The 288,358-nt window shown below is 36.7% G+C and overlaps 2 protein-coding genes and 1 long non-coding RNA gene across 34 annotated transcripts; 1 reads left to right on the top strand and 2 right to left on the bottom strand.

Annotated features, from left to right (window-relative positions):
• Window positions 1–16,537: 16,537 nt before the first annotated feature.
• Window positions 16,538–86,874, bottom strand: NDFIP2 (Nedd4 family interacting protein 2). Its single transcript, XM_007960664.3, has 8 exons — window positions 86,501–86,874; window positions 50,163–50,328; window positions 37,631–37,764; window positions 31,292–31,385; window positions 27,422–27,546; window positions 22,437–22,503; window positions 19,728–19,833; window positions 16,538–18,338 (listed from the first exon to the last, which is right to left on the bottom strand). The coding sequence occupies exons 1-7, from the start codon at window positions 86,822–86,824 to the stop codon at window positions 19,730–19,732; spliced, it is 1,014 nt and encodes a 337-aa protein (XP_007958855.1). The 5' UTR covers window positions 86,825–86,874; the 3' UTR covers window positions 16,538–18,338; window positions 19,728–19,729.
• A 56,227-nt stretch (window positions 86,875–143,101) lies between these two features.
• LOC119627546 (uncharacterized) lies at window positions 143,102–163,799 on the bottom strand. 5 transcript variants are annotated; one of them, XR_005243729.2, is made up of 5 exons: window positions 163,257–163,799; window positions 154,539–154,773; window positions 152,017–152,098; window positions 149,610–149,691; window positions 143,102–148,893 (listed from the first exon to the last, which is right to left on the bottom strand). It is a non-coding gene; the product is annotated as an uncharacterized lncRNA (long non-coding RNA). The 5 variants fall into 5 exon arrangements; XR_005243727.2 differs by lacking the exon at window positions 149,610–149,691; XR_012092596.1 differs by lacking the exon at window positions 154,539–154,773.
• Window positions 162,396–258,266, top strand: RBM26 (RNA binding motif protein 26). Of its 28 annotated transcripts, none has more exons than XM_038007786.2 (24): window positions 162,396–164,337; window positions 192,297–192,415; window positions 193,701–193,837; window positions 198,144–198,232; window positions 198,912–199,129; window positions 201,088–201,348; window positions 203,170–203,409; window positions 203,832–203,972; window positions 204,285–204,440; window positions 210,269–210,380; window positions 211,517–211,676; window positions 214,527–214,691; window positions 215,351–215,482; window positions 216,690–216,761; window positions 225,121–225,246; window positions 225,594–225,668; window positions 227,064–227,231; window positions 229,012–229,116; window positions 232,930–233,130; window positions 235,780–235,866; window positions 247,521–247,634; window positions 249,268–250,445; window positions 251,099–251,157; window positions 255,063–258,266. In XM_038007786.2, exons 1-22 carry the CDS (start codon window positions 164,267–164,269, stop codon window positions 249,355–249,357), a joined length of 3,039 nt encoding a protein of 1,012 aa, XP_037863714.1. In that variant the 5' UTR covers window positions 162,396–164,266; the 3' UTR covers window positions 249,358–250,445; window positions 251,099–251,157; window positions 255,063–258,266. The 28 variants fall into 28 exon arrangements, with proteins under 28 accessions (XP_037863714.1, XP_037863725.1, XP_072870527.1 ...); XM_038007781.2 differs by lacking the exon at window positions 162,396–164,337 and adding an exon at window positions 164,371–167,040 and having other exon boundaries at window positions 203,802–203,972; window positions 215,360–215,482; XM_073014421.1 differs by lacking the exon at window positions 162,396–164,337 and adding an exon at window positions 164,372–167,040 and having other exon boundaries at window positions 203,802–203,972; window positions 251,102–251,157; window positions 255,066–258,266.
• Window positions 258,267–288,358: the final 30,092 nt, after the last annotated feature.

Genomic DNA, 288,358 nt, shown 5'->3' with positions numbered 1-288,358 from the left:
TGTAACTGCAAAACTGAAATCCTTGTTATGATGAGTAATTTTTGTAAAATCTGATCACTTCATATTTTAAGACTCTGAATGTTACTTAAACATTGTTTTTGCTGGTTTTCTCTAGCATAGGAAGGGAGTTATTGCTTCAGTTACTACCTAATGGAGGTAGAAGTCCCTGTTTTCAACTCAGTCTGCTTTGATGCCTGAGAAGGGGTACTCCTCATTACTGCTGGGGAGGGAAGGGTGTTTCAGCTCCCTCCGTGGTCTCCACCCACACCAAGGAGGGGTTAACTTTGTTGCTGCTGGGTACTGGAGAAGATCCCGATTCCCCACTAGGCAGCCTCTGATACCTTATTTGGTCTCCTCACTCCAGCTGGGGGTGTAGGGTGCCTGTGACAAGCTGGCAAGTGTAGAAGTCTAGACTTCCCATTTCATTGGTGGAGGTACAGGTGGAACCACAATTTTTCCTGTGTTATTGGTTGCAGTAGAGTGGCTATTGTCTAGAAGTTTTCCATCTGCTAGTCTGTCCCTTTCCTGGTCCTTTGCATAGAGAGGCCAGAGTTTCGCAGGTGGCCTTCTGTGTCTGTGCCCTTTGGTATTTCTGGGCTGCTGGCTTCCTCAGTCCCATGTCTGAGATAACTCAGAAAACTCAGGGAACTTCACCTGTGTTGTTTCTCATATCATAAGGCTCCAAGCCAATGTACTGCCTTCCCTCCACCTTTTGATGTCTTCTAGTGTTCATTTTTTACATAATGTCCTGGGTCTTTAGTTGTACTTAGTGGGAAACAGGAAAAGTGTATCTACTTCATCCTCCTAGAAGCAGAAGTTCTCCGTTACTATCTTTTAACCTGTAGTATACCTAAAACAAAAGGTAAAGAAACTACCATTACTAGAGGGCCATATTTTAAAACTCCATTTAACTTCAAGCCCAAACGTGTTGTTTTTCAATCAGTTCTCACCAAACATATGAAAGGTCATCCTAGGCAGGGTGGATCCTTCAGTTTGATCATGTTTCTGGGACCAAAAAGTGTGCTAAAGATACCAATAATTTTCTGCCCACTTCTACACAAGAATATGTTCCTACCAAGGCTCCAAATAAAAGCAGATATGACCCTGCCCTTTGCCCAGTGCCAGGTGGCATTATGGGTGAATACAACTGACCCACAGAGTTGGAGGGTTCCTGGGAGAGAAGTGCAGCAGATTCTATCTTCTGTGAATTTGAGGTTGGGACTTGAGAGACTTCATAAGTTTGTTTCTGTCGAGTTCATGTGGTCAGGTCAATAAAGGGCTGAGCCAGGCATTTGGAGGTGACTGTGATGAGCCAGGCACAAGTGGAATAAACTGAAGAAACCAATCTACAGAAGGAAAAAGAATAAAGCAGACACCCAGAGAGCAGAAGAAATAAGAAACCATGGAGTTCCAGAGAGCAATTGTGTGAATGTGTTTCTGACTTGGCCCCTCATCACTATTCCATTGCTAGTTCCATGTTCCTGTGTATCCAGGCTACATGCCCTGCCCTTGGGTTTCATGAGTCAGATACCCTTATATCCTTCCAACAGCTTGCTTATGTTTCCAATCTGTGCAAAGGCTGAGTGCAAAGACTTCTCAGCCTTTGCATGGAGTATCTCTACGTAAGATTTTGAGTGAGCATGGGCCTTTGATCTTGCTGCTGCACCTCTCCATATGGAGAATGTTTCTCCCAATGGCTGTAGAGAATCACTCCCTCCTAGTTTTCCTCATCTCTTCCTTTGCCCCACTTTCTCTATTGTTCTTCAACATGATTATGGGATTTTGAGAAATATTACATTGTTTATGGGAAACAAAGACCAAAGAGACATATAACTTGACAAGACTTGCTGAAACACCGTCAGAGAAGATAACCAAAACCAGAAATAATCATAAAACATGGTAGAAAATAAAACATTTTACAAAAGAAGATCCAACAGACAGGTATGGAAGTTCAGAGTAGAGAGATACTCACTCAGATCTCCTCCTGCTTCACTAATCTGGAAGTCATGTTACTGCCAGCATCAAGGACCCATTAGTATATGTCTGGCATAAATAATATAGACTGTAAATAGACACCGTGGAATATACTGACTATTGGGCATCCTAAATCCAAATGACTGTGCAGACATTATAAGATCAGTAAGTTGATTGTATTGGTTCAAGTGGTAAAACTATCGGAAGGGATAGTGGGTTATTTATGAGAGGACAACTTCTTAATTTCTTCTGAGCCTTCTACTTGCAAGTCAGGTGGTGTCTGTTTGATGATCTTGGAAAAGAAAAAAAAATCCTTATCTAAAAGACTTCAAATATAAGAGAATACAGATAGTCTTGCATTTGATTCATTTATATTGAAGGTGGCTAATGGGGCCTCTAGCCAACAGCAGATCTAATGGGATGTATATGGTGAGTCACTGAGGATTCCAATACAGCACCCTTCTTTCCCACCTGAGATATGCGTAAATAATGAAGCAAAGCAGTGGCACATAGACAAACAAAATATTAACTTTACTACTGATAAAAGTAGATTGGAAAAAATAGGTTAACTAGATGAATTCCAGAATTGGGCCCCCTTGTCCCCTACCCAGGAAGTAGTGGACTATGAGCCGCTTCCCTGGGTGGGGATACAGGAGAGCCGACCCTGGAGAACACAGCATAGCAACAACTCCTGCAAACTGAGCTACCCAAAGGAAGAAGACAAGCTGAGCAGAGCATACTCAGGTATTTACATCTCAAATTTACCCATCAAATAAACGACTCCCCTGGGGAAGAGCCAATAAAGAGGTGGAGGAAGATCAGGAGTTACAGTAATTACATTCCCTCCACATGGACGAAACATCAAAAGTAAGAGGGGAACTTTTTCCCTTCCCACTGTCCAACAGTATACTAAATCTAAAAAAATAAAAATAAACCTCTAGTTCACAGACATGTAAGATATTAGCATTATGAAAAATGAGAAACATTTTGCTAGAATTCAAAGACCCAGAGATTTAACAACGCATATGAATGGCTAAAGTTAATGTACTCATATTGCAAGTAATTTTTTTTTCATTTCTCTTCCAGATTTTTTTTTCCAGAGACAGTGTCTCCGTCACCCAGGCTGGAGTGCAGTGGCATGATCAGAGCTCACTACAGCCTTGAACTCTTGGTCTTCTGCCAAGAGTTCAAAGTGAACTCCTGCCTTGGCCTCTCAAAGCCCTGGGATCACAGGTGTGACCACTGCACCAGGCCTCTTCCGGATGTTTTAATATTTGGGCTTTACTCCTGACTTCAGGCAATGATACAAGAAAATGGTGAGAAGGTGGAGGGGAGAAGGAAGACAGGTCAAGAAGTAAGGCAGTAGGAACAAAAGAAGAAAAGAGTTAACACCTACTGTTAGCAAATAGGTGTGAATAGTCCTATACTTTTTCTATGCATCTCAACTGCATTCTACAGAGTTGAGAGAAGGTCAAATTCAAAATCTGGAACCTGAACAGGCAAGAGGTGTGTCTCTCTGTAGGACCTCTTTACATTTTTTAACTTTTAAGTTCAGGGGTACGTGTGCAGGATGTGCAACTTTGTTACATAGGTAAATGTGTCATGGGGGTTTGTTGTACAGATTATTTCATCACCCATGTATTAATCCTGGTATCCACTAGTTATTTTTCCTGGTCCTCTCTCCCTCCTGCTAACCTCCACCCTCTCTTTGGCCCCTGTGTGCATTGTTCCCTCTATATGTTCATGTGTTCTCATAATCTAGCTCCCACTTATAAATGAGAACATGTAGTATGTGGTTTTCTGTTCTTGTGTTAAGTTTGCTGAGAATAATGACCTCCAGCTCCATCTATGTCCCTGCAAAGGACATGATCCTGTTCTTTCTTATGGCTGCATAGTATTTCATGATGTATATATGTACCACATTTTCATTATGCAGTTTAGCATTGATGTTCGGAATTTAGGTTGATTCCATGTCTGTGCTATTGTGAATAGTGCTGCAATGAACATACATGTGTATGTGTCTTTATAATAGAACGATTTGGGGTATATACTCAGTAATGTATTGCTGAGTCAAATGGTATTTCTGTTTCTAGATGATTCCTTGAGGAATAATTGCACTGTCTTCCACAATAGTTGAACTAATTTACACTCCCACCAACAGTGTAAAAGCATTCCTTTTTCTCCACAACCTCACCAACATCTGTGTTTTTGTGGTTTTTTTTTTGTTTTTTGTTCGTTTGTTTGTTTTACTTTTATAGTCAAAATAATAGCCATTTTGACTGGTGTGAGATGGTATCTCATTGTGGTTTCGATTTGCATTTCTCTAATAATCAGTAATGTTGAGTTTTTCTTCATATGATTGTTGGCCACATGTATGATTGCTGGCTGCATGAGAAGTGCCTGTTCAGTCTTTGCCCACTTTTTAACTGGGTTGCTTTTGGCTTGTAAATTTATTTAAGTTCCTTATAGATGCTGCATAGTTTGCAAAGTTTTCTCCCATTCTGTAGGTTGTCCGTTTACTCTGTTGATAGTTTATTTTGCTGTGCAGAAGCTCTTTAGTTTAATTAGATCCCATTTGTCAGTCTTTGCTTCTGTTGCAATTGCTTTTGGCATCTTCGTCATGAAATCTTTCCATGTGCCTATGTCCTGAATGGTATTAACTAGGTTTTCTTCTAGGGTTTTTATAGTTTTTAGTTTTACAGTTAGGTCTTTAACCCGTCTTGAGTTGATTTTTTTATATGGTGTAAGGACGTTTCAATTTTCTGCATATGGTTAGACAGTTATCCCAGCACCATTTATTAAATATAGGGACTCCTTTCCCCACTTTTCGTTTTTGTCAGGTTTCTCAAAGATCAGATAGTTGTAGGTGTTTAGTCTTGTTTCTGAGTTCTCTCTTCTGCTCCATTGGTCTATGTGTCTATTCTTGTACCAGTATCATGCTGTTTTGGTTACTGTAGCCCTGAAGCATAGTTTGAAGTCGGGTAGCATGATGCCTCCAGCTTTGTTCTTTTTGCTTAGGATTGCTTTGGCTATTCAGGCTCTTTTTTGGTCCCATATAAATTTTGAAAAGTTTTTTCTAGTTCTGTGAAGAATGTCAATGGTAGTTTAATGGGAATAGCATTGAATCTATAAATTGCTTTGGGCAGTATGGCCATTTTCACAATATTGATTCTTCTTATCCATGGCATGGAATGTTTTTCCATTTGTGTCATCTCTGATTTCTTTGAGCAGTGGTTTGTACTTCACCTTGTAAACGTCCTTCACTTCCCTTGTTAACTGTATTCCTAGGTATTTTCTTTCTGTGGCAATGATGAATGGGAGTTCACTCATGATTTGGCTCTCAGCTTAACTGTTCTTGGTGTATAGAAATGCTAGTGATTTTTGGCTGGGCATGGTGGCTCATGCCTGTAATCCCAGCACTTTTGGGAGGCTAAGGCAGACAGATAACGAGATCAGGAGATCGAGACCATCCTGGCTAAACGGTGAAACCCCGTCTCTACTGAAAAAACAAAAAATTAGCCAGGCATGGTGGTGGGTGCCTGTAGTCCCAGCTACTCGTGAGGCTGAGGCAGGAGAATGGTGTGAACCTGGGAGGCGGAGTTGGAAGTGAGCCAAGATCACGCCACTGCACTCCAGCCTGGACGTCTGGATGACAGAGCAAGACTCCATTTCAAAAAACAAAGAAAGAAAGAAAGAAAGAAAGAAAGAAAGAAAGAAAGAAAGAAAGAAAGAAAGAAAGAAAGAAAGAAAGAAAGAAAGAAAGAAAGAAAGAAAGAAAGAAAGAAAGAAAGAAAGAAAGAAAGAAAGAGAGAAAGAGAGAAAGAGAGAAAGAGAGAAAGAGAGAAAGAGAGAAAGAGGAAGGAAGGAAGGAAGGAAGGAAGGAAGGAAGGAAGGAAGGAAGGAAGGAAGGAAGGAAGGAGAAAGAAAGAAAGGAAGAAAGGAAGGAAGGAAGGAAGGAAGGAAGGAAGGAAGGAAGGAAGAAAGAAAGAAAGAAAGAAAGAAAGAAAGAAAGAAAGAAAGAAAGAAAGAAAGAAAGAAAGAAAGAAAGAGAGAGAGAGAAAGAAATGCTAGTGGTTTTTGCACATTGATTTTGTATCCTGAGACTTTGCTAAAGTTGTTTATCAGCTTAAGAAGCTTTTGGGCTGACACCATGGGGTTTTTTAGATATAGGATCATGTCATCTGCAAGCAGGGATAGTTTTATTTCCTCTCTTCCTATCTGAATACATTTTATTTTTTTCTCTTGCCTGGTTGCCCTGGTCAATACTATGTTGAACAGGAGTGGTGAGAGAGGTCATCCTTGTCTTCAAGGATGCCAGTTTTCAAGGGGAATGCTTTCAACTTTTGCCCAGTCAGTATGATATTGGCTGTAGGTTTGTCATATAATGGCTTTTATTATTTTGAGGTATGTTCCTTCAATAACTAGTTTACTGAGAATTTTTAACATGAAGTGATGTTGAATTTTATCAAAAGCCTTTTCTGCATCTATTGAGATAACCATGTGGTTTTTGTCTTTAGTTCCGTTTATGTGATAAAGCACATTTATTGTTTTGTGTATGCTGAACCCATCTTCCATCCCAGAAATGAGGCCTACTTCATTGTGGTGAATAAGCTTTTTGACATGCTGCTGGATTCGGTTTACCAGTATTTTGTTGAGGATTTTTGCATCAACACTCATCAAGGATATTGGCCTAAAGTTTTCTTTTTTGTTGTTGTAACTCTGCGCAGTTTTGATATCAGGATAATGCTGGCCTCATAGAATGAGTTAGGGAGGAGTCCTTCCTTTTCAATTTTTTAGAATAGTTTCCGTAGGAATGGTACTGGCTCGTTTTTGGACATCTGGTAGAATTTAGTGTGAATCCATCTGGTCCTGGCCCTTTTTTGATTGGTAGGCTATTTATTATTGCCTCAATTTCAGAATTCATTATTGGTTTACTTAGGGATTACATTTCTTCCTGGTTCAGTCTTGGGAAAATCGATGTGCCCAGGAATTTATCCACTTCTTCTAGATTTTTCTAGTTTATATGCATAGAGGTGTTTCTAATATCCTCTGATGGTTGTTGTATTTCTGTGGGGCCACTAGTAATACCCCCCTTATCATTTTTGACTGTGTTCATTTGAATCTTCTCTCTTTTCTTATTAGTCTAGCTAGCAGTCTATCTATTTTATTAATTTTTTCAAAAAACCAGTTCCTGGATTCATTGATCTTTTGAATTTTTTTTTTTTTTTAATCTCTCTCACCTTCAGTTCAGCTCTGATTTTGGTTATTTCTTGTATTCTACTAGCTTTGGAATTTGCTCTTGGTTCTTTAGTTCTTTCAGTTGTGATGTTTAGTTGTTAACTTGAGATCTTTCTAGCTTTTTGATGTGGGTATTTATTATGATGTGCTATAAATTGCCCTCTTAATACTGCCTTAGCTGTGTCCCAGAGATTCTGGTAGGTTGTATCTTTGTTCTCGTTAGTTTCAAAGAACTTCTTGATTTCTGCCTTATTTTCATTATTTATCCAACAGTTATTCAGGAGCAGGTGGTTCAGTTTCCATTTAGTTGTGTGTTTTTTAGTGAGTTTCTTAATCTTGAGTTCTAACTTGATTGTGCTGTGGTCTGAGACTGTGTGGTATGATTCAGTTCTTATACATTTACTGAGGAGTGTTTTGCTTCTGATGTGATCAGTTTTAGAGTACATGATGTGTGGTGATGAGAAGAATGTCTATTCTGTTGTTTTGGGATGAAGAGTTTTGTACATATCTATCAGGTCCACTTGATCCAGAGCTGAGTTCAAGTCCTGAATATCTTTGTGAATTTTCTATCTCTTCTAATATTGTCAGTGGGGTGTTAAAGTTTCTCACTATTATTGTGTGGGAGTCTAAATCTTTTTGTAGGTCTCTAAGAACTTACTTTATGAGTCTGGGTGCTCCTGTATTGGGTGCATATATATTTAGGATAGTCAGTTCTTGTTGAATTGATCCCTTTACCATTATATGTAATGCCCTTCCTTGTCTTTTTTGATCTTTGTTGGTTTAAAGTCTATTTTGTCAGAAGCTAGGATTGCAACCCCTGCTTTTTTCGGTTTTTCATTTGTTGGTAAAATTTCCTCCATCCCTTTATTTTGAGTCTATGTGTGTCTTTGCCCATGAGTCTCCTGAAGACAGCATACCTTGGGTCTTGGTTCTTTATCCAGATTGCTACTCTGTGGCTTTTATTTGGGACATTTAGCCCACTTACATTTAAGGTTAGTGTGTGGATTTCATCTTGTCAACATGATGCTAACTGGTTATTTTGTAAACTTGTTTATGTGGTTGCTTTATAGTGTCACTGGTCTGTGTACCTCAGTGTATTTTTATAGTGGCTGGTAACAGTTTTTCCTTTCCATATTTAGTGCTTCTTTCAGGAGCCCTTGTAAAGTAGGTCTGGTGGTAACAAATCCTTTCAGCATATGCTTGTCTGAAAAGGATCTTATTTCTCCTTCATTTATGAAGCTTAGTTTGACTGGATATGAAATTCTGGGTTGGAGTTTCTTTTCTTTAAGAATGCTGAATATTGGCCTCCAATCTCTTCTGGTTTGTAGAATTTCCACTGAGAGGTTGGCTGTTAGTGTGATGGCCTTCCCTTTGTAGGTAACCTGGCCTTTCTTTCTGGCTGTTCTTAATATTTTCTCTCATTTTGACCTTGGAGAATCTAAAGATTATGTGTCCTGGGGATGATCTTCTCATTGAATATCTTACCAGGGTTCTCTGAATTTTCTGAATTTGAATACTAATCAATTTAGCTAGGTTGGGAAGGTTCTCCTGGATGATACCCTGAAATGTTTTCCAAATTGGTTCCATTCTCTTCATCTCTTTCAGGTACCCTAATCAGTTGTAGATTCAGTCTCCTTACATAGTCCCATATTTCACTGAGGTTTTGTTTATCCCTTTGCATTTTTTTTTCTCTAATCTCGTCTGCCTGTCTTATTTCAGAAAGACAGTTTTCCAGCTCCAAAATTCTTTCCTCCACTTGGTGTCTTCTGGTATTAATACCTGTGATTGCATTGTGCAGTTTTCATAATGTGTTTTTCAGCTCTACCAGGTTGGTTATGTTCTTCTGTATACTATTTTGGCTGTCAGTTCCTGCATTGTTTTATCATTATTTTTAGCTTCCTTGCATTGGGTTAGCTCAGTGAAGTTTGTTTTTATCCACATTCTGAAGTCTACGTCTGTCATTTCAGCCATCTCAACCTCAGCCCAGTTCTGAACCCTTGCTGGAGAAGTATTGCTGTTATTTAGAGGAAAGAGGGCATTCTGGCTTTTTGAGTTTTTAGCGATTTTGCACTGATTCTTTCTCATATTTGTGGGCTTATCTACCTTCAATCTTTGAGGTTGCTGACCTTTGAATGGGGTTTTGTTTTATTTATTTATTTATTTATTTATTTATTTATTTATTTATTTTTAACAGTCTGGACACTTTTCCATAGGGCTGCTGTGGTTTGCTGGGGGATCCACTCCAGACCCTACTTGCCTCGGACTTTCCAGTACCTGGAGGTACTACCAGTGAAGGCTGTGATTCAGCAAAGATGACAGCCTGCTCCTTCCTCTAGGAGTTCCATCCCAGCGGGGCACAAACCTGTTGCCAGCCTGAACACACCTGTAGGAGGTAGCCTCCTACAGTCCACCTCCGAGGACCCTGCTGAGGTCCCACTCAATGCAGAATAATAGATCAGGGTCCCACTTTAAGATGCAGCTTGGCCACATTTGGCTAGAGCAGCTGTGCTATGCTGGGGGATCCCTTCCACACCCAGTCTGTTTGGACTCTTCAAAGTCTGCAGGCTAAAATGGCTGAGTCATCCAAATAGCAAAGATGGTGGCCTGCTCCTCCCCCAAGGGGCTCTGTCCTGTCTCAGGTTAAGTGCCAGTGGCTGGCTGGAATTCCAAGCCAGTCAGTCTTATCTTGTGAGGTGCCATGGGAGTGGGATCCACAGACCAACAATGCCCAGCCCCCTGGATTCAGCCCCCTTCCCAGGGGTATGTACGGACCTCCTACCCTGCTTAAGTTGCAGTCACCTTTGTCAGCAATCCCAGATCCCAAATACGTAAAGTTCTCAGATCTCTGTGCATGCCTGAGTAGCTGTTTTGCTGAGACTCAATGCAGCTCTGTACGTCAGACCCAAGGCCCTGGTTAAATGGGTTCATGAGGGGATCTCCTGATCTGAGGGTTGCAAAGATCCATAGGAAAAGCATGGGTTCCTGAGGTTGCATACTCACTGTTTGCCTGGGCCAGGGATTGGGGTTCTCTTGGTTCCATGTCACTCCTGGGTGGGCCGTCACTCTGTCTTGCTTTTCTCCATTCGCCATGGGTCGAGCCGTTTCCCTGATCAATCCCAGTGTGAGTACTTGGATGTTTCAGTTAATGGTGCTGTATTTACTCACCCCTTTTGCTCCTTTCTGGGAGTCACACATTGTAGCTGCTTCTAGTCAGCCATCTTGCTTCACTGCTGCCATATTTTAACTCTTCTCTGTAAAGCCAACATTACCTATTTGGGAGCTGGACTACCATAAAAGGGAGTGTTGATTTCACCCGGCCATTCTGATTTGTTGTTTTTCCAAGCAGATATCTGAAAATGGCATCTGCTTTCCCAGCCAGGAAGGTGGCCAAAAAAAGAAAAAAGGGAAGGGAAGGGAGAAGGAAGGGGGAAGGGGGAAGTGGAGGGGAAGAGAAGGGAAGGGAAGAAAGAAAATGGCACCTGCTTTGCTTGGCAAAGTTTTGTTGGTGGTTAATGTGGACAGCATGGAATGACCTTTGAGATAGTTGTTGAAATCATGGCTGCTGACATTTTCACTAAGCCATTCTCCAGAAGTGACTGGGAAGTAGTGGGTTCCCAACTGGAACACAGTTGAAGAATAAAGAGAATAAAAGGGTGAGAATCAAGCAGATATAAACCCATTACTTAAACTACTTACACACTGCCACAGTAGTGAGTTGATTGAAAATCAAACCATGCGTGAGGAGTCTGGTCAGTAACCCCTGTGAGAAGGTAAGACTTGCAACTTTTTTTTTTTTCACGTTGGTGGTTTGTGAAGGCCTAAGCAGCTCTCCTGTAAATTCTATAGAACATAGGTTACTGTAAGCACCTTTAAAAAACAAGGCGCAAGATTTTGCACATCACTGTGAGCCACTGGCTCAGCCACTGAGGATATTACTTACTTTGGTCATGTTTAAGAGCAATCCAAACTGTTTATCACTACACAGTACAGAGAACCCAAACTGTGTATCTGGGTCCTGCTTCACCTCCAGATACCATACTGGCATTCAGGTAGGAAAAATTGGGGAAGAAGAGGGTGTGATGGTTAATTTTATGTGTCAACTTGACTGAGGTAACGGATGCCCAGATAGCTGATTAAACATTATTCCAGGTGTGTCTGTGAAGGTGTTTCTGGAAAAGATTAACATTTCAATCAGTAGACTGAGTAAAGAAGATCTGCCTTCACCTATGTGGGTGTGCATTGTCCAATCCATTGAGAGCCAAAATAGCACAAAAATATGGAAGAGGAGTGAACTATCCCTCTTTTCTTGAGCTGGGACAATTCATGTTTGCCTGCCCTTATACACTGGAGCTCCTGGTTCTTGGGCCTTTGGACTCCAGACTCACACCATTTCTTCACCCCACTCCCACCTTCCAACTGGGACTGGGAGTTACACCATAAGCTCTCCCGGTTCTTAGGCTTTCTGACTCAGTGAATTACACCTCTAGCTTTCCTAGTTCTCCAGTTTGCAGACTGCAAATAGGACTTCTCAGCCACCATAATCACATAAGCCAATTCCAATAATAAATACCTAGACAGATGGATCTATTGACCATACATACATACATACATACATACATACACAGATTGGTTCTGTTTCTCTGGAGAACACTAATACAGAGGAGTTCTAAATGGCTGTAGGTTTAGTCAGAGAACAGTGACTGCCACATCCTGGGACATGCTGGTCCCAAAACAAAGGGAATTCATTTTAAGTCCAGCATTATTTATTTACTTTATTTTATTTTTTGAGAGGGAGTCTCACTCTGTCACCCAGGTTGCAGTGCAGGGGTGTGATTTTGGCTCACTGCAACCTCTGCCTCCTGGGTTCAAGTGATTCTCCTGCCTCAGCCTCCCAAGTGGCTAGGATTACAGGCGCCCACTACCACACCCAGCTAATTTTTGTATTTTCAGTAGAGACGTGGTTTCACCCTGTTGGCCAGGCTGGTCTCAAACTCCTGACCTCATGTGATCCACCTGCCTTGGCCTCCCAAAGTGCTGGGATTACAGGCGTGAGCTACAACGCCCAGCCTAAACTCAGCATTATTTTAGTCTTCTCTCAGCCTACCCAGGCTGGACTTTCTTGCCAACTCTGACCTTTTCCCTCCAAATGACCTCGTTTCAGAGAACTTCTCACCAAATTGAGTTGTAAGGAGTTCATAAAATAGGACATTTACATGCTGTATATATCAGATCCAGGAATAGTTCAGCTCCCAAAGGCCTTGAAACCACAAGTCATTTCTCATCTAGAGACTAAAGGACCAAGAAAATAAACCTTGGTTTCTCAGTAAATAAACTATGTTTGCAATAAAGAAACACTACTCTCCCCTGAGAGCAGTCTCCTATAAATACAAAGCAAGAGGTACACTTTTTCAGACATTTATACCTGGGATCCTCTCACCTTCATAACCAGAAGTTATGCTGACATCATAGAGCACAGGATCATCCTAGTAGAAAAATCTATGTGGAAAACATCTGTAAGAGTGTGTAATAAATTGTTAACAGTGGTTAACTTCTAGAGAGGGAGATAAAAGTTGGGAGATATGTGAAAAAGATGTTCACAATTACTCTACATACTTCTTGTACAGTGTTCTGGAGAAGAGGAAGGCTGTACCATTGTGGACATCTGCAGTGGTATCTGCAGTGGTAAAGTGAGTGGCTCACAATGATGTGGAAAATCTTGATCTTTTAAAGGTGTTTAGTATGTGCTAGGCTCATTGGAGGCTACGACTCTATACCTCACACAGATCCTGCCCTCTAGCAGAAGTGGTGAGGCATGAATGCACACTACTGAGACACACAGTAGAAAGTGGTTTAATATAGAGCCTCAGAAGAAGTGTTATGAGAATTGGAAAGATAATTCCTTCCTTCTGAGGACAATCAAGGAAGGCAGAGAACATCATGCAAGAGATGGAAAAATATGAGAATGTATGAAATGCTTAAACACACTGCACACTTCTACTTATTCTTTAAGATCTAGTTCCAGTGTCACCTCTGCAGTGAAGAGTGCCCATTTTCTCCTGGAGTTCAATTGCTCTGACCCATAATTTTTGTTCGTACCTCAATATTAGGCAATTTTCCTCTTTATAAATCTTCCTCTATTAGACATTGAGTTAAAGGCCAGAAGATATTTTATATATACCAGTACACAGTCTCACACTGGCATCCATCCTATCCAATCATTCACTAAATGTATTGAGCTTTGTGCTTAGGTGTTGTGTGGGGGGGGGGGGGGGGTGGTGACATGCAAAATTGAGTAAGATATAATTGAGGATAGTAACCTAAAAATTAATACTCCCAGCACTGTCTCGAAGTACCTTGACAGAAATCACACATAGGGCTATGGAAACCAAGATGATGAAAATTAAAGAGGATGAGAGAAAAAGGTTTCCTGAAAGAGATAGCAATTAAGGTTTGTTTTTGTGTGTGTGTGTGTGTGTGTGTTTTTTCAAAGAAGGTGGAAAGAAGAATAGGGTAAAAGACAGATTTTATGTGGCAGTAACAGCATAATCCCTTCAAGAACTATTAAGAGGCACTCAAAAATATTTCAATGATCCAAAGTATGATCACGGTAGAGTCTGGAGAACTTGATTCCCATCTAAGTATCTAAGTATTTCCCTTTTGACATAACAGCCATTTTTGAAAATAAACCCAAGGTTGACCTATGATTGTAAGAGAAAGCTGGTGAAGTAATTTATCCTAGAATCAGAAACAACATGCCCACCAGCTTACTTCCTGATCACTTCAAACAAGGATTTCAGTGCAGTGGCTCTTCGAGCAAAATAAATGTGTCACTAGTTATAAGGGAGTATCATCTAAGTCAATTCAGAATGAAAATCTAAGGGACTGGCCTCTGGGCTCCGCACCCTTCTGCCTGGAGAGGTATGTCAAACTTCCATTTGTCCTACTAGCTAGAATGCTTTACTGCTTGGTTAACAGGCAACTGCCTTCCCCTTTTCACCTAATTGCATCCCTTAAGATCAAATGTCATCTAGGTAACTTTTGCTTTAATTCCACTTGCAGGAGACAAGACATAAGGAGCAAATATGAATTTAATTAGGGAGTAGTAAAGTGGTTCTTTGCAAGATTGAAGAGAGAGAAAACCTCTAAGATTCTGTGAACTGGAAGTATTGCTTTGGTGTGCTATAACCTCCGCTGTTAAAGGAGTAATACCCCATATATTCTCTATTTAGGTGCTGATTTTTTTTTTTTTTTTTAAATAACAGTTTCTAATAAAACAAGGAGAATTTTTTTAAAGCACAACTCAATCTCTCAAAACAAAAATAATGAAATATAAGCTCAAAACATTAAAAAAGTAAAAGCAGCACACACTCTGAGCTTAAAGTAAACTTTAAAAACATGTTTTTAAAAGTATGAAATGAGTTTTCTATTTTTCTTATTTACTTGCTGGAAATTTTTGCATGTTAGGTATTATGTCCCAAATAAGAATTCACACGCATAAGCAGGTCTGACCTACATGACCAATGATACTTTACAAAGCAGAAATGAACAAATTATTTTCAAAAAGCTGGTATTTTGTGTTTATTAAAATTAAACCACAATTTATCTCCTGACATACAAATAACTGAGAAGTTAGAAGATGTTTAAACTCCAACCTAATTTCACAAGTGTTGTTTCCATCTCCAATCTTGAAAGGTTTGTCACATAAACAGTTTAGTGAGGCCAAAGTGGTGATAATAAGTGAATCTTAAACTGATTTTGAAAAGGATGCACCACAGGTTCACACTTCCACATCTATACAACTTTATTAACAAGTAAAATACATGCCAGCATGTTTTATATATGGGCAAGGACATTCCTATGATAATGAATGGCACATTATCATCTAACAATTGACCTTTATCAAATATATGTTAATATTTCATATGACTATTTGAAGAATTAAACAACTAATAAATGCTAAAATAACATTTAACAGCAGTTAAAAATATAAAAGCCATTCAGTTTAATATTTACCATAAGCTGGGTTCAAATACAACTATTAAAAAAAATACTATTCCTCTTCTACAGGCCAAATGGTTCATTAGAAAACACTGTGGCAATAATAACTGGCTCCTACCCTTACCCCAGTTCCATCCCTCAAAGGGCAGTGGAGCTAAGGTAGTCGCTTCTTGGTACGGTCTACAATTATACACAGGATGATCATATAACTTATCCTCCAAATTAGAACACTTTCGAGTACGACGAGGCACTATTAAGCTGAGAAAACAGGAATAAACAGGACAGTTTTGAGCAAACTAAGGATATATATTACCTTAGTTAAGTACGGTGTCACATTCACTATCATTACCTTTTGCACTTCTGGAAATAGTGCATACTAGATGAAAAAAATTATATTAAATGAAGGAACTCTGAATTTTTCTCCAACTGGATATTTTGAACTCCACTTTTCCTGTTAGGAGAGATTTTACTGGAAATAATATTGTTTTAGCAGGTAAAAATATGTGAACAACTTCAAAGGCATGTCTAAAATGAAATATATCTTACAGACTTAAAATAATAGGCTAAAGTTAAGTATTTTTTTATATTAAGCAGAGATTTTCATTTTAATCAAATGTAATGGGATTTCTATTTTAATCTAAGTTCCTAAAATCTATCCTGCATACACCATATGGAAAAGTGTATTTTTGCCTTAAAATTCAGTTTATTGCATAAATACATGAAAATGGATTATCCTAGCCATGACCAGCTTATTCATTTACAATAGAAGTAATTTGAAAAATTTTTGTATTAACTTCCAATCCCCAGTTCACACTCAAAAATGTTTAGATACCCTAACAAGAGTTCTGATTTTTCAATCTTTAAGGCAGAGTGCAAAGATGATCAAGTGTCCCCAAAACACAACAGCAGCTGTTCAAGGTCACAGGAAATGAAGTATGCAGGATTTGATATATCTGAAGGGAACATTAAGTTCTTGAAAATAACATTCTGATTCCCTTGCTTACGTGATGAGATTTAAGGCTACCATTGAATTATGCCAATTATAGAGGATTAAGTCATATGTATACTTGAACCTTATAGATTTGGGGGGGGAAAGTCAAAACAAAAAGTGAAGTTTTGATGCTGGATCAAAAGTAACATATCCATATTCAGAAAACAAGCACATATACCATAAAAGCTAAAATGAAATTCTAGTAAGTCGATGTTTGATAGCTAAGCTTCCTAGTAATTATTTAATTACCACGTAGCAAAGCTTTAATTTAATTTAAAAATTATTGAAAGAATAAAGTACAGGTCTATAAGAAATTAATACGAAAGAGATACAGCATGAGTTTGAATATGTTATTAGTACAGTTTAATTTTAATTAATTTCCAAATTAGGCAACTAAACCAAGTATTTTTTCTTTACCCCATGCTATTGTCTTGCTTCAAGGGTTGTAACACAGGTACTTTAATACAACAATAAAAATTTTAATACAACAATAAAAATTCTACGCAGGAAAGCAAACTGAATGAGACAAAACAAAAAATAGGCTATATTAGCAAAACTAAACTATGTTTTATTTATCAAAGACAATGAAACAATCAGAAAATACAGAGAAATACAGAAGGGGTTATAAAGCATAATAAATTTTATTTTTTGGAAATGGAAAAATGTCCCTGAATAGTTAGATGTACCTTTTAGTAGTAATGTCTAATAATAAATAAGAAATCAATTTTATACGTTCCATATAGCTGTATTAAATAATTTTTAAGTTTAAAAGATAAAATACCATCATTTTAAATGTTGGTATTCAAAACCAAAGATATAACCGAAAGGAAAAACAGATGAGACATAAAATGATTTGCAAGATGGGAAATATAGTAGTTTATGAATGTAAATTAACTTCCAGTTGTAATAATGGTTACATACTCTCACTACACACACAGACCCCACAGTCCTATATGCCACAAACACATTTCCATAACTTGAAAATGAGTGTTTTGCATATCTCAGTTCAGGATATGTTTTTTACAAGTTAATCCTAAAGTCATAAAGCAAGAAGCTATTAATAGTACAAGATTTTATTTGCTAAGCTTTACAAATTAAACTCTAAAAAAATTATTACAATGATACTGACAGATATTTTATTGGCTTTTTAAAAGACAAACACAAATGAGAATTATCTTATTTAGAAAATTAACTTCCAAAATTATCTTAAATGAAATAAATATAATATCTAATACAATCTCTTCCTGCAAGAATCTCCAAGACGGGCAATCCTAAAAACCCAGCTTCTCATCTGAAAATCCCTAAAACTAGTATGTCCCTTAAAAAAATTTTTTTTTATCTTATAAAGGACATTTGGTATTCCCACATTTTCTTAAAATTTGTCCTAAAACAAATTCTATCTTTAACACTCAGGTTTCTAAATATATATATATGTGTGTGTGTGTGTGTGTGTGTATATGTATACATATACATATATATATTTAGTTCACTTAATTTAAAATTAATGGAAGCTATCCGGACACAATTTCTAAGAAAACATTGCAGAAAGTAAGTTATGCATGGTTATTTACAGGAAGAGTTTTCCTAAATAATAATGTAAATGTCATGTTAAAAAATCTGACAAATCCTTTCTAATAATCAGCACTGCAGGTTTTAATAAACCTTATGTAACAAAAGATGTTTCATGTGTAGAATTACCAGATGAGTCTAAGAGCCAGAAACTAAATCATTAGACATGGTTAATAATTTCATTTTTATTATACTAAATGTCAGGTCAGAAGTCAATGGCATTTACAAGCTGGAAGACTGTTTATCCACTCAACTCTTTCAATTATATCAAACACTGATTAACCAAATGTGACTGGACTTAACTGCTACAACTTTACGGTTTCTATCAAGTATACGCAAATCTCTCAAATGGGCACATATGCGTATGTGCAAAACAAATGAAATACAGATACTTAAAGAATGAACAGAAATGGCTTGTAAGCATAAACCACCCTGCCATTCAATTTTGAAGCTCCGTCTTTTCTTCACTAGTCTTCTGTTATTAGTAGTCTTCTATTAAAGTTGTAGGTTTACAGATGATCCGGAAATTTCACATTGGTATAAGAAAGGAATGTCGGGTTGATGCAGTCTGGAGACAAAGAAGGAATTAGTCTTAAAATGTATTAAGTTGTCTTTATCTAAATCACAGTATAATACAACACATTTTATAGAAGAATTATATCAAGTATATAATATTCTTTTGATAAAGTCTATAAATCAGAATATATTCTAAAGTGTAAGGCTTCTATAGCAGACTTTCATCTAGAAAATACTTGCATTGTATTTTACACTCTTCGAAATGCACAGAAGATAACCACACAAATTAGTAAAATAGCAAAATTACTTTGCCTTTTAATCTTATTATTAATACTGACAAATTCTTAATGCCACTGTTTGCGAAGATATTTTGCTTGTTAAAATAAAGCGACAGCGACTTCTTCGGGAGTCGTTGGGGGAGACTTTAATAGAACACTTAAAATGATACTTAAACATGATCTAGAAATACAAGTGTATTCATAGTACTCTAGCAGAAATAAGTAAATTATATAAGCTTATGTATAACTTACATAAATGATAAATAAAATGTAAGCAACCAAATCACAAAGCATACAATTTATTTGAAAAAAGAATACTTAGTAAACTTGAAACACTTTGTTCCTTATAGTCCTACATTCAGAAGTTAAGCACTAGTAGACATTTTGGTTATGGAGTTCAAATGCTTTATCAATTTACATTATTTATAGGCATAAATTACATGGTACTTGCTTTAAAAAATAGAATAGGGAGTAGGAAGTCACTTTATGTGAAGATACTCCTGCTGCACAATAAATAAATACTATTACTATATCCACGGCCTCCAGAAATTCAATGGATAACTACGTCTACTCATTTCTTCATATTCCTACTTATTCAAGTTGTAGCCTTCATAGTTGATAAAAACCAGCACACATTAAGAAAACAGTAACAGAACTATTTTCTTCACATGACTTTTATTCCTTGATCCAGACTGTTAAAAGGACTGCAAGACAAATTGTTTTTCAATCACAGATTTTTTTTTCCACCAGATATCTATGCGAATTTCACATTGTTTTATACAAAAATGCCCATTCCTTCAGTCTAAGTACTATGTCATAGTTTGTTGTTTTTCAAGCTTTCAAATTTCGTGCTGGTGGTTACTTCATATACGTTCTATGGTTAATCTTTAAAGAGAAGTTTTAAAAATCTGATTTAAAATTTCAGTTTACTCGTTATGTATTTTAAAAACTAAAATTTATGAAATTCAATTTTAAAAATCTAAGAGTTATCTAAAAAGGTCTATGACTTATTAAATTTCAATAAGCTGACCATTAGCAGTATTAAAAAATATTAAATATGCTAACAGTAAAAATCATGAATACACATTAGGCATTTAACATGTATCTGGTAAATTTGAATACATAAAGGGAATAGGCAGAGTTCACAGATTAATATTTCTTACCTCTATAATAAGAAGAAATACCTTGTTCTATGAGCAGCTGCCATACTTTCAGACATGTTTCTGACTTTTAGATAATTAACAAATCCTCTGAAGAAAAGGAGCAGACCTGAGAAGGATGAAATAATATGGATATACTATGTTTTTATACAGAAAGGGACAAGATAAATTTAAAGTAGACAATTATGAACAAGATCCTCTTGGCTTAAGGAATTTTATTTGCAGACTTCCATTCATTTCTGTAATATATTTTACACTATAAGGATAAACTCTGTCACAAGGAAATACAATTTTTCAATTTGTTAAGCCTAGATGTACCAAAATTAAAGCAAATCTAGTTATACAACTCCAGAATTACATAAAAACATACATTTAAGTAATGTTCTTAAATAGCGAAGTTACCTGATGCACTTAAACTGATTCAACTCATAAAACCCCCATTGAGCCCATGGGTTAAATCTTTTCAATTAATGTAACTACTGAGTGAACTAAGACATAGTTATTTATATAAAGTACATAAAAAGGAAAAATATACATGTGGTTGCTAACAACTGTGGGGAAAAAAACAATAAGCCTGTACAGCAGTATCAAGTGCCTGTCATCTGTGAAATCTGTATTTGAATATGTGCATTATGTACATATTTTCAATTATGAGTTCTTATTTTGAAGTAATAATAAGAAACTAACATAATAAAAAATTAAGAAGAGTTAGAAAAGACAACTTGGAAGACAATTACTCTAATGATTTAGATTATCTGGGATTCTTCTTATATCTATCTCAGTTTTCTCCTTTGTAAAGTAGTATTTTAAAATAACCACAGATATATTTAATAATTTAAAAAGCAATACCTGTGAAATTCTCTAAAGTTTCACATAACAAATATTAGATCAATATAAAACATTACCATTATTAGTATAAGCCTTTGAAATACTTAAGCACATGATTCTTAGGGAAACATTAACCCCAGTAAATTTTTAATCAGGAAATTGGGGTGGGGGATCCAAAAACAAAAACAGAAGATATCTACTGTATGTGTATGACTTTCCTCACCAGGAGGAAAAGGAGTTTGTGAATTTAAAATATAAAGTCTCAAACTAAATTTGTACCCCAACTGCAAGGCAATAATCAAATCACTAAAAAAAAGAAGCATGTGTGTAGTAAATTAGAGAGGAAAGACAGAAGAGAGATACAAATGATGACTTAAAGGGTATAAATTTCAGCTAAACCCAATTGCATCTGCTTCCCATATCCTAACTCCCTCCGTTCGGGACTCCCTCTGAATTCCACCCTCATACCCTTCCAGATGCTGTTCAAAGATAGTAATACTGTTATCCAAATGTAAAACTATTACTGAAAAATGTAAACCAACTTATTTGTGGGATCCCTTCCTTTCTCTCTAAAGCTGCTGTTTTCTAACACACATTTTACTTTTCAGGCATTTTCTAAAAGAAGTCACCCAGTTCATATCTAAAAACCAATCACTCAGTGGCTACTGTTTCTGAGCATTCTACAAAGTGCTCAACATTCTTTTCAGCATATGTGAGAGCAACATTTTTATCATTTATTACATTTTCACATTCCCCTAAATAAATAAATACTAGATTACGGCTCTGAAGTGGAACTGGCATTGTCCTCTGTATTCTACTCTGCTCCACATTAACCTCCCTAAGATTCCTCCAATCTCTAAATAATATATATACACACACAAATGTACTCATTTAATATACTTAAATACTTAACAGACTTTATAAACCTTCTCACTTTTAGGTAAGAAACTCAATAAAGAACACGGCATTCAGGCAGTTAGAACACAACAATATAAAACTGGCTTCACCTCCAGATGCATCTCAACAAGGTCATAACACTAAAATAATTTCACTCTAGCTATTAAAGAATTAAGTGACCTTATTTAACAATAATTTGTTCCCCAAAAGATCCTAAAGATCTAACAGTACGACTAAATAAAAACTCAGAGAGAAGACTGCCACCTACTGAAATGCTGTTATTTTCTGGTACAATTCTGAGTGAAACATGGGCTTTTAATCTTAACAAGAAACAAAATGTATTCCTTATGTCAGCAAATACATCTGAAAGTGGATTAAAGGTATAATGTGATTTAATGATTAACTTAATTATCTCACATCGAAGGTAAAAAACAAAAGGGAACAAAAATTGAAAATCCATAAAATTCCATCAATATTAATAAAAAGACATGTCTTACAGAAAGACAACTCAACAGAAGTACTGTGATCATTAGGCATAAAGCCTTTCCTTATGCCTGGCTGATTAATGATTAATTCAAGGCACAATTCAAAAGCATAAAGAATGTTTCCACGATTGAAAAATAAGAGAATAGATAGAACAACCAAACTATCCAACTCTCAAATTTCCTAAGATCATTAAAAGAAGTTATTTGTGTATATTTTCTGAGATAAATGCTAAGACAATTTTTTATCACGTTGTTATTTTAAAATTTTGTGGCATTCAATGATCATCCCACCACTGACTCTTTACACTGATAGCCTCTGGATTTTAAATCTAAGAAATCTGTAGTGCTATGTAGAATGGCTTAAAAATGTGAGATGATGTATTTGAATATGAGAATTTTACAGAAGAAAAATAATTTCCACATAAATTGTGCCATAGTTTATTTATATTTACAGTTTTTGGAAATATCAAAGTTAAACTAAATACATTAAGAATAAACTTACCAAGTACAAGAAATATCCACCAAAGCCAATACTGTCCATTGAAATATCCAGTAAAATAATCAGAAAACTATGGAGTGAACATAAATATATTAACCAAATTCGTACACCTGAATTTGAAAATCATAGATTATCTTCAGTTTCAGAATGATTTACCTCAAATAATCTTTAACACTTAAAAAATAGCACAAAGGAAAAATAAAAACACTTAATGGCATACATATATATAAATTATTTGAGAAAAAAATCATCTTATGCAATAGCAAAAATAAATAAATAAATAAATGAAGTATTTTGGAAACAAAAACCAGTTTCAAACTCCCTGCAAGAAATACAAGTAAATGTTATATGTCTGAATCACACATTTTCTTATTAAAAATTTCACGTCAGTCCTTCTTTCATAATCTCTCAAAACCACAACTACCATCCCAAACACACTATAGCAACCCGCTGCTTCAGATATTAACACCAAAAGCCACATTAGTTTAATCTTATCAGATGGGGGTATCCTGCTGACCTCCAAAAAGAAGAGCTTTTGACCTTCTGTATACTCCCTACTGCTAATCACTGCCAAAAATACTAGGTGCATAAAGACCCCCATTAGAGTCTTTCTATTTTCAAACTAGATGCTCTAGCATTCAGTTCCCAACAGTGAGCTGAGAACAGCTAACTGAACCTTAGAGTGGCATTTCAACAGTTCCTATTAGTGGCCATGGCAGACAGTTTTATATTCTCTGTGGTGTGGGAATATGAACAGGCAGATGGAAGGCAGAGTTTGATGATTTTGGACACAGTTATCTTTTCCTTAATTAGACTCTAGACATCACACTTCATTAATTTTAAAAGGCTTTTTAAAAAATCAATCTGATTTTCTTCAGTTACTTCAGATAACTTTAGCACCTAAAACAATGCCTCAAATGATTATTTTTTTAAAAGTGTTTAATATAACCTACTCTAAAATTATTAAAAATTAGCTTGTATTTACCCACCCTGTTTCCACTGGCCTGCAAATTGAATCTGATGTAACTAAAAATGATTTCATTAAATGCAGACTTGCTCCCAAATCTGATATTAACTAAAAGTATTTGTAACTTTATAGGTAAAGATTTCCAATTATTTGTTGGTAATTTCCATATAAGCTTAAAAATCCTAGGCTTTGGCAATAATAAAAAATGCTTACAAATTGTAAATAATGTTATTTAGTAAGCATATCAGATAAAGATTACCTAAGTCTACTTTTTATAGCCTTTTAAGTATTTTCTCAGGAAGTATTTCTAATTAATAAATCAACCATTTATAGTAATTTCAGTATTTACAGTAATTTCATGTTTTACATTTTATAGTACTTTTTAAAAAATGTAATTTCAGATTTAAAATTTCAAAGTACTACTAAACACAGAGATCCCACGTACACCTACATCTTTAAAATATGTGTACAATGAAGGAGGGACTTGAAATGGAAAAGATGCAGTTTACACAGGACTGTACTATACTATTTTTTAGTCAAGTGATTCACAGTTAGAAATAAAACACTTTCATATAGGTCTTAAAGGTTTTTCAAGAACAAAAAAGAATAAAGAACCAAGGCAATACGTTTTTATTTTAAATTTCTGCGTGTTACCCAGTAACAGGCAACCTGAACAGCCAGAACAGAGTCTTTCTTCACCAAAATACTTTGAAAGAGAAGGATTCGCTATGTAAAAAGGATAAAGTAATGTTGGACTCATTACTGTGTTAGCAAAAATGTTTTAAAATACTAAAATCATAAGCCTAAGCCAACTGTTTTTTTTTTAATATAAGTAAACCAATCATGTTGATTGGCCAGTCACAGGCTAGAGAAATCAAATTTTGGAAAATAAATTAATGAACATTAAGAATTCATCTGATTTTATTATATTAATACAACATCACTATTTCATTGTTTACATCCTACTTTCGAAATGTAATTTGTTAGTTTTTAATAAAACACATATGTATTTTTAACCAAATAATAAAAACCTTAGAAGTAGTATCGGGGCCGGGCGCGGTGGCTCACGCCTGTAATCCCAGCACTTTGGGAGGCCGAGGCGGGCGGATCACGAGGTTAGGAGATCGAGACCATCCTGGCTAACACGGTGAAACCTCGTCTCTACTAAAAATACAAAAAACTAGCCGGGCGAGGTGGCGGGCGCCTGTAGTCCCAGCTACTCGGGAGGCTGAGGCAGGAGAATGGCGTAAACCCGGGAGGCGGAGCTTGCAGTGAGCTGAGATCCGGCCACTGCACTCCAGCCTGGGCAACAGAGTGAGACTCCGTCTCAAAAAAAAAAAAAAAAAAAAAAGTAGTAGTATCGGAAGCCTAGGCTGAAGATATTTACACAAAATCTGAGGTTCATGGCAGCTCAGACACAAAATGGACAGCAGCAGTATGATTTATAAATTACTTATTGGCTAATGAAAGGAAACACCAGGTTTTTAGGGGAAAACTTTTCTCTCAGCACTAAACTCTGAAAGGAATGTTTTACTTGGAGCATTATAGTAAAAGTCAAAATACAGTGTAACAGAGGCAGTACAGAAGTAGGAACATAGGCGATGAATTGAGACCAAGGTAGATGCCAATTCACATTAAAAACTGTGGGACTGGCTGCGCACGGTGGCTCACGCCTGTAATCCTAGCACTTTGGGAGGCCAAGGCTGGCAGACTGCCTGAGCTCAGGAGTTTGAGATCAGCCTGGGCAACGACGTGAAACTCTGTCTCTACAAAAATACAAAAAATTAGCCAGGCTGGCGGCATGTGCCCGTAGTCCCAGCTACTTGGAGGCTGAGGCAGGAGAATCGCTTGAACTCAGGAGGCACAGGTTGCAGGGTGCCAAGATGGCGCCATTGCACTCCAGCCTGGGTGGCAGAGTGAGAATCCTTCTCCACAAGAAAAACAACTGTGGGACCTTGAGCAAATTATTAGACTCTTTATTCTTACTTTCATCACCAATAAAACGGCTAGATCATCACCAGCATCAGAGATACAGTTAAAAGTTTGAAAACTCGTTATTTGTAACAAATTATGCCTGGCACACACTAAGGGTTAAATGAATGATAGTTATTGTTATTTTATACAAAAGATTTTTAAAAATCCTTTTCTTATAACACTTCTTAATACACACTAAAGGCATAACATTAACTCTAACTCAGTAAAAGTATTTTAAGGGAAACTAAACAGTCCTGGAGATCAAACTTGATGACAGTATATACCTTACAAAACTGTAAGAAACTCCAGTCCTTGAATATAAGTTCCCCATCTTATCACATCAACTAGAGCTGATAACTAGATAATCTAATCCCTTCTCAACCTGAGGTTCTTATGAGAAAATTAAGCTGTAATACTCTAAGGGCATAAGTTGTATAGGATGCATTAACTTCTTTCTTATACATCTAGAATGATACTAGCAATTTACTAACTGGGAGAATTGAGAAAATAGTCCTCATATCATTTTCTGTGTTCTGTGATTTAGATGAGAAATCCCATTTGAATAATAGTGCTTAATAGTATCATAATCAACGTTGGACTTATCTAGGCCCAACTTCAAAGTATTTTAATAATAATTTCTATAAGGGAAGGGATTGTGTCTTTATCTTTGTATGTTCTGTAACACCTAATAGATTTACACTTGTGTTAGGAACCCACTGTACATCTTTTGCAGTAAAACTAAAACAAGAAATTGTCAGGGGATAGTTCTTACGATGGCTCAAATTTTAATTTTCTTAGAAGAAACCAGTCCATAGGTCCCAACCAATAATTAATTGATTAATAACCAAAACCTATGGATTACTGAAACCCTGGGAAGCTACAAGTTTTAAAATAATGAAGAAATGCATCACATCTATAAACATTAATATTTTCATAATGGGTACTTTTAAATCAACTTAGTAATATAGATATATTATCAAAGTGAACATTTAAGAGAAGCTAATATATTTGATCTATGATTCTACTAAAAATTTTAGGAGGATTTAGCTCATTCAATAAGAAATGAATGTTTAAATGTAGAATGTATAATTTTAATTTATTAATTGTATAATAGCATTTAAAATGTGTAGGTAACTTTTCAAAAGACTTATTAAAACAATAAGTAAAGCCATTCTTGATCATTCTCCTAGATCTTATCGTAAAGAAAAAAAAAAAAAAAACTAGGAAGAAACATTTGTAAAAAGAAGTGAAAAGAGGCAAAAGGCAAAGGTAAAGAGCTGGGGGAAGATGATGCTAACAACACTAATGCCTAAGCAATTTTTACAGAAAACTTTTTTGGGACTAGAAAAGTTGTTAAGGTGGGCAAAAGGACTTATCACTGTCTCCCTACACGCTATCTTGTAAATGATAAGAAGAAGGCAGAGGGTGACTTCAGGGAACAACAGGAAAATAAGGAAAGCTTAGAAGAAGCATGAGGGAAAAAAAGGGTTCTGATAACCACTTCATGGGCCTTTTGAGCTCTCAATGTTTTCAAAAGAAAAGAGTGAGAAAATATTTAAGTTCATGATAATGTGACTAAATGAGAAATTTTTATGTTTTAACTGATTTTAGGCATACCTGCACTACATCACAATAATAGTAGCCATGATTTACTGAGCACATATATTTGTGCAGTAACTGGATAAGGTACTTTAATTACATTATTTCCATACCTCATAAAAATGCCACAAGGCAGCTATCATCAGCCTATTATAAAGAAACTAATGCTCAGAACAATGAAAGTTAAAAGACATATAAAAAAGTTGAGATTCAAACTTAAATTTTTATGATTTCAAAGTTCTTTCCACTATATTAACAATTTCTCATATGATAAAGTTATAAAGTGTTCATACCGCAGAGCTCACTGTAATGATTAAATATAGGATTTAAGAATAAGCCTTGAAATAACTGAATTCATGAAAATAAAGTGCCCATTTATGAATCACACAGAAAATTTCATACATCTCATTTTAGAGATAAAAGAGATACAGGCTATCAAGACACTCACCCTGACAATAAGGATCCATTTGATCAAGGAAAGGCCAAATCCACAGATAGCACCATACCTTCCAGCTATGGTATTGGTGATACAGAAGGATAAACAAAATCCAAGCCAGTTGAAAATAAATGCCACTAAAAGTAACAGAAACAGTTATTTTATAAACCACAATTTGGAAACAAATTAACATAGACATATTAATAATATTTCATTGCTCAATGGGAACAGCAGTTCCCTTTCTTTTAACTTTGCCAATTAAGCCTTCTTTATGGACTATAGCCTACTTTTTGCAAACAGCTTATTTGCTATACTGTATATCAACAAATGGGTAAGCTTGGTTTCTCGTCAGTCTGGCCAACAAGAATCCATTCCTGAAAGCTTATCATTAATAGTTGAAACTGCAGTTTTAAACTAGCTTAAAACCAGATCACAATGTAGCTCACATGTGGTTCCACGCAAGAAGTCCAGCCTAAGCAAACAGCCAACAAAATTGGCTTTTTAAAAAAGGTAAATAAAAGCAGGCTGGGCGCAGTGGCTCACGCCTGTAATCCCAGCACTTTGGGAGGCCGAGGCAGGGGGATCAGCTGAGGTCAGGAGTTCGAGATCAGCCTGGCCAGCATGATGAAACCCTGTCTCTACTAAAAATAAAAAAATTAGCTGGGCGTGGTGGCAGGCACTTGTAATCCCAGCTACTCAGGAGGCTAAGGTAGAATTGCTTGAACCTGGGAGGTGAAGGTAGCAGTGGGCCAAGATCACACCACTGCACTGGAGCGTGGGCAACAGAGCAAGACTCTGGCTCAAAAAAAAAAAAAAAAAAAGAAAAGAAAAGAAAAGAAAAAGGTAAACAAAACAATAAAATTCAATACTTCACAAATACTTTATGGGTTTCTTCAGCTGTAATTACAATTCTTAGATGTTCCTTTTCTGGATTTACTTATGCTATGTAATGTCATCTAAAAGCTATATAAAAAACAGCTTTTCATGGACAGAATAAGTCATCAATTTTTGTTTTCCAAGATGTGTAGTGTCCAGATAACCCCTTTAAAAACTGTAACTTTTTTACTTGTATATGGTAGGTGCTCAAAAGAATGAACTGAATAAAGATGCTTAACATGAATTGTTAGGGAAATAAAATGAAACCACAATGAGATACCATCATCAAATTATTAGAATGTCTTAAAAAAAAAAAAAATTATCAACACCAAATACTGGTGAGGACACAGAGCAACAGGAACTCTCATTCATTGCTGGTGGGAATGCAAAATACTACAGCTACTTCGGAAGACAGTTTGGCAATTTCTTATAAATCAGAATTCACATTTCAAAACACTCTTCTAATTCTTTTAAGGTTACAAGTATCTTCTGTTTCCCGCAAGTCTAAAATGAGAATAATGCAGGTGACTACTTATTACCATGGCATGTTGATGTGAAAATTCACACACGGTACAAATGGCTAAACCTCAGAAGAAAAGTTTTCTAAACAGGATCAAATAAGAGCCCATTACATTTTAAAGTACTAAAATTTAAGATCATTTCCATAGACTGTCAATTATCTGTAAACTTTTCATTTCTAGTGTTTGGCAAATAACCAAATTCTGTTCCACTCTCTTAGAAAGTTTCTTAAAAATAAGATCAGAGATAAGCATATTATGCATGTATCTGAGGCATTTTATGGTAACACTTTAAAAGGATTTTGAGAGCAAAAGCATTATTACAAACATTTCTTCTTTTACATTTTCTGAACAAGAATACACAATTATCTCACCAAATTTAAGTGTAAACTTTTTTTAGGGTTATATGAGGTAAAACCTAAAAATAAAGGAGGACAGAATTAAACCACCAAAAGGTTTTAATTGAAATAGTTTTATTGATATTCACTGTAATTTTACTTGTGCAAGTTATGTAACGTGACATGCTTAAGTTATAAATAAACCACACTAAAAATAAAATCTTTTTCTGGACCGTTTTACCCACAGTAGCTATTAGATGTTTAAGAAACATGGAAAATATAGCAAGTTGCAATTTGAAAAACAGCCACTAGATGGTAGTGATGACAAACAAATCTATGCTTATCAAGCAAATAAACTCTAGGCCTATAGCCTACCAGAAAAAAAAAATCAGGAAATAGAGGTAAAAACAAATTTACTGTCACAATATTGGTACAATATTTGTAAAACAGGAAGCGTTACATATATGAGTTGTGGAAAAAATTTAGTATAAATTTAGTAAAATATTTATATTAAATCTATTAAATATAAATATATACATTTACATTATATTAGCTAATAATACTATCACTGGCTAAGAATAAAGTCATCCAGTGTGTCTAAGTTACCACGCATTTATAACACATCAGTGAAAGGCCTTCAAATCTAAGAAATAAAAATTAAAAAGAAGATACTGGTAGTAAATGAAATAAAGAAATGGAGAAACAAGATTTCTGAGTTACATAATTAGAAGGTGTCAAATAACATGTTTTTATTCCCAAGAAACAGGTATTTATACTAAAATCAGTACAATATATTTAGATCCTTTCTTTTCTAATTAAGGTTTCTTAAAAGGTATAATAACAATGAAAGTAATGAATGTTTAAGCTACTCTTTTTTGTAAACAAACTATGTGAGAAGTTTGTTATTAAAATGTTACTAATATATAGGATTACCAGTTAAACCAAAATTAAGATAAAAACCAAGGTTCACAGGACTAATATTACAAAACAGCACTCATTTGTAACTAGAGTTTATTTCCTTTTTATTATACCTAACATATCTAACTAGAAATTGTAACTAAAACCAATTTAAGATTTAAATCTTGCATATACATTTGCTGGTTGACAACCTGAATATTACAATTAGTAAATTCGAGGAGCTGCCCGCCCTCCTTCCTCATTCCTCTCCCCCTCTTTTCTTCAGCAGATGAAAATAGAAGGGAAGGAAGAAACCATTTCAAACTTGGAGGACAAGGTTTACATGAACTTTCAGACTCAAAAGTGTCAACTCATGAAGTTTGTATTTTCTACTTTTTAAAGTTGAATGTGACACTTTAAATAAGTTTATTTCTCGGTTTTATGATCATAATAAAGCTTATAACTACACTGAATTAAATCAGCATTCTATCCAAGAATGAAAGCTCGATCATTTAACCAGGTGGAGGGCAGAAATTAACTATATCATAGATTAATAAACTTACTTAAATGAATATTGGGTTTCTACCACTGGCTTTAGTAATTTATTGGGCATCTTATTATTTAATGAGTTTACTATGTCAATCCCTGTATTAGGAATTGAAATAATGAAGACTTTGACACAGTCTTCTCTCTTACTTTATAAGTCAAATACTAAGAATTCTGCAAGATGTTAAAATGTTACTAAGTTTCTGATCTTCTAATTCTTACCATTCCCCCAAATAAGACTTATACTTTCATAACTGTCTGTCTCAAGTGACACTGTTCCAGTTGCCCAGAATGTCGTTTTTTCCAATCCTTCTTCTAGCTTAAGGACACTCAAATGGAAATCCTCTGCCCCCAAAGCGGAATTTATAGTTTCATTCTATATGCTCCTACAGAGCTGAATGGGCACCAATATAGCAGTATTTCTCTTTAAAAATCTGAAATAGCTTAAATACGCTTATGTACTTTTACATGTCAGCGTCTTCATAATGGCTGCAATGTATATTTATGCAAACAAGAGTTTAATAAATTCTAGGATTTGTATTTAAACATATGATCACAGTATTCATTAGTTCAATATCAGAAACAATTTACATTTTAAGAAAGGTAGACACATGCTAACAATATTTGCTTCTCTTCACTATGTTACTTTAATACACATAAAATCAATACATGCAAAAAAATCAAAATAGTTGGGAAAGATTACTTACTGAAAAATGCCAGCATGAAAATGCCATCATTACCCACTCTGAGCTGGTCTGCATCACTGAAGTCATCTCTTGGTGGACACTCTTCCTCCTGAATCTGTAAATATGTAACATTGGAATAGTTCACTAAAAATTACAACTTTACCATCTTAAATGTAAGCATAAGAACTTCAACAAAATCTAATGTTCTCAATTTGTTGTATAGACAAATGAAATAATGAGTACAATGTCTGGCACAGAGTAATCAATAAGCATTAGCAAGTACTATTTTTTCACAGCCACATTTGAAAAGAGTAACTTTAAAGATAAAAACAAAAAAGACAAAAGATGAGTAACATCAAACTCATAAAAATGGTATCAAGAAGACACATGTGACAGTGCTGCATTAGTAATGACTGGGAAATAAGAACTTTCATAACCAGTGGTGGAGTATAAATTGGTACAACTTCTATGGTTGGCAATTTTGCAATAATTATCAAAAATAAAAATGTGCATACCCTATGATCCAGCCATTCCAGTTCTTAAAATATACTGTACAGATATATATATACATACACATATTCCCTCTTATAAAAATGATGTATTAAAGATAATTCATTCCAGCAATGCTAATAAGAGCAAAAGATTAGATACAATCTAAATGCCCATCAACAGCAGACTATGTTAGGAGATATTCTCCACACTTCTATCATGTTTCTACATGTCTACCAGGTAAAGGCATTGGCGGCCTTTTTTCTGGAAAAGCTGCCGGCATTCAATGCCAGCCCCGGAAAGCAGCCACAGGAGCTGTACACTGCAAAGCCTCAGGGGCAGAGCTGCTCAAGGCCTGGGAAGCCCACCCCTTGTACCAGAAAGCCCTGGATGTGAGACATGGAGTCAAAGATTATTCTGGCCAGGTGTGGTGGCTCACGCCTATAATCCCACACTTTGGAAAGCCGAGGCAGGCGATCACGTGAGGCCAGGAGTTCAAGACCAGCCTGGCCACCGTGGTGAAACCCTGGCTCTACTAAAAATACAAAAATTAGCCAGGTATGATGGCACATGCCTGTAATCCCAGCTAGTCAGGAGGCTGAGGAGTGAGAATCGTTTGAACTCGGGAGGTGGCAGTTGCAGTAAGCCGAGATCACACCACTGCACTCCAGCCTGGGTGACAGAGTGAGACTGTCTCAAAAAAAAAATATCATTTTGGAATTTTAGGATTTAATGACTGTCATGCTTGGTTTTGGTCTTCTATGGGGCTTGTATCCCCTTTTGTTGACCAGTTTCTCCCTTTTGGAACCAGAATATTTACCCAATGCCTATAGTGCCATTTTATCTTAGAAGGAAGTAACTTGTTTTTGATTTTACAGGCCCATAGGTGGAAGGGACTTGCCTTGTCTCAGATGAGACTTTGGATTGTTGATTTTTTGAGTTAATGCTGGAATAAGATTCTGGGGGACTGTTGGGAAGGAATGGTTGTTTTTTGAAATGTGAGGAGGACGTGAAATCTGGGAGGGGCCAGGGACAGAATCACATGGTTTGATCTGTGTCCCCATCCAAATCGCATGTTCAACTGTAATCCTCAACTGTTGGAGGTTGGGCCTGGTAGGAGGTGATCGGATCATGGGGATGGTTTCTAATGGTTTAATATCATTTCCCTGCTGTTCTCATGATAGTGAGTGAGTGCATTATTGTTTTTTCTGAGATCTGGTTGTTTAAAAGTGTGTGGCATCACCCCTCCACTCTCTCTCTTTCTCCTACTCCAGGCATGTAAAACGGGCCTGCTTCCCTATCACCTTCCACCACAATCGTAAGTTTCCTGAGGCGTCCCCAGAAGCTGCTATGCTTCCTGTACAGCCTGCAGAACTGTAAGTCAATTAAACCTCTTTTCTTTATAAGGTACTCAGTCTTGGGTATTTCTTTATAGCAGTGTGAAAATGAACTAATATGGTACACATCATCTCAGTTGAGTGTGAATAACTCAATTTTGTGAGGCCAAGTCTGAGAAGCTAGGGTTCTGCTCAAGATCACATAATTAGGAGGGTCAAAGTGGAACCTGAATCCAGGGCACTGATGTTCTTTCCACACAATCATGGTAGCCTCACTAAGCATACTGCAATCCTGAAATTTAAAAACTTTCAAAATCATTTTATATTGCTTATTATTTGGGTACAAAAATCCCTTAAATTGTGCAATCACATATCACAGGTAAACTCAATATACTAAATTTAATCACTGGCCATGACTAAGTACATATTTATAAAATTTTATATAATTTCAAATTAATTCAAGGAATAAACATTAAAGCATAGTAAGAACAAAAAACTGTCAGCGTGATGGCAAAAATATATTTCATACTGTGTATTTTAAAACATCAGTCTAAGCCAGGCACAGGGGCTCATGCCTGTAATCCCGGCACTTTGTGAGGCTGAGGTGGGTGGATCACTTGAGGTCACGAGCTCGAGACTAGCCTGACCAATATGGCAAAACCCCGTCTCTACTAAAAACCCCATCTCTACTAAAAATACAAAAAAAATTTAGCCAGGCATGGTGGCATGCTCCTGTAGTACCAGCTACTTGAGAGGCTAAGGCAGGAGAATAATCTGAACTGGGGAGGTAGAGGTTGCACTAAACCGAGATGGCACTACTGCATTCCAGCCTGGGGAATGCAGTGAGACTCCGCCTCAAAAACAAAACAAAACAAAACAACAACAACAAAATCAACACAGGAATTTTATCAAAAGTCATTAAGAAAAAAAAAAATTTTTAAGGTAAGATCTCACTCTGTCACCCAGGCTGGAGTGCAGTGGCACAATCATGGCTCACTGCCGTCTTCATCTGGGCTCACTATAGCCTCAATCTCCTGGGCTCAAGTGATCTTCCCACTTCAGCCTTCCAAGTAGCTGGAAGTACAGATGCATGCCACCACACCTGGCTGAACTTTTTTTTTTTTTAGTGGAAATAAGGTCTCGCTGTGTTGCCCAGGCTGGTCTCAAACTCCTGAGCTCAAGCAATCTGCTTGCCTCAGCCTCCCAAAGTGCTGAGATTACAGGAGTGAGTCACTGCAATATGCCCAAATATGTCTTTTAATATATTAATAGAAAAAAGCCAAAACACAAACATTTGAAAATACTCTAATTGTTCACTCTAGAGGAATGGCCACTAAATTTCAATAGCATATTGATTCCAGGGAATTTAACTCAACTATTAAGTAACAGGGAAATGTTTATATAAGATGTTTAAAAAATAAAATGATATCTAGGCAATAATTTCAACTACATTAAACATTTCTGAATCCTGAAATTGGTAAAGACATCGAAATATTTTAAAATAGAGAGCTGTAATAGAACACCTGTGGTATTTTCCTCTTCCTATTTTCCCACATTGGCTAATACAGAGAAAGCATTCATTAACATAATCAACTGTCATTTACTAAACAACAAAAATGTGCCTGATAATAACTAGGTGCTGGGAATGTAAATGCAAGATCTCTGTCCTGGAGTCGCTCATGATTTATCCAGTGGTAGTTCTAATGTCAAAAGACAAGTTACTGCAACAATTTAAAACAAGTTACCAAAAAAGAGCCCTACCCATTATAAGATGATGAAATGAGCCTACCTGAAGAACAAGCAACATTTTATAAAATTAATGGTTTGGAATTAGCATTTTTCATAGAAATATTAAAAATGAGTTGTCATTTTCAGAAAACTACTTAACCATTCCATGACATACATGCAATTCTACGCATCAGAAATAGGAAATAGTAAAAAACAGTAGTTTTAAAGTCTCTTGACTATCTATATTCTCCCAATGAGAGTTGATTTAGGACATAAGCTTTCACACCCAGCTGAGAGTCATTTACAACTGAAAGTATTCAAATGCTAATTCGATGAGACTTTTTTTTCAATTTTTAAATTTTGTTTGTAATTGACAAAAACTATATATGTATGATGTATAACATGATGTTCTAAAATGTGTATACGTTGTGGAGTGGCTAAATTGAGCTAATTACCATGTACAGTACTTCAAATATTTTTTTTTGTGGTAAGAACACTTAAAATCTACTCTCCTAGCAATTTTCAAGCACAGACCAATATTTTAATCTCAATCAGGTAATGGAGACTCATATGCAAACATTCATACTCTGCACAAAGAGGGTACTGAAGCACTGGGTTAAGGAAGCACTGGTAAATTTAAAAGATTTTTTACAAGACCTAAGTTAGTCTCTTGTACACAATTCTATTAATACTTTGCTGTCTATGAAATTTTCCACAATGCTCACAAGCTGGAGTTACAATGATATCAGAAGCAGGTGAAAACAGAGAATTTTTCTTTATGGACATGTTCCAATTCCGGCTGAAGATTACATTTACTTTCTAAAACAGGGTGCTGGAAATGATGACAATGAGGAAATGGAACAGTAACACTTCAGACTTTTCTCTCCAAAAGGGGTAAAATCAACTTTCCTCAAAGCACACTTAGCAAGACTTAATACTTCCTACGTTGTCTTTAGAATTCTATCCTATTGTATGGAAGTTAGGGCAGTAAATGATCTAAGGTCCATAATACTCTTTAAGGACCTTTGCCACTGCCAAGGTCTCTAGGGAAACACCCCTTGAGAAAAGGAGTTATTGGGACTTTCATAGCTAGAGAGGACTCAATCTACTTCACTGAGAGATGGGCATGTGCATTTACAAATATATGTGTTCTAAGTAACCTAGAACTGATTTAGACAGAGACACCCTATTTAGATCTATCCTCCTCCTCTATGATGTTCCCCTCACAGCCACAAAAATTCTTATTGACTTAGCTATATTATGCCACTGTGTTAAGACTTACTTTCCTCCTCTGTGAAGGAAAAGGCATAACAAATAAATATGGAGTTTACTGTCTTTATCTACCTTCATAACTGTGTCCAAAGCTATCTATTTATGTTGACATTTAACCCTGTGTGTGCTGGAAGAAGGTAGTGGGAGCAGGCATAAAAACGGTTGTTGCTGATAAAAGAAACACATCCAGGGCACATGCTCATCTCTCAAGAGGATCTGCTCACTGGGCTCTGACCTCATAGCAGCTAGAGGAGAATGCCATACATGGAAGTACATCTCTCTCCCTTGATTCCTCACCTAATTCTACCTTTCCTGGGTGAATTGATATTTTTTCTTTTCCCAAACAAAATGGGGTGAATCCAGGGATCTGAAATGGCATCTCTCAAGTCTGAAGCAAGAAAAAAAAGGCAAAAAAATTCTAGCACTCCTTGCAGCCACACTAAAATGTAAATAATTTCTGCCTCTTACCTGGCTGCAGAATAGCAGCTGTATATGCATGTCACTGACTCTCCATGACTGAGACAGCCACTCCTTTTACCAGAGCAAAGAATAATATACATGTATCTCATTAACTCTATTACTAAAACAGGTAGATGAGGAAGACAGAATGCTTGATCATCATTCCAAAATTCTAGAGTAGAATATGTTATTTAAAAAAACAGCTGACAAAAATAATTTGAAGGCCTTGTAACATTTCTCTGTGTTTTTCGGCTACCTTGAGTTCTTTCACAGTCACTAAACCGGCTATGCTAATATAGAAAACATAAACAGAAAAAAAAAGATGATTCACAATTAAATGGAATTCAAACTACGTAAGCAGAGAAATAAGTACATGGACATCAAAGGGTCCATGGACTTGAGGTCCAGGCAAAGAGAAGAACTTTCCAAGTGGTGGTAACCAGAGTGAGTGAGTTAGGATGCGAAGTGAAGGCTAACACATGAGGTGCCTGAAATCAAAATTTAGGAAATGGTAAGTGGGGAAAAGCAACAGAAAAGAGGAAGTCAAGGGATGGAGAAGGTGAATTTAACTAGGGGAATGTCAGTTTCAACAAAAATGACCACACACATAAGCTTAACAGTAGAACAAATACAGTAACCCTTCAACAACACAAGGATTAGGGACACCGACCCCCCTGCATGTGGTAGAAAATCTGAGTGATTTGACTTCCCCAAAACTTAACGACTCACAGCCTACTGTTAACTAGAAGCCTTACTGATAATATAAACAATCAATAATACATAAACTAGTATCTACATATATTTTATACATTCATTACATGCCTTAATTTTTTCAATATTTCTAGGCTATGCAATTCATCCCAAGTTTTTTCAAATTACTGCAGATCTCCAAAATATTTTTCCAATATACTTATTTAAAACAATCTGCGTACAAGTAGACCTGGGCAATTCAAACCCATGATGCTCGAAAAAAATCTACATATACACTTAAACACAAAGAACTATTTTTAGTATTACTAAATGTACGTATCAATTAACAAAAATAATTTTATCAAAAGAAATAAAATTTTCTTACTCTTTGAGATGTTTCTGCTGCTGCAGCCGCCATTGCAGCAGCTTTAGCCTTCTCAGCTTCATCGTATGTAGGAAGAGAGGTAGCAACGCTATAGGGAGGTGGCACAGGATAAAACTCACCATAAACTTCTGTATCTGAAGAAAGAATTCAAAAAGAATAACCACTAAAATCTATTTAATTTTGTAGCCATACTTAACTATTTACAATAGGCCACTAATACAGGACTACTATTATAGTCTTATGTTATAAGCTATAAATTACTATTACAATCATATATCTTATTTTAGTCCAAATTTATTATAAAGAGAAAGAATGGATAAATACCATTTAAAGGCTAATACACTAAACAAGAACCTCTAGATTGAAATTCTGAAAAAGAGTGCCAGACAAGAGAAGTTAAGAATCTCACAATACTTATTACTCATGTGTTCACTGTAGTAGCACTTTTAATTTGCTTCAGGAACTTTTCCTTTACATTCATAACTTGGCAGTTTGGAGCAAGAGGTCTGGCTTTTGGTGTATAGGCTTTTGGTGCACATGAGCATCCCCTATGTGCTATGCACAAATAACTTAAGTTTACTTGCCTACTATCTCACAGCCAAAGAAGCAAAAAGAAAAAGTCAAGAATAATAATAATAACAAAACATTTACATAGCACTAACCATTTCATATACCACTTCTATATACATTGATCTTAGCATCTCTGAGGTTCAGAAAAGTTGCTTGTACAATATTAAACATTAAGTGGCAGACACAGGAAGCTCCTGACCCCAAATCCTTTGCTCCAATAACATAAAAGGGGTAATTTTTTTACATATGTTGATTTCAGCAACTGCCCTAATCTCTTAAGCAAATTCAGTATTTCCCTTTGCTAAAAGATTGAAGTTTTACTTTTTCACTCTTGTGCCTTTCTCTTCCCATTTTTCCTTTATCCATCTGGTTCTTTAGATTTTCTTTTATAAAGTATTTCTCTCTCCAATTTTTGAAATATAATATCCAGAAATACATTACAATAGAAAGTACAGACTGCTTATTTTAAAAATAAAGCCCATCACTTATTACAACATAAGTAGTAAAATGCTACACGTCAATCAACTCATTAGACTGATGCTAGAGTCACTGACACACACACAAAAAAGTAGGTTCTAAAAGTAGCATACACCACATTGTCTGACATCACTTTTGTATTTTCCTCCATTATAACTATAGTAGTTTTCTATAAGCATATCTGGTTTTATACACTTTGCTTTAGTGTATTTTGCAAATACTGTATTTCTTACAAACTGAAGGTGTGTGGCAATTCCGCATCGAATAGACAACATATCGAATTTCGATAACACCATCGAAAAATGGTGTTATCAGCACCACTTTTCCAAGAGCATGTGCTCACTTTGTGTTTCTGTCCTATTTTAGTACTTCTAGCAACATTTCAAATGTTTCCAGTGCTATTATTACATCTTTTATGGTGATCTGTGATCAGTGAACTTTGATGTCACTATTGTAATTGTTTTGGGGTACCACAAACTGTGCCCATAGAACACAGGAAACCTAATTAATAAACACTGTATGTGTTTTGTCGCATGTCTCTCACTCTAATTCAAAAGCTAGAAATAATTAAGCCTAGCAAGGACAGCATGTCAAAAGCCAAGACACACTGAAAGCCAGACCTCTTGCTCCAAACAGCCAAGTTATGAATGCAAAGGAAAAGTTCCTGAAGGCAATTGAAAGTGCTACTACAGTGCACACGTGAGTAATAAGGGAAACTACTTTATTGCTGATATGGAGAAAATTCTAGTTCCAGTTAGAAGATCAAACCAGTCACAACATTCCTATATGCCAAAGCCTGGTTCAGAGCAACGTGCTAACTCTTCAATTCTATGAAGACTGAGAGAAGTGAGGAAGGTAAAGAAGAAAAGTTGGCCGCTGGCAGAGGTTGGTTTATGTGGCTACATCAAAGAAGCCATCTTCATAAAAGTGCAACATGAAGCAGCAAGTGTTGACGTAGAAGCTGCAGCAAATTATGCAGAAGATCTAGCTAAGATCATTGATGAAGGTGGCTATGCTAAACAACAGATTTCCAATGTAGATGACACAGCTTTCTACTGGAAGATGCCTTCTAGGATTTTGATAGCTAGAGAGGAGTCAATTCCTAGTTTCAAAGCTTCAAAGGACAGGCTGACTCTCTTGTAAGGAGTTAATTCAGCTGGGAAGTTTAAGTTGAAGCCAATGCTCATTTACCATTCTGAAGATCACAGAGCCCTTACGAATTATGCTCAGTCTACTCTTGTGCTCCATAAATGCAACAACAAAGCCTGATGACAGCACACCTGTTTACAGCATGGTTTACTGAATGTTTTGAGTCCATTGTTGAACGTTCAGGAAAAAAAGACGTCTTTCAAAATATTACTGCTCACTGACAATGCACCTGGTCACTCAAGACCTCTGAAGGAGATGTACAAGAAGATTAATGTTGTTTTCATACCTACTAACACAACATCCATTCTGCAGCCCATGGATCAAAGGGTCATTCTTTCAAGTCTTACAATTTTACAGCTATATTTCATAAGACAATTGCTGCCATAGTGATTTCTCTGATGGATCTGGACAAAGTAAACTGAAAACCTTCTGGAAAGGATTCACTGTTCTAGATGCCATTAAAAACATTCAGGATCGCGGGGGAAGGTCAAAATATGAATATTAACAGGAGCTGGAAGAAGTTGATTCCAACCCTCACAGATGACTGAGGGGTTCAAGACTTCAGTGGAGAAAGTAACTGCAGACGTGGGAGAAATAGCAAGAGAAGTAGAATCAGAAGTGAGGCCTGAAAATGTGACTGAATTGCTGCAATCTCATGGTAAAACTTGAATGGATGAAAAGTTGTTTCTTACGGATAAGCAAAGAAAGTGATTTCTTGAGATGGGAGATACTCTTAGTGAAGATGCTGTGAACATCGTTGAAATGACAAAAAAGGACTTAGATTACATAAGTTTAACTGACAAAGCAGTGGCACGGTTTGAGAGAACTGACTCTAGTTTTGGAAGAAGTCCTAGTGTGGTTAAAAGGCCATAAACAGCACTGCACGCTATAGATAATTCTTTCGTAAAACAAAGAGTCAATTGGTGTAGCAAACTTCATTGCTGTCTTATTTTAACAAATTGCCACAGTTGGAGCTGGGCACAGTAGCTGGCACCTGTAATCCCAGCTACTCGTGAAGCTGAGGCAAAAGGATCACTTGAGACCAGGAGTTTGACACCTGCCTGGGCAACATGGGGAGACTCCATCTTTAAAAATATTAGTTTTTTTTAAAATGGCTGTCCCTGTAGTACTCAGGAGGCCCAGGCAGGAGTATTGCTTGAGCCCAGGAGTCCAAGACTACAGTGAGCTATGATAGCGCCACTGAATCCTGTCTCTAAAAAAAGAAAAGGAACTGCCATAGCCACCCCAACATTCAGCAACCACCACCCTGATCAGTCAGTAGCCATCAACATTGAGGCAAGATCTTCCACCAGGAAAAAGATTATGGCTCACGGAAGCTCTGATGATCATTAGCATCTTTTAGCAGTAAAGTTTTAAATTAAGATATGTACATTTTTTAAACACAACGCTACTGCACCCTTAAGAGTATAGTGTAAACGTAACTTTTGTATGCACTGGGAAACCAAAAAATTCATATGACTCTCTTTACTGAGATATTCGCTTTACTTCGGTAGTCTGAAAATGAACCAGCAATATTTCTGAAGTATGCTTTTATTTTTTTACATTTGTTTACAATTTTCTCTAACAGAATTTCTTGCATTTCCAACCTAAAAACACATTTTACTCTAGCAATACTTCTACTGTATTTTCATGCATATAGGTCTTAAAACAATTTTTAGTGCTGTCAATAAGAGCTAAGGACCTGAAGTTAGGTCATTTTTAACCTAATCACATGGAATTGGTACTAGCAGTATAATACTGAATGTTATCAAACACAAGAGACAAGAGTCAAATTCTTAGAAAAGATTTATTATCAGAATGTAAAAACATAAGTGGTCAAGTAAACAGATTTCTTTAGTTCTGAAAGAGTAGAAGCAAAATCTAAGTAAAAACAATGTTTACAAATTTTAAGGTAGTAACATTAAAACTGTAAATTTTAAAAACTGGAACAATGGCACACATTATCCAACGAGATGTGATCTTTCATAGTAACAAGGATGTAAATTTTTGAAAGGTTTTAATACTCGAGACAGGAAAAAAAATCCCTACCACTAATAGATGAAAGTTGGGTAGGAAAACTCAATTGCTACAGCTTTAATTTTCACTTTTAAATTTTACTTATTTTTCTCTACCCTTTTAAGAGAGTAGTTCTCAACAAAAGGATTTAAAGTCTGGCGAGCTCCAGCTCCAAATCCTCCTCTTAGAAGTTGTGTGACCTCAAGCTAATCACTTAAGCACTATAAAGCTCCACTTTCTCATCCATAAAACTGACACAGCAGGGCTATTACTTGCTATTACGGGATAAAATAGAAGAGTATTCAAGAGGACTCTGTAAACTGTGAAGCATTACACAAATGTCATGTATTATTATTTACGTTGCTCAGATCTATTAAAAACTAGCCAAAAAGTGACCTAATGGAGAATATAATCTCTGCAAAATCTAGCACAGTTCATATTTAAAATACAGTCATGCATCACTTACTAACACGGATATATTCTGAGACATGTGTTAAGCAATTTAGTCTTTGTGGAACATCACAGAGTGTACTTACATAAACCTAGAGGGTAGAGCCTACTACACAACTAGGCTATATGGCATACAGCCTATTGCTCAGACTACAAACCTGTACAGCATGCTACTGTACTGAATACTCTAGGCAACTGCAACACAACGTTAAGTATCTGTGTTATATAAATACATCTAAACATAGAAAAAGTACAGTAAAAATATGTTCTAAAATATTAAAAAGTGGCCTACCTGGATAGGCCCCTACAATGAATGGAGCTTAGAAGACTGGAAGTTGCTCTGGGTGAGTCAGTGAGTGAGTGACGAGTGAACGTGAAGGTCTAGGACACTACCATACACTACCATAGACTTTAGAAACACTGTACACCTAGGCTACCCTAGATTTATTTTAAAATATTTTTCTTCCTTCAATAATAAATCTCAGCTTTCTGTATTTTTACTTTATAAACTTTTAAATTTAACTTTGTGACTCTTTTATAAGAACACAGTTTAAAACACAAACACACTGTACAGTGTACAAAAATATTTTCTTCTTTATATCCTTACTCCACAATCTTTTTTCTATTTTTTAAATTTTTTAAACTTTTTAAACTTTTTTTTTTTTGAGACAAGGTCCCACTCAGTCACCCAGGCTGGAGTGCAGTGGCACACGGCTCACTTCAGCCTCAACTTCCCAGGCTCAATCAATTCCCTCACCTCAGTCTCCCAAGTAGCTGGGACTACAGGTGTGCATTGCCACACCTAAATAATTTTTGTATTTTTTGTTGAGACGGGGTTTCCCCAAGTTGCCCAGGCTGGTCTCAAACTCCTAGGCTGTGATTCTCCCACCTTAGCCTCCCAAAGCACTGGGATTATAGGCATGTGCCACCATGCATGGCTAGTTTTTTTGTTAAAAACTGCAACACAAACACACACATTAGCTTAGGCCTACACAGAGTCAGAATCATCAATATCATTGTCTTCCACCTCCACATTTGTCCCACTGGAAGGTTATCAGGGGCAATAACACACATGGAGCTGTCATCTCCTATGACAACAAACACCTTCTGGAATACCTCCTGAAAAGATCTGCCTGAGGCTGTTTTGCAGTTAATGTGTTTTTTATAAGTAGAAGGAATGCACTCTAAAATAATAATTAAGATTAATAAATATACAAATCAGTAATATAGTCATTACCATTATCAAGTATTATATAATGTACATAATTGTATGTGTTAGACTTGTACACAACTGACAGCGTAGTGGATTTGTTTACACCAACACTGCCACAAACACTGAGTAGTGCAACCTTACGACAGCTACCACATCACTAGGTGACGGAAATTTTTCAGCACCGTTGTACATGCAGTCTGTCACTGGCCAAGATGTTGTTATGCAGCATATGACCATATCTCTTTAAAGAAAGTGAAAACAACCCAATTACTATACCATCCAGACTAAGTGATTATTTTTAACATATCTTGGAATTTCCTTTACATGGAAATGTTCATCTATTTCTTAAATAATGGGGATCACATCATGTATGTCATTTTATATTCTACTTTCTAAATTTGCTGTTTCAAAGTGTGTGATATCAGTAAACAGTCTTCAAAAAACCTAATTTTAATGGTTATGCAATATTTAAACATACTATTATTTGAAAATGTATTTAATGATTCCCCTATTTTGAGCATGTGTGATGCTTCCATTTGTTAGTTATTAAAGTCACTTGCTGTCTTCGCTTCCTCCCTACCTGTGAGCTTTTTAACCCATTATATGCTAGGTTTCTATTCGAAACACTCTAAAGAAACCATTATGGCAAAAGTCACCTATGACCTTCAAATAGCCAAAATCATAGGACACTGCAATTATAAAACATGACTGTGGACTTTAGAATTAGATACATCTGAGTTCAAATTCTGTCTTTACCACTGAGAAGCTGTGTGAACACGGGCAAGTTATTTAATTCTCCATGATTGGTTTCTCCTCTGTAAAATGAACCTCATTTTTACAGATGTGATTTACTCAGGATGGCTGGAAAATCAGATGAGCTATATACCTAAGAACCTGGAGAAAGGGCAGGTATGCAGTAAGCACACAGTAAGTGCTAGGTATAATCTTTTTAAATTCTTGACCAGCCACTTCTTTTTAAAATTCTCTCCTCTCTTGGCTTCTAGAATATTCTTTTCAGAGTCCTCTCCTACCTGCCTAATAGTTCTTCTTTACTTGTGTTGCTAGTCTTCAAGGTTCTCCTGTTACCCTTTATCTAACTTCATTCTCCTGAAGGTCCTTAGATGATTCTATCTTGGTGTTTCTCATACCTCTCCAGCTTCTCTTTCCCTGATCTGCTAATCTTCCCCTACTCACTGTTAAATGTTGTAGTTCCTCAACATAGACAACTTCTTCCTCCTCTCTACTCTTTCCCTTGCTATTTCATTCATGCATTAAGAATTCAACTACCAACTACACACAGTTGATTTATAACATTTATTTCTAGCCCAAACCTCTCCTCTGAATTTCAGGCTTATTTGATGTGGGTCTATTTGTTATCACTTGACTGCCTATTTGCTATCTCCTCTTTAGTTCTCAAAGGCACCTAAAATTCAACATGGCCAAAAAATAACATTTTGATCTTCATCCCAAACCTGTTCCTTTTCAGTGATACTTGGGCACCATTCTTAACCCCTTCTCCCTCATTCTTATCCAATCTGTCACCAAGGCATTGATTTTTACTTCCCACATATTGCTTGAATCCACATACTCTTCACCACCAGCACTCTAGTCCAAACTACCAGCATCTCCTGTCTGAAGTTTTAGCAGCTCCACCTCTTCTCTCCATCTGCTAAGAGCATAAAATTATAGATCTTACTAATATTGCAAAAACTTTAAAATATTCACAAATCTAAATCCAGAAGAGATTAGAACATGGCATGAAAACTGTGTATTTCAGAATATAGAGATGGACTAGCTTAAAGACATATAATAATATATTTCATTTTATCAAAAATTAAAAGAGAAAAACCATATACAATAGTTCTGCCTTAGGCATGGTTTTGCTTTCCACAGTTTCAGTGACCCCAAGGTCAACTGCAATCCAGAAATATTCAATAGAAAACTGTAGAAATAAACAACTCATAAGTTTTAAATTGTGCGTTGTTCTGAATATCACGATAGAATCTCACACCAACTCACTGTGTCCTGGCCAGGATGTGAGTCATCCCTTTGTCCACTGTATACATGATGTCAACACTACCCACCCATCACTCATTTAGCACTCTATGTTATCAAATCTACGATTGAAGTAATGCAGTACTTGTGTCCAAGTAACTCTATTTTACTTAATAATGGCTCCAAAACACAAGAGTAGAGATGCTGGCAATTCAGATATGCCAAAGAGAGCCATAAAGTGCTACCTTTAAGTGAAAAAGTGAAAGTTCTTGCCTTAATATCTCACTCATAGGTGGGAACTGAACAATGAGATCACTTGGACTTGGGAAGGGGAACATCACACACCGGGGCCTATCATGGGGAGGGGCGAAGGGGGAGGGATTGCATTGGGAGTTATACCTGATGTAAATGACGAATTGATGGGTGCTGACGAGTTGATGGGTGCAGCACACCAACATGGCACAAGTATACATATGTAACAAACCTGTACATTATGCACATGTACCCTAGAACTTAAAGTATAATAAAAAAAAAAAATAGTTGGCTGAGGTTGCTAAGATCTACAGTAAAAAAGAATCTTCTATCTGTGAAATTGTGAAGGAAAAAGAAATTTGTGCTAGTTTTGCTGTCACATCCCCAACTGCAAAAGTTTTGGCCACAGTGTGTGATAAGTGCTTAGTTAAGATGGAAGAGGAATTAATTTGTATGTGAAGGACACAAGCAGAAACATGTTCCGATTGACGGCAATGTGTTGCACCAGAAGGCACTGAGCCTATACGAAGATTTCAGCAAGGAATCTCCTGAAACCAGAGACACTGAGCCATTTACTGCAAATAAGGAATGGTCACACAGATTGAGGATTAGGTTTGGACTAAAAAATAAAAAATTACTGGAGAGTCTGTGTCTACTAATGAAGAAGCTGCTGTCGCATTTCTGGCAGAGTTGAAGAAGCTGATTAAGGAGAAAGGACACCATCCAAACAAGCTTTCAATTGCAATGAAACTGGGCTCTTCTGGGAGAAGATGCCTGACAGAACTGACATTTATCAAAGCACAAAGGAGGCATTAAGGTATAAAACGTGGAAGGACAGATTAACTCAGGTACCGTGTGGTGACACTGCAGGGCATATGACAGAGCCAGGCATACTGTACAAAGTGAAGAATCCATGTGCCCTCAAAGAAAAAATGAAAAATTATCTGCCCAAAATTCTGGCAACATAATTAGAAAGTATGGGTGACAGCTGTCTTGTTCATGGAATGGTTCCACCAATGCTTCATCCTCGAAGTGAAAAACTATTTGAAAGAAGACAAGTTGAAATTTAAAGTCCTGTTAATAACAGACAATGCAGCTGACCATCCTGAACCTGTTTGCTATGAAAATGAAAATGTCGAGGTTTTATTTTGACCTCCAAATATAACCTCATTGCTTCAGTCCCTTGACCAGTGCATCATCTGGTCTGTCAAGGCCACATATACTTGCCTAGTATTTAATCACATTTGATCAGCAATTGATGCAGACCCTAATATGGACATAATACAGCGCTGGAAATCACTATTGCTGATGCAGTAACATTCATCAAAGCTGCAACTGATGAATTAAAACCAGAAACTGTAGATGTCTCCTTGAAGAATGTTTGGAGCAAAGTTATGAATGATTTTAAAGGCTTCTTGGGGATCAATGGAGAAGTCAGGAAAATCATACAGCATGACAAGTTGGTAGAGAAGGATTTGCCAATATCCTTGATGAAGAAGTAGAAGGTCATAACTGAAGGCCATCAAGAAGTGTTAATAAATGAGGCCATGGAAGAGTTAGAGTCATCTACAGAGGAAGAGGAAGACGAAAAATAAAATGAAGCAGAATCAGTAATGAGGCCGTTACCAAAATTTGCTGAAGTGTTTCAAATTGCACAGACATTAAATGTCAAAATTATTGAATATGATCCTTAATGGGACATAGTATCAAAGTCACCCAAATAATCACTGAAGCACTACAACCTCTGCAGCAACACTTCAACGAGTTAATAAAAAAGAGACAACAACTTCTAGTTACAACGTTCTTCCAAAAGGTTTCAGCAAAATAACCTTCAATTATCAAGGATCCCCACTCATCGATATCGTGATGGTTTTGCAGTCCAGGATCACCTGAAGTAGACAATCCCCCTTCTGACATATCATCAGAAGATCAATAGTAGCCTAACACTACATCACAATGCCTATGTCATTCACCTCACTTCATCTCATCATATAAGCATTTTATCATCTCATATCATCACATGAAGAAGAATGGGTATTCCAAGAGAGAGAAAGAGGGACTACATTCATATAACTTTTATTACAGTATATTGCCATAAATATTCTAGTTTATTATTAGTTGTTGTTAATCTCTTACTGTGGCTAACTTATACATTAAACTTTATCCTAAGTATGTATGTATTAAAAAAAACACAGTATGGGCCAGCGCGGTGGCTCATGCCTGTAATCCCAGCACTTTGGGAGGCCGAGGCAGGCAGATCACCTGAGGTCAGGAGTTCGAGACCAGCCTGACCAGCATGGTGAAATGCCATCTCTACTAAAATTACAAAATTAGTCAGGTGTGGTGGCACATGCCTGTAATCCCAGCTACTTGGGAGGCTGAGGCTGAGAATTGCTTGAACCCGGGAGGTGAAGGTTGCAGTGAGCCAAGATCACGCCATTGCACTCCAGTCTGGGCAACAAGAGCGAAACTCCATCTCAAAAAACACAAAAACAAAAACAAAGAAAAAACAGTATGTATAGAAAAAACACAGTATTTATAGGGCTCAGTGCTAGCTGTAGTTCTAGGCATCCACTGGGGTTCTGAGAACACATCTCCCTCGGATAAGGGGGCTTGCTGTAATTTTAAAATCAGGTACCAAAAGAAGACTCCAAGGTTTCTGGCATACTGAAGCCATTTGTTAAAATAGGAGAGACTGTAGAAGGAGAAGGTTTGGTGCTACAGAGAAGAGTAAGTATGCAGTTGTGACAGTTTTAAAAGTTAGTCTTCAAGTTCTTTAAAACTCCTCTCATCAAGAAGTAGAAATGAATTCCTCTCCTCCTGAATAAGGACTAAACTTAGTGACTCATTTCTAACAACCAAATATGGCAGAAGTAATACCATGTGACATTTGAGACAGTATCATAACAGGTGATACAGCTTCCATCTGACTTTCTCTCAGAATGCTTGTTCTTGGAACACAGCCACCATCTACCGAGGAAGTGCAAGCCACAATAAGAAGCCACATTTAACTGTCTTGGCCAGTAGCTCCAGCTGTGGTCCTAGCTGAAGCCAGTATAAACCACCAAACATGTGAAAAAGGAAGCTTTTGAGATCATTCCAACCCAAGCCGCCATCAGACAACAGTCACATAAGACTCTAGGAGAGAATAGCATAGTTCAACCCAGTCCATGCCCAGAACAGTAAGAATTAACAGTAATAAATGATTGATATTTTACTCTATTACATTTCGGGTAGTTTGTTACACAGCAATAGCAATGGTAGTCACAACAAAGGGATCACAATTTCACTCTTAAAATTATTCATAGCATCTTTCATTACTCAGACAAACATCAGTGGGAAAACAACTCATTTTCTTTCTTCAAAATTACAGTCAAATTAATTTTTTAAATCTAAGGTAGCAAAGTCTTATTATTATATTGTGAAAATTTGTAAAATATTGAAGAAGTATTTAGCATATAATAAATTTTAACAGGCATCAAACCAGCTGTTAAATCTTAAAGACAAAATTGTTATCAACATAAAAACTGCATAAAACTGGGCAATGAGCAAGCATATTCATCAAATAAACATTTTATACAAATAAAAGGAGTAAGCATGTATTAATTTCATTAGTGAGGACACCATGAAAAAATGATTTTCAGTAACTACACAAAAAAAGTAAATGAATTTGGTAGAAGAAATATTGAATTTACACATTCCAAATGTAAAAACGGTAACCAGAGAAAGCTGGCAGTAATTTGAGAGCAGTAGATGATGTTAACTACAGAATAAGATGAAAAGTTCCAGTGAAAAATTTTTACTGTTAAAATGTTTTTCAGTAACTGATTTTTAAAATGAAATTTTTTCATAATGAGTATACAAAGTATTTAGAGAAGTTATTTAGAATTTATTTAGAAATTATTAGACTAGAGAAGTTATAATCACATACAAAATTAAACAATCATCAGAGAGTATACAAAATCACACTGGTATACAAAAGTGATCAAACTGAATAATTTATCATTGCTTAGGAAATAAAAATTGTAGTCAGAAAAACAGATTAGTTCTTTAGAGTGACCTGAATAAGATGAACAGCAGCAAACAGGAATTACTGACTTGTATTCAAGAATTATCATATGTATGGGATAATACTATACACACCCTTCACCTATAGTCACACATACCACATTCTCACACTCATCATCTTGTTTTATGGCTACATAATTATGTACACATATATACATACATATACATATATATGTGTATATATATTTGTATATTTATATGTGCACACAGTATGTATACACACGTATAAACATCCATGTGCATATATGTTTATAAGTCCATTAACAGACTTGATAAGTACACAACACCAAAATGTCAAAAAATAAAAAAGAACTAATAAAAACATTACTAGCTGTTTCATACCTGAAGTTGTAGGTACTTCCACAGTAATACTACTATATGGTGGAGGGGAAGAATCAGTTTCAAGTGCTGGTGCTGAGGAGGCAGCCTGCACAATCTGTGGTGCTGGGTTTGAAGTAGATGGCTGCTCTATGGCCGATAATTCCGAGTTATCCTCTTCATTAAGAAGCTAAGAGAACAAAAGAAAAAGAAAACATTCATGTAATGCTAATTATTTTTTAAATTTTAGGCTAATTTTATCATTTCAGACACAGGATCACTTTTTGGTCAAACACAAAGTAAAATGGCATTTTTAGATAGTATACACAATCACATTAGTATTTCAAAGTTTTTGAAAAAAAATTTGTAAAGACTTAGTTATTAAGAAGTTCAGAATTTTCAGTTTCTTTACAATAAAGAGAAAGTTCAAATTAAGAATTTATAAAGAAAATATCATGATTCAAAATAGATACAAATTGATATGATCCTACAGTAGATATCAAAGGTCTACCACATTGCTTGGATAAGGGGGCCTACTGTAATTTTAAAATCAGGTACCAAAAGAAGACTCCAAGGTTTCTGGCCTATTGAAGCCATTTATTGAAATCAGAGAGACTGTAGAAGGAGGTTTGGTGTTACAGGAAAGAGGAAGTATGCAATTGTGACAATAGTTATTGCATACTACAAAGAAAAGCAAAAATCCTAATAACATAGCCACAATACCATCTCTACTACCATCTCTTCCTACTTATGAGCCTTCTGAAAAAAATGTGTGAATCTAGAATAATTAGAAATGAAAGCTGAATTAATGAAATGGAATAAAACAGATAAACATTCTAAAAATGTGGAGTACTCTAAGTAGGTTTTCCCAAGTACAAAAAAAATTACTAAAGCAAGGCCGGGCGCAGTGGCTCACGCCTGTAATCCCAGCACTTTACGAGGCCAAGACAGGTGGATCACTTGAGGCCAGGAATTTGAGAACAGCCTGGCCAACATGGTGAAACCCTGTCTCTACTAAAAATACAAAAATTAGCTGAGTGTAGTGGCGCACACCTGTAATTCCAGCTACTTGGGTGGTTGAGGCAGGAGAATTGCTTGAACCCGGGAGGTGGAGGTTGCAATGAGCCAAGATTGTGCCACTGCACTCCAGCCTGGGCGACAGAGCGAGACTCCATCTCAAAAACAAACAAACCAACAAAAAAATTACTAAAGCAAAACGAGTTGATGTGTATGTAAAACTCTAGCAAATGTTCTTCATCTCAACAAATTCACTGACAGTTCAATAAATGTTAATAACATGTTGAAATCTTTAATCACTTAACTCAATCTTCACAACAACCTAGGAGATCCTAGGAGACAGAGACTGTTATTATCACCAATAAAAGAAAAACAATAAACAAACAGGGAGTACAGAAACTAATTTGCCAAACGTCACAACAGTAAGAAAGGGTAAAGTAAGGAAGTAAAGCCAAGCAGACTGAAGACCTTTTGCTTACTTATGGTAATCTTTGAAATGGTCATTCTTCAGGAACTGGTAATAACTACATGCAGACAAACTAAGATGAGTCAAAGGCATCAATACTAACTATAAAAAGTGATTCATCAAGAAGTACTTTGATCCTTAAATATATTTGGCAAAAAGTCTTACTAAAAATTTTAAAATACTTTTAAAACTGGAATCTCGACTTCAAAAGAAACTACTAGTTTTCCATATTATTTAATTTTCATATTTTGATTTATTCCTGTTACTCTAAGAAATTCAATGTTAAAAATAATCCCCCAAATAAATTTTGTCAGAACTAGTATACATACCAATTTGAATGTGAAGTAGAAAAATGAAAATGAATTTTGGAATTTAGAAAGAGCAGCATGTTGGACTGGGCGCAGAGGCTTGCACCTGTAATCCCAGCATTTTGGGAGACTGAGGCAGGCGGACTGCTCGAGTTCAGGGGTTTAAGATCAGCCTGGGCAATATGGTGAAACCCAATCTCTACCAAAAAATACAAAAATTGGCCAGGCCTGGCATGTGACTGTAGTCTCAGTTACTAAAGAGGCTGAGGTGGGAGAATCACTTGAGCCTAGGAGGATGAGACTGCAGTAAGCCGTGATCACACTACTGCACTCCAGCCTGGATGACAAGGTAAGACATTGTCTTAAATAGAAAAAAGAAAAAAACAAAAAACAAAAAAAGAAAGATCAGCATGTAAATTTTTGCTCTACCATTTAGGACCTCTCATAAAATTTTCTCCATGCCTCAGTGTTCACCTATTAGCTCTGAATGCAGTCAAAATCCTCATAGGGTTGTAAAATAATATTTGGAAAGCATCTAATATAACAACCAACACACTAAAGGATTTAACAAATACTATTCTCCCACTTCCCTTTTATTTAGTTTAGTTCATCACCTCAAAGAGAAATTATGCGGTACTCTCTAACAATCCAGTCAGTAGTCACTCATCTTTAAAATAAATAAATAAATGCAAAGTAAAACAAGAGGTCAATTTACTATACATTGCTCTTCCATGTCTTGGTAAATGATCACACTAGCAAAACATTTTTGTGAGATAGTAAATGTATTATAACTTAACAAAACTGTCACAATCATGCCTAAAATCATTTCTGAAGTTACTAAGACCACTCTTTCCACAACCATAACATTAAGAGTTACATAATTAAATCAATTCACATAAATTGAATTCTAAAACCAAATAAACATAAGTGAATTTTATGATTATAAGCCTTATGAAATTTATATTTCTTGCAGCACTTTTCAAGTAGGCACTAAATGACCACCCTCTTGACTAGCGACATGTTGCACCTGGTATTACAATCTGTCTCCCATGTCTTCCTACTACATGGTACCCAGGAGAATTCCTCACTTAATTATCTTTAAGTGATAATATTTTAAGACCAAAAATGTTAGATGAGCAAGGAAAGCCAAATAAAAGTACAATACAGATATCTACTTGTTAATATCACCTAAACAATTAATTGTGAAGGTGTCAAAAAGGGAAAACCACTTTTCCACATTTCTTATTAAAGCTGCAAATGTAGATACAGCGAGCTTTATATGCAAAACAGCATTCTTCCAGTTTCTCACAAAAAAACACTTTTTACCACATTAAATACGAAAATGTGCTCCCCAGAATGACCAACTTACTTTCAAACACTGTCAGAATTTACTCAAATAACTAAAATGAAAGGAATAACTACAAACACTTTTATATATAAGCTCCAAAATAAAGCTTTGGAGCCTATAAAACATGCCCTAATTTATTTCAACAGCCCTACCTGACACCTATGGTTTTGACAAAATTATAATATGTGAATATTGCCATGCATCAACAGTAAAACTCACTAACTCAGTCAACGACCTCAACCTACTGCAGCATATATAACTTTCAATTTACTTTAAACAATATTATGTAATTTTGATATCTTTGTGCCAGCAATAAAACTGACTCTATGAATTAACCAACTTTGATTGCCTTTTAAACAAATTCATTACAAGGGTTAAAAGAAAATCATATTTATCAAATTAGACAATTCCATTTGAGAATAATTTCTCTTAAACATGTTCTCCAATGGTTCCATTTGACATTCATTAACAATCACCTAAATAGCAAAAAGGGAGGAGGGGGAGGCAGGAGAGGAGGGGACCTACCTGTATACCGTGATGCGCTAAGCTCTGTGCCTGATAACATCACCTCAAAAGCTTCCAGCTTTTCCTACTTATGAGTCTCTTGAAAAAATGTGGGCAATATAGCACATGAAAACTAAACTGTCCTTAATATATCAACCAGGGTGGTGAAAAGATGCATAGTGAATGAACCGAAATTTTTTTCTTTTTAAGAAAAAAAATGACAACAGAGTTGTCTTAAAAGCATTTGTAGCTAGTCTTTACAGATGTATACTGAGTGTTTTTAATAACAAGAAAACTTGTTATTAAAGCATTGTTATATAAAACTTGTTATATAAGCATTATGATTAACTCTAGCTGGAAGCACAGCCTTCTAGTGTATAAAGATTGTTTCTTTTACTTTTATTGGCATTTATCCTGTATAATAACCTTTCATTCTATCTTAAGGTGATAAAATATTAATGCAATAACTGGATGCTTTGCTTTTGAGAAGCTAGAGACCTCACTGAATGTTCTCTAAAAGTACCAAGATAAGACTGTGCAGATGTGCTATCAAGTGTTGCTTGGCAAGCAGTGCACTACATTAGAGCCTGGTGGGTCAGCCAGCAATGTGACCTCTTCTCATTTCTTTTCTGTTTTAATTTGGATGTAGGTTAGACCTACAGGAAGAGAACTGTAATTTTTTACAAATCATTTTTAAAGTAGTAAAAAAAAAGTGATCTAAACAGCCTATGAATATGTATACTATCATATTATTACTATATTTAGTATCAGAGGGCAGATCCAGGAATAAGTGTCATTGCAATGAGACAAATTTTAGCTCAATAAAAAACTTGGCTGACTGTGGTGGCTCACGCTTGTAATCCCTTTGGGAGGCCAAGATGGGAGGATCACTGGATCCCAGGAATTCAAGACCAGCCTGGGCAACACAGGGAGACCCTGTTAAAGTAACAGCTCTCCAAAAGTGGAGGTTATGTCTGTCTTGTTGAACACTCTGAAAATATTAAATAAAAGTCCCCCAAAGTACTCTGATTCAGCCTTGGTTAAAATTAAAATATAATATAGGTCACCAGTCATAATGACATAAGATGGAAAGCCCTGAGAGAGAAAAACCTTGCTAACCACAAGTATTTTGACGTCTCTAACAGTTAGTACTACTTTCCTTAATATGTTGCCATTACTTTTAATGGCAAAATCGCAATTACTTTTGCACCAACCTAATAAAGGAGAGAGGGCTGAAGAACATTAACTTCTCAAAGACCTCCAAGGAACAAAGAAGTCAAACGGGTGGAATAAAGATCTTATTTAAATTTCTATTTAAAAAAGAATCACAACTCTGGTCAACTTTCTTTTCATGTGTTAAAACTGCAACATAAATATACTAAATACCAAGATTCCCTCCTGGAACACAACATGCTCTCTATGGCACATTCATTAGTTGTGTTTACACTCCTTTAATTAGGAGAGACATGCTTCTTGAAATCTTACAAAATATCAACAAAAACATACTCTCTTCAAAATTCTATTTACCTTACTCAGATCTAAGAAAAAAAGTATTTACAAATCTGTCCTACAATTATGACTTTTTGTCAATAGGTCAATATGATCTGAACATATGGCTTGCTGATCTCCTAATCCTTAATGAAAAAAAAAAAGAGAGAGAAGAGAAAAAACCAACATAAAGGAGAGAAAACATCTGAGTGTGCTGGGTTGACACCTTCTCATGCTTTCTTTCCCTCTAAGGTTGTCTATCTTCAAGGACGCTGCTCCCTGCTGGACTCCACTCACCCTCTCAAAGTCTTCTGAAAATCCAACAATCTAGCTCCCATCAATTTATCATGAAAAGCCCACAATGTATGTCATTAATGTCTATATGTTTCATCATGGGATGATGTTCAGCTCAATTTTTGTAGTTTTATATCACAATATGTGTTAGATATATTTTAAGTTTACTTTTAAAAGATGGCATTTTTTGAAGTCTGGCAACGAACTTGGGTTTGTGTCTCTCCACAGTACAATATCTTGATTTCAGAACTTTTTGAATATTTGTTGGCGACTATGCTGTGTGTTAAACAGAGTAGACATGTGATTGTCTCCCTAAAATCCTTTCCATAACTCTTTCATTGTAAGTCCACAGTAATTTCTGTGGGAATTAGCCCACCCTACTCCAAGGCTAACCCCAACTACATTAATCAGGATACTCCTTTGGCATGACAACTGGTTCCCAACCAGCATGACTCTCCTCCTGTGCAGGATACCTGGGTCAAAGCTAGGTGATAAGGTAACCTAAAATGATCCAATTAAAGACGATGGCACATTTTAATATTCACATAAATTAATTGAGCTAATTTCCAAGACAAATATGGTTTTCATCAAATTGTTTTAATAAAATGACAACACAGAGTGATTCTAGTTTTTAAGATTTCCCTCCTTAAGTGGCTTGGAGACCATAATTTAGAAACCAAAATGGAGAAGCTACAACCACAGGACCAGCCCAAACTGAGCCTACTCTGTCAATAACAAAATGTCAAGTACCTTTTAGGTGTAACAGATTCAGAGACTGCAAGACATGTAGCCTGGGCATGTGCAACAGAAAAAGCTTGACTTCTAACAATCCCCACAACCAAAGAATCCTCCCCTCAGAACCAAGAAGACTGGGATGTGACCAAAAACAGGGGTCCATTGGCCTGGAAGATCTGAGACTACAATCCACATCAATATACCTTTCCACAAATGGTCAAATTCGCAGCTCTCCAATCAGACCCTGCCAAGCCAACATTCCTAAATCCTTTTCCCGGCCCTCTGATCCCTTAAAAGTTGCCTTAAAGCCTAAACTGGGGACACGGTTTTGAATCTGTTCCTATCTTCTCGCTTACCAGTTTTGTAATAAAGCCTTTCTTTTCTCAAAAGCCAGTTCCACACACTACTGGGTCTCTGTGCATCCATCAGGCAGCAACAGCAAGTCCATGTGCTTGATAACAAGGCTGCTTCAATGCATTTTTTTAAAGCAGAAGACATTTTAAATGACAGTGTTTGAATTTATAAAACTATTTAAATTTTCAAGTTTTCAAAATATTCCAGTGCTTTGGTCTTCACAAGCTAACATACTAGTATTTTATCCAACAAAGCCATCGACAATATAATGATAATGGTAACTAGTAATCAAAGGTTTTGTTTCCTTAATCAAATTAAGTAAGGACATTTTGACAGATTCTCCAGAAAGTTTCTGATTTGCATGTACCAAAAATTCGTCAAAATTTGGGTGGCTAATAAAGTTTCAAAGTAAAATTGTGCAAAGAATATATACATAATAATAAAAGACTGAGGTCTCACACATTAAAGCATAGAAAAATATCAAAATATTCAGCAATCAGAATCTGAACATTAAGAGGTTTTAAAAGCAAAACTATTTAGGGAGAAGAACAGAAAACAAGAACTAGTAAATTCTAATTGCAACCATTTCCTTCCAGGAAACATTCACTCGCAAGTTTGTGCTGCTTTCTGAGTCCCTGGGGGCTTAGGGACACCTGGCCATCTCTAATTAGATTTGGGAATTATGTCTGCCTTCCCAATCAGATCATAAGCTTTTGATATTTAGGAAATATGCTTTGTTCATCTTGGTATCCCCTAAATCAGGTAACAGAGTTTAGGGCATAGAATTGGTTTCCCATTAAATATACTGTCCTCTAAACCTCGTAGAGTTTTTCCCTCATGGAAGTGGGAGCTTGTCAAATAATGGATGCAATATGCACTGAATACATCAAGATTCAGTATTACACACCTCACAGATTTTTACGATTCCCACAGTGCTTTACATATATAAACCTGAAATATTTCATATTCAACTGTTACGAAGCAGTCACCATAATTTAGTAAGTAAATATGTGCCCCTAAAAGTTTACAAAATTAAACAATGGTTTCTGAAAACTACAAGTCACTCAATACGTATCCTAAACAAGAATGTAAATTCCAACCCCACATCACCCAAGCCTTTATAATAACTACTACTTTAGTGACGGCCATGCTTACCATAGCTAGACGAGAGAGCTAAGGAAATCAAACTATTTTACCCCAAATTATGTGGCTTTGACATAAAATTTGAGATTGCTATTCAGAGGGCCTGCAAACAGAAGTAGCCCTGAAAAGCCATCTTTTGTGGGAGATTTCCATCTACAGAGAAAATCTACGTTGATGCAGCCAGGCTTTCTCTGAGGGCCTTCCCTTGTCCAATCCAGGGAAGTTTAACTGAGACCACTTTTTTTTTTTTTTTTGGAGACAGAGTCTCACTCTGTTGCCCAGGCTTGAGTGAAGTGGCAAGATCTCAGCTCACTGCAACCTCTGCCTCTCAGGTTAAAGCGATTCTCCTGCCTCAGCCTCCCAAGTAGCTGGGATTACAGGTGTGTGCCACCACACCCTGGGTAATTTTTGTATTTTTAGTAGAGACAGGGTTTCACTCTGTTGGCCAGACTGGTCTCGAACTCCTGACCTCATGTGATCCGCTTGCCTCAGACTCCCAAAGTGCTGGGATTACAAGTGTGAGTCACTGCACCCGGCCAACAAGACCACCTTTGATAGCCAAGTCCTCCTCTTCTCTCCATCCCATTACCTGTTTTGCCACTATAACTTCTTTTGCCACAATCCAAGCCCCCATTCTTTCTATTCAAGATGGTATATAAGCTTCTGAATCCATTGTTAGGTTGGCAGTAATCACTCCGTGGTTTTCCCGTGTGCATCTTAATAAATTCTTACTCCATTTTTCCTATTAATCTGCCTTTAGTCAGCTGATTTTTCAGAGAACTTTCAGAAGGCAATGGGGAAGTTTTCCCTTGGCTCCTACACAGCCAATAGTAAAAAGGGTCAAAAAAAAAAAAAAAAAATCACTACAGGATCACCTTCTCCCATCACAGAATCAAAGAGCAGGCTAAGGTCAGTGGATTAGGGATTAACTGCCTAGCACTTTTAATACACTGATGGAAAAAAGCATCAGTGACTTACAACATAGCAATAATAGCAAATGTTCATATACAGGACTTCCACCTGTCAAAAAAAAGTACACTCTTAAAAATATATGAAAAAAAAAATAGGTCACAAAAGGGACAACTTTTTATGCAAGTCAGTATAAACCAAAAATAAAATTCTAAGCCCCCCAACCATCTGAATGGACTCCTGTGATGGGTAATACTGAGTGTCAACTTGACTGAGGGATGTAAGGTATTGATCCTGGGTGTGTCTGTAATGGTGTTGCCAAAGGAGATTAACATTTGACTCAGTGGGCTGGGAGAGGCAGACCCACCCTTAATCTGAGTAGGCACCATCGAATCAGCTGCCAGCACAGCTAGAATATAAAGCAGGCAGAAAAATATGAAAAGACGAGACTGGCCTAGGTGCCCTGCCTACATCTCTTTCATGTATATTTATTTGGTCTGGAAAGCTGAGTAGCAAGAAGAGCCATTCTGAGTCCCAAAATTGAAAACTGAAGCTTGCAGATGCAAGGCCTACTGTGGGACCTTGTGATTGTGTGAGTTAATAAACCTCTCTCTCTCTCTCTCTCTCTATATATATATATATATATGACTAATACAACTCCTCCCCTTGGCCAAGGGCATTCCAAAGTTAACCTGTAAAACTAATTCAGGCCATGATGAGAAGAGGGAGTGGACATGCCTCATTACCATTAAAATCAACACAGACCTTACAGACTCTTTAGATCTGATAAGAAGCATTTATAATCGATTCTCTCTGAAGCCTGTTACTTGGTGGCTTCATCTGAATGATAAAACCTTGGTCTCCGCAACCCCTTATCATAACATAACTTCTTTCTATTGATTCCAAGTCTTTAGATAATAACTCAACTAATTGCCAGTCAGAAAATCTATTAATCCACCTATGACCTGAAGTCCCCACTCTCCACTGCCCCCCTACCCATTGTCCCACCTTTCCAGACCAAATAAATGTACATCTTACACATACTGATAGATATCTTATGTATCCCTAAAATATATACAACCAAGCTGTAGGCCAACCACCTTGGGCACATGTTGTCAGGACCTCCTGAGGCTGTGTCACCAGCATGTCTTTAAGCTTGGCAAAATAAATTCCTAAATTAATTGAGACCTGTTTCAGATACTTTTTGGGTGACACAGTAAAAACGCCAACTCTAGAATAATTTTATTACACAAAACACATGAAACAGCAGCACACAGACGAAATGTAAATCAATAAAAATAAAATATTTCTAGTAATGAAGGAAGTAAAACTGCCCGTTGGAAAGAAGAGAGTTGGAGTTGAATTAGCTAGTAAGAGTATAAATAAATTCAATCACTTTGAAGAGCAATCTGGTAATTCCTACTGTCAAGAGATGTTTGAACCAGAGCAACTCCATCTTGAACAGGAACTGGGTAAAATAAGGCTGAGACCTACTGGGCTGCATTCCCAGAAGGTTAAGGCATTCTTAGTCACAGCATGAGATAAAAGGTTGGCACAAGTTACAGGTCATAAAGACCTTGCTAATAAAACAGTCTGCAGTAAAGAAGCTGGCTAAACCCCACCAAAACCAAGATGGCCAAGAGATGACCTCTGGTTGTCCTCACTACTACACTCCCACCAGCAAGCATCCTGACAGTTTACAAATGCCATGGTAACATCAGGAAGTTACCCTATGTGGTCTAAAAAGGGGAGGCATGAATGATCCACCCATTGTTTAGCATATAATCAAGAAATAACAATAAATATGAGCAACCAGCAGCCCTCAGGGCTGCTCTGTCTGTGAAGTAGTCATTCTTTTGTTTCTTTACTTCTTTAATAAACTTGCTTTCACTTTATGGATTTGCCCTGAATTCTTTTCTTGCATGAGATCTAAGAACCCTCTCTGATCCAGACCCCTTTCCAGTAACACTAGTAAAGGTAAAACTGTGCAGGACCCAACAGTTCTACTTCCAAATGTTAACACTAGGAAATTCTCACATGGAAATACAGTGGCATCTACAAGAATGTTCAAGGCAGCAATATTTGTAATGGTGAGAAACTTAAAACAACTTTCTAGCCAGTAGGCAATAAATAATTATCCCATGATTTATAAGACTAATTAGATCTATATTAACCATCACAGATAAATCTTTAAAACATGCTGAATGAGTAAAGTTCAAAAAGTATAAAACAGAGTACTATAACAAATACATTTTCACATAATCTAAAACTAAAATACATATTATAATAAGGCATACATGTAAGTATTAAAAGAAAAGCAGAAAAACATTCACAGAAATGATAAATATCAACTTCAGGATAACGTTAAGAGGATAAACAGATGAGGAAAAGCATAGAATGTAATGCTTTATTCCATTTCTTTTTAAAAAAAAAGTTCAAGATCTCAAACAAATAATACAGCAAGATGTTAACACCTATTATGTCCATGGTGGATATAGAACTATCTTTTACTTTATGTTTGAAATGTTTCATAGTTTTAATGTTTAAATTTTTAAAAAATTTCATCCTGCCAAGTTGTCTTCCACGAACAGACATTTTTAAACATGAAAGAAGACAGAATACACAGCACCCATGGGTCCTTGAAAAAGCAACTCCCCGTGATGAAAACAAGACAACTAAAAACTCAATCAGAACAAAAACCACAGAAACAGAAAATCCATGGAAAAGATACAATGGTAAGCACTAAATCCATTTAAATATAGACCTAAGACTAAACATAGAACTAAAGACTAACTTCTTGTAAACAGAAAGCAAATATTATATGCCCTAAAAAAGCAAAAATACAACATAAAATTCAGAACTGAAGAAAGAGATGACAGAACGTATGAACAGCACTCAACTTCATCTTTCATGGCAGGGATTTCATATCTCATATCTAAACTTTAAACATGCAGTTTTTAAAAATACTCCGATTTCTTACTGTTTTTTATAAACCATTTTCCTAATTTTAGTGAACTCTTATAGAACCTAAGATTTTTGTGGCAAAGAAACCTTTACCTAGAGTTCAGCATTTACCTAGAGCTTAAGGTATTTTTCCCTTGTTATTAAATTCAAACAAAATCATAATTTAAATTTTTTGTTTTTTAAAATAGCATAATCCCATAATTATGAAATTATTCCTGTCTGTCTATACATAAGCATGAATAAGATGACGTTCACCAAATGTTAACATAGGTAAGATTTGGGTGCCTAGACTGCTTGTCTCTTTATACTTATATGTACTGCTATATTTTTTAAAAATAAAGTATATACCGCTTATTTTTTGAACACAAAACGCTCACACATGTCAGTCTAACACTTCCCATTTTAAAACTATACCCTAGGGAACTAACCAGAAACTTAAACAAGATTTCTTTCTAATGTTGTTCATCATGATGCTACAATAATAGGAAACTGAAAAACAACAACAACAACAACAAAAAACTACTTGTCCAAAATAGAAGAGTTAAACAAACACGCTGTATCAAGGTAATAAAATATTATACAGCCATTTTAAGTGGTGTTTTAAAAGAATCTTTAACAGTGTAAGGAAATGTTCATGAAAAGATGTTAAAGAAGTAACAGAGTTGTGTCTGTGTCTGTGAGAATCATATATTATTCCAATTTTAAATAAGACAAAAATGTTAACAGTTTTTAAATGACTGTTAACAGACAAAATAGGTATCATGGTTGCTTACAAGTTGCATTTTCTTTTTTATTTTTCACTTTTCTGTATTTTTTCCAAGTTCCCTAGAATAGGGATAAAGAAAGGAACATATCTTTCTGTTTTTAATGTAGGACAGAAGGTAACATGTTAAAGAGATTTCCATCTGTGCTTAAAGGAATAAGTTTCTACAAGTCAGAAAACTCCTATTTGTTAAATTTCTCCATGATGATAAACAAGATCATCACAGATTCTACAACCACTCAAAAACCTCTGATAATTATTTTCATCTTCACAAGAAAGTCAAGTACATAAACACAGATATGATGCTGGTTGCCATCAATAATTTAACAATAATAATACACAGAGTAAAAACCAGCATGTATCCACTTTAAGGTGATGATTTTCTAATGAAACCGAGTTTAGAAGTTACAGTGATTCGTAAGGGCTTTTTTTTTTCTTTTTCTCTTTCCCACTTGTTACAAGATTTTTCCTCATAGTGCCCTTTTGCTGTAACTAGTTATTACCCACACTGTATATTCATTTATATAATCTAAAATGGCATTCTAGTTTCACAGCAATACTACCTATTCTTTGGGAGCTTTTTGGATTTTGGGGTTTTTTTTAAAGGCAAGGTCTTTCTCTGTTGCCCAGGCTGGAGTGCAGTTGCACAATCATAGCTCACTGCAGCCTCTAACTTCTGGGTTCAAACAATCCTCCCGCCTTAGCCTCCCAAGCAGCTGGGACAAGCAGACACCATCACGTCTGGTCAATTTATTACGGGTTTTTGTTTGTTTGTTTGTTTGTTTGTTTGTTTTTTGTAGAGTTGAAGTTTTGCTATGTTACCCAGGCTGGCTTGAACTCCTGGGCTCAAGCAATACCCTTGTCTTGGCCTCCCAAGGCGCTGGGATTACAGCCATGAGCTGCTGCACTGGCAACTACTTATTCTTTAGAACTCCAATAGTAAGGATGACACACCCACATTGTGAGCAACATGCCACCAAAGTTCCAACAGCTTTATTCAACAATCCAGCTAATAAAGGACTCTAGCAACCTTTCCACAAGCAACTCTGTGAGAAAATGTTCATTATGCACCTAGCACAGTAGCAGTAAACTATTGTGGCAGTAACTATTGTGTTGGTCAGTTTTCTCCCATTGATGCCCCATGCATAAGTGTAAACAGTGCTTCTTCAACCCAAATTAAACTCCAGAAGTCAGACATATTCACATTATCTGAATGCTCTATGGTAAGAAAGTACAAAAATGCCAAGAACATGTTACAAGGATGCAAGAGCAGATGGAACAGGCTCCTCCTGGCCAAATCGGAGATAATATGAGCCTCAAAATAAATTATGACAGTATCAGATTATAACTCATAGAATAAAACATGAATCCATGAATACATACTGATATAAATTAATAGATTGAGAGCAAGAGAAAACTCTTACAGGATTCTAATTAATAAACATAGAAAAAAAGGAATTAGGAAATCACCATTTGACAACCACTAAAGTTATAACTATTTAAGACAAGAACCACCAATGAATTTTAAAACCAGTGAGTGAAAGTATAATAAAACAGAGCTACAAAATAACTGACCTGAACCTTTCTAAAACATGTAATGAAAGACAAAAAAGAAAAAATTAGAGAACTGTTCCAGGTAAAGAGACTTGATAACTGAGTGTAATGTTTAATCACAGATCAGATCCCAATTTTTTATAAAAATGCATTTTCTTTTGCTGTGTAACTTAGTAGGAAAACCGGTGAAGTATGTTTAATACTGCACCAGTGCTACAGATTTTGATAACTGCACTCTATATAAGAGAATGTCTTTGTTTTTGGGAAATACACACTGAAACATTTAGATACAAAGAAACATCATTTCTGCCATTTACTTCAAAATGTTTCAAGGAAAAAATGTACTTGTATATAAATATACATAAAGAACTCATCACAAAACAAATGTGGTAAAATATTATTTGGGGACAATGGGTAAAATACACACAGGAATTCTTTGTATTATTTTTGCTACTTTTCTGTAAGTCTAAAATTATTTTTAAATAAAGTTTAAAAAGCAAAATGCTATATAGTAAGAAAGTAGAATATACTGTATAAAAACAAATACATTAATTTAAAACATTACGATTCAGTATCTAAAAATTTTCACTCTATCTCTAGAACCCCTATATGATGATTAACTCCTCTATACCTTCAGCCATTTTATAAAATGATCTCTCCACATTTAACTGAACTCCAACTTTCCATGAATGGGACTACATCCCTCAAAGCTCTCTCAAATAAGAGTGCTAATCCTCACCTCTCTCCCTCTTATCTGGGAACAAGAAAAGGAAAATTTTCTTGGATATTTGCAATTCTAGATCAAGAGGCTCTTTTGAAGTTCACACTGTCCATACAGCCTGCCAGACTCTCTATCGCCCTATTCAATGTCAATCAGTGGCATTGACAGAAGTCCATTTATTCCCAGGGAGTAACATTTATAAGCCAGCTCTCCACCCACAATATCATCCCCTCAACCTTAAATCCTACTGTAATATAAGACAACTAAACCATCCTAACACCTCAGCTACAAAACAAGAAGTAATGATGGATATCTAGAGTTGGGTGGTTCAGTACACCTCAGTTCTCTATCTTCTGACAGAATGCCTGATCTGGTCGGTCACCTACAACTGCTTCTTCTCAAAAACATTACATTCACACAACTTGGTTCTTGATCCCAACCTCCTGGCCTCAACATTTTTCATTCCTTACTTCCACTGAGCCTATTCTCTGGGCCCTCTATTCCCCGCTACCTGGTTTTACCTTTTACCCTATGTAGTCTGGACTATAAAATGCAAAACTTGCATGACATTCAACTGCACCCTCAATTCTCTAGTCCTCTTATCCTTGGCCACATCTATCTCATTAAGACTCAATTTGGGATAAGTCTGTCTACTGCCTTCTGGTGGAGGAGGAAAACAAACCACGTGACTATGTAGATGGCTGCCACAGCAAATTTAGTTTCCAATTCCAACAAGGCCATCAGAGTTCACTGACATCGTGGCAGGTGTTCCAATTCCACCATTCTCCACTTCCAACCATGAGACTCTCAGTCAAAATCTTTGCTTCCTATTTCATGTAGGAAAATAAGCTTTCAAGCAAAAATTCCTTTAACTTCTCTCCTCTGCAGCTCTAAACTTAGCATTATGGCATCCATCCTAACTTATGTTCTTCACTCCCAAATGCCAGACAACTGTACAGAGAAGATCTTGCCTCCCAAAGGATTGTTTTTTCTTTAAATTCTCTCTCCTTCCTTTTCAACACTGACTTCTTTCTCCCTACCCACGTGTATATTCTATTCACACCATACTTTAAAGAGAGAGAGAAAAAAAAAAACCTCCCCCCAGCTAAAAATAAACACTTTTTCTTCTGCTTTTTGAACTATTTCCATAGCTCCCTCTTTCCTTTAGTGACAAACATCCTGAAAAAATATATATATACGTATGTATATACTCCCATTTTCTGCACTTTTTTTATTTCCTCACCAATTCATGACCATGTGGCTTTCACCCAAACATCTCTTGCTTAGAACAATGACCTTCTAATTATTAAATCAAAAAGCCTATTTTCAGTCCTCATACTATTTAAATATTTAATATACTCAACACACTTAACTGTACTTCTAATTAGTTTTTCTTTAACTATTCCCTTCTGATTTTCCCTCTATCTTCAACCATTCATTCTGTTTCTTTTGGAAGGGGCTTTATTCTCCTCAGCCAACTTTAAAGAGTCTTATCAGAAACTAAATCCAGAGCTACGGATACTGTCTCTGACCCAGGGACTGGACTGAAGCTGGATAGTGTGTAATTGGTTTGGTTTAAGTTTCATTTGCAAGGGCATTAAAGCAATTAACCCCACGTAATATTGTTAGAGTTACTATTAGAAAAATTATTTTGTCCTTTTTAAAAATTAGCATGATGTACTGTCTTACTTAATTTCACATATTTTTAGAAAAAAAGTTAGTTGCTAAATGAATAAACTAAAAAAAGAACACGATTTGATGCCAGGAAATCTAAATTTAAGATATAGATCCACCACCTACCAGCTGGATAACCTTGATGTTATTAATATCTTTGAGCCTCTTTTTCTTTCTATGATTCGTGCATTTTCATTCAGTCAATTAATCATCCATCATTCAGCTAACATTTACTAAAAGCCTAATATGTTCCAGGTACAATATTGGGTGTAGGAAACAGGTGCAAATTCCATCTCATTAATCCCTACAACTTCTAGCTTCTAACAACTAGAAGCTCTGAGGCAAGGTCATAATAAGTATGACTTCAGCAAGAGGAATAAAGGAAAAGTCAACATATTCTACCATAGGCAAACCAAGGAGCTGAAACCAGTAAGGACCAGGCCTGAAACACCAACTTCCTTCACAGAAAGTTTCATTCTTCCGTCAACAAACTCAGAGAAGCTAACAACAGAATACTCAAGCAAAATTAAATACAGTAACATCAATTACTTAGACATACTGTTGTTAGTGATTCATCCAGGAAGCATAGCAAATGCCAAGACACCACTACAGACGATAGTTAAGGGGTTGATCCATCAAAGTGTTATATGTCAAAGCAAAAACTCCAAAGTTGGCCGCTAAATCTAAACACATAATTTGAATAACTTCAGAATATCAAAGATGAACACACATACACACACTATCACTCACTCTTTCTGTTTCCCTCTCTCAAAGTCAGCAATCATGTAACCCCCATAGTGATTCACCAAATCACATTTTTTAACAGACTTCACTTTTTAGAGATTTAGATCCACAGTTAAAGTCCACATAAGGTACAGAGCTTTCCCATATACTCCCTCCTTCCCAACACAGGCAAAGCCTTCCCCATTAACATCATTCCTCATCAGTGAAACATTTGTTATAACTGATGAACCTACAAAAACACATCATTTTTACCCAAAGTCTACAGTTTACATTAGAGTTCACTCTTGGTGCTGTTTCTATGGGTTTCGACAAACACATAAGGCATCCACCATTACAGTACCATACAGAGCACTTTCACTGTCCTAAAAATCCTCTGTGCTCCACCTATTCATCCCTCCCTCCACACTAACACCTGGCAACCACTGATTGTTTTACTGTCTCTCCATAGTTTTGTTTTTCCAGAATGCCATACAGTTTAAATCACATAGCATACAGCCGTTTCAGACTGGCTTCTTTCACTTAGGAATATGCATTTACATTTCCTCCCTGTCTTTTTGTATTTGGACAGCTCATTTCATTCTGGTTCTGAATAATAATCTGTTCTATGTCTCACAGTCTATCCATTCATCTATTGACAGCCATCTTAGTTGCTTCAAAGATTTGGCAAATATGAATAAAGCTGCTATAAACATACATGTGCATGTTTTTGAATGGACCGTAAGCTTGCAACTCCTTCAGGTAAATATCAAGAAGCATGACTACTGGATAGTATGGTAAGAGTATGTTTAGCTTTATAAGAAACTGTCAAACTATCTTCCCAAGTGGCTGTACCAGTTTGACTCCCACCAACAAATGAGAGTTCTTGTTTCACATTCTCACAACAATCTGTTGTCCGCGTTCTGGATTTGGGCCATCGTTAACAGGCATGCAGTGGTACCTAGTTGTTTTAACCATCATTTCAAAATCATGCAGAGTATCTTTTCATTTGCTTACTTGCCATCTGTATATCTTCTGTGGTTAGGTGTCTCTTAAGGTTTTTGTCCTGATTAATAGGGTTGTATTTTAAAGTTCTTTGTATATTTTGGATAGCAGTCTTTTATCAGATGTCTTTTGCAAAAATTTTCTTCAAGACTGTGACTTTTTATTTTCTTGGCAGTATCTTTCGCAGAGCAGAAATTGTTAATTTTAATGAAATCTAGCTTTTTACCTTTTTTTTCTAAAAAGTCATCACCACATCCAAGGTCATCTAGCTTTTCTCTTATGTTATCTTTTAGGAGTTTCATAGTTTTGCCTTTTACATTTAGATCTGTGATCCGTTTTGAGTTAATTTGTGTAGAGGGTGTAAAAGTCTGTACTTAAGTTCTTTTTTTTTTTTTTTTGTTTTTTTGCATGTGGATGTCTAGCTGTTCAGCACCATTTGTTGAAAAGACTATCTTTGCTTCACTGTTTTGCCTTTATTCCTTTGTTAAAATGAGTTTACTCTAATTTTGTGGGTCTATTTCTGGGTTCTCCATTCTCTTCCATTGATCTATTTGTCTGTTTTTTCACCAACACCACATTGTCTTGATTACCACGCATCTACAGTTAACTCTTGAAGTTGGGTAGTGTCAGTCCTCCAACTCTGTTCTTCTCCTTTAATATTGAGTTGGCTACTCTGAATCTGTTGCCTCTCCATGTAAATTATAGAATATGTGTGTCAATATTCACAAAATAGCTTGCTTGGATTTTAATTTGGATTTCACTGAATCTACAAGTCAGGTTGTGAAGAACTGGCATCTTGACAATATTGAGTCTATCTATCTGTGAACATGGAATATATTTCCATTCATTTAGTTCTTTGATTTTTTTCAAAGTTTTGTAGTTTTCCTCATATAGATCTGGTCCATATTTTGTTAGATTTATACTTATTTCTTTTGGGGGGATGCTAACAGTATTATGTTTTTAATTTCACATTCCACTTGTTCATTGCTAGCATTTAGGAGAACAGTCTTTTGTGTATTAACTATTTATCCTGCAATCGCTATAATTACTTCCAGGAGGGTTCTGTTTTATTTTGGTTTGTCAATTCTTTCAGATTTTCTACACAGATAATCAACTCCTCTGTAAACAAAGATAATTCTATTTCTTCCTTCCCAATCTATAACTTTTATTTCCTTTCTTGTCATATTGCATTAGCTAGAACTTCTAGTACGATGTTGAAAAGCAGTGAAGAGGATATCCTTGCCTTGTTCTTGTTCTAATCAGGAAAACTTTCCATTTCTCATTACTAAGTACAAAGTATGACGTTTGATATAGGTTTTTAGTAGATGTTTCTCTCTATCACTAGATTGCTTAGAATTTTATCATGAATGGGTGTTGGAATTTAATGCTTTTTCTGAAGCTGTTATATGATCATGTGATTTTTCTTCTTTAGCCACTGATGTAATAGATTACATTAATTAATTTTTGAATGTTGAACCACCCTTGCATACCTGGAAAAGATCCCATTTGGTCATGGCACATAATTAATTTTACACATTGTTGAATTTTACTTGTTATTTTGTTGAGGACTGTTACATCTGCATTTATAAGAACTATTGGTCTGTAGATTTCTTAAAATATCTTGTCTGGCTTTGATATTAGGGAAATGCTGGCCTCAGAGAATGAGTCAGCCTTCAATTTTCTGGAAAAGACTGTATAGAATTGAAATAATTTCTTCCTTAAATTATTGTTAGATGCTATCCTTTGAGCATGTCCTCCAAAACTCCTGAGATACAAACTTAATCTCCAGTGCAATAATGTTGAGAGATGGAATCTCCAAGAGGTGATTTGGTCATGACAGCTCTGTCCTCATAAACGGATTAATGTAATCAGTGCAGGAGTAGGTTCTTGATAAAAAGATGAGTTCAGTTCCCTTCTTTCTCTCTCATACTCTCTTGCCTTTCTACTTTTTGATGTGGAATGACATGGCATGAAAGCCCTCAACGGATGGCAGCACCTTTAATAATGAACTTCCCAGCATCCAAAACTGTGGGAAATAAATTTCTTTTCTTATAAACTACACAGTCTGTGGTATTGATATGGCAGCACAAAACCAGACTAGGATGGAAGAATTCTCCAGTGAACCCATTCGGGCCTGGTGCTTTCTGTTTTGAAAGGTTCATATTTCTTTATTTTTGTATTAATAATACCCATTTTCAAGTTATACTGATCATTATAATGCCATATCTCTTAAGGCACTAGACAATTTTAAAACACTGCCATACTGAGGTTTTTAAAGAAAACAACATGACTAGCATTTTCTAGTAAAAATGTTAAAACCTGAATTTCATTACTTCATTTGTCTGCAATAGGAACTAAGATGAACAAGACAAAAAGATTCACACCCAGGTTTAACGGTCTCTAAATTCAAGCTCTTTCTATTTTAAGATGCCTCCAATAAAAATTCACAGGTAGTAATCTACCCTGCCCCTCCCTCTCAGCACAAATTGACCTTTATGAGTATTTGTAAAGCTGATTTGAAGGTACACACTCAAACACACAAATACACACACATCTTTGAATCCATCCACCCACTTCTCTTTAGTGACACTACCCTAATCCAAGCCACTATTATCCTTTACCTAAACTACTGCCATAGCTTCCTAAATAAATTGCAGACACTGACATCTGGGAGGGTCCCAAAGAAAAGGCTGGTTCACCAAGACATGATAAAACATCGAAACCAAGATCAACAAGTACACACACACACACACACACACACACACACCCCCCACAGATATAGGATATAAATGGGCATGGAAGGAACACCCAAATTTAAAGAAAACTTCCAACATGAAAGAAAAAACAAAAATACTAGGGGGAAAGTTAATGCAGTGAGTACGAGAAAAAAAAAAAAAAAAAAAAACCTCAAATATCTACAGTTGGTTCTACTTCCAGCATGGCAGTAGCCCCGTATAGTCCAGCCTTCCCAACTGAGAGCAATTATGAACTTAGGATAAAATACAAAAATAATTTTAAAAAATTTAAAAAACACAACTACCTGGGCATTCTCAATATTAAAAAAGACAGGCAAAGACGAAGAGGGAAGCTAAAACTTGAAAAAGTAACCTGTACCGGGTTAAGTTTCCCTTTCTTTTTGCAACTTTGTTCTAAGGTAAAGCCACAGTTATGGAGAGGAACAGAGGTACAGGATGCTAAAATTCCACTAGAAACCCTATTCTAGCCAGAGGAAGCATGGAATGGAGCCCATGCAAACTAGAAAGTAAGGGGAAACCATTAACCCTTAAGCCATGCATATGTAGGACTGATCCAAAACTGATACTAGTAAAAGCCTAAGGATCTGAGCTAAGATTTGAATCACTGCACACAGCATAAGAGATCCAGCTTACAATCTGAATCTATGAGAGCTGATTGCCTGCTAAAACAAAACTGTCTTAATTTAATTTAATGTAACTTAATTTAATACTTAATTTAGGAAAGCTAAGTAATTAAACATGAGGCCAAAGTACATAAGAAAGCGGCAGCCCTTTATTGCAAATATGCACACACTCTCCAGCAAGGTTCTCTGGTCCTCAGGTGTGGGTGGGCCAGGGAAGTCGCACTGGCGCTCTCGCTCTTGGGTGAGGTTCTCTGGTCCACGAATGCAGGGGCCGAAGAAGTCACGCCAGCTCCTGCCCGCAGCGGACTTTTACGCATTGGTACTGGAAGAGGGAGGGCAGTGGGCGGGATAAGGGCATGATAGGGGCGTCTCCATAGGCGTGGCCGGGTAAGTTTCGATCTCTTCGGATTGAGGTCCGGAGGCGCCTGCTCAGTTGATCTGCATTTTCCCAGGCGCAGGCTACATTTTCCCGCGCGCGGGTAAGCTGGTGATGAAGAATCCAGAAGCAACAGGGGCAGTGCCTTCTTGTTTACCTTCCTCCATCTTGCCCCTTCTCCCTCACCCAAACAGTAAATCAATCATATCAACAATCACATTAAATACAAACACTCCGATGAGAAGGCAGAAGCTGTTAAAAGTAGGACCTAACTATAAGGTACCAACAAAAGACACATTTGAAGGACCTAGATAGGTTGAAAGTAAACAGAAAAAGATACACCATACAAAAATATTTAGGTTGTTGCAAAAGTATTTGTGGTTTTTGCCATTTGAAAGTATTTCAAAGCAATGGCAAAAACTGCAATTATTTTTGCACCAACCTAAATATAAAATAAGAAGCCTATGTTAGTATCATGTAAAATAGACTTGAAGACAAAGATCACTATCAGAGATAAAGTGGGACATTTCATAAGAGAGCAAGATTTAGAAAACAAGAAACAGATCATTAAAGGATCATTATATCATTTCAGATTTTAATAACTCTTCTTCAGCAATTAGTAGAACATAAAAACAAAATCAGTAGAGACAAAGAAGATCAGAACAATACTATGAACCTGATCTGACATTTTTAGAACACTACATCCAACAACTGAAGAATATACATTATTTTCAAGTGCACACAGTATATCAAGTTGGATATATTAGCCCATAAAAATGTCTCAAGAAATTTAAAGTGAATAAAATCAAATTAGAAAATAAGATTTCTAGAAAAATATCAAATAAGTAGAAATTAGACACACAAAAAAAGTAAACCATAACACAAAGAGAAAAACAGTAAATAAGGTAAAAACAGAAATCAGTAACATAGAACAACAGAAATTTAACAAAGTCAAAAGATGATTCTTTAAAAAGATCGATAAAATTGACAGAAAAATCACAGCTAGACCATTTAAGGAAAAAGGAATACAAAAGATCTCCAATATCAGGAATGAAAAAGAGGTTATTATCACTACAGGTATTACAGACATTAAAATGACATTAAAATGAGCTTTACATCAGCAAACTCAATGTCTTAAAAAAATGTTTAACCTCCCAAGTATCCCTTCTTAAGAACCTATGGGAAAACATCTTCCAGCAAAATAAACGAGTAAACAAAAACAACAATAGACTTACAGTGCAACAAACAGGAAATATAACACATCTACAGGGAAAAGTCTCAGTATGACAGCTGTGCATCAGGCCTAGAGAGCAAATAGTACAGTTGAAATAGGAGAATAGAGGGCTCTAGGAAGAATGTCTTCAAAGAAAAAAGGAACTAATCCAATGACTCTGACCATGCAAAAATTAACATGAAAAGTAAGTTTGGGAAAGTCACCAAAGGATATGCAAAAAATTAATAATAGATATATAGATAACTAAAGAAATAAAAATTAAGCAACCCCACGAAACATTTTTTAAATTATACAAAATATACTGCTTAACTCAGTGATGAGTTATTTTTTCATCATAAAATGTAAATATTAGTCACTGATTTAAGCAAAAATTAGATGGTTTTCATACATTTAATCCTCACAATAATTCTGAGATAGAATTCTGTACTGTCCATACTTTATAGATGAGGAAACTACAACATAGAATAGTTGGCCCAAGGTCACAATGTTTTTGAGAAGTCAAGACTTGAACCCAAGAGGCAGGACTACAAAGATCATGATTTGGGTAGGGAAAGCAAGGACATGTAAGAAAGCAAAGTAAAATTAATAAAAATAAATTAGTGGCTGAAACTGCATATGTTAAAAATACAGAGTAAAATAAAGCAGCTGAAATAGTTCAAAGGTTTTTTGGGTTCTTCCCCTACAAGGAGAAAAACTTACAAGATAAAGGGTGAAATGGAGATTGCTGTTTTTAATTATTTGTCTTTTGGTGCTCGGAATTTTAAAACTGTACATGTACTACTTGACTTTTTTTTAATATGACAGTTAAAGAAAACTTACCTACAAGCTAAACCCAGCCCAATGAAAGGTTACTGAGTTGTGGGTGCTACACAATCAGCTGGGTTCACTGTAGCAGACTTTTATGCTATACCATCCATGCTCCCTATGTCTGGCATTGTCATAAATAAAAGAAAGTTAGCTATCATAAAGGTTTTATTTCCCAGGATCCTTGATGTATTTTAACTCTGTTGCTATGTTTATGGTAATAAAATTTGAGCTGTAAGCTTTCCTGCATAACCTTGAACAGAACCTCCCTTGGATAGTCTTCTGTAAAATGAGCACATTGAATAAAATGATCACTAAGGACTCCTCTACTTCCACAATATCTGGAAACAATTTCCTTTTCTGTTTTCCATGGGTAGACAAAATAACCTAACCATAGTTACTGTCTTGCAAATGCAAGCCATGGGTCACAAGAGGAATTATTCAAAAATACCAGAACTCATCTAAACTGATTAATCAGCACTATTATAAAAGCAAAGGATATATCCTAATTATGAACATCAAGAATATCAACAGTATATAGGCTGTGCAAAACATTACTACTTTTATAGCACAGAATTCTGTAAAACTACATATCGCTTTATAAACATAAGAAAATATACCAGTATCGCCATGCATACACTTGGAGTCATTCAGAAAAGACATCCCTTTATTTCTTTAATAAGTATTTATTTTTCACCTATAACAGGACCAGTACAATGACATAAACTATTATAAACAAGACAGATCTAAGCCCTGCTTCCCACTGAGTTTACAATCTAGTGAGGAAATACACACCATGAAATAAGGGCTATAACAAGGATAAGTGCACACTGTTAAAAGAACACACAGAACTTGAAAGTAAAGAGCAGGAAATGGAGATGGGGAGGTAAAAGGCAAGGAAAGGTTTTTCGAAGAAAATAAGATCTAAATATAGATCTGAATACAGAATTGAAATTAGTCCTGGAGGAAGGAGGGAGAAAAGAAAAAATGGGAAAGATACGCTTAAAAGCTACAAAGCAAGAGATAGCATGATTTGGGATGGTGATAGAAGAAACAAAAGCATTATAGTTTAAAACATGGCCAAAGTACGCAATGCAACAACAAAGTAGGCAGGGATAAGGTATGCGGGTGCTCCTGTTGCTCTCTAAAGGTTAAAAACAAACACTTAAAAGGGTCTTAAGTGTGTCCAGGAACAGTGGCTCATGTATGTAATCCCAGCACTTTGGGAGGCCAAGGCAGGAAAATGATTTGAGAACAGACTGGGCAACATAGTAAGATTCTATCTCTAAAAAAGAAAAAAATAAGCCAAGTGTGGTGATGCATGCCTGTAGTCTTAGCTACTTGGGAGGCTGAGGGGGAAGACTGCTTGAACCCAGAAGGTTGGGGCTGCAGTGCTGTGATCCACCAGACTGCACTCCAGCCTGGGTGACACAGCGAGACTCTGCCTCAAAAAACACAAAACTCTCAAGTGTTATTTCAAGACTCTTCCCTTTGGAGAGAAATCACACAAAAAGTCATCTGATATAGATGAAAGCTCTCCCGAGGTGAGAACAAATGTTCTATAAAAGCTGTCACTTTGAACACTTGTAAAGAAAGGAAAAAAAAAAGTGTCACTACTGGATTTCCTCAGTCCAATATCCAACAGGCTATATGTCCTAAGACCCCTAAAATTAGTAAAGGGGTTAATACCATCACACTGAAAGGTTCTTTTACACAATGAACTCCAGTTCACTCCCTTATTCTCAAAACCTCTGTCCAAACAGCACAATTTCTTTACATAATGTTATGAGTAATTCTGGAGAAACATCATAGACGAACTAAACCACAGCACATTACTGAACTTTTAAAATATTAAACTGTACATGTTCAAACAAATCTTAAAAGCAAGCAAGTCAAAACCCTGAAATAATCTGATAGTAAATCTTAGACTACTGCATTTCCCAACTTGCATTTAGCATGTCTTTAACAAGAATTTTACCCACACCCTAATTCCAGCTAAGTGATCAAACATCTGAAAGTTCAAAACCATAACAACAAGGCCCAAAAACAGAGACATACAATGATTTACAATTACATAGCCTTAATTACAGTGATCTTGTCAGTAAATTTACACTGACTAAACGTCAGCAGAAGATTCCATACCATTCCACAGTTAATTAAACTCAAGTTAGGCCGACATATATAGAATACATACAAAATCCTAAAATAATATACTGTGGATACACATACAATTGAGCAATGTTTTAGAATGAAAGTCAGATATTAAGAAAATAGTAAGAAGAAAATAGTTGCTGAGTAATCAATATAAAAAAGATAAGGAAAATCAAACCAGTATTCACAACTCCAAAGTTTATGAAAGTGATAAGCAGGGCCACTGCATATGGCTTCATAGGCTACTTACTAAACAACTCTAAAGGACACCAGAGAGAGAGGAGAGGCGGAGGAAGATTCAGAGAGAGAGGAGAGGCGGAGGAAGACTCAGAGAGAGAGGAGAGGCGGAGGAAGACTAAGCAATATATTTTAAGCTGGAAGAGAATGCAAAAAAACAACCACCACCATCACCCCCACCTTAAAGAGCCCAGGTCTCAGTAGCAGAGACAGAACAAATATAAAAAGGAATAAAATAACATAGGCAAAGTTTTATGTCTATAAGATTGGCCTTGAACTAGCACCATTCATTCACCTTTATCAAATACTGAAAGTCTACCACATGCCAGGTATGGAAAGATATACACAGTAGTGAGCAAAACAGACAAAAATCTATCATCATGAGACTTAAATTCAGGGAGGAAGAAGGGAGGTAGGAAATAAATAAGCAAAATATTTGGAATACCAGATGGTGATAAGTACTCTGGATAAAACACAGTGATTTAAAATAAGGTAGTCAAGAATAACCTCGGTGAGGAGATCACACTAACAGAATGAAGATTCCACCATATTTGAATAAGCTGTCTTTGCCACTCTCACAGGCAGTATTATATTCTCTTCTACTATCCACTCATATCCATCCCAATTCTAGGGACAGACTAGGTGCTTGACTGATTATCAGGTGCAAATAAGGGATGCAAAACAACCTCACCACATCGTTAGGAATTTATTTAGAGACTGGGTGAAATAAAAAATTAATTTTTCTGGGCCAGGCGCAGTGGCTCACGCCTGTAATCCCAGTACTTTGGGAAACCGAGGTGGGAGGATCACGAGGTCAGGAGATCGAGACCATCCTGGCTAACACGGTGAAACCCCATCTCTACTAAAAATACAAAAAGTGAGCCGGGTGTGGTGGCAGGCGCCTGTAGTCCCAGCTACTCAGGAGGCTGAAGCAGGAGAATGGCATGAAACCGGGAGGCGGAGCTTGCAATGAGCCGAGATCACACCACTGCACTTCACCCTGGGCAACAGAGTGAGACTCTGTCTCAAAAAAAAAAAAAAAAAAAATTAATTTTTCTGAAGTGCCCTTCAACATGCCAAGCCTCAGGACTATATGAAGTACATTCCTATAACATCTACATTGGAGTGGGCAAACTAGAGCAAGTAGGCCAAATCCAGCACACTGTTTTTGCAAATAGTTTTCTGGAACACAACCCATTTGTTCATTTTCATATTTGGTATGGATACTGTTACATTACAATGGCAGATCTGAGTAGCTGTAACAGAGACCACATGGCCTGTAAAGCCGAAATACTATCTGACCCTTTACAGAAAGGGTTTACTAACCCCCGGTCTACATCACCACCACCACCATCCCAAGTAACACAGCCTTCAGGGCCATCTTCATGAGCATGTGATCACTGTAGTCACATGGGACCACCAGTCAGGAGGAACCCATGATTGGAGTTTAATACCCTGTGATCACTGTCTTAAAATTCTTAATAATTTTATGTCTAAATACCAGTTTTGTAAGTAAACTCTAATAGGACTCCAATGGAGCATGTGCCAGGGGCCTGACACCTCAGCTTACCAACAGTCTGCCTCTCCAGGAAGTGTTCTCACTCAATTGAACCCTTTGGCTCAGTCTGACCTCCCAGTCCTCACGCCACAACTCAGGGAAAGGCAAGGTGACAGCCATCTCCATCCTAGGCTAGAAGCACCCTGGCACATTTCAGAGGGTGGCCTCTTGCCTATCACTGATGTGGGTAATGAGCATGTCCTGACGTGGAGACTCCATATTTGCTTAGGGGTCCGTAGACCTGTACAAAGACGAGCTCTGCAGAAAGGGGAGATTGACTTCCTCATCACAGGCCAGGGCCCCACATTTTCATTCAGCATTAGATTTTGCAAATCATGTAGGTGGACCTAACTGCTTTCACGAAACAATTATAAACTAGAGTTATAAATGAGAGTTGCATTCGTCTATCAAATCCAGCATAAAATTTCTGTTTTGTCCCATTCCACTCTAGGCCATCCCCTTAACTTTGCTGCAGCCATACAGCTTTCCTCCTATATCTTCAATCAACAAACTGATTTTCACTACAGGCTACTATTACATTTACAATACTCATCAACTAGAACTAGATCTTCACATTTCAATCAAGTCTGCCTGACTGTCACAACTTCAGAGTGGATGGAGTTCCCTGACTAAGGTGATCCCTATCTACTAAGGGGTCAAATTGACTGGTGTGGTACATCATCTCCAAAGATGGCCACTATTGCTTTCTTCCCTCCATGTATGTGCATGTTTCTCCCCCACTGACAGATGGAATTTATTCCTTCTTCCTTTGAATTTAGGGGGTCTTACAACTGCTCTGACCAATAGGACACTGCAAAAATGACACTATGAATTTCCAAGCCCAGGCCCTGAGAACAGCAGCTTCCTCTTCCTTCTATGCTGTGGGAAGCCAAGGTCACATCAAGAGGGCACACAGAGGAGAACTGAGATGCTCAAGTCAACAGTCCCAGCTGAGCTCCCAGAAAATAGACAACATCAACTGCAGCCAAGTGAGTGAGACATCTTGGAAATTCCAACCCAATCAAGCCCCAAAATGGCTCCAGCCCCAGCTAACACTATGTAGACTAGACTCAACAATTCCCTGATCACACTCAACCCATGGAATCTTAAAAGAAAATAAAATGCTTGTATTTAGAGATGATTGTTACAGAGCAATATAAAACTAAAACACCCAAGTCTGAATACCAACTCCATCACAGCTGGGCCTTTATTTAACTTGTGTCTCATGTTTCTCATCTGCAAAATGAGGATAATGACATTATCTACTTCATAGAAGTGGAAGGATTAAGTGTGCTAATATGTATAAAGCATTTAGCAGCATTTTATCAATATAATGTAATTACTGTTCTATTATTGCTATTTCATAATTGATAGAATGTATTATTTATTCCATCAACTTGCTTTATTTTCTTCAAAGAATTCATTACTATCTGAAATTAGGCTTACTTATCTATCTGCACTCCCTCCACCAAAGCATGAGCCATGAGACAAAAACTTAACTGTCTTATTCACTAACACCTAAAACAGAAGCAGACAGAAGTACTTCATAAGCTATTATATGTCAGATGAATGAGTTATGGGATCTTTGTTTCATAATTAATAATGATATCTAAAAACTGCTACCATATCTTTAGCATAAATCTGACAAAGGGCACTCAAAAACATAAGCTATAAATTATAATATGGTATTTTCATGATACAATTCCAATGCATTTATTTGCCACTCACATATAGTCCTCCAGTACTAGATCATGTACTGCTCAAATGTGCCTAAGCAAAGGCTACCATTTGATTCAGCACTGTTCAGGTGTGTACTCATTTGCATAATTTTTTTAATGAGCTAAACTCAAACAAATAAATAACATATTTACAGTTAATATCATGACATGCACAAAAATAGCAAGAGAAACTTTAATCTGGGGTATGTTTAAAAGCAATTTACCCTCGCAACCCAAATTAACATAAAACTGGTCTTCAAGTTAGAAGCAACAACTTGGTATACAACACATTTGAGTATTGGTGTACAACTTGGTGTACTACTTAGTATACAACATATTTGAGTGTAAATTTCCTCAATTAGTTTTTTCAACATGTAAAGATCTATTTTAAAGATGAAATAAAAATCAGACATTGACATAACCCTGACACACCTTTGAGAAAAAGCAAGAGTCTACAAGGTTAGAAAGACACACGAACACACAATTCAGTACAACAAGTTATCCTAACTTTCTTCTGCCTTGATGCTGATGAGAGAGGTAAGAAGCTCTCTTTACCTCCCTCTTTCAATTATAGATTCGAAGGAGTTTTTACATTTAAGAATAGGATTTTATGAGGCAAACAAACCATAGAGAGTACAGAACTTCAGATGAGAAATGAGTGCATAAAAATTAAGAAGACAGATTGCTGAGATATGTCACTGTGCAGGTAGGGAGGGCCCATTCAAAAAAATTTGTATGCTAAGAACAGAAATTTTAAACTTCAAAAATGTAATAAACCCACCAGAATGGTTAAAATTAAAAAGACTGACAGCAGCAGAATGTTTGCAAGTGTGTGGAGCAACCAAAACTTTCATACATTGATGGTGGAAGTATAAAATGGCATAACTACTTTGGAAAAAAGTCTGGTGGTTTCTTATAAAATTTAAACATACACCTACCCTATTACTCAGTAATTCCACCCATGGAAAATAAAAACATATGTCCACAACAAGATTTGTACAAGAATATTCATATGAGCTTTACAAAAAGATTTGTACAAGAATGTAATAGTTTTACTCATAACAGCAAAAGAAAACTAAAAACAACCCAAACATCCATCAATAGCAATGGATAAACTGCAGTGTATTCATATGATTTATATGATGAAAAATATACAATAAAAAGGGATGAGCTACTGATATACACAAAAACATGGATCGATCTAAAAAACCTCATGCTGAATGAAAGCAGCTTTGTAGACTACATGCCATATGATTCTAGAATAGGCAAAACTAGGTAATTTGAAGTGAAAAAATCAGAACAGTCACCTGGGGGGTAGGAATTGATCTAGTAAGAATAATAAGGGAACTTTCTAGGGTGATGGTAATGTTCTGTATCAGGTCAGTAAAATTTATCTGTAAAAGGTAGTGGTACAAACTGAATGTTTGTGTCTCTCCAAAATGTGTATGTTGAAACCCTAATCACCAGAGTGATGTTATTTGAAGTTAGAGCCTTTGGGGGGTAATTAGGTTTAGATGAGGTCATGAGGGTGGGGTCCCTATGATGGATGAGTGTCTGTGCTAACATCAGAGAGTGTACTTTTGCTAATCTAGGTTGTATATATAGCCTACTACATACTAGGCCGTATGGTCTAGCCTATTGCTCCTAGACTACAAACCTGTACAGCAAGTTATTGCATTGAATACTGTAGGCAATTGTAACACAACAGTATTTATCTAAATATATCTTACAGGACCCTAGTATATGAGGTCCCTCATTGAATGAAAAGTCATTATGCAGTACATGAATGTCCTCAACTCTACCACTGTAAATGAATGGGCACGGCTGTGTGCCAATAAAATTTATTTACAAAACCAGGAGTTGGACCATAGTTTGCTGATCTCTGCTCTACATGTCAAAGGTAGTTTGGGTTACACGAGTATATGAATTTGCCAAAGTTCATCCACTAGGCCATGTAAGATTTGTGCATTTCAATATACACTGATTTTACCCCAAAGAAAAAGAACCATAAACAAATATTAAAATGTAGGCTAATGAAAAATACGTGGCTTGCATGCAAGTACACTGATCCCTGCAACTTACTTCAAAAGGATCAAAAAAAAAAGATGGATTGATAAATACACAATACAAATAAAATAAACTGTTAACAACTGTAGAGCCTACAATTTGTATGGAGGTTAACTGTACAATTCTTTCAACTTTTTAATAAATTTGGAAGTTTAAATATTAAATGTTATTAAATGTTGGGGGCAGGTTCAGTAAGGGGCCACTGAAGGTTTTGAGCAAAAGAACAAAAATAAGATTGATACAGGTTGAGTATCCCTTATTTAAAACGCTTGGGACCAGAATGTTTTGGATTTCAGATTTTTTTTTGATTTTGGAATATTGCATACACATGACAAAATACCTTGGGAATGGATCCCAAAGATGAACGTGACTGTGCATGAAACAAAGTTGTGTTGAATATGTACGTGTGGTATTTTCCACTTGTGATATCATGTGGTATTCAGAAAGTTTCAGATTTGGGGGCATTTCAGATTTCAGGTTTTTGGAGTAGGAATACTCAACCTGTATTCCACAAATATGATTCACATAGTACAAACAATTCCTGAGGGATGGTCAAATGAGGAAGAAAGTTAATAGACAACATTCCATACCAGGTAATGCATCAATATTTAAGGAGAAGGAATTAAGTACAAAAAGAGTTCACTAAGACAAGAAAAGTCAGAACAAGTCAAGAGAAGTAGGAAGTTTCTTATTATCAGGAATAAGGATGGACTTTCAAAGAACGTTCATACTGTCAATATAACAGAGAAATCAAGCAACGTGAGAAGTGAAAAGTAGCTATTAGACTATGCAGCTGGGTAACCTTGATAATGTAAAAAAGGTATGGTAAGAATATAAACCAGATAAAATACACTGATAAATTCCAAAGAAACAAACAAGAGACGATCAAAGGAATAAGGTTGGCAAGAAAAGGTGACAACTAGACAGTAAGGAAAGGTAAGAGGCTGCAACACTTCCTTCCAATGGAAAATGAAATGACTACACCGAAAACTCATTATACATTATCTCATTCAGAACATGCACTATTGGGTGAGGCAGTCAGCCATGGGCCTGAATGTCCCTGCACATTCTTGCTGAGTGTGTCAGTCTGTAAAGCTATTTCCTGATACTGAGCTGTTTCTTCTAATAAGTTACATCGGGAACAAAGATCAGGCAACCACAGTGTGTAACTGCCATCTCAGGAAAAGGTAAACTAGTTTGTTTTTTATTTGCTAAGATATTTGCTGCTTGGGGGGGGAAAAAAAAAAAAAAAAGCTGCACCCTTGCTTCTGAGTTCCTCAGCTGTGATGCAAACCCACTGCACACATCCATATGGACACCCAGCCCCTTTGTGGAATTTGGTAGCTAGGAAAACCTACACAAACATGCTGATGTTCGTGCTGCTTGCTATGCCATGAGTAATGATCGGTCTCTAACCTGGAGATCACCTCTTTTTTGCCAGCAACCGTGAAACATTAACACACTAACTTATTAGCTTGTAAAAAGGGTACTTATTTATCATGTACCAGTCTTTATATGTTTTACACACATATTATATTATTTCTCACAATAATCCTAGTCAGGTAGGTACTAATATGAGGAAAATGAGGCTTCAAGATGTAAAGTAACTAAGCCAAGGTCTCACAAATTGCAAACAGCACCATCTAATATATAAGCCCAGATGGCTTTAAAACCTGCAGGTTTTTTACCCGTTAATAGTCAGGCCTCCTTCAAGCCTCCTTCCCAGCTGATTTATTGAGGGCAACTCTAATTCCCCAGATACAAGAGCAAAGTACTCAGATCTTTGTAGAATGAATACTTCAAATTATGTTCCATAGAAAATTGATATTTTGGAAATGTTAACATAATCTTAAACTTTTAAAACCAAAGAACAAAACAAAACAAAGATTAGGAAGAGCTAGGTTAAAGAAATCCAAATCACTGTCTTTACTGCAGAATTTTTCATGGTTTTAATATGCTAATGTATTGTAAATCTTCCAGTCACACTTACTATCATTCTGAAATATAGTTTGGGAAATTACTGCTACAATCAACACTGCCAATTTAACTTGTACACAGAATAAGAAGTCAGCTTGGTACAGGTACAATCTTAGAAGTCAGCTTGGTAGAGGTACATAATCCTTTAAAATAAAGAACTTTGGACGGGCTCTGTGGCTCACACCTGCAACCCCAGCACTTTGAGAGGCCAAGGCGGGCAGATTATTTGAGGTCAGGAGTTTGAGACAAGCCTGGCCAACACGGTGAAACCCTATCTCTACTAAAATACAAAAATTAGCCAGGCATGGTGGAGCACACTTGTAGTCCCAGCGACTCAGGAGGCTGAGGTAGGAGAATCACTTAAACCTGGGAGGCAGATGTTGCAGCAAGCCGAGATCACGCCACTGCACTCCAGCCTGAGTGACAGAGACTCCATCTCAAAAATAAATAAATAATAAAATAAGAACATTAAAGTCAGAATGTGGTCTAGCAGCTGCAAGCCAAGTCAACTTTATCATAGTTAGCAACACTGCTCATTTACTAACGAACAAAACTGAATTTCCCAGAAAATTATGTACCATACCTGGCTTTTTCTGAAATTAGAAGGGTAACAATCAAGAATTTTTGTAGCTCTAAACTGTTAACTGCTTTACTTAATAAATTTTGGGTGCTTTCAACAATGAAAGGAAAGAAGAGATCACAGAAAAAGCAGTTTCTAGATAAAGCTTGTGCACTGGCTAATGGTAGTAGGTCGTTCTGATGACCCTGAGCATCACTGCTAGCTTTCCAGTATGAAAAGTTGTATTTAAATTCTTTAAATAAGTGAAAAATTAACATTGTATACCATCTCACCCCTAAGTATACTTGGCTATCTCCTGACTTAGTCACCCCTTAACATTCAACAACTCAAGCTGTTTATTGCTCCAGTTTATTACACATTCCAGTTTTCTCAAAAACTGAGCTAAAGGCAACCACAAAATAGTTATGTTCATCATATAAGCCAGAGCTGAATACTGATCCCTAGTTTAAAAAGTCTACTGAAAACATCAATTCAGCTTTTTCTCTGACATACACTTAGATGTTATTAATCAGGCCATTATAAACAAAACCAAGAGTTATACTGGATAGGTTAAATGACTATGTAAGTTGTGTAACCCTAACACTGTTGCCTTACAAGGAAAACAAATCGATGTCCTACCTACTTAAAGTATTATCTTTAGAGGGACTGGTAGGCATTATCTTTAGAAGAACTGATTTCTGTCCTCTGCTCTCAAGGAACATTCAAAGTCTATGTGGGACACATCATCAGCTTGAAAAAAATGAGGGGAGGTGGCAGCAATAAAATATGTCCATTTATTGTGAAAGGAGCTGTAGGGAAAACAAATATCTTAAAACTGTGAGCTACATAAATTAACAGTGTTTTGACTAGTGACGTGTGTAGGAGAACATGGTTGATGTTTCTAATCTAATAGAAAGATTAGAAAAATGAAACAAGTTCCACTGCTGGTATTATTCAATATTTGTATCATTTTATTTTTGCTAACATTTACAAACCTAGAAATGCCCTTCAAACCATCAAAAGGGTGTACACTTGAAAAATGCTTTCCATACTAGGAGAAACAATATTTCCCAAGTTGTTGAGAAAAGCTAATACATTTTCAAAGAATTCGGAATACAGACCTTTTGTAGGTTTTAAAGAATGCAAACGAGTTGAAAATAGAAGCCTCATGAGCTTTTATCTTAGAAAAATGCAAAATTACATACATTGGGATCTCATCTTACAGTGTCCTTCATATTGCCAAAATGTACTTATTAATAGAAAGTCTTGGCTTATAACTAAGTCTTATATGTGCAGATAGATTTGAAAGTTGAAACCCGGGGCTAACATACCTAAATTTGTAAAATTTTATAAACCATAAATTGCACCACCACTGCGATGTATTATTTCTCTCGTCTCCCTCAGTAAATGGGCTGAAAGTTTGTAGAACGACATGCTACCTAGCTGCAACAGCACAACAGCACAGTCAACTATTGCTCAGTCCATTTTTAACTAAGGTTTACAACAGGAATCTTCAACGTCACCACCAGAATACACAAAGAAAAATATATTTAAAAATTGACACTGAAAATACAGAGGAACACATTTCACTTTTTTCAACATACAGTTACCAAAGTTTACACAGTTAAGCTGGAAAACCTTGTATTTAACGAAAAATAATTTTTCGAACAAGATTAGAATTTGTTCTACTAAAACTACCTCTGTTTCCCCTCTAGCCAAACAAAAAAAATTGGGGATTACAAAAAATACAGTCATTTTTAATACTAGCATAATGGAAAAGGACAAAAATGACAAGGTTAACGAGCAGACAAGATCAGCACTATGGCTAGTCTTTCTCTTCGGTTCCACAATTCCTAACCCACATTTTTGCCAAATCCCACTCTACACAGTACTTACACCTTCACCCACCTACCCACCCACCCACCCCATTTATGACGGCGATCACCTTCCGGGCAGGTATGTGAAGTCAGCCCCACTTCCAGTAGACAATCGACTAGAATGTCTCAGAAGTGACTGAGTCAGAGAATAAGAAAACGATAAAGTGAGAAATTAAAACAGATACAAGTTGTAAGGTGTGCGGAGGGAGGGTGTCTCAAAGGGGGCTAAGGGTACGGGTGAGGAGCCAGGAGGAGACTTGGGGCGACAGGAAAGGGTTTCGAAGCAGTCCTAGGCAGGAGTGCGCAGGAGAGGCGAGTGAAGCAGCTCCAGTCAGAAGATCCAAAAGAAAACAAAACAAAAGCCACAGCGTTTCCTCTGGGAATAACCTTAGGAAAGGGACTCTCGGGACGCCCCGGCGGGAGGCAGTCCCGGGAAGCACAGGAGGCCGGGAACTCACCACCTGGTAGCGCCCCGTCCCCGGCTGGTGGTGATCCATCCTGCCCGGCTCGGGATCCGGCTTCCGAGGGGGGGAGTTCTCTCCGTGCTCAGCTCCCTCGGCCACCCCCGTCGACGACGACGTCGTCGCCGCAGGGCCCCTTCCGCCTCCGTTCCTGCCGCCGCGGTCTCCCGGCGGAAGCTCTTCACTTCCTGTGCCTCCCGCAGCGGCCGCCGAGACCTCCGCGTTGGTCGCGGTTCCGCGGAGGAGCACCGGGGCGCCGCGCGCGCTATTGAGCATGCTCGGACCGCTCGCGCAGACTCGCTGGCTCCGCCGGCGTCCCATCCGCGCCGCCAGTGGGAGGCTGTAGCTGGGTGGGAGGAGATGGAAAAGTAAGGCAAGTCCGGGGGAGCTGTCTAGGTTGTCAACCTGTCGAGTGGGCGGTCGCAGAAGGCGCGCGGTGGGCGGGAATGACCCGTCCTTGATTGGTCTTTTCTATGTGCGCGAGTCTCGCGCAGGCACGAGCCAGTGCGTCTTCTCACCACACAGAGACAGAGGCTGACAAAGGGATGGGGCCGCGTTCCTAGAACACCTGAGGACAGGTCGCCCGGGTACCCGACACTTCCTCGTATTACTCACCCAGCGTAGGACGTGGGGAGGAGATTCATCTCTAGAACATTGCTAAAACGCTTATTCAAAATCATTCGTAAGATAAGGGATTTTTTAAAGACTAATATAGAGTAGTTCTAGTTTACAGCAAAATTGAGAAGTTACAGAGATATCCCATATACACTTTGCTCCTACGCATGCATAACCCCAACCCCAACCCCGCCATTATCAACATCCCCCACTAGAGTGGTACATGTGTTACAATTGATGAACCCGAATTGACACATCATCATCACTCAAAGTCCATAGTTACCTTGGGGTTCACTCAGGTTGTTGTATACTCCTCGAGTTACGACAAATGTGTAATGGCAGGTATTCATCATTGTAGTATACTACTGAGTATATCCACTGCCCTGAAATTCTTCTGTGGGATGATTAGAGAAGGGGTCTCACTATATTGCCCAGACGAGTGCAGTGGCTGTTCTCAGGCACAATCATGGCTCACTGCAGCCTCGAGCTCCTCTGCCCAAGCTATCCACCTGCTTCAGCCTCTGGAGTAGCTGAGACTACAAGCACCAGCTCTTTGGTTACTTTTTAAACTTTTTTCCACTTTTTGGTAATAAGAGATTTAAAAATCCAACAGACTCTCCAGACAGCTCTCAAAGGAAGAGGTCTCCAGAGTTCTAGGTTACTGGAAGGATGTTAGAAGAAAGTAATGAAATCAGATAGGATTATTTTGTGGTAATACTCAATAATTCCAATGGATTTAACAGCAAGGAATCACTTGGGAGCATTGTTAATAGCATCTCAGTGTCTGGTTAACCACACATGACACGGCATAAAACATTTCTCTAGTAAGTAGAAGAGTATGACAGAGCAGTGAAAAGTGCGTTTTAACCTGAAGACCAACGTTCTATACCCTCAAAACTATGGTGCTGCTTGATGTGGCCCAGCTATGTTTTTAAGATAACACCACATTTTCCCTAAATGATCTTACAATGGAGCCCCCTGAAGGGAAGGAAAGGGATCTGGAACCCCATTTACTTTATTTCCTTCATGAATGTCCAGAGGACATCCTTGAAATGAAGACTGCCACTGGGTCAGCCTATCAACTGGTTAAAATAGCAAGATACAAAAAAACCCAAAAACTCTTTGAGAGATTGACAACTAAAAAGGTAAGCCTTCCTCGTAGTTCTTTTTAAAGCATTCATCAACTCTTCCTATTTGTGCCATTTTGACATGTCTAATAGTAGAAAGCATTACTGTGCTAACAATAAGAGGCAATGATATCTCATACTTAAATATTGTTAAACTTGCCTTGTTTTGATCTTAATGTATTTTAGTTTCTAAGCCAATAAACATATGCCATTTTATTGGTATAACTGGTATAAACGCTCACTCTCACAATTTCACTCCAAATGGTATTGCTTCTCGATGACGAAAACAACAGCCAGTGTCAGCAAACTGAAATTAGATCCTTATATCACTTACGATCTATAAGATTTATTTAGAACTTAATTTTATATACATATGTGTTTTCATTAATTATTCATGTGTTCATTTGTTTCTCAAATAGACGGCCGCTCAGAGCAGAGACCATTTCTTACACCCAGCGCAGCACTGAGAACATAACCGTAAAAATCAAAGACCTGATGAAAAGCAGACATCTTGAATCCTGATAGAGTAACAGATTCTTTCTATTTTACCCTCCTCTCAGATTCCCTGAACATTTTGCTAATCTAGTGAAGTAACAAATTCAGCAGGAAGGCGTATTTTTAATGAGGAAGAGAAAGGGGAAGGAGAAATAGAACAAGAGCTTACTAGTATAGAGCCCTTTCTAAGCCAGTACTATGCATCTATTATTTTAGCCTCACCACAACTTCATGATATAGGCACAATTGCACTCCTGGGTTAACAGATGAAGAGGAAAAATAAGGCACAAAGAGTTCCATGAACTTGGCTAATGCCAAATCACTAGTAGGTGATGACAGACATCAGAGCCTCCACCATATTAAGCACTACATTAAGCTGATATTAAGTGTAATGTACCTAATAAAAAGAGTCCTTGTCTCTTTCTTCTTCCTAACCACCACTACTGTGAAACGTGCAGAAGACATAAAAAGATAGCAATGTATCACAAAGAGCCAATCTGACTTCTTCAAATCCCACCTTCTTGATCTATGTAAAATAATGATTCTTATTCATCATCCCCAAAAGAGCCATTCTGAGCTGCTTTTGCCCACTTTACAACTAAGCCCATGTGACCTATAGTGGACCATTACAAGCAGAGGCACTGAGTTGTCCCCCTAGGAGAAACTTACTTGAGATGTGATGGGAATAACAATATTCTTTACCATTTTACAGACCTTAAGCAACATCCAGTAATATTTTCAGTCTCTGGTATTATGGTGACAACTCTAGTTATCTAAGGAATTTGCGGTGGTGCAGCGCTAGAAGCTACCTCAAGTAGAATTGTAGAATTTTAGTGCACTTCACTAACACCTCTCATTCTGGCCTGATCAATTTTCATCTCCAAACACGCAGCCACCCAACATTTTACTAGTGCTGCTCTGCAGTACTGGAGAAGACGTGGAGATAAGCTGCCCAGATTCCCTTTCAAGAAAGCACACTCTGCCCAGCTGGAAGGAATGTGGCTGTCAGACAACTTCCAGTTGGTTGCTTTGTCAGGGTCTCCCTCAGCTTTCAACCTGAGGAGGTGCTATTTTCAGGGTGGCACCCAGCCACTAACTGAGCAAGGCAGTGGTACAAGGCTCTGGCTATTTTTGCTAGACACTGAAGCCCTTTAAGGGACAAACTTTGCTTCAGAGTTCCCTGTGAAGCTGGCAGAGAATTTTCCAGCCCTGCAGCATGTTGTGACAGCTTGCCCTGCCCAGTCCTTTTTCTTTTCACAGATGTTGCTCCCCAGTGAATCTGCTGCACTTAAAACTTTATATCAGCGTCTGCATCCTGGAGAACCCAACTAAGACAAGTACCAAGATGTATAGTGATAGAGGAGTATTATCAAAATTGTGTTAGATAATTACAACTATCATTCTACATGGTTGGTGTTTCATCTTCAGAAAAACCCTCAGGACTCTACATTGTTAGCATTTTCTCATGTGAATTTAATGTATCCGGAAGCCTTCCTACTAAGAATGACTTTGATGTTGTTCTGTAGTGTGATGCTGTATAGAGGTCATGGGGATCTCTTTGCCTGGGGTGTACTTCCCATTGGGAACCCCTCCCACCTTCCCAGAAGCAGGGTCATTCCCTCTAGAGGTAAACTAGCAACTTAACATTCATCATCCTCTTTCTTATACCGTCAGATATATTGAGCTGCACACCCAAATGCCAGGATTCTTTGTTGGGATTCCCACCAGTTAAAGAGCAATAAGACATGCCATTGCCTACAGAAAGCCATCTACACAGGCCTAAATCACAGGGAGGTGATGTTCCAAATTTTCCTTACTACTTCACTGATTTTTAGTTTCTTATCATTTCCTTTACCACATAGAACTACTCAAAGTAGCTATTGATGGTTAGTGTGATCACAGATCTTAGTAATGAATCACATTTGGAATATGTATGGTTTTTGTATAATTACCTGTAGAATGACTAGAAAGAGGTAAAATTGTATTATCTGAAAATTTCTATCTCTACCTAATGAAAATTCACTAGCAATCATTTTCTGGACATTAAATTCTAAAGTGTATTTTAGAAAATATAAGAAACTATTGCTTTTCATATATAAATGAAAATTAACACAATAATGACTCCAGTTTTATCTCTGAAACTTTTATAATGTGTGTGTGTGTATGTGTGTATATATATATATTTTAATCAGTTTGTGGGCTTGAACCTCAGTTCAGCTTCACATAGTGTTTCTTATTTAACTGGTTCTGAGATTCCTGTCATCTGTTCAGCTCTATAATTTTAGAGAGGATATCTAAGTGAGCAATTTTAAAATCAAGTATCTACTTGTTTTTCCTCTCTTTATTCTCCTCCAGTATGTTGGAAGAATCTGAAATAAAATTTTTTATCAGTCAGGATTCAACTAGAGAAACAGAGAAACAGAGTCAGTAGAAGACATATCTTAAGAGATTTATTGCAGGGAATTGGCTTACTGTTCTGTGGGGTGGTCCAGCAAGTCCAGAATCCACAGGGCAGACCCCTGTAACTCTAGGGTTGGAGTTGAAGCTGCTGTCTACAGGCAGAATTTCTTCTTCCTCAGGGAATCCTCAGTTCTGCTCTTAAGTACATTTAACTGACTCAATCAGACCCACCCAGATTATGGAGGATAATCTTCTTTACTTAAAGTCAACTGATTCAAGACTTTAATTACATCTATTAAATCACCACAATGCCTCTGTCAGTGTTTGAATAATTAGGGCTATAATCTAGCCAAGTTGATACAGAGAACTGACATTCCCTGTTTATGTAAATACAACAAACTAATATAGTATCTATATAATAAAGATAAAAGTAGAGGAAGGAACAGGAGAAAGGAAGGAAGTACCACAGAGTTAGCTTAGAAATTTAAATGAATTTCCTAAATTTAAGTTTTCCTATCAGCTTTATATGATACATATAGTTATATATGATGGCATCACCAGTAAACACTTGGAAAAGATCTGAATTCTGATAAGCTACCTCTCAGTCCTAACAATATTTTTATTTAGCATTTTCATTTTTCCTTTATTTGTTAACAGGCAACAAATGTGAGCAAATCAGTAGCCATGTTGCTTTGGGGAATTCATATTTGAATTTGGAATAACTCATAAGTTGTTAAAATAATCTTTACTTTACCTTGGGTATGGAAGCCTGTTCTTTGACCATACTAAAGCAGGACTTTCTATGATGTTATCTCCTTTTTACTCTGTAAGCCATAGAAGAGCAGCACAGTCACTGAGCATAGGGCTGTTATGACAGGTGTCCCTTAACTGGCTAATGTGATTATTGTATAAGAAGACAAATACTGTGTGTGTGTGTGTCTGTGTCTGTAGTATGTGTATGCGTCTGTATGTGCAAAATATTAGGAAAGAGAAATGTGTCCTATGCACCCAGATCTTCTTAACATGTTAATGTGCATTTGCTCTTTTTATTTCATAACAGAAACCAGGCCTCATTTGTTTAACACAGTCTAATGTCAGTACACTGCCTCACCATTAGCAACATATTATGACACAACAATAAGATCAACATATAAGAAGGTTGCCTGATTTCAGTCCTGATGATAAAGGTCACTAAATATCTGGAGAATAAAATGACAATGATAATCAGATGCAATAACTTACCAGATGCTGCCTTTCTAGAACTACGAAGAAAATTATACCCATTTCCTGGCTTTAACATTCAAATAGGGGAAAAAACTACTGGCCTGACAAAGCCAAAGTAAGCCAAGATAATGTTTGGGGAAAAAAAGGAAGTTCCTTTTGTATCTGGCAGGTATATCCTAGAAAAAATAAAATATTTATATTGCATTTCACTTCACCTATCAATTATATGTGAAATTTTCATGAAATACCTATAAATTCTGTTTATGAAGATGATTATTGAGAAATCTGTCATGATTTCCCCAGTAAAGGTGAAGACACCAAGTGCAATTCCAGATACTGACTGTAAAAAAAAAAAAAAGCATACATTTAAGTCTTTAATTCATCTTGAGTTAATTTTTGTATACAGTATAAGGAAGGGATTCAGTTTCAGCTTTCTACGTATGGCTAGCCAGTTTTCCCAGCACCATTTATTAAATAGGGAATCCTTTCCCCTTGCTTGTTTTTGTCAGGTTTGTCAAAGATCAGATGATTGTAGATGTGTGGTGTTATTTTTGAGGCTTCTGTTCTGTTCCATTGATCTATATATCTATGTTGGTACCAGTACCATGCTGTTTTGGTTACTGGAGCCTTGTAGAATAGTTTGAAGTCAGGTAGCGTGATGCCTCCAGCTTTGTTCTTTTTGCTTAGGATTGTCTTGGCTGTGCGGGCTCTTTTTTGGTTCATGTGGAACCAAAAAAGTAGTTTTTTCCAATTCTATGAAGAAAGTCATTGGTAGCTTAGTGGGGATGGCACTGAATCTGTAATTACCTTTTCTTCCTATCCATGAGGATGGAATGTTATTCCATTTGTTTGTGTCCTCTTTTATTTTGTTGAGCAGTGGTTTGTAGTTCTCCTTGAAGAGGTCCTTAAATGTAAGACCTAACACCCTAAACACCCTAGAAGAAAAGCTAGGCAATTCCATTCAGGACATAGGCATGGGCAAAGACTTCATAACTAAAACACCAAAGGCAATGACAACAAAAGCCAAAATAGACAAATCAGATCTAATTAAACTAAAGAGTTTCTGCACAGCAAAAGAAACTATCATCAGAGTAAGCAGGCAACCTACAGAATGGGAGAAAATTTTTGCAATCTACTCATCTCACAAAGGGCTAATATCCAGAATCTACAAAAACTTAAACAAATTTACAAGAAAAAAACAAACAATACCATCAAAAAGTGGGCAAAGGATATGAACAGACACTTCTCAAAAGATGACATTTATGCAGCCAACAGACATATGAAAAACTGCTCATCATCACTGGTCATTAGAGAAGTGCAAATCAAAACCATGATGAGATACGATCTCACACCAGTTAGAATGGTGATCATTAAAAAGTCAGGAAACAACAGATGCTGGAGAGGCTGTGGAGACATAGGAACGTTCTTACACTGTTGGTGGGAGTGTAAATTAGTTCAACCATTGTGGAAGACACAGTGGTGATTCCTCAAAGATCTAGAACTAGAAATACCATTTGACCCACTGATCCCATTACTGGGTATACCCAAAGGAGTATAAATCATGCTACTATAAAGACACATGCACACTTATGTTTATTGCAGCACTATTTACAATAGCAAAGACTTGGAACCAACCCACATGTCCATCAATGATAGACTGGATTAAGAAAATGTGGCACATACACACCATAGAATACTATGCAGCCATAAAAAAGATGAGTTCATGTCCTTTGCAGAGACATGGATGAAGCTGAAAACCATCATTCTAAGCAAACTATCACAAGGACAGAAAACCAAACACTCACGTTCTCACTCATAGGTGGGAGTTGAATAATGAGAACACATAGACACAGGGCGGGGAACATCACACACTGGGGCCTGTCAGGGGATGGGGGACAGGAGGAGGGATAGCATTAGGAGAAATACCTAATGTGGATGACGAGTTGATGGGCGCAGCAAACCACCATGGCACATGTATACCTATGTAACAAACCAGCACATTGCACATGTGTACCCTAGAACTTAAAGTATAATAAAAAACATAAATGTTACAAAACCACACACACACACACACACACACAAATACAGCACATGTACTAGAAAATCAAAATTAATTTTTTTGTCTAAATGAGACAGATGATGTGGCTCCATGTAGTCCCTGTACGTTCTTTAGAACTCAATTGTCTAGAAAAGAGAGAAAATGCATGTTTTCATAGAACAATAAAACTTTAGCCTTTATTTACCCTATAACTTTGAGATCACCCACCCCAAAGCTTAATTTTGAAGATATGGAACCTGAGGCTTAGAGAGGTAAATGCAGCCTCAGAATGATATCTAGGAAGCAACTACCACGCCATTTCCAGCTTGATTCAAATGTAGTAACTAATAGAACAAGCCAAAATAGTCCGTTGACCGTTCCTACCTCATCCAACTAGAAATAGCCCTCCAAAACAGCACTAATAAAAATCAAAATTAAAAGAACTCAAACACATTATGAACTCAACGTGTCAAAAATGCTTTTGGAAGAAACATTGCAGGCATTGTATTGTCACCAAAAAGGATAAATTCTAAGATAGTTGTGAATCCTCTCAGGGGTTGACGCTTTAAAACAAGTAAAACATCAACTTTTAAAAGTACAATAAAAAGTGTCCTCCACAAATAATCATTGAAAATACGATGAGTACCTAACATTAATTGTATGTATTCAAGCTTAAAAACCAAAGAATCCCAACTCCACACATACATTTCCATTTATGTAAGGTTGGGATAAAAGAGAACTTAAACACGTAAAGTATGTGGGAGCCTACGTCACTTGGTCTAGCCTCCAAATTTGGACCATGGAACTTTACCATGATTCCTGAAACAATACAGCTACACTGTCCAATATAGTAGCCACTAGCCACGTATGACCACTTAAATATAAATGTTAAAATATTAAACATTCAGTTCTTCAGTCATACTGGCCACATTTCAAGTGCTCAGTCACCACATGTGTCTAGTGGTTACCATATGGGACAGAGCAAATATAGAACATTTGCATCATCACAGAAAGTTTATTGGACATCATTGCTCAAGCAGATATTCTCTTACTATTCACCTTGCATTATTCTCCTTCCAGCTGGGCTCACACTTGTAATCCCAGCACTTTAGGAGGCTGAGGCAAGAGGATCACTTGAGCTTAGGAGTTAGAGGTTGTGGTGAGCTATGATCACGCCACTGCACTCCAGCCTGGGTAACAGAGCAAGACCCAGAGACCAGCCTCAGCAACAAAGTGAAGCCTCTGTCACTACAAAAAATAAATGAATAAAAAAGTTAGACAGGTGCAGTGGTGTGTACCTGTGGTGCCATCTGCTTGGGAACTTGAGGCAGGAGGATCCCTTAAGCCCATGAGTTAGAGGTTGCAGTGAGCTATGATCATGTCACTGCACCGCAACCAAGGTAACAGAGCAAGACGTTGTCTCAGAAACAACAACAACAAAGCATCTCCTTCCTTCACTTCCTGAATTATCCAAATAATTTTGTAATAGCCTTGGTCCCAACTCTGCTGTATATTAGCAAGGTGACCCCAGATAAGTTATTTAACCTGTTGAGCTGGTTTGCTCATCTTTAATGTCAGAATATTAATTCCATCCCTGTCTGGTTGTTGTGAGGCTCAAGTGAAAATATAACCATACAAATATAAAGGCTTATAATTCCTAGAGGTGCTTTTCCTTTCTTTCATTTTCCAGTGGCTCCCAAAGAAGAAGAAAAGAAAAATTTTAAAATATTTTGCACTTAAAATGTGGAGTAAAAATTGTAATTCAGGGAGGATAGAGGCTATCTAATAGAACAGACAAGTCGGTTAGGTCTCCCAACTTAGCTCCATATTTTTTCTAGGCTATGTGTCTGAGCTTTTACCTTACATAATGACTCGTCACAAAATTCGTAATAGATTCCAGTGTGTGCAACCATGGAAAATATGTCACTAGTTGTTTATCCAGAAGTGAAACTGTTATATGTTTGTCGATCATAATAATTATGGCAATAATAGCTTACATTTATTGAATGCTGCTAGCATTTTGCTAAGTGCTTCATATGTATTAAGTCACAACTTCATTGTATCAACTTACAACAAACATACAGAATAAGTACTATTGTTATTGCTATTTCACATAGCAGGAAACTGAGTCTTAGAATCTTAAGAAATTTTAACAAAGGTCACAACTAGAGAAGGAAGATTTGCTGGCTTTTTTTTTTTTTTTTTTTTTTACTTTAACAATGTTTTATCACAATATACGTCAATACAGGAAAGTATACACCTTATGTATACTTTAATATACTTGTACACCTTGATGATTTTTCCATCAACTGAAAAAACCCATGAAACCAGCACTCACATTAAGAGACAAAATATTTCCAGAACCTCAAAAGACCCCAGTACACTTCTTGCCTCTACCTTTGTGCAAAGGGTAGCCATCATCCTGACTTGTAACACCGTAAATTAGTTTCTACTGTTTTTTAACTTTATGTACATAGAATCATACTATATGTATCCTTTTGAGCCTGATTCATTTTCTTCATGTTTGTAAGATTTATTCATATTGTTGGGTGTAGTTATAGTTGATTCATTTTTGTTGCTGTACAGTACTTCATTGTGTAAATACACTATTTATTTACCTGTTTTACTAAATAAATATTACTGGTGAGCATTTGAGTTGTTTCTGTTTGGGTTGTTTCTGTTTGGGGTCTTGCATTAGTTTCCTAGGGCTGCTATTACAAAGCACCACAAACCAAGTGGCTTAAGCAACAGAAATGTATTGTCTCATAGTTCTGGAGGCTAGAAGTTCAAAATCAAGGTGTCAACAGGGTTGATTCCTTTGAAGGGATGTAAGGAAAAATATGTTCCATGCCTCTCCCATAGTTTCTGGTGGTTTGCTGGCAATCTTTGGTATTCCTTGGCTTGTAAAAGTATCACCCTGACCTCTGCCTTCATCTTGATATGGCATTTTCTCTATGTACATTTCTATATCCAAATTTTCTCAATTTATAAGGTCACCAGTATAGTGGATTAGGGACCTACACTTCTCCTGTATGGCTTCATCTTAACTAATAAAACCTGCAACAACACCATTTCCAAACAAGATCACATTCTCAGGCCAGGACTTTAACCTATGAATTTGGAGGGTGGAGGGGACACAGTTCAACCCATAAGAGAGCTATTACGAACAATACTGCTAAGAATACTCTTGTACATGTTGTGGTGAATATATGCGCAATTTCTGATGAGTATATTCCTGCAAATGAATATAGTGTGTATATATACACACACACACAGACACATGTGTGTATATTCAGCTTTAGTAGATGCTGCTAAATGGTTTTGTAAAATGGTTATACCAATTTTTCCTCCCATCATCAATGTATGGGAATTCCAGGTGAGCCACAACTTCACAAACATTTTGTATTGTCTCTGTTTCTTATTTTAGCTATTCTGATGAGACTATAGTTGTATCTGGTTATTTTAATTTGGATTTTCCAGTGACTGTTAAACTCTTCTTTATATGCTTCTTGACCATCTGGAGGTCATCTTTGCCGACCTATTTATTTGTCTATTTTTGTATTGAGTCTCCTACTTTTTTCCTTGGATTTGCAGCAACACATTATTTTTCTGGAAATGGGTCCCTTGTTAGATGTAGAAATGGAGGTAGAGATATTGACGTCCCTTTTCATTCTTCTTGGCTTTAGGAACCAGGCTTCAGGCGGATGGTCAGATGTGGTCGATTTGCCTAACTTTCTGCCTCTTTCTCTATGCCTGTGTTGAAAATGCCCAAGGTAGAAGAGGAAAAATCATACTACAAAATAGGGAGAGGAGGAATAAATTGGTACAGAACTGTCCATCAGCAGATGGTCTCTTTGAAGTTTTGTTTTATTTTGTTGCCTTTAGTTTCAGGGAGTGTGTTTGTCCATGTGTACATCCCAGTGACTATCTGTCTCTTTCTTTTGATGTTCCCTTCAGAACACTTTATCAGTTTTGCCTGCTCACCTCGTTTCTTTATAATTTTTTATCTGGGCTTGCTTCCCCTGCCGTCCAGCTCTGGCTGCAGAGGATTGGATGTTTCCACTTTCAATATCTAACATAAGACCTGCATAGAATAAACCCTGTTGTGGGAAGTCAGGGACCCCAAATGAAGGGACTGGCTGAAGCCATGGCAGAAGAACATAAATTTGTGAAGATTTCATGGACATTTATTAGCTCCCCAAATTAATACTTTTGTAATTTCTTATGCCTGTCTTTACTGCAATCTCTGAACATAAATTGTGAAGATTTCATGGACACTTATCACCTCCCCAGTCAATACCCTTGTGATTTCCTATGCCTGTCTTTAATCTCTTAATCCTGTCATCTTTGTAAGCTGAGGAGGATGTAAGTCGCCTCAGGACCCTGTGATGATTGCATTAACTGCACAAATTGTTTGTAGAGCATGTGTGTTTGAACAATATGAAATCTGGGCACCTTGACAAAAGAACAGGATGACAACAATGTTCAGGGAACAAGGGAGATAACCTTAAACTCTGACTGCTGGTAAGCCAGGTGGAACAGAGCCATATTTCTCTTCTTTCAAAGGCAAATAGGAGAAATATCGTGGAATTGTTTTTCTCAGCAAGGAACATCCCTGAGAAAGAGAATGGCCCTTGAGGGTAGGCCTCTGAAATGGCTGCTTTGGGGACAGCTGTCTTTTACGGTCAAAGACAAAGGGATGAAATAAGCCCTGGTCTCCTGTAGTGCTCCCAGGCTTATTAGGATGAGGAAATTCCCCCCTAATAAATTTTGGTCAGACGGGTTGTCTGCTCTCAAACCCTGTCTCCTGATAGGATGTTATCAATGACAATACGTGCCCAAACCTTCATTAGCAATGTTAATTTCACCCCATCCTGTGGTCCTGTGATCTCGCCATGCCTCCATTTGCTTTGTGATATTTTATTACCTTGTGAAGCATGTGATCTCTGTGACCCACACCCTATTCATACACTCCCTCCCCTTTTGAAAATTGCTAATAAAAACTTGCTGGTTTTACGGCTCAGGGAGCATCACGGAACCTGCCAATATGTGATGTCTCCCCTGGACACCCAGCTTTAAAATTTCTCTCTTTTGTACTCTTTCCCTTTATTTCTCAGACCAGCCAACGCTTAGGGAAATAGAAAAGAACCCATGCTGAATATTGGGGGTGGGGTTCCCCTGATAAAGGCCTCATTATTGATTTGTTGACTAAACTTGGTTGAAGTTTCCCTTCCATTGCTAGGTAGAAATAACCATAAGATGCTGTGTCATTTCTTAAGAATTTTTAATTTCAAGAAAGGAATATTTCAGGAGGTTTAAAAAAAGTATCATACTTTGCAAACGAGGTTTAGAAAACTTCTGACAGTTCTCCACAAATTTTTCTCTGATTTTCTCTAAGTGTAAGTAGAGTTCTCTAAATTTTTCCCTGATTTTTCTCTAAATGTCAATAGGTCTGATCACTTAAATGGTATCTCATTAATGACCTCCTTTTATTTATTACTACAGATAGTCTCTTTTGATCCTCAACCATACGTTGGTTCTTTTTTTGTTTGTTTGTTTTTATTTTTTATTATTATTATCCTTTAAGTTCTAGGGTACATGTGCATAACGTGCAGGTTTGTTACATATGTATAATTGTGCCATGTTGGTGTGCTGCACCCATCAACTCGTCAGCACCCATCAACTCATCATTTACATCAGGTATAACTCCCAATGCAATCGCTCCCTCCCCCCCCCGTCCCCATGATAGGCCCCGGTGTGTGATGTTCCCCTTCCCGAGTCCAAGTGATCTCATTGTTCAGTTCCCACCTATGAGTGAGAACATGCGGTGTTTGGTTTTCTGTTCTTGTGATAGTTTGCTAAGAATGATGGTTTCCAGCTGCATCCATGTCCCTACAAAGGACACAAACTCATCCCTTTTTATGACTGCATAGTATTCCATGGTGTATATGTGCCACATTTTCTTAATCCAGTCTGTCGCTGATGGACATTTGGGTTGATTCCAAGTCTTTCCTATTGTGAATAGTGCTGCAATAAACATATGTGTGCATGTGTCTTTATAGTAGCATGATTTATAATCCTTTGAGTATATACCCAGTAATGGGATGGCTGGATCATATGGTACTTCTAGTTCTAGATCCTTGAGGAATCGCCATACCGTTTTCCATAGTGGTTGAACTAGTTTACAATCCCACCAACAGTGTAAAAGTGTTCCTATTTCTCCACATCCTCTCCAGCACCTGTTGTTTCCTGACTTTTTAATGATTGCCATTCTAACTGGTGTGAGATGGTATCTCATTGTGGTTTTGATTTGCATTTCTCTGATGGCCAGTGATGATGAGCATTTTTTCATGTGTCTGTTGGCTGTATGAATGTCTTCTTTTGAGAACTGTCTGTTCATATCCTTTGCCCACTTTTTGATGGGGTTGTTTGTTTTTTTCTTGTAAATTTGTTTGAGTTCTTTGTAGGTTCTGGATATTCATATGTTGGTTCTATCATGAGCTAGAACTCTACTGAAGAGACTTTATGGGTGACTGTTTTACTCTGAAAAAATATAAATAACATAACATTTATGATTTTAACTATGCTTAAATGTACATTTTAGTGACATTAAGTACATTCACATTGTTATGCCACCGCGGCCACCACCACCACATCTCCAGAACATTTTTATCATCCCAAAATGAAACTGTGTACCCATTAAACATTAGCTCCCCATTCCCATCTCCTTCCAACCTCTGGCAACCACCTTTCTACTTTCAGTCTTTATGACTGTCACACTTCTAGTTACCTTACATAACTGGAAGCAAGCAATATCTGTCCTTTTGTGTCTGGCTTATTTCCTTTAGCATAATGTCTTTGGGGTTCTTCCATGTTATAGTATATGTCAAAATCCTATTGCTTTTTGTTTGTAGTATGTGTCAGAATTTCATTCCATGTTGTATTAAGTGTAAGAATTATTTGGTTAAATAATATACACTTGCATTATAAACCACATTCCCTTTATCCATTCATCCACGAATGAACATTGGGTTGTTTCTACCTGAGTTATTTTATGTAATCTTCATAACTACTGCCCTTGGCAGAGCTGAATTTTAAAGTTGGTTCTGTTACTTACACAGCAGCTGGCCCTGGCCAAGTTGAATTTTCGCTTTGTATCTTAATTTCCTCGTTGTAAAATGGAAGTGAAAATATCTACCTCACTGGACTGGAGTGAGGATTTAATAAAATAATGAGATACCTAGAATAAACCCTGCAAATAGTAGGTATCCAACAATTAGCAGCTAGAAACGTGACTCCTGGCAAGAGAAGACAATTCAAGTCAGTTCCATACATCTCAGGAGTCCAGACTAAGGTATGCAATGTGTCTCTTGCTTTATTAAAAGTCTTCTTAGGTTGTGTATATGTGGCATGTCCTGAAGATGTTTTTAGCTTGTAAAATACTGAAATCAGTGAAGGAAGACAGGAATCATTTGTAAAACATGAGCTTTCTTTTCTACCCACAATGTATTTGGTAACCTCAGAAAAGTCAAGTCAAAAAATTCAATTTAAGGAGTACCAATGATTTGTCTTTGGGGATAACTGTTTTACTTTGTTTATCTGAAAAATAAAATCATACATTTAAGAATATAGACTTAATAATTCATTATAAATAAAAGCATCTTTAGACTCAACTAAAACTAATCTAATTATCAGGGTAAACATCTGGGAAAATAAATGGCCAAATCTTTTCAACTGGATTTTTAATGAACTTTTACAACAAACTAGATTTAGATTGCCTCTAACTTTGGTTATTAATACAACCATAAATAACTTCTAAATATTCTTCATAATTTTAATAACTAAAGTTTTATAATACATACTTTTCTGATAAAAGAAATTTTGAACATACAAAAGGTAGACAACAGATTTATTACAGGTCTTTTTTTCTAAGCATAGTTTTTTGAGGGTAGAGGGGAGATTAAACATAATGAACAATTCTCTATATTTAATTTTGTATCCTTTTTTCACTTAACTTTATAATATAATTACCTACATGGGATTTTTCCAAAGTGATGAGAAACTTTGTGAACACATTTTTAACAAGTACTTAATCATTCTCTCTTAATCCTTCTCTAAGCAAATTATTTCAAGAGCAATAGTATAGCAAATAAATTAAAGAAAGGATTGAAACAAATTTCTGGGTTCAAATTCTGTCTTCCACCAGTTGCTAGCATAAGCTTGAGGAAGTTACTATTTCTCTATGTCTCAGTTTCTTCGTTGAAAAATGAGAATGTTAATGGTATACCTAGCTTTTAGGGTTGGTATGGGGTTAATGTGTTAAAACATATAAAATACTTAGAATAGTGCCTCACATATGGTAATCATTCTATAAATGTTAACTTATCATTAGCTATTTAAAATCCTTGGTTTGACATGTAAATAATGAAATCTTAAAAGAAGGTAGATTAATAATGAACTAACTGCACTTAAAATCTGTATCGTTATTGTTGTGGACTGAATTGTATCCCCTTAAAATTCATGTGTTGAAACCTTAACCCCTGAGTGACTGTATTCGAGGATAGGGCCTTTAAGCAAGGCAATTAAGTTTAAGTGAGGTCACAAGGATGGGGCGCTAATCTGATAAGATTGTTGTCTTTATAGGATAAGGAAGAGACACCAGAGATCTCTCTTTCTGCATGCATGCACAGAAGAAAGGCCGTATTAGGACACAGTGAAAAGATGGTCATCTACAAGCCAGGAAGAGAGGCCTTATCAGATCACCAATGCTGATCGCACCTGGATCTTGTACTTCTAGCCTCCAGAACTGTAAGAAATAGATTTATGTTGCTTAAACCACCCAGTCTGTGGTGTTTTCTTATGGAAGCTCTTCAAACTAATACAGTTGTTTATAGATAACTTATTTATAATGCTCTTTCAGTTTAAGTTTTAACATCAAGAAAGTATTTGATGTCAAGTAGTATAACTACTAATCCTTGATTTTTTCATTTATGGACTAACCTTTTTATTTTATTTTCCACTTGTCAAAGGATGTATATCTTAACTGAAAAACATAATTTGTCAAGGCCAGGTGTGGTGGCTCACACCTATAAATCCCAGCACTTTGGGAGGCCGAGGTGGGTGGATCACCTGAGGTTGGGAGTTCGAGACCAGCCTAACCAACATGGAGAAACCCTGTCTACTAAAAATACAAAATTAGCTGGATGTGGTGGCACATGCCTGTAATCCCAGCTACTCAGGAGACTGAGGCAGGAGAATCGCTTGAACCCAGGAGGTGAAGGTTGCAGTGAGCCGAGATTGCACCATTGCACTCCAGCCTGGGCAAGAAGAGTGAAATTCTGTCTCAAACAAACAAACAAACAAAAAACATAATTTGTCAAATCTTCTAAAGGAAAGTGCTTAAACATATAAATGATAATCAGTAGATTTAAATGTTAATTTCCCAGTTGCATTAACCACTCAACAGTTGTGTTAGCCACTTGGTTGCACTAGTCAGTTTAATAGCCATATGTGATTAGTGGCTACCATATTAGACAGAGCAGATATAGTAAATTTCCATCATTGCAGGAAGTTATGTTGTACAGAAGTGCACTATGTCTGTAGCCAGAGAGTGGCATGCTTGGATTATGCATCAATTCAAGAGCAGTGTGTTTTTGTCACAATTTTGTGCAACTCCTTATGCAATATTTAGACATTAAAAATTGTTTCTAGCTAGGCATGATGGTGCACACCAGCAGTCCCAGCTACTTGGGAGGCAGAGGCAGGGGGATTGTTTAAGCCCAGAGTTCAAGTCTATCCTGGGGATGGAAGGAAGGAAGAGAGGGAGAGACAGAGGGAGAGAAGAGAAAAACATTGTTTCTAGTATGAGCCAAGCTTAATATCATTTGAGAATAATCAATCATCTATGGTAAGAATAAAATATAAGAAAAGCAATATGTGAGTATAATATACAGATCTTATTTTACATTTTTCTTTTCTGCATTAAGGGAAAAACAACTCTCAATATACTTACCAATGTAATCTTTTTAAATACTTAAAAATTAAGTGGATTTAATACAGCTTTTTTAAAAAAAAAAAGTCTTTAAAATTAAAAATCATAATTTGCCCCAGCTACTCAAGAGGCTGAGGCAGGAAAATCACTTGAACCCAGGAGGTGGAACTTGCAGTGAGCTGATATTGTGCCACTGCACTCAAGCCTGGTCAACAGAGTGAGACTCCGTCTCAAAAAAATAAAAAAATAAAAAATAAATAAAGTTTTAAAAAAAGATTATAATTTGCTCAGAAGTAGAGAGACCAGTATAATAAACCTCCATGAATCTATCACTCAGTTTCAATGATTATCAACTGATTGCCAATCTTGTTTCATCTATAACCTCCCTCTTCTCACCACCTATCCTCCACTGTATTGTTTTGAAGCAAATCTAAGACATGATATAATTTTGTCTGTAAACATTTTAGTATGTGTTGTGGTCTGAATAGTTGTGCCTCCCCAAAATTCGTATGTTGATATCCTAACACCCAGTGTGATGATATTAGGAAATGAGACCTTTGGGAGGTGATTAGGTCCTGGCAGAACTCTCATGAATGGATTAGTGCCCTTATAAAAGGGACCCTAGACAGCTCTCTTGCTTTCTTTCTGCCATGTAATAATATAATGAAAAGTCTGGAACCAGGAAGAGTGTCCTCACCAGAACCCAAACATTTTGGCAGTCTGATTTTTGTATTTCCAGCCTCTGGAACCGTGAGAAATAAATATCTGTTGTTTAAACCAGGAGTCCTCAAACCCTAGGCCACGGACTGGTACTGGTCCATGGCCTGTTAGGAACTGAGCCACACAGCCTGAGGTGAGTGGTGGGCAAGCGAGCATTACCACCTGAGCTCCACTGGATTTTCATAGGAGCACGAACCCTATTGTGAACTGCGCATGCAAGAAATCTAGGTTCCACACTCCTTATGAGCATCCAATACCGGGATGATCTGAGGTGGAACAGTTTCATCCCCAACTATCTCCTCACCCGCCACTCTCTGTGAAAACATTGTCTTCTACGAAACTGGTCCCTGGTGCCAAAAAGGTTGGAGACTGCTGATTTAAACCACACAGTCTATGGTACTTTGTTACACAGCCCAAACTAAGACAGCACATACCACTAAAATATAAGAACATTTTTAAACATAATCACAATATCCATTATCATAGCTTGAAAAAAAAGCCTAAATAGTAATTCTTAATATTATCAAATATATAGTCATTAAATGTGACCTTTTTTAAAAACAAAAACACTTAGTTTTTTTGACTTTACCACAAAATTTCAAGGTTGGGAAGTACCTGTGATTATGTCATCAATTTACAGTCACTGATCATCTGATGTTAGAAACACTATAGATGCGGAACTTAAAAGTTGAAGGGGAAAAAAAAGAAATGCTGTAGATCAGTATTCAGGAAATGAAAGCAGTATGTTTTATCTATCATTTGCTGCTAATAACAAAATGCTTCAGAAGCAAACTAAAATATTATCAGTAGAAACAAAAGTACTTTAAGCTATCCAATTAACCAATTTAGGTTAAATAATCCTAGTAATAAAAACAAGTCACCCCCTCACACCCATTAGGATAACAACTGAAAAAAAAGCAAAAAACAAAAAAAAAACAGAAAAATAACAAGTATTAATGGGGTTTTGGAGAAATTGGAACGCTTGTACATTGTTGGTGGGAATGTAAAATGGTATAGCCATTGTGGAAAATAGTATGGCCATTTCTAAAAAACTAATATGGTAATAGAATTACCATATAATCTAGCAATTTATTAATAATTTCTGGGTATATAGCCCCCAAAAATGAACACAGGGTCTAGAAGAGATATTTGTACACCCATGTTCATAGTAGCATTATTCAAAATAGCTAAAACATGAAAGAAAATCAAGTGTCTTTCATGGATGAATGAATAAGCAAAACGTGGTATATACTTAGAACATTATTACTCAGAAGGAAATTCTGTCACATGCTACAAGATGGATGAACATTGAGGACATGATGATAAGTGAAATAATTCAATCGCAGACAAATGATTCCACCTATGTGAGGTACTTAGAGTAGTAAAAATCAGAGAGACAGAAAGTAGAAGGGTGGATGCCAGGGACTGTAGGATGGGGAAAATGGGGGTTATTATTTAATGGGTAGAGTTTCTGTTTTGCAAGATTAAAAGAGTTCCGGAGATGGATGGTGATGACAGTTGTACAATAATATGAATGTACCTAATACTACTGAATTCTACACTTAAAAACAGTTAAAATGGTAAATTTTGTGTTATGTGTATTACCACAGTAAAAAAAAATTGGAGGGAAAAATAATATTATCCTATTTGCAACAGAAGACAAATCTTGTGCATAAAGAGTAATACAAGACAGATTAATACATATTTTGCACATGTGCTTGCAAATCCAACATACATACACCATACACAAGTGATCCCTGTATACCTTGAAGAAAGATAATATTATTTACATCATTTTTGCTTCAAGATTTTATAATCTACAAGCCAGGATACTGGTACCAAAACAGAGATATAGACCAATGGAACAGAACAGAGACCTCAGAAATAACACTATACATATACAACCATCTGATCTTTGACAAACCTTACAAAAACAAGCAATGGGGAAAGGATTCCCTATTTAATAAATGGTGCTGGGAAAACTGGCTAGTCATAAGCAGAAAACTGACTGGACCCCTTCCTTACACCTTATACAAAAATTAACTCAAGATAGATTAGAGGCTTCCATGTAAAACCCAAAACCATAAAAACCCTAGAAGAAAACCTAGACAGTACCATTCAGGACATAGGCATGGGCAAATACTTCATGACTAAAACACCAAAAGCAATGACAACAAAAGCCAAAATTGACAAATGGGATCTAATTAAAGAGTTTCTGCACAGCAAAAGAAACTATCATCAAAGTGAACAGGCAACCTACAGAATGGGAGAAAATTTTTGCCATCTACCCATTTGACAAAGGTCTAATATCCAGAATCTGTAAGGAACTTAAACAAATTTACAGGAAAAAAACCCATCAAAAAGTGGATGAAGGATATGAACAGACACTTCTCAAAATATGACATTTATGCGGCCAACAAACATGAAAAAAGCTCATCATCACTGGTCATTAAAGAAAGGCAAATCAAAACCACAATGAGATACCATCTCACACCAATCAGAATGGTGATTATTAAAGTCAAGAAACAACAGATGCTGGAGAGGCTGTGGAGAAATAGGAACGCTTTTATACTGTTGGTGGGAGTGTAAATTAGTTCAACCATTGTGGAAGACAGTGTGGCAATTTCTCAAGGATCTAGAACCAGGAATACCATTTGACCCAGTCATCCCATTACTGGGTATATACCCAAAGGATGATAAATCGTGCTATTATAAAGATACATGCACAGGTATGTTTACTGCGGCACTATTCACAATAGCAAAGACTTGGGACCAACCCAAATGTCCATCAATGATAGACTGGATAAAGAAAATGTGGCACATATACACCATGGAATACTATGCTGCCATAAAAAGGAATGAGTTCATGTCCTTTGCGGGGACATGGATGAAGCTGGATTTCAGCAAACTAACAAAGGAACAGAAAAACAAACATCACATGTTCTCACTCATAAGTGGGAGTTGAACAATGAGAACACATGGACACAGGGAGGGGAAGATCACACACCAGGTTCTATCGCGGGGTAGGGGGCAAGTATAGGGAGAGAATTAGGAAAAATACCTAATGCATGTGGGACTTAAAACCTAGATGATGGGTTGATAGGTGCAGCAAACCACCATGCCACATGTATACCTATGTAACAAACCTGCACGTTCTGCACATGTATCCCAGAACTTAAAGTAAAATTTAAGGCCAGGCACGGTGGCTCACACCTGTAGTCCCAGCACTTTGGGAGGCCAAGTTGGGTGGATCACAAGGTCAGGAGTTCAAGTCCAGCCTGGCCAAGATTGTGAAACCCCATCTCTACTAAAAATACAAAAATTAGCTGGGCGTGGTGGCAGGCACCTGTAATTTTAGCTACTCAGGAGGCTGAGCCAAAGAATTGCTTGAACCCAGGAGGCCAAGGTTGCAGTGAGCCAAGATCATGCCACTGCATTCCAGCCTGGGCAACAGAGCGAGACTCCATCTCAAAAAGAAAAAAAAAAGGAAAATTTGGTAGCCATTGTAGGACTTTACAGGGAAGAGGAAGATAAACAAAGGAAACGTGAGAGAGCCAACGGTACAAAACAAAACAGGAAACAGTTAAATACACTTCCAGTTGGTTTTAATGAGATGTATATGTAAACCTGAGTTACGTGTTTTTGTTTTTGTTTTTTGTTTTGTTTTGTTTTGTTTTAGTTTTGAGACAGGACCTCACTCTGTCGCCCAGGCTGGAGTGCAGTGGTGCAGTCTTGGCTCACTGCAGCCTCTGTCTCTCGGGTTCAAGCGATTCTCCTGCCTCACCCTCCCGAATAGCTGGAATTACAGGTGTCCCCCGGTGTGCCTGGATAATTTTTGGTGTTTCAGTAGAAACAGGGTTTCATCATGTTGACCAAAATAATTTCGAACTCCTGACCTCAGACGATCCGCCTGCCTCAGCTTCCCAAAGTGCTGGGATTACAGGTGTGAGCCACCGCGCCCAGCCCTGAATTACATTTTATATTTTAATTTTTTTTTAAAGTGCCGGCATTTGTAAAATTGATTATATGAACTTTGAAATCCTATCCACTTCTAAATCTATGCCCTAAGTTTCAGTTGCCTTTAGAAGTTTTAATTTACATTCCAACACTTCTTCCCTCAGATATAACTTGTTGACTTTTAAATATATGTGTGTGTGTATATATGTATATGTGTGTGTGTGTGTGTGTGCGTGTGTGTGTGTGCGTGTGTGTGTGTGTGTATATATATATATATATATATATTTTTTTTTTTTTTTTGACAGAGTCTGGCTCTGTTACCAGGCTGGAGTGCAGCCGTGCCATCTCAGCTCACTGCAGCCTCTGCCTCCTGAGATCAAGCGATCCTCCTACCTCAGCCTCCCAAGTAGCTGGGACTACAGACATGCACCACCAGCCCAGCTGATATTTGTATCTTTAGTAGAGACAGGGTTTCACCATGTTGGCCAGGATGGTCTCAATCTCTTGACCTTGTGATCTGCCGTCTCAACCTCCCAAAGTACCGGGATTACAGGTGTGAGCCACTACCCCCTGCCTTAAATATTTTTTAATTTAATCATTAAATGGTTCATCTGGGCATCCTTTCTTTCAACGAGCAGCTACAACAGTCTATTAAATATTATGACTTTGTGGTATACAGTGAGGGCCACGAAAATGAATCAGATACCTTGTCTGTTCTCAAGGAGCTCACTATTGGTAGTAAGGGCAGACAGGCATATGAGTAATTCCTGTGTCTTAAAGGATAAGGAAGAGCGGGGTTAAGAGGTAGACTAAAGGTTTTCCAAGTAGAAGCAGCTTTGATGTTGCACAAGTAAAACCTGAGAAGCAAGAAGGTGCAGTGCCTGGAGAAATTGCAGGTGATTAAGTATTCTTGGGGGGTGGGGAGTGATGAATGATTGGGGTGCACAGTTAGGAGTGGCATAAATAGGAGCTCTGCTTGGCATGCCAAGGAATTTGGATTGTATCCTGAAGGCAAAGAGAAATCCTTTAAGGACTCAAATTAGGAATGTGACAAGATGTATGAATTTATGACGTTCAAATTGAGTATCAGTTGGAAGTGTGTTGCAGCAGAGTAGAGGCATGTAAGGCATGGTAGGGCAACTGAAAGAGAGCTACAGTATCCCCAGCAGGAGTCATGCTTGCCTGAGCCAAAGCAGAGCCAGTGGGCACTCAAAGGCAGAGACAGAGCCCAAAGGGATTGAGGAGGTAGAACTGGCTAGGCATAGGAGGGTCCTTCCCTAGGATTTAGTAGGTCTGGAGAAGGACCTTGAACAAATAGTTTAAATAAATTTCCCAGGTAATGCTGATGATTAGTCAGGTTTGGGACCCACCAGTGCAGACTGCTTCTCAAAGAGCTTGAGTGTCCAAGAAAAGGGGAAAGAGTGACAGAAAGCCAAGAGGACCTTTGGTTAAACATCAAAGAGCCTGGATTGTTCATGTGCCAAAGAAAAAGAAGCAGAAGGGAGTGAGAAGTTGGAGATGAAGCTATATCCCTGAGTTGCTAAGTTTCTGGAATCCATGCAGTGGAAAGATTTTCTCTCTCTCTCTCTCTCTCTCTCTCTCTCTCACTCTCGCTGCCTCTCTCTCTCTCACTCTCGCTGCCTCTCTCTCTCTCTCTCTCTCTCTCTCTCTCTCGATGGAGTTTGGCTCTTGTCACCCAGGCTGGAGTACAATGGCGCAGTCTCCTTTCACTGCAACCTCCGCCTCCTGAGTTCAAGCGATTCTCCTGCCTCAGCCTCCCAAGTAGCTGGGATTACAGGTGCCCACCACCACGACCGTCTACTTTTTTGTATTTTTAGTAGAGATGGGGTTTCACCATGTTGGTTAGGCTGGTCTTGAACTCCTGCCCTCAGGTGATCCACCTGCCTCGGCCTCCCAAACTGCTGGGATTAGAGGCGTGAGCCACTGTGCCTGGCCCAGGGGAAAGATTTTCAACAGGAAGAGGACCTCAGATCTGAGACAAGAAGGAATGACTCAAGGATAGGAAAACAGACACGGACATTTGAGGAGGGAGGGATAGGGAACGGTCTGAGGGAATTCTACCTAAGCTGTCCCTGCTTCCCTTTTTCCCTTTTCTGAGAAAGCTAAGATGTTTGAGAAAACTATAAAGGTCATGGAGAAGATGAGAGGGGGCTCATAAAAGACAGAGAAAAGTTCTATTACTAAGCCAGCAGAGTGGCACATGTATATAGTCCCAGCTACTCCGGAGTCTGAGGCAGGAAGGATCTCTTGAGGCCAAGAGCTTGAGTTCAGCTGGAGCAACATAGCAAGATCTCTGTGTCTTATAAAAAAAAACAAAAAGGTGAGGTAATGTCCTGCTGAGGTAAGGAACTTTATATTAGTCATGGTACCAGTAGGCACAATTGTGTGATTTTCTTCATGTAAGTTCACCCAATTCAGCAAATAAAAATTCAGTTCACCAGCTAAATTTGAATTTCAGATAAACAATGAATAATTTTTTTAGTATAAGTATGTCCTATGCAATATTGCAGACATAAACTAAAAAAAATTCCTTGGTTATTTGAAATTCAAATTTAACTGGGCATGCTGTATTTTATCTGGCAACTTTATACGAGAACTTGAAAAATCAGATGTGAGGATTATGACTTAATACTTAAAGTTGGAATTTACTATGCAAATCATCTTCGTTTATTAATGTTTATTTATTTGCAAGCATGATTCACTGCTAGCAGACAGGGCCATGAGCACACACTCATAACACGGCAACAAACCCAAGCAGTACTGATTAGATCACAAAAGCTGAGCTGCATCTCTCCTCCTGCTTCTGTCTCATTTCCCAAGACGTCCACCTTCACCTCTGACCCCAGAAATCAGCATTTTCTATCCCAGTCTGCCTTGACCATGCTGGGGTCCTTCAAGCCCATATCTCTGTGTTTGTCATTAAGCTTTAATTCTCACAAGAATTATAATATTTCTCTCCAAAAACACCTCATCTTCATGACTTCTTTTATGTAAAATGTAAGATTTTGCAAAGGAAAAGGTATATTTTTCATATTTCATTCTATATCACATTCTAGTCCTTAGAACATTCTCATGAGAAAAGTGTATTAATTATCAGATCATATTTTTTCTAGGCTAATTATTAGTGATGTAATTTTTAAATGATTGGATCAAGGAAAGAGTTGATCCTCACATATAGGCTGGCTTCATCCCTTATATATATTGTATCAATTTGGAGATATCCTATGATCCTTCAACTTACAGAATGACAAAATACATATATATATGTACATATTTGTGTACTAAATGCAAAACATAAATGACTGGCCACCTGTTTTACTTTCAGAACGCAAAAATCTTAGTTTTGTACCTTGAGGTTAATTACCCTCATACAAACAAACTTTAAGAAAATCTGCATTCTACTGGCTTCGGCATATCTTTCACAGGGGAAAAACTGAAGATAACTTAATTTTGGAGCCATGCTTTGATCAATTAAACCATTATTGTGATGACAATGTTAGAGTCCTAATTTACACTTATGAAAGAGACAAGCTGTCAAACCAATATTGATTCTCTTCTTCTATATGATCAGCTGAACTACTCCTTTTCACAGCCTCCATGGCAGCTGAACACGAAACTTCCAGAAAGGCTTCTTAAGAGAAGCATAGCCAGATTGCACAAACTCTTTTATACTTTTGTCCCTTTCCCTTGCTTCTTACCTGGAACTCAAACATGGTGGCTGGAGCTCCAGCAACCACTTTGGACCATGAGAAAACCTTAAAGATAGAAGCACGCTACAAATTACACAGTAGGAATATAAGAAGAGACTGGGTCTCTGATAAGTATGGTACTACCCTATGGGGTACAGATCCATTAACCCTCAAATTTCTTTTACTTGAGACAAAAACAGTTAAAGATCACGTTATTTTTGTTGTTTGTTACTAGCTACCAATGTAAGTTCCAACTGACACAGCTGTTAATGGTAAATTTAAAAAGATGAGTATTGCTTGGCTTAGTAATAACAGTAAAGCTTATTGAGTGTGTACTGTGTGCCAACCTCTGACATACTTTCTAAAGGTTGTCTTATTTAATGATCACAATAACTCCATAAAGTAGATACTGTATTTAGTTCATCTTTCATATGAGAAAACTGAGCTTAGGAGTAACTTGCTCAAGGCTATAGCACTAGGAGGTGGTGGTGTTGAACTCAAACCCAGACAAGGTTCCATAAGAGCCCTGGCTCTTAACTTCTCAGAGATGGAAAGAATAACATTTTCAATGACAGAAAGCAAAGCACATTTTACAATGTTTAATAGATCAGCCATTCATTTGTGAAAATGTTGTTGAGTATTTTTAATGAGCCTTACTTGTTAGTAGAAACTGATTATGTAGAAATGAATAAGACATGTGTCCCATCTTTGTAGCTCCTGGTTTAGGAGAGAGAATGGTTAGGAAATATTTCTTATATCACTAACATCTACCTCAGCACCATAGGAAAAGTAAAAAAAAAAAAAAAAGAAAAGAAAAATCTATTGAATATCCCTAAAATTCTACTTTAATAATCTTACGTAAATTATGAGATAGGGAAAGTTTTCTTCAGGGCCCTCACAACCCTCATCAGTCCTATCCCCAGCTTTAGTTATAGGCAGGGCTATTGCACACAGTTTTGCAAGATTATGCAATGCTGGATTCTGGGGAAAGCTGTTGATATCCATTGTCTTCATTGAATTTTGGTATTTATCACCGTGATGTTCTGGCTGATGGCAGTAAAATGTCTTGAGAAAGGGTGTTTTTTGTTGTTTGTTTGTTTTTCTTTCTTTCTGTTTTTTTTTTTTCTGAATTTGCACAAGGACACTCTTTGGACTAGTGGCAAGTCTGGTTATATGCTTCTGCTTCCCACTTCAGGCACTCTGGCTTGTGATTTTCCACTGAAAGCACCCCAACATCCCTAACCCAGTCCTATTCCAACCTGAACGCAACAAGCTCTGTTTCAGAGAGCTTACGATGTATTGGAATTAACTCTCTCATCTGACAAGTCAATGAAGTCCATAAACTCAATTACAATAAAAGTAGAAATTAGTCTGTATTCTTGGTTTTCTCTCTTGTCAAGACACACTTGCATAGTCAAAGTCTTAATTCAGAGGGATGTGTGTCTGAGAGAAAGAGAGCTCTTAGTGAAGTACTGTAATAACAATTTTAAAATTATGGTACTCCTGTAATCCCTTGCCCAATTCCGTCTCATTCCCCAGAGGAAAGTATTTTCAACTGTGATCTGAGAGACCAAAATAGATGCCCCTTTATCAACTAAGATGAACTCTAAGGTTAAGGAAATGAAAGATACCTATGGGTGGAAGATTCAGGGCCCTGCTGGCATGGCAGATTTCTAAATTCCTAGGGCTACAAGAAGAACCACATTCTTGTTAAATTCCATATAGTGGCCAGGCGCAGTTGCTCATGCCTATAATCCCAGCACTTTGGGAGGCCGAGGCGGTCAGATCACTTGAGGTCAGGAGTTCAAGACCAGTCTGACTAATATGGTGAAACCCCACCTCTAGTAAAAATACAAAAATTAGCTGGGCCTGGTGGCAGGCACCTGTAATCCTAGCTACTCAGGAGGCTGAGGCAGGAGAATCGCTTAAAAGTAGGAGGCAGAGGTTTCAGGTAGCCAAGATCGCGCCACTGCAACAGAGCGAGACTCCATCTCAAAAAAAATAAAAAATTAAAAAAAAAATAAAAATGTCATATAGCTCCTGTCAGACCCCTCCTAACTCTGATTTACAACACAGACCACTACAACACTGATTGGACAGAGGACTGGCCTTACAAACATTCTTTTCTAATAAGAAACTGCAAACCTTGAACCTGTTTTAGCCAGCTTAGAGGCTGAGCACAAATTGTCTTTGTGTCTAATAGTTCACCTTTTGACATAAACAGCCAAATTTGACTTCGTTTTAATGCTAAAACTCCACCCAAACTGAATATGGCATGTATGTTACATCTATGTTTACCTATTGCACATGTGTTTGGCTTCTCTCATAAATATGTGTAGCTTTTCCCCCTAAATCTGTTAAATATGTATAGATGTACTGTGTAATATGGGCACTCTGAGGCATCAAAACCAAACCCACCCTTCCCTTCTCAAAGAGAGACCACCTTTAGTACACACTGGAGACTCTCTCTTTCTGGTTTGCAAGCTGATATTGCTAATAAAGCTCTTCTTTCTGCTATTTAGCCAAAAGACTTTGGATGACACAACTCATATGGGGTTGTTTTGGTATTTACCTCCATATTTCCAAACAGTCTGCATATACTGGTATGTCTTGTTTATCAATTTCAAATTTATTAATATCCTATTAATAATAAATATGGATGTACATCTCATATACCACCAATCCCACTTTCCTTGTATCTCTCACTCTCCCGAGATAGTTAATTCAATACTTCTTAGAGGTAGAAGGAATAACATTTTTAGTGACAGAAAGCAAGGAGGATTTTACAAATTTAATAGATCAGTCATTCATTTGTGAAAACTGTCACTGAGCATTTATTATGAACCTTGCTCATTAATAGAAGCTGATTATGTAGAAATGAGTAAGACATATCCCATCTTTGGGATTTTTAGCTATGCCAGTATTCAGTGTTGACGTTTTTATGAGCGGTAAATATTGACCCTTCAGAGCCAAGTTCTTTCCTATAAAACATTGTTTTTCCTAGTGTTAATAATTGCCGCATTTTGTCATTTCTTAACATTAATAACTGCCTCATTCCTCGATTTCTCATGGAAAATTTTTATACATGCTCCATCACATCTCTCAACTACTTCTCAATATTTTTCAAGTGCTCAGATATATCAGATAATCTGTCAATCCTATTTTTTCCTGGAGGCTCTTCCCAGTCCTCCTGCTCCAATCTTGAGTTATTGATTTCTGGTTTGTTACACAGCAGTCATGTAGGATGCCCTTTTGCTATTACATGAGAATATCCTTTGCCTCCTGCCTGCATTGGATCTCTTTCTTCTTGTGGATCCTGGAGTCCTTTGTCATGGATACTCCCTCTTCTGTTGGCATATATTCTCCAGTTGTTTCCTACAACAGTTATATGTTTGAATTATGTGTCTTCGAATGTCTTTATTTACCCTCATACTTGACCATTAATTTGTCTAGGGGAAAATAATTGTCTCACAAACATTTGAAGTATGGCTTCATTTTCCTCTAGCACCCTCTAGGATGCCAAATTGCTGCTAGCACACTTTGAGGCCATGTGGACTTCTCTTCCCTTGCATGTGGACTAGTTTTAAAGTCATTTTCAAGATTTGTTCATCTTTGGTGTTCTGAAATTTCATGACAGTATGCCTTGGTGTGGATCTTTTTAAATTTACTCTGCTGATATCAGTGGCCTTTCAATCTGTAGGCTCATGGCCTCAGTTCCAAGAAATTTTTTCTGCTTTTCTGGACTCCCCTCACTTCAGATGTTCTTACAGTTTGATCATTAGAATCTATTATGTTTTCTCTAAGAATGCCTTTTTGTTTTTTGGTTTTTTTTCTTCTGTTTCTCTGGGAGATTTGATTAACTTTATCTTTAATCTCTTCTATGAAAGGTTTTCTTTTTTATATTATACTTGTAATTTCTGAGCACTCTTTGTTATTTTTCATTTTATCCTGTGTCTTTGTTTTTTATGGATGCAATATCTTGTGGAAGGAAAGGTATATAACAGGATATGGTATTCGGGGATCAGGTTGGGAAAAGATGGTTGGCAGCCTTCTTTAGAGAAATCTGAGGACTTAAAACACTATAACACTTTCTATGAAAATACCAGGAATAACATAGAATCAGACTTCTTACTTCTCAAAGTGGCTTCAGGACTGTGCTTATTTAATGCTGTGGAATAATGATACATTTTTCGTTTAGATATAAGACAAATCTGTAGATTAGGTTACAACAGGCATTAGATACTCTGATGGACTGGATAATGATTTCTAACCAAATAAGATTATTTTCCTAGTATTGGGCTCTCACCAATAACAAACAATCCAGTTAGATTTCAGTTTGTCTTCCAATTTTCTGGCTGCAGGATTCCTTAGGTTCAGAAATAATTCAGACAGCTTTGCAGGGGAGAGAAAAATGGCTCCCCTCCATCCTTGTAGGTTCTTTGGCTGGGCTACAAATTAAATTGACATAAGACAGATTAACTGAAGAAAAACCATTTTAGTTATGTGCATATGCATGGGAGTCCCAGAAAACATGAGACTCGAAGAAAGTCCAGATGATTGAAGTTTATATAGCATCCTGGGGCTTCTTGTGGTAGGAGGCACCAAGTTATGGAAGGCTGATGGGGGAAAATGTATGGTAAATGAAGTTTGTCTTGTTATGCAGATAAAAGTCTCTCGAGTAATAAAAGTTGTATGGAGCAGCCCTCTTCCTGATACCAATATTTTTGATAACTTAGATTTGTTTTATAGATGTAAATTTCTCTTACACAAGGGGAGCTTTTCAGAGCTACTCCTGTGTCTGTAGATTCTCAGAATAACTAGCTCAAAATATTCCAAAGAAGCATATTTTGGCATGGCATATTCTTGTCTCTTCCAGTCATATTTTGGGATGGTATGTCGGAGTCCCAACAATGTCATAGAGATTATAGATATTTGCTCAGTTTTCTCAGTTTCAAGAGACACCTAAATGCACAATAATAATTGAGATTCACAACTTTATCACACTGAATGATTTTCCTCAGTTTCTTGTTTATGACTCTTATAACTGGGTAAATCTTACGCTCTGTAGTTTGCTTAGGTTTTTTGTTTTGTTTTTTGTTTTCAGATCTGTCTTAAAAGAACAACCAAGTAGGCAAAACTCTTTGTACCTTATCTAGTCATCAAGTTAAACTTGATTAGTATCTCTCTCTTTCTCTTTCCCTTTCCCTAAAAGATCTAACTGTATTAATTTCCCTTTATGAAGTTCTACACCAGCTTGATCTGGGACAAACATCACAGTTTCATTCCAGCTAATGGACCAAAGTTTTTATACAGGTGGAACAGCATTAACGTGAAGATTAGTGGCAACTGGAGTGTTGTTTAAGAAGAATAAGGGAAAGACAGTCCAACCTTTTCCTTTGAAGACGATGGAGGCTGTCATGTGCTGATAGTGTAGATGCAGATCTCAGGTCTGTCTTTCGAAGTGGCTGAGCCATTTCCTCTCTTGCTGAAGAGAGTCTCTGCCCTGAGTCACCACCTTGTTGTTGCTAGGGGCTTGTTAGCTGCGTGGTAACACTCTTCACCGCCACCTCCCACATACTGAGTTCTGGGGAAAGGCCCCAATTTTCAGCTCTGCTGAGGTGGTTTGTGACTCATCTTCTTTTCTCTTTAGTGACCTTTTAAAGGTCATTTCTCTTGTAGGACTTTTATTTATTTATTTATTTGAACACAAGCAACAATGGTCTAAAACTGATAAATTCATTTTGCATACCATTTATATAAAATTGGCTTTCTATTCTGCTTCAGATAAAATATTTAGTTTCCATTAGGGAAAAAACAGTGCAGGATGATCTTATTTCCTACGGGACAGTCAAGATTATATTTCCAAAAAAATGTTATCAGTAAGTGTCCAAAACAAGGTAAAGAGCCACAATCCTAGGAGTCTTATTTAGAACCTGTTTATTCCTAGCTTTACATACAATACCTTCCCTGGAATGAACAGGGTTGCCAGTGCAAGCAAAGTTGAAGCATCCAATCTTTGCAATATTTTGCAATAGTAAGTAATTTTTTTAAATCTTTTAAAAAATTTTGTATAAATTTAAGGGGTACAAGTGCAGTTTCATTACACGGATATATTGCATAGTGGTCAAGTCTGGGCTTTAAGTGTAATGATCACCTGAATAATGTATATTGTGTCCACCAAGTAATTTCTCAACCATAATTTCTCTCCCACCCTCCCACCCTTCCAGGTCTCCAAGATCTGTTACTCCACGGTCTACGTCCATGTGTATAAATTATATAGTTCCCACTTATGTGTAAGAACAAGCAACATTTGACTTGTTTTATTTAAGAATTTAATCCTAGTGTATATGTTTTTTTGTTTTATTTTATTATTATAAAGATGTTATCATAGTTAAATATCCTCCACCTTTAAGAATTGAAAACCTCCTTGCCAATATTTCATAAGTCAGAATTCTTGGCATGCCGATTAACAATTTAACTCCCCATACAGAGGAGAATATATATGGATGAGATATGGAAGATGTGCCTTTGCTATGCACTTAACTCTTATCCCTAGGAACCAACTGGGCTAGAGAAGTATAAGCAGCTCACTTGTGTTGGAATATAAAGTGTGAAGGTGAGAACGGTCGGTGATATAAGAGAGACAGCATTAAGGAGCTTACATTTTTGTCATTTGATTTTGAAATTTATATTCTCAAATTTAGGAAATTGGTAAAGTTCAGAGGAAAAACATGTAAGACTTTTATATAATTCAAGAGAGTTAAAAACTACAGAAATATATTTCTCATTATATAATTCAAAAGGCACAGTAATCACACTAATACTGAGTAGATGCTAAGTAAATGCTCTATACTAGAGTTTCATTGGTTTAGCATATGTGTGAGTCTGAGAGTGAATGGAGAAATATCAAAAGAAACAATATGATTCAGAGTGTACATTTTGGCAATCTCACATTTAAAACTTCATAGTTTTATTTTGTTTACACACACGCGCGCACACACACACACACACACACACATAGACATGTATACATTGTGAAAATAAAAACACATAACCAAGGCAACCCTAGGAGTCCTAGGATACCAAATGCCTAAATAATAAACTGAGATTAATTTTTAAATACCATACATAGCAAGTTATTTCTTTCCTTCCTGCTTGCCCCCCTTGTTTGCACCTTTCCTCTCTTCTTCCTTTTCTGTTACATTTTACAACAGGAAAGAAGGAAGGAAGGAAGGAAGGAAGGAAGGAAGGAAGGAAGGAAGGAAGGAAGGAAGGAAGGAAGGAGAGGGAGCGAGGGAGGGAGGAGGAAAGAAGGAAGGAAGGAAGGAAAGAAGGAAGAAAAGGTAACTTCAAGAGGGGCGAAGATCAAATTTGCATTCCCAATGCTGGCATGTGCATGTGGTCGGTCCCAGCCAGCCACCCCTTGAGCATGTTTGCAGATTGGTCATTGTTGCATAGTGCCAATGAGAAATGATTGTAGTGCCAGTGTACACAGATAACGGCAATCATTTCTATAGACCATGTAGCAAGATTGTGTCTATGACATTAAAAGACTGTACCCAGAACCAGGATGATGATCCATATAGCATAGTTTACTCAAGACAGGTTTAGATGCCATATAAGTCCTCATACGGTTTGTTGGGAGAGCCCTACTTAACAAGAAATAAAAACCGACAAATTCAATATTTCTGTGATCTCTCCCAAGGCCTTGGGAAAGGCTCATGCAAGTGAGAGATTCTAAAGCTTAGGCTTAGATATTCTTCTGCTCCAATAGGGCACATTCTTTGATGTGGCACAACCTTCCCATGGACAATTACAAAACTATTGCCACCAACTGTCTTAGTCCATTTGGGCTGCTATAACAAGATACCTTAGACTGAGTGGCTCAAAAACAACAGCAATTTATTTCTCACAGTTTTGGAGGCTGGGAAGACCAAGACTTAGGTGCCAGCTCACTTTCTCATTCGCAGATGGTATCTTCTCCCTGTCTCCTTGCATGAGGGATGGGGCAAGGCAGCTCTCTGAGGTCTGTTTTATAAAGGCATTAATAACTTCCTAAAGGCCTTACCTGCTTATAACTATCACCCTAGTGATTAGTGTCCAACATATTAATTTTAGGAGACACAAACCTTCAGACCATAGCACCACCCAAACACATGTCCTCTGGGGGAATCAAGAAGCTACATTCTCTGCCTATCTGAGCCACACAACATCAAAAAATGATTTCGGTGACAATTTTCTCTATTAGCCCAAGATGGTCACATAACTAATACCACTCCAGATGCATAGGATAGAAGTTATTTGTATATCATGGATGCATTAGTGCAATAAGGCCTAATTCTCTCATGGAACTAGTTGAGAAAGACTCCTTTATTCTCATATCTTGTTATTCTTTGATGAAAATGTATCACTGGAAGTTACACAATCAAATGTATAAAATACATGTGTTAGAGTACTAACTAGTAGTAATCTTCAAGCCAATTTCTGTGAGACTAATTTATCACTCTAGACTATAGTCCCAGGAATAGGGGTTACTCAGAATGGTCACATATAGGCAGATATAATCCTCTGGTTAGTACTAGAAGAGCAATGTCAGTCACTAGGGCCAAGAAGCAAAGATAAGGTCATAAACAGGAACTGAGGAAAAGCAGCAGGAACCATGGTGGTCAGGAAAGAAAGTATCAAGTCTAAACAAGGAAGAAATGTTGCAAACCTGTTCTTAACAGGCCTGAGTCCCATGGCACAAACACCAGCTTGACAGAATGAGTCCCAAATGAGAGTCAGTGGTGTGCTGACACAGAGAAAGAATACTCTTTATTACTTATTCTCATGTTTTCCAAAAAAGGAGAACAATCTTTTAATGAACAATCATGAAATTAATATTAGTCAAGAGTAGAAAGTCACAATTAAAGAACAGGTTGCAAAGAGCATATCAATAATCTGAATGAAGTCTGGTAACTTGCATAAATTCCATGTCAGTTGTGAGATGCATATTAGCTATTCCAGTGGGGAGAAAGGCATCTAGGAGGGATTCTCAGAAAAGGCAATGCTTAAGATGAACCTTAGAGATGAATAGAACATTTCAGGATAGATTAAGCAGGGTAAGGATAACAAAGTGATGTGAATAAGAACTTGTATGTGTATCAGTGTACTTGAGGGACTGTGAAAGATGCAGGAATATAATAAAGATTATCTAACATTCAAAAGAGATAAGAAGATCGTTCCACACATTTCCCAGGGAGGATTCTAAATTGGATTATTAAAGAATGCTTCAAGGTCTTCTAGTTCCCAGCATGGATTAATTTGAAAAGATCAACACATCCTAGTCTCTCCAAATCCCGCTAATTGCCCACATTAGAGAGTGTGTCTGTGTGCTTGCAGATGGAGTGGTGGAGAGGAGAGAAGGAGAAGAGAAACATTTACTAAGGGGCTACAGTGAAAGTTAGTGCAACATGACACTGGAGATTGAAGCAGGCAACAGAAAGTCTATAGCAATGTGAGCTCTTGAGGCCAGATGATCAAGAAAAGAAAAAGAAAAATTTTGCCAAGTTTCAAAAATACTAGAAAAAAAGTTGCAGGAATTGAAGGCAGAATGCCCTACCAAAAATATAGAACCCAGGAAACTAACAGCACTTGCAAACAGTTTGGGATGAAATAGGAGGAAAGGGTGAAAGTGGGAGAAGATAAACTCTTGCTCTAAAACGTTCTTAGAGTTTGGTTCCTAGACAAGCATACATGAAAATTGGTTAGAAATGCAAATTCTACTGAATTAGAAACAGGATGGAATCCAGAAGTCTGTGGCTTGATGAGCCCACCAAGCAATTCTAGTGCACACTGAAGTTTGACAACTACTTCCCTAGAGTATCAGCTAGAGTTGGCAGCTTGTTTTAATGGGATTAGGGAGCTCAGTGTAATTCCAATGGCTGGTTTCTGCCTTGTTATATGTTAAAATTTTAAAAAGCCATCCAAAATCTTTACCCTGCATTTGGAGTCCAGGGATCAATCACAAATCCTTTTGCTAAAAAGATCTGCTACACAAAAGAATGCCAGTTTTTTCCTAGCCACCGAGAGTTACAGTGCTTTTTATAGTTCTGAAAATAAAAGACCTAAAAAGAGAAAACTTAGTGAACTTGCGGCTGATTCATTTGTATGAAAATTTAGTGAACTTGCTGCGTCGAATTTTATTGACCAACCAATACAATTTATGAACCACCATCAATTTTTCACTCCAGCTATTGTTTTATGACTTTTGGCAATTATTTGCAATACTATTTCATAAAATCTTAATGCTAATTCAAGTATCAAGGTTCCTATTGTGTATTTCATAATAGATAAAGTCAGGTTTCCATAGCACATCCTCTTCTTCTTCTTGGGGACAGGAGCTTAGAGAAAAAAATACTATACACTATAAAACAAAATGCAATCTGATTTAGGATCTGTATTTCTATCCTAATAAATCCAATGAGCAAAAGACAATTTACTTGGGAAAAAAAAAGTACATGATTTTCTTTTCATAGGGTTTATGAGCCAGGGTCCAGGCAGGAGACAGAACCACAGCAGTTATTTAAAAGCAAAAGTTCAATATAAAAAATTGTTAGTTGAAGGGGTTATCTGTGAACATGGGCAAAAGGAATACAGAAGTATTGGGTGTAAAACAGCAGCTACTACCTGCCTATTGTCTGTGAAAACACAGAAAATAAAGGAACTAAGTAAGTAGCAAGAGAAGGCTGCTTCCTGAGCCCAGGCTGAGATTTTGATCTCTTCGGAGATCAAGCCATTGCCATGGAACGCAACAGCCTGCAGGTGGTGAATGAGGTTGCCAGAGTGGAGATTGGCTCTGGACTATAGAAGAGGCTTACAGGCCGGGCGCGGTGCCTCAGAACTGTAATCCCAGCACTTTGGGAGGCTGAGGTAGGCAGATCACCTGAGCTCAGGAGTTTGAGACCAGCCATTCCAACATGGTGAAAACCCATCTCTACTAAAACTACAAAACAAAACAAAAATTAGCCAGGCCTGGTGGCCAGCGCCTGTAATCTCAGATGCTCGGGAGGCTGGGGTGGGAAAATCCCTTGAACACGGGAGGCAGAGGTTGCAGTGAACTGAGATCTCACCACTGCACTCCAGCCTGAATGAAAGAGCAAGGCTCTGTCTTAAAAAAAAAAAAAAAAAAAAAGGCTCACAGTTGTCAGGAAAGAAGGAGTGGGCAGAATAGTGTTGCTCAGAAGTGGCTTCTGATAAGGAGATCATGGGCTCAGGGTACGACGAGAGCTCATCTGCACGGCTGGCTACTCATCTCCTGTTCTGAATAATACTATTTAAGGACTGGAATCCGGAAGGGGAAGGGTCTTCCTGCTGCTGTTGCCTGACATGGTTACACCTGTGCCCCCTACTGGCGAAGTCTAACATTCCCCTGGCAGGCAAGTGGGAACTGTTGAGTCCAGCTGCAGTATCATAAAACAGGGCAAAGAATAGTGCATTTGGAGCTGAGAGACAATAAATTAATAACTGTACAACCCACCCTTTGGCTACTTAGCTTCCACTTACAGTTTTCTACACACATTTAGACTTCTACTCAAAAACAAAATCACTCAAGTTTTCCATCCAACCAGATGTAGCTATCCTTCATACAAGTGAAGTTCTGATCTTCTTCCCAAAATGAGAGGACACACTATTCTAAGGGTTATTGTCACTCAAAGTCCCACCAAATACTCTGTTATCTAAAGGCTAAATTGTAAATGCAACCTTCAGAAACTTGTATGTAAAATAATAAATGAAAGAGAAGAAAATCACTAATACATACAAATAAATGCATACATATACCAAGCAAATAGAAAATATACAAAGCCTCTACAGTCCTTGTTTCTGGAATAGGTCATGAGGCTGTAATTGCTATCTACATCCTTCTTCAACTATCCTTTCCACATTTCCCTTGCTTTCAGAAAAATATCAACTGACTGAGTCTCTTTACCTGGTGTAATAACCCAAAACCATGGGTAAGATATTCGTATTTTATAAAGTTGATATAAAATCTTTTTCTAGTGGATGACATGGATCGCATATTTGCATACATAATACATAAAGTGGACAATATTTCCCTTCTTTCCTTTTTCCCAGAAAGTTATGATATGAACTTCTGATGATCCTAATGTTTTTTGTTTATACCAAACTTTCCACATAGTTTGTCCTTTTTATTTTTTCACTAGCTAGAAGGGCAAAGTTTGTCAGAGTTTCTCATATAAATGAAATGGCTTTAATTATAATTACAACAATGAAAATTAGTCTTGTAAAAAACACTTCTAGAATTTTTCTTACTAATATCACACTCAATGTAATTTTATAATTTAATATTTATTTTATTTAATATTAATATTTAATGTTTGTGCTGAAAATATTTATTATATTTATAAATATATAATATTTATGCTGAAAATATAACTGTCTTGTTTATGAAACACATGATGTATTGCAATTCCAAATACCTGCTTCAAACATTGTTAAGGCCTGGTGCGGTAGATCATGCCTGTAATCCCAGCACTTTGGGAGGCCAAGTTGGGCGGATCACAAGGTCAGGAGATCGGGACCATCCTGGCTAACACGGTGAAACCCTGTCTCTAGTAAAAATACAAAAATTTAGCCAGGCGTGTTGGCGGGCGCCTGTAGTCCCAGCTACTCTGGAGGCTGAGGCAGGAGAATGGCGGGAACCTGGGAGGCGGAGCTTGCAGTGAGCCAAGATCCTGCCGCTGTACTCCAGCCTGGGCGACAGAGCAAGACTCTGTCTCCAAAAAAAAAAAAAAAAAAAAAAAAAAAATTGTTAAATGTTTCCATTTTAAAAAAGAAAAAACCCAGATTTAATTTTAATCAGAAAGTTCTATATTCTATTTATATGAAGAGTTTAGGAAATGAAAACTCAGTTTATCTCATCAGCCTCATTAATATTTGCTTTTCCCCAGATAGAATGTTAATATAGCTTATAAAAACTACTGAATTGTAATTAGTATATGCAGTTTTCCAAACAATAGCTAGAAAAGGGTGATTTTGTAATTCATATCTCTTATTTTTAAAAACTAGTACTTATTTTTTATTTATTTTAGCATAGAAACTTGATAAAAGTCAAAACTATAAGACCAATATAAAGAAATGTTATGGGCTGAATGTGCCTCTCCCTAAAATTCATATATTGGAGCCCTAATCCCCAGTATCTTAGAATGTGACTGTAGCAATAGGGCCTTTAAAGAGGTAACCGAAATAAGGTCATATGGGTGAACCCTAATCCTATAAGAATAATGTTCTTATAAAAAAAAGGAGGGTAGGAGATAGACATGCGCACATACACACAGAGAAGAAAGACCAGGTGAGGGCACAGTGAGAAAGTGACCACCTGTAAGCCAAGGAGAGACCACAGAAGAAACCAGCCAACCCTGTGGATGCCTTGATCTTGGACTTCTAGCCTCCAGAACTGTGAGAAATACATTTCTCTTGTTTAAGCCATTGTCAGTCTGTATTACTTTGTTATGACAGCCATAGCAAAATAGCACAAGGAGTTTTTGATGTTTTTCTCAACCTGTGTTGAAAATGCCTACTGGATACTATACACTATGAGGAACACAAATGTTTTAAGAAACGATTGTTTCACTCACGTTTGGAATATTCATACTTATTGGGGTTGAAGACCACATTTGTAGATCTTATATTCTCTAATAAGCAGATGAGAAATTTGAGGGCTTTTTTCCTTCATGATGGCTAAAATACATCTGATAGCATTTGTTTGAACTCTAATACATAAAATCTTTCAATAACATGCACATATAGTTTATTCACAGAAAAAGTATTAATGAAAGACAAGATTTTTTTCAGTTCAACTGCATTATCACAAGAAATAGCAAAGCAAAAGCAGTGAAACTTACACTGCTTTTAACTGAGAATGTCCCAGTAATTTCCAAACAGGTGCTTATTATCAACTGAGTACCCACTGAAAAATAATAATTTGGGGCCAGAACACTGATAACTAGAACTGAGTAGAGAACAGAGTCCAAGCACCAGTGGAACTATCTTCCCATCTGTGATATCCAGGATTTTTCTGTTTTTGTTTTTTGTTTTTTAGATGGAGTCTCGCTCTGTCACCAGGCCAGAATGCAGTGGCACGATCTCAGCCCACTGCAACCTCCACCTCCTGGGTTTAAGCTATTCTCCTACTTCAGCCTCCTGAGTAGCTGGGACTACAGGCACATGCCACCGCGCCCAGCTAATTTTTGTATTTTTAGTAGAGACGGGGTTTCACAGTGTTGGCCAGGATGGTCTCTATCTCTTGACCTCGTGATCTGCCCGCCTTGGCCTCCAAACTGCTGGGATTACAGGCATGAGCGCCCGGCCTTTCTGTTCTTATAAAACAGGAGTGGCTCTGGTATTTGTTATGGTTCTGAGGAGTAATTACGGAGAATTTCTCTCCAGTAAGAAGTTTTGAGGCCTACACAACTGCTTTTATCCACTTAAAAAAGAAAAGAAAGAAAAAGAAAAACCTGGGGTATTATTTAAAAGAAGATATGTTAGTAAATGAGAGTTTCGTCTGTTCTCTGTGGATTGGTACAAGCTGTATAATCCATTCCAACCCACTCATCTACATTACTCATCTCTATCACTGAATAATTGAAAGTTAGCCTCACTTTTGGGCACTTACTGCATTGTCTTCTCATACATTCTTAATTCTGCATTGCTAATAATATATTAGCAATACATTGTTGATAACGTACCCCCTTATATTAGAAATAAATAATTAATCAAAGGTGCTAAACTCTGGGAATATGAGCAGTCAGCTTTGCTTTCCTCCCTAAATATTGAGTTCATGACTTTTATTACTTGAGCCAGTAGTTACAGTTAGCCCACTCCCTGCTGAATATTAAAGAAGCATTTGGGGGAATCTCCTTCTGGAAATGAACTAATTAATTTTATCATAAAGGGACAGAGGCAGATTTACAGACATATTTATTTATAGTACTTGCTAAGAAATGTCCCCAACACATACTTATTGCCGAATGTGAAGCATTCTTAGGCTGTGTCTCTACGTCTTATGATTAAATTAAACAAGATTAATTCCATTCATTGAGTCAGTCAGTCCACAAACATTTGTTAAATGCCTGTGGTAAGATATTATCTACATTAAGTTCCCTAGAAGCAGAGTGTGAGATGGGGATTCTTGTTTATTTATTTATTTATTTAGAGACAGAGTCTCACTCCGTTGCCCAGACTGGAGTGCAGTGGCTTAATCTCAGCTCACTGTAACCTCTGCCTCCCAGGTTCAAGCAATTCTCCTGCCTCAGCCTCCCAAGTTTGTGGGTTCATAGGAATGTTTCCACCACACCTGGCTATTTTTTGTGTTTTTAGTAGAGACAGGGTTTCACCATGTTGGCTAGGCTGGTCTTGAACTCCTGGGCTCAAGTGATCCACCCGCCTTGGCCTCCCAAAGTGCCGGGTCTGTCCCGCAGACCCTGGCTGACGGATGAAATGAGTACTCAGAAACAGGTATGCAGTGTAAAAGCAGCTAGGTGACTGCCTGGCTCTAGTGGCCAGAGAGCAGCCCCAAGAAGCTGGAGCTGCTTGCTTTTTTTCAGTACAGGCATAATGCCGAAAGCCTGGAGCAAACACAACCCATAGGTAATTAACATTTATTGTTCCCCTTTCAGGGAACATCTTGTGCGAGGATGATCAAAGGTCAGTTCCTGGTCAACATAAGTAAACAATCCTGTTTAAGATAAATTCCCCTACACTCCCTTGTGCCTACACCTTGCCCTCTGCCTCTCAATTATAGAACAGCTGCCTTCAGCTATTCTCCCCAGGGGCTCTGCAGAACCTTCCGAGCTTTCAGAAGGTTTGCATCCTTTCCCTATAGTTTTCCCACTACTCTGACCAATTTCCTCACCAAAGTGCTGGGATTACAGGTGTGAATCACTGTGCCCAGCCCAAAATGGGGATTCTTATTTAAATGATTAGTTGAGGAAATGCTCAGGAAAAGTGGGGAGTGGGAGGCAGGAGAGTGCAGGAGGAAAAAGCTTAGCAAGGATGGAGTCTCATTAGGACACAGTTTTCTGTCCAGTCTGATGGGAAACTCTGGTACCGCCTTCAAGGAAGGGAGTCACCTTTTGTGCTTCATGTCAGTCAATTATTGGATGGGGTTATAACCCTTGAAGGTATGGCTGCTCTAGTTTTCTGTTCCACTGAGAAGAGACCAATTCTCCTGAAATGGTGACAGTTGTGAGTTGTTAACAGCAAATACTCATAAGAGCTAAGGAATAAACCAAGGCCGGGGAGTGGGCACCAACAGCATCCACTAGATCAGGGGCCTCCTACTCCCGGGCCATGAACCAGTACTGGGCTGCACAGCAGGAGGTGAGTGGCAGGCTTCATCTGTATTTACAGCCATTCCCCATTGCTCACATTACTGCCTGAGCTCTGCCTCCTATCAGATCAGCAGCAGCATTAGGTTCTTATAGGAGTGCAAACCTTATTGGGAATTGCTTATGCAAGGGATCTAGATTGTACACTCCTTATGAGAATCTAGTGCCTGATAATTCCTCACTGTCCCCCATCACCCCCAGATGGGACCATAAAGGTGCAGGAAAACAAGCTCAGGGCTCCCACTGATTCTACATTATGGTAAATTGTATAATTATTTCATTATATTACAATGTAATAATAATAGAAATAAAGTGCACAATAAATGTAATATACTTGAATCATCCTGCAACCACCCCCACCACCTTGGTCCATGGAAAAATTGTCTTCCATGAAACTGGTTTTTGGTATCAAAAAGGTTGGGGACCGCTGCACTAGATGACTGTGTTAGATATGATAATGACTTATTAAATTTTACAAGTAGAAAGCACCATAGAGATTATATAAGAAATTACCACTCCTTTTCCACATAAGGACAACTGAGTTGAAACACAGTCCCAGAAGCACCCAATTTGGCGTAATTTGGATTAAAGCACAAATCTCATTTCCAGAAAATGCAATTTTTATCATAGTGTAATTCTTGTTTACTTCCAGAAACTCTTCTGTTGATTAATATACAGGTAGCAGAAATCTTATCTCTAATATGTTTCAGAGAACTAAAGGACTAGAGAACATATTTTGGGGCTGAGTGTTGTAATAGGAAAGAATTAACTGCTCACGAACAGGTAACTGGATGACTTCTTCCTACAGTGAGTTTAAGAATTCAGCATCAAAGTTTATATGAAAATGCAAAAAATAATAATAATAGAGCCCCAAACTGCACATAAGAATAGGGAAAAACAGATCGGTTTCTTCCTATCCTAAGTGACAAGGCAGAAAAACCCCAGGGCTGGAATAATGCCTAGAAATGGAAGAGCGGAAAGAGATGTCTCATCACCAATTTTTTTTTAAAACACCATTAAGTATTTTGACCATATTTTATGAGGTGGAATCTCGAAAGACTGAGGATTCTATATTCAAAGCTTTAGAATTGACATAGACAAAACCAGGAATTTTCCTTTTCTCTTAAAATGTCCTGGTTTTATAGGTATATTTTTTTTGCTGTCTTTAAGGATTCTGTAACTGTACCAAATAGCCAAAATGTGAGAGTCATAAATTCTATTTATCTGTTTATATCAGGAGTTCTTAACCTGGAGTCCCTGGATGAACAAAGGGTCTTCATGGATAGAATTCAGAGGGTCCTTGAATTTGAATGAGGAAAAAAAATCACATCTGTATTTTCAGTAACATTTAACTGAAATATAGAAAATCCTTCAAGTATAAATGCTTGCAAGAATCTTAGTCCCTGTGACCTTGCCACCAATAGAAATTACAGACACTTTCCTGTCACAGTGAATGCATGGGTGTATTAGATCTCAGCTTTCCTGTCTACAGACACTCATGCACCAGAGCTGGCCAACCAGAGTGCAATGCTGGGCCTGCAAATGGTGAAGCTGTGTAACCTCATAATAGAAGTTTAACTCAATGGATTTGGATAATTTTCATATTTGCAATGGAGTTAATGTTTGTGCCCCCCGCCCCACAAAAAATTTACATGTTGAAATACTAACCCCCAGTGTGATGGTATTAGGAGGTGGGGCTTTGGAGAGGTAACTAGGTCATGAGGATGGAGCCTTCACTAATGGGAATAGTGGCCTGATAAAAATACATGAGAGATCTCTCTGTTCTCCACCATGTGAGAATACATGAAGACATTAGCGGTCTGCAATGCATACAATGGCCCTCACCAGAACCTGACCATGCTGGCACCCTGATCTTGGACTTCCAGCCTCCAGAACTGGGAGAAATATGTTTCTGTTGTTAATGTCACTTAGTCTATGGTAGTTTGCTATAGCAGTCCAAACTGACTAACATAGTATTTCTTGAGAGTACCTATCAGTTTCTTATTAAGCAAACCATGGAAACTTTAATTATATTTATGGTAATATATTTTTTAACCATCAGGAGGCCAGATATGGTGGCTCATGTCTGTAATCTCAGTGCTCTGGAAGGCCAAAGCAGGTGGATCACTTGAGGCCAGGAGTTGGAAACCAGCCTTACCAACGTGACAAAACCCCATCTCTACCAAAAAATACAAAAATTAGCCAAGTGTGGTGGCATACTCCTTAGTCCCAGATACTCAGGAGGCTGAGTAGGAGGATGGCTTCAGCCCAAGAGGTGGAGGTTGCAGTGAGCCATGATTGCACCACCGTACTCCAGCCTTGGTGATAGAGCAAGACCCCATCTCAAAAAAAAAAAAAAAAAAAAAAGAATCTGGATTATCAATACTTGAACTAAAAATACCAAAAGCTAGAAGTCAACTGGCTTTTTACATGACAGGCACATTGCCTTATCAAAGTTTATTGTTCTTATTCATTTTTAGCAACAAGAGCCTCACACTGATGAACATGGTAAAAATAAAATTTAACTTTGACTTGCCAATATTTTAAACCTATTGTTATTTAACATGTTTTAGAAGCTCATATTTTGCTATCTTATAAAAATATTTTCGGGCTGGCGTGGTGGCTCACGCCTGTAATCCCAGCACTTTGGGAGGTCAAGGTGGGTGGATCACCTGAGGTCAGGAGTTCGAGACCAGCCTGGCCAACATGGTGAAACCCTGTCTCTACAAGAAATACAAAAATTAGCTGGGCGTGGTGGCACATGTCTGTAATCCCAGCTACTGGGGAGGTTGAGGTAGGAAAAATGCTTGAACCCGGGAGGCAGAGGTTGCAGTGAGCCGAGATCATGCCACTGCACTCCAGCCTGGGCAACAAGAGTGAAACTGCATCTAAATGTGTATATATATGTGTGTGTGTGTGTGTGTGTATATATATGTGTGTGTATATATATGTGTGTGTGTGTATATATATATGCAATTGATTTTTCCTTGTAATCTTATATGTTTCTTATATATTTTATATATTCCAAACATTTTCTTAATAGGGGTACATTGACTTTACCAGACTGCCAAGGGCCCCATGATATAAAAGAAAGTTAGGAAACTCTGGTTAGGTATAAATTACTTTCTATCTATGTAAATAATGACATTCACTGGCCTTTGCTTTTATGTTTTCACTTAAATAATTCTATTATTTTCAACTCAATTTTTTCCTGTTTTTAACACATTTAACAAAATATATCATATATTATAAAATTCACCTATTTATTGTGTAAAATTCAATAATGGTAATAACTTTATCAAGTGGTGCAACCATCAGCATAAGTCAACTTTAGAACATTATCATCTCTGCAATCAGATGCTGCATGCCCATTTACAGTCTTTAGCTCATTATTAGGCATATTGAAATTGCATTCCACCTAGAATGCAATTGATTATAAATATTTTTATGTTATAAAAATGAGTCTATAATAAAAATTCTGCAACAGTGCTGACACTTAACCATAGCATGACATTTTAGAAACAAAATTAATTTAAAAATACTCGTTCCAGGTTAATGGTTACAAACATGCAGTTAGAAGAAACATGTTCTAGTATTTGATAGTATGGTAGTTTGACTATAGTTAACAATATATTGTATATTTCAAAATATCTAGAAGAGAAGATTTGAAATGTTCCTAACACAAAGAAATGATAAATGTTCAAGGTGATGGATATCCTAAATACCTTGACTTGATCATTGTACTTTCTATACATGTATCAAAATATTACACATACACACTATAAATATGTACAAATATGTATAAATAAGAAATTTTAAAAATATTCTAATTGATTCAGGCAGGAGTCATCAAAGGATACAAAAACTAGTGTGAAAATGTTTGAGGAGTAACCGGATAGTTACGTAATCTCAAAATATCTTTGCATAAAGCATTTATTAATTATAATGGGTATAACAATGTTAAAGTGGAGAAACGCAACAGGCATCAACGTAGCCAAATGGTCAAGGTTAACATCACCAATAACAGGACAAATCAACAGCAAATGCCTTCTAAGATGGTGCACCGAGAGGAACACAGCATCATTTCTCTGGTATTCCTGCCAAGAGTATATAACTTGAATCTAATCAGGAGAAAACATAAGACAAACCCTAATGTGAAGGACAGCGTGCAAAATAATTGTCCCATACCCTTAAAAACATAAGCTTCAGTGGGTACCGTGACTCATGCGTGTAATCCCAGCAATTTGGGAGGCCGAGATGGGAGGACCGCTTGAACCCAGGAATTTGAGACCAGCGTGGGCAACATGGCAAGACATTGTCTCTACAAAAAAAATTTTTTTTAAATTAGCCAGGCATGGTGGCACCTGCCTGTGATTCCAGCTACTGGGCAACACAGTGAGATTCTGTCAAAAAAAAAAAAAAAAAAGGGGCCAGGCGCGGTGGCTCACGCCTGTAATCCCAGCACTTTGGGAGGCCGAGGGGGGCGGATCACAAAGTCAAGAGATAGAGAACATCCTGGCCAACATGGTGAAACCCCTTCTCTACTAAAACTACAAACAGTAGCTGGGTGTAGTTGCGCACACCTTAATCCCAGCTACTCGGGAGGCTGAAGCAGAAGAATCGCTTTAACCCGAGAGGCAGAGGTTGCAATGAGCCGAGATCATACCACTGCACTCCAGCCTGGCGACAGAGCGAGACTGCATCTAAAAAAAAAAAAAAAAAAATCAGCTTCATGAAATACACGAAAGACTTTCTACAAAGAAAGTCTCAGGAATTCCATAATATAGGCAAGTAAAGAGATAAGGGCTGTATATTAAGTAACAGTATTATATCAGAGTTAATTTCCTAATTTTTATAATTACACTGTAATGTAAGAAAACGTCCTTGGTTTTAGGAAATACACCCTAAAGTGTATAGCAGGAAAAAGACATTTTACCTACAACTTATCCTTTTAAAAATGAATTTTATGGTGTATATTTGAGAGTTGCAACATGTTATGGCATACATACAGATAGTAAAATGGTTACTATAATGAAGCTGATTAACATATCTATTATCTCGCATAGTTTCTATTTTTGTGGTAAGAGCAGCTAAGATCTACTTAATTAAAAATTTCTAATGCAATATAATTTTATTGACTTTAGTCCTCATGTTGTACATTATATCTCTAGACTTGTTCATCCTACATACCTTCTATTTGGTATCTTCTGACCTTCATCTCCCCATTTCTCCCCCACTCCGCCTCCCCTGCCATGGTAACCATTGTTTCATTGTCTAGCTGTGTGTATTTGAAATCTTTTTTTTTTTTTTTAATTCCACATGTAAGTGAGGTCATGCAATATTTTTCTTTCTCTGTCTGGCTTATTAACGTAATGTTCTTCAGGTTGTTCCAAGTTGTGGCAAATGGCAGGCTTTCCTTTTTTGTAAGGCCAAATAATATTCCTGTGTGTGTGTGTGTGTGTGTATATATATATATATATATATATACACACAGACACACACACACATTTTCTTTATCCATTCATCTGTCGATAGACACTTAGGTTGTTTTCATATCTTGACCATTGTGACTAATGCTGCGATAAACATTGAAGTCAGATATCTTTATGAGGTGGTGATTTTATCTTCTTTGGGTATATACAGAGAGGAGAAATTGCTGGGTCATATGGTAGTTCTATTTTTAATTTCTTTAGGAACCTTGCACTGGTTTTTGTAATGTCTATGCCAATCTTCATTCCTACCAACTGTGTGCCAGGATTCCTTTTCTTTCACAGCTTTGCCAATACTTAATATATCTTTATGGGTGCCATCTTTATGCGTGTGAGGTGATAACACACAGTGGTTTTAATTTGCATTTCCCTTGTTATTTGAGGTTGAGCATCTTTTTATATATACCTCTTGGCCATTTTTATGTCTTCTTTGGAAAAATGTTTGTCTTCAACTTACTTTTAAATGGTTAAGAAAATGTATTTGCATGGTGTGTGTTGGGGGGAGGGGGATAGAGAGAGAGAAGAAGGAGGAGGAGGATAAGAAGAAATAAAAATTAACATTTGGGGAATCTGGGTAAAGATTATTCTGAAATTCTTTTTACAGTTCTTGAAACTTCTATAAGTATGAAATTATGTTAAATGAGAAAAAAAGGCACTTAGTCTTAAGTGTACTCACTGTCATACTGAACACTGAGAGTTCTGATACCTCAATTTATACTCTACTATCAGTTATCTTTAGCTACTGGGGTAAATTTTCTCCATAGACTTTTTTTGATGTGCCCCATTTGCTGCTTTATTTGAGTCTTTGTGCTCTCGTGTTTTGTTTATTACTTCCCTAGGGCAGACGATGCTCAGTTTCAAACATATGGCCATCTTTATTTTCTGCCAATCACATGCAAAAAAATGCTAAGAAAGACCAATCGTTGTGATAAACTAAAATAAGGTATGGAAAATGTGGAAAAGAATGAGTCATGTGTTTTGGGAGTCAGCAGCTTTGGTTGGCCACTGATTCAATTCATGACCTTGGAAAAAACCACGTCATTGCTCTGTGCCCTATTCTTTTCATAATCTTTTCCCAGAGCTTGTATTACAGAGTGTTGACAGGATTAACTTACGATTGTGCATCTCTTTGAATCTCCATGATTTAGGTATTAAAGAAGTTGCCACAAATAAATATCCCTAAAAATAGTGTGCTTATGCAAATCCTCCTCTTGATATTTTGGTGGTTGTTTTAGAACTGTAAATGCTTTTCAGAAAACTCACAGTATTACTGGCATTGGCTTGTGGTATACTTTCTCCCTGTGGATATTGTATTATTGAATATTATTAAAGACACTAGAAAATCATACAAGGGATTTATTGAATATCCAGTATGTTTCCTATTTTGCCTTTTCATTTCTAGACTGGAAGTGCCTAAATTACAATTTTTTTCTTCCAAGTTTTTACCCTCTGCGTCAGGCATACTATTTTTGCCTTCCTGGCATCTAGTCACCCTTTTTCTGGCATCAGCATGCTGAGTTTCTTTTCAGAAAATATGCCTCCCCCAACTTAGTTTATCTGATTTAATTGGGACTGACCCAGGGAGATAGGGTCCATGAAGCAGATCCGACCAATCAAAGCAGCACATGTCCTATCTACAGGAACGAAATGTGATACCAAGGACCGTGAGTCCCACGCATAACTCATACTGAAATTATTAAGAAACGGGTGATCTCTTTCCACTGGGATTGCTAAACTGGGAAAATGGAAGCCTGGTCTTTCTCGCAGCTATCTCGCTAACATAAGGAAGGGATATGTCTAAGCCTGTTTCCAACCCAGTTGAAAGAAGAGCTGAGAAATAAAAGGAATAAGTTTCCTTTTATTTAATGATTATTTAAGCACCTAGATTGGATATGCCTATATAGAGATACCTGAGGTTTGCTAATGTGGGTCAATATATTTCCTTGCCTTTCTTCTGCCCTCCTTTCTCCTCCTCTGTCTCCTTCTCTTTCTCCTTTTTCTTCTCCCTCTTCTTCCTCTTTTTGCTTAAGTTTGTTGATAGAGCTCTGACCAAATCATATGGTGCATGTGGTAGAGATAGCTAGTTGTTTATTCAATATCCATTTTCCCCTTTATTCTCAGCAACGTAACTTCAGTTATATTCAAGATGTCAATGGCCCCCACTTTAAAAATGCACTTCACAGCCTCTTTCCTAGATAGGTATGACCATGTAACTAGATACAGGCCAAAGGGATATAGACAGAAGTTATAGGATGGGATTTATTAGAAGGTTCTTATTAACAGAAGCTCAGATGAGTTCATTTGCTCCTTGCCCCTCTGCTTATTCCTGCCTGAAATGGACATATGATGGTTGTGTCACGGGATCTTTAAGGTGTCACTTCACCAGCCGGAAACCTCTGTGGCTGGCAGTGCCTTCTGCCTGAGTATTACTTGCTCCCACTGGGCTCGTTCCACCCATTCAGCCTGGCAGGCTGCACTCAGCTCGCGCTACCAGCCCGGATCCCACACCTGCCAAGTGTGAGCCAGGCTCAGAGTAGCAACGGGTGTGTGGGCGAGCAAGTGCGGGGTCCAGCCGCTGTGCACACCCAGGCACGCTGGCTGCTGCAGTGGGGCAGGCAGCTCCAGGCACTGGCATAGGTGCCGGCTCCGTGCAAGGCTGAGGCTGGATGAGATGTACTGCACGTGGCTTCTGCTACAGGCATCTACATCTGGCCAAGGGGAACACAGTGCTACCTGGAAGCTTGGAGATGCCAGGAACCACAGGACCCCAAAGAGCAGGTGTCACAGCCCTGGCTCAGGGAGCCCCCAGGTCTGGGATCCCCAAAGGGCCACAGCTCTTCTCTTCTTCCCTCTTCTCACCTCATCGCCCACAACATGGCGAGTGCAGGGGCATGTTTTAGCTCTGTTTGTGTTACAGCTCTTTTAATCCCGTCATTAGCGGGCCCCGAGTTCTCGTCCCACCTCTAGGAAGAATTAGGTATGCAGACACCTGGAGGGTGAGCAAGGCAAAAAGGTGCTTTATTGAGAGCCAGAAAAGCTCAGAGGAGACCCTCAGTGGGTAGCTCCTCTCCGCAGGCAGGTTGTCCCGTCATCTGCCAAGTCGGGTGGAGTCTGAGGTTTTTACGGGCTTCAGAGGGGAGAAAGTGCATGCTGATTGGTCCATAGGCAGCCGTGGGTGGGTCCAGAAAATGTACCGTAAATTCTCACTCCAGTCCACAGAACTGGCAGCCAAGCCCTCAGACTTCAGGCCATCCCTGGCTTGAAGGTGGGGCTTCACCGGGAACCCGCCCCTTTTCTCCCAGGAGCCTGTCTGCCTCTTGCTGCCATCAATCTGCCATCCCTGAACAGCAGAGGCTGTTCATGCCTAGGGGTGCCTATAGGCCCATGCAGAGCTACCCTTAACCCTCCTTGGCCTCCCTCTCATGCTGATCGGAGCCCAAAGTCCAAAGGGGGCCCAAGTGGCAGGGGGCTGGTTGTCGGCACTGCCCAGAGCATGCACACACCCAGCCAGGTCATGACAGTGCCTGGGATAGGCCACAACCTTGCTCCAAATTGGAGCAGGGGCCAGGAGTCGGGAGAGGCCAGGCAGTGGGAGTAGGCACTTCCGAGCCTGCGGGGGCACAGGAACTTCCCGGTCCCCGAGAGTGCAGAGATGTCCAGGTCCACAGCTGCACCAGGGAGCACAAGGCTGCCCCACCCTGCCAGCTCAGAAGGGGATGGGACTTCTGCCTGTTGCCAGCTTTTGCTGGTTCTGTGGAGCATGCAGTCCTGGCTGTGCCTCCCCTGCTGCAGCCAGCATCATGACAGCGGCCACTCCAGATGGGCCACCACTGCCATCAGTTGCAATTCCAGTGGCCATCTTATAACCTTGGGGATGAAAGACATGTATTAAGAAAGGCCTAGATTTCTGCTGTCTTTGTGGAACTCCCTATCAGTGTGGATCGCCCATTTCCAAACCATTTTTTTATGTAAAATAATATACTCTTAGGCATTTGAGTCATTGTAGTTAGGTCTCTATTTCTAGTAGCTGACAACATTTCTAGCTAATATGATACTTCTCTGCAATCAGACATCAATTAAATACTTTGGTTTATTTCGTGTGGATGTGATATAAGGAGAAATTATGTAACAATATCTTTGCTTAAAATGATAGGTATTTCTCTTTATTTTTCCTCATTTATGAATTTTAGGTGAGAAGCAATCAGTGCCGGCCACTACTATCTCAACTTTTTAATCTCATCTTTTCCATATTATTACAAAAAATTTGGATAGGTCAATGTGTGGCAGTTTAGAATCACAAAGCTTCGCCAATATGAACTCGTAGATCTCCTCAACTTTTAACCTTCTGTTTATGTTTACTATTATTGTCCCATTTTAGGCCATTATCATTTAGTCAGTTACTTGGGGCTTCCTGTATCTAAATCTTTTTCACTAAGTCTAATTATCTGCACTGACATCAGAATAACCATTCAATATATATTCTGATTTTTAAAATTGCTTTAAAAACAACTACCTAAATGAACTGGAGAGTAACTAAAATCAGGCAGAAGCTGGATATAAGTCAACACTTAAAGGAAAAAAGTGGCAACAGATGAGATACAGCACTAGAAAGAAATGAGCTATCAAGTCATCAAAAGACATAGAGAAACTTTAAATGCATATTACTAAGTGAGAAAAGCCAATCTGAAAAGGCTACATACTGTATGATTCCAAATATATGACATTCTGGGAAAGGCAAAATTAAAGACACCAAAAAAGATTAATGGTTGCCAAAACTTGTGGAGAGGGAGGGATGAATTGACAGAACACAGAGGATTTTTAGGGCAGTGAAACTGTTCTGTGTGATACTACAATGGTGAATAAATGTCATTATATATTTGTCAAAATTCATAGAATGTACAACAGCAAGAGTGAGTTCTACTGTAAACTATGTATTTTGGGTGATAACAATGTGTCAGTATAAGTTCAGTTTTAACAAATGTTCTAATATGGTGTGAAATGTCCATAGTTGGGGAGATTGTGCATGTATGGGGACAAGAGTATATGGGAAGTCTCTGAACTTTCTGATCAATTCTGCTGTGAACTTAAAACTGCTCTAATAAATAAAGTTTATTAATTTAAAAATTTATAATAATCTAAGAAATATGATAGAATCCAAAGTCTCTACAATATGATTTTTACAAGAACACATAGAAAATTACTACCTATAGGCCATACTTACAAGAAAAGGTAATCAGTGAAGACCAACCTCGTGATGACTCAAATGTTGGGATTAGCAGAGGATTTTAAAGCAGCTGTTATGCTGTGCTCAAGGATATAAGAGAAAATATGCTCATAATGATTGAACAAATAGGGAATATCAGAGAAAAAAACAAAAATAATATCTGAAATTTAAAAAATACTGTGTGGGCTTAACAGCAGTTTAGAGATGATGAAAGTCACTGAACTTGAGGATACAGCAATCAAAATTATCTACTCTGAGAAACAGAAAGCAACAAAGATATAAATTAAGCTGGAAAAAAAAAACCTCACGGTATTGTGAGACAATTGAAAAAAATCTAATATATGTAAATCAGATTTCTAGAAAGAGAAGCAAGTGGGAATGAACCTGAAAAAATATGTGACTTAATAATTTGTTAAAAAATATAAGTGTACAAAATCAAGAACCTCAGACAACCTCAACTAGAAAAATATGAAGAAAATAATATCATAATCAAATTGCTGCAAATCAAAGAGAAAAAGAAAATCTTGAATGCAGCCAGAGTAAAATGACACATCACATATAGGAGAATCATGGTATGAGTGACTGCCAACTTTTCTTCAAAAACAAGGGAGACCAAAAAGACAGTGGCACGACATTTTTAAAGGGCTGGAAGAAAATTACTATGCAACTTATATCCATGGAAAAGATCCTTCACAAATAAGAAATACACGTATTTTCAAATAAATGTAAACTAAACCTTACACCAAAGAAATAAAAATGTATATGTATAAATAGATATGTACAAGAATGCTTGTAGGCTTGTAGCAGCTTTATTCTTAATTCTTAAAGCAAAACAGTATCTACAAGAGCATGGATAAAATGTTGGTATATTCATGCAATGGAGACTATTCAAAAATAAAAATGAATGCAATATGGATATATACAACATGGATGAATCTCTAAAACAATGCTGAGTGAAAGAAAGTTTATGCAAAGAGTACATACTGTATGATTCTATTTTAGAACAGTGGTTGTCTATGGGTGGAGGGGTGGGCATTCACTGTAAAGGGAGTATGAGGCAACTTTTGTGGTGATAGTATTTTTCTGTATTTTCTTTCTCAGTCATTTGTTCAAACTCATGGAATAGTACACTTAAGATATGTGCATGTCACTATATGTAAATTTTATCAAGACATAATATAAATAAATAATGAACTCACGTTAATGACAACAAAACTATAATCATAACACTTCTACATATCATAGTGGCTTATTCACTCTTTTGTCACGCTTATTAAGTGTAATGTGCTCAGATAAACATTCCATTGCCATGGAAGGATGGTATTTTAACGATGATAAAGTGAATATTGGATAAATTGCATTTGTGTCACAGAGAGTAAGTTGGTGGATAGATTTCTAATTACAGATTGAATCTTTTAGTCAGTTTTAGTTCTATTCAGAATTCTAATTTTTCCTCAATTTTTCTAGGAAATTGTCCTTTTCACCTAAATTTTCGAATATCTTGGCATGAGGTAAGATTATTTTTATGCTGTTTTAAATCTCTATTGTATTTATAGAAACGTAATTTTTTAAAATAGGAGGTGATCCTGGTTGGATCACATTCTCTCTGCTGGAATTCCATTGTGTCCTGATTTTGAAGTGTTGAAAGTATCCAGGCCAGATATATCACTAACCTAGTTTTAGTCCAGTTTTCTGGAATGAGTTTTCATAATATGTATACATACACAGATAATATAAATAAAGACTAAAAACCTACATCAGTAAAGGCTTGAAGTTTTGATTTATGAGATATTCCCTCCTCCCTACCATGGCTGCCAGAAGCCTCAGCTCATGCCCTTATGACTCTGATTTGAATTTTCTTTTTCATTTCTGTTATTAGTGGCATAGTACTTTCTTTGTTGCAAGCTTAACTAGGATTTTAAAACAATTTTCTCAAGCAATTCTGAAAAAAAAATGTCTAGCATTAATGGTTGTAGAAATAAAAATGAAAATAAATGAATCAAGCATTTTACTCAAAGGATTGACAAGGAATTACAAAATAAGCAAAGGAAAACAGAAGGAACTAACACAGATAAAAACAAAAATTGGTGAGTTAGAAAGCTTAAAGTAGAGCTCAAGAATACAGTTATAGAGTAATTTGAAAAATTAGTTAACTAGCTAAGATAATCATGAAAAAATAATACAAAATAAAGGGGAAAATAAGAAACAGAACTTAGAATCATGAGACAAGCTTGCTTAAAACTACGCCAAAATGTTAGAACACCTGAAAAAAAGTATTTTTCTAGGAAAATTATTTGTGAAAGCTGAACTCTGAAGATAGAAAACTTTTAAAGAGATCAACTACCACAGGAGAAATAGAGGAAGTAAAGACCTAACTCTTCAAAAGGCCCAGATCCAGACAGCTCTAGGGGAATTTAACTAAACTTTTTAAGATCATATAATTCCAGTGCTGTTTTAAAATGTTCCAGAGCAAGGAAAAAAAAAAAACTACTGAGTTCATTTTTATAAAGTGAGTAAATACTGATTCACTATCTGAAAAAATGCACAGAAACCTGTATACTGATCTACATGAATACTGGTACAAAAATATTAAACAAATGATAATCAAAGAGAACCCAGGATGGCAATAAAAAAAAAAAAAAAAACTATCACCATTTGGGATTTATTCCAATAATGCAAGAAGCTTCAATATTAGAGTTGTCAAACTAAATAATATAGAGAGAGGCTCTCTTTTAAACAAAATGCTATTTATTAGAGAATGGATATTGCAATGGGAATACATGTGCCACAGTAAACTATGTGCGTATTCAAGGAGTTAAAAAAAGAAAAAGGTTTTTTTTAAAGGAAAAATGAGGAGGATTAAATAATTGTTTTGAGATAATTATCCTTGGCTACAAGGATCGATAACAAGAGTGATACCAGTCTGAGACTGGACAGGCAGTTGCTGGGCAGACAACCTCACGGAAGTATTTTTGTGTGTGTAAGATTGCAACGCCCTTTGTGCAAGGTTGTGTTTTTTGCAGTCTTTTGTGAGTTGCTGGGCAGACAACCTCACGGAAGTATTTTTGTGTGTGTAAGATTGCAACGCCCTTTGTGCAAGGTTGTGTTTTTTGCAGTCTTTTGTGATAGTTCTTGTTGTCAGGCATTCATGCATGACAACTCTTCCTTCACGGCCTTCCCTGACTCCATTTGTCAGGGTTTTAACACAAATTAACTCCCATTTTGATTCTGACAACTTTCACAGGTCTTTATTAGTACATATAATATTAATACATATACAATGAAAAATAACATAATCCTGAATCATATAATGACCTCCACAGATGGTGAATAGGCATTTGACAAAATCCAACAACTACTTATTATTTAAAAAATTTTAATGAAACAGAAATTCATTGATATTTCCTTAAAATGAAAATTTTACCTATCCCTGACCAAAATTTAGCATCATAATTGTGATCAAACTTTATAATCATTTCTCATTAAAGCCAGGGACAAGACAAATCTGCCAACTCTCATCGCTATAATTATTATTGTAGTCTAGCTACTGAAAAAATAATACAAGAGAAATCTATTTGAGGTACAAAATTGGAAAGAATTTAAAACTATCACTATTAGTATTACTATTAGTACACAGAAAATCCAAAATAAGAATAGAAAAATTCAGTAGGGTAGTGAGGTAGAAAATAAAGAGCTTTCTTATATACATATTACAATATAATATGTAATTTTAAAAATCCAATTTATAATAGCAACAAAAAAATAAAACTAAAAAGAATGCAATATATGTATATAAACAACTGTAAACTGCCTCTGAAAGACATTTAAAAAAAGAAAAGAATTAGTATTATATGTATACATTTTTACAAATTTTATTTAAAATATTAATAAAAAGCAAGTAACAAATATCAACTTTGTTTTCAGTACACAGTTCGATCCTAAAGCTCATAGGAAAAATAAACAGTCAAATAGCCAGGAAAGCTCTGAAAAGGAAGAGCAATGAAGAAGGACCAGAATTACAGAGCAATAAAATAAATTATATAAGCACCAATGATTACAGTAAAAATTACAGAAATAGAATCAGAAGCATAAGAAAATTTGCTATTTGACATAGGTGGTACTGGAACATTTTGGTAACCATTTGGAAAAACAGATATGGATCCTTAACTCACACTGTACTTTATTTGTGAATAAAGTCCAAATCTAAATATTTCAATGAAAATTTAATAAAACATGAACATACTAGAAGAAAACATGGGAGAATTCTTTATTATATGGGGTTAGGGGTGGCTTTTCTATGACCCCACATCTAAAAGGCATTAAACAAAATTGACAAATTTGGCTACGTATATATGAAAACTGCATGCCAAATAAAAATCATAAGACAAATGACTTAACAAAGTGGTAACACATATCACAAAGGGCTAATCTCCCTACTCAATAAAGGCCTTCTACAAATTAACAAGGAAAGGATCCTAAAAGTGAGCAAAAAATATGAGCAGAAGGTTAACAGAAAGGAAATACAAATGGCTTTGACACATTCTAAAGATGTTCAACTCACTCATAATAAGAATAGTACATTATACTTAGAGGATATATTTTTCATCTATCAGACTGGCTAACATCAAAAGTTAGATAAGACTCAGTTGGCAATATTGTGAGGAAATAGACATATTGCTCCTGAGGGAGTATAAGTAGCTATAATTTTCATAGTGAAGTAATTTGGCAATATTCATCATTATTACAAATGCTTATGTCCTTCTATCTAGCAATCCCACTTTTGGGACTTTATCCTTCACACACATAGTCTTCACATGTAGAAAATGGCAAATATATACAAGTTCATTATTGGAGAATTTTCTGTAATTGAAAATGGAAACAACTGAAAAAATTTATTAAGTGGGAATAGATAAATTACTGTGTATTCTTACAATTTGTCTGCTATACACTACATACACCTAAAAAAAAAAAAAGGAGTAAGGTCTCTACTATAGACTTATGCTAATATTTCCAATATATATTAGTAAAAAGAGCAGGATACAGAATAGTGTGTATGATATGCTATTTTTGCATAAGAAAAATTTGATTAGAATAAGATTTTATGTTCATATATGTCTGTATATTAATAAAGAAATTCTGAAAGGATACATAAGGAACTAATAATGGGTCAGATGTGGTGGCTCATGCCTGTAATCCCAGCACTTTGGGAGGTCAAGGCGGGTGGATCCCTTGAGGTCAGCAGTTTGAGACCACCCTGGCTAACATGGTGAAACCCTATTTCTACTAAAAATACAAAAAAATAGCTGGGCGTGGTGGATTACAGAATCCCGGCTACTCGGGAGGCTGAGGCAGAAGAATCGCTTGAACCAGGAGATGGAGGTTGCAGTGAGTCTAGATTGCGCTGTTGCACTCCAGCTTGAGCAACAAGAGCAAAACTCCGTCTCAAAAAAAAAAAAAAAAAAAAAAAAGAAAAAGAAAAAGAAACTAATAATGGCATTTATCTCGTCTTTGGAGGGGCTGAGAATTGAGTGAATGGGAACGTATTTAAATTATGTGTTTAACTTCATGTGTGATAACTAAATTTGAAGTGTGTCATATTTGTCATTTTTTATCTGTTATATTTTATGCTTATAGCTGGAAGGTTTCCATTTTAGTTTACTCCAGAAATCTCTGTTACAAACATTTTTTTTTTTTAAGTAAAGGCTATTGGAAAAACAAACTGAATAGCTGAGTGCAGATGAGTGCAGTGGCTCACACATGTAACCCCAACAACTCAGGAGGCTGAGGTGGGAGGATTGTTTGAAGCCAGGAGTTTGAGACTAGTCTGGGCAACACAGCAAGACCCTGTCTCTACAAAAAATTTTTAAAATTAGCCAGGCATAGTGGAATGCATCTGTAGTCCTAGCTGCTTGGAAAGCTAAAGCAGGAGGATGGCTTTAGCCCAGGAGTTTGAGGTTGCAGTGAGCTATGATCACATCACGGCACTCCAGTCTGGGTGACAGAGTGACACCCTTGTTTCTAAAAAAATTATAATAAAAGAAAAAGAAAAATAACTTGAAAGTATGTAATTTTAATTGGCATTTTTACATAAAATATCACTAGTATCTTTTTATTTAGAATGGATTTATTATTTCAACCTAAAGTATGAAGTGTTTTGTTTACTAATACATTTTCATTATTTAAATTACAACTGCATTATTTTTCAGAATCCAGCAGCTTTTTTTTGTCTTTTTTTCTTGGTACTCATTGGTCATAACATAGTAGCTTTTAAAAGATTTTCTTTAGTAAGTTGAAAACAATAAAAAAGTATGAGCTCCCTCTGCTGGCTCCGAAGTGGCATATCAAGGTACATTTTGTTTATTTGGAAACAAACTGGCACATGGTACGTGCCATTAATGCAATTTGCTAATATTAAGAATAGTTTTAAACTGTGTTTTCCATAATTTTGTAAAAGTTAAATTATGCTAATGTGCCACTAATATTGGCAAGTAAGATTAGCATTTCAATATAAATTTTAAAGTTGTATTTATTATGTACCTGAGCTATTTGGTATATCCCTATATAGTGCCACATACATAAGTGTGTTGAACAGGAAAAGTTTCTGCATGCACCACAACAGGTACAGGAGGATTTTAGTTTTAAAATTTATTATGACTTTTGAATTGCAGTAATCATAAAACCTATGTTGTGTTAGTATATTAATATTTAGTTCATTAAAAATACCATAGTTTTTGTTGTTGTTGTTGTTTTGAGACAGAGCCCAAGTAGAGTGCAGAATCACCCAGGTTCAGATGATGCTCGTGCCTCAGCCTCCAGAGTAGCTGGGATTACAGGTATGCTCGTGACGCCCAGCTAATTATTCTGTATTTAGTTGAGATGGAGTTTCACCATGTTGGCCAGGCTGGTCTCAAACTCCTGACCTCAAATGATCTGCCCACCTCGACCTCCCAAAGCATTGGGATTACAGCCATAAGCTACCACATCTGGCCCATATGCATATTTTAAAGCTAGGAAAAATAGAAAATATTTGCATGTAAGCAGTGACATATAATTCTGAGTATCTATAAAATTTTTTGTCATGACACATAATCCCTGATGCATTGATTTATGATGTACTTTGCAAAATTTCAAGATACTTTTATTTTTATGATTTGTTTTTATCTTCCAGATCATTGATCTGTGTCTCAGTGGTGATCATCTCATCCTTCTATTTATCTACTAAATTCTTTAACTTTTTGTGTTGTACTTAAATCTGCTTAATGATGCCTTTTTAAAAAATTCAAATTTTCATCTCTCTTTTACAAGTTCTACTTTCCCCTTGTTTCTTCTGACTGATATTCCTCTCTCAAATTGCTGTCTCTTACATACGATGCTATTTTTCTTGGTTTGCTCAAAAGCTCAATTCTGATTGTTGAAATACTGGGAATTCCACATGTGGTAGAAGGCAAAGGTGTTTCTAGTCAGCGGTGTGCTGAAGCCAGTTGTCACTAGCCTATGAGAGCTGATTATTAATTTTTCAAGAATTCTTCAAGCTAGTTGTTACAGACAGATTTTATTAAAGCTGACATATAAACTTACTTATATTAAAAACCAACACAATTTTCAAAATCATTTCCTAATTATTTAACTTCATTTTATTATTATTTATGCTCCTCAGCTAATTTACATCAACTGCATTTGTATGGTGAAAATATAGTATAATGGGGTGCTGCTGTGAATCTCTTTCCAATTCTGCATTCTGTGATCTCATAGTGGTAACGAAATCCACCATGGTGGGGACATTTACACAATAACTGGCAAATGCTACAAGGCTGGGCTTTTTCACTATTTTGTTGATTGTCTGGACATAAAAAAAGTGATATGGAAAATGTTACCGATACAAGCATTTGGGAAAAATAAACTAAAACCTTTTGTGAAAAACAATAGGTTCTATGGAATTTACAATAAATAATACTGTATATCTTATTATTTGTAAATTCTGTGCTACACATTCTTCATATCAGTAAAACAGAACATATATATGTATCCATACATTTTGTTTTATAGAAAGCCACTGGTTGAACATTAACCAGCACACTACTGGAGTCTCTACCCACAAAGGTAGTATATGTGGGCAAGCAGTCAATTCTCTGTGAGACTCCTGGGGGAGTCACGGACTTATTACATCAACAGTAGTGCTATGATTTTAAAATATGTCCACAAATTCTTTGACACATCTTCCATCTAAAGACAAGCCCTGATTTTCCTCCCCATGAATGTGAGCTGTACCTAATGACTAATCAGTGTGGTGGAAGTAACTGTGTTAGACTTCCAAGGCTAATTCATAAAAGACATTGTGGGCTCTATCTTACTCTCTTTTGGACTGCTTGCTTTGAGGAAAGCCAGTGGCCATGCCATGAGGACATTCGAACATCTATGAAGAAGCCCCACATGGTATGCATGAGGACTCCTGCAACAGCCATTTTGGACCTAGATTCTCCTGACCCGGACAGGGCTTCAAATGACTGGGGTCCCAGCAGACATCTTGACTGCAACTTCACAGGAGACTTTGAGCCAGAACCTCTCAGCTAAGCAGCTCCTGAAATCATGACACACAGAAACTGTGATGTAATGAATGTTTGTTGCTTTAAGTAAGCCCCTAAGGTTTGGAGTAATTTATTAGATGGCAACAGATAACTAGTATGAGCAGGGAATACTCATTATCCCCATTAAACTTCTTGGACTTTTGGGAGTCAATGAAATCTAAGACTCTCTCATATGGTGCCATACCAACTTTGTTGAAGGAAGGGTGTCTTCCCAGAGGTCTGTGAAAACCAAACTCTATTGAGGATTAAGGAGGTTCAGAAGCCACCAGTACCACTGTTCTTCATTTGTTTGCTTAATCCATTGGGGAGCAAGTCGTGGACCAACTTCTCATAGCAGAGTCCCCAACAGAGGTCAAGGTCCCACCTTCTCCTACCTTCCTATAGGCCTTGGCAAGGATTTGGCTCAAGGGAGGCAAATGTCTTAGAGCTGGAAGAGAGGGAAAGGGAATTATGGCTAAGTTGCTATTTTTCAAGAATCTCCTGTATTTTTTATATATATATATATAATATAATGTATATATACACACACACACATATATGAGATAGTAATCTTATTGCCAAAAAGTAAAACAAAGTCAATAAAATTAGGTAAAAAGGTTTTAAAGACATCCATTATTTGAGAAAATGAAAGAACAAATCTCGTGTAATAATTTCTTTCCTATTCAGTTTAAATATTTTTCATGAAAAAGCACAAATGAAGGCCAGCATTTATTGTATTCATGCCTTTGGGCCATCTATAAACCTTTTAAAACTTTCTCCTAGCTTTATATTAATGGAAAAATATACTAAAAAAAGGAGGAGGACCAACAGTCTTGTGTATTTTGCCTCTCATACCTACCAAATCATAATTACCAAAATGTCCAAGGCCATTTGTATCTATTATTTGTATCCTTTATTAGAGACATTCTATTTTACATTTTTTGTTAACATATTCATATATTTATAGCCCAAATATTGAGGAAATGAACTAATGCATAATGTGATTTAATATTGCTATTTTGTGGTTAGCTTTTTAATTTTACTATTTTGTCTATTTTTAATTACATAGCTATTGCATTCTGTCAGTTAACAAAGCCTGAATTAAATAGCTATCACATTCTGTCAATTAACAAAGCTTGAATTGAATCTGGCTCTGGGTCTTACAGCAGGTAACTTGTTTCTTCTATTAGCTTTCCAGCTGACTTTGGAAAAGTCCTTGCACATGCCCAGACCCCAATTTTGTCATCTGTAAATATGAAGATACTAAATTAGGTTATTCTTAAACTTCTATTCAGTTTCTATACTTTTAAACAGTTATTGAATAAAATACTAATCATATAAAAGGATACAAAAAATAAAAACTGAATTCTTATCTGAAACAGATTAAAATTTACTTGGCAAAAATAAAATCATATAAAGAAGTAGCTGGTCAGTTAAGTATTAGAAGAAGTCACAAGAAGAAGAAGGGAGTAGAGGCTGTAAGGGTTAGGGAAACTCAGAGGAAACAGAACACAGTGTGAATCTAAAGAATCTGAAGTTGATGGAAAAACCCAAGCAAGACCTCGTAAGATCATTATTGCTTTTTCAGCTCCCAGAAGGTCTTATAATGATAATTTGCACTAGGTTTGTTTTGGTGTTTTGTGTACTTGTATGTCTGTTTGTGATTTGAATTTGTCTTTCAAACATACAGCTCTCCAACTCATATAAATTAGTATCTACCTTCTGGAAAATTACATGCAAAAAGTTAAATAGTTTATTAAAGAAAAAGAATTAGAATCTGGTTCTTGTTAAAGTATTATAGTCACAACTTTTAGCATGCCAAGTGATCTCCCAACTTCTATTTGTAATAACTCCCTCTTCTTTACTCAAAGTGATAGGCATATACTTAAGCAAAGTCAAATAGATTCTCTATCTTGATAATTTGTATCTCAACACCCAGGCTGGGTGATTGTTATTGAGTCAGCTGAATGCAGGAGCATTCTATAGGAAAAGCCCATGACTGAACAAGTTTTGGCAGCTCTGATTCCTAGAGATTTGATGGTTGCTGTTGCCTTGGAAGCCTATTCAGCATTTCCTTTGATGCAATGAGTTACTTTAATTTCATTTTTTAAAAAAGAATTTATTCTTATATAAGTAAATTGACTATGGATATTGGTTGAATGAATGGAAGTACAAGCTGTTTTATAAGAAAAATATATGTCAACAGAGGTCGCGAGCCTCAGTGTGTGTTTGTTAGGCTTTGTATCAATGTACACTACCCCAAGCTTAGTGGCTTAAAAACATTTATTACTTTTCACCATTCTGTGAGTTGCCGGGGAGTTGTTTTGGTTTGCACTACCTGTGCAGGTGGGTTGGTTTAGGCTGGTCTCACTCACATGCCTGGTGGTTGTCAGGCTGGATCTTACTGGGACCTCATCACATGGCAGCCTCAGCATTCAAGCACTTTTCTAGTTGTTGCTTGCATCACATTTATTTTTATCTCATAATATTTACCTTAATCTCACTAGTAAAGCAAATCACTTGGACAAATCCAGAATCAATGTGGGAGGACGCTACTCAAAGCTCTGAATATGGGAAGTGTGAGCAAATTAAGAGGACATTACTGTAGAAATTTGTCAGGTGCTTGGAAATATGAGTAGAGACGGCTTTTAGCCTCCTCTACCTTTCTAGCTCCTTAAAATGCAAAACAAACAAAAACCCTGTAATTCTTTTTTTTTTTTAAACTAGTTCATTTTATTTTTTCCTCTTTCTCTGGGAGATTTACAAATATCAAAGAAAGTCCGTTTAAAAAAAAAAACAAAAAACCCGCCTTTCTTGTGGACTAATATTTCACTTCATGGCACCTTGAGAGTCAGACAAGTGTCAATCAACATTTCAAAAATGGTAATTATAATGTAGGAAAAAAGTGATAGACTTTAAAAAGGTATCATCTATCCTATGTTAGATTTTGGGAATAAAACAGTGGATGAAAAAAAGCTTTTGCCTTCAAGGAACCTAATCTTTTAATAATACAACATGATGTAATTGTAACAGAGATAAACACTGTGAACACTCAGCCCAGTCAAGGAAGGTTTCCTGGAGAAAGTGACTTTTAAGGTAAGTCCTGGAGTTAGATGAAGGATAGGGTTGGGCATGGTAAATGTTCTAAACCGAAGGGGCTCTTTGTGCAAAGAACACAATGAGGGACACCATGGCTTGTTTGTAGAAATAGATTAAGGAATTTACAGTCTCTATGCACCAAAATATTATAGTGCTCTCTCACTTGAAATTCAAAATAAAAATAATGCTAACTATAAAATTACATGTAGGGAAGTCTTTCTGATTTTTCCCATGTTCTCATCATTTAAAAAATAAATACTCTAAAAATATATTCATGCCCCTGTGTTGATGATTTATTCAGCATATACCAGTTCGTCTATTGCATAATACAGTACTATTCTGGGAACTGCAGATACATGGTATGACACCATTGTAGAATGTAAAAAGTGGAGAAACTGAAAAGCTAGGCAGGTGTCAATTAATGAAAGATGTAAGAAAGCACGTGGTTAAGGATGTGGTGGTGATTACTGACCTGAGTTCAACCTCTGCCATTGATTCATTCTATACACTTGGGCAACTTGAAGCTTAATTTCCTCAGCTGTAAACTGGGAATGCTAAATTGTGAGTATAAATAAAGGTAAAGCATTTAGAACAGTGCTTAATACCATAAAACACAGTTAATTTCAATTAAGTATTACAATTAATAAATTTGTACTTTAACCTGGGATATGGGAAGCCAATAAAGGTTTACATGTTTAGGGGGGCTTGAATGGGTTTCTTTGGCTGAAGTGTATCATCTGGGTTGAATGACAATGAGCAGTATGCCTAGGAGGAAGACTCAATAGCTATTAATTGGGATATTAATTGGATAGTGGTAAAAGAAGAAGGATGATACCTAGATTTTTGACTTGAGCAATTGGATCATAGTGGCTTTCTATGAGTGACATATCACAGGAAACGGGCAAAATATTGGTTAGTGAAGATAATGAGTTTAGTTTTGGAGACTGATTTGAAATGCCTAGAAAACATCCAAGTAATGACCTTTGGGAAACATCAGCATGGAGAGAGGAGTTTAACTAGTAAAAATAGGTAAGATGGGTTGGGGATCATGTTTAGATTGAAAAAAGGACCAATAGGAATTCCAAGGCACATCCATATGAAGTGTGGTTGAAGTTCAAGAAGGATACTTTAGAGGGTTCAGAAAAATCAGGGCGAAAAAAAAACTAAGATTGTGATACAGTAAAAATAGTGGGGAAAAAAGCGTTTCAAGAAAAAAATGTGAACAATGTTGTCAAATGTTATATTTGGTCAAATAACACAGTACTAAATGTGGACATTACATTTAGTCAATGTCAGTGAAAAGCAAATCACTGATAACCTTGGCAAGAAGTGTTTTGGTAAAATGGTGGAGACAGAACTAGTTCATACTGAACTGGAGTGATGGGAGGAGAGGAAGCTGAGACAGTGAGTACAAACAACTCTTGCTTGCCTGTAAAGAGAAAAGAATGGTGGCTGAAAGCAGATCTTCAATTAATAGAGCTGAATAGTTGTTTTTTAAATGATAGACACATAATGTCTATCATTTTGAAAATATCAACACCATTAACACTCTAGTTCAAACTTCCAACATCTCACATGGACCATTACAATATTCTCTTGTTTCCTTCTTCTACCACCCCCATAGTATCTTTCTTGGCTACTCCCCCCCCCCCCGGCCCCATATACACTCCATACAAATGTAATTATAGCCTTCCCTTACTCATCTAAGCCAGCTGTAGAAGGCTTTTCCCTCTTGAACTAGAACGGGTATACCTCTTAATATTCTCTGGTGAGAGAGATCAGAGAAGCTATGGGGCCTCACACTGCTGGTGAGTGTTCATCTCTATCCAGTAATTCATCTGCTGGTAAGTGTTTATTATTACTTAATAGTTTACAAAAGGAAGGGTGGTGGCCCGCACTTTGCTCTCAGTATTGGCTGGTCCCCCTGCAGGTACTCTTCCCTCCCTGGGTCCTACCACACCTGAGCTTCCCAAACTGAACAAATGCCAATGGTGTTTTCAGTAGTAGTTTCACAGAAGCATTCTAAAATATACCAAAGCAGTACAGAGTAAGAGGACTAAGAGTTACTCTATTAAAACACTGAGCTCTTTATTCCTCTCCTTTATTTCACATGAAAGGAAAAAGTTCTTAGCTTTTAGGAAGGCACTGTCCAACAAAAATATGTGAGCTGCATATGTAATTTTAAGTTTTCTAGGGGCTACGCTTTTAAATAAAAAATAGTAATAAAAAGGTGAGGGCCAGGCGCGGTGGCTCACGTCTGTAATCCTAGCACTTTGGGAGGCCGAGGCAGGCAGATCACTTGAGGACAAGAGTTCAAAACCAGCCTGGCCAACATGATGAAACCCCATGTCTACGAAAAATACAAAAAAATTAGATAGGCGTGGTGGCAGCTGCCTGTAATCCCAGCTACTCAGGTGGCTGAGGCAGGAGAATCACTTGCACCTGGGAGGCAGAGGTTACAGTGAGCAGAGATTGTGCCACTGCACTCCAGCCTGAGCAACAATTATAACAAAATAATATACTTTATTTAACATATTTATAGGCCAATATATCCAAAATATTATTCTTTCAATGTGCAATTAATGTAAAAATGAAGATATTTTACTTTTTTGTTGTTGAGGAACAACACATGAAAAACATTGTTCACGTTTTTTCTAAGGCTTTGAAATTTGGTGCACATTTTATACTTACTGCACACAATTCCAAATAGCCACAAGAACTCAACAGCCACACATTGGTAGTGGCTATGGTATGTGGCAGTGTAATTTGTTCTACCTCCTATGTTTACTATTCATTTACTATGAAAACACATGATGAACGTTGCTTCCACAGCCAGGAATTGGTCCAGCTGATGCTGTTAAGGGAGTCAACTCTTTCTTCTGGGAAGGAAGGATCAAATCCTGTCTGAGCTCTGGCAGTTACATGAAATGCAGGCTGTGAGCTCATTCCTAAATTCTAGTTCACCTTGTATGGTAGATTATATTATAAACTCACTTATGTTTGCTGCTCCTCCTTGCTCCAGCCTATTTTGAATCAGGCTTGGTCACATGACTTGCTCTGGTCAATGAAATGTGGAGAGAAGTGAGCAGAAATTGTAGGAGAGGAAACATGGTTTGCCATAATCTCTTTTGTGTCCACCATTATGACTGACAATGTCCCAAACAGACAGAGGCTGCTCCATCAGTCTTGGACCTGGAGGGGGACCACGTGGAGTAGAGGTGTAGCTAACCTGTAATGGACATGCAGGGTGTGAGAGGAATGAACCCTTGTTGTTCATTACTGCAGCCAAACCTAGCCTCTTCATAACTTATGTACTATTGTTTGTAGGTGATGCAGACTGTTTTTTCTCTTTGTTGTCTGGAGGATGGGACAGTGCAGCTTCAAAACTTTCGACAGTGTCTCCTAAGGGCATTTCATTATGCCTGATGTTTGTTATTGCAATGTTATTGGTTGTTTTCCTGGCTTAGGTTCTGACCCCCAATAAAAATGGCCTCACAGGAGAATGGCGTAAACCCGGGAGGCGGAGCTTGCAGTGAGTTGACATCCGGCCACTGCACTCCAGCCTGGGCGACAGAGCGAGACTCCGTCTCAACAAAAAAAAAAAAAAAAAAAAAATTGGCCTCAAATTTCAAAAGCCTTAATTAAGGTTTTACATCATTACCTTTTTCAGTTTTGTCCCAAGGCTGCTAAGGAACTAAGAACAATATGCAAAGGTGAATTTTCTTCAAAAGATTATCTGTGCCTTCCCACACTTCAATTAGTAAGCAAATAAGATTTCTTTTCTGATTTTTTCCCCCTGATTTTTGGCTTGAAGAACAGAGATACCTCTACAATAAATATTTGTTGGAAAAAAAAGGAATGAAATGAAATGATACAACAGCAGCTTTCTAGGTGGGATCGTATGCATATAAACATGTGCATATCTACTTATGAAATCCATGGTGAAAGTCTGTGAATCTGCTTTCTCTTGGAGTGGTTAAGTATTTATTCTTGTAATAACTAACAAATGCCATTTGTAGTGTGACAGGTGAGTGAACCCCAGGATTCTTGACTTTGTCTGAGCTGACAGACTGTCACCTAGGTTATGGGTTTTATTCTCCAACGTTCATTCATTCAACAACAGAACCTGCCACGTGCTATCAACTTCTCTAAGCACAAGAGATACAGTTGTAGAAAAGACAGGCAAAATCTCTGCTTTCCTGAAACTTCTGTTGTAGCCAGTCTGTTAGACATTCCCAGATATCTTTTTGTTTTCTGGGTCTCTCTATCTTAACAGATTTTTTTTAAAAACGTTTTTTATTATGGAAAATTTCAATATATAAGAGCTCAAAGAATTATAACCATCCCCATCATCCAATTTCAACCACAATCAACTCATGTCCAATCTTATTTCATTGATACTCTACTCTCTCTCCTTATTCCATTTCAAATCATTTTGATAGCACAAGTATCACATCATTTCACTTACATGATCTTTAATAATATTACATACATGTTTTTCCTCTGGATGCTGAGATTTATACTTACCTGTCCTCATTTGACTGTTTGTATGGGAGACTTTGTGTCTGCATGTCTGTGTGTGTGAACATGCAATATATGTATATATACCTTTTTAATGTTATGATTATTACCCACCATAACCATATCCATAAACAGTTCCACAGCACCTATAGAGATGGGGGCATAATTCATCATGGGTACAAACAGAGTGCCCCCTGAAGAGTTGGTGATTGCCTCTCAAAGCTTTTTAGGTGGGTGTGGTGGCTCATGCCTGTAATCTCAGCACTTTGAGAGGCCAAGGCAAGCAGGCAGATCACTTGAGCTCAAGAGATCAGCCTGGGCAACATGGTGAAACCCTGTCTACCAAAAATACAAAAAGGAAATTAGCCAGGCATGAGTGTCATGTGCCTGTGGTCCCAGTTACTCAGGAGGCTGAGGTAAGAGGATCACTTGAGCCCAGGAGGTAGAGGTTGTAGTGAGCTGAGATTATGCCACTGTACTCTAGTCTGGGTGACACAGAGACTCCATCACACATACAAAAAAAACAAAAGCAAAAAAAGCTTTTTGTTTTTCGGTTTTGGTTTTTTGAGATGGGGGTCTCAATCTGTTTCCCAGGCTGGAGTGCAGTGGTGTGATCTTGGTTTGCTGCAACCTTCACCTCCTGGGTTCCAGTGATTCTCCTGCCTCAGCCTCCCGAGTAGCTGGGATTACAGGTGTGTGCTACCGTTCCCGGCTAATTTTTGTATTAAAATAGAGACAGGGTTTTGCCATGTTGGCCAAGCTGGTCTCAAACTCCTGACCTCAGGTGATCCACCCCATCAGCCTCCCAAAGTGCTGGATTACAGGTGTGAGCCACAGCACTCGGCCTTAAAAAAGCTTTTTATGCCAGAAGTGCTCTGGTCCAATTTAGGGGGATATGATAGTATGTCTTTTTTTTTTTTTTGAGATGGAGTCTCGCTCTGTTGCCCTGTTGCCCAAGCTGGAGTGCAGTGGTGCAATCTCAGTTCACTGCAACATCTGCCTCCTGGGTTCAAGTGATTCTCCTGTCTCAGCCTCCCTCCCAAGTAGCTGGGATTACAGGAACCCACCACCATGTCCAGCTAATTTTTTTGTTTAGTAGAGATGGGTTTCACCATGTAAGCCAGGCTGGTCTCCAACTCCTGACCTCAAGTGATCTGCCTTCCTCAGCCTCCCAAAATGCTGGGATTACAGGTGTGAGCCACTGTGCCTGGTCTGGGATATGATACTATGTATGTCTTCTGATCTCAGTTTACAACATCAGTAATTGCTCAAGTGTTTCCTCTTGAATTACCTAAGGATATCACAGAAAGTGTTACTTTTCTTTGCAAGTCATCAGTGTCTAGTCTTAGATAAGAAAACTATATTCCCTTTATTAACATGACCTTGATCTTCTAGGAAAATAAAAACCCTTGAATTATTATATTAGAGTACGATATGCTTCCTGTTTTTATTTTAAAATTCCCAAATTTAATCAGATTCTCTCTTAAAAGAAGTATGCGTTGGTGTGTTCATATTTTTAATTCATCCTGCCACACCAAAAACCTTTCAATGGCTTCACATCATTATTTTAAATAAAATCCAGTTCCAAAATCTTAACATGAAATTTTTTTTTACCTCTAACTTGACTGACAGCCATTTCCCATGTCCCTAATTTGATACCCTCCCACCACTCTGTCCTTAAGATCCTGACTCTTCTTTACCTCAGGAACATCCCACAGGCTATTATGTGTGCTGGAATGTTCTTGTTTCTACTTTGATTCACATGACTTTTACTCATTATTCACTTTTCTTAACCATTTAAGTATCATATCCTTAGAGAAACCATGCTTGAGCCTTTACAGTCTAAATTGCTAAAATGGTTCATAGTTTCCTCTTTCACAATACTTAAAATTTTATTATTAACTATGATTTTTAAAATGTACAAAACCAGAATGAATCAGATGATTAAATTCGTGTTATAGTGTTCTCTGGGGAGTGGATGCTGAGATGGGGTTAAAAGTGCAAAAAGTTTACTAGAGAGTAGCACCTGTGAAATGGAAAGTGGGGAAGCAGAATTGGGTGGGAGAGCCATTAGATTACCATGCAGGTGCTGACAATACTTCTGCCATCCCAATATCGAGCAGGTCCTTATCCCTTGCTCAGTCTTGAGCTGGGGATGGGCATGTGGGAGAGGGTTTGCCTTGAGAATAGCGTAACTTCAACGTGAAAGCTGAGGTGAACCTAGAAAGAATTAACAACTGGAGGCTGTCATGTATCTATGCTCCTTGCAGTTGGGCAGTGAGTCCTTTCTTGAAGGGAGATCTGAGCCGCACACCCCTGTGACTGCTATACATTGTAGGATGTCAACTCAATCCAAATTAATCCATAACTTCAACGAAGATTTTTTTTAACAAGTTCAACCATCTTGTTCTATGTATTTGGAAAACTAAAGGTTCATATTTATTTATTTAGATGTAGTTTCACTCTGTCGCCAAGGCTGGAGTACAGTGGCACAATCTCGGCTCACTGACAACTCCACTTCCCAGGTTCAAGCGATTCTCCCACCTCAGCCTCTGGGCTGGGTACTACAGGTATGTGCTAACGCACTTGGCTAATTTTTGTATTTTTAGTAGAGATGGGGTTTCACCATGTTGGCCAGGCTGGTCTGGAACTCCTAACCTCAAGTGATCTGCCTGCCTCGGCCTCCCAAAGTGCTGGGATTATAGGTGTAAGCCACTGTGCCAGACCAAGATTAATATTTAGCCAAGTTAAATTTGAAAAAGAGCAAAGAAGAGGGATTTGCCTTATTATATATTAAGATATTCTATAATACAATACAATAGTAAATAAAAACAACATGGTACTGGTGTAGTCACAGACAAAATGACCAATTGAAAAATAGGTCAGAAGCAGAACACAAATGAAATGAAAACAGAAAGATACAAGTGGCATCAAAAATCAAACAGGAAGGAGACTGGGCACAGTGGCTCACACCTGTAATCCCAACACTTTAGGAGGCCGAGGCAGGCCGATCACTTGAGGCCAGGAGTTCAAGAACAGCATGGCCAACATGGTGAAACCACATCTCTAATTAGATGGGCATGGTGGTGCACGCCTGTAGTCCCAGCTATTTGGGAGGCTGAGGCAGAACTGCTTGAACCTGGGAGGCAGAGGTTGCAGTGAGCTAAGACTGCGCCACTGCACTCCAGCCTGGGAGATGGTGAGAGACTCCATCTCAGGGGGAAAAAAAAAAAAAAGAAAATCAACAGGAAGGAATAAACTGAGTAGACTTATAGAAAAAAAAATGGCCTAGATCCTCACTTTACACCACAAACAGGGATGTATTACAGAGAGAATAAAGACTTAAGTGTGATTCTAAGTAGAGTAATGGACTGTAAAAGAAATAGAAGAAAATACAGAACCTCTTTGTGATCTGGAAATCACTGGAAATGCAGACTGTTTTTAAATAAGACTTCAAAAGCACTATTGAAAGTAGTAAGACTGTACTCAACTGGAGAAGACAGCTGGAAAAATCTGAGGAATTCAGTACACTATAGAGAATATTCCTGGGATCAGTGCAGCTGAAAGATGAAGGCAATTTATGGTAATAAACCATAAAGAAATATAGGTCTGTTAGAGGGTATATCACTCTCTTGCCTATCTGAAATAATTTCTCCTGCCTCTGCTTCCTTCCTATTTGAAACAAAGCATGTGTCTTCAATAAACATTTTTTGAGTTTCAGACAGAGTTAAGAGCAGATAGTAGAGAGGAATAAACTTGAGTCCAGTCCTTATAAGAGCTCATAAGGCCAAGAAAGATGAGAAAACTAAATAAAACGTTTTATTTTTATCTGTCCTCACTATCTCTTCCCAGTAAATGTTTTAACTCCCGTTCTACAGGTAGGGAGCTAGACCTTTGTCTAGGGTATCACTGATGTACTGGCATTTGAGCAATAAGGAAAATCATTCTGGCAAAAGGAACAGTGCTAATAAAGTCATAAGGCCTTGAAAGAACATGGTGTATTGGAAAATGTTAAGCAGGTAACCTAATACTGGACATTCCAAAATGTACGTTACTGAATAGAGAAAGTAGTCTATGGCAGCTGTTTAGTCTTCTCTTAGTAGAATTGATGATTACATCAGCTAATTGTTACCTTTGAAGGCAGGGCCAAAGAAGATGAAGCAGGGATAAATGAAGGATAAACGTTAATGGTTAAGGAAGAGAAGCATTCTAGGAAGCAAAAATGACTCGCCGTGGAGTGATAATAAACACTGTACTATAAATTTAGAGGAGGAAGATATTGCTATCAGCCACAGTGGCCAGGAAAGGCTTCATGGAAGTGGTAGGGCTTCCTTTGGTCATTCAAAAAATAGAGTTGATCCTTATTACTTGCAGATTCTGTATTTGTGAGTTTGCCTACTTGCTAAAATTTATTTGCAATGCCCAAATCAATACTTGGAAAGCTTTTGCAGTCACTTGTCGACATGAACAGAGGCAAAAAATTTGAGTCACGTGATGCACATGTTCCCAGCTTTGGTGAAACAAGGGGATGCTTTGCCTTCCTGTTTTAGCTCTCACACTGGAAACAAGTGTCCTTTTCATGGTCTATTTAGTGCTATAATTGTTGCATTTTTGAGCTTTTTGTGATTTCACTGTTTAAAATGCCCCCCAAGTGTAGTGATGAGGCTACCTAGGTGCCTAAGTGCCAGAAGGCTCTTCTTTTTAAAGAGAAAATACATACACCATGTAAGCATAAGTTATAGTGCCACTGGCTATGAGTTCAATGTTAATGAATCAACTATATTAAATAAGGTGCCTTAAAAATTTTTTTCTGCCTACATAAGGTGCCTTTAAAAAGAAACACACATAAAGCAAGGTATTTATGGGCTGGTTGACAAACATTTGATAAGAGGCTTGAAGGAACCTAATCCTGTATTTATCCTAGTAGCAACGGTTCCATATTCACTAATTCATTATTTGTGAATTATTCACAGAACCACTGTGAATAAGAATTGGCTGTATATATTAGTGGCTGTTCTTGAAGCGGGGGATTCAAAGCTATAATCCACTAAAGAACAGATAATCACATACTTGCAAAAATAAAGCTATGAGTGCTATAAAAGAAGCAAACACAGGCTGATGTCAGAACATCTCAGAGGGACTCTTGCTTCAGATAAGGGAGGTGAAGGATGGATTTCCAAAGGTGATGCTGCATTTTGCACTGCAAAAATGCACTGCATTTTGACGTGTAAGAAGAATCCATCAAATGAAAGGTAGAGAAATGCATTTTGCAATGGCTCAATTTAGTGAGAGGACACACTTCTGTGGAGACAAACGGTTACTCCATCTTGAATGCTAATTTGTCATGCTGACTTCTGATTAGGCCCAGTCCTGTGATTATTACTTTATTTACTGTCCTTAGTGTAAGAACAAAGCAACCCTGATGTTATCACACAAATTACAGGCTATGATGCATATAGCATTCTTGCCTGTCTGGAGGGCTGCCTTTAAATGTCTCTATAGAGTACGTACACCCTTTCCTTATGGCACGTAAGTACTGGTCTGGGGAGTAACAGGGCAGAGATCTACCTGTCTTGCTGCCACTCAAGAGCATGCTTCTGTCTGTAAGTTACCCCCAACAAAACACTGTTTACTGACCAAACTGGATTGTCTGCTTTGTTCATTTGATTTCTCCTTTGATATCTGGGGGCACCTTGCATAAAGGGCCTTTTCATGGAACAACTTCTTTTAAGGAACACAAAATAGTTTAGGATGGCTGGAGCAAAGACCGAAAGGCACTGAAAGGAGTTTCTAGGCAAAAAGGAAGGTGTCTGATTTATGAAAAAACCTTTATAGGATGTTAAATAATGTGTTTTATTCTAAAGATAATGTGGAAGTTGAAGATTTTAAGCAAGAAAGTGACATGATCAGATCCAAATTTTTGAATTATTGCTATTAAAGGCAATGATTATGAGGGTAACTGAAGATGAACTGAGATGGAGGTCAGCATAAAAGGCAAAGATATTAAATGGCTTTTGCTATTATTTAGGAAGAATAAAAGACTTTAAATAAGACAGTGATAGGTATGAGAGATGGATGGGCAAAGTTTGAGTAGTCAGGGAAAGTAGTAGAAGCGTTCTCTGTGGAAAATAAAGTGAACAAATGTTTGGAGAAAGGGAGGGTGAGCAAATCAGTTTACCTGGGGTATACAGTATTTGATAGAAGCTTTGGAAGGCTGAAGTGGAGAACCAGAGTCATGGAATAGCTGGTGATAAGGCTGAAAATATTGGTGACATCAGCCTGTGGCAAGGCTACAACAAACAGACTAAACAAATATAATTTTAACTTTTGGCAGTATTAAATTTATAAACAAATTTTGTTGTAAAATACATATAAAACCTACCGTTTTCATTAAGTATATGGTCCACTGCAATAAGTACATTCATAATGTGCAACCCACACACCACCACTCATCTCCAGAATCTAAATCATCCTAAACTGAAACTCTATTATTCACTGAAAAATAACTCCTCATTTCCCCTTCTCCTGGGCACCCTCTCCACCCCTGCTCTTGCTACCTTTCCAGCTTCTGTCTCTAGGAGTTTTGACTACTCTAGATACTTAATGTAAGTAGAATCATAATATTTGTCCTTTCATAGCTGGTTTATTTCACTTAGCTAAATCACTTTAATCAACACCCTGGTTATTCAATAGCTGGATTCTAATTTGTATTCTACTCTATATGCTGTATTTTAAAACAAATGTCTTGCTTTGTAGTTCATAATCTTTCCACTTAATCCTTAAGGAGACTTCACTCTAGCAAATTATAAACTCAGAGTTCCTAAGAACAATTTAGCCTATGGGTGTCTCTCATAAAGAGCTTTCATTGATCTCCTTACTGAAAATATCTTTAGATTGTGAATATTTTCATTCCACTACAGTTCATGGAACGTAGACGCTTCGTAAAATTCCACCTAGTATCTAAATAGAACTCAAGCAGGAATCAAACTTATTTGATCACCCAGGAAAATAGTTTGTTTATTTGGGTTGCTGATATGAAGACTCTCTTTTTTGATACTATATAATTTCCCGATGTGAGATAGGGCTGAATTTGCTCTAAATAAAGAGCATTTTTAAAAACAACAAAACTTATCTTTATCTAGGGGAAAGTGCAGGCTGGAAACTACCTGAGAGACGTGAAGGTTCTCTCACCTTTCCCTTGGAGCATCCCTGAGTCATTAGGGCTCTACCAACAAGTCGAGTACTGTTGGACAAGGCACTAATCCTCTGGCGGTCTCGTTGGGCTCCATTAGACCAGCCTGTATTTATAAACCTCGTTCACATCACAGCATACACAGAATATGGTACTGGTAGGGCACTTAGGTAAATTGACGAGATAGCGCGCTCTGCACCTGGAACCTACGGGCCGCCTGGTGTCGCGCACGCGGGTGTGTACGCTCTCAACGAGCGATCCATCCGGCAGGTCCGTTCCAGCTGACAGGCCACTGCCGTCTTACCGGGGACGAGCTAGGGCTCCCGCTGTTTCTGAAGTCAGCGGTCTTTTCCTCCTTGTAAGAAACAAGTTCTTTATATCATAAAGATAAGCAAAGAATAAAAAGGCACAAAGGCCGCAAGCAAAGCACACACTCAAAAACCGAACTACAGCACTCGACCCGCGCATTCTCCGCCGACCTTACGTCTCTTCCCAGCAGGCTCCAGGAACCACCGCGAGACTTTCATCAATTATCGTGAGATTTATCGGCAGCCATCTTCTTGGGGGTGCTGGGAGGCAGGAAGACCCCCTGAATCGTTCCCATTGAGCTGCCCTTCGCCTTCGCTTTCTTTACTTTTGCCTTTTCGACGTAGCCAACAAGCACCTGGTCCCGAGGCCGGGAGAACGCCTGGGTCTAAGCGCGTGTCGCGCTTCCGGTCTGGGTAGATTTGCTGGGGAAGAGGGAAGGGGGAGGGCCCGGGCAAACCGTTGCTGCTTCAGCCCGGGCCGGGGTCCGGGGACGGGGAGCTCCTGGCATCCCGTGCATTTGCGGCCTGTGGCGGTCCCTGCAGAGCTGTTCGCCGACCGGGGCCCGCGGGAACCTGCCACCGGCGCCTCCCACCGCGGCCCACGCGGGCGGCGCGCGGAGGAGGGGGCGGGGGCAGCGGCGGCTGTAGCGGCCGCGACCTGGGCGGGCGGAGGAGTGTGACGGGCCTTAGGGCCGCTGTGGATGGTTTCTAAAATGATCATTGAAAACTTCGAGGCACTCAAGTCCTGGCTCAGCAAGACTCTCGAGCCCATGTGAGTATCCGGGGGATATCTCTTTGCAGGGATGGCAGTGGGAGATAGGCGGATCCACAGATCTGTGCGGTTTCCCCGAGCGCCTACGGTGGAGGCCGAAGCGGTGAACGGAGGTCCCAGGGCTCTGTGGCTTTTCCTCCTCGTCCACCTCGCTTCCAGGTTCAAGATACCCCCAAGAGCCTGACTCGAGTTTTATTTTATTGCTGAGCTGGTCTCGTTTTCCCGTTATATGTAGACCGATTCCAACCCCCCACCCCCAATATTTTCCGAGGGCCTCAAAATCGGTTTTTAGTGAAACCGACTGTATTTTCTTTCCTACAGACTATTTTACCTTGTTTTTCTAAATGAAGTAGACGGCCTTTATTAGGGATTCGGGCAGTTCTAGCTTAAATCAGTCACGTTTCACCTAAATACAATTCCTGAAAGCAAGGCCACGTCTCCCATGTGCTGTCTGGCTCATCTGCACCTCTTTTCACTGATTGAAGATGTAACAGGTGCTGAGATGGCCAGTAAAATTCCCCTTTCCCGCCTACACGTTCGTTAGCTTGGAGAGGAGGAAGAAAATTGAATCTTCATACATATGGAATATTTAGCAGTTTTAAGTGGGATGCTATAGATAGACTTTGTGTTGGGGGGGCCCTTAGAGTGCTGAAATAGTCTTAGATTGGAAAATTTAAGGAGTATTTTGACGACTTGTTAATACTAAATATAACATGGACCAAGTGCTTTATCAGACTTGGTTGATTTATAATGCAATGAGGAAAATTCACGCATTTAATGAAGTTATTAGGTACCTACTGTGTACTACGGGAGGCTTTGGGGATAGAGCATTTAAATTCTAAAATCGACAAGAGATAAATCCAGATATTAATAGAGCTGTGACTATTTTAATAATCATGTAAAAGAGTGATTATGAGGGAGGCTACTTCACATTGGTCAAGGAAGGACTCTCAGAGAAGGTGACATTGGAGCAACATCTAAAGAAGAGAAGGGACCATCTGTGTCAAAGTCTTGGAAAAGAACGTTTCTTGCAAAAGGAAGAGCAAATGAAAGGCGCTGTAGCAGAAGTAATTGTGGTGTGTTTCAGGAAGAGAGAGCCCACTGTGGCTGCAAGGAGCCTTGTGATGAGGGAGAGAATATAAAGACGAGAAGTTGGACAAGTAGGTAGGGGCCACATCATGTATGGGAAGACGTGAGATGATTTAAAGCAGACAAGGACTCATTTAATTTTGTTTTTAGTCTGCCTATTTTGTAGAGACTGAGAGGACAAGAATGGAAGTAAGGAGACTATTCAGAAGGGTATTATAGGCAGAGATGTGGCTAGTTTGCATTAGAATTTATTGTAGGCAGAGATGTGGCTAGTTTGCATTAGAGTGATGGTGGAGACAGGCAGATCCAAATACATTTCGTAAGTAAAATTAATGGATTAAATGTGGGAGATGAGGGAAAGGGAAATCAAGGGTGGTGATCGCCTTAGATATACCAAGCAACTGAATGGGTTATAGTAGAGAAGGCAGAGAACAGGTTAAGGAGAGAAGGAAACGGGTTGGCTAGTTTTGATAATAAATAGAGTAAGTATGAAGTCTGTGGGATACATCTAAGTGTGAGATCATTGAATGTATGAGTCTAGAACTCAGGACTGGAGAAATCTGGAGTCATGCAGATGGTATTTAAAACCATGACATTGTGGGAAATTTCCTACGAAAAATGTGTAGATAGGGAAGAGAAGAGGACCTAGTACTGAGGCAGGAGGACACTGGGCTTTATGTCATTAAACAACAAGTGTGTGACAAAAGAGAGGAGTTTATGAAATGCTGCAGAATGCGTGAAAAAATGTAGGCAAATAGGTGGCTCTTAGATGTAGCAAAGTAGAAGTCGTTGGTAACCTTAGCAAAATAGTTTCACTAGAGTGGAGTTGTGCAAATGGAAGCCCTATTTCAGTGTATTGGAGAGTGGGCATCATAGTATAGGGGTGAGAAGAACTCTGGAGCAGAATGTCTGGTTTTGAATACTGCCGCTGCCACTTACCAGCTGTATGATATTAGGTAAGTTACTTAACTCAGGGCTTCCATTTCCTCAACTGTAAAATTGGGAAAATAATGAATGTATATTAAGGAAATCTTAGATTACTGCCTGGTGCGTAATTAGCATTCAGTAGTTATTAGGTGAACACAAAACTTATGAATGTTTTGGGTTGAAATAGCTTTCCTTTAGGCGTTCAGTTTCATATCAGATTTACTGCCATATCCCCCCCCACCGTCTTACCTAAATGAGAAGACTGTAGCCACTTAGAGTGTATGCTTGTAATTTTTCTTTAGTCTTAATAAAACATATTCCATGTATCATAAAGCCTACTCTCGATGGCTGTTGCACTGCAGTCATTATGTTGTCGTAAATAAGGCACTGCTAGTAGAGCCTAGACACTGGGAATTGTAATTGGTCCTTTTCTAATGTATGTAGCTGTAGTAAAATTGAGCCCTTATCCAAGTTCTTGTCCTTTTAATTGCATTTCAGGTGGATTCTTTTGTATAATTTATAAAAGCTGATCCCAGTTATTTAAGATCAGTGATTTCTAACCTTGGTTTTGTGAAATGTTATGATCTGTTATCTAAAAGGATTTTTTATTTTTTTATTTTTTTTTTGCTTTAACATTGTGATTACCAAACTACTCTGTTTGAGAGAGGAACATACAGAGGACCAAGGGTAAGCTGTAACTTGAAACTTACATAAAACTTTTTAGTTACCTGTGCTGGTTAAATACTTCATGGTTTTGGACTTACTCCACATTTTGAACGTGTTAATTCAGCAAACATTTATTTTAAGAGTGCTTAACCTACTCTGTGCTAAGCAGTGTGCAAGATATTGGGGAAATAGGTAACAAGACGTGAAATGACTCTTCATTTTATTTACCATTTAGCAGGAAAGATAGGTGTTGAAGTCTGGGAACACTTCCCTGGTGTAATGTTTATCTCAGCTTGGAAGGATGAAGAACACTTTGCGGGGGAAAAGGATGGGATTGGAGACCTGTGAAAGCATTGTAGGTTTGGTGAACAGATTGTATGGAGGTCCTAAAAATGGACAAAAAAAGATATCTTGGAGGAAGTGAAAGAAATAGAAAAAAGCAAGGGAGAAGAATGGCAGTGGAAAGCTCCAGAGAAAGGAGTCAGATCACACAGGACTTTGTTGAGTCATGTTTAAGACTTTGGATGTTATTGATAGTGGGAAGCCAGTGAAGGGTTTTAGAGCAAAAGGGTTTTCAGATGGATGTTTTAAAAAAAAAGCCTGGTTGTGTTTTCAGCGTGGGATAGAAGTCTGCATATCTGTATTTTACTCTTTAATAACTTCTGTACATGTACCAGGGTTCTGAGTTTCATAAATTATTGAAAATAATTTTCAATGTCTTTTTCATCAAATTGAAAATTTTGAACTTTATTGTCATCTTGAAACGCTTAAGACTGATGTTTTGTTATCTCAAAGTTTTGCTTAGTCATACTTGCTAATAATATGAGACTAAATATTAGTCTTTTTTCTAATATTTCGTTTTGATGATAAGAAGTCCTGAAAAAAAATTAAGCTCTTTTGTTGTAGTAAACTTACAAAAACAAAAAAAAACCAAAAAACTTTCTATTGTATTTAAAACTTTTAAGTGGACTTACTCATCAAAGTCATGTTTTTTGTTTGTTTATTTTCCGAAGAGACACCGAAAGATCTAATGAAACTTTAATTTTTTAGAAAATAAAATTGAGGGGCAGATGGATGTAATGATGTACTCAGGTTTTGTGAGTTGAGTAGTAAAGAAGAAAATGCCTAGTGTTGTGCTTCTGCCACTGTGTAGTACTGTGGAGGAAGTGTGTGGTGGAAAGAAGATCTCTGTGTCCAGATAGATCAGTATTCAAATCTCACTTCTGCCGTTTAGTAGCTGTCTAGGCAAAGGAACCTCCTCTTTCCTTATTGGTATAATAGGAAAGGGTTGAATGGGACACTTGTTTGAGAGCCTTGCCCTTCCCCTCCTTTCTTAGATAATTGGTTGATTAAACACAGATAGGTTACATTACTACTGTTGCTACTGTTAGAATTATCACCAACACTCCTGCTGTGGCTACCACCTAAACTGTATGCATTGTTGTTAAACATTTTGTATTATTGTACTTACAAGTTTTATGAGGTAAGCGTTGTTATCTCTCCATTTTGCAGGTGATGAGACTGAGGCACTGAAGCATGAAGTTAAGATTTATTTGCCCACAGTGATTTAAACTGTGGGCAAACTCTAGAGCCACATGCATATTCTTAATTTACTGCTACACAATGCAGCATCCTAGTGTTTTCTATTACTGTATATACTTTTTTACTATGACATTTTCATAGTATTGGCTACTATTGTAAAAGAACAAAATTCTAAAGCATCGTGGTTATCAGTGCTTTAGAGTTTAAGAAATAAACATCTTTGGAGTTTTTGTAGTATTTTTTCCTTCACCTGTACTTGTTACTACACCTTTCTCACCATATTAAAATTTATTTTTGTTCCTATCTGATAGAAAGAATTATTCTTTTGGGTTTGCTAAATGATCTTTTTACTCCTGAACTTTTGAGTATTTTTGCTTCCTTTGACCTTTCCTTTTCAATTGGCTCCTTTTGGCATAGTAAGTCCATTTCCCATTCCTTAGGAAAAACTCAGCAATAGCAGCAAAAAACAAAACAAAAAATAAAATGCTTCTGGTCACTTTCTTGCTAACTTTCTGTTCCTGTCGCTGGTAAATCTTGAAGTAGTAGTCAGACTTTTAATTTTTTGTTAATTTGACCTCAACCATTTACTTCTTAATGTCTTGGAATAGAATTTCTTCGTTGTAATATAATTAGAACCAAAATTGCTTACCTCAGTGTTACCAATTTATATTTATTAAAATAAAGGCCCAAACTTTTATATTTTTTGCCCTATACATGTATAACATCAGTGTTGATGCCACCTTTTTAACTTACCTTGAATCCCTAATATGTTGGTTCCTTTTCTTAAATCAGTCTTACCCTCTTTTGTTCCTTTTCTTCAGATTCTAATTGTGTTTTTCAGTGTTGCTTCATTGATATTTTTTTCTTCATCCATTTTTTACTTCTGACATTTCATTAATTACTGCTAAGATTTAAATGTTTGTCTTCTCCAGAATTATTGTCGAAATTTAATTGCATTAAGTATTAAGAGGTGATTAGGTCACGGGGGCTTTGCCTTTGTTGATTGGATTAATGCCTTTATAAGAGGTTAGTTTTGCCTCTGCCCCTCTGACTTAATTCTGCCATGGGAAGAACTCCAGAGGATGCAGTGTTCAAGGTCTGTCTTGGAATCAGAATTGCCTAACCTGTCAGTACCTTGATATGGGATTTCCCAGCTTCCAGAACTGTGAGCCAATAGATTTCTTTATAAATTGCCTGTCTTGTGGTATTCTGTTATAGGAGCACAAACAGACTAAGACCTTTCCCATGAATGGTTTTCTTTGTAATCCATGCCAGTGGTTCTTAAAAACTTCTTTGGGAGTGCATATTGTAGATCCTTTAAAGTCTGATTAAAGACAGCCTCCCTAGGATTTGCAAATACATACACATTTGCATTGAATTTCAGAGCTTTTCACCCTGAGCTTGTTAATGGATTCCAAACTAGAACCTCTACTCTGCATTTATTTTCACATAAGTATATTTAGACTTAACCACTCTTCACAGTCTTAAGCTTTTTTCTCTAATTACTGGCTGTATATCTGCTTGGATCTCTCATCTAAACTTCAAACTAATTTCTGAAAAGAAGTGTTCTCTGGATTCACTTATTTTAATTTCACTTCTCCAAATTATGCTGGCTTGAAATTTTTTGGCTTCTCCTCCCTCCCATTCACTTAGTCATGAGGTTCTCTCTTAATAATCCTTACTGACATTGCTTAGTAGGGGGCTCACACTCCGTATCTAAATGAATGCAATTTGCTTTCTAACAAATCTATTTTTATCTCTAGGCCTTTCTCCCTTCCAGTTCTTCTGACATGGATGCCCAGCCTTGTTTATATCCCATTGCTTGATCAAAACCTTCAGCATTCCCAGATCATAAATTGCATTCTTTTTAGCTTGCCTTTAAGAAAGCTAATGATTTGCTTTAAATTATCTTTCCATTAATATCTTTCTACTTTTTATATGAGTCTTAATTTCAGCAAAGCTGAACTTTCGTGATTCACTGTCATGTTATTTTTACTGTTTCTTTTTTCTGAACATTAGTGGTAGGCACCATTTATTGAGTGCTTACTATTAATATATGTTAATCATTATACAGTCATTGTGTGCAAGATAGGTTCTTGTTTCTTGAAGATGAGGAAATTGAGTATTAGGAAGATGAAATAGCGTACTTTATTCATAGCTAGTAAATGATGGAGACAGGATCCAAAAGAAGACGTTTTGATTCCAGAGCCTTGTGTTATGGTGTACTGTCTTTATATCCTTTCTGTGTGTTGAAGTCAAAGATGAAGTGTGATTCCAACTCTTCCAGAAAGCTATCTATGATCTATCCAGCTGGACGCAGTGACTCCTCTCACCATGACTTCTCTCTCAGCGCTGGTTTCAGTTGTCATGACACTCATCACTTGTACATTAAATTATTTAGTTGTGTTATTTTAGCTTTATTATTAGAGTCTCAGGTCCTTGATGGCAGACTCCAACTCTTAAGATTTAACTATATTCCTGTTCATTATATACATTATCTAGCACAATGCTTTGTGTGTAGTATATATCTGATTAAGTGCATTAGTTGAAATTTCAAGGTTGTGTACCTAAAGCCAAGGGAAGAGGCAATAATTTGGGTAAAACTATAGAATCTACCCTACTTCAGAACAGCAGATATGTGAGCCATTTGAAGATTAAGTAGTCTTTGGGTCTACTTCTGTATTTTTACTTCTAGCACCTTCGGTTTAGGTAAAGCTTAAGTTTAGTTCAGATTTTTTTTTTTTTCCTTCTTAGAGGGAAAGGTCACTGAAGTATATTAATATTTACTTGTTAAAGTATTATTGGATGTTGCTATGTGCAAGATTGCTGTCTCCATAGAGCTGCACATAAAAGAATTATAGTAATTCTAACCTGATGAATGTTATAGCTGGTAGAAGAGTTAGTAGTCTATAATTATTGGTTAAAACATTTTTCTTTATCTCTTTATCCCCTTAACTTTTGATGAATTGACTTTCATAATCACATTTCGCTGCTGCAATCTTATTTGGCCTTTCCGTCTGAATGCTGAGTTTAAATGCATTTAGTACTTTTTTTCTGTATGCTTTAGCACTTCCTTATTGTTGGCTGACAGTGCTTCTCAAAATTATTTTACATGCTTAAACCAAGAGACAGGGACTGTATTATGAGCAAAATGTAAAATATTCCCATGTTAGGTATATACATAACCTAAGCTTGAGAATGACTAACCCAAGCTTGAGCTAAATAGCTTCTAAGATTTTTTTTCCCCTCTTCTTGCTTCCTTTGTGCCAGAGAAAAGAATGAATGAGAGAAATGAATGAATGGTAAGCTGTTCCTAATAGACTTACTCATTACTCTCCTACTACCTACCTTATTTCTGTGGAAAAAAATCTTTTCAATTTACATACAGTAACTTTGAAATAGGTACAAGTTTATTTTTAACTTAGGGTTTTATTTAGTATCCTTTATGTGTGTATTAAATAATGGAGTAAGTTCAAGGTCTGTGACTTAGTGATTCTTCTTGAGATATTTTTCCTATATAGAAGCATTTCTTTTGTTACATATTTTTTTCTGTGACATGTTTTACAAGTGCTTTTAAACTTTTGATTTTCTAATTTTTATTTTTAGTATAAAGAAATATATTTGTATATTGACCTTGAATTCTGAAATTTTACTAAGTGTACTTATTCTAGTAGCTATTTTATAGATTCAGTGGAATTTTCTTACACCAATCTCCTCAGCCTCCCAAGTAGCTGAGACTGTAGGCATGTGCCGCCATGCCTGGCTAATTTTTAGTAGAGACGACGTTTCATCATGTTAGCCAGGATGATCTCGATTTCCTGACCTCGTGATCCACCGGAGGATTGATTTTCAAATATTAAGCCAATTTTGTATTCCTGAGATAAACCAGACTTGGTCATGTTGTATTACACTAGATTTGATAATATTAAAACAAGTGGAAGTATTCGATCCTCTGTTTTTCTGAAAAAATTTATTTAGGATTAGTACTTTTTTTTTCTTAAAATTTTTGGGATCCTTCAGTGAAGCCATCTGGGACTGAAATTTTTGTTGTGAGGATTTTTTGATTATAAAATCAGTGTCTTTGATAGTTATAGGGCTGTGTAGGTATTTCTGTTTCTTCTTGTGTCACTCTTGACAATTTATGATATTCAAGGATTTTTCTGAAGTTGCCAAATTTATTGACATAAAGTTAGTTGCATGTAACCTTACTGTTCATTTAATAATTAGGATTTACTGTGATGCTTCCTTTCCCCTTTTTAATTATACCTTTGGTTGCTCTTTTATTTTCTTAATCAATTTTGCTATTGGCTTTTCAGTTTTACTCAGCTTGTTAAAGAACTGTGTTAACTTTTTTTTCTATTTTCTATTTCAGTATTTTATTTTTATAATTCCCTTTGAAAGCACTTTGGGTTTAATTTGCTGTCCTTTTCTTCTTAAAGTGGAACCTAAGTCATTGGTTTTACACCTTTCTTGCAGCTATTTTATGATGTTGTTCCATTGCCACTGTCATCTGTTGTTTCTGGTGAGAAATCTGCTGTCATTTGAGTCTTTGTTCTCCTGAATGTAATATGTCTATTTTCCCCCTCTGACTACCTTTAGGATTCACTTCCTTTTATTTGGTCAGCAATTTGACTATGGTAGGCTGTGTGTCTGTGTTTGTGTTTTATCCTTCTTAGATTTGCCAATTTGGGTCTGTGTTTTGGGTCATTCATCAGTTTTGGAAAGTTCGTGTTCACTATATCTTCAAAATTTTTCTGCCCCATTTTTCTTTCCTCTTTTTCTGAGACTTTATATTTAGTTCCTTGTATGTTAGATTATTTGATAGTATCCTACAAATCTCATGTATGTTTTAAAAAATTACTTTTGTCCCTTTGCTTTTGATTTGGATATTTGTTATTTTCCTTTTTTTTTTTTTTTTTTTTTTTTTTTTAAAGAGACAGCATCTCACTCTCTTGCCCAAGCTGGAGTGCAGTGGCGTGATTGTAACTAATTGCAGACTTGACCTCCTGGGCTCGAGGGATTCTTGTGCCTTGGTAGCTGGGATGTCAGTCACACACCACCACACTCAGCTGATTTTTTAATTTAATTTTTTTTTTTTTTTTTGGTAGAGATGGGGTCTCGCTATGTTAACTAGAGTTGTCTTGAACTTCTGGTGTCGAGTAATCCTCCCACTTCAGCTTCCCAAAGTGCTGAGATTATAGATATGAACCTCTTTCCCTGTTTTCAAGTTCACTATTGTTTTTTCTCTACTGTTTCCAGTCTGCAAAGGTGAGTTATTTCTGATTAAAATTTTTTATTTCTAGGTTTTCCCATTTGGCTCTTTTTAATAGTTTCTATGTATTCACTGAAGTTCCCCCAGCTCTCCATGCATGTTGTCCACATTTTGCAGTAAATTCTTTAGCATTTTTATCATTATTATGAAGTCCCCATCTAATCTATTATTTGGGCAGTCTCTGAGTATGTTTCCATTGACTATTTCATCTCATGTAGATCACATTTGCTTACTATTTTGTGTTCCCCTCAGTTGGTTTTATGCTAGATCCTTTGTGTAAAAGACTGAAGTAAATAATATTTATTTTCAGTAAAGGGCATGCCTTTTTTTTTGTTAGGCCACTTGAGTGGAGGCTGAGTCATTTAGTTGCCTTGTAGTCTGATTGGTTCTCGGCTTTGTAACAATTTTTGTTTGAATCAGTTCACCATTGGCTTCAAATGCTTTGAGGGCAGAAACAGAATTTTCCCTTTGGGGCTGGGTGCCATGACTCACACCTGTAATCCCAGCACTTTGGGTGCCAAGGTGGACGGATCACCTGACATCAGGGGGTTCAAGACCGGCCTGACGAATGTGAAACCCCGTCTGTACTAAAAATACAAAAATTAGCCGGTGTGGTGATGGGCACCTGTAATCCCATCTACTCAGGAGGTTAAGGCAGAAGAATCACCTGAACCCAGGAAGCGGAGGCTGCAGTGAGCCGAGATGGTGCCACTGCACTCCAACCTGGGCAACAGAGTGAGAATGTCAAAAATAAAAATAAAATAAAATTTAGCTAATTGCCACAAGGGGGCTGGACTTCCTTTCATTCAAATATGACCTTGAAGGTCTTGATGCATGTTGAGGAAGACATGGAATAGAGGAATGGATGCTACAGAAGGAAGTTGGGAGGAAGCGAGAGAAATACTTATGGAAAGCCTTTATATGCTTCCAAAAACAGCACTTCGATTCCAGAGGGCAACGTTTATTTGTCCTCTTGATAGAAAGTAGTAACCTCTAGAGGACTTAGGGCTTGAGGTAAGCACTCGCAAATGGCAAAAGAAGAATTTCTCTTTCTTCTAAAGGGGTGCTAATTCAAAAAGCAAGTAGGTGGAATCAAAGGGCCAGAGTGAGCCCTTATGCAGGTTGACAAACTGCTTCAAAAGCCACCAGAAAACTCAACCATGGGGCATAACAAGAATGGAAAGCATATGGTAAGTCATAAGGAGCTGACAGAGCCTCAGTTCCAATTAGTGTTTCTCCCATCAATGTGCCAGCAGACAGGGGAAGGGTTGGAGGTCATTTGAGCTGGTAGGATAAGAACAGGTATACATCTCGGGATATCTGTAGGGGATCCTGGGCCTTTGCTACTGTGTAAACTCAGTAAAAGCCGCAGGTGCACAAATAAGAAGTGTGTATTTAAGAAGTCATGTGGCATGCAGAGTGAAAACAGGCAGATTTTCTCCCAAGATGAACAGTCCAGCAGGTGCACACAGCCATTTGCAGAACACACACGCACAAAAAGAATAGGCAGTGCCGCTTCTTGGGGAAAACTGAGTTTAGTTGAAAAAAGAGGAAACCCAAAGCACTACACGGTTTTAGACTTTAGCCCTATCATTCTCGTGAACCTCGTGTCCAGGAGGGTCATTAGTGCCTCAGTTCTACTCGGTGCAGACCCCAAGGTCCTTCCCACCCCCACGAGCCACTCAATAGGGTGATCTCAGTGGTCAGATGAGGGAGCAGAGCCACTTGTGACCAAGAGGAATTGTTCTGATGGTTGGTTAGTAAGCTAGACAGTGAATGGGAGAATAAAACTGTGTCTATGTGGTTTGAATGCCTCCAGCCGAAGACGGCACTGCGTACAGGTCTCTTATGAGTAGGGAATGTACCCAAGTCATGCAGCACCGACATGTTAACTGCTGCAAATTCGTATGGGTCTGCAGCAGTCTCACTTCTTGTCTCCTCAGAAGAAAAAATTCGACCAAGGAGATATAAGGCAGAAGGAAAAACTGAAGCAAGTTTTAGAGCAGGAGTGAATGTTTATTAAAATGCTTTACAGCAAGTATGAAAGGAAGTACACTTGGAAGAGGGCCAAGTGGGCAACTTGAGAGAGCAGGTGCCTCTGGTTCCAGGTTTTTGAATTGCTGGGGAGATCTTTGTTCTTCAGTCTTACCTCCTGCCTATATGACTTTTGGAACTATTTTTCAACAGTGTTGTTCCTTTCCTTGTCTTTTGAATGGTAACCCACCCAAGAATGCCTCAGAGGGGTTTCCCTCAGCCCTTGTGCTCTACCCTCAGACTTTGTTAGCTGGAAGCTTTTAGTTTCTTGGTGATCACTTCTAGTTCTTCCTTGCTCCCAGAATTACTCATGAGTCTTTGGTTAGTAAGTGTTGATGAGTGGCTGTACACTCACTTTGTGGCTTGTGGTACTTCTGATTCTAATCTCTCTCGACAGCACATATATATGACTGCTAAAAGATGATTTAAAGTTTGGCTGGTTTCTCTTTACCTCCATCTATGGAGTCATATTTTTCTTCCTGACTTTCCATTAGGAATGAGAGTAAACATGGGTTTCTTTGCTCTTCTGAAGGGCTTGTCACTTTCTGGAATTTACTTAGTTCATTTATGAATTTTTTTTTTTTTTTTTGGTCTCCTCAAGCTCTTTAGGTTTTAAAAAATACTGTAGTTTTGTAGTTAAAGTGGCTTGTGTTTTGTTGTTGGGGTGAAAGCAATGGTCTCTTGTGATTTTCCACATCCAGCCCGAGATGGAATGGCTAATGTAGTTTTAATGTGCATTTATCTTATAAAAGTTAGGTTGAAAAATTTTTCCTATGTGTATTTTTATATATAAATTTATGTAAATTATTATATATAGATAATATGTGTTTTATGCGTTAGATATGTTTATATGTATAACATATAACATATTATATAACTAATATATTAGAATATGTTTATGATTTATGATGTAACCATTACTTATATATAATATACTTATATAATTATTATATATAATATATAATGCTCCAGAGATTAATTTAATAATTTAAGAAAATAAGCTTTTTTCCCTAAAAAGTAGCGGTTACATCATAAATAATATATAATGTAATTATGTATGATTACTAATTGTATATTACTATTATATAATTATATATTACATTATAATTATAATTATTATGTAATATATATTATATGTTGTATGTTACATATTATGTATTTTTTTCTGTTGATTGTTCTTACACTCCCTAGTTTTTCTGATACATTGTTGGTTTCTTAAAAAGTTGATTTGTAGGAGCTTTTCATGTATTAGGGAAATTGTGATATGAGCTGCAACTTTCTCTTTCCCGTACTGACATTTATGTTTTGATCCGGCTTATGTTAATTTGTCTAATATAGAAATGCTTCAGCTGGGTGCAGTGGCTCACGCCTGTAATCCCAGCACTTTGAGTAGCTGAGGTGGGTGGATCATTTGAGGTCAAGAGTTTGAGACCAGCATGGCCAACATGGTGAAACCCTGTCTCTACTAAAAATATAAAAATTAGCCTGGTGTTGTGGTGGGCACCTGTAATCCCAGCTACTTGGGAAGCTGAAGCAGGAGAACAGCTTGAACCCAGGAGGTGGAGGTTGCAGTGACGCGAGATGGGGCCACTACATTCCAGCCTGAGCGACAGAACAAGACTCTGTCTCAAACACACACACACACACACACACACACACACACAGAAATGCTTCATTTTATGTAGTTGACTTTATCCTTTACTCCATGGAGTCTAGATTTTCTATTGTAGTCATAGTCAGAAAAACTTTCCCTGTTTTGAGATGAAATTACTGCCAATGATAATATAGCAAAAGTTATCACTAGTTGTGCTTACTGTATGCCAGCAAGCACTAATTATTAATTGATTTACCAGTCAATTAATGAACTAATTGATTGATTTACCAGTCAATTAATGAACTCTAATTGACAATATGTGTGCTATAAATCATACTATGACCACGAGAAGTCAGGCAAAATGGAAACCAGTCACTGTATTTTCTCAAGTAGTATCACACATGTCCTTTATTATCTTATTTTGAAAGAAAATCCAAGTATGAAGTAGGGATAAAGCCTTATTTATGTATTTTTATCCAGATGCACACAAAGGTATCTCTATAAAACTTGACTGCGTAATCCATGTTTTCCCAAGGATTTGAGATGCAACCTTAAATAGATACTGAGTTCTTATATGTATTTGGGTTTATTCTAGACTTTTTATATGTTATATTTATCTATGTCTTTTACACTATTCTCTTATTTTTGGTGATAAAAGGCTAGTCCCCTGTCAATAATGTTCATTTTTAGAATTTTCCTGCCTGGTTTTGCTTGACTGCCCTTGCCCCTCAACTTTATTATGAAAATTTTGAATATACAGAAAAGTTGAAAGAATTTTACAGTGACATACCCATCATTGAGATTCTGCCATTAACATTTTAGTGTGCTTGTCACTATTATCCTTTGGTTCATTTCAGAATAAATTGCAGATGTCAGTGCACTTACCCCTAAAGCATGCATATCATGCTTTACTTCAGGATTTTAGTTTTATTTTAATTTTAGAATTTTGATACAATCAAGTGCACAGATCTTAAGGGTACCATTTCGTAGTTTTGACAAGTGTATACATTTTTGTAACCCAGTCAACCTGTTAAAATAAAGAACATTACTATAGCCCTGGAAAATTTACTCATTTCTTTTCCCGTGCCCCCACCTACCTCTAGAAGGAAGCAGTGTTCTTTTTTTCCATGTATATTAGTATTACCTGTTGTAAGACTTTCTGCCAATGGAATCAGAGTATTATTTTGAGCAAGGCTTCTTTTTAACTCCTTGTAATATGCCTAAGATTTGTTCATATTATTGCATATATCTGTAGTTTGCTTCTTAGTATTGCTGAGTAGTATTCTGTTGTCAGATTCATGGTATATACAGTAGTTAATAATAATGCTGTCATTATTTTTAGGCTGGATTAGTTAACACAATTTCTTAAGTCTTATTAATTGAAAATAGTACGTGATGGTTCCAATAAAAATTTAAACAGCATAGAAATAGAAACCAAAAATGAGTCTTCTTATTGCTTTCTGATTCTCATATGTAAACATGTAAACATATATTTGTAAAAATAAGCATACATGTGCCACCTATTTATGAAGATACATAACTTTTTTTCATAGATAGAATCATTTATATGTTACTACTGCAACTAGTATTTCCAGTAACACTGCACATCATCCCATAAAAGTATACTATTAGGTAGATTCTTATTCTTTCCAGTGGTTCCGTAGAATTCCATTATGTGAGTATATTGCACTTTGTTTAACTAGTACTTTATGATGTAATTATTACTTTTTAGGGGGAAAAAAGTTTATTTTCTTGAATTATTTAATTCCTGTACATAGTCAAGGAAAACTTAAAGACTTTGAAATGAAAAGCAAAATCCTCTTCACGTTTCCCATCCTTGAACTTTTACTATTAATATGTAGTTTTTATGCTGTTACAATGGCTGAAATCCAGTGTTTTTGCATGACCAAATCATCTACGGCCATACCACTCTGAACACCCTTGATCTCATCTAACTTGGAAGCCAAGCAGGATTAGGCTTGGTTAGTACGTGGATGAGAGACTATAGTTTATGTAACCGTTCTGTTCTTATTTGCCATTTAGGTTGTTTTCTTTCTTCTTTGGCTTTCCAAATAACTTTTTTTTTTCCCTATTTCTTTTTTTCTTTAACAACACAACTGGTACACTGTTTTTGACTTTCTAAATAACTCTGCAATGAACATCTTCGTCTGTGTGTATGGTTTGCTTTATTCTCATTAGTAGAAGTTATTTTCTAGAAGTCAGCTAATGCTGCTATTGGGGGCTTTCTTAGTATTAAGTATACTTTCTTGGTTTAAATCCAGTAGTTCAGATGAACTTGTTTTATGATGTTATGTATTGCATTATTAGTAATTCCTCATTTTGTTTTTTAAAGAGCCATTTTAAAAAAAGTGACAGGAGATAGTGTGTCAATGTAAATTCTAGTCTGCTTTTGAGTTCTCTATATCTCTGCTCCATACATTCTGCATTTATTTATTTTCCATTTTACAGGCAATTTAAAAGTCGATAAAAAACATTTATAAAATCTTAAATGAAGTCTCTTACAAATGAAAAGTGTTTGAATGGTTACAGATTCCACATTGCATTAATATATACTTCAGCAGATCGTTTTTTGGTTGCTCTTTGTATTAGTTATAAATGCAGTAACAGATGTTGTAAGGCCTATAACTTGTGATCTTTTTTTGGGCATATTTTGGAAGAGATTGTTGTTGTGACGTTTCTTGTATGTTACTGTTATTTTCTTTAATGATCTCTCAAACACTTATCTTACCTTTTTAAAAAGTTTAATTTTTTATAGTAGCTGGCAGACTGTGAAATAGGTAGACCTTATTTTGAAAACTGCTTTATAAACTTGCAGTTACCAGTCTGCAAAGTTATTAATGTACTTTCCTAAATTGAATCATGTTGAGTTTGGATGCCTCTGATGAGGTTAAACAGCCAAATTGGAGGAACAGTTAAGTTCTGTGAGAATACATGAAGTTTGGAGGAATCATGAGTATACATTGTGATTAGGAAAAGGCTCTTGAATCCACCTAACCTCTGTGGATTTCAGATGTAGAGAAAGTTTTATTGCCGTACTGAAGTGATCGGACAATTTTGGAGCTATGTTAATGAGATGTGGTGAAGGTTAAAACAGGAGTTACTTGATCCGATCTCTTTTTAAGAATGTTGCTTGCTGGGCACGGTGGCTCACGCCTGTAATCCCAGCACTTTGGGAGGCCCAAGCGGGTGGATCACCTGAGGTCAGAAGTTCAAGATCAGCCTGGCCAACATGGTGAAACCCCATCTCTACTTAAAATACAAGAATTAGCCGGACATGGTGGTACATGCCTGTAATCCCAGCTACTGGGGAGGCTGAGGCAGGAGAATTGCTTGAACGCGGGAGGCAGAGGTTGCAGTCAGCCGAGATTGCCACTGCACTCCAGTTTATGGCATGTAGAGGTTTGATTAGATAAAACATTTTGAAGACAAAGACTAGTTAGCCATTTCTTAGTCTAGTTTAAGACTGAGTTGTGAAATGCCTGAATTTAGATTGGTAATTAGAAGCTCCTTCTCAATACATTGTGATTTGCTCTAGGGAAAAGGCAGATGTAGTTATCTGTATACCAATGGGAGAAACAGACAAACATACCAGTAGTTGCTATATAACAGTGGTAGAAACAATGTACAGATACATAGGTCTGACAATTTAGGAGAAATATACAAAATGTTTCTATTAAGTAGAATTTATCTATTTATGCCTTCCAAGGGCTCAAAATTTGGTCATGAGTGCTGAGGAAATGGGATTCTGTGACTCTTCAGAGAGACATAAAGGAAAAAAAAAATCTCATGATGGTTCTAATGCTATGTACTGAATTATTCTGAAATTCAGTTAACTAAAAGTTACAGGGAATGAGAAGGGAGAAAGAGTGCAAAGTGGTGAAAGCTTAATATTTTTTCACAAAAATGACCCACTTTTTCAGATTGAATGGTTCAGTGCCTTTATTTTTAAAATGAGTAAACTAAAACCTAGAGAAATAAAATGCTAACACAGGATTATATAACTAGTGAATAAAGTAGAAATGACACCAGACTGGAAATCTGAAAACTCTGTGTATTTTGGAGTACAGTTCAGTGCTTTTCTTCAATACCACACCGCTTCATAGAAAGGCTGACAATTTGGCTTGGGACAAAGTAGGTTTGAAAGGGAATATAGGACTTAAAATATGACAACCAGAATTTAACTAAAGTATGTTTTTAGGGGCGATTATAGGCATTTTTTAATCATAGTTCGTTATTTAGTAATTCCTTAACGATTGTTAGGGTGCTTGGCAGGTTAATAAAGTGCTTCTTATTTGTAATTATACTTATTGGTAATTATTTCTAGTTTGGCAGGTCAGCTGTTAGATGACGAAACTGAAGCTTAGTTTGCTTAGTCTTAAGATTCATGAGCGGAAAAGTGTCTGTAATAATTTCTCCTTTTTAAAGAAAGATTTTGGCATGACTCTGGTAACCGTATCAGAAAATTTTGGTAGCAATGTTAGAGAAAGACTTAAAAATGAATCTCTAATATACGTAACCACACAGCATTAGCCAGACCTTTTAAAGAAATATCAGAAAAAGTTTAAAGGTTTAATCGACTCAGCCAAATTTATCCAACAGGATGATAGAACTAGGTTTTTTGTATTTCTAGTTTTAGTGCTATTTCTTTTGGATAATTTTGCCTTTTTGGTTTTAAAAGAAAATGTTCACTAGCCTCTACTCTCTAATTTTAGTAACCAGAGGGATAGATTATCTGAGATCTGTTGTTAACTAGATAGAATGTGAGTAACTGGAGTGGGGGTGGCCTCCAGAACCAGTCTTTTCTCAGGGAACTCAATTCTTCCTCAACTATAAATAGGAATTAAAAAAAAAAAAAAAAAAAAACCTAAATATGAAGATTAGTCATGGGCTACCATATTGCAGATCCACCTTTTTTTTTTTTTTTTTTTTTTTTTTTTTTTTTTTTTTTGAGAGAGAGAATTCTGTGGCTTGATGTTATAACCATACTTATAACCACAACGATCTGTGCTTAATTTGTCATTTGGGCTGCTGCTCTTTGCACTGAATAGCACAAACTTTTACTTTGGTTTTGTGATTTGATTGTTGGGTCTTTGACACTTAATGGACACTCCTTTTTTTTTTTTTTTTTTTTTAATTTAATTTAGAAGTTATGTAACTTCTAAAGGTATGGTTCCCAAGTGTGGTATGAGGATTCCTGGAATTTCCTGAGAGCCTTTCATGGTGTCTATGAGGTCCTTATTTTTCCAACTATGTATCTGCATCAGGTCAGTTTTTCTTCATGTGCTTCAAGCAATATAACATATCATAGCAGACTGAATGTAAAAACAGATATAAGAATCGGCCTGTCCTCCATTAAGCCAGACAAAAGTATTTGCAAAAAGTGTAAAACGTGGTCACTCTTCTCAGAAAAGTTGTGTTTTATTTTGGAAAAATAGTTTTTGGGTTTTTTTAATTTAAAAAATATGGTATTTAATTTCAGGTGAGGCTGTTTATCATAGAGCTCTGCCCATCCCTAACCTGCAGTGGGGATATGGCCTAAGCTGGGAAAGATGAGTCATTTTCAGAGGCCAGTATGGATGCTGGGGGAGAGAAGAGTAGCCTCCTTTTTCTGGTTTCACTAACTGTGAGAATAATGTAAGCCGGGAACTGCTTGGGGGCCATCATTTTTGCCACACATAGAGAGCCTTTCTGAAAGTGAAAGTGCAGAATAGAGAGTCCTGGTGATATGATTTGAACTCCTGGATTCAGAAAAAAAGCCAGCCCCACATATAGGCTTCCTGTTTGTTTGCACGAATAAATTCTTCTTCTCATTACTCAAACAAATATATAGGGTTTTTATGCTAAGTTACAATGGATTTATTATTTCAAACTAAACTAAATTTTTTCTCAATTTTAATTCTTAATAAATATTGATATAACTCTTTTAAATAAAAAGCTGTTTGGACTGGTTCCTTATTTGTAAAGCATAGAGGGCTCCTGATACCAAAAATTTGAGAATCGTTGCTAGAATCACTTTTAGAATCACTGCTAGAATCACTTTTAGAATCACTGCTATTTCTTGGAGTGATGTGGGGGAATAAAAGAACTGGCCAGTAGTTTTCAGTGTTGTAATTACATGTATTGTGATACATTTTGCAGTGATGAAGAAGTATTAATAGAATGTGTGATGCTCAAGGATGGATCATGTTTAGATGATTTTATTTTGTAGAATGAACTGGGTGTATAATAATTCTTAATGAGTATTTGCTGTAACTAATTGCTGTATATAAGTAATCTATTTTTGTTTTCTTGTTCGAATTGAATGAAGCATGTAATAAATTACAGCAATTGAAAATTTCAGTGTATGTATTACGCTTGCTGCAATGAAATTTGGATTTTTAAAAGAGTAATTCTAAGTACAGAATATAAAATCATGACTTTGATGCAAATTAGATATTTTTCCTGAATATAAAATGAAAATTTGGAAGGAACAGACGTGGGTGCATATCCGTGTTCTAAAGTTACTCAGTTAACATATTTAAATTTAATTTTTAATTCCCACTGCCACCTCCAGCTCCTTTTCAAGATTACTGAAAATGGAAGCTTGGGTTAAATTCTGTGAGTTACATTCTACTAAATGTCTAAAGTCTCCAAGAAACTCGTGCAAAACAAATTTTTTGAAATATTGTATTGGAGTATTACAGATTTCTTTACGGTCTCATTACTGTTTTGAAAATCTCAAAAACTAAAACACACTATGAGTGTGTTGGGGGATTAGTATGACCTTTATTTCTAAAGGTGATTTGTTTCTTATTAAGAATATTTAGTTTTTAAAGATATTTTATTATAACATTTGATTTTCTGTATTATTTTTGGCTTCTATAACTTTAGTGTGTGTATTTCCCTCTCCATCCCAGATATAGTTGGCAGAGAATGACCTTCTTAGATAGTCACTTCTATGCTTTTAAAGGGTATGCATGAAGCTGGAGGTCTCCAACTGAACTATTTTTTAAAAAACAAAGATGCCAGCTGGGCACTATTGCTCACACTTGTAAATCCCAACACTTTGGGAGGCCGAGGCAGGGGGATCACTTGAGGCCAGGAGTTCGAAACCAGCCTGGTCAACAGAGCAAGACCCTATTTCTGCACACAAACAAAAATGAGCCAGGTGTAGTTGTGTGCACCTGTGGTCCTAGCTACGCGGGAGGCAGCGGTGGGAGGATCTCTTGGCAGGAGTTCAAGGCTTCAGTGAACCATGATTGCACCACTGCCCTCCAGCCTGGGTAACAGCAAGACTTTGTCTCTAAAAAAGTAAAATGGGAAAAAAAGCTTTATTAGCTGTGTCGTTAACACAGTATATTCAGGAATTGACAAAGTTTTATTTTTATGCCTTTAAAATCATTGATGTGAATGACTTGGTAGTGATTTAGAGATTTAATTTGCCAAAGCTCACTGAAGCAGTTAATTTGAAATCCTTGGAGAATTAAAATTGGAAACTCCAGTGTTCATGGATACTCACTTTGCTCCATTTCACTTGACTCCTATCCCTCATATGTGTCAAGTAGGCCTTAGGCTCTTTCTGATAGGTTCCCTTGGCCTGGGCTTTTTAAATTTTTTTTTTTTTTTTTTTTCCTAGATAGCCATAAAGCATGCTTGCATTCCATTTCCATCCCTATCTAAATTCAGATCCCTGTTTAAATGTCACTTCAACAGAGTCCTTCCTTGATGATCTTAAATAATACTTGTTTTATCTTTTCTGTTTTCTTTCTCCTTACCTTTCTTCCTTTTTCCTCCTTTACACTTTATCCTTTCAACCTGGTTTTTTCCTCAGAGCACATGTTGACAATACATAGTATAAACCTATGTTTGTGTAATATGCATATTGTCTCCCCCCACCCACCAATGTAAATTCTGTGGCAACAGTGACATTTCTAAAAGTTGTATTTTCAGGATCTAGAACAGTGACAGAGTAGGTGCTTTTAAAATTTTCTTGAATAATGAATGCGATATTTGGACGATAATCACCAAACCCAACATACTTATTTTCTTATTTTATTCATCGAACTTTATATGAAGATGAAAGATAATCCCTGACAGAAATGAGCCATTGATCTAGTGAAACAGATATTTGTACGTATATTCTCTTGCTTAGTAACTATTAATATGTCTCAGAATTTTTGTAGGGTATATTTTATCTACAGTGTAATTTTTAAAAAATGCTTTTTTATTACTAATATTTGTAGGTCAGTAATTGAACAGACTACTGTATTATCTTATATTTCATATATATGCACAATATCTCATGAACAAATTTAAACCTAATGATTATATGCATTGATATTTGTGAGAGATTTACTATCCAATCCAGTGCTTATCTGCCAAGAGCTGTTCAGCCTATGCTTGAAACCATTCTAATGATGGAGAACCCTCGGGCAGTTTGTTCTGCCTTTGGGAGGCCTCTGATTATTTAAAAAAAAAAAAAAAAGGTCTGTAAAGCCAAAACCTGTTTGGCTGCGTCTGCTTACTGGCTTTAGTTACGTTCCTTGGGGGATATATTGGACAAATGTAATCCTTTTTCCTTGTGATAACCTTTCAATTATTTGAAGACTTACCAAGTTCTCTCTGACATTTCAGTTCTCTAGGCTGAGAATCCCTAGAAAACCGTCTAATAATGACATCCCTGTACCATCTTGGTCATTTTCTAAGAATCTGTTTGAGTTTGTTTATGGATTTATAAAGGTGGTACCTAGAACTGAAAGCACTAACACTCTACTGCATAGGAGAGCAGCACTCTTTCCTGTCCAGTTCTCAGTTTTCTGTTTATTGCATGTTTAGAGTTTGTGTTTCCTCCCAGCCATTTCACACTTTCATTTCCTTTAACTTAGCCATTTATTAAAGTACTTAAGTTGTTCACTTTCTGTTTGCCCTCTGCAAATGCTATTGTTAAGTCACATCTCATGCCTTGTTTTGTAGTTTTTGCTTTTGTTTGTATTCTGTCCCCTCACCAACCCCAACACACGCAGAAGAGTAATTGCAGTTGGAGCACTTGGTGGTCAGAATCCTACTTTATTGGCAGATTTTGTTGTTTTTGGGAGCTAAGAAGTACTTTTCAAAACTTGATTCTTTTTTTCCTTGATCTGTAAGGCAATTTCAGCTCTACTTTTTCTTTCACGCATTTTCAGGATGCTAGCAGTATAGCAGGGATAAAGAAAAGTCTAGCTCTGACAAGATACGGATCATTCAAATTACAGACCTTTTATCACCAGTGGCAACTGGTATAGTAAAGTACCTCGAACAATCTTGCTAGCCATGGAGATAATTTTTAAAAATAGTTTGCTATATGAATATAGTTTTTTTAATTAGGTAATTTGAATATTTAATTGACTTTGCATAACATCATTACTAGATGTTCAGATAATATAATGCTTAAGACGAATAGAAAAGAGAACATACGTTTTGCCTTTCTGTTCCTGATATATACCATTTCAGTATATTACTAAATTTCTGTGGTCTATATTTTTTACTCAGCTTTTTGTTTTCAAAAATATTGAAGTAAAAATGGAACTTCTTATAGGACTTAAGGAAAATTGCCTCCTAAATGCAAATTCAGTTGTTTTGCCATTAAATGCGAAATTTTAACCCTGCTTCTATGTAATTTGAACTCTTAACACATGTTAAAAAGTCATCTGCCTTTCAGATTATTTCAAGGATTTAGAACTGTATGTGGTAGTTTATTTGTTGTGGCTAATGGTTTTTGTTTCAGTTCAGATTGCTTCTACAGAAGATGTTGAGCAGAGATTCTTCTGGAATTCTGTCTTGCTGTTTTATAAAACTGGTTTATAGACCATAATAATTTTTAAAATCATGAAAGGCTTCCTCTAGATTTTTAGCTGCTAACATTTTAATTCATTTTTAAAATGTCCTATTTAAAAAATAATGGTGTGAAAATGAAACAGATTTGGTATTTTGTTGAGAGAATTGAAAAATGACAGGTAAGTTACTGGAAAAACCACTAATAAGTTGAAAATTCACCATGACACCCAAACCAATATTAAATTACAGCATTTAGACTTAGTGTAGACTGAATTTATTTACAGCAGTTCAATAAAACGCAGTAATAGTATTACGTATCATAATGATTTCCAGTAAATTGAAATAGGTTTAGCTTGATGTCTAGTTTGGTTGATGTCTAGTTGATTGTGCTTATTCAGGATATCTGTTTCATGGTCTCATACAGTATTACCAGATGGCCAGATGTAAGTATATCTCGAGATACATCAAAAGGTTATTATTCCAATTCTTCATCCTTATTTCATCATAGATCTGAGTATTCCCATGCTGATGATGATAAAACCAAAATTTAGTGTATCATAAATCATTGTATTTAAAAATGTTGAAATAAGTATATGGAAGTAAATTTTTGAAAGAAAAAGTGAAAGTCTTAAATCTCCTTATTTAAAAATGTTGAAATAAGTATATCAAAGTAAATTTTTGAAAGAAAAAGTGAAAGTATTTAAAAAATCTCTTGTACCATTGAAGTGGATTTTTTTTCTTATTGCATAGATCATAACTCATTTCAAATCTTTGTAAATAAGTGGAAATAGCTTTATGAGAAAAGTTGATCTGTGAATCCTGAGTGACAAATTACCCTGAAACTTGGTGACATGGCATACGTTTATTATCTTACGGTTTCTGTGGGTCAGGAATTTGGAGCAAGTTAACTGGATATTTCTGACTCAGTGTCCCTTATGAGATTGTAGTCAAGCTGCTGGGCACACGTGTAGTCTTAAGGTTGTGCTGGGACAGTAGAATCTACTTCCAAGCTCACTCACATGTGGCTGTTGGTTAAGAGGCCTCAGTTCTTTGCTAGCCATTGACTGAAGGCCACATTTATTAGCCACATGGTGTTCTCCCTAAGGCTGCTTTAGTGTCCTTCCTTGGGGCATAGCAGGTGATTTCTGTAGAACAAGAGAGAGAGAGACAGAAAGAAAGAAAGCCTGCATGAAGAAGATGTCACAGTAACTTTTAAGACCTAGTCTTAGAAGTCAAACACACTGTCACTTCTATTTGTTAAAAAACAAGTCACTAAATAGAGTCTATGCTCATGGGGTAGGAAATTAGGCTTTACCTTTCTGAAGGGAGGAATGAAGATTTTGAGGATGTACTGTAAAACAACCACAGTGATGTTGATCAAGTGAGTCTTATAGCATATACAATAAACTACTAGTTCATTAAGAAAGGAGCTCTTATCTCTGATACTTTATCAGTTGCCTTTGTGGTCTTTATAATAAGTAAAATCCATCTGTTGATTGACTTGCAGTCAAGTTTCTCTGTACAAATTCTGTGCAAGCAAAGCTATCCACTCTTTAAGATGTACTTTTTGTTTCAGTGACATATGTTACTGTTTACTCTTACAGAACTATTATATGCCAGAAACATATAGGAATTGAGATGTTTTCTATGTGTCTTGCAGTATTTGCTAGCTTTACTTTGATGTGTATCAGTTATTTTATTAACATTCTGCTTCTCAACTTTAGGTAGAACATGTAGAATCTCTATTTTGTATTTATTGTTAGTTAAAATTGCTAACAGATGAGATTGAAGGATGTCATGTCAAATATATCATTGTATGTATTTCTTTTTCTTCAAATGAATTATTAAGTTATCCTTTCCCTGTGCTCATTTGTAGTCATCTTCCTACTGTGATTTCCTAATATCTTTATTATATCCTTTTAAAGCTATTACTGGTAAACCTTTTTGTATCGTCAGTATCCTTGGAAAATATTATTTACTGACCCTCACTTATGTTATGGGTGTGAAATTAAGCCATTGTTTTTATGCTGCCAAGCTATGAAATTAAATCTAAGTTGAGGGGTTGATTCTCTGTTGGCATTTTACCCAGCTGGATAGATGAAAGGATGGTAAGAGGACCATGAGTCATACGTGGTTGAGGCATTGTTTAGAGACTGCTTGAAATAATGGTCTTTGAAAATTAAGCTAAGAAGGGGAGAGAGTACAGGAAGAGGTGAGCATGGACTGTGTCATGGCAGCAACTACGGATACAGGGAGGTGGAAGCATTGTGGATGAATTTTTTTGAGATGGAGTTTTGCTATTGTTGCCTAGGCTGGAGTGCAGTGGCACGATCTCCGCTCACTGCAACCTCCACCTCCCATGTGCAAGCAATTCTCCATCCTCAGCCTCCGGAGTAGCTGGGATTATAGGCACCCGCCACCACGCCTGGCTAATTTTGTGTATTTTTAGTAGAGACAGGGTTTCGCCATGTTGAGCAGGCTGGTCTCAAACTCCTGACCTCGTGATCTGTCCACCTCAGCCTCCCAATGTGCTGGGATTATAGGTGTGAACCACTGCGCTTGGCTGTGGATGACTTTTAAAAGGAGTAATCAGGTGAATAGGGAGTGACTGTAACTCTAAGTGTTTAAAAAGTAAATTGGAAGTCAGGTTTCTGGCACCTCGTTGTAAGAGGCAGTCTAGTGTGGTGGTTAAGAATGTGGACTTCGGAGTATGAGATTTAGTTTTAAATCTTGATTCATTTCCTTGCTATATAGTCTTGGGCGGTCTACTTAGCTTTTCTCTGAACCTCAGTTCCTTTGTCAGTAAAGTGAGAGCCCAATATAGTATGTAAAATTAGAAATGCAGTTCATGGCACAAACTAGGTCTTGAGTAAGTGTTAGTAATTAACTACTGCTATTATTTTATTGTTAGTTACTCTAACTTGTAAAACCTACATAATAATTTTAGCTTAGTTATAAACAATTATATCATTTTTTTGAATTGGATGAAAATAGTTCAGACATCAAACATTTTCCATCCTGATGTTGTTAATTGAAATAAACCAGGCACAGAAAGCTTAATGCTGTATGTTACCACTCATATATGGAAGCTAAATAAGTTGATCTCATATAAGTAGAAAGTAGAATGGTGGTTACCAAATGCTGGGAAGGGTGGTAGGGAGACAGGGAGAAGTTGGTTAACAGATACAAAATTACAGCTGGATTGGAGGAGTAAGTTCTAGTGGTGTTTAACGCTGTAGGGTAACTATAGTTAATTTATTATATATTTTCAGATAGCTAGAAGATAAGATTTTGAATGTTCCCAACACAAAGAAGTAAATGTTTTAGGTTATAGATATGCTAATTACCCTGATTTATTCATTACACCTTGCATACAGGTATCAAAATAATATCACATTGTACTCTATGAATACATAGAATTATTATTATTATTATTTTTAAAACTTTCCCTTCTGACCCTGTCCTTCCTTTACTTATAGTTCGTACTATCATCCTGCCCAAATAGCCGTAGTTTATTTATCCTTCCACATATATATAAGCCAGATTTCTCCCTTCTCCCCCAACACAAGTGGTACATACTATACAAACCTTTTCTCTGTCTTGCATTTTAAATTTAATAAATTGATATGAAGATTTCCTTAAGGGTTGAAAACTTCGTTACCTGTTTCTTGTATCCTTTTGCTTCATGTCATTCTTTTGTGTGGATTTTAATACAGTTTATTTTTCCAGTCCTCTCTAAATGGACATGTGCACATTTTTGATTTTACAATCAGTATGACAATAAGTAACTTGTACGCATGTCATTTTGAACACGTGAGTATATCTGTAGAATTCATAGATGTAACTTGCATTTGTGACTTTGATACTACCAGAATACTCTATCATCTACCAGTTCACTCACACCAGCTCATGTTTAAAATTGCTTTTTCATTAGTCTTGCCACCAGAATATATTTTCGTATTTATTGGATTTTGCCAACCTGATAACTGAAAAATGTTTCAGTGTAACTTAAATTTGTATTTCTCTTATGGGTGAGGTTGAATTTGTACTCGTTTAGGAATCATTTTTATTTATTTTATGGTTTAGCATCTATTCATATCCTTTGTCTTTTTTTCTCGTATAATGTTGGTCTTGGTAAAAACACTGTGGGTTAGGGGAATTAGCCTGTTTGTGATGAGATAAACTGAGCTTGTTTTTCATTTGTTGACTCTTCATTCTGAGTTTTTTTTTTTTTTTTTAAATAATCACATTACTTTTTTGATATATGGATGTTATATCTTTCTTACTCCAGGGTTAAATAAACTGTGTTTTCCTCTAACATGTTTCCAAGTTTATTTTGTAAAGATAACTGCCAAGTTGTCTCAATACATTTTCTTTTCTTTTTTTAAGACAGGGTCTTACTCTGTCACCCAGACTGGAATGCAGTGATGCGATCACAGATCGCTGCAGCCTTGAACTTCTGGGCTCAGATGATTCTTCCCCCTCAGCCTCCCGAGTAGCTGGGACTATAGGCACAGACTATCATACCTAATTTGTTTTTCTTTTTTTTTTTTTCTTTTGGTAGAGACTGGGTTTTGCCATTTTGCTCAGACTGGTCTTGAACTCCTGGGCTCAAGCGATCTGCCCACCTCAGTCTCCCAAAGTGCTGTCATTACAGGATTGAGTCACTGGGCCTGGCCTCAACACGTTTATTGCATAATTTATCTCTTCTTTGTTGGTTTGGGTGCCACTTTTATAAAATCTGAATTCCTAGTACGTTTGGATCCACTTCTAGACTTTGTTTTTTTGCTGTTTAAACTAATATACTGATGGGTATGTTTTTAAGAAATAAAATGGCTACACATAGCATTAAGAAGTGTTGGTATAAAGAGAACTTAAATTTCTTCAAGGTCCTCTGTGACCCAGGTGCTTTTTACATGTATTAACTCACTTAACTGTTATTCTCACTAATTCAGTTTGTAACTGGAATTTGTAGAATGTGCAGTTGGCTAAATTTTCTTCAACGTTGGTTTTTTTCTTTAGCTGTGATGCAGATCCATCTGCCCTAGCAAAATATGTTCTGGCTTTGGTAAAGAAAGACAAAAGTGAAAAAGAGTTAAAGGCATTATGTATTGATCAGCTGGATGTATTTCTTCAGAAAGGTAAGATCTTTGGTTTGAAAATACTACTATATTTTAAAAAGTTATTTAAGCCTTGGCACAGTGGCTCACGCCTGTAATCCCAGCACTTTGAAAGGCTGAGGTGGGTGGATCACCTGAGGTCAGGAGTTCAAGACCAGCCTGGCCAACATGGTGAAACCCTATCTCTACAAAAAATATAAAAATTAGCTGGGCATGATGGTGGATGCCTGTAGTCCCGGCTACTTGGGAGACTGAGGCAGAAGAATTGCTTGAACCTGGGAGGCAGAGGTTGCAGTGAGCCAAGATCGCGTCATTGCACTCCAGCCTGGGTGACAGAATGAGACTCATCTCAAAAAAAATAAAGTTATTTAAAATAAGTTTATCCACAGAATATTAAAGGAACTTAGTAAGAAGCCCTAATTTTAACAAAGTTAAATAAACAATATTATTACTGAGTATATCCATAACTTATTTAAAATGGATGCCACCTCTCAGTAATGTCCACGTGCTTATTCTTAAAGCATGTTGATATTTTTTCTTATGTAGATTAAAAGATTAAGAAAATGACTGCTTATTTATTTAAAGCTAATACTGCTTAGGAAACTGCTTTGAATCTTACCTAGCACATTGCTTTTCAGCATTTGCACCTTGCCACATCTAGATAATGATAGTGTTTGTGTTTGCCACACTGAGTAGGCTACATGGAGAAGACTTAGTCATGGCTGGAAGTGACTGACCCAGAGGCTGCGGCCATTCCAGCCCCTGCCATCTTGAAAATAGCATGAATCAGTATTGCCTCAGGACTTGTGCCATTGCACACTGGTTGGGAAGCTGTTGATATTAGTATATTTTCTTCCTTTTTTTTTTCTTTTTTTTGAGATGGAGTCTTGCTCTGTCACCCAGGCTGGAGTGCAGTGGCGTGATCTTGAGTGCAATGGCGCGATCTCGGCTCACTATAGTGTCCGCATCCTGGGTTCAAGTGATTGTCCTGCCTCAGCCTCCCTAGTATATGGAATTACAGGCACCTGCCATCATGCCTGGCTAATTTTTATGTTTTTGTAGAGACGGGGTTTCACCATGTTGTCCAGGCTGGTCTTGAACTCCTGACCTCAGGCGATCCGCCCGCCTTGGCCTCCCAAAGTGCTGGGATTACAGACGTGAGCCACCATGCCTGGCCAGTACTAGTATATTTTCTAATTTGTAAAAGTCAAGGTATATTTCATCATATTAGAGATAAGAGATGTGGAAGCGGGGAATTAATCTTAACAAATATCTTTTAATCTATGGTGTTTGGTTTTACTTTTAGAGACACAGATATTTGTGGAAAAACTTTTTGATGCTGTGAATACAAAGAGTTACCTACCTCCTCCAGAGCAGCCATCGTCAGGAAGCCTGAAGGTAGAATTTTTCCCGCACCAAGAAAAAGATATAAAGAAAGAAGAGGTAACGATTTGTATTACACCTTACAGGTTATTTAAACACATAAGAGGAATAACTAAACTGAGTTTTTATCTTCTATATCTTTTTGTTGGGAGTCCTCAGGACCACTCCCAGTTTAAATGATTTCTCTAGGAGGACTCATAGGACTTTGCATGTAATTATGCCCATGGCCCTGGCTTATTTCAGCAAAAGGATTCAAAATAAAGTCGGCAAATGGAAAAGGTGTATGAGGCCAAGTCCAGTGGAAAACAAGCGCAAGCTTCTAAAGTCCTCAGAGTTCCAACAGGATGTGCTTAATTCCCCTAGCAGTGAACTGTAACAACACATGGGGATTAGGCAAGCTCCTTAGATACTCTGCCCAGCGTTCTTACTTGGAACTGGTCCCACAGGCACCGCCTACCTAGTATGTACCAAAATTCCAGACTCCTGGGAGGAAAGCAGATGTTCAGTGTAGACCATGTTGTTTCATAAACAGTTCAGGCACAGTGAACCATTCCTTATCAGGGAGTAATGGGAATGCTCAAGAAATCAAAGTGCCCAGGAGCCAGCCAAAGGCCAGCCTTACAAGCATGCTGGCTTTCTAAGGATAGTATTGTCAGGCCCGCTTTTACTCTGCACAATATCTTACAGAAATAGAGTCTTAGCATCTGTTCTATGAAAATAATTAGGTTGACAATTGGTCTGTTTGCTTTTGTCCTACGTGCATTTTAGTAGGGGACTGTTTTTAAGGTAGTAAAACACAAGGACCTTCACAGGACAGTGGAACTGACTTCATACTTCAAGAGGTCCTGAAATTTTTGTGTGTATTTTATAACCTCCTTTCTTCACCCTAATAGTCATATAATAATTTATATCTTTTCAATTTGATGTTAAAAGATTATAATTTGGCCAGGGTGAGCGTGGTGGCTCATGCCTATAATCCCAGCACTCTGGGAGGCTGAGGCGGGAGGATCGCTTGAGCCCAGGAGTTTGAGACCAGTCTGGGTAATATAGTGAGACCTCATCTCTCTGAAAAAAAATTTAAAATTAGCCAGGTGTGATGGGGTGGTGCATGCCTGTAGTCTCAACTACTTGAGGGGCTGAGGTGGGAGAACTGCTTGAGCCCCAGAGCCTGAGGGTGCGGATTGAAGCACTACACTGCAGCCTGGGCAACTGAGCAAGACCCTGTCTTAAAAAAAAAACAAAAACAAAAAAACCCTATAATTTTAGTGAAAATAATTGTTGGCAGTTAAGCCATTATGTTTCTGCATTTAGCCCTAGCTTTAGGTCACACAAATCTTGGTTAAAATTTTGGTTCTACAAATCACTGGTTTGTGACCTTGAAAACTTTACTTCTCTGAGCCTCATTTTACTCAGCTGCGAAATGGAAATACTAAAGATTCTTGTGAGGATTAAGTAAAATAATGTATGTAAAGCACTTGATTGGTGCTTTACATACATTATTTTACTTATTTCTCACACATGGCACATGGTAGGTTCCCAGTCAATGGTAGCTGCTGTCATTTTTGAGATTGTAGGAGATGTTGCTGTTGTGACCTTTGTTTTTTTTTCTCCTTTTATGCTTTTTCCAGATTATATATAAATAATACATTTTATTATGCAATAAAATACATATAATGTAATAATTTTCAAATATATTTTTATCTCTATCTGAATATATTTACACACATGTATATTTGTATATTTTCGTATACACATACCCACGTGTAACATCCCAATCAGTTTTATCTGCCTGGGAAGACTAGAAATGTAATTTGTAACTGAACATATTTCATACCTAACAGTATAGGGGTTCTGTTAGGAAGAAAGGGACGGTGGATATTGTATTGGCAATTGCTTATGCCACATAGAGATATGCAGTGGTTTATTCAAGTTTTGTCTGTTGGTGGAACTTTGGGTTGGTTTCAGATTTTTGCTGTTAAAAATTATACTTTGGCCGGGTGTGGTGGCTCACGCCTGTAATCCCAGCACTTTGGGAGGCTGAGGCGGGTGGATCACCTTAGGTCAGGAGTTCGAGACCAGCTTGGCCAACATGGTGAAACCCCGTCGCTACTAAAGATACAAAAATTAGCCGGGCTTGGTGGCAGTCGCCTGTAATCCCAGTTACTCGGGAAGCTGAGACAGGAGAATAGCTTGAACCTGGGAGGCAGAGGTTGTAGTGAACTGAGACCACGCCATTGTACCCCAGCTTGTGTGACAAGAGAGAAACTCCATCTAAAAAATATATATATATATATATGTTTTAATTCTCAAAAAATCTTGAGTATATCACAGTCCCTTGGTTTGAGAAGTAGTCTTCCCCCAAATCGAGTTAGTAGCAAAGCTTTAGTCTTACTATCTATTGAAGTAATACTTCCTGTTTTTTCAATCAATTGTGGGAGATACTTATCCCTGATCTTTCAGAATTGTCAAAATGCCAGACGGCAATCTACGTTTAAAATGCTGTGGCTATACTAAGATGGGCATGTACTGTGGAATATGGTGATCTGTTAGATTACTTGCAAAAGTGCATTGAGTAAATAGAAGGGAAAGAGTGTATCAGAAGGGTTGTGTTAGTACCCAGTTTTTTGTCTGGTCTGGGAGGAGAGCTGGAATAGGTGGAAAGAGTACAAAAGTACTTGAGTTTAAAAAGGCAAACTGTTGAAAGAATGCTTTAAAGATTATTTCTCCTAGTTTGATCTGTTAATAGGATTTCCATCTGATTTCTCATCTAAAGTGGCACACTTTTTTTTTTTTTTTTTTTTGAGACGGAGTCTTACTCTGTTGCCCAGGCTGGAGTGTCGTGGCCCCATAGCAGCTCACTGCAACCTCTTGCTTCCTGGGTTCAAGCAGTTCTCCTCCCTCAGCCTCCCGAGTATCCTTCCTGTAATCCCTTCCAGGGATTACAGGTACGTGCCACCATGCCCAGCTAATTTTTGTATTTTTAGTAGAGGTGGGATTTCAGCATGTTGGCCAGGCTGGTCTTAAACTGCTGACCTCAAGTGATCCACCCACCTTGGCCTTTAAAAGTGCTGGGATTACAGGTATGAGTCACTTAGCCCAGCCTAAAGTGGCACATTTTGACAGAAGGTCTTATCAAAGGGATGCTGGAACAGCTGGCATAATCTGGGACATGTGTACCCTGTGCGTAGACTACCTGCATAAGAATATCTTATGGTTCTCAGTAACGCAAAACCTTGAGCCCTGTTTTATTTATGGAAGCCACTTGCACAATATTTCCTGAATTTGTTTAACCTCTGAGTCCTTTTTTTCTAATTGTCTAGAAAAATGGTGATTCCTGTCGCTCCTATTGTTGAGGACCATTGTTCTCAACAATATAATCTGGAGAAGGTAGCACTGAGAATATTTTCCAGGGTTGCTTTCTAGTAGGTATATGATGTGAATGGAAGCACCTTGTAGGAAACAGGAATATATAGCTGTCATGCTGCTATGAGAAACTGGAAAACTCCATCTTATACATTGTTTTCCCATATATATATAAATGTATATATAAATATGTAAGTATATGTAAATATATATTTATATTTTTATATTTATATATAAGTATATATATAAATGTGTATATATATGTGTATATGTGTGTGTATCTGTATTTATGACTTGGTGAGTTCTAATATATTCTCCTATTTTCTTTGATGTGTTTGGTACCAGACCAAATCCATGAAACCAAAACACGAATATGTGTTAGACTTTTGAAAGAGGAATAAAATTGGATTTCCATTAATTATGTTAAAATGAGCATACTTGCTTAAAATGTTTTCTCACCAATGTAATCATTTCATTACAGTTAAATGATGATACTTAGTAGAGGAATTTACTTTGTTTGGATACTTTTAGGAGATGATGATTTTGCTTCTACATTATATAAACTAATTTTAATATTAATTAAATGTTAATGTTAATAAAGTCTTAAAGTAGTAATGTGTCTACCTAAGGCTTTTTTTTTTTTTTTTTTTTTCCTGAGACAGAGTCTCACTCTGTCGCCCAGGCTGGAGCGTGCAATGGCACGATCTCAGCTCTCTGCAGCCTCTGCCTGCTGGGTTCAAGTGATTCTCCTGCCTCAACCTCCAGAGTAACTGGGATTACAGGCACCCGCTACCGCGCCCAGCTAATCTTTGTATTTTCAGTAGAGACGGGATTTCACCATGTTGGCCAGGCTGGTCTCGAACTCCTGACCTCGCGATCCACCCGCCTCAGCCTCCCAAAGTGCTGGGCTTACAGGCGTGAGCCACCACACCCGACCCTATCTAAGGCTGTTTAGCAGTGGAATAACTACTAAACTTGTACACCTTTTTTTTTTGTATATCAGATCACTAAGGAGGAAGAGCGAGAGAAGAAGTTTTCTAGAAGGCTAAATCACAGTCCTCCACAGTCAAGCTCCCGATACAGGGAAAATAGGTGAGCGGTTCATTGAACCATATTCAGTGTTTTGACATAAGTTATCTTTTATGTGAATGTTTAGACTTGGATTATCTTTTATGCAGAGACAAGTAATATCTACTCTTCTATTGGTCTAGGAAAATATAACTAGGTCCGTTTCTATCACGAAAATCTAGGTCAGATTTGTAGATCTTGGGAGTGAGTTTAGAACAGTGCTGACATATATTAGCTGCTAATCTTTTTATTCCTAACTTCAGATTCCAGTAGAATCTTAATGTGTGGCTCTTTTTTTTTTGCCTGCTGTTTCCCTTTAGTGTGATTAAATTGTTTTTCTCATTCAGGCTTCAAAAACCCTTAGAATACAATGCATGCGATACATGTCTGGAAGTGTGTGACTGTATGTACGGGATAGTATGTTCTATATGTACTGTAAGTCATATGTATAGATGCCTTTATCTACAGATGCCCAATTGTATAGTTGCCAATGTGTATAAGGCTAAGGGTTAAGGCTTTAAAAAGATTGTTTTTCATTTAAAAGGGATTTAGAGTACTAAATATTAAGCTCAGTTTTTTCAAGTGTCTGATGGTAGGATAAAAAGTTATGTTACAAGAATTAAATATAACTTTTGCATTTAATTAGCTTTTTCCTGTGTCACTTAAAAATTATTTGTATAAAAGTGACCATATATTTCTTTAGAAGCCGTGATGAGAGGAAAAAAGATGATCGTTCTCGCAAAAGAGATTATGATCGAAACCCTCCTCGAAGAGATTCATACAGAGACCGGTACAATAGAAGACGAGGGCGAAGTCGCAGTTACAGCAGAAGTCGAAGTCGAAGTTGGAGTAAAGAGAGGCTTCGTGAAAGGGACAGAGATAGAAGCAGGACTAGAAGCAGAAGCAGAACACGAAGCAGGGGTAAATAGTACATGTATATGTATATTTTGGTTATCTTTTTATTGTGAAAAACTCCATGTTTAAGTGTTTTTAAAAATTGCTTAACATTTTGTCAGCGTTTTCTTCATTTTTTTCTATTATGATGTATTCTGTGGTCCAAGAGAATGCTTTTTAAAAATTCCTTTAAAAGTTTTATTCCGTGCAATTAAAATCACAGTTAACACTACACATTCAACAGGATAGCCACAATGATAAAGACTGATTCTGTTCGGTGTTGGTGAGAATGTAGATAAGCTGGAACTCTTTGGCAAACATTTTGGCAGTATGTAAAAATTAACATATGGGTCTGCTATTCTACTTCTTACTGTTTACCTGGAAGAAATGAAAGTTTATGTCCGCACAGATACTTGTTCACAAAGTTCATAGCAGACTCATTTGTAAGAGCCAGATGTAGAAACAGCCTAAATGCTCATCAACAGGTGAATGTATAAACATGTTGTGGTATATCCATACCATAACATGGATGAAAAGAAAAGAACTTTTGATACATGCAACAAAATGGATGAATCTCAATATAATTATGCTGAGTGAAAGAAGTAGGAAAACAATATGTATGTATATCAAAATATTTTTTTCTCAGTCTTTGTTTTTGAGACAGAGTATCGCTGTGTCGCCCAGGCTGGAGTGCAGTGGCGCTGTTTCAGCTCACTGCAACCTCTGCCTCCTGAGTTTAAGCGATGATCATGCCTCAGCCTCCTGAATAGCTGAGATTACAAGCGAGTGCCACCATGCTCGGCTAATTTTTGTATTTTTAGTAAGAGTCATGTTGGGGATTTCACCGTGTTGGCCAGACTGGTCTTGAATTCCTGATCTCAGGTGTTCGCTTGCCTCAACCTCCCAAAGTGCTGGGATTATAGGCCTGAGCCAGTGTGCCCAGCGTAAAGTTTTTAAAAATGCTAACTAATCTGTGATGACAGAGAGCAAAGCCAGTCGTTGCCTGAGATGGGAGTAAAGGAGGGATAGATTACAGATTACAAAGGGGCATGAGGATTCTTTTGGAAGTGATGAGTATGTACATCATTTCAGTTGTGGTATTGGTTTCAGAGGTGTATACTTTGATTAAAACTTACACAATTTAAATATGTTCAGTTTATTATGTATCACTTACACTTCAAAACTGTTTTTAAAAGTTTAAAAAGTTTTATTTCAGATACATATTTCTGCAAGAGCATGTCATTCCCAGCATGTATAATTTTTCTTCTAGTACATGCTATTGAAAGTAAGATATTGTAGTAAAACACTTAAAACACTTTTCAGTAAAACATCTTTTCTCAAACTTTTTTTTACTACTCTTATTACTATTTATGGCCTTTGTATAAGCCCTATATTCTGTTACTCCTTTCTTAGAAATTTTCCGCTGCTGTGATCTAGGTGTACTGGGCTTCTTGGAATTAGTTGCTTCACTTAACTAATCTCTTTAATTTCTTTTCTTTTTCTTGAGGACCATATGTATAGTCTAGTTAGTTTCTTTGTGCATGTTTAATATGAACTCCTTTTGGCTCATCCGTTCTTATCTTAATAAACAGCCATTGTAGTAACTTCAGATGGATGACTACAAAATGTTCACCACAGGAAAAATAACTCTACTTTATTGCATGTTGTGTTTTGTGGTCTGCAGTTATGCATACTAAGATTGTGATGAAGAAAATAAAAAATTTCTTTTTTCTATAAACAAAACTCTAAGGAAAAACATTAAATACGGCAGCGTTACCTGGTTTTGTAGTTTGGGTTATATTGAAAAGAAATAAGTTACCTTTTAACGTTGTGTATTAATTAAATATTTTTTAAAAGAAAAGGATTATTATGCAAAATTTAAAACTTTTTTTTCTATGTTTATAAAAATATCACTATTTCTTAGATCTGGGACTTGTTTTTTTTAATACAGTGTAGTTTTATATGTCATTTATCTTTTGTTGCAGAAAGGGATCTGGTAAAACCTAAATATGACCTGGATAGAACAGATCCATTAGAAAATAATTATACTCCAGTCTCTTCGGTACCTAGTATTTCATCTGGCCACTACCCTGTACCTACTTTGAGCAGCACTATTACAGTAATTGCTCCTACTCATCATGGTAACAACACTACCGAAAGTTGGTCTGAATTTCATGAAGACCAGGTGGACCATAACTCTTACGTAAGACCACCCATGCCAAAGAAACGGTGTAGAGACTATGATGGTAAGTCTTTCGGCTGTTTCATGAGGTATTTAATTAACATTTCCAGCTGCCTAAATTCTGTGTTTATGTTGTACACAGTTATTCAAAGACTTACCTCTGCAAAGGGGGAAATTAGCCTTAATCACTTTTTGAATTCCTCAATATGATTGAAACATTTATAAGTTGCCACGAATTATTTGAGTATCAATTTAAAGATAATATTTATTTGCAAGTAAGTCTTAATAAATTTTGGGAGTTTACCAAATGAGTAAATATCTACTGAGTTATTATGAGGGAATCTGCTACTGAAACATTGTTGACAAAAGTCCTTTCTTTTGAATGAGTGATTATTGGACTACAAGTAGAAATGTACCTAGAAATATAAACGTCATCTTTGTAAGAATTTTATTAAAGAATTGAAGACTTTTGGCTGGGTGCAGTGGCTCACGCCTGTAATCCCAGCACTTTAGGAGGCTGAGGCAGGCGGATCATGAAGTCAGGAGATCGAGACCATCCTGGCTAACATGGTGGGCAACCCTGTCTCTACTAAAAATACAACAAATTAGCCAGGCGTGGTGGCGGGAGCCTGTTTTTCCCGCCTATTCAGGAGGCTGAGGCAGGAGAATGGCGTGAACCTGGGAGGTGGAGCTTGCAGTGAGCCAAGATCGCACCACTGCACTCCAGCCTGGGTGACAGAGTGAGACTCCATCTCAAAAAAAACAAAGAATTGAAGACTTTTAAGGATTTACTGTAAAAGATTTGTAAGTAGTATTAAAACCATAATTGCAGTCTTTTTAGTTTTAAGCTAGAGATTTAAATGAAGGACATTTCTAAAGACAAAAATATGACAAAAATTACATTTAAGTCTGATATCTCTTGTTAGGTTATTTTCGCGTGTGTGTGTGTGTTTAGTATGTATACGTGTTAGTTTGTTTAACATTGCTCTGAAGTAATGCCTGAGCCTGGGAAATTGATAAAGAAAAGAGGTTTCTTTGACTCATGGTTCTGCAGACTGTACAAAAAGTGTAGTGCCAGCATCTGCATCTGGTGAAGGCCTCAGGAAGTTTGCAATCATGGTAGAAGGCAAAGGGAGAGCAACAAAGAGGGAGCAAGAGTGGGGTTGGTGGTGGGGGAGGTGCCATGCTCTTTTAAACAACCAGTTCCTCTGAACTAATTGAGGGCAAACTCACTTGTTACCTTGTGAAGATCACCAAGCTATTCATGAAGGATCTACCCCCATGACTCTAACACCTCCCACCAGGCCGACCGCTAACATTGTTTGTCACATTTCTCTCTCTTTTTTGCGGGGGATGGAGTCTCACCCTGTCCTCCAGGCTGGAGTACAGTGGCGCAGTCTCGGCTTACTGCAACCTCCACCTCCCGGGTCCTGGCGATTTTCCTGTCCCAGCCTCCCTAGTAGCTGGGCTTGCAGGCACCTGCCACCACGTCAAGCTAATTTTTGTATTTGTAGTAGAGACGGGGTTTTACCATGTTGGTCAGGCTGTTCTCGAACTCCTGACCTCAGGTAATCCACCTGCCTCAACCTCCCAAAGTGCTGGGATTAACAGGTGTTAGCCACCATGCCCAGCCAGATTGTCACATTTCAGCATGAGATGTGGAGACGATAAACGTGGTAACTATGTCAGTATGTTAAATATACTCTCACTTGACAAATATTTATATTACTGGAGAAGAGCAAGTAGCTCTTGGGAAATGGTTAATTATCCTTTTGTCCTATATTAATAATATTCATATTTTTAAATACTTTACTTTCGCTAACTTAGAGAAAATATATATTTCCAGTGCTTTTGACATTTGTTTCTAACTCTTCTTTCCCCATAGAAAAGGGTTTTTGTATGAGAGGAGACATGTGTCCTTTCGATCATGGAAGTGATCCAGTGGTTGTGGAAGATGTGAATCTTCCTGGTATGCTGCCTTTCCCAGCACAGCCTCCTGTTGTGGAAGGACCACCTCCTCCTGGACTCCCCCCACCTCCACCAATTCTTACACCCCCACCTGTGAATCTCAGGCCCCCAGTGCCACCTCCAGGTCCATTGCCACCCAGTCTCCCACCTGTTACAGGTAAGTAAATCTGTTTGTTTGCCTGTATTTATCTAGCCATTCTTAGTCTATTTTTAAAACTTAATAGATTCTTAAATTGAAAGTATCTAAAGGAATCCCAAAACTGCCTAATAGAAATTAATAGCAATATACTTCCATTTGGAATACACCTCCATTTTGTAGCCTGTGCCAAGCCAGTTACTATGGTTTGGAGTGACCTTGTAAATTAAGTACATCACTGGTAAAACCCAGCTGCCTGCAGGCCTTCATGGCTTAAGGCAAACCTGCTTTGGAATGTGTTAAAAGGATATCTGATTAGTTGTAAGAGCTTGTTGTTTGTAGATATTATAGTTTGATAAATGAGAAGATTATGTTCAGATGTGCAATAACTTGTTTTATTTGTTTGCTTTCAGATGATATTTCTTATTCTTTGGTTTTGACAGGACCACCACCTCCACTTCCTCCTTTGCAGCCATCTGGCATGGATGCTCCTCCAAACTCTGCAACCAGTTCTGTTCCTACTGTAGTAACAACTGGCATTCATCACCAGCCTCCCCCTGCTCCACCCTCTCTTTTTACTGCAGGTACAGTTTTGGCCCTTTTTGTATTCGTAATGTAATATAGTTTAGATGAAGAATTTTAAAATGTCTAGAGAGAATTGCTCTGTGAGGACTACTTTTCTCACTAAAATTATGTAGGCATGGTGAATGAACGTTAAGCCCTCAGTTATGAATGTTTTCTAAATGTTTCTTTTTAATAACTTTTAAAAATAAAGTTATTTTCTTTTTGATACATATAAAGCATGTTATATGTTAATATGTTATATTGTTTACTTTTTCTCTTATTAATATTAAAAAATTACCAAGTGGAGTTTTATAATTGTTTTTTAATTACAGTTTTTGTATTACCAGATACATATGACACAGATGGCTACAATCCTGAAGCCCCAAGCATAACAAACACTTCCAGACCTATGTATAGACACAGAGTGCATGCACAAAGGCCCAACTTGATAGGACTAACATCAGGGGATATGGATTTGCCACCCAGAGGTACTATAATTAATCTTTCCTTCCTGTCATTTTCGTAATATAAACAGTGGGAAAACATTTATAAAGAACAGTTGGTCTTGCCTTTATTGGGGTTGGATAAGGAATGGTGATTTATTTTATTTTACTTTATTTTATTTTATTTTTGGAGACAGTCTCACTCTGTAGCCTAGACGGGAGTGCAGTAGCATGATCTCAGCTCGCTCTAACCTCTGCCTCAGCCTCCTGAGTAACTGGGATCACAAACGCATGCCACCATGCCTGGGTAGTTTTTGTATTTTTAGTAGAGATGGGATTTCACCATATTGGGCAGGCTGGTCTTGAACTCCTGACCTCAAGTGATCCGCCTGCCTTGGCCTCCCAAAGTGCTGGGATTATAGGCTTGAGCCACTGACTGGCTGGGATGGTGATTTTATTTGTTCCCTGTATCCTTCGTTCCCCCATTAGAGAAAATATATTGTGTAATTCTGTATTTGTGGTAGAGGTGACACTTTATTATACACTTATTACACTGTCCAAGAGGGAAAGGAAGTTCCTTAAAGAAGCACATTTTCTTGGGTAGGCTTTTTTTTTTTTTGTAATTTGTATCATTTGTAATCTTAATTGATTCATTTCAACTCTTGAGAGTAACGTTTTAATTCCTAAGAAGTTTATTCCTAGTTTGGAAAATCATCTGTAAAAATTGTGCTTGTTATTTATTTTTACTGACTTTTCACATGTTAAAATTTAATATTAGTTTGCGTATATTTTTAAGCAAAGGATATTGTGTGTTAGGAAATGACTCAAAATTTTCTTAGAGGAGGCAGACTTTTGGATAAAATTTCTAAAAGGTACAGTTTGGGTTGACATAGTCACAACCTAGGGCAGCAAAAGTGCTACACTCGAGATGTAAATGTAAACTAATAACATTCAGAGGGAGAAAGTTCACATTAATTTGGAAAATACAGTATTTGCTACAGATCACATTTGATATGGGGAAATGATGGATTGTCAGACATAATGGAAAATATTTCTTGGGCTAATGAAAAATATGTCTTTTTCCCTAACCACCTCAATTAAGTTTTAAATCCCATTTTCTTTCCAGTCTTTTCTTGTCTTACCTAGTCAGAATTAAAAATCATGCTACGTCGGTTGTGAATAAAAATCTTAAGTAAGTAACAGTGCCTAATGGAGTTTGGTAAATGTGTGATTACTTACATACACTTTTTTTTCTTTTGTTCATTGGAAGCGATCAGATTCTGAGCATCTTCCTTGAATGTTTAAAGGACTTTTTGTAATGTAATGAAGGTGTAAGGAACGTTTTAATTCAGATTTATATCCTCTTTGAGATCATAGGACAGCATTTAATGTGGATGCCCATTCCTCTTAAATTCTCTTGGAGGAATTTCAATAGCTATTAACAACAACAGAAAAAAAGATTTTTTTAACAGTTTCTGTTCTATGTGAGGAATATGGGGATTGCTTGTAATTGAAAAGTGGCCACTTAAGAATTTAACTGTTGTGTGATGCTTACCCATGTCCTGAACCTGTCTCCCACCTGGCTAGTTCATAGAAGCCCTCTTTTCTTCTTTGGATAACTATTTAGCATGTAGTTTTGTTTCCCTAATACCAGTACTCCTTGCTTTTACTGGGAACCTTTTAGTGGGAATTTCCACCTCAGTTAACCTTTTATTGGGAATTCCCTGTAAAGTCATTTCTTTCTACCTTGCTGCTTTGGATTGCTATAAATATATGCTACTACAGGTCAATATTTATTAGATCCATTCACATGCCAGGGCAGTTTCTGGTTGTGATCAAGAGAAAGAAGGGGATCAAACCCCTTGCATATAAATCTTACCGTGTACAAGTTGGATCTATGGTAATTGCAGCTCTTAATGCTTATAGTTATAGGCAGTGGTCCTGTTGAGAGATAAATGTCTGGCATACCTACTTAGAAATTTGAATGCCTTTTCTCATAGAATCATTGTATGTAGTGATTATTTTAGTACTCTTCTTTAGATACATCATGTACCATTTTTGTGAGCTAGTTTAGGATTGGGTTCTCCATTAATAACTGATTTTATGTACCAAACAACTGATTTAGCAATCCATCTAAATTGAGGATTGCCTATAGTACTTCTATTTTCTTATCTGTTTTTAGTCCTCTCCATCCTCCCACCATATGTTCTCATCTATTCCCAGTTTGGATTTTAAATTTACTGTCCTGGATTGTGACAGATACCTAAAAAGCTTATTTATTGTTAATTATATAATTATTACACATTCCTAATAGCCTGTAGATGGCCTTAATTTGAATTTGTCATAGACTTATTATTATGTGATAGCTAAACTTTTATGCTTACTGCTTTAAATCTTGAGGGGAATTATTCAGCAAAAGGAAGGAAATTTGGGCCCTTTGATGCATTGAAATTACTAATGTAAAAGTTACCTGGAGGCCCTGACAGTTACTTTTTGCAGAGTTCTAAGGAGGTGGAAAACTTGATAGGTGATCTCATGATTGAATATAGGCAGGAGGAAGGGTTAAGTAGTTTTCCATTTCTAGTCAACAAAACCAATGCTGACAATTATAGGCAGAAAAACAATTCATTAAAAGGATTATTGGGGAAAAATACATTACATAAAACTATTTAATATTAGACCATTTGCTGAGTATGTACCAAGAGGAATTTCTGTGTTTTTAATACCCTTCTTTTAAATATATATCAGTGAAAGGGATTCTGAATTAGAGAATACAGATGAGATGGAACAAACCCATCTCAATTACTGGAGGCACAACACGTTATTCCTTCTCCTAGTGAACCTTCAGGTACAGAACATATTAAAGTTAAAAACAAAAGATGTTGGATAGGTCACAGATTCTCTAAAAGGGCCGGTGAACCAGGCTTGGGAGGCAGGAATAAGACCAAAAATCCTTTTGCAGAACCGGTCCTGTGAAAGTACCACTGGACAGAGAAACATCACAGGAGCTAGATACAGGATGTTTCCACCCTATCTGCTTTAGAGATGTCGGATAAGTCAGAGTTAGAGGAAGAGAGTAGATACAGCCTATATACCCTGTGATACTTTTAAGAAACTGAAGGAATTTTGTGACTGGAAGAGAAGTAAAGAATGTGGAGGGAGGTAAGAGGCTAATTAAAGCATTTACAGAATTTTAGAATAGAAGTGATGATAGTAGCTGGACTAGGGTAATAATAGAAGTGAAAAAAAATTTAGTGGAAAGAATTGACAGAACTTGTAACTTACTGAATTCGGAGGCTTAGAATAGGGGTAATAAGAGGATGAAATTAGACATCCGTTTCCTGCCCTGGATAATTGGGCAGGAATTCTCATTTATTGAGAAGAACAGCTTTGACAGAGAGATAAATTTAGTTTTGAAAGTGTTTAACTTCTTGTGCCTCTGGGGCATGTGAGTAGAAAAGTCCAGTGGGAAATAGGATATGGAAGTCTGAGGCCCATGAGAGACAGCTGGCTAGAATATACAGATTTTGGAATCATGCATATGTAGAACTTTGGTCCTTTATCTTTTCTTCTGTCCCATTAGTACCAGTGGGAGGTAAAGGGAAATAGAAGGAGCCATACCAAAATCTGTAGGTCTGAACATAATTTTAAAAACCTTTCTCGTGTGTTTCTAAAATCTTCCTCTCCCCATCCCAACTGAGAATCACTGAAAAAGATAAATGAAGCCATGGCAGTAGATAAGAAAGTTATTTTAGGAAGGCTACATAAAGTGAGATGAGAAAACCCAAGTATAACTGCTTGACAAATATCAGCATCAAAGTAAATGGACAGAGAAAGGGGAACTTTATAGAAAACTTAGAAATGAAGCCCAAAAGCTGCAGACAAAAGCAAGGAGTGGGGATTCCTAAAAACCCAGGGAATATAATATCTAAGATGGAAAAGAAGATGATCAACAGCCACAAATTCTCCTGTGAGGTCCAGTAAGAGGACTGGGATGTATTCATAGGCTTAAGCAACAAGTGAGGACATGAGTGATTTTAGCACGAGCAAGTAAAGTGCAGTAATGGGAGCAACTGCCAGTTTTCAGAGGATTAGCGAGTGGGTGTTAAGAAAGCAAAGTTAGTAAGTGTGGACATTGATTAGGAAAGGGCTGTGGGGGTATGGAGAGAGATGTTGTTGCTAAAGGGAAAACTGGTTTTACGAGCGTTTCTTTTTGCTTAAAATGGAGTAATTTGAGCTGTAATGTTTGAATGTTGATGGGAGGTTTCAGTGTCCTGGGAAAGGTTCAAAATGGAGGAAAGTAGCAAGGGTCCCAAGCGTTGATTTGAGTCTCTGTATGTATGGCATATGTGGGTAGTCATATATCAAATATGACTTGACTGGAATGATTGGGAAAATGGTAGTTTCTTTAATAGAAATGTTTAAGAGAAAAGAAAGGTAGACTTAATATGAAGATAATTTGAATGTTCTGCATACTGAGTTTTGAGATACCTGTAGGATTTCCAGAGAGAACCAAGAAGTTGAAATTTAGAATTGACTGTATGCTCTCCTCCTGAAGGAGACCATAGCTGTAGCCATGACAGAGATTGTGCTGAAACAGATCTTCAGTTCTTTTGGTTAGTTATGTGTTTAGAAATATGTAAGAATAGGATTTTAGACAATCAATTTTGCCATCTATAAAAAAGGAGTTTTTAAGTTCCATTTTTCTCTGTGGATTAAGGTTTGCATGTTTTAAACTTTGGAGTCATTTGGGAATAACAGATTAAATGTGCTATGCTCATTACATGCCATGAAGTAAATATAAAATGTTGAAAGTAACAGACTTTTACATCTCTTTTACACTGTATTTTAGACTTGAATCTTTTCCTTTTTAAAGCAAGTATGCTTTCATTATGTTCATATTTTATGAATCTATTCCATATTTAAAAGCAGCTCGCTTCAAATCATAACTCTAAGCTATCACTTCTCAAAGGTTATTGGTTTAGTGTTAAGTTTCGAACCTTTTAGATTGTGCATTTGATTTCAAAACTGTGAACTTAAAGCCTCAAAGTGATTCTTTCTCATTTGTGCGCATATATATATATATATTTGTAGTGATGGTAGATGGGAATGGTGACTTGGGTTTTATCTACAAAGAAGTGACCTACAGAATCACATTTTAATTTGGCATATGAGAATTGATTCTTTTTCATAGTTAGGTGTGAAATGAATATATTGAAATAAGTTTTAGAAGACCCTTAGATTACTGTATTTGAATATACAGTAATTCCCCTTCGTCTGTGGGTCATATGTTCCAAGATTCCTCGTGTGTAAAACCACACAGAGTACTAAACCCTACATACACAATGCTTTTTCCCATACAGGCACACCTGTGATAAAGTTTCACTTATAAATCAGACACAGAGCGAAACAACAATGTCTAATAATAAAATGAAACAATTATAACAATATACTATAATAAAAGTTATGTGAATGGTCCCTGTCTTTCTCTGTCAAATATCTTATTGTATTTACCCTTCTTGGGATGATAGGAGATGATAAAATGCCTACATGGTGAGATCAAGTGTTGGAGCAGGATGGTGTGAGATTTTATCACACTACTCAGAAGTGCAAGCAGTTTAAAACTTAGGAATTGTTTACTATTTCTGTAGTTTTCCGTAATTTTGGACTGTGGTTGACAAGAGGTAACTGAAATCGTAAAAGTGAAACTGGATAAGGGCGAGCTAGTATACATTTATTTCTATTTCTACTAAAATATATATATATATGTTTAGACAAAACCCAGAAATTTTTCTGTATGAAGAAGGTATCTATGATAAATAGAAAAGATTAACCTATACTTATTTTTTTCATTTTCTTTTGTTTTAAAACAGAAAAACCTCCTAATAAAAGCAGTATGAGGATAGTAGTGGACTCAGAATCAAGGAAAAGAACCATTGGTTCTGGAGAGCCTGGAGTTCCTACAAAGAAGACTTGGTTTGATAAGTAAGGTGGCCGGGAAAATAGAGAAGTGTAGTTGTGCATTGATTTTTAGGATCGTTTCTGTATTATTATGATAATACGGTTTGTTTTCTTCCAAAAATGTTACTCTATTCTGTAAACAATCCCTAAGTGTGAGTTTTCTAAAAATTCGTAAGTTAGTTGTCTGATGTTAGAAAAGCATTTTCTTACAGAAATGGTGTGGTAGTTGAGGGCCTAATTTTTTCCTCTTATCATTTACCCTCCTCCAAAAAACCCACTCTTTAACTTAGACCTGTTGAGTACTAGCTATATACAGGATAATCATGAGCCTCTCATCATTAGAGAAAGGAGGTATAGATCAGACCTGTCAAGAGACTTTCATATGTGGACGGTTCCTGTTAGGAGCTAGAAAGGGCTTTTGTGGGGGTTAGGGAGTCTGGATAGGCATTGAATGGTCAAGGAAGAGCTTCAGAGAAAGGGGTGAGGAATCAGAATGTTAAGATATGTGTGAGATGATTCATTTATAAATAAATGTGTGATGAGAAACTAGGATCACTTTTAGAGCTTTAACATCTACTTAATAATGGATAGTTTCTGGTTCTTTGTGATTAATTCTGTGATTTAATGCAGTGTAACCTCTCTAGGCCACAGTTTTGTCCTTTTTTCAAGTGTCAAAATGTATTCTCTATAGTTCCAACAATTCTTTTTTTCTTTTTTTAAAAAAGTAAGAAAGAGGTTGAGACTGTCATCAAAGAAAATAACATTTAAAATCAAATTTAAAACTTAAAGTTTTAAGGTAGGATATTTTTTAGTAAGCTGGCGTTTACAGAATCAGAATAAAGGTTATATATGCAAATTGACTAAAAGAGGGTACTGAGACTTTTCCTGATAGGAATATTAAGTAGAGGTGGATCAGAAGTGGAAAGTAACAAGTGGTATGGCAGAACCCTTCTCAGCTGGCTTCCATGAAAGGTGCTAACAGTGCTCATTTGGAAACTTCATTGTTGGAAGAAAATTTAAATTTCCTTTATCAACCAGTAATTTCAATTTGGGGGAAAATTGAACTTAATCGGATATCTATTTTGTTAAACTTTATTCCCTTATATTTGGTCGGGGTCAGGATTTATAAATGTATTGGCTAACTTGAATTTTGTTTACAGACCAAATTTTAATAGAACAAACAGCCCAGGCTTTCAGAAGAAGGTTCAATTTGGAAATGAAAATACCAAACTTGAACTTAGAAAAGTTCCTCCAGAATTAAATAATATCAGCAAACTTAATGAACATTTTAGTCGCTTTGGAACGTTGGTTAACTTACAGGTAAGAGCCATGAAATGGTTTTGTTATCTCTTATTGTTGTTTAGGGAACTTAATGTAATAAGAAAACTACCTTTAGAAATAAATACTATAAGGCTGGGCGTGGTGGCTCACGCCTGTAATCCTAGCACTTTAGGAGGCCAAGGCGGGCAGATCACCTGAGCCTGGCCAACATGGTGAAACCCTGTCTCTACTAACGATACAAAAATTAGCCAGGTGTGGTGGCAGGCACCTGCAATCCCAGCTACTCGGGAGGTTGAGGCAGGAGAATTCACTTATATCTGGGAGGCTAAGGTTTCAGTGAGCCAAGATCACGCCACTGCACTCCAGCCTGGGCGACAAGAGCAAAACTCCGTCTCCAAAAAAAAAAAAAATAGAAAATTTGTTACTCTCAATTGGAAAAATTGGACATGAAATGGAACTCTGTCTTTTAGAAAAAATACAATTTTCAGTGTTTCAATTAATCATATTATAAACTTTTTGTCTAATAAAGGTTGTCATAAAACTACAGCAAAGTTAATCACAGTGGTAAAATCCAGTCTTACAATAGTTTTCAGTTCCTCAGTTTCTCAAAATCATTTCAGCAGAAATTTTAGTCAGATTTATTTTTGTCACCCGTATGGCAGGACACACTTAATAGAGACTTTTGGGGCCCAGATACCTTGTAATCCGTAATTAGTTTAAACGTTTACTTTTTCTTTACCACTTTTGAATATCCTTCAACGTAAGTAACAGTAACAGTAATTTGTATTTGACTGCACCTGTGATTAGACCTTGGCTTGGGTATGTATAACTTGGGTGTTTTTTTTAGTATTGAGTTTATATTATGTGATGTGTTGAAAGTGTTGAAATAGTATGTTGAATTTTACCCCCATTTTGTATGGTGTTCTTTTTGCAATTAAAATAATAATGTTTTATAATTTAATAAAAACAAATATTAGAGGATATGATTCACCCTAACAACTTAGGATATTTTGGAAAATTTTGTTTTTTTGCCATTAAAAAGTACTATAATAGAGGGGAAAAAAATCATGTTTGATTCAGGTAGGGTGACAGAAATATATACATAGAATTTAAAGGAAGTGGTTCCCTTTCAACTCTTTGTGTCTGTTCCATTCCCCTGCCCATCTATAATTACATTATTGTTGACAGTTTATCATATGTTATTTTAGATTTTTTGTTACACAATTCTGTGTCTATTTATCTGCACACAAACCACAAACTTAAAAGTATTTATGAGCCCATAGTATACGCATTACCCTGTGGTTAGTTAGATATTGAATATCTCTGAGTTATCTTTTTATGGCAATTTTATTTGATCTACCACTATATCTAGTCATAAAAAGGTTTTCAAAATATTCTTCACACAATTAACTACTAATATTTAAAATTTTTTTTAAAGCTGAGGGGCAAAACATATCTCACTGTTGTTTCTATTTGCTTTTACTCAGTTACTAGTGAGGTTGAAATCTTCTGTTGATTGGTTCTTTTGCCATGTCTGTGTACTACCCGCATTATTCTTAAAACATGTTTTTCAAAATCAGTTTTCAGAACTCTTTAGCTTCATGCTAATTAAACATAGTGATAAAATTGATGTTTATAAAGCCTTAAAAAATGTATAATTTTTAAAATGTTACCAAAATTATCTTCATAGTTAATGGTTATTGAATACTTCTGACTGTGTATACTCTCTGTTGTATGTGAATTATTTAATTCTTAAAATAACCCTAAAGAGTGAGTATGGTTATTCTCATTTGTAGAAAAAGAAAACAAGGCCCAGAAAGGTTAAGTAACCTGATCATGTTCATGTGAAAGTAGCAGCCAAAGTTTGAACCAGGCAGTTTGATTCCAGCTACTCTTTTGTTTTGTTTTTTGTTTTTTTGAGATAGAGTCTCACTCTTGTCACTGAGGCTGGAGTGAGGTGGCATAGTTACGGCTCATTGTAGCCTCGACCTCTTGGGCTTATGTGATTCTCCTGCCTCAGCCTCCCGAGTAGCTGGGACCACAGTTGTGTGCCACCACACCCAGCAAATATTTTTTCAATTATTATTTGTACCAATGGGGTCTTAATATGTTGTCCAGGCTGGTCTTGAACTCCTGGGCTCAAGCAGTCCTCCTGCCTTGGTTTCCCAGAGTGCTGGGATTACTGACATGAGTCACCATGCCTGGCCCAGGCCACTTCTGTATTGCTGCACACCACAGTGGTTTATATACCACACTTTGGAAAACTCTATTATTGAATGAATAGGAAGTTTGAAGTGAAAAGTCTTGGATTTATTACTTATTAGCTGTAAGTGTCTATAGAATCACATTCCTTGAAATCTCAGTTTTCTCATGTATCAAATGTGATTGATGCTGTTATTATATGGTCTCTTTTTTTGTTCTTAAATTTTCTTGTGCTTTTGGAAATGTGAGAATTACGAATTTGGGCGGTTGTTCAGATGGATTTTTCTGTGATTTTTTATTAGAGTTAACCCCTTGCAAAGTAGTTTACTGCCTTCTTCAGATTCTGTGGATCTTTGCCATGTCATTTATTGACAATCGGGATTGTTTCTCATAGTCGCTATTAAAATTGGGAATAAAAAGAGAAACACTTTGCATGCCTATGTATAACATTTATGCAGTTGGCTTTCTCTGCTATTATATAGAGGGACTCTTTTTATACTGTGAACAATCCTTGGTTACTATTTCTTCTGGAGCAAAAGTAGACTGTGGTCTACTAATCTAGATACTAGGAAGTATAAGTATAGAATCTTACTTGGAGGGACCAGTATTTTACTTCTTGAGGAATTTTACTCTATGAAGCAACAGATTCCTTTGGAAATTCACAGTTCTTAATATTTTAAATCTTAGGTTGCTTATAATGGTGATCCTGAAGGTGCCCTTATCCAATTTGCAACATACGAAGAAGCAAAGAAAGCAATATCAAGTACGGAGGCGGTATTAAACAATCGCTTTATTAAGGTTTATTGGCACAGAGAAGGAAGCACCCAGCAGTTACAAACTACTTCTCCAAAGGTAAGATAGAAATTTGTGTAAAAGTACGTGCATTTCTTAGAAAGCTCTTAGCATAGTGTTTACAAGTAGAGGCATTGGAATCAAGTAGGCCTGAGTTCACACCTGAGTTCTGCATTTAGCTTCCGTTACCTGTAAAGACTTGAAAAAGTTACTCAACCTTTCTAACCTGTTCTCTCATATAATTGTGATGTTAATTGCTAGTTGAGAGAATAGCATGATGTGTGTGAGGCATATAGAATAGTCCCTGGCAGATAGGAGGTACTCAGTAAATGATAGCTATGTATATTCCAGAAGTTTAGACTGTAGGTTCGTCTTAGAAATTCTCTCTTCTTTCCCCTCTCCCTTTTCTCTCTCCTTTCTGTCCCAACCCCGTCAGTGAATCAGTCAGTGTTTATAGAGGTTTATTAACAGCAGTGTGGGTTTTGATTGTTAAAACAGAAGACAGTGAAAGATGGACTTTAATCTTTTCCAGTAAATAAGTTATTTTATGCAAAGATAACATCTTTATATATGTGTGGATGAAATTAGAAGGCAGTTAGGTTTTGACTCTGTATTTTAAAAACTTTCTCTGCATGGGCAATTTAGTAACAAAATAACACAGGTCGCTTTCCATCCTCTTGAATGAATCAACTTGTTTAACATTTTTTTCTTGTTCTGAGGTAATGCAGCCTTTAGTCCAGCAGCCCATTTTGCCTGTTGTGAAGCAGTCAGTCAAAGAGCGACTGGGTCCAGTACCTTCAAATACTATTGAACCTGCAGAAGCCCAGAGTGCCACTTCAGACCTTCCTCAGGTAAAGCGAAGATCTTACAATTGTGCCTGTAATAGGTTCTCAGTAATTTAGTTTCCCTTGGTAATTTGAATTATAGTTAATTATATATATTTTACATAGAAATATGTTAGTCTTTACATATTTGAACCCCACCTGTAAATTGTTTTTTTTTTTTAATTTTTACCATTACCATAACATTTTCTCAGTCTCTACTTTTCCTATAGTATTTGAATCTTAAATTCTTCTCTCCAGTTAATATTTATGAGAAAGATTTCTCTCTCACTTTGTGGAGGAGATATATTTCAGCAAAACTGCCTGAAGAGTGAAGTTGAGTACATTAAATCTTATTTTTTCTATCATCTTTTTACTTAATTAGAATTCTGTTCCAGAGATAATTGTGTAGTAGACTGAACTAAAAGCTTATGGGAAGGGAAGGCTTAAACCATCAAGTTAAGCATGCTTGATATTATACTGTTTTTAGTACTTAGACCGCTCTCTCATAACTTTGCATCACTTATTCCTGACTCTGGGATTCTTTTCTCCATGTATCATTTCCTTCCCACTTCCTTCGACACTTGAGTGGCAGTTTCTTGTTTCTACACTCTCGGTCTCTGAAACTTAGCTTTCCTTTGTCTCCCGATGTTTCAGCATTTGCTGTGTAAAATAGAGTTAGGATGTAGTATCCTACTTAGCTAATGGATGCCACCTTACTAAAGTATTCTTCCTGGATAATTCCTGAAGAGTAAGATGTTGAATTTCTGCAAGGACATGCAGAATATCTATTGGTAAATTATTAGTTAATTTAAAAAATTCCCAGTCCTAACATCCCAAATTATCTCCAAATGCAGTATATTTGGATATAAAATAAACATACTTTAGAAGAAGTTGGCACTATTTTTAAGCTCAATAAATGGGCGTATATTTTAATTTTTAAAATTTGAGATTTTCTCCTAATTTATTCTGTGTCAGTGGCAGGGACTTTAGCAACCACATGGCTCAGACCTCTTAGTTTACATCATTTTTCATGATTGAATAATATTGCATACTGTTTATTTTTGTTTTCCCACATATTTTCTTTCTCTTTCTTTTAAGAAGAACCAAGTTTTTGTGGTTAGTGTTGGTATATTCATAGGCTCTGTATATATTAGTAGAATCAGAATGTTCAAGATCCCAACAGACTTTTATATGTTTGGGGAAACACTGAATATGTCCATTTTAATTTTTTTAGAATGTAACTAAGTTATCTGTGAAGGACAGGTTGGGTTTTGTATCAAAGCCATCTGTTTCAGCAACTGAAAAGGTAAGAAGAATAGCATGATGTGTTTGTCTTGGCTTCATAAATGTTTTCAGGTGGCATCTTAATTTTTAATTTTTTTCATAGTTCTAAACTCTTGCTTCTTAATAGTATCTGTATCTTTTCCTACCTTTTGCTTTCCATTTGCTGAAAAAGAAAAATATTTTCCTTTTTTTACTTTTGCATCAGCATTTTAATACTTGCCTCCCACTATATTTCCGTGTACTCCATTCCTTTTCTTTGTTTTATTCTTTTTATTTACTTTGTTTTCCTTAGAGATACTGTGCATTTTGATTTGACAACTCTGGCAGCCTAATAGAAAGGGCCATGATTAGGAATTTCACCTGAGTTTGAGCCCTGGCTCTTCACTTACTAACTGCATGACGTTGGGCAGTGTTCTTAATTTTTCTGAATCTTTTTACTCATCGGTAAAATGGTGATGGTAATATTTGTCTTGCTCATGGGGTTTTCTGAGGATCAAAATCATTTGTTTACATATATTTTCGTAAAATGGAAAGGATGATGTAAATGTAAGTTTTTTACTTATTACTAAACAGTAATTGATGTAGCATAACAATACGTTTAGTCATTTCTTTTTTTTTAATGAAGGGGGTAAATATTTATTAAATCAGGACCATTTATGGATATATCTTATAGTTCTGTGTAGATGGCTTTTTTTTCTGTTTAGGTATGAGTAAATGCTTTGTCTTTAATTTTACTTGAGGCATATGAAATCACAGAATGTGAGAATTAAATAATCTTTCTTAGTTCTATATGCTTATCTTAAAATCAAGGCCCAAACAGTGTTATGATTTCATCTATGTGCTGTGAGTCACTGAGCCAGAACTAGAATTTGGGGCTCCTATTTCTGGTCCATGGCTCTTTTCAGTTTGAAGATTGGAAATCGATTTCAGAGATAAACAATACATCAGTGAGATAGCTGCCCTGCTGTCTTCACTATATTCTTCAGTATATTATTTTCTTTATTTACAGTGTTAAACTTCGGCAGTTTTAGATATTTGAATCTGAGTTTGTGTATCAGACTTTCCTCTTGGGCATCTCAGCATTACTTCGGGCATAATGTGCCTAAAATGAATTCGTTGTTTCCCATATAAATTAACTTATCCTAGCCCTTAGATCAGAAAGTGATACCACCATTTTCTAAGCTGTGTGATCTAACAGCCTTACAATCATTTACTTGTGTTTGCAGACCACTTCTTTTTCTGCCACCTTCAGTTCCCTAGCCTCTGGGTGCAGTGTCTTAACTGGAATCCTGGAATTCCCCTCCTCTAGTTTGTACTGTCACCATCCTACACTCAGACTTATTTTGGTGTTAATTCATTAGAGAAACTTTGAGTTTCTCAGCTAAATTACTTTCCTTGATTCACAGCTCATCGATAACTCAATAATTCTAGTTCTGTTACTTCTGCTCTAGTCTTTCCTTTCTACCCAAGGGAGTACTTTTCTGCTCATTGTCCTTTGTCCTTTCCTGACTTTTATTATTATTATGTTTTTGGGGGGGGGTGATTTTTCTGGAGTGCGTTTCCCCCACCTAACTAAATTCTAGTCATTCTTTAAAGAGTGAAAGTCTCTCTAACATCTCCCATGAAACCTCCAGATTTTTCTGTTATCCCCTCTCCTCCTTGGAATTTCTGTGCTGCTTAGTCTGTGCCACTAAATTTAGCAGTATCAAATACTTACTTTGATTAGGTTTATCCTCCTTGAAAATAAGTATTGCAGAAGAAAGAAACACTGGAAGTGTTTGAGGTGATAGATTTTGATTATTACATAATGTATGTATGTATCAAAGCATCACACTATACCCCATAAATATGTACAATTCTGTCAATTAAAAGTAAAATAAAACTTAACACTAAGTTCAGCTATACTTAGTGTACTACTGAGCAATTCTAGAGACATCTGAAATACTCAGTTATATTTGGAGTCTGTGTAATGTAAGATTTGGACTTTTAAAATTGAAGTATGTACTCATAGCTTTTATAAAATTTTTGCAGTGTATTGTGAGTATAGATTTGTAGTTGATAATATAACTTTACTAATGGATAGACTAATATATATATATTATGCTAATGCAATAAACCACTAACTGAATTTTTATGGAGAAAAATTCATTTGTGGTAGCAAGCTATTTATGGGGAAAAATATTTTTGATAAATACTGTAAACAGCCTATTAAGGAAAACAGTAAGTATGTAACTTTTATTTGTCTTCAGTGAGTGTCTTTACAGAGAAACATTTTATTTTTGCTTATTTTTGTTGTTTCTGTTCCCCTAATCCTTAGGGGGTTTGGGTCCAAAACAGTTACAGGGCAGTGATTCAAAGAAGTCTTAGAAAGAATAGAAGAATGTTCCCCTTCATCAAATATTAGTTGAAAGATTCTTTATTTAAAAAAAATGAAGGCAGGGGAAAACCCAAAGCTTGTATCTACACAGTATCCTATGTCATTATTAAAGTAAATAAATGCACAAATGTAACATTTTATACCTTCCCTATCAACCACATGCAGTAAAACCTTTAGTGATTATTCTTTTTTCTGAGACCCCATTTTTATGAGGGGGCTAGAAGAGATTAAAGTTAAAACGTAATTGCTGATGGTAAATATGAAGATTTGCAATAGGTATTTAGTTATTATGTGAATAGATTTGATAAATTGTGTTTGAGTGCCTCTGCTTACTAAAGAAATTCATGAAGAATAAAGGGCTGCATCTGTGTATACTGTCCTGGTTAGTTTTTTAAACTGTTCAAATTATCTTGCTAAATCCCTTCTAAATTCTAAGAAGGTAAACTGAGTAACCAATGGAATATTTAATCTTTTTTATCATATCAGCTTTAGATAACGAATTTATGATACAGGATGTTATTGTTCTTTACTCATGTCTTTTGCAGTTTAAAAATGTATCTTGGTCTCTTTGCTTGATGGTGTATTAACATCTATACCATGGAACTTTTAAAAGGAAAATTGGTATAATTAAAAGAATATTGCATGTCATAGAGAAACTTCAGCTGTTGGTTTAGCAGCTGCCATTGTGTAGATGCTAAGCAAATCTTACTATGTTTCCTTGGATTTTTGAAATTTGGATTTGTTGTGTAACTTTGCTACTTTAAAGATTTAGAGGGATTTGGCCGGGCGCATGGGTCACACTTGTAAACCCGGCATTTTGGGAGGCCGAGGTAGGTGGATCACGAGGTCAAGAGTTCGAGACCAGCCTGGCCAATACAGTGAAACCCTGTCTTTTCTAAAAATAAAAAAATCAGGTGGGCCTGGTGGCGGGTGCCTGTAATCCCAGCTACTTGGGAGGCTGAGGCAGGAGAATCGCTTGAACCCAGGAGGCAGAGGTTGCAGTGAGCCGAGATAGCGCCACTGCACTCCAGCCTGGGCGACAGAACTAGACTCTGTCTCAAAAAAAAAAAAAAAAAAAAGGGATTTGTGATAGTGTTGTGTTTTTTTTTTTCTTAACTGTTATTGACTTTTTAATTTTTTTAAATTAATGCATTGGCCTCTGTTGGGATTATCTCGATTATTTTTTTACAGGAAAATATGAAATTAATTTATTTGAATATATTAGCTTTGCTGAACTTTGTAGTAACTAGGCTATTTGTGTAGCAAAAATTCATTACTAGCTGTACATATTTTTTACTTTGATGTTTGTTAAAATATATCTCTGCAAGATTTTTAGTCTTTGTTTCTTTTAATCCCTTTGTCTATTCCACTTATATGTGGAATCTTAAAAAGTTGAACTCATAGAAGCAGAGAGTAGAATGGTGGTTACCAGGGGCTGAGGGCAGGGGATTGGGAAATGTTGATCAAAAGATATAAAACTTCAGTTAGGAGAAATAAAGAGATCTGTAGTACAACATGGTGACTATAGTTAATAACAATGTGTTGTGTTCTTGAAAATTGCCAAGAAAGTAAATTTTAAGTGTTCTCACCACAGAAAAAAAGGTGAGGTAATACAAATGTTAATTAGCTTGACTTAGCCATTTTACAGTGTGTATATTTCAAACAGCATGTTGTACATGATAAATATATAGTCATAAACTTACAGTGATTTGACTAACGACTTTTCAATTTGGTGATGCATTTATTACTTACGAGTTAAAAATGTATCTTCAACTTAAATGGGATTTCAACTTACAATGGATGTAGCCCCATCATAAGTTAAGGAATATCTCTATGCAGTTTTTGTCAATTAAAAGAATAAAATTTTGAAAGATACAAAAAACGTAAGATAGATCAGTGCAGTCAAACATACTTTGTATTCTTGGAATTTAAAAACTATTAATATCTAAAAGTATGTATAAATTTAACTTTAAATAAAAATCCCATTCTTCTCATCAGAATTCTCAGGCTTGGTACAGAACGCACATCTATGTGCTGCTTTAAGTGAATATCATAAATGAACATTCAGATTTACTGAACAGGTGACTATTTACTTACTATGAAGACTGACCATACAGTAACTGTATTAATATACTTCTTACACATAGTTCCTCAGATACCGTCTTTTGATTGCATTAAACCAAGGTATTTCTGCTTTAAAAACCTGTTGGAGCTATTTATTGTGAGTGTGGCTGTTAAACATCATAACTATATTTTTATGTAATTTCTACTTGGGCATTGGTTATTTAAAAATGATACTTGGATAACTTAATTTTACAAAACACTTTTTCCCCTTCCATTCTCATCTATGAAAAACAGCTGTTTTTCTCTTTCTTTACAATTCCCTGTAGTTATGACTGGTAATACTTTACATAGGAAATAAAATAAGGAGGTGTTAATGGATTGTAACCTCCCTCTCTTTAGGGAAAACTAAAGGTATTAGTGCTATACATTTTAACAACACAGCATGTGATACTTTTCAACTTACTTTCTGAGTTCAGCATCCCAAACCTGACAATATACTATAAAAAAGGAAAATTACAGACCAACATCTGTCATGAACATAGACACAAATATCCTAAACAAAATATTAGCAAATGCCCAGTGATACGTGAAATATACAATCAGTCATGGCCAAGTAGTATTTATTCCAGAAATTCAAGGTTGATTTACCATTGGAAAAATCAGTTTAATTGACATTAGTAGAATGAGGGAGGAAAAGCCCTAGATGATTTACCTCAGTAGAAAAAGCGTTTGATAAAATCTATTACTTAGTGACATTAAACACTCTGCAAAGGAGGAATAGAGAAAAACCGTTTAATTTGATGAAGGAAATCTGCAAAAAAAGAAAAAAAAACTGCTACAGCTAACATAATATTCAATTGTCAAATATTGATTGTTTTTCCTTGAAGTTGGGAAAGACAAGGATGTCCATTCGCGTCACTTTTTTTTTTTTTTCAGTTTTGTACTGGAGAGACTCATGGGTACACTAAGAAAGGAAAATAGAATAAACCATATTAAGGTTGGAAATAAAACTGTTTACTTGCAGATGACATGGTTGTAGATACAGAAAATCCAAAATAATTCACACACAGTTGAGATTAAGTGTGGTAAGATGTATGAAAGTAAATATGTAAAAATTACAGCACATATAGAAATGCATTTGGAAAATAGAGATGTGGTTGTTTGGAGAAGTCAATGTGTGTGTTCTGAGGAATTGAAGTATCTTCTTTTCTGTTGGGCTTGTTACTTCCCTCCACTTATTTCATTTTTAGTAGATTTTCTTCTTTTGAAAACACGTGTTTCTTACTATCCAAACTATCTGATCTCCAGAACCAAATAGATTCAAATAGTGAACAATACAGTTCATTGTTTATAAGTCACATTTTTACATTTTAACACCTCCGACATTGGGCTGTGTCTTATAATTGTCAGACACAGGTTATGATTGGCAGCCTTTTTTTCTTTAGAAGGGGTACGTAATGATAGTGTGTCTTGCAGTCACTGAATTGTAGGCTCAGTGAGTCACATTCGTGCATGTTCTAGGTTTACAGAGGGATGTTCCTAGATCATAAAAAGGAAATGGGAATGCTTCTAGGAATAAAGGAGTCTTATCATTGTCAGATACTTTTATTCACTTTGAACCAGCACTCCTTAGCCTGATACTACATGTTAAGAATGATTTGAAAAGAAGTATTCTCACTGAAACTGGAGATACTTGGTTAAATCAATTATATGGGTCTGTTCTGGGCTTCTCACTGCTTTTATTATGAAGATAATATAAAATAAAAACTAGAAAATTGAGTTACGATATTCATTGTTTCCCACTTAAATAATTAGGAATTTTTCTTTTTTCTTTTTTTGGCCACAACTTTTCAACTAATGGAATCTTCATGAAGAAAACAGTTTGTGAAACTTAATTAGACTCTGTTTTCAGCAGCTTATCCTGTGTTTCTCTACTAATAAAGTTATTGTCTTATCTTTGTATAGTCATATGGTTTGGCATTTTGTGCTGTGGTAAGGTAGCATGGAAGAAATTTTTCTCTAGAACTGCAAAGAAGGGTCACTGAAGTCTGACCACAAACAAAATCTTTGTTTAATTGGTCAGGTGTGGTGGCTCACACCTATAATCCCAACACTTTGGGAGACCAAGGCAGGAAGATTGCTTGAGCTCAGGAGTTTGAGACCAGCCTGGGCAACATGGCGAAACCCTGTCTCTACAAAAAATACAAAACATTAGCTGGGTGTGGTGGTGCGCGGCTGAGGTCCTAGCTACTTGGAGGCTGTGGATCACTTAAGCCCATAAGGTGGAAGATTCATTGAGCCAAGGTCTGTGCCACTATGCTGCAGCCTAGGTGACAGAGTGAGACCCTGTCTCATAAGTATAATAATTGATCAAATTTTAATACACATCAAGTGTTGTTAAGAACCTTTATTTTTAAATGTCTACTGTATGAAACTAGTACAGTTATAGTATTTTAGGTTTTTATTTCATTTAGAGGCTTAACACCTTCTTGAATACTTAGAATAGTGATTCGTGATGTTCCCTAATCAAATTTCATGATGAAAGATTAGAAAGTAGTCTTCAGATTGCTACTTACCTGTTATAACCAGATGTTAATGTTTCAGTGGCTAAAAAATAGGGCCACTTTTCTCATTTATACTCTTAAACTTGAGTAGTTCTTTTAATCTTATTTAGGTCATGAACTCCTTTATGACTTTAGAAACAGTTTTTCCTCAGAAAACTTGCAGTGTTCACACACATGCTTTCATGTTTAGTTTTATAGCGTTCGTAGATCGCCCTGCAGGGATCTCTAGGCTTCTTTTTAAGAACCAGTAACCAACCAGCCCATGGAACGTAAACTGTTTTGCTTTTGAAGGGTAAAAAAGGTACCCAATCCTTTTTTTTTTTTTTTTTTTTTTGAGCTGACCATTGTGTAGGAAAGGTTGTCCACTCTGACCTATAGTCATTTCAGTCTAGTTTAGTGCAGAAATGTTTTTTTGAGTACTTACCCTGTGCCCTGGGCACTATTGTAGCAGTGAACCAAGTTAAAAAACAAGCAAAATCTCTACCCTCTTGGAATGAAGTTTTGGGTTGGTAAGGACTTTAGACACCATCATGTTCATCTTCCTTATTTTATAGATGAGCAAACTGAGGCCCAAAATGGTACTTGATCTTACCCGTGGTCTCATAATTAGTTGGTGACAAGACTTAGGTACTGGAAGATGCACAGAAGAGAAAGGCATAGTCTTTATGTTAATGCTCTTACAATGTAGATGGGGAAAAGACACATTAATTTATTATCAGGTTGTTTTTTTACTAAATAGCTAACACTAACTAAAAATAGCTAATAGCATTTTTACCTAATAGCCAAAGGAATAAAATTTCAGGTGAAGACCTGGGTAGAAGAGAGAAATGATTCAGGCTTTGTAGAGGTCTTGATTTTGTTAGGCTGATTCTAAGCTGGGTTTTGGGGAATAAGGTCAGTTCAAGCTGAAGGAACATTGCTACCAAAGGACTGGAGAATGAATGCAATAGGGTATGTTTCAGAACTTGAGATTGCAAATGATCATGTTAAATTGAGGGACAGCAACCAGTTTCCTCCTGTGCCATGCTCTTGAGTGTGGTTTTTGCTTTAGTCACTAAAAATATTAGTAAATATATTCAACAACTAATACTTTCTCAGTGATATAGTAATAGCAGTGTTTTTGACATTTTTATGTTTTTCTTTACTTTTTTTTCTATAGGTATTTGGTGTTAATTTTTTTTAAATGTTAGAGCTTATTTGTACTCTACCTTTCAAATCACCAAATATGATTTCATTTTTATAAGTATAAAATACATTTAGTTCAGTGTGTTTTGAAGCTGAAGTTTGACAGTAGTGCTTTAAAGTTGAGTTTTATAGAAAATAGGATATCATGAATGGCTGATACATATTTTTAAAAGTTAAATTTGTATTGGTAGGTGTTGTCTACATCTACTGGCCTAACAAAAACAGTTTATAATCCAGCTGCTTTGAAGGCTGCACAAAAAACCTTACTTGTTTCCACCTCTGCAGTTGATAATAATGAAGCACAGAAAAAAAAACAGGTAAGTACAACTGGTATAGTATAAAAAATTTTTGCATATAAGAAAGGTTTTCTTTGTGTATGTGTTTTTTCAGTGCTTATTGCAAAATGAGACTAAAAGGGTGTTTGTTGGCTGCCACTGAACCTTTATTTTCCGTAATATAGCAGTAAATAAAAATTTTTTCTTTGAAAGAAAGGTTCCCGTGATTAATCTTTGAAACTTGCATACATATTTTAAGTTTTACATAGAAAAGGCTTGCATATAATTTTTGTTGACAGGCTTCTGCGATTACAACCATTTCTCTTCGCTTGAATAGTATTGTTTATCGTTAGTAATATTCTAATGATATTTTTGATCCCTGATTCTAGGAGGCATTGAAACTTCAGCAGGATGTAAGGAAAAGGAAACAAGAAATTTTAGAAAAGCACATTGAAACACAGAAGGTAAAATATTAGAGTTAGATTTGGCAAAATTGCAAATGTTATAATTTGGAGTGAACTTAATCTTATACTACATAGTCATAAAAAGATTTGCTGTAATTGGTAATGGTAAAACAAGTATTTGTCAGTGATAATATTGGAGATGAAGAGCATACATCAAATGGTGGGTATACTTATACTTTAACTGGTACTATAGTTATCAACATAAAATGAAATTAAGGTGTTTATTCAGCTGTGTTGCTGCACAGTAGTTTGTTCAACAGATAATTAAATGGAACCTTTTTTCTCAGTATTGATATGTACCTTTCTTTACTTGCTTAGGATCCTCTAGTCCTGTGTTGTTTAGTATAGCAGTTAGTAACCACATCTGACTGTTGAGCATTTGGAATGTCTCTAGTCCAAATTGAGATGTGCTATAAGTGTAAAATATACACTAGATCTCAAAATGTAGTACGAAGAAAAAAGTAAAACATCACGATTGTTGAAATGTCACATTTTGGATATATTAGGTTAAGTAAAATATTTTATTTAATTAATTGTATTTGTTTCTTTTTATGTTTTTAATGTGACTGCTAGAAAATTAAAAATTACTTATGTGATATGCATTCTTTCTTTTGGACCGTGTTACTCTAATTTATGACATTTAATTAGTCTCAGTTCTTGATTATGTCTAGTAATGAAGGTTAGTAGTATGACATTTCAAAATGTTGAAAATACAGAAACTGCATTTTGATTTGAAATGTATATCTTTTCTAATTTAAAGTTGGATGTACTTAAGAGAAATCACAGTACTTTACAAAACCAAAAACTGAAGCCAACCTAATTCAGGAAACCTACAATAATCATGTGGCTTCTTTTACCCCATATTATCTTGCTTATCTTATTGTTTCCTGTTCATGTTGGGAATATCATTCTCAGGTGAAAAAGTAATTAAACATTCATTTTTTCTAATATCTCATTCTATGAAAGGAGCCATAAAGCTTTTTCTCTCCTTTCTGGGCTGGAGATGACATTGATAGTGGGAATACTTAGAGGTGGTAACATCAACAAATGAATTAGAAAGTAAAATTGTTAATATATTTTTCAAAAATGATAATTTTTCAGTGATAGAATTGAGTTTCTTCTGGTTGTGTACTATGAACTTATGTTCTGAGAGACCCGAATAGTAACAGTTCTTCACAAATTTAACCAAGAGTAAAACTTGAATTGAAATACAGTTAACATCACTGAATCTGCTATTCTGCTATCTTTAGATAATTATTCATGGTTAACCTTCTCACAAATGCATAAACTAAAAAAAGTATTAATATTTATTTTTAAACTTACTTTGCAGTGTTTGTTTTGTTAATGATAGTAGGAGTAATTAGCTTTATTTTTCTCTTTTTAAAAATTTGGCAGATGTTAATTTCAAAACTGGAGAAAAACAAAACAATGAAGTCTGAAGATAAAGCAGAAATAATGAAAACTTTAGAGGTTTTGACAAAAAATATTACCAAGTTGAAAGATGAGGTCAAAGCTGCTTCTCCTGGGCGCTGTCTTCCAAAAAGTATAAAAACCAAGACTCAGGTATTTTAATTTGTATTGTTGTTCATATTACTACTTACTAAAGAGTATTAGACACTACATTTTTAAGATTCAGCTTTTCTTGTAGGTAATATCTTATGTTCAAAATCTGACCATTGTATGTACCATTCTCCCCCTGCCTGCCATAAATTAAAAAGTATGAACAAGTAAACTCTACTAATTTTTTAAATTCTGTGGAGTTATAGTTGGAAAGTCAGTAATTAGAAAAATAGTCATGGGTAATCTTGAAAAGGCAGCTTGAGGACAAAGTGATATAGGTACTTGACTGCTTGACTGAGGGTTTGAGTTTTATATAGTAGTAGTTGGTGATATAGAGGGTTAATAATAGAAAAGTATTAATAACATTCTGACAACACTGTCCACAGTGGGTTGATTGAAAAGGGGAAAATTCAGGTAGATCAACCTATTAGATACAAATAAGTGAGCAAGATAGTTTTAGATGGTAATAAGTGATTAAGAAAAAGCAGAGTTATACAATGTTTATACTTGGTGTGTCTGTATGTATGTATATATGTATAAAGTCATGACTCTAGTTGATATTTTTTTTTTTTTTTTTTTTGAGATGGAGTCTCGCTCTGTCGCCCAGGCTGGAGTGCAGTGGCCGGATCTCTGCTCACTGCAAGCTCCGCCTCCCGGGTTCACGCCATTCTCCTGCCTCAGCCTCCCGAGTAGCTGGGACTACAGGCGCCCGCCACCTCGCCCGGCTAGTTTTTTGTATTTTTTTAGTAGAGACGGGGTTTCACCGTGTTAGCCAGGATGGTCTCGATCTCCTGACCTCGTGATCCGCCCGTCTCGGCCTCCCAAAGTGCTGGGATTACAGGCTTGAGCCACCGCGCCCGGCCTAGTTGATATTTTAAATTAAAACCCAGCATCACATGGTTCTTCCTTATTTCATATTTTATTTATATTCCCATAATGACAACTTGGTTTCACTAATATCAATATATTATTAAACACAGTACTATAATACATTCAAAGTAGTACCAAAATTGCTACAACAATACCGCTCCCAACAGCTAACTAAATATAAAATTCAAAATTGATTTACGTTCTTTACAGCCTCGGTGTATTCCACTAAAGGTGTGAAGTCAGAACTATGGTCTAAAATTACTTTTGTCCCCCTTTTGTGTAGTTGTTAATTTGATAAAGTTAAATCTATTTGCATTTGTATTCAGTTTTGGATCCTCTCTCTCTGGCCCCAGTTCTTGCAGATTATATTTTATTTTTTGAACAAATGAAACAATTCTCATGGTTCAAAAGAAAAACTATGTAAAAAGGAATACATAAAAGACCCCTTTCCCTTTGATTTCTGGCACTCTGTCCTCACCCCTTATAGGTCACCAGTATCATTAGTTCTGTTTTATCCTAGATTTTCTTTTTGCAAATGTATATATGTAGATAGGTATGTTTTCTACATAAAAACATACTCCGTATTGCTCATTAGCATTTGGTTTTTTAGGGTTTGTTACTTACTTTTCCTTTCAGTTATTTCCTTTAAATTACCCCATATCAGTCTATATAAATCTCCTTCTGGCTGCTATATGGAAAATGAATTATAGGAAAATCAGTGAAAGTAGTAACAAGTTAGGAAGCTGTTGCAGTATTGTGGAGGTGTGGAGTATTTTGGCTTGTACTAGAGTGATTATACTGGAGATAGAAATATATGGATTAAATGGGACTGTGTAGAAGTTATTATAAAAAGGTTTGTGTCAGTACAGGATAATAATTACTGTCACCTAAAATATTAATTACTATTTTTTAGATGCAGAAGGAATTACTTGACACAGAACTGGATTTATATAAGAAGATGCAGGCTGGAGAAGAAGTCACTGAACTTAGGAGAAAGTATACAGAATTACAGCTGGAAGTATGTTTAATCACAACTACACAGTAGGCTTGAAAGAAGCAAATGCAGTTGTAGTGGTCAATTTAAAAATATATTCCCTTCCCTTCATTCTCATTAGTAATTGTTGGTAATCCCTGGCATACATATTGAGATGTTAATATAGGAAAGAGGGAAGAGGTCAACAGATTTTTCAGAGCTGCTAGGTAAAATCTTATTTAATGAGGAGTGGCAGTAATTCTGCCTATATCCCCAAGTTCCTCCATTTCTAATGAATTTTATTTCTTTTCTATTTTTGTTCTGTCCTCCCTGGAATAGAAACCTTATAATAAAGGCTTTTCAGGTATTCTTATGGAGATATTCTTTGCATATAAATTGAGTTGCTGTATGACAGTTTTAGTTGGAGAACTATATTGAGAACTATTTTGAAGAATATGTTTACTTGAGTTTTGCCTATAGATGGTGCTGTGGATGTTTAGAAAAGAGAAATAAACTGCTTTCTTGTAATTTAGTTAGATGGTTATTTACATAAGAAACAACTCCTGGTGAAATTGATTCCTGTTATATGACATGAGAATTTTTGAGTAGCAAAACAATGTTCAAAATTTGGAACTGTATTTTGAAATAGATATTGACGTCATTAATACAGTTGGCACATGTCTGTATTGTGGTTTGATACAGGAATTTAAGATTTTTATACTTTAGATTATTTAGCTTTGTCTGAGATTAATGCTTTTTTCTGAATTTGTTGGCAACTTGATCATTTTTTGGACATGGTAGAAATCTATTTTGAATGCTGTCATCCAGGTATTAAAGACTTAACTTTTAGTAGCTACCAGACTTGCCTTAAAGCTCTGTCTTCTCTGAAAGTCATAGGAAGCCATAGGATGTTGTCCTAAATGTGCATACCTTTGCATTCTCTGGAAACTTGAAGTGGTTGCATGTGTGTCCTGCCCAATATTTTTTTGGGGAAAAAAAAGGTTTGAAAAATATTCGTTTTATGTTAACAGAGAAATTGTGTTTTTCTCATTGTAGGGATTTTATGCCAGTGTTGGTGGACTCTTTGAAACAAAATATCATTTTCAAAATTCTGGCCCATAATTTAAATAAATAATAACATTAACAAAATTCCTTATTATTCTGCGTTTTGCTTTTTTATTATAACATAGCTAAATACTGAATGACATTCTCTGTTTTTCCTGTATCATGGCTTATGTTTAGTTTTCAGTAATTATTAGTTTTATGCAGTAATGCAGTACTTCCCAGAGTGTGTTCGTTCACCACAGTAATTCCATTAGTTGTTAATAGAAAACTAGTGAAAAAGGTTCTTAGGCTAAATAATATAACCTTAGAACAGGTTGTATTGGATGTGCGTTTTTACTGTGGGGTTTCTTAGAGGCTTTTAATTTCTGAATCTCTAAAAATACATATTAAGTATTCAGTGTTACTCAAATTTATTTGTCCAGGGACCCCCCCTTTTCAAGGAGCATTTTGAGGCATTAATATTCCTCAGAGCATACTTTTGTATATACTGTTCTATTACTAATATTAATCCTTGACCTTTAAAATTTATTATTATGTATTATTTTGTTATACTGACAAATGAAGAATTATATATATGATAATCCAAAATGTTTTGATATATGTATAAGTTGTGAAGTGATTACATCAAGCCAACATGTCCATCACCCCACATACTTGTGATTTTTTTGATGAAAATTGAACATTTAAAATCTGCTGTCTCAGCAATTTTCAATTATACAATAATTATTATTAACTGTAGTCACCAACCAGTGCTGTACAATAGATCTCTAGAACTTACTCTTCCTATCTGACTGAAATGTTGTACACTTTGACCAACATCTCTCCATTCTTCGTGCCCCCACAGCCGCTAGTAACCACCATTCTGCTGTCTGCTTCTATGAGTTTCATCATTTTAGATTCCATGTATAAGTGAGATCATACAGTATTTGTCTTTCTTTGCCTGGCTTATTTCACTTAGCATTATTATTTGGATATTAGATGATTATTTTAGCTAATGTTAACATTAACTGTCTTGAGATGAAGAAACTGAAATACTTATACTAGCAGAGATTTGGCAGCTGTGCCAGCTTCACACTTCCATTTGGGTATCTCACGTCTAAGACTCAACATCTTCAGAGTTTTGCTTATCTTGCTCCTACACCCCATCTGTACAGTTATGCAAACCAGAAATCTGGCAGTCTTAATTGATTTCCCCTTTCCTTCAGCGTCTATATCTAATTAATTATCAAATTTTACATACGTTACTCCTAAATGTATCTTAAATGCGTTTATTTCTATCTCCATTGCTACTACTGTAGTCCAGATTTCCTTCTTCCGGTCTTTCGTAGTGGCATACTGAATGGTTTCCCAGCTTCTTTCCTTCCTTCTACTCTGTTCTTAAAATTCTAGCCAGAATATCCTCTTCAACACTGATTTGGTTACATCACTCTTTTACTGCTTAAAATCTTTTAATTGATTTTCATGGCTCTTGGGATAAAACTCAAAATCCTTGACATGATCCTTAAAGTTACGTGTAATCTGACTCTGCCTCTCTCCAGGCTCATCTCCCCATCCAGCTACACTGAATTATATTCATTCTTTGGGAAATTACATTTCTTTCAGTGTTGGTGCTTTTTTTCATGCTGTAACCCCTACCTCATTCTTACCTTTTTCTTTGCTCCTCCTTTGATTCATTGAATAAGTATTAAATACAGTCCACCAGCTACTGCTGGGAATAAAGCAGAGAATAAAATGGAAAAAAAAATAGTTTCAGGGGACATACATTCTAGTGGGTTATTCACTGCAAATCTTTGAAGTTCTTTTCAAATCTTAAAGCATTTCTTCATTTTTTGAGTCACTTCTCATTAATACAATTAAATAACTTAGTTGTTCTTTTTGTTGTTTTTTGAGATGGAGTCTTGCTCTGTCGCCCAGGCTGGAGTGCAGTGGCGCGATCTCGGCTCACCGCAACCTCCGCCTCCCGGGTTCAAGTGATTCTCCTGCTTCAGCCTCCCGAGTAGCTGGGACTACAGGCACTGGGCCTGGCTAATTTTCAGTATTTTTTGTAGAGACGGGGTTTTCCCATGTTGGTCAGGCTGGTCTTGAACTTGTGGCCTCAGTGGATCTGCCTGCCTCGGCCTCCTAAAGTTTTGGGATTACAGGCATGAGCCACTGCACCCGGCCATAACTTAGTTGTTTAATGCTTCTTTACACTTAGGATTTGAGTTTCATGAGAGTAAAGACTTGTACACAGAAAGTGCACATTAAGTATTTGTGGAGTGAAGGAATGGTGTGCTGTCATCATACAGAATAATGTGGTAGAATATCAATATGTTACAATGGTTCTATAATGATAGAGATAAGTAATTAAAATGATTTGAGATAACTGTACCTATTGAAGTCAACTGGCAAACAAATAGAAACATTGTATTTGAAAATCGTAACTGGAAAAAATATTTATTGTGAATGTAGGTATTATTTATCTGTTGATTAGCCTGACTTCTGAAGTAACATTTAACACTGTATACTTGGAAATCAGGAGTTGCTGATCTTTTGGTGATATATCCTGATATCTTAGAGAGCAAGAACTTAGAAAAAGGCAGACCTCAGTGTTATTTTTTTGTTTCAATTTACTGGCCACCTATGTTTACTTTCACCAAACTAAAATCCCGATTTAAATTATGTGATCCTTCTATAGAGCATTTGAATACATTGTCAAATTGCATTAAAGTTTTATTCATCTGCCAGAGTGTAATGCTTGGCTTGTGTTAGTAATCGCAGCATTGTTTAACCTGTGTGTCTGATCTCTTCTAGGCTGCCAAGCGAGGGATTCTTTCATCTGGTCGGGGCAGAGGAATTCATTCAAGAGGTCGAGGTGCAGTTCATGGCCGAGGCAGGGGGCGAGGGCGAGGACGAGGTGTGCCTGGTCATGCTGTGGTGGATCACCGTCCCAGGGCATTGGAGATTTCTGCATTTACAGAGAGCGATAGAGAAGATCTTCTTCCTCATTTTGCGGTACTTTCTTACTGCTCAACAAAACAAATACTGATAATCATCACTGGGGATAGTAGACATATTTAAAGAGGATGTTATGAAAAGGACATAAGTAATTCCAACTCATTAATCTGAACAAAGGGTTTGAATAATTTTTAATTTTTTGTTAATTTAAAAACAAACTGTAGGATTTGTGTAATTATCTAGAAGAGACATTACTATTCTTACACTTAGTAGGCCATGAAGTATTGTGAAGTGGACAATATAAACTTTATTGTTTCAGAGAGGGAAGACTTGTAGTTTAGTGTTATTTGATATTTACTTTTAAAGAAAAAGTTAACATATTGCATGGGCCATCCAGATTTTTAAAAATTAAAATAGGGTTTGTATTTGTTAAAAATGTATTCTTGATCTAGCTGAGCCAGTATTGAAACAAGATAAAATTTTGACCTATGATCTAGAAGTTGCCTTAGTCTGTGTCAGGGTGTAATGAAAAAGACTTTATCTAATGGTAATAGATTGACCTACAAGAAGGGAGAATGGGATTCTAGTCTCTGTTAATCCATTATTTAACTTGGACTTCCTGGAATTTATTAGGCTCATGTTCAAAATGAAGATTATACCTGCTGAATGACCCTTTCATCCCAAATGCTGTGATTCTTAGTGGTATCCCAGAGGTTGGTTACTAAGCATCAGTTTTACCCTCAGCATTATATTTAATAGTAGTTGCTCTGGAGATATGAAGGAAATAATCAGTTATATATCCTCAAGGCTTTTACATATATCAGTTTAACACAGAGTAAACTACAGACATAATTTATAATGAAATTATAATTTATTAAGCACTATAAATACTTTAGTAACTTAGAGAAGTATCACACTGGCATATGATGGAAAAAACAATAAAGGAAAGTTTCATGAAGTAGTAAAACTGTAGTTTAGATCTTAAAGAATAGGTAAGCTAGTAAGTAGGTACATAAATGATTTAACCTTTTGAAAATTCAGACTTAGGTGTTATTGGAGGCTTGCAGCAGTTACAGATATTTTGTCGGGACATAAGCAGATATTGACAGAAATGGTTTATGTTTAAGAAATAACCAAAATGATTAGTATTTAAGAATGAGGAGTCTAAAGTCCTGTTCTTGATGGATTTGAAGGGATAAAGAAAGGAATTAGGGAACTAGAAAGGAGCTTGGAGATAAATCTTGCCCAACTCTTCCCTGCTGTGTACCCCACTTCCACACCTTCCACAAGAGAAAGGAGATCCAGATAATTTGTATGTTGTGTATAGTTTTACAACTCATCAGGAAACTAACAACGAATGTGCTAAAATAATCCAAACAGACAAAGTGAGTTTGTTGTGAGTATGTTTTGGTGAGACTAAAGTTCTTTTGGCTAGAGAAGTATTCAGAGCCTCTAAATAAAAATTCTGACATGCATTTGGACATTCAAATTTCACTCCAAAGTTCACATTTAAATTATTAGTCTTAAGTTTAGTTGAAGTTTAGCTTCTTTCTCTCAACCTATAATTTGAACACATGGTGGATATCAAAGAAAAAAAATTGACATTATTTAATATCTGTAATATTAAAGGGCCATTAACTATTACAAATTGTGATTAACAAAAATGCTGTATCTTCCAGTACCAGTAGTAATAGTAATAAATATTATAACCGAAAACTTATAGAGTACTTACTTTGTGTCAGGTATGCCCTCTGAGTGCCTTATGATAATTCATTATGAGTTATTTGGATAACCCTGAGAGGTAGATACCTTTATTATGCCCATTTTAGAGATGAAGAAAATGATGCATGATGAGGTTAAGTAACTTGTTTACACAGCTAATAACTGGCAGAGCTAGAATCTTAGTGGCTCTAGGACATTCTCTTTACTGTGCTCTACAGAACATTTTTATGATATGTGTGGGTCTAAGGAGATTACAGTTATAAACTTTGGGGGTGTAAGAAGGAAGATATTGGTAATGATGTATAAAGGATTAGAATTTTGTGGGATAAAGGTTGCTGTTTGTAGAAAAATCCTCCCACACGTGAGGGAAAAAATCCAACAAACCACAAACAGGAATAATATAATGTTTTTAGTGTTTAAATGTTCTAAACAAGTATAAAGTACAGTGGAGTGTGTAGTAAGCAAAACCATGGTCAGTTAGAATGTTAAACTTTTGAATCAAGAGAACTCTAATCTCGTCCCAGTAATTAACAATTAACTTTGAGGAAGTTAACTTAAATTTTCTTTTTCTTTCTTTCACCATTTATTGGGAATGATACCAAAAACTCATAGAAATTCTGAGGATTCAGTATGTTGCTTAAGAAAGAGTTTATCTTGGGATTGGTTTAATGAGTATAAGAGGAAAGTTAGCAAGAAAGCTCAGGCTTTGACCATTATTTCCTTCATTTAAAGCATAGTTCAGTCGAGTATAAGTCTTACTAATTCTGGGAAGTGTGAATTGTGAGTAAGATTAGAATATAGGACCACCTTTTATCTTATAATATCAAACATTAAAATAAGTTGCTCACTATACTTTTAACCATTATGAATTGGTATGTATTATGGGTTATATTTATTAGTATTTTAATGTTTTTTAATACCATTAGGATTTTTGGATATTTCAAAATATTTATTTGGAGGAAATACTTTTTTTTTAATTTAAAGCAATATGGTGAAATTGAAGATTGTCAGATTGATGATTCTTCACTTCATGCAGTAATTACATTCAAGACAAGAGCAGAAGCTGAAGCAGTAAGTTTTCAAAATAATTTATCAATTCAGATTTAAATGATTTATAAGTATTACTTTTAAGTTTTAATATATATGAATTTTTTTTAACTTACTAGATAATATGCTTTGATAATAGGTAGAACACCTGAAGTGGAATTCATGCCCTCAAAGAATGTCCTAATGCAGTTAAGCAATTCTGTGTATAACGTAATACAATTAAAATACGTATTTAGTCACCAAGTGGAATGTCAAATTGTGTTGTCATGAGATACCAGGGATTCTCCTTTCTTTCTTTTTCATAGTAGATAGGGCCACCCCACTACCCATTATTCTTTTTTTTTCAGCTGACCCAAAACAGGATCTGCTTTGGCCGAATGAGTGGTGAGGGATAAGGTACAAGCAGTTCTAATGTCTGCCCATCTTAACCATTCCTCATCTGCTGCTTTCTGGTCTCATCAGGGTGAACTCTAAAAGAAGTGTCCCTAGTTCAGCATAGCCCAACTAGACTTCTGTGACTTTTTGCCTAAGACGTGGTATATACCTCTAACTTTAAGGGTACTTTTAGTAAGGTTACCTTAAACCATCAATCTTGAATTGTCTTTCCAAGGACTGACCGGAATATATGCAACCTTGTCTTTCATTTGGGTTCCAAAGATTTAAAAAAAGGAAAATGGGAGTGAGGTGTGGGGGATTCATAGGAGCTTTTTTTGCCCTGTGTGTTCTTTCTTCAGGAATTATAGAGAAGACAGTGTCACTGTTTTGTCCTTGCCATTGTTTCAGGGATGAAATAGTTTTCCAAATGAAAGAGTGGGATGCTTTTCACAAGTTTTAAATTGATTACAACTTAAATAAGTTTTGGAAAAAACCTCTAAATTTATTTATCCTCTTTGTAGTGAATGTTCTCTGCCAGCATAGTGGTACATTGCTTACCTGATAGAAGTTGCCTTTGGAGCATTGTAACCAGTATAAGACTATGGGTCTGATAAGTCATTCAACTGGAGCCTTAAAATAATCTAGTTTTGGGGGTGAAGGTAGGGGGTAGTACACTATTTTATAAAACAGGAATTCCTGATCTTAGGGTGTTCTCTTTTTAAAGCTAGTTTTGAATAATCATTTTTTTAATGATCTTTTGTGAAAGTAAAAAGTAATTTAAAATTGATGAGATTTTAAAACTCTTATATGTGTGTATGTTATATTGAAAAGGGTATATCTTTGATTAAATGTTCTCTCAGGGTATTAAGTGCAAGTGTAGAATAAACTTCCTTTCAGTGGTGGCTTCAGTTGACAATTTTTAGTCTATTGCTAGATAGGTAGTTATGTTCTATGTATTTTCTAGGGAACAGTGGTATTGTAAAACAATGATAGTTATTAGTGTACAAATGGTTAAAATATTGCCAAATTTGTGGATTTAGTAAGAACTTTAAATATGTACTACTTCCCTTGCTTGCTTATATGGCTGAGAAATATAGGCTGAGACCTGTTGACACATACCTTCTTTCTTGTGTCTTGCTTTTTGTACCTTAGATGTTTATACAATGTATTTTTCAAAATGAATAGCAATCAAAAATACCAGGGATTAATGTATAAGGAAGACTTTAACACTGAATTACAGGAAGGTTGAATAAGTGACAGAATAACTAAGGTCAAGTTAGGTCTAATGAGAGTTACCTATTTAGAGGAAATAGCTTTAGTTGGATTTACTTAATAGACTAAAAAGAGTAATGACCACTGCTATGATAAATGTTTAGATTTTTAGTTATAAAAATTGTTAAACCATAAACATAACCTCAAACCAGAAAGTTTCTTAAAATTTTGTAGTGTTGGAAAGAATAGAAAATTAAGTTGAAGCTTATCTTATACAAGCAGGATACGTATAGAGCAGTGGTCTTCAAACTTTTGGATTTCAGGGAACAGTAAAGTTTAGGAATTTAAAAATTTGTGTGTTTGTCATAGAGGTGTCAATTTTTTATTTTGCCAGGGAAGAATACTTTAAAAATACAAAAAGATTGTCATGTACTATCACCATTGTTATATAAAATAAAGGAAATTTTAACACTGAAAATGTAGGAGAACATAAACTCACGATAAAGGATAGACTTCCCAAGGAAAAATTGTCAACTCTTGCCAATGTTTACTTTCAAATATTACATTGTTCTTATTTTCTCACTCATCTAGGACAATGCCTGGCTGAGAGGTACAATTTTTTATATCAAAAGGAAAGAGGGGCCAGGCGCAGTGGCTCACACCTGTAATACCACCACTTTGGGAGGCCAGGTGGGGTGGATCTCGAGTCCAGGAGCTCGAGACCAGCCTTGGCAACATGGAGAAACCCCACCTCTACCAAAAAATTAGCCAGGTGTGGTGGTGCGCACCTGCAGTCCCAGCTGTTTGCGAGGCTGAGGTGGGAGGATCACCTGAGCCCAGGAGGCAGAGGTTGTGGTGAGCTGAGATCATGCCACTGTGCTCCAGCCTGGGCAACAGAGCCAGACCCTATCTTAGCAAAAAATAGGGGGAAAGAGAATCATGTTTTACTAAATGGATTCAACCAAAAGAAGTCGAATTATGTGCATAGCAGAGTTTTTGTGTGTGTGTTTTGACTGATACTTAATAGTTATTAAGTGCTGCTATGTGATGGGCACTGTGATACCAGAATTAGTAACTTGAGGTCTGAAGCTTGTGGGAAAGTAGCCATGTGCATTGAACACAGGAGTTAAAGAACTGGACGTCTTTCCTTTGTAACTTCTAAAAATTACATTTTGCATGTTTTTAAAAATTCGTGGTCGTATATATTATAGAATTATAAGTATTTGTGTTCATAACTCCTGCTTTAACATCCTATAACATTACAAATATTAATAAACTTGCTTTTAGACTTCTTTTATATATTAGTTATATTATCGTTACTAAAAATGTAAGGAACCGTAGGATTGCAATTTACTCTTTGGTGATTATCTATATCTCAAGTCACTTTTCTCCATAGTTTTTGCAAAACACTGTTTCTGCAAGAGATCCCCTAACAAAGGATTCTCTTGTCACATAAGTTTGTGAAAGGCTGCATTTTTATATTCCATTTAGAAGTGTAGTCTAAATGAACTAAGTCCAGAGGTAAACAAACCTGTTTAATTTTGTTTCACCCAACATTTTTCCAAACTTAATTATTTCCAGAACATTTTCCATGTAAGATGTGGAATCCACAATTACTTTTCATAGTTTTTTCCTCCTTTGTTAGATCTTTAACCTTTTTGCTTTCTGTTGTGTATATGCCTGTTTTCCTTAATTTGCTGTGAGCTTTGAATGAATGTGTGTAAGAGTAGTCAAAAGACTAGAGAGAAGCCTCTAAATGAAATATTTCAGCTTTAAAAGTCAATTTTTTTTGTACATTTTATAGTATAGAAATCAGAATTGTAAAATGTATTCCCACATGCACATCATTGAGCTTCAGGGCCAATCCACTTAGGGCCAATCTTATTTCGTCTATATTTCACTCACTACAACTTGCCCACTCCTTATTTTGGAGCTATTCACAGTCATTGTATCATTTCATCTGTAAACATTTTAGATGATAGAACCTTAAATGATGGAACCAGTTTCTGGAGGTTCAATTCCTTCTTTTTTCATTTAGTTTTTCACATAGGTTGGCTCTTCAAATGATAGAGCCTTAAAAAAATACAGTACTACTATCACACCTAAAAATTATATTTCTAAATATCAAATATCCAGTCAGGGTTGACATTTGTCTAATTTCTTGTAAGTTTGCTTTTTAAAAATTAGGATCTAGGTGAGGTTCATATTTTGATACAGCTTGATTGGTGTTATGCAGTCATAAATTCATAAATATTTTATGGGTACAAATCCATTGCTGTCAGTTATTAATGTTAAAGTTATTCCATCTTTGGCCAGGAGACTACAGGTTGGCTCCTGAGTTCTTTTGACAGGACCCGAGTGGTCTGTGATAGTTTTGTTCCTTCTGGTATGAATAGGTGTTCTAGGTTCATTTTAAACACTGTCTCTTCCAGACCTGGAATTGACCCTTTCTCTAAGGAGCTTTGGTTTATTTATTAGGCAAAGGTATTTAGACACTGCAGTCTGGGTACTAGGGGTATGCATTACTATTAAGTATGTTACTGTCACTAATCCTTCTCAGTTGTCAGCTGGGAGTGAAAAAAAAAAACATGTGTGTATATATATATATATATATATATATATATATATATGCACATATATACACATGTATAAAGATGAAATAAATTTAGAGCTCATACTGATACTTTGGATTTAATTTTGGCTATAAAGTTTTTAATACATACACATGTATACACACATGCAAGTAGATAAAGATAAATTCAGAATTTACTCTGATGCTTGTTAATTCTAGACTATATGGTTCTTTCTTAATCTCATGGGTCTTAATGTGTCTTACTTTTTTCCACATTTCTCACTGACACCAACGTGCTGGGTGAAAGGATATGTACATTTAAATTTTAATGAAGATTGCCCACTATACAGGTTATACTTATTTGCCCACCAAAGATGTGGGCAACACTCTTGCCATAGTGTGCATGCTACATAGTGGTTTTACTACTTTTCTTATGAAAAAAATCCATAGGTATGTAGTTTGTCCTCATTTTTATCAGAGTGGGATATCAGTTTTATCTTCAGTTTTATCAAACTGAAATAGCAACTCATTTAGGTTTTAATTCACTTTTCTGATTGTAGTTGAGCCATTTTCACGTCTAATTAAATGCTGTTTGTTTTTATGTCTATCAACTATTAATGTCATTTGCCCATTCTATTATATTGCTGAGTAGTCTATTCTTTTTTTTTTTTTTTTCCCTTAATGCAGGAGCTCTTTGTATATTTGGAAATTAGCTCATAGGTTATATTTTTATGAATTTTCATTTATGCTGTATTTTCCACAATAAGAGTTAATTGTCGGTTAATCTTTTTTTATAATTTGAAAGGCTTTCACCAATCTGAGATGATAAACATTTTCCCTTGTTTTTTTCTAGTACTCTTAATAGGTTTTTTTTTTTTTCTTTGAAGACTTTACATTCACTTTTTAAAAAATTTACATGGAACTTATTTGGTCTAAGGAGTGCAATAGGAAGCCTATTGGGTTCATTAGTTAAGTCTAGTTTTTCCAAGCTTATGTGAAATATATAAATTTCCGGTATGTTTATTTGGGTGTTCCAGACTCTTCCACTGGTAAGTTTTCTCTTCATGTGCTTGTTTCTCACTGTTTTAATTAAACTAGCTTTCTCATATATCTCAGTAGTTTGTCAGGGCAGTTGTTTGGATTCCCTCTCACACCCAATTATTACTCACTTTCAGACTCTTGCTGGTATGTTTTAAGTGTTTATTTTCTGTGTAAACTTTTGAATAAACTTTCAAAAGATAGACTAAGTTATGGGAGAATGAACATAGTAATACTAAATTTTCCTCAAATACTAAACCTTCCTCTGAAAGCTCATTGTCTTTGAAGTTCTTCAGTACTTTTTACATTGTAAGAACATTTTAATTTTTTAAATATAGCCAGTGTATATTACTTACTAATGTTAAGGTTTTCTTTTTTATTTATTTATTATTTTTATTTTTATTTTTTGAGATGGAGTCTCGCTCTGTCACCCAGGCTGGAGTGCAGTGGCCGGATCTCAGCTCACTGCAAGCTCCGCCCCCCGGGTTTATGCCATTCTCCTGCCTCAGCCTCCCGAGTAGCTGGGACTACAGGCGCCTGCCACCACGCCCGGCTAGTTTTTTGTATTTTTTAGTAGAGACAGGGTTTCACCATGTTAGCCAGGATAGTCTCGATCTCCTGACCTCGTGATCTGCCCATCTCGGCCTCCCAAAGTGCTGGGATTACAGGCTTGAGCCACCGCGCCCAGCCAGGTTTTCTTAAAAATTAATTTAAGTTTTAGATTCAGGGAGTACATGTGCACATTTGTTAATGAGTATATTGCATACTGGTAGGGTTTGGGGTTCTAGTATACCCATTACCCAAATAGTGAACATTGTACCCATTAGGTAATTTTTCAACCCTCATCTGTCTCCCACCCTCCCTGCTTATAGTTTCTGTATATAGACAACATATATTGCTTATAAATTTCCCCATAATAATTCATCTTTTTATTGCTATTTTAAATGATATATTTTGTTCTATAATATTTTCTACTGGTTCTTCAAATGTAGGAAGACTGTTCATCTTTTTTTATTAAATATGTAACTGCCATCTTATCAAACTATTTGATGATTTTAATTTTGCTCTCTTGGGTTTTTTTGGGTTTCATCCAGTTTATCGTTGGTTAAAAATAATAGTTTTACCTTTCACATTTCTACACTTACTACTTTCTGTTATTTCATTGTTTACCTTTAGAAAAATGTTAAAAACAGTAGTAATAGTGACTGACTTTTTGCGGAATGAAAATGCTTCTAGTATTTTCAGTATTATGTGTGATGCTGGCTTTTTGTTTTAAGGTAGAATACAAATGACTCTTTCATTAAGAACTGTTAAGATTTTTGATCAGAAATGGATTTTTTGTTGTTGTTGTTTTGTTTTGAGACAGGTTCTCATTCTGTCACCCAGGCTGGAGTCCAGTGGTATGATCACAGCTCACTGCAGCCTTGATGTCCTGAGCTCAGGTGATCCTCCCACCTCAGTCTCCCAAGTAGCTGGGACTATAGGCACACGCCACCACGGTTGGCTAATTTTTGTATTTTTTGTAGAGATTGGGGTCTCACCATGTTGCCCAGGCTGGTCTTGAACTCCTGAGCTCAACCACTCTGCCTGTCCGAGCTTCACAAAGTGCTAGAATTACAGGTTTCTGTCACTACGCCCAGGCTAGAAATGGATTTTTATAATGCCTTTTGATGTTTATATCACAATGAATTTTTTTTCGCCTTATTTCATTGTACTGCTTCTAATCATTCTCTCCTAGTTTAAATCCCATAGTATTGTATTTTTAAAAATCACTAAACTCTTCTTTTTCTTTCTCTTTTTCTTTTTACTTTTTAAAATTATTTTCAAAAGTAAGATTGGTTTGTAAATTTTGGGAGGGATATTTTTGTCAGGTATCTCTGTTGTCATTGGAATGTTTCCATTTTTCTTTGCTTTCTGAGATAAGTTGCATTGGAAATACATTTTTTAAAATTTTAATATAATTCATTTGTGAAACTATCAGCATCTAATGATTAAATGTGTCTTTACAGGCCGTTCTGTAGAAATGGTTGGTTTAGGTTTATCTTTTCTGGCTTTAGTTTAGTACTTTGGTAGTTTTTTCAAAAGTTATCTTTTTAATCTAGATTATCAGCTACATTTGCATTGGGAAGAAAATTTTATCTTCATCCGATACTATTTCCCCCGTCTTTCATATTTTGTGGATTTGTACATGTAGCTCCACTTTCACCTTTTTTGACCACTACCTCCTTGCTCAAGTAGGCATCCTGTAGAGCACGTTTAAACATGGTGTTCCTTAACATTTTATAAATGGCTGTACAGTTGACTTTTTAAAATATATTTTAATGAAATTTTAAAGTACATGCGTAACTCTTGAAGCACTGCCATAGCGTACTTTAGAAAATTATTTATATTATTTGTACTGTTTTATTTATTTATTTATTTATTTTTGAGACGGAGTCTTGCTCTGTCGCCTAGGCTGGAGTGCAGTGGCCAGATCTCAGCTCACTGCAAGCTCCGCCTCCCAGGTTTAGGCCATTCTCCTGCCTCAGCCTCCGGAGTAGCTGGGACTACAGGCACTTGCCACCACGTCCAGCTAGTTTTTTTTTGTAATTTTTAGTAGAGACGGGGTTTCACCATGTTAGCCAGGATGGTCTTGATCTCTTGACCTCGTGATCCGCCTGTCTCGACCTCCCAAAGTGCTGGGATTACAGGCTTGAGCCACCGCGCCTGGCCTATTTGTACTGTTAAAAAGCAGTACAAAGCAGATAATACAATACAATACAGTTCAGAAATAGACCTAAGTTTATACAGTCATGTGCCACCTAAGAGGGATATGACCTGAAAAATGTGTTGTTAGACAATTTCATTGTGCACACATCACAGAGTGTATTTGCACAATCTGAAATGATATAACCTACTACACACCTACACTATATGGTATAGCCTGTTGGTCTTAGGCTATGAAACTGTGGCATTGTGTTAACTATACTGAATACTGAGGCAGTTGTAACACAATGGTAAGTATTTGTGTAGGTAAACATATCTAAACATAGAAAAGATACGGTAAAAATAGCGTATAAAAGATAAAACATAGTATACCTGCACGGGGTACTTACCATAAATGGCGTTTGCAGGACTAGAAATTGCTGTGGGTGAGTTAGTGAGTGAATGTAAAGGCCTAGGACATTACTATCCTATTTTATAAACTTGTACTTTAGACCTTATAAACACTGCACAGTTAGGCTATACTAAGTTTATAGAAACATTTTATCTTTCTTTAATAATAAATTAACCTTAGTTTGCTATAACCTTTACCTTTAAACTTTACGATTTTTAGACTTTTTGACTCTTGTAACACTACTTAGCATAAAACACAGACACGCTGCACAGCTGTACAAAAATATTTTCTCTCTATATCCTTATTCAATAAGCTTTTAACTATTTTTAACTTTTTTTTAATGTTTTACTTTTTAAAGTTTTTAATTAAAAACTAAGACACAAGCACATATATTAGCCTGTGCCTAAACAGGGTCAGAATCATCAGTATCACTGTTTTCTACCTTTACTTCTTGTTCCACTGGAAAGTTTTGAGGGACAGTAACACACACACAGTTGTCATAGGCAATGTGTATCATAGGCAATGGCCTACGATAACAATTCCTTCTTCTGAAATACCTCCTGAGGAGCCCACCTGAGACTGTTTTATAATTAACTTAAAAAAAAAATAAGAGTACACTGTAAAATAATGATAAAGAGTATAGTATAGTAAATACATAAACTAGTAACAGTCATTTGCTGTCCATATTCAAGTATTACGCTGTACATAATTGTGCGTGCCATACTTTTATATGACTGGACTGGCAGCACAATCAGTTTGTTTACACCAGTATCACCGTGTGAACAAGGTATTATGATAGTTACAAGGTCACTAAGCAATAGGAATTTTTCAGGTTTATTAAAATCTTAGGGGACCACTGTCATGTATAGTCATTGTTCATCAAAACATTGTTCTGCGGTGCCTGACTTTATGAGGATTTTAATGGATCACAAAGGAGATGTTTTAAATCAAGGAATAAAACAAGTTATTCAGTAAATGATGTTGGGACAATTGACTAGCTATTTGGAAAAAAGACAGCATTATGTCTTTTTTAAATATCCAAATACATATAAATTGGATGAATTTTTTTTTCTCTTTTTAATACATAAAACATTTAATACATGCTACAAAATTCTTTTTTTAAAAATAGTGAAAACCTAGGGATTTTTTTTTGAAAATAATATTGAGAGGGCTTTTTAAGGTATGGCACGATATTCATAAAGGAAAACATTGGTAAATTTCAGTACCTGAAAACTTGTTTATGACAAAAACAAAAGAACAACAACAATGCCTTTCTGTCCAATAAAAGGTGCATCATAAAATCAAAGTCCAATTGGGGAAAATATTTTGCCCAAAATATCACCAAATTTCATTCAATTAGAAAAATGCAAGCAGCACAGATTGTGAAAAAAGTCAAGAAACATTTCGCTTCTAATAGAAAGTCACACAAGATGTACAAATACACAAGATTGTTCATATCTGTAGAAATTGCTTTAGTTACGCTAAATATATACTATATATGGCCATTCAAGAAAAGTGACAGATTTATTGGTATGGACATTGAGAGATATTTATAAAAAGAATTGGGTTAATAATTTAACCATGAAGTTATAAACTAGTATGTTTCCATATACATATCATACATATTTGTATACAGAAGTTTTTAGTATGTGTATAGAAAAATATATGTAGGATTTAACTCCGAATGCCTCACAGAATAGTGATTATCTTTCAGGGCTAGGGATAATCATGAACTGTGCTTTTTTACATTATGTAGCCTGAAATTTTGAATCTTTGTAAAAAATAAAATGGGTGGTTTGCAGAAGGAATTGTTTAAACTTTAAAAATTTTATGTTGCACTTACCTGAAATATTGGTTTCTTGAACTTTTCTAATATAAAAACATAGTTTTATCAAAATGAAAGTATAATTATGGAGTATGTTTCTTATAACATCAGAAGTTCTTAGTTTTCCTGAGTAAATTTCATCTTCGGAAAGCAAAAACTCAGTTCTTTCAAAAATTTACACAGCCTGATTCTCAAGTTTGTAATGGAGCAATGTTAGTAAAAACTTTGAAAATCATCTTGTAATTAAAGTTGAAACTTGAGAAAGTTTTAGGCTCATCTTACAGATTTGGGGAGCTTTGTGCTGAATATAGAGATGTGTAAAGTTAGATCATCGGAAATTTTTGTCAATAACTTATTTTTTAAAATGTCAGTAACTCTGCTTTTTAGGTGAATTTTTTTAGCTGAATGTAAGGATGAGTTTTATGAGTAGGTATTTTGCATTAAACAGTTGGAATTCCTTATAGTAATATGAAACATTTTTATATAATAGTGATAGCTTCAAAAAATTGCAACTTATCCTGGAATTGAAATATATGTAAGTATTTTTTTAAAAAATTCTAGTTGTGTGACATTGTGACAAAAATACTCCTGAGCAGCATTTTAATAGGCATGAAATCTTTTAAATTTATCATAAATCTATATGTGTAGATTTAAAATTTATACCTGGGGATTTTAATACCACACAACTTATGTCAAATATCATTGAATATATAATTGCTTCTACATTTCACATTATGCTGTACTTTGAGATTGTATTATAAATCTCATGTGAGTATAAGTTATTTGCAGTATGTTGCTAACAGTGGATTTACCTTAGTTCATGTTACTCTAATTTGAATGCAGTTTCCAAACCAGCCACTTGGTATAGCAAGTACTTAGACATGACTGTTTTGTAAGTTCATGTTTTATATTCAGTTATGAAAGCTTAGTAGGAAAAACTTTTTCAATAGAAAAGTTCAGAGGGTTTTTTTTTCCTTTCATGGAGACACTTACATTTCATATTAGTTTTACAATAAACATTTCATGGTAGTTGGTCATTTGATATAATTTGAAAATAATGTACACATGCAAAATATTTATTAAACATTAATAATTACTATATACCATTTGTAAATGAACAGTAATTAAAATGAAATAATATATAGTTAGCATATTGATCCTAATTTAGACATAGATTCAGACACTAAAACTAGGATCTTGAAGTACCTTGGGATTGTCATCTTAAATAGCAATCATCATTGTGTTATAAACATGTAGACATATTTCTTTTAGTCAAATATTGGCCAGTAGTGAAATAGCTCTATTTTATTATGAGGAATTATCATTATTTTCTTTTTAAAGGGATTTGCAATTACTAGTCTGATTGTTGGAGTAAATAACCATAAAAAGTAAAGTGTAAATTGTAATAGTAAATTGAATAGTAAATAAAAAGCAAACGGGTAGATAGCCATCTTCAGTTGTCTTTAGCTATTTTAATTTTAATGTTAGGCACTATGAAATTTATTTTTTTCTTCAGAAATTTTTAATGTCTTATATTCCAATATTTTTAATCGTTTTAGGCTGCAGTTCATGGAGCTCGTTTCAAAGGGCAAGATCTAAAACTGGCATGGAATAAACCAGTAACTAATATTTCAGCTGTTGAAACAGAAGAAGTTGAGCCTGATGAAGAAGAAGTATGTTATTTTTTTTTTCCACTTATTTTTACCCTTAATCATTCATAGCTTTTATATAAAATGTGATTTTTGTGGCTGTGATTTTAACATAAAACTTTTATTCCTGACCCATAGTCCAGGCAGGGGATATCAGATAAATGCAAACAACTTTAAATTTTCTGGATAATGAGAAGAACTGTGGATTGCTAATTCAAAAAGAATATATGAAAATCATATATATACTCCATTTTTATTTACCCTTAGAGACAATAATTATTCATTAGCTTTTTATCCACAGGAAATCTTGTAATATCTTAAGTTTTAGGGTAATCTATTCTCAGTTGCTTTATTAACATTTCAACTTTCCTTTATTTTAATTCATATATCATTTTAGTCATTAGAGTGAATGCCTGTTATATGGTAGATACTGTCATAGGCACAAAAATGAATAAGACACGGTCCCTATCTATCATCAAGGAGCTTATAATCTGAAAAGGGGGGTGGTGGCAGACTCATAAGAAACTAGTTACAATAAAAGTCAGACTGATAACGCTGAATAAAGATTTGAACAACATGCTCTGGAAACTCAGAGGAAGGAGTGATTGTTTCCATCCCGGAAAATTTTAAAGGAGGTATTGACAGTGGAACTGGGCCCTAAGCAATAAAATAGCTTTCATAATCTAGAACTGGAGCTGGGAATATAATTGAGAGGTATTTTAGATGGAGGGATAAGCATCAGGAAAAATGGAAGTGTGCATTTTTCTTTGAGTAACAACAATTAGTCTGATGGCTAAGAGGTATGGGCCAGTGAAGTGGTAGAACCCTTTGAAAGCAAAAACTTAAAAGTAAACAACTCTTATTTAATCACTAAATAAACTTTAGGAGAAAGTTTAACTTAAGAAATAAAGGTAAGGTGGGGAAACTAAATGATTCCATGTTTTACCTTCATAGTGGCGCTTCATTTTGTTTGAAGAGCATTTCAAGGCTGTTATACATATCCATAGTCAAATGCAAGAATAAAAATGTATATTTTGAAACTCATATACATGATTTGTCATTTTATATTTTAGATTATACCTTTGTCCTTCCATGAGTTTGAATTGAATGGGGAGAAAAGCAGGAGAGCTCCTGGTATTAGGTATTTTGAAAAGTTTGAAATAGCAGTCTGAGAAGTGTTTATGAAGGGAATGGGGAAAAGAAAGGAATGCAATAATAGAAAATGTTTGTCGCATACAGCAGAAAATAAATATAAATCCTGGTAGAATTTTATACAAGTCATTGGTTGATTTTAGTATTCAAGGTTAGGAGGGTAAATTAGAGAAAACTTACTGTTTTCTTTTTTTAAAAAGTTTGACCAATATTTTAAAGTTACAGAAGATGGCGTAATTTGCTAAAGAGAGGCAGGAAAAAATGGCATGTACAAAGGCTTAATTTGATAATTTGTTTAGTGTGTTTCATGCAAGCAATAGAATAGATCATATAGAGAAACCATTGAGTGGTTAAATGTCGCTTTTCCTTGTTTTGTGAATGTTCTAGCTATAAAAATGCCTTTTGTATTCAACTCTGTTGAGAGAGATCAGTATTTAAAAGTGTCACCTTTTTTTTCTTTTCTTTTTTTTTTTGGGTAAATTCCTAAATACATTTTAACCTAAAGTTTCAGGAAGAGTCTTTGGTGGATGACTCATTACTTCAAGATGATGATGAAGAAGAAGAGGACAATGAATCTCGTTCTTGGAGAAGATGATTTGACTGATCATTGATCTACATATGCTAGAACTCTACCTGTGTTTCATTAGTATTATCTAATGTACTTTTACATATTTGTAAAAACAATTTTTGGTAAAATGTGATGAAGATGGATTTCACAAATAGACAAAAAAGAAGAAAACTACCTTCTGATCTTGTATTTTGAAAGATTGATGTTTGCATTTTATTTCAGTAAACAATTGCTAAAGACATCACACTAGAAACATATGCAATGTTTTTATTACATACTTCTACTGGACATTACAGAATTCTTTGGGTTCTTTGTAATTTAATGAATAGGTCTGAAAACTTATGACCAGTACTTGTTATAACTTAGAGGATTTTGTTTTATTCCAAATAAGGAATGAATTTGCATTTAAAATCTTAATGAATGTTTTCAAAACTGAATAGATAACATAGTACTCTAACTAAAGTCTCCAAGTTATGTATTATAATATTACATAGTAGTATGCTTAGGCTTTACTATGTATTAGCCTTTTGTTGGACTGTGTATGTATTTTACCATATGGGTTTTAATGATAATGGTGTATGACTGCTTTACATGAGTCCTTATGCATCCGGATGTTATAATAAAGTGGAATGGTCTCTTAAAAAAAAAAAAAAAGAAAAAGAAAAAAGCAATGACAAAAAAAAAAAAAAAAAAAAAAAAAAAAAGCCAAGACAATGTTCCTTGATTTAAAAAAAGAAAAGAAAAATCAAAAGAAAAAACTTAAAATAGACCATTCCAGATGGTGATCTACCCTTCCCCCCAATTATCACAAAAGGAGCTATAATCACTAATTTATTCTTAATAATAATGGTTACTGGTACCCTTACAATAATGTACAATCCAATGTTTAAAAATTATACCACTTGAGTTTGGTTTGATCCTATAAATTTTCAACAAATGTCTTAAAATTTAAAAGCAGGCTGATTAGTTTGGAACCAGACTACAAGTAGAGCTAACATTTGGTGAATAAGAAAACATCACATTACATTTTGGATGTATGAAAGAAAACTTGACCATTTGAAGATAAATGAATAAAGAAATGTACTATAGATACTACTTTAGGAAAACACTGTTTGGTAAGTGTTCCAGTCTGATATTTTAAGTGTGTACTTCCTATACTTGTATAAAAATCTTTGACGTTTGCAACAATACTGTGATTTTTTTAAGTGGATTTCTTTTGCAAGTGAACATGATCATTGCAAGTTGATACAGCATTTTCCAGGAAATGAATGCATTCTTTGTAGAATGGGGGTGGGAGATTACATATTTATATTTTAAAATTCATTTCGATTGCAAGTGTTTCTGCCTCTCTTGAGATGATAGTGATAATATTAAAAAAATCACATTTAAAAAATTATTTTCTTCCATATTGGGGTCCTCACAATCAAAAGCTGTTGTTCCACCACCACCATAGTCTTCTGCCAGTGGAGTAACTTAAGGATGCTGTTCTTTTTCTTCTTCCCCATACACCACTAATTGGGGTTGAAGTTGTGTGTATTTTCTTGATAGTAACACTATTTCATAGAAATGCTTTGCCTTGCAATTCGTGTATACGTTTATATTTAAAATTTCCAAATCAGATTTCAGTTGTCAAAATAGTGACTTTGCTGAAAAAGTCACTATTTTTACTTATATATTTAAATCAAAGATCTATTTTTATGTAGTCTCTTGTATGTTGACTATGTGCTATTCTGATTCATTAGGTAAGTTTGTTTTCTTTTCTTTTTAGTAGTCGTGAAAGGTGCCAAATTGGCAGAGGCTCACGTTTCTTCTCTTTACACCAAACAGGTATTATAAAGAAAGTAAATCTTTCAAAGGCCAGTTAAATCTCCATGCTGATTTTTGGCTTTATAATTTGATTAGTATGTTTTAGCCTGATATTTCAAAAATTTAAAAATTCCCTTATAATGTAACTGAAAATACATATTCTGTTTATTTCAGTCCATGAATAGCTAATCTGTTTTCCTAGCCTAAAATTTCCAAGTAACCTAGAACTTAAAATATTTTAAGCCATGTTGCTTTTAATGAATCAGAAGACAAATATGTTTCAGTGTGGTCCCAAAGAATGGAGATTAAATCTTACGAACATTAATTAGGTTTACAGTTATATTATCATAGTATTAATATGATTTTAATTATAAATATTACTTAGTATTAAGTTGCTACTGAATGTTTTACTTGTTTATAAATACTAGTACTCTACATGTACTTTCATATGTTCTCATTTAAAACTTAGGAAGGAATTGTTAATTTCCTTTTTATAGATAAGGAAACTTAGGCTAATAGAGATGGAATGATTTGCCCAGTCATAGCTAGTGGATGAAAATAGATTTGAATTCAAGTATTCTGATTTCAGTGCCAACTTTTTTTTTTTTTTTTTTTTTTTTTAAACTCTATGTTGTTGCTGCTTTGCTAATTATTGATGGAGTGGAACATGAGATTGTGTTTATAGTAAATATGGTAGTTCTTGCCTCAAACGTACTGCACAAAATTAGTAGACATTCTACTTGGTCATTCGCCAGTTCATACTTATACCCTCCCTTTTAATACAGCACTTTGTTCATATCTCTGTTACAGTACTTACATTGTAATATAATTTATCTGGTTTATGTCTGTCTTCCCCACTAGATTACAAGCTCCTCTAGGAAGGTGGACCATGTCTTATTCATCATTTTATCTCTAGTGCTTATCACAAAGCTAGGCTTATAGTGGGCACTCAAATGTTTGTTGGATGAATTAATGAATGAATGAATGCATATTTAAATATCCAATCATAGAGTGACAGATACCTCCCTTGTTAATTCTTATCAATTTTCCAAAAATCTCTTGAAGATATCCTCAGTCACTGGGAGCATTTTGCTAAGCAGCTGATACAGTTCAGGTTTGTCACTGGTGGGGTAACAAGTACTGATGGAGGTATACACATATGTAGACTTAGTGGAGTTTCCAGAATATTTAGTAAGGCATTAATATTTTGGGGTAATGAATGTTGTAGTCTGTTTCAGAGGTAAAATACACTTCGTTTCTGTTAGTGTGTATGATTAGAAATGCTAAGAGTTACCAGTCTAGTCCATCCCACTAATTTTTATATCCAAAGGTGACCTAGTTTAGAATACTAGACAAGGTTTATAAGAGATTTAGCTTTTGGTCCCAGTTCTGCAACGTAACTCTGTGGCCTTAGGCAAGTCTCTTGCCTTATCCAGGGTGGTTTCCTTGTCTGTAAAGTAAAAAGAGTTGGACTAGATGATCTCTAAGGTCCCTTTTACATCTGTAGTTTCCCTGCTACTATATTAGTGTTTGATACAAAACAATTTAATATAAGCCATTTCTCCCTGTTGTCGTTGTTTTCTATCATTTTATCATTGGAAACAACTTGGATTTGGTTATGATAATTTATATGATGCCTCTTGGTACAATTTTGTGTATAGTGTTCCTACATGCTTGCATTTGCCAGCACAAATCACTTTCAGCCTATAAAATAGAGATGAACTTCTGTATTCACTAGCACTTCCTTTTCCCAATTGTAACTTTTCATTTTCTGCCTAAATTCAGAGTTTTAAAGTAGAAGTACTTGCTAGTAATGCAGATACAGTCAGTTCTCTCACCAGTGTGGATTTAAATTCTCCTTTCCATCTCAGTTTATTCTTTAAAAAAAAAAAAAAAAATATATATATATATATATATATATATGCATGCTACCTAAAACTAGAAACACATTTTTAATTCTGCAGCTCTCCTAATGTATTATTTTGCTTTAGTACAGACCTGGGCTGCAGACTGAGTTGGGAGTTGGAAAAGGATTGAGGACAGCAATGTAGGTCGCCTCTTCCTACAGGAAAAAATTGAGGAACATTGTGTATTACTGGTTAAAAGATTGATTAGGATTATTTCAAGGGATGGTTGAGTTGTCGTTTTACATATTTCACCCAATATTTTGTGTCTCTACTTAAGCAGTGTTGTTTTAAATGTTACTGGATAATTGTAACATATCAAATTAAATTTTATATTTAACTGATACCCAAGCATTCGATGAAAACATGTTGCAGGAATGGGAGAATATTCCATAGCTTTTGTTTTATTGTGATTTGATTAAGTAGGACAACTAATAGTTTAAAGACAGGACTTCACTGTTTTAGCTGATTTGCTGTAGAAACTATGGCTAAGTTTAATGGAAAGAAATGTCTTCTTACTAGAACTGATTTTGGGGGACTCTATCCACTCTTACTTGGAACACTAACCGTTGCCTATAAGGGTTCAAAAAGGAAGCAACACTTGCTTATTTGGTATGTTGAAATATCACTGGCTATTTTAGAGTATGAAGCAAACTTTATCAATGTTTTCTCTCTTTTCCCTCTTACAGTGTAGACTAATGATAGAAAACTAGTTTTAGTTCTTCTAGAATTTATATAAATTTTGTAAGCTGCGCCCAACACACACACACACACACACACACACACACACACACACACACACACACAGACACACCCCGCCCCACTTACAAAAGTCTGTATTAGCCTTTTAAAACAAAAATTTCCTGCGTGAAATTCTGGCTTAGTTAACTTTTTGGTCTTTCTCTCGGGGCTTTTCTAGTTCTTATAAAATGCTATAAATTACAAATGAAAATTTAATGCATAATTAAATTACTAGTGTACAATATTTGTAAGACAAGAAGAAAATTTCCTTTCCCCAGATTTCAGGAACTACCTTGTTCCTGTTAACTTCTTGAACTGGCTAGTTGCTCGAAGGTATGTATACAGGACTTTAGAGAAGAGCAGTTTTAAATTTTTCCTTTCTGATCATTATATACCTATCAGATGACAACAGATAATCTTCCAAAGTTGCTACCTAAAAATCCTAGGAAAGAAACTGGTAAACATGACTGCCATTCCCAATAATTGCTAATGAAAAACATCAAACTTGCTTAGTAGAAAAACACCTAATTTGGTAGTAACTTTCTTGCCGTTTATCCATATTATGTGCTTGTTACTTAATGTAATTAAAAGCATTTTAAAATTCTACTTTTTTTTGTATCTACTTTTTATACTTGCTACTTCCTAAATTCCTAAATTCCTCCCTCACTGTTTATTTCATCCATCTACTCATTTTCCCATCATCCAAAGTAAGCCTCTCCTTATATACCAGGCACTGTCTGATTTCCATGTATTCCTTTTATTTTTACTGTGGGCCTTTGTGCTTAGTATACTTTTACTTCATATAATGTGATTAACAAATGAAGTGATTATCATATGGAGTTTAAGGAAATTAGATGTATCTTGCAATTACTTTGACATCTTTGAGAAACCTTAAAAAAATTGTTTCTGTTTTCATTTTTATTTACAAAGTCTTGGAATTTGTTCATGATTTCTTAAAATTTCTTTGCCTACCCACATCTCTGTGAAAATTTTCCATGTCAGTTACTAGTTTTTCTAATGAAAATTTTAGACCATAGATATGTTGTATGCTGTGATCTTTTGCAGCCTAATGTTTGAAGGAAGCATGATGCAGAGAGGTTTTGTTAAAATCATTTTAGCCCAAAGCTTTGTGTAATTTTCCTGCAACTTTGATTTTGATTTCTTTCTCAAATAGATTTTTTTAATGTTTAGAAAAGTTGGAGGCCAATTTATGATGTGATTCAAGTTTTAGATTTATTTGCTATTTTCAAAGTTTTTTTTAATAGTCTTCTCTTTTTCCAGCAGAGAGAGATCATCATTGCCTGAATCCCCTTAGCTTTGTGACTGCAAGAGCAAGACCAGTTCCTGTCTGGAGACGACTGTTACAATAATATCATCCTATTATTTTATGTTCACTCTTTATCAATTTGAACAGATGTTTACATGTACTATAATTAGCATTTTATCTCTACAGTTCTCTAAGAGTACATCTGAGTTCAAAGTGTATCTGAATGTGTGCTCTGACCTTATTCTTAAATGTTTTCTCCCCGTACTTTATAGCCATTTATTTTTTAAACACCTTAAGAAGGAATGAAAAAGTTCTCTTGGATGACGTATATTCAGTCTGAGCCAAATTGAGGATTGTGTCTAGGAAATCTGTAAAGCCATATACTACTGTGTTCATTAGCATGAACAATTTAAAATGAAAATGAATTAAAAAGTTAAACATGAGTTTGGTTTTAATTTTGGGGGGATCTTAAGATGTATTTCTGGGAGTAGGATAGCCACTTAAAATAATTTTGAATAGATGATAAAGTACTTTTTTATGTACTGTAATAGCTTGTGCATTTCTTCTGACTATACTTTCTGATGATGTTGCCAAGGTCATTTACCCAAATATTTTTTTAAAAAATTCTTAACTCTTCAAAGCCAACAAAGAAAATAATTTTCTTCCAAGTGACAAATGATAATCTGTAGATTACAAGTCTTTTAAAACTTATTGTATGTCTTAACATAATTTTTTCACATTTTTTGGACTTTTCAATCAAGACATCAAAGACGACCTTTAAAGCAAGGAGAAATAGTGTCGTGTTCCTTAAAATTGGTAAAGACTAGTTTTTAATCATTTTAAGAAGTGTATGTCCAAATTATTTGTAAGCAGTATGGCTTAATATGGCTTAGAATTACTTATAAAGAATATGATTAAATCTCATCCTAAATATGTACCGACAGTATCCTTTCTATAATGGGCACCATAAGAAATGTTTTCACTTAGTTTCTGAGTATTCCCTCATAGATTCTCAGGAGGCATTTAAAAAGTTGGAAGCTATACTTGGTAGTAGCTATATTAGAAAAGTCCAATTTACACTGATTTTTATTCACCCTCGTTTTTATTTTTATCCAGTCATACTACCTTTATCACTTTTTTTTTTTTTTTTTTTTTTGGTGCAAGGCTGAATATTCTGCAAATTTTTTTCCCCTTGAGTATGCATTGCATTTGTCATGAAAAATAAAAAGAATGTAATAAACACATCAGTCATAATGTAAATTATCTGTTTTGATCCACATTGGTTGGACACAGCATGTTTAATTCTAGGCTTGGTTAAAGAAAATACATCATTTAGAAAGTCTTCTAATATTTTAAGGACCTGGTAGCTTACAAGGCACTTTTTTTTTTTTTTTTAAATTGTTAAGACTTTTGGTTCACATTTGCAAACTAGCCACAGGGTGTTCATTAATATTTTCCCAAAATAGTTAAGTATTTTTAATTTTGAACAAAGAATTTTCTGCCCTACTACAGTGGCTTACTGCTAGGGTAAAGACCATTGTCTGAAGACACTATACTTGGTGTTAACAGTGTTGATTGCTTAATGGATATGGACCACATACCTGTAGCTTGGTCATCCTGGTGTTTTTGTTTGGTTGGGTTTGGTTTTTCATTTTTTGCTGTTAAAATTAAAAACAAAGCAAAACAAAATTGAAGATACCGTTAAGAATCAGAATTCAAGATGACTTAACTCTCACGAAGATCACTGCGCTTTTTGAAAATTGCTGTGAGATCTAGTCAGTTACATATTAAAATCCCCATATGTTGATTAATTAAAGATAAGGTTTTCATTATTTTATTTTCCTAAGTAGGATTCTCGTGGAGCTGTTGTAGATAACTGTACAGAATCACTTTTGTGTAATTGAATGAAGCAGTTTCCTCTGCATGATTGCATAATGAAAGCCTTTTATATATCTTTATATTTTTCAATATACTTAGATTTTACACTATTAAGCTGCTCTAGTCATGCTATATTTGTTTTTTTAAAAATAGAGTTTATAAATATTTATGCTCAAAATACAGATCAACTGAATATTTTTGGTCTTGTTTACAAGATAAATCATACTTTAAAATGATACAGGCCCCTCAGGTGTCTTAGGAAAAAGTCATTGGTGCTATAAAACCTTTCAATATCATTTTTGAACCCATTGTTCAGACTCTGCTAGGTTTTAATCTGATTGCTTGTGATTTTTGATAATGTAGCAGCAGCATAATTATAAAAGTGGTCTCTGATGTGTGGATAAAGAGCTCAGCCCATTAGAAACACTTTGTAATTTAAGAATATGATGCAGAATGACCTTACACTTACTTGTGCCCAGCTTCCCAAAAAGAAAATTGTTTTGTTAAGAGAAAGGCAGTTAATTTGGCTAGAATCCAAAAACTCATTCAGCATGGCTGTTTTTCCCTTATTTCAAATGAAAAACTTTTCTAATACTAAAATACGTAATCCTGCTTTACTTTAAATTCCCATATCCATCACTCAAGAGGAGGCATAGTGATTCTTAAATATTCACAGAACATTTGGTGAGTTGTAAAGAGATGTATTATTGCATTGTAGGTTTTTGCATTGATGTGTCGATTTTTTTGTTTTGTCCCCAAGATTTCCTTCCAGCAGCTTAATGAATGTTCACGTGATAGAATGTTTTAAGTATCAGCAAAGCATTCATGGATGCCTGCTTTTCATTCTCAGAAGGTTAAACCTGTTTTGGGTGTGATGCTACTTCAGAACATATTGTCTGCCACAAGATTTCTTCTAATAAGTGGTTTATTTTAACTCAATTTCTGTGGACTGTTGAATTGAAAAACACCAAAGGAGTCTTCTTGTTTGGAGACTGGATTGTTCCAGTTTTAAATACCTGTGCCCATAAGTATCCCATTTCATGAATGTGTATTGGCATGGGGAAAAAATTTCCCTGCTCTTTGAGTGGAGCGAAAGCAATTGGTTAAGCTGTAGCAGCTTTTTTGTTTATTTTTTTAAAGTGATAATACAACTTGAACTGAAAAAAGATAAAACTTGAACTAGAAAACTACTCTTGTATGCTTAGAATGTTTATAGTATTAAATGTTTATGTGGGGTTGTCAACATTTTTATTATTTATAGTTGAATTATGTTTTGTTAAATCCATATTTATTATTTTTATATTTTGAAAAATTTTAAAATAAAAGTCTTACTAAAAACAGTTAATGTTTTAAAATTGTCCTACATCTTGCATCAGTTATATTAATTTATACTGGAAAAAAATTGCATTCATTAGGCATTACATTATTGAGAATTCTGAGAATGTTTATACAAAGAAATGACTCCACATTTCCTCTTCCCCTCTTTACCCTCCATTTTAAGTTGTATTAAGTCAATTTTGGCACCAATATGTCACTGGCTTAATGTCTCCTCCTTTCACACATACACAAATCCTCATGACCCTTCCCCCTAGTTCCTGACTCCTTTACTGCTTGGAAGTTTTTCTCCTTATTCCGCCTGGCAGCCAAAAAATTCTCCTTATTGTAAGTGATAAGTGTAAAAATACTATTCTGATGTTAAAGAAGGAATACTACAGTTCCTGAAGTGCAATTAGACACAAAGTGCTTATAGTGTCAATTTGCAAAGCTGTTGAAAGTTTTCAGAACTTCTGTAATTTCCACAGTTCATCTGGACCATTTTTCCCCCGATCTGATTTGGTCTGCTTTTCCATCATTCAGCATGTTCATTTCATATTATATAGTTTACTGAATGATGAATTATTTCGATTTTCATCACATATGTATTTTCTGTCATCTGTGACATGGTAACGTGACACTGCCGCTGCAAGAAAATACATTCTCATCTACAGATCACAAATTTGTTAAAAGTCTAGTTAAAAGAGATCTAGTGAAGTAGAGGACTTTGGTTAATAATGGTACAATTATTTTTATAAGTTACATGTTTGTGTATATATACACAAACGTATGGCCAGCCCCCGTGGAGTAGTTGCAGATTAAGCATGTTGTCAGCCTTCACTTATCTGAAAAGTATTTCTGCACAATGAATGCATTTGTCTTTTAATCTTTTTAATCATGTAATATTGTGGAGAAGCTAAACATTTTTAAAAGTGTGGAGGTAATATGATAGCCTGTCATTTATAAATGATCTCCAGACATTTTAAAACTGGAATTAAATAATTTTTACTGCCTTGTAACCTTTTTTCCCTTATGATATTGATACTATTTTTAATGATTCCTCCATTATTTGAAGATGAATCAATGTAATCAGTTCTCATTTTGGGAACTTAACCTCTCCACTTTTTAGTATCAACAATGCTGTGAACATCATGCCTTTGATTATTCATGATATATTCTCAGAACTTCATGGTCAATATATATAGCTTTTAAAACTCGTGATACATTTTGCATTTTCTTTTACAAAGCAGATATGTATAAATACCTAAGCAATAATTTTGCTTTGTTAACAGCATAAGTTATTTTTTCTGAAATGTGTTAGAACTTACTGAATTTATTCCATATTCATAACAGAAACCAAATTATGCCTAATACAGTGGTTAAGCTCTGCTGTAGTAGTGACACTATTATGGATATTTTACACAATATATAATTGCCAGGATTTTGTATACTATAGCAGATTTTTTTTTTCTTGAAACTACAGATGTTTTATAAATTGTCAAACTTTTGATAGTCTCATCATGAGTATCTATTGAAAGATATGGGAGATAATCTTTATTTTTATTAAATAAGGTAAAAATAAATGCCAGAAGCAGGATTGGAATTTTCATTTCTCATACTATATTTACTGTGAGAATTCACAGAACCGCCAAATAAAAACTGATAGCAAAGACGTCCCCACTATTTTTAATCAACACTCCAAACGCCTTTTCTCCAGAAAAGCAATTTGTGTTTCCCCCCCCATGAACTTCATACCGATACAAATAAAGCATCAATTGGACTATGAAAAGAAAACTAGATAATGTTTTTCCTTTTTTTTTTTTTTTTGGTCATAAACAGAAAAGGCTTTTTTTCTCTCTCTCTTTTGAGGCAGGGTGTTATTCTGTAGCCCAGGTTCGAGTGCAGTGGCTGATCTCGGCTTGCCGCAACCTTGACCTCCCTGGGCTTAGGCAAACCTGTCTCGGCTTCCCAAGTAGCTGGGACTATAGGCACGCACCAGCACGCCTGTCTCATTTTTGTATTTCTTGTGGAGACGGTTTGCCAGATTTCCTAGACTAATCTGGAACTCCAGCTCACGTAATCTGCCTGCCTCCGCTTCCCAAAGTGCTGGGATTACAGGTGTAAGCAGCGGCGTCCTGTTCATTTTTGAAACCATAATTCATTTCATTGGAAAGAAAATTTCCTGCAAACCATGAATATTTTCGTTAGCTATTCATATAGTGGTCGTGCTTTTATTCAAGTGGAAATGAGAACATTTTGTACACGTATGACATTACTTTGAATATTCAAGGGTTTGCAATACTATTGACAGTTTTCTTAAATTCTCAGTCTTTGTTTCACTTTATAAATCTAAGATGTGTGTTACTAAAGCAGTAGTACATTTTGTATTTGGAGCTCCGAATCATGAAACTGATTATCTAGTATGCAGTGTATTTATTTGGGGGATTTTGAATTTAGGACATAGGTTAATAAAAAGACCATTTCATACATCTGATTTTTAAGAAGAAAAAGTACAAGTGACAACAAAGCCTTTGAAGTCTTTGACATTTTTTAACTTTTAATGTTAAAATGTTTTTTGTTTATCCCAGAGATATATAAACCAAATCTGTCTGGAAATACAGGTGAATGTTCATAATGTCAAGGACATTTCAAACCAGTTTCTGAAGGTTATAATCTATGACTTCAGACTTGTCAAATTTCCTGTATTTTCAAATTGGAAATGTTAAGAAATACTTAAAAATTATATGTTTATAATGTTGGAGTTAGAAATTGTCAAAGTAGTTGAATAATGTCCCAATGTTACATTTTTTATCAACAACAGAAATTAAGGAATGTTAGGAAGGAGACTGGCACTTAACAGTGGTTATGTCTGAGGTAATTTCAAAAAAATCAAAAAGGCAACTCTTGGCAAAAAATATTCTTGATTACTGATCTGATTATTAATCATGAGCCCTCATTTGTCATACTAAAATGAAGACTACATATATTAAAAATCGTATAGGATCCTAAACAACCATTTTGGTTAATGGAAAGAAGAAGGGGCTTTTTTGCTTTGTCAAGATCTCCAGTGAAGCAGAGAGAATCCTTAATTTGGGATGCTTACAAAATAGAGCCATCTAAGGTATCATAGACAGGAAGAGGAAAATGGGTGACAAATTTAATCTTGCATTTGTGAAAGTTCTGTTTTAGGTTATAAGCTGCCTGGAAGCAAGTAGTCCAGTTTGGCTGCTTCTCCAACTGATAAGGTTTATTGATCATCAAGTGACATTAAAACTTCATAGAAAAGGGTGCATCCAAGAGCACATCTGTTCAAGGTCTCTCGTGTTCCTCCTGGGGGAGCCCTCAAAATAGAGGTAATGATCAGCAACCTGAGTGGGTACTAAGGTACTCCTTTTTTTCTTTCCTGCCGGAAAAGCAGCACAATTTATGTTATCACATAAGGGCATAACCATACCCTGTGACCTAATGTCAAGGTTCAACATTCCAAGATTTTTTCTATGCTATGTTTACATAACTTACCTGTGACCACTCTTGCCCAATTGTACCTGGCAATTTTCCCAGTGTGTGTACAAAGGGCCTTCCTGTGTGGAGATGTAACTGTGGTTGACCACAGCATGCCTCCAGATTTTATGGCCCTAAGAAGGGTTGGGGGAGGGAAGGAAAGGTTCCTACCTAAGATTTTACCAGAGTCTCTGGTCTTATATTGGGATTCTATGTCAGGTTTCATTTGATGTAAAGGATCCATCGTTTTTAAAATACTGAAAACCAATGTTCTCTACCACATTTGAATCCCCAAATTTTGGTATGTTGTACTGTCTCCAATATAGCCCTCATCAAACTCTCATCCCACCTTTGTGTTTTTTTGTTTGTTTGTTTGTTTGTTTGAGACGGAGCCTCACTCTGTCGCCCAGGCTGGAGTGCAGTGGCGTCATCTCAGCTCACTGCAAGCTCCGCCTCCCGGGTTCACGCCATTCTCCTGCCTCAGCCTCCCCAGTAGCTGGAACTACAGGCGCCCGCCACCGTGCCCGGCTAATTTTTTTGTATTTTTAGTAGAGACAGGGTTTCACGGTGTTAGGATGATCGTGATCTCCTGACCCCGTGATCCGCCCGCCTCGGCCTCCCAAAGGGCTGGGATTACAGATGTGAGCCACCGCGCCCGGCCCCCCACCTTTGTTTTTTAAAAGTGTGAAGGACGTATAACCATTAGGGAAGATGAGTTTATAATTTTAAATCTCCCCCTAAAAAGAAATTCCAATCCAATACAGTAATTATCTGTTAACACTGGTTAATCATAAGCACATAAGGGCCTAATATTCAATCAGTTGATCAATCAATCCATGCTCAAAAAAAAAAAAGTTGACCTGGTCCTGCCTTAGGATTGTAGGCTACCAAGGCAGACAAGGTAAGCACAGATGAAATAATAATAGGCTTAGCCATATTCACTCTATACAATAAGGTAGTGGTTCCCACACTGCAAAGTATAATCACCCTGGAAGATTTTTAAAATCCCCACGCCTGGGTCATGCTACATGCTAATAACATCAGAGTGTCTGGGGATGGAAGAATTACTGGAGAATTCTACCAAATATTTAAAGAAGAATTAACACTAATTCTATACAATCTCTTCCAGAAAATAGAAAAGGAGAGAATACTTCATTTTGTGAAGCTGGAATTATTCTGTTGCCAAAACCAGAGACAGTACAACTGAGGAAACTACAGGCCAATATCCTTATGAATATAGATGTGAAAATCATTAGCAAAATGTTAGCAAGTAGAATTTAGCAATACTTTTTAAAGACCAAATGAGGGTTATTCCAGAGATAGAAATCTGGTTTAATATTTTAGAATTGACTACTGTATTATCAGGCTGAATAAAAGTAAATCACATGATTGTATCAATCAGAGAAGAAGCACTTGACAAAATTCAGTGTTTGTGATACAGAAATGATAAAACTTAGGAAATTAGAAATTAGAGGGTAACTACTTCATCTTGATAAAAAGCACCTACAAAAAAGCTACCGTTAATGTTCATTAATAATGAATGACTGAATTACTTCCCTCTGATAGGAAACAAGGCAAGGAAGTCTGCTTTTACGTCTGTTAATTAACATACTGTTGGAAATTGTAGCTAATGCGATAAAAAGCAAAAAGAAAAAATAGAGATTGGAAAGGAAGAGTTAAAACATTAAAACTCCCTATTTGCAGATAACATTGTTTACATACAAAATCCAATATGTAAAACAAGTAAGCTCAGTAAGTTTCCAGGATAAAAGATAAACATACAGGTCAGGCGCAGTGGCTCATGCCTGTAATCCCAGCACTTGGGGAGGCTGAGGTGGGCAGACTGCTTGAGTATAGGAGTTCAAGACCAGCCTGAGCAACATAATGAAACCCTGTCTGTCAGTTTCATGACTATGCCAAATGTCATGCCCAGGGTCAGGTCCCAGCCCATGCTGAGGTTCAAGGGAGTGGGTAGATGAGCAGAAAGAACACTTGGGGAACCATAGACAGGTGAAAGATGAGTTTATTCAGCAGCTCTCATAAACAGCTCTCTCCACCCTGTCTCGGCTGCTTAGTCAGGCGGCCCCCACACAGAGCTGTGCAGCCAGCTCTCTCTCCCTTGCCTTCGGGGTCAGCAGCTAAACTCTCTCTCTTTGGGCACGAGCGGGCCAAGCTGTGTCCTGGCTCCCCTCTATCTGTCTGCAAAGACGGACAGCTTTGGCTCTCTCTCTTTCTCTGGGTGCCAGTGTGCCTGCACAGTGTCAACAGGGCAATTTTACCTTTTACTGACAATAGTGGCATAGAGCCAAGTGATGAACCTTCCCTATGTTATGGCTATGGTGGTGAACTCCTTTCTATTATGTCTATGTGGCTATGATAACAAGTGAAGTTATACACCTGTACTCTAGACTCGCTGAGTCACTCTGGATATTTACCTCGGCCTATCCTTGACCAAAGTACTTCCATGTTCCTTACACCGCCTCTACCAAAAAACTACAAAAACTACCTGGGTGTGGTGGAACATGCCTGTGATCCCAGCTACTTGGGAGGATAAGGTAGGAGGATCACTTGAGTCCAGGAAACAGAGGGTGCAGTGAGCCATGATGGCACCACTGCACCCCATCCTGGACGACACAGTGAGACCTTATCTCAAAAAAAAGCAAAAACTCCAAAACCAAAAAAGATAAACATACAGAAATCAATTATGCAAGTGAGAAACAGACTTGTGGTTGCTAGGGGTTATGAAGGTGGTGGGGGTGGGAAGGAAGTAGGTGGGATTGTAGAAGGGCGACATGAGGGATCGTTATGGTGATGGAAACATTCTGTATCTTGACTGTATCACTGTCAGTATTTTGGATGTGATACTGTACTACAGTTTTGCATGACAACGCTATTGGGGGATATTTGGAAAAGGACACATGGGATCTCTGTATGTTATTGCTTACATCTTTGTGAATTTAAAATATCTCAAAAAGTTTAATTTGGAAAAGAGAAAAAAGTAATCAAAGGCAGAATAGCATCTAACTAGCAACATACTGGACATGCAGAAATGCCCTGGAGGGATATGTGCTCCCTGATAAGAATGAACTTGGGAAAGCAAGAATTGGAGATATAGAAAAGGAATAAGTTGAGTGTGCTCACCTGAGAGTTTCTGGAGGCACTGCAGACTCATTTCTCCCAATTGTTTCACTGCAACCAGTGCCAGTAAGTGCCACATGCATGTTGCTTCTTTTAAACTTCCACCAGTATTGCTAACTAAAAGAGACTCTAGACTAAGAAATGGCAGATCTCACCTACCTCAAAAAGGTGGATGACAATGAAAACAACTAATGTTTGCTTTGCTCTCTCTGCCTTTACCATAGATCAGGAAGGTTGAAATCATCCGAAACAGGAGGACACAGAAAAAACTCGTAACTGTAAATGAAACGCTCTGAAGGAAAGAGACAGTGTTATGGGAGTGCAAGGCAAATGAACCTGACCTAGGATGATGTGAGAAAAGGCTTCTTATAAGAAGTTCAGTTGAGATCTGAAAACTGAAAAAGAGTTGCTAGGTGGGGAGTATTATTCTTGATAGAATGAACAGTTTGTGCAAAAATATAGGGGGACTAAAAATGATGCATTTGAAGAGCTGAAAGGCCAGTGTGGCTGCATACAAAGACATAAAATTTGAGAAATATCGATATGGAAATCTAAATTTAACTGATAGGTAAGAATTAGACTCTCTAGAGATCAAATATAGAATGAGCAGCTCTACATTTGATCTAGGTAGTGTAGGCTAATTCTGCAAAGGAGAGGTAGAAGGGGCAGTCAAAAAGGTAGGAAGAAAACAGGAAAGGGAGTTAAAGAGGTCAAAGTAAAAAAATAAAATAAAATGGCTTTAGGAATGAGGGAATGACAAACACTATCAAGGATTGCAAAGTAAGACAACGAAACATAAAATATACCTTGGAATTTAGGATAAGGAAGCCATTGATAACCCTGGAAGGTAGTTGTTTTGTTTTGCCTACTTGCTTTTATTATTATTATTATTATACTTTAAGTTCTAGGGTACGTGTGCACAACATGCAGGTTTGTTACATATGTATATATGTGCCATGTTGGTGTGCTGCACCCGTTAACTCATCATTTACATTAGGTATTTCTCCTAATGCTATCCCTCACCCCTCCCCTCACCCCACAATAGGCCCTGGTGTATGATGATCCCCACTCTGTGTCCAAGTGTTCTCCTGGTTCAATTCCTACCTGTGAGTGAGAACATGCAGTGTTTGGTTTTCTGTCTTTGTGATAGTTTGCTCAGAATGATGGTTTCCAGCTTCATCCATGTCCCTACAAAGGACATGAACTCATCCTTTTTATGGCTGCATAGTATTCCATGGTGTATATGTGCCACATTGTCTTAATCTAATCTATCATTGATGGACATTTGGGTTGGTTCCAAGTCTTTGCGATTGTGAATAGTGCCACAATAAACATACATGTGCATGTGTCTTTATAGCAGCATGACTTATAATCCTTTGGGTATATACCCAGTAATGGGATGGCTGAGTCATATGGTATTTCTAGTTCTAGATCCTTGAGGAATCACCACACTGCCTTCCAAAATGGTTGAACTAGTATATGCTCCCACCAACAGTGTAAAAATGTTCCTATTTCTTCACATCCTCTCCAGCACCTGTGGTTTCCTGACTTTTTAATGATTGCCATTCTAACTGGTGTGAAATGGTATCTCTCTGTGGTTTTGATTTGCATTTATCTGATGGCTAGTGATGATGAGCATTTTTTCATGTGACTGTTGGCTGCATAAATGTCTTCTTTTGAGAATATCTGTTCATATACTTTGCCCACTTTGTGATGGGGTCGTTTTTTTTTTCTTGTAAATTTGTTTGAGTTCTTTGTAGGTTCTGGATATTAGCCCTTTGTCAGATGGGTAGATTGTAAAAATTTTCTCCCATTCTGTAGGTTGCCTGTTCTCTCTGATGGTAGTTTCTTTTGCTGTGCAGAAGCTCTTTAGTTTAATGAGATCCCATTTGTCAATTTTGGCTTTTGTTGCCGCTGCTTTTGGTGTTTTAGACATGGAGTCCTTGCCCATGCCTATGTCCTGAATGGTATTGCCTAGGTTTTCTTCTAGGGTTTTTATGGTTTTAGGTCTCATGTTTAAGTCTTTAATCCATCTTGAATTAATTTTTTGTATAAGGTGTAGGGAAGGGATCCAGTTTCAGCTTTCTACATATGGCTAGCCAATTTTCCCAGCACCATTTATTAAATAGGCAATCCTTTCCCCATTTCTTGTTTTTGTCAGGTTTGTCAAAGATCAGATGGTTGTAGATGTGTGGTATTATATCTGAGGGCTCTGTTCTGTTCCATTGGTCTACATCTCTGTTTTGGTACCAGTACCATGCTGTTTTGGTTACTGTAGCCTTGTAGCATAGTTTGAAGTCAGGTAGCGTGATGCCTCCAGCTTTGTTCTTTTGGCTTAGGATTGTCTTGGCAATGCAGGCTCTTTTTTGGTTCCATATGAACTTTAAAGTAGTTTTCTCCAATTCTGTGAAGAAAGTCATTGGTAGCTTGATGAGGATGGCATTGAATCTATAAATTACCTTGGGCAGTATAGCCATTTTCACGATATTGATTCTTCCTATCCATAAGCACAGAATGTTCTTCCATTTGTTTGTGTCCTCTTTTATTTCGTTGAGCAGTGGTTTGTAGTTCTCCTTGAAGAGGTCCTTCATGTCCCTTGTAAGTTGGATTCCTAGGTATTTTATTCTCCTTGAAGCAATTGTGAATGGGAGTTCACTCATGATTTGGCTGTTTGTCTGTTATTGGTGTATAGAAATGCTTGTGATGTTTGCACATTAATTTTGTATCCTGAGACTTTGCTGAAGTTGCTTATCAACTTAAGGAGATTTTGGGCTGAGATGATGGGGTTTTCTAAATATGAAATCATGTCATCTGCAAACAGGGACAATTTGACTTCCTCTTTTCCTAACTGAATATCCTTTATTTCTTTCTCCTGCCTGATTGCCCTGGCCAGAACTTCCAACACTGTGTTGAATAGGAGTGGTGAAGAGGGCATACCTGTCTTGTGCCAGTTTTCAAAGGGAATGCTGCTGGTTTTTGCCCATTCAGTATGATACTGGCTGTGAGTTTGTCATAAATAGCTCTTACTATTTTGATTCTGTCCCATCAATACCTAGTTTATTGAGAGTTTTTAGGATAAAGGGCTGTTGAATTTTGTCGAAGGCCTCTTCTGCATCTATTGAGATAATCATGTGGTTTTTGTCTTTGGTTCTGTTTATATGCTGGATTACGTTTATTGATTTGCATATGCTGAACCAGCCTTGCATCCCAGGGCTGAAGCCAAATTGATTATGGTGGATAAGCTTTTTGATGTGCTGCTGGATTCAGTTTGCCAGTATTTTATTGAGGATTTTTACATTGATGTTCATCAGGGATATTGGTCTAAAATTCTCTTTTTTTTGGTTGTGTCTCAGCCAGGCTTTGGTATCAGAATGATGCTGGCCTCATAAAATGAGTTAGGGATAATTCCCTCTTTTTCTATTCATTGGAATAGTTTCAGAAGGAATGGTATCAGCTCCTCATTGTACCTCTGGTAGAATTGGGCTGTGAATCTGTCCGGTCTTGGACTTTTTTTGGTTTGTAGGCTATTAATTATTGCCTCAATTTCAGAGCCTGTTATTGGTCTATTCAGGGATTCAGCTTCTTCCTGGTTTAGTCTTGGGAGGGTGTATGTGTCCAGGAATGTATCCATTTCTTCTAGGTTTTCTAGTTTATTTGTGAAGAGGTGCTTATAGTATTCTCTGATGGTAGTTTGTATTTCTGTGGGATCGGTGGTGATATCCCCTTTACCATGTTTTATTGCATCTATTTGGTTCTTCTCTCTTTTCTTCTTTATAGCCTTGCTAGCGGTCTATCAATTTTGTTGATCTTTTCAAAAAACCAGCTCCTGGATTCATTGATTTTTTGAAGAGTTTTTTGTGTCTCTATCTCCTTCAGTTCTGCTCTGATCTTAGTTATTTCTTGCCTTCTGCTAGCTTTTGAATGTGTTTGCTCTTGCTTCTCTAGTTATTTTAATTGTGAAGTTAGGGTGTCAATTTTAGATCTTTCCTGCTTTCTCTTGTGGGCGTTTAGTGCTGTAAATTTCCCTCTACACACAGCTTTAAATGTGTCCTAGAGATTCTGGTATGTTGTATCTTTGTTCTCATTGGTTTCAAAGAACATCTTTATTTCTGCCTTCATTTAATTATGTACCCAGTAGTCATTCAGGAGCAGGTTGTTCAGTTTCCATGTAGTTGAGTGATTCTGAGTGAGTTTCTTACTCCTGAGTTCTAATTTGATTGCACGGTGGTCTGAGAGACAGTTTGTTATAATTTCTGTTCTTTTACATTTGCTGAGGAGTGCTTTACTTCCAACTATGTGGTCAATTTTGGAATAAGTGTGATGTGGTGCTAAGAACAATACATATTCTGTTGATTTGGGGTGGAGAGTTCTATAGATGTCTATTAGGTCCACTTGGTGCAGAGCTGAGTTCACATCCTTGTTAACTTTCTGTCTCATTAATCTGTCTAATGTTGAAAGTGGGGTGTTAAAATCTCCCCTTATTATTGTGTGGGAGTCTAAGTCTCTTTGTAGGTCTCTAAGGACTTGCTTTATGAATCTGGGTGCTCCTGTATTGGGTGCATATATATTTAAGATAATTAGCTCTTCTTGTTGAATTGATCCCTTTACCATTATGTAATGGCCTTCTTTGTCTCTTTTGATCTTTGCTGGTTTAAAGTCTGTTTTATCAGAGACTAGTATTGCAACCCCTGCTTTTTTTTTTTTTTTTCCATTTGCTTGGTAGATCTTCCTCCATCCCTTTATTTTGAGCCTATGTGTGTCTCTGCACATGAGATGGGTCTCCCAAATACGGCACACTGATGAGTCTTGACTCTTTATCCAATTTGCCAGTCTGTGTCTTTTAATTGGAACATTTAGCCCATTTACATTTAGGGTTAATATTGTTATGTGTGAACTTGATCCTGTCATTATGATGTTTGCTGGTTATTTTGCTTGTTAGTTGATGCAGTTTCTTCCTAGCATCGATGTTCTTTACAGTTTGGTATGTTTTTGCAGTGGCTGGTACCAGTTGTTCCTTTCCATGTTTAGTGCTTCCTTCAGGAGCTCTTGTAAGGCAAGCCTGGTGGTGACAACATCTCTCAGCATTTGTTTGTCTGTAAAGGATTTTATTTCTCCTTCACTTATGAAGCTAAGTTTCGCTGGATATGATATTCTGGGTTGAAAATTCCTTTCTGTAAGAATGTTGAATATTGGTCCCCACTCTCTTCTGGCTTGTAGAGTTTCTGCCAAGAGATCCGCTGTTAGTCTGATGGGCTTCCCTTTGTGGAAAACCTGACCTTTCTCTCTGGCTGCCCTTAACATTTATTCCTTCATTTCAACTTTGGTGAATCTAACAATTATTTGTCTTGGAGTTGCTCTTCTCAAGGAGTATCTTTGTGGTGTTCTCTGTTTTTCCTGAAGTTGAATGTTGGCCTGCCTTACTAGGTTGGGGAAGTTCTCCTGGATAATATCCTGAAGAGTGTTTTCCAACTAGGTTCCGTTCTCTCTGTCACTTTCAGGTACACCAATCAGACGTAGATTTGGTCTTTTCACATAGTCCCATATTTGTTGGAGGCTTTGTTCATTTCTTTTTACTCTTTTTTCTCTAAACTTCTCTTCTTGCTTCATTTCATTCATTTGATCTTCAATCACTGATACCCTTTCTTCCCCTTGATCTAATCAGCTACTGAAGCTTATACATGCATCATGTAGTTCTCACGCCATGGTTTTCAGCTCCATCAGGTCTTTTAAGGTCTTCTCTAACACTGTTTATTCCAGTTAGCCATTCGTCTAATCTTTTTTCAAAGTTTTTAGCTTATTTGTGATGGGTTCAAACATCCTCCTTTAGCTCGGAGAAGTTTGTTATTACTGATTATCTAAAGCCTTCGTCTCTCAGGTCGTTAAAACCATTCTCTGTCCAGCTTTGTTCCATTGCTGACAAGGAGCTGCATTCCTTTGGAGGAGAAGAGACCCTCAGATTTTTAGAATTTTCTGCTTTTCTGCTCTGGTTTCTCCCCATCTTTGTGGTTTATCTACCTTTGGTCTTTGATGATGGGGTTTTGGTGTGGATGTAGTTTCTGTTTGTTAGTTTTCCTTCTAACAGTCAGGACCCTCAGCTGCAGATTTGCTGGAGTTTGATGGAGGTCCACTCCAGACCCTGTTTGCCTGAGTATCACCAGCAGAGGCTGCAGAACAGCAAATATTGCAGAACAGTAAATGTTGCTACCTGATCCTTCCTCTGGAAGCTTTGTCTCAGAGGGACATCTGGCTGTATGAGGTGTCAGTCGGTGCCTACTGGGAGGTGTCTCCCAGTTAGGCTACTCAGGGGTCAGGACCCACTTGAGGAGGCAATCTGTCCATTCTCAGGTCTCCAATTCCGTGCTGGGAGAACCACTACTCTCTTCAAAGCTGTCAGACAGGGACATTTAAGTCTGCAGAAGTTTCTGCTGCCTTTTGTTCAGCTATGCCCAGCCCCCATTGGTGGAGACTACAGAGGCAGGCAAGCCTCCTTGAGCTGCGGTGGGCTCCACCCAGTTCGAGCTTCTGGGCCTCTGAGCCAGGTGTGGGATATAATCTCCTGGTGTGCCGTTTGCTAAGACTGTTGGAAAAGCACAGTATTAGGGTGGGAGTGTCCCGATTTTCCAGGTACTGTCTGTCATGGCTTCCTTTGGCTAGGAAAGAGAATTCCCTGACCCCTCGCGCTTCCTGGGTGAGGTGATGCTCCACCATGCTCCGTGGGCTGTACCCACTATCTGACAAGCCCCAGTGAGATGAACCCCGTACCTCAGTTGGAAATGCAGAAATCACCCATCTTCTGTGTCACTCACGCTGGGAACTGTAGACTGGAGCTGTTCCTATTCAGCCATCTTATAACCTCCCTCTGCCTGCTTGCTTTTTAATGATGAATATGGGAGTCAAAGGAAGGTAAGGACAAAGAGAGAGCGTATAGGCAAGTTTTTTCAGAAGATTTTTTAAGGGTAGAAGAGAGATAGGATTGTAGTTTGAAAGTCAGGTGGGATAAAAGGAAGCCAGGGAATTATGTTTAAATGTCTACAGAAAGGAGTGTCAATAAAAAGACAGAGTGAGCAATAATGATAGTTTAAGGCAGCCAAAAAGATAGGATGAGAAAAAATCTGAAGCACAGTTATAGGAACTGCCCTTAGACAGGAGTAGAAACAATCAAGGTGAGGGGAAAAAAAGTTCATTCTACTTTTAGATTTGGCAGTGGAATTTAGGGAGTCCCCATTAGATGGCTTCAGTTTTCCTTGCAATCCAGTAGACATGTAATTTGCCACCTAGTCCCCACCTGCATAACTCCTGAATATCACCCCTCTTTATCTTTCCCAGTTATACCTGGTAATCCTCTAGAATATCTGGTCTCAACTACTCCCCTCATGTTCTTCCATTCCAAACTCATCAGGACCCTTCACCATGGTCTTCACTCCAATCATAGTGGCCTCTGTGAAAGCACTGCTATGCTGGGGTTACTCAGTCCCCATTATCCCCCTACCTCTACCCTATACCTTCAGGGCACCAGAGCTGTGCTGTGGTCTGAAGAAGTCAATGACCCATCCCAAGTCTGTCAGTCTTTGTTGCTGTGACCCAGTGTACAGCTTCTGTTCAGAGCGGGTCTTTTGAACACAGCTCTTATTTTCTATGTAAACTTCTGCAGCTAGCGTGTTCACAAACATCTTGCCATCCCTCCATAATTATTCTTTTCTGCTTTATCCACTTTGTTTCCTAATATCTTATATTTTTAAAGTTCCCATGACTATCAATTCATGAAAATAAGTACTCAGAGGAGTGGCAAGGATCATGAAGTGATTAGAATGTAAACGGTTTTAAGGAAAATAGGAGAAATCAAAACAGGAGTCTGAATAACAAAGTTCAGAGCATGGTAAGAACTTTGAACTTCATTGTGAGGTGCTGGGGAGTCACTGAAATGTCTGAAAGTTTGAGAGAAAGAGGTTGGGAGAGGAGGAGGACAGGGATGAGGATGGGGAATAGTAAAATGATTAGATTTGCAGTTTTTGATGATCTTTTTTACGATGGTGAGGAGGATAAATTGGAAGCATGGAGAACATTGGGCATAAAAGGGACAGTTAGGAGACTCCAAGTCTCTGGGCTGAGCAACAAAGATGATGGCCGTGTGATACACTGAGATTGAACATATGGGGTTGGGAACAGGTTTATAAGACAAAAGAAGAAGTTGAATTCGTTTTTGACATTTTGACCTTATGGAATATCAAAGTGGAAATATCCTGTAGGCAGATACCTGCTATCTGAAGCACAGAAGAGTCATTTAGGCTGCAGACATAGGTGTGAGAACCATATATATGGAAGAGATTCCTCAGAGAGCACAGGTAGCACATGAAGAGGGAAGGCTAAAGATAGAATCCTGATGATCCCCCAATATTTACAAGACCTAGAGGAGGAGGTACACATGAAGCAGATGAAAAAAAATTGCTAGAAGAAAAGAAGAGCTAAGTGAGGTGGTGTCACAAAAGCCAAGAAGGGAGAGAACGTCACAAACCACGGCTTGATCAAGTAAGAAATCAAATAAGATCAAGATGGAGAGGATCTAGCAACTCATAAATCCATATGCAGTTTCATGGGAGGAGAAGACAGACTGATGTAGAATGAAGAGTAACTGGGAAGTTAAGTGGAGACTGAATGTAGGGAACTCAACGTGAACAGTGGAAAGAAGGCAAAATTTAGTGTGGTGGCTTTTACTTTGCTAGGTAAAGGAATGTTTATTTCTTTCTGGAAAGGTGGATACTAAAGACTGAGGGAACTTCATGAACGTGTTTTATAGACTGAAAGAAAAGAGACGGTGGAAAGGAAGAGGTTAAAAATGTAAAGGAATTTGTTTATAATGGACAGAGGTTTCAGGATGCACCATGGGAAGGGATGGAGAAAAGAGGTTGTGAAAACAGTAATGAAAGTGTGCAAGAATGTGGTGCTCGAGGCCCAACTGTTCAAGGACTACTCAAGTGTGACATGGCTGACAGAAATGCATGGAACTAACTGGACTGTGTTTTTAAGTTACTTTTGAGAGAAAGTTCTTTTGACTGGAACTGGGACAGGTATCAGGTACTGAAGTGTGCTGATTGCCATTGGCAACCAATCCCCAGAAATACTAACACAACTGAAATGTTGTAATTGTCCGTTACAAAATTAAAATGACTTGCCCATAATAAGCACCCATAATATTTGTAAAATAAGTGAATTAGGCTGCTCTGGATATTTTGAGGGATTGGGAGAAGGAAAATGGTGAGTACTAAAGGCATAGAAAGGAGTGTTGGGGAAAAAAAGAATCCCAGGGGAGAAAGATGAGATAACAAAGCCCAGCAGAGAATAAAAACACCTGATGCAAGGAAGAAATGCCTTTTGTCCATGTTTGCTATAAGTACAAAACAAAGTAATTTTTTTATTTGCTGTGAATTGTTTATTTCAAGGACTGTATCTTCTTGCCTAGGATAATGAAAATCTTTCTAGGGCAGGAGTTGGTGTCTACTACTGCTTCCTAAAAACAAGTAGCATAATATGGCTAGAGTAGAGATGGTAAGCATCTGGGTTTACTAACTGTGTGGCCTCAAGCAAATGACTTAGGATATATATTTTAGTCTCCTCATATGTAAAATGCAGCTAAAAATAGCACCTTTTCACTGAGCTGTTGAGAAAAATCAGATGAGATTGTGTAGATTAGAGATTTACTTGAGAGATGGTAATAATTCAATGGATTAGTAATTTTCAGAAAATGCTCACCTTCTCCTGTGAGCTCCATGTCTTGGTGAAAAGGAAAGGCCCAGACGGTTCTAATGAAAGTGGATGCTGGGTAGTTCCACCATCCACTCCCAGGGCCTCATTTGTAAAGGTGAATTGAGTTTACCTTCCGGCCTGGTTAGATTTAGATATAGGGACTCCTGTGGAAAGTCTCAGCATTTCTCCATTTCCACTCTAACTACTTCTAATATATTCTGGAGATCCAACCTTCAAAGGCATGAAGGCTATGGAACAGAGACAGTGAGCTCTTTAATGTTTCAGAGAATTCAGGCTGCTATAAGCAAAAAAGGCTGGGAAGTCCAAACTTATTCCAGGTGAAAAGCAACCACTCTGTGTCTTTTTCCATAGCACCTCAGCTTTGTCTGTGTCTTTACTGCATTTCCTCTCTCTACCAGCTGGAAAGTCTTTGTGTTCTTCAGTATAACTTTTGGGGGGATTTTCTAATTAGCTTCATGCATACTGTTGCCCTGTATTCATCAGCTATTGCCAAAAAAAAAAAAAAAAAAAAAAAAGGCATCATGAAACATTCAACAACTCAGCGGCTTACAATAAGCTTTCATTCTGCACGTCTGCAGGTTAACTGCAGTTCAGCTGATCTACCCTGAGGTCAACTGGAAAGATTTGCTCCAAGGCTATAGCGCTTGCTTTACTTCTGTCCCACAAATATTCACACTGGGGCTCAGGCAGGAGGAGCAGCAGAGTCTTAGGCATTCTCTTTTTCCTGCATGTAGTTGTAGAATGAGAGGATGACTAGACACATGTCATATCTCTCGCGGCCTTGGTCTGGCACACTGTCACATCCACCCACAGTCCATCAGCCGAGCCACATACACTCTGCCTACTCTCATAAAGAAATGTCAACTGGCAAAGGCCATGGATGCAGAATTCGAAGGCAGGAAATTTTGAAGAATTGCAAACGAGGATTGAAACAACTGTAATCCATATGCATGAGGTGCCCACCCTCATCTAATCTTTGTATGTACTTACACAGAATGCAACTGAATAGCATAGGCCACAGTGCCCATGGGCCAATGGGCTTGACTCAGCATGACTCACATATCTAGTGTGTGAACACCAGGAAATGTGTAAATAGCATGAGGAAAAAGAATAAAAGGGAACAGATTGCTTTTATTACTCATAAAGCTTCACCATGAATTTGTTTCTAAAAGAAAAAAGACCAGTATAGTCTGTTTGGAGGTGCATTTATTGAAACAGATGAGTTATAATTCAAAATGAATGAAGCTATGAACCTCCAAATAGTTGAGACTTAACAAATAGCCAAGTGAGATCCTTGCTGTAGACCCTTCTCATGTGCACCAATTTCAGTTACCACAGTTTACGTAAATAACACCAATCCTCCAATACCATGATTAAAAATCAGTTACCATAGTATATCAACTGTGGTTAATTGTATAAAGTACAAACTTCATCATTAGCTCTTTAATCTGTAAATCACTGTGTAAATAAGGGACCTGCATCTTGATCCCTGAACAGTCACGTTGCTTCTTTCAAAGTCTGTCAGTGATTGATTACTGTGCATCTTTTATTCAGTACCTGCGTATACAGCAAAGCACATACTTGTGTTGCTTTCTTGTCTCCCAATGACAAACTCACGTAACATTTTACAAAAATGGTTAACGCAATGTTAGTTACAACAGCTTAGAAGTTAAGGAGAGGGGTTGCTGCTTCTTCAAGGGCTAAGAATACAAGGGAACAGATAGCTGTCATGGAAGAGCAACCAACTTGGTGTTGGTGCCTCGATTTCTGGGGGGACCACACACACTTGGTTCTAAAGGTGATAAAAGATGCTGGAGGGATGCACACAGGAGATGGAAGATGCTCCCACTGGAGCGTCCTCTTTCTTCCCCACCTTGCAGCCTCTCAATAGTGCTTCCCAGTGGTGGAATCTGACTGAAAGCCAGTTGTCAAGTTAGTGTGGGAAATACAGTTTTCAGACACCTAGTTGTGGCATTTACAGAGTTGAATACAGAAGGGTTGGAATGGGTCTGAGAGACAGTAGGCAAATAACCACCAGAGCTGCCATCACCATTTCTCCCAGGGATTGTTGGCAAACTAGTATTGCTCTAGTACCCCTTTTCTCTGAAGAGGCACGTCTGCGCGGCCACTGTCATAAGTCTACTACACCTGTAAATCATGCAGTGATACAAATGGACACATGCAGCCCAAATATCAACCGGAAGTCAGTTACAACTATTTTTTCTTGGTCCACAGAAATCGGACTTCTTTTTCCTCTCCAGAGGCTACCATTGTTATTTGCTAATAGTTTATTTCATTTCTTATCCTCAAATGGCTAACCTTTGTGTGATTCCATGTCCAAGACCTCTGCTTGTCTTCTTTTATCTTTTCTCAGGCTGTGGGGCTGCTTATTCTTTACCTCCTTTCTCATTTGCTTCTCTATCTCTGGTAATGAGGTATCCTGGGTGTTGATTCTTCGAGAGTATCTTGCAGTTTGCCATGCAGAGAAAAAGAGGCTATGGAATCTGAGATTTTATGTATTTCAGCTTTCTCTGTTTCTTTCTCATACCCCTGCTGACCCACTTGGAAGAAACAACTCTATCCCTTTGGAGGATTTTAAACTCATGCTCTGAAAAAGAAAACAGTGGTTTGTACTCAGTTGTTAATATATTTCTTGTTTTCTGTAACATACATTCTTTTACACATTCGTGTGTGATAAAGAGAGAGACTTCTAGCATTGGAGTTGCCTAAACAGTAACGTTAAGACAGTTCGGGGATCCTTCTTGATTCCCCCTTGTATTGGTGGCAGTGTCACCACATGGAGGAGGATGAACTGAATTTATACAGTGAAAATTAGTATATGTTACTAACTCCATAACCCTTGACTAAAATAATGTACATAAGCAGTCTTAAATTCTGATTTCCACAGCTGTTTTTTTTCCAGATAGGTCTTGCATATGCCAAGAAGCTATAAGAAAAACACCAAACAGTTAAATTGACCAATGCTTGTTTTTTATTGTATTCTTTTGGGTTTTACTGTTTTTTGTGGCACACTTTTAGAGCTACCTCACTTTTGACTTAAAAACATAGATATTATAATATGTAATATAATATATAACACACACAAATGTTATGTGGCTAGATTATATATTATATAACATATTCTATAGCTGATTAATAGGAATAAACAATTCATAGAACATATTAGTTTTGTTCATATATGTACATATACATATGTATATAGTGTAAAAATGTTGGTTTTGTTCATAATTGTATATACATAAATATATACATATATACATATAATGTGATGACCACAACTAACATTTTCTATGAAGTATTCAATCCTGTAGCTATAAAATTAAAGTGTATTCTAGTGGAAAGAGGCTTAGGTGACCTGGGTCTAGTTCAGGCTCTAATAATTAGCTTTGGAATCTGAGCTTATTCATTTAACCTTTCTGGACCTCACTCTGCTTATATGCAATAAGAGAGAATAAACTAGACCAAGGATGGCAAGCAGGATTCATGTTGACCACCAACTCCAGAAAGCAGCTTGTTAAGTGCTGAGTTGAGGATTCTAGGCTGACCATGGGCTTAATAAGGAAGTACGCCATGATCCATTAGTGCCGTCTGCTATGGGTGCAGGAGGTGGAGAGCAGGCCATAAGTGCCATATATTAGCTGTCTCCTTGGATGAGATTGCCTCCAAGGCCACTTGTACTATGCCATATAATTCAAGATATTTATCACTTAAATTTAAATTTATAAACAACAACAACAACAACAAAACCTGGAAAAACAAATCTTGAGGGTCCCTATCTAAGTATGGATTTTGGAAAAACACTTTTTCCTTGGAAGTAGAAATAAAAAAGGAAGTTTCTGCCAGAACATTTTTTGAAAGAATTTTTAAGATAATGTAAATTTATCTTCCTTCACTCTTTCATTCTCTCCTGAAATATTTATTAAGTACTAACTTTGAAATTGACACAGTGCTGGGTGTTGAATATTTGCTGAATTGAATTGAAATGGAGGATTGAAAGATGAATAAGACACAGTTGTCGCTCTTGTGGAGTTCATGGCCCAGTGGGAAAGGCAGACTTCCTAGCAGGTAATTATAATACAACGTGTTAAATGCTATAATGATCTTGTGAAGCCCAGAAAATGAAATGACTAACTCTGTCTTAAGGAATTTGCTGCAGGCTCCACAGAGGAGGTGACACCTGAGCTGAGTGTTAAGAATGAATAAAAATTATCCTCGAGAGAATAGTTTAAGCATTTTGGTGCTATTGGCAAAATAATGTCTTCTCAGAAGTTGTTTTTGATTTTTTTGTGTGTTGTTTTGGTTAAGATGTAGTCTGGAAAACTGATGTACCATTGTTAATGATTATTCTGATGTTTAAGAAATTAAGCAGATGATGTGGGCCTGGAAATGAGATTTGACTGCCTAGGAGAGGAGGAATGATGCATTTCAGATGGAAACTTACGTATCCCTGGATGATAACCTTGGGAACAGCTTGGAAGGGAGAGAGCAGAACTGTGCTGACCAAAACTGGATGCTCAGAGAGAATGGAGGTGGGTGTGCTGGCTGAGAAGGGGACACTGGGGCTGCTCCTCAGAAAATTTGTGTGTGGTTCTGGGAAGGAGTGACTTCCCAGAAGGGGACCTAGCTTCTCCAGGGAGGTAGCGATGGAAAGAGTGTCTCATGTTGGAGAATGATGGTAAAGTGTCATGAGGGAACAGTGAGAGGGAGGTCAACAAGAGGAGTCTGTCCCTCGAAGAAAGGTGATGTGGAACCTGTGGAGGACAAGTTGATTGGGTACTAGCAAGTGTAGACTTCACTATTAATGTGTGTGAAAAGCCAAAACCTAAGACACAATTAAGAAAAAGAAAAAAACAGAAACAATTAAGAAAAAAACCATCTTCTTTTCTGGAGAGAAGTGGAATTCTCAGGCCTGAGGCCTTTGGGAAGGGATGAGATGCAGATTCCAGCTCCTTCTCCTTATGAGCTGTTGAAAACTGCTGGGGAAAAGCAGCACTCACTATTCTGAGTCTTATCATCAGATATTAGTTTAGTCTACTTATACATAGTTTTGTCAACTTCATATACTCATATATAGGCTTCCCAGACTCATGCTTAAATAAAAAACTACATACATAGACTTCATAGACTCATGCAGTTAAAAAAAGGAAAAAAGATAATATGAATGGTTGATTATACAAGGGAAAATAATTACAAATATGAATATGTATAGTAGATGACACATATGATTTATTAAAAAGTTATAGCTTATCAAGAAGGTAATACTATAATTAATGTATACATTATTTTATTTATCATATTGTTAATTTTATTTTGAAACTATAGCCAAAAACTTTAAAGCTGTTGCCTATCTGTATTTATATTTCCATGTATGACTAAATACATACACATGAAGTTATATTAATAAATCCTTTACTACAAGTTACTATGTGAATAATGAACAAAAGAAGTAAAATTAGATTTTTTTTAAATAACTAAATTATTCTCTTCCCATATTAGTAGAGGTTTCCCTTTGTCACCAAAATAATCTGTTAACTGTTGTTGGTTTTTCATATATTCTTAAATAGTTTTTGACAACAATTCTTACTTTTATTTAATTAGTTTTGAGACAGAGTCTTGCTCTGTGGCCCAGGCTGAGTACAGTGGCACAAACACGACTCACTGTAGCTTCAACCTCCTGGGCTCAGGTGATCCTCCCACCTCAGCCTCCTGAGTAGCTGGGACTACAGGCATGTGCCACCAGATCTGGCTAACTTGAGTCTTTTCTTTTTTTTAAAAAAGGTTACACTTGTAATAATCATTGTTGTTTGTTGTGTAATTTTGCAATGTTAACTATAAGTATTTCTTGTATTTATATACTCATGATAGATTTTGTCTTCTTTAACAACCGTTTTTGATTTTTGCTTTCCCCAAACTCAAAATAATAAAATCAGTGAAATGTCAAAAAAGAAAGAAAGAAAGAAAGAAAGAAAGAAAAGAAAGAGAGAGAAAGAAAGAGAGAGAGAAAGAGAGAGAGAAAGAAAGAGAGAGAGAGAGGGAGGGAGGGAAGGAAGGAAGGAAGGAAGGGAAGGAAAGCAAGGAAAGAAAGGAAAAAAAGAAAGGAAAAGAAGGAAAAAGAAAATGGAAAACTGTTGGGCAGAGCAAGGTGAACCCGACTGTAATTTTCCCTGACATAGCCTTCACCGTTGTCTGGAGGGTTTCATTGCTGATACTTGGAGCTGTAGCCATGCGTTAGCATGCCCAGCAGATAAAGTTAGCAATTGGATTTGCATCTTAAACTTCGTGTTCCCATCATGGCAGCAGAGCAGCCTGATTAGGCTTCTCGAGTAGTCTGGGCCCTCTCTTGGGTAAGCATAGATAAGAGGCTGAACAGTGAGCACTCTGCCCATTTAACCTACTGGAAAAGCACATTTACAGATTAAGACCGCAACAAACCTTTTGTTGTCCCCAAAAGATAAAACCAGACATGTTAGAGCAATAAAAATGTGGTCCATGTTCTGAATGCTATAGATTGGGTGCTATGTCTGCCATAAAAGATTAGGCTTTGTAGGCAGATATATCTAGTTTTAGCCTCACAGCGCTTTTTGAGAGGCCCCTCAACAGGATCATCATTTTACAGTACAATTAATGAACTCCTTAAGTAGATTGCAACAGAGGTGACAAGCAAAACTACCCTTCCTATCCTTTCACAGTGAGACATACACAGTTGGGGCAGGGCTAGGAGAAATTAACATTTAGGTTTTGATTTAGGCGCATTATTTTCTAAATTTGAGTTGTGCATATGGTGTGTGTATTTAGTTTTGGCCAATTTTTTTTTTTTTTTTTTTCCTTACTGGCTTTTTTCTTTTTGTAACCTTAAAGAAAATTTCACAGGGTATGGTGTGTTTGTTTACTATATAGAATGCTTGGTTCCATTTCAGAAAACTGCTATGGAGAATCCACTAATGCTATAAATTCATATTAAAATATATGTGTATTTCCAAAGACACAGCAATCCCACTCCTAGGTCTACACTCTGTAGAAATGAAAATACATGAGCACCAGAGTAAATGTACAAGAATGTCCATAGCAGCATTTGTAATAGCCCTAAACTGAAAATAACCTAGGTGTTCACCAATGGTAGAATATTCTGTAAATACAATGGAATGTCATGCAAAGCAAAAGAATAAACTGCTGCTTACACAGGAATATGGATAAATGCCACATACTGAGTAAAGTCAGACACCTCCCACCCCCAACACTCACACACAAAAGAAGACAAACACAAATAAAATATTTTACGTAATTTGACTTGTATGAATTTCAAAAGCAGGCAAAGCCGAGCTGCACTGATGGAATTTAGGGAGCCAGGAACTGAAAAAGGACATGGCGGGGGCGGAGCAAGATGGCCAAATAGGAACAGCTGCAGTCTCCAACTCCCAGCACCAGCGACACAGAAGACCGGTGATTTCTGCATTTTCAACTGAGGTACTGGGTTCATCTCACTAGGGAATGCCATACCATCGGTGCTGGTCAGCTGCTGCAGCCCGACCAGCGAGAGCTGAAGCAGGGCGAGGCATTGCCTCACCTGGAAAGCGCAAGGGGGAAGGGAATCCCTTTTCCTAGCCAGGGGAACTGAGACACACAACACCTGGAAAATCGGGTAACTCTCACCCCAATACTGCGCTTTAAGCAAACAGGCACACCAGGAGATCATATCCCACACCTGGCCGGGAGGGTCCCACACCCACGGAGCCTCCCTCAATGCTAGCACAGCAGTCTGTGATCTACCGGCAAGGCAGCAGCGAGGCTGGGGGAGGGGCACCCCCCATTGCTGAGGCTTAAGTAGGTAAACAAAGCTGCTGGGAAGCTCGAACTGGGTGGAGCTCACAGCAGCTCAAGGAAACCTGCCTGTCTCTGTAGACTCCACCTCTGGGGACAGGGCACAGTAAACAGTAACAAATGCAGCAGAAAGCTCTGCAGACGCAAACGACTCTGTCTGACAGCTTTGAAGAGAGCAGTGGATCTCCCAACACGGAGGTTGAGATCTGAGAAGGGACAGACTCCCTGCTCAAGTGGGTCCCTGACCCCTGAGTAGCCTAACTGGGAGACATCCCCCACTAGGGGCAGTCTGACACCCCATACCTCACAGGGTGGAGTACACCCCTGAGAGGAAGCTTCCAAAGCAAGAATCAGACAGGTACACTCGCTGTTCAGAAATATTCTATCTTCTGCAGCCTCTGCTGCTGATACCCAGGCAAACAGGGTCTGGAGTGGACCTCAAGCAATCTCCAACAGACCTACAGCTGAGGGTCCTGACTGTTAGAAGGAAAGCTATCAAACAGGAAGGACACCTACACCAAAACCCCATCAGTACATCACCATCATCAAAGACCAGAGGCAGATAAAACCACAAAGATGGGGAAAAAGCAGGGCAGAAAAGCTGGAAATTCAAAAAATAAGAGCGCATCTCCCCGGCAAAGGAGCGCAGCTCATCGCCAGCAACGGATCAAAGCTGGACGGAGAATGACTTCGACGAGATGAGAGAAGAAGGCTTCAGTCCATTAAATTTCTCAGAGCTAAAGGAGGAATTACGTACCCAGCGCAAAGAAACTAAAAATCTTGAAAAAAAGTGGAAGAATTGATGGCTAGAGTAATTAATGCAGAGAAGGTCATAAATGAAATGAAAGAGACGAAAACCATGACACGAGAAATACGTGACAAATGCACAAGCTTCAGTAACCGACTCGATCAACTGGAAGAAAGAATGTCAGCGATTGAGGATCAAATGAATGAAATGAAGCGAGAAGAGAAACCAAAAGAAAAAAGAAGAAAAAGAAATGAACAAAGCCTGCAAGAAGTATGGGATTATGTAAAAAGACCAAATCTACATCTGATTGGGGTGCCTGAAAGTGAGGGGGAAAATGGAACCAAGTTGGAAAACACTCTTCAGGATATCATCCAGGAGAACTTCCCCAACCTAGTAGGGCAGGCCAACATTCAAATCCAGGAAATACAGAGAACGCCACAAAGATACTCCTCGAGAAGAGCAACTCCAAGACACATAATTGCCAGATTCACCAAAGTTGAAATGAAGGAAAAAATCTTAAGGGCAGCCAGAGAGAAAGGTCGGGTTACCCACAAAGGGAAGCCCATCAGACTAACAGCAGATCTCTCGGCAGAAACTCTTCAAGCCAGAAGAGAGTGGGGGCCAATATTCAACATTCTTAAAGAAAAGAATTTTCAATCCAGAATTTTATATCCAGCCAAACTAAGTTTCATAAGTGAAGGAGAAATAAAATCCTTTACAGATAAGCAAATGCTTAGAGATTTTGTCACCACTAGGCCTGCCTTACAAGAGACCCTGAAGGAAGCACTAAACATGGAAAGGAACAACCGGTACCAGCCATTGCAAAAACATGCCAAAATGTAAAGACCATCAAGGCTAGGAAGAAACTGCATCAACTAACGAGCAAAATAACCAGTTAATATCATAATGACAGGATCAAGTTCACACATAACAATCTTAACCTTAAATGTAAATGGACTAAATGCTCCAATTAAAAGACACAGACTGGCAAACTGGGTAAAGAGTCAAGACCCATCAGTCTGCTGTATTCAGGAGACCCATCTCACACGCAGAGACATACATAGGCTCAAAATAAAGGGATGGAGGAAGATTTACCAAGCAAATGGAGAACAAAAAAAAGCGGGGGTTGCAATACTAGTCTCTGATAAAACAGACTTTAAACCATCAAAGATCAAAAGAGACAAAGAAGGCCATTACCTAATGGTAAAGGGATCAATTCAACAGGAAGAGCTAACTATCCTAAATATATATGCACCCAATACAGGAGCACCCAGATTCATAAAGCAAGTCCTTAGAGACTTACAAAGAGACTTAGACTCCCATACAATAATAATGGGAGACTTCAACACTCCACTGTCAACATTAGACAGATCAACGAGACAGAAAGTTAACAAGGATATCCAGGAATTGAACTCATCTCTGCAGCAAGCAGACCTAATAGACATCTATAGAACTCTCCACCCCAAATCAACAGAATATACATTCTTCTCAGCACCACATCGTACTTACTCCAAAATTGACCACGTAATTGGAAGTAAAGCACTCCTCAGCAAATGTACAAGAACAGAAATTATAACAAACTGTCTCTCAGACCACAGTGCAATCAAACTAGAACTCAGGACTAAGAAACTCAATCAAAACCGCTCAACTACATGGAAACTGAATAACCTGCTCCTGAATGACTACTGGGTACATAACGAAATGAAGGCAGAAATAAAGATGTTCTTTGAAACCAATGAGAACAAAGATACAACATACCAGAATCTCTGGGACACATTTAAAGCAGTGTGTAGAGGGAAATTTATAGCACTAAATGCCCACAAGAGAAAGCAGGAAAGATCTAAAATTGACACTCTAACATCGCAATTAAAAGAACTAGAGAAGCAAGAGCAAACACATTCAAAAGCTAGCAGAAGGCAAGAAATAACTAAGATCAGAGCAGAACTGAAGGAGATAGAGACACAAAAAACCCTCCAAAAAATCAATGAATCCAGGAGTTGGTTTTTTGAAAAGATCAACAAAATTGACAGACCACTAGCAAGACTAATAAAGAAGAAAAGAGAGAAGAATCAAATCGACGCAATTAAAAATGATAAAGGGGATATCACCACCGACCCCACAGAAATACAAACTACCATCAGAGAATACTATAAACACCTCTACGCAAATAAACTGGAAAATCTAGAAGAAATGGATAATTTCCTGGACACTTACACTCTTCCAAGACTAAACCAGGAAGAAGTTGAATCCCTGAATAGACCAATAGCAGGCTCTGAAATTGAGGCAATAATTAATAGCCTACCAACCAAAAAAAGTCCAGGACCAGATGGATTCACAGCTGAATTCTACCAGAGGTACAAGGAGGAGTTGGTACCATTCCTTCTGAAACTATTCCAATCAATAGAAAAAGAGGGAATCCTCCCTAACTCATTTTATGAGGCCAACATCATCCTGATACCAAAGCCTGGCAGAGACACAACAAAAAAAGAGAATTTTAGACCAATATCCCTGATGAACATCGATGCAAAAATCCTCAAGAAAATACTGGCAAACTGGATTCAGCAACACATCAAAAAGCTTATCCTCCATGATCAAGTGGGCTTCATCCCTGGGATGCAAGGCTGGTTCAACATTGGCAAATCAATAAACATAATCCAGCATATAAACAGAACCAAAGACAAGAACCACATCATTATCTCAATAGATGCAGAAAAGGCTTTTGACAAAATTCAACAGCCCTTCATGCTAAAAACGCTCAATAAATTCGGTATTGATGGAACGTACCTCAAAATAATAAGAGCTATTTATGACAAACCCACAGCCAATATCATACTGAATGGGCAAAAACTGGAAAAATTCCCTTTGAAAACTGGCACAAGACAGGGATGCCCTCTCTCACCACTCCTATTCAACATAGTGTTGGAAGTTCTGGCTAGGGCAATCAGGCAAGAGAAAGAAATCAAGGGGATTCAGTTAGGAAAAGAAGAAGTCAAATTGTCCCTGTTTGCAGATGACATGATTGTATATTTAGAAAACCCCATTGTCTCAGCCCAAAATCTCCTTAAGCTGATAAGCAACTTCAGCAAAGTCTCAGGATACAAAATTAATGTGCAAAAATCACAAGCATTCTTATACACCAGTAACAGACAAACAGAGAGCCAAATCAGGAATGAACTTCCATTCACAATTGCTTCAAGGAGAATAAAATACCTAGGAATCCAACTTACAAGGGATGTAAAGGACCTCTTCAAGGAGAACTACAAACCACTGCTCAGTGAAATCAAAGAGGACACAAACAAATGGAAGAACATACCATGCTCATGGATAGGAAGAATCAATATCGTGAAAATGGCCATACTGCCCAAGGTAATTTATAGATTCAATGCCATCCCCATCAAGCTACCAATGAGCTTCTTCACAGAATTGGAAAAAACTGCTTTAAAGTTCATATGGAACCAAAAAAGAGCCCGCATCTCCAAGACAATCCTAAGTCAAAAGAACAAAGCTGGAGGCATCACGCTACCTGACTTCAAACTATACTACAAGGCTACAGTAACCAAAACAGCATGGTACTGGTACCAAAACAGAGATATAGACCAATGGAACAGAACAGAGTCCTCAGAAATAATACCACACATCTACAGCCATCTGATCTTTGACAAACCTGAGAGAAACAAGAAATGGGGAAAGGGTTCCCTATTTAATAAATGGTGCTGGGAAAATTGGCTAGCCATATGTAGAAAGCTGAAACTGGATCCTTTCCTTACTCCTTATACGAAAATTAATTCAAGATGGATTAGAGACTTAAATGTTAGACCTAATACCATAAAAATCCTAGGTAGTACCATTCAGGACATAGGCATGGGCAAAGACTTCATGTCTAAAACACCAAAAGCAACGGCAGCAAAAGCCAAAATTGACAAATGGGATCTCATTAAACTAAAGAGCTTCTGCACAGCAAAAGAAACTACCATCAGAGTGAACAGGCAACCTACAGAATGGGAGAAAATTTTTGCATTCTACTCATCTGACAAAGGGCTAATATCCAGAACCTACAAAGAACTCCAACAAATTTACAAGAAAAAAACAAACAACCCCATCAAAAAGTGGGCAAAGGATATGAACAGACATTTCTCAAAAGAAGACATTCATACAGCCAACAGACACATGAAAAAATGCTCATCATCACTGGCCATCAGAGAAATGCAAATCAAAACCACAATGAGATACCATCTCACACCAGTTAGAATGGCGATCATTAAAAAGTCAGGAAACAACAGGTGTTGGAGAGGATGTGGAGAAATAGGAACACTTTTACACTGTTGGTGGGATTGTAAACTAGTTCAACCATTATGGAAAACAGTATGGCGATTCCTCAAGGATCTAGAACTAGATGTACCATATGACCCAGCCATCCCATTACTGGGTATATACCCAAAGGATTATAAATCATGCTGCTATAAAGACACAGGCACATGTATGTTTATTGAGGCACTATTCACAATAGCAAAGACTTGGAATCAACCCAAATGTCCATCAGTGACAGATTGGATTAAGAAAATGTGGCACATATACACCATGGAATACTATGCAGCCATAAAAAAGGATGAGTTTGTGTCCTTTGTAGGGACATGGATGCAGCTGGAAACCATCATTCTTAGCAAACTATCACAAGAACAGAAAACCAAACACCGCATGTTCTCACTCATAGGTGGGAACTGAACAATGAGATCACTTGGACTCGGGAAGGGGAACATCACACACCGGGGCCTATCATGGGGAGAGGGGAGGGGGGAGGGATTGCATTGGGAGTTATACCTGATGTAAATGACGAGTTGATGGGTGCAGCACACCAACATGGCACAAGTATACATATGTAACAAACCTGCACGTTGTGCACATGTACCCTAGAACTTAAAGTATAATAATAATAAATAAATTTAAAAAAAAAAAAAAAAAAAAGGACATGGCAGGGCTTCTGCTCTACTGGGAACACTCCCTTTCTTGATCTGGATGGTGGTTACACAGTGTGTTTACTATGAAATGTCACCAGTGGACACACTTATGATTTGTGCACTTTTCTGTGCATATATTTTTACTTCTATAAAAAATTTTAAAAGTGGTTTGCCC

The sequence above is a fragment of the Chlorocebus sabaeus genome, chromosome 3, assembly GCF_047675955.1.
Source record: "Chlorocebus sabaeus isolate Y175 chromosome 3, mChlSab1.0.hap1, whole genome shotgun sequence".
In the NCBI taxonomy this organism is placed as follows: domain Eukaryota; kingdom Metazoa; phylum Chordata; class Mammalia; order Primates; family Cercopithecidae; genus Chlorocebus; species Chlorocebus sabaeus.
The sequence above is the reverse complement of the archived record's forward strand: the minus strand, read 5'-3'. Positions and strand labels throughout refer to the sequence as shown.

Bases quoted from the DNA above. Each gene is read 5' to 3' on its own strand.
- NDFIP2 (XM_007960664.3), bottom strand. From the start codon at position 86,824: ATGGGACGCCGGCGGAGCCAGCGAGTCTGCGCGAGCGGTCCGAGCATG. The intron at 27,547-31,291 runs GTAAGTAATCTT...TGTTACTTTTAG, and splicing joins TTTCATGCTGGCATTTTTCA to TGGCATTTATTTTCAACTGG. The intron at 19,834-22,436 runs GTAAGTTTATTC...CATCCTTCTCAG, and splicing joins GTGGATATTTCTTGTACTTG to GTCTGCTCCTTTTCTTCAGA.
- RBM26 (XM_073014418.1), top strand. From the start codon at position 166,934: ATGATCTGTTATCTAAAAGGATTTTTTATTTTTTTATTTTTTTTTTGC. The intron at 193,838-198,143 runs GTAACGATTTGT...TTTGTATATCAG, and splicing joins AAGATATAAAGAAAGAAGAG to ATCACTAAGGAGGAAGAGCG. The intron at 201,349-203,169 runs GTAAGTCTTTCG...CTTTCCCCATAG, and splicing joins ACGGTGTAGAGACTATGATG to AAAAGGGTTTTTGTATGAGA.